Below are 288358 nucleotides of genomic sequence, written 5' to 3'. Positions count from 1 at the left end.
GAATCCTATAAACTTAAAAAGGGACTGGTCGAGGAGGATAGCGATTAGGAGCTGAGTCTTCTGTCCAATAGGAGTAAATACTTGCAAATGTATGTACATTTTATTTGTAAAGTACACTATGTGCTAAAGCATCTTGTGCTTGAGTGCACATAACAAAGGTAAGGCCTCAAAGATGACCAGCTAGGACCATGACTGGTCCTTGGCCAGTGCCTTTCACTCTAAGTGTGGCCATGTTCTGGAAGAGCTGGAGCTGGTGGGGAAGCTTTTCAAGGGCTGCAAAATAGTTGGAATGTGCATGATCTTGACTCCATTGGATTAACACATTTATCACCATGATAAGTATGTTTGTCTTAATGATCAGTGGAATCTTCTTTAGGATATTAAATTGGACAAAGCATGTCTGGGCACTCTGGATGTTTGGTCTTCCACAGAAAGGTTGTCATCTAATAGGAACTTCAGATTGTGGAGTACTTTGGAAGGAGTAGGTGACCAGCCCCTGATTTCACGCCATCAAGGGGCACCCCAATTGACACTGACTGTTGCAACCAATAATATGTGTTTTTTACTAGGGTAATTTGCAATAAATTAGTGGATAACAACCAATGCACAGTGGTTAAAACTTAGTACAGGGAACGAGAATGTGTCCACGGTCAAGTGGGCTAGAACGTTGGGGTAAAGTACAGATGTGCTTGGTATGATCTGTATATGAGTAAGAACAGATTTCTTCCTGATGATGTAACGGTGCTCGAGGTTAGAGATAAATATTAAATAAGAAGGATGGTAGAATGGACCCTTGTGGAATGCCAAATGAGAGGGCTTTAATCTCCAAGCAAAAAGGTGGTAGCGCCACTGTTAGAGATCCATTGTAGGACTCATCGCCTGAAACTTCTACCTTTTAGTGTCAAACAGAATGCTGTGGTTGATGGAATCAAAAGGTGCAGACACAACACAATCAGCATGCCTGGGTCTATAAGTTTTCTTCTTGTCTTGTATTATTATGAAAGCATGGACTCATCTGGAGGGTAAATATATTTTTTCAAAAATTGACACCAACAGTTCCTATTTGAGGGCTGAATCGGCATATTCTTCCAACCCAACTAGGGCTCCCTTTCTGTACTATTTCGTAACTACTGATAGAATTTGGTGCCACCTGCCTAGTAAAATGTGGTGACTGGAAAACATTCTAAACAGAACTGGCCCTCTAGACTCGCGTAATGAAATGGGAGGGTGATATGTGATGATTGCATGGAGGATAGTGGTCTTCAGGGCGCTTGGCATATTGACATAGAAGGGACACCTTTGCATTGTGCTTCTGCAGCACTTGATCAAGGACAGGCTACTTTCAGGCATTGAGCAATATACTTCCAGTCCCATCACACTTGAAGGCAATATCTCAGACCATTCACCATGGCTCCTGGGGTTGGATCCAGGTTATGTACCTGCTTCAAAAGAATGGTTAATTGATATTCTAAAATATCAACTACCCATGGGATAACAAACCCAATGCAGCATATGTCTACAGTATTGGAAGGTGATAAGGGTTCTGTAACCACAGCTCATGTTCTTTGGGCAGCCAGGAAGACAATTCTGAGAGGAAGACTAGGCTGTAGCCAGACATTAAAGTAAGCTAGAAGAAGACAAGCTGGAGGAAGAAATAACTGAGATGACTGAACAGAATATTATATGCAAAACACCTTATCTTTTACTGATGCCAGAAAGAAGGAAGCTTGCTTTAAGTACATTAGACACCTACTAAGCTGAGTATGAAGTGTTGTGTCTGAAATGGCAACATTATAGACACAGGGAGAAAATGGACTGTCCCTTATTACCCAATTCTAGGGAGGCACAATCATGATCCACAAAGAGACCCTCTTTACTCACTCAATTGAAATCACCAATACTTTTGCTCTGTTTTCTGGACACTTTACTAGTCAGGAAGTATGAGTGACTTTGCAGCAGAGGAGGCATGTTAGCCAATGCCTCCAAGCCTAAACTGACCGATGAGGGAAGGCAACTGATGGTAGGAGAGATCAATGTTGAAGAGATATCTGAAGCAAGAACTGTGATGCCAGGCCAGACTAAACATGATCAATTGATAGAAATTCTACGGTCCATGACATAGACTTCTCATTGACTGCTTTCACTAGACCCTGTTTCACTATATGATTTCTCCATTGGGACTAAGGCTTCTTTTTTACATCAAAAAGTTTGTGATTCCACTAATGACAAGCCTAAACCTAAATTCGACCTCCTAAGGGAGAAATATTCGAATATATATTTTCCTATCTTTTTGTGGAATAGGGTACAGTACAAAATACACATCACTTCCCGCTCCACTATCACCACCCAAACATTATTTTTTCTGTAACTGGATACTTTTTACTTTCTGTTTTCTATATACTATAAATGTTTCCACTAAGGACAACTGCTGGGCTTGCAATTCTACTGGTAGGGATTTTATGCATATTTTCTTTTACTACCCTAACGTTTCTCAATTTTGGAGACAGATATGGTCAAACCTTGCAGAAATTTGCAATATTGCTGTACCTTTTGACACTTTTTATATATTCTTAGATGGTTGTTCTCATATTTGGTCTACAGATAAAACTAAAGGTACACATGTGGAACTTCTCTTGGCTATTGCATTTCAAGTTATTCCTTCCACTTGGAAGATCCTTGACAAGATTGTTTATCTTCTATGGTGGAACTTGATTTGTCATAATCACAGGTTGGATACCGCCTATTTGCCCTCTATACAACTGCCAATTAAGAGAGACTTACTTTGGCAGTCTTTGCCCTCTTTCGTTTCTAAAAAGGTTGGTATGAATACCATAACACAGAATGTATTCAAGCCTCCATGAATACGGTTAATTTTGTCATTACTGTTTGTCAATTTTCTTCAATGCCCTTATTTTTTAACTACATACTCTTTATTATATTGCAATTCATTATGTTATACAGTTTCTTTTTTGCACTCGGTTGAAATCTAGTTTTGTAGGAAAAAATTGAAAATGCTATTTATCATATATAGCTTTTCATTTAGTCTGTTTTTTGTTAGGAGTTATGCTCTTATATTTTTCTATTCTTATCTGTATATTGATGTTTCACCTGGCTATGTTAAATTCTGGCATATTACACTGTTGTGATTTGAGTCGATATTTCTCTATAAGATATTTAATTGCTTCTATATACTATATTTGCTTTGTACATGTTTTTCCAATAAAGCTTTATAAAACTCATAAAAATAATAACTGATGACTTATGGTAAAGTGCTGGGAGACAAGGGGCTCCCTGCTGAATTCTATAAAATAAATTAGGCCTAATTTGCTACATGGCTTGAACTGGTCTATAAAGAAGCTTAATGCATTTGAAACGTTATCTCCAAATGTAATTAACCTGTCCTATTTCCAAACTCAACAAAGATTATACAAGGTTTTCAAGTTATCTCTTGGTTGCCATTCTCAGTATGGATCATAAAATCTTGGCTAAAGTTCTGGCAAACAAACTTCAGAAATGAATCCCCTAGGCTTAAATATGACACTCAGGTCAGGTTCATCCCTGGATGTCCAGGAACCACCTACTCCCACTTTCCAAATTGTTGTGGCAAGTGAAGGATGACCCAGGTGAAGATGTAAGAATCTCACTAGATGTCGAGTAGGTTTTTGACTAGATGGAGTGGAAATAATTTTTAGGACCCGGGAAAGACCTGGATTATGCCATGATTTCATATTTGGGGTTTGATGGCTATATTCACAGCACAAATAGATTGTGGATGATTCTTGTAGGAAATATCTCAGATCTGAAGTCACCGCTAGGGCTGCCCACTCTCATCTCATTTGTTTTTACAAGTACAAGATACTCTCTCTGCAGATATCAGACAGAATCAAGTTATAGAAATTATGGAATCCCCAGCTAGCTGCTCCAGAATCCTACTCTACATTGGCAAAGTGTAACTCACCTTGTCTAATCCTAAAACCTCGCTTCACCATTTATGAGCTTAACTGATATGTTTTAGACTTTTTCAGAGTATAAAATGAACTGGAGAATAAGGGGGGTGTTGCCATTATCCAGAGGAAACGTGTGCAGCTGTGGTTGGGTACAAATTCAAGTGGCTATCAAGTAATCCTAAATACCTGTGCATGGATGTGTGAAGAGAGGGCTAGCATGAAAGATGACTGTAATCTGGAATCCGTAAATGCTTAAGCAGCTAAAAAAATCATTAGGGCCCATAGATTTGCATATTGTCCTGGTCTGCCCCACGGTGCATACCGGGTCTTTGTGCCCTATCACAATGAATACGCTGCCCACAAAGAAGCCAAAGCTCGAGCTTGCTTTGGGGACAGCACCTTATTGAAAGGCGAATCAGCAAATTAAAATCATCAGCCTACCTTTCACTGTGAAGGCAAAAACCTGGCCTCCACTTCAAAGGTGGACAGAGTCCTACCAACCCCGCAGGAAGGTGCAGTAAGTAACTGCACCCTCTGGAAGGAAGATGCCGGGGAGGTGCACAACAAAGGAACCCATTTCTTTTTTTTAAGGGGCACCCTCAGGGGGCGGACTGACTGTGCACCCTCTGACAGCTCCTTTGCCTCTCAGCCCACATCTGTAATACGGTACAGGCACAGAAGCAGTGTTTCTACATTTGAATGGGGCCAAATCCATGAGATCGCGAAGGCCCTACCTGTATGCTGGTTCCTAGGTCCCATTCAGACTTGGCATACGTCTGAGCAAGATCTGAGAAACCTGAGGAACCACAGCTGTTTCAGACCTTTGAAAGGAGGAAGACCAGCCTGCTTTTGGAATAAGCTTACCTGTGACTTCCAGGAGGAGTGCCTGACTGCCAACAAAGTACACAGCCTCGCTGACTGAGAGCTCCTGTTGGAAAGACCAGTTGGCATAAACCTGCTCCTAGAACATGAGGTAGCACCCCAGCCAGTTGCTCAGCAATATCTGTCACCATCAACTGCTGAACAGTGACATGGAAGAGCTGTCAACCTCTGCCTCCTCTGCCTCCTTTTTTCTCAAGTATAAGAAATTGGTTTCTTATTTGGGGTGGATGCCTACCCACCTCAAGGAATAATCACAATCCTTTTCAAAGTGAACTCTCAAAGTCACTGAAATTAACCTTTGCTCAAACTCCTGGTAACTATGACACAGAGCAGACAAGCTTAACTTAAGGCAATGTGTAAAGTGTTTATGCAGTATCAAAACAATTAAAAAAAAGTCACATTACAAAACAATAAAAAATCTGAATCAAATTAGAAAAATAGAGTAAAATGTAATGAACAAAATGACACAAAAATGACAAAAATCCAATATGGAGAACTGGAGATATGAATTTTTACATTTGTAAGTAGAAATAGGGCCAAAAAGGACAAAGAGCTAATGAAAGTCAATGGTCGCTGTAGACAGGGACCTAGACACAATTTGAGACAGACCCAATGGAGTGTGGGTCAGATACACCAACCAGGTTGATCGTGGTCAAAGATTGCACCACCTGACTTAAAACCTGATTTAGATGTCGGCAGACGGGTTACTCCGACACAACGGTGAGGGATATTTCCTACGCCGAAATATAAATCCAATTTTATCCTTTGGGATTTATATTTTAGCGGACAGGATAGCCATCACCATTGTGACAGAGTAACCCGTCCGCCGAGATGTAAATGAGGGCCTTAGTCCTTTAAGTACCAATCCAACACAGGAGTAAACCTCTAGAACCCTACAGGACCTCAGGGAAGGTGCTTAGAGACTCTCAGGGTGTCAGGCAGAGGCCAACAGCAGGGTCCCCTCCAGGTCCAGTTACCCCATGTCATCTGGGTACTTCCAAGAAACAACCTCCTGTAGCTTTCTATATCCCTGTAGCTTGAACAGTAGGTCAGTTTATGCCCCTTGGAATCTACTTTTATGTACTGGGTACAGGGAGCAGGTCCAATTCTTAAGGGCTCTTCTCAAATCACAGGCAGCTGTTCCAGCCCTAGTCTGATCTTCCTCAGGTCCAGGATGTGTTCTGAAGTGGGTTTATGAAGGTAACACATATATTCCTGGCACTAGCTCATAGGTTGCGATGACTCCTGGGCACACCTTAACCAATGGGGAAAAAGTTCCCAGGGCCAACTCTACTCACGTTGGGCATTTTTAACATTGCAAACACCTTCTTTCTCACTCAACTTGGGATCTGGGAGCTGGGAGGGGGGGTTGTGGGAAGTACAATATGGTAATCATAGTGTTCTATAGAAACACACAAGAGAGCAGACCAGGTCTAGGAGTGGTGTGAGACCATCACAGTGACCTAGGATCAGTAGGCTGCACATGTGAACCCAAGTTGTTGGAGATTATTGGGAAACATAAAGCTAGTACAAATCCCATCAGACCACCCTTGCGGTGGAGTTTACGTCACGTGGGAATTGCAGATCAATCCATATCTTAGTCGGCCATATAGTGCCGGTAAAGAGCTGGATGTCAGAAAACTAGCAAACATGTTTACCATGTAGTGGACTAGATAATGTGCAGTGCTCAAAAATAAAGTGATATATAAAATTAACTACACAGACTCTGAAAGAGCGTTTAAACAGAAGGCCGTGTGTCAAGGGATAAAAACGCGCCTGGTAGAGTAACTACCCTGTGGCGCTGTGTGTAGTACGGTCGACATGTTTCAGCCAATTGGGGTTTTACCCCGGCATTCTTCAGGACCTCTTATAAATCAGCTACTGCAGCCATAACTACAAACGTTGTGTTTGGTAAGAAATAGTGATAAGGTTGCTAGTAGAAAGATACATATCTACCAGAGACTTTCACGGTTAGACGTCCACTTGAGGGAGAGAAGCATGTCTTCTTCCTATCAATAAACAAGATGGTATTGTACAACAACGTTAAAATGCACATACACAACCACCCGTACCCAGAGAGACTGTTCAGACACAACACACCTGCAAGAATAATTTACATTCTGCATATTGGAAAAAAAGCATAATCGCTTAATCATTTCGAGGCATTTCCTCAAAGTGATACTCACCCAGCGTTGTGTGGGTGAAGACCTCACTTCACCCGGCAACCGCTCGGGAGTATGAGGCCCCGCTCTGTGGTGTAGAAAAAGGACACAGTCAGCACTTAGTTCTACTGTGACCAAGCTAAGTGCTCTACACACAAACCCAACGCAAGTGTGATGTGCATCCCACTGTCAAGCTGAGTTCACACAAATCACAATTACCCGTATGTCACCTTTAAAGATAGCGTAGTACAGACATTCAAAAATGCCTAGAGAAAACTTAGGATAGTATATGGACCTCTCAATCAATCATATGTATTAGAAACTTTATGGAAAACTTAATAGAAACCAATCTAGTGGCACTAGTGAGTACACACATATCCCAACTACCCGTGTGTCTTATGGTGGGTACTAAATGGAGAACCTCATAGAAACTAGTAAGAGGGGCTGGAGTAGGTCCACAAGAGACTAACTGGGCTGCTCACAATTAGGAGCCCAATAGGTATCAAGGAGTTTGAGAGTCCAAGACCCCTTCCATATAGCTGTCATAGTGAAGTAAAACAATGACCTAACAAACTGCCTACAGTGCCCCTACCTAAACAGAGCCTGGATGGACCACCCGAGTGAGTTGGAGAAAGTCTGGCAGGGCACTCACCTGTCCGTCGGTACCTCTGGCTGTGGGCCGAGCGGAAGGGGAGGCACTCACAGGGTTGTTGATTGCCCTTAAATAGCCGCCAAATGGTAGTTATTGTGGCTAACGCGGCAAACGGAGGATCCTGCTCTCGAATGGAAAACGAAGCAAAACGCTAGTCGATCGCGCATGCGCACAAGGTGCAGGACACGCGGGTCAGGTTTGATGTTACAAACCAGATTCGTCCTTCCGCAAAGGATTCTGCTGTTGATCGCTATAACACAACAGCGTAAATGCATCCTTTGGGATTGTAATTATTCTAAGGAAAAAAGTGTCAATAAACCATAGGAGTGAACGCGCGAGAAGACGCTAATCTCTCGCGCATGCGCACATGATTCGAGTTCACGGGGAATGCTTAGGTTTAAAGGAAACTGCATCAATAGTGGTGCTGGCTAAAATACTCACTATTCTTAATGAATAGTCTAATACCTATCCCATCACAGGCACATTCAGAACTGCCGGGGGACTGAACTTCACTAGGGCATGTAGCAAACAGGTGGTGCTCATGCAGGCTTATATCGAGCAGGGGCAATTCGTGCAGATGAATGCCTAGGACGGATATCTTACACTGAGAAAACCACCATAGAGCAAAAATATATTGATTCAAATGTTTACATCTATATAGTGTTGTCATCAAATATCATGACATCAAGATCTCTTTTTTGTGACAGGGAATGTGATGGTGACTCGATAGACAGGAGGGAAAACACACACACACTTGCGTTAGGTGAGCTATCAGGACGCAAGGACTATGTTTGCGTCCAAAATTACTAGACCCGCAACTGAAAAGTTGCTCTAAATACTAAAAAACAAACATGTATGGAGGGTCAGGGGGGAATATTTAACAACCTGTCTGCTCGCTCCCCAAATGTCAAATAGAAACACACAAGAGAGCAGACCAGGTCTAGGAGTGGTGTGAGACCATCACAGTGACCTAGGATCAGTAGGCTGCACACGTGAACCCAAGTTGTTGGAGATTATTGGGAAACATAAAGCTAGTACAAATCCCATCAGACCACCCTTGCGGTGGAGTTTACGTCACGTGGGAATTGCAGATCAATCCATATCTTAGTCGGCCATATAGTGCCGGTAAAGAGCTGGATGTCAGAAAACTAGCAAACATGTTTACCATGTAGTGGACTAGATAATGTGCAGTGCTCAAAAATAAAGTGATATATAAAATTAACTACACAGACTCTGAAAGAGCGTTTAAACAGAAGGCCGTGTGTCAAGGGATAAAAACGCGCCTGGTAGAGTAACTACCCTGTGGTGCTGTGTGTAGTACGGTCGACATGTTTCAGCCAATTGGGGTTTTACCCCGGCATTCTTCAGGACCTCTTATAAATCAGCTACTGCAGCCATAACTACAAACGTTGTGTTTGGTAAGAAATAGTGATAAGGTTGCTAGTAGAAAGATACATATCTACCAGAGACTTTCACGGTTAGACGTCCACTTGAGGGAGAGAAGCATGTCTTCTTCCTATCAATAAACAAGATGGTATTGTACAACAACGTTAAAATGCACATACACAACCACCCGTACCCAGAGAGACTGTTCAGACACAACACACCTGCAAGAATAATTTACATTCTGCATATTGGAAAAAAAGCATAATCGCTTAATCATTTCGAGGCATTTCCTCAAAGTGATACTCACCCAGCGTTGTGTGGGTGAAGACCTCACCTCACCCGGCAACCGCTCGGGAGTATGAGGCCCCGCTCTGTGGTGTAGAAAAAGGACACAGTCAGCACTTAGTTCTACTGTGACCAAGCTAAGTGCTCTACACACAAACCCAACGCAAGTGTGATGTGCATCCCACTGTCAAGCTGAGTTCACACAAATCACAATTACCCGTATGTCACCTTTAAAGATAGCGTAGTACAGACATTCAAAAATGCCTAGAGAAAACTTAGGATAGTATATGGACCTCTCAATCAATCATATGTATTAGAAACTTTATGGAAAACTTAATAGAAACCAATCTAGTGGCACTAGTGAGTACACACATATCACAACTACCCGTGTGTCTTATGGTGGGTACTAAATGGAGAACCTAATAGAAACTAGTAAGAGGGGCTGGAGTAGGTCCACAAGAGACTAACTGGGCTGCTCACAATTAGGAGCCCAATAGGTATCAAGGAGTTTGAGAGTCCAAGACCCCTTCCATATAGCTGTCATAGTGAAGTAAAACAATGACCTAACAAACTGCCTACAGTGCCCCTACCTAAACAGAGCCTGGATGGACCACCCGAGTGAGTTGGAGAAAGTCTGGCAGGGCACTCACCTGTCCGTCGGTACCTCTGGCTGTGGGCCGAGCGGAAGGGGAGGCACTCACAGGGTTGTTGATTGCCCTTAAATAGCCGCCAAATGGTAGTTATTGTGGCTAACGCGGCAAACGGAGGATCCTGCTCTCGAATGGAAAACGAAGCAAAACGCTAGTCGATCGCGCATGCGCACAAGGTGCAGGACACGCGGGTCAGGTTTGATGTTACAAACCAGATTCGTCCTTCCGCAAAGGATTCTGCTGTTGATCGCTATAACACAACAGCGTAAATGCATCCTTTGGGATTGTAATTATTCTAAGGAAAAAAGTGTCAATAAACCATAGGAGTGAACGCGCGAGAAGACGCTAATCTCTCGCGCATGCGCACATGATTCGAGTTCACGGGGAATGCTTAGGTTTAAAGGAAACTGCATCAATAGTGGTGCTGGCTAAAATACTCACTATTCTTAATGAATAGTCTAATGAATAGTCTAATACCTATCCCATCACAGGCACATTCAGAACTGCCGGGGGACTGAACTTCACTAGGGCATGTAGCAAACAGGTGGTGTTTCCTTTAAACCTAAGCATTTTTAAGGGCAATCAACAACCCTGTGAGTGCCTCCCCTTCCGCTCGGTTTTCTCTAGGCATTTTTGAATGTCTGTACTACGCTATCTTTAAAGGTGACATACGGGTAATTGTGATTTGTGTGAACTCAGCTTGACTGTGGGATGCACATCACACTTGCGTTGGGTTTGTGTGTAGAGCACTCAGCTTGGTCACAGTAGAACTAAGTGCTGACTGTGTCCTTTTTCTACACCACAGAGCGGGGCCTCATACTCCCGAGCGGTTGCCGGGTGAGGTGAGGTCTTCACCCACACAACGCTGGGTGAGTATCACTTTGAGGAAATGCCTCGAAATGATTAAGCGATTATGCTTTTTTTCCAATATGCAGAATGTAAATTATTCTTGCAGGTGTGTTGTGTCTGAACAGTCTCTCTGGGTACGGGTGGTTGTGTATGTGCATTTTAACGTTGTTGTACAATACCATCTTGTTTATTGATAGGAAGAAGACATGCTTCTCTCCCTCAAGTGGACGTCTAACCGTGAAAGTCTCTGGTAGATATGTATCTTTCTACTAGCAACCTTATCACTATTTCTTACCAAACACAACGTTTGTAGTTATGGCTGCAGTAGCTGATTTATAAGAGGTCCTGAAGAATGCCGGGGTAAAACCCCAATTGGCTGAAACATGTCGACCGTACTACACACAGCGCCACAGGGTAGTTACTCTACCAGGCGCGTTTTTATCCCTTGACACACGGCCTTCTGTTTAAACGCTCTTTCAGAGTCTGTGTAGTTAATTTTATATATCACTTTATTTTTGAGCACTGCACATTATCTAGTCCACTACATGGTAAACATGTTTGCTAGTTTTCTGACATTCAGCTCTTTACCGGCACTATATGGCCGACTAAGATATGGATTGATCTGCAATTCCCACGTGACGTAAACTCCACCGCAAGGGTGGTCTGATGGGATTTGTACTAGCTTTATGTTTCCCAATAATCTCCAACAACTTGGGTTCACATGTGCAGCCTACTGATCCTAGGTCACTGTGATGGTCTCACACCACTCCTAGACCTGGTCTGCTCTCTTGTGTGTTTCTATTTGACATTTGGGGAGCGAGCAGACAGGTCGTTAAATATTCCCCCCTGACCCTCCATACATGTTTGTTTTTTAATCATAGTGTTCTCCCACATCTAATTTTAAAATCCAGTTAAAGGCAGCTACTGTACCCACAACGACCTGAGAGAAAGAAGTCTAGTGGGACAAAAGCAGATTTTTCAACAACTAGTCTCCTGGATCCACAAGATGTGTCTTGCCATCCATTTCTCTCCCATTTAAGTGTGCCCCAAGGGTAAAAAACTTAGTGACAGAAGTCTGGCAGAACAAAATCAGAGTCCTCCAGCAAACAGACAGTGGGTCCACAAGAATTGTTTTGTTCTCTCCCTTTTCAGATGTTCCCCAAGTGGCATATGTGAACGCAGCAGACCTGTCAAGTAAGATTTGACACTCAAGCAGGATTGACACTGTTGTGTCAAATACGATTTAACAGCCCCGACCCTGCATATTTGGTGTAATTCAGAGTATTCATCTCAGCACATTCAGGAAAGCCTATTGTTTGCTCATGGGAGGCATGTCTCACCTATTCACACCTATTCAAGGCTAATTACTAGCTAGGAGAAGCTGCAGAGCAAATGCAAATTAGCCCCTGGGGGCTTCAGATATGGCAAAGGTAACTTCCTAAAAATTAATTTTCCTTAAAATGTATTAAATATCTGACTTCACAATTGAACTAGGTTTTAATAAATACTAAAAATAGTTGTTTAGTTACTTTTCTAGCTGTTCCTGTTCCCTAGATTCAGTATTAGTATTGTAATCTGTACTCTGGTTTCTACCTAGGACAGTTAGGCCAGTCAGAGTCAAAAATAGCTTTTGGGTGCTAGTCACTGTAAGGACATGGTAATATTCATTTTCTGCATGTTCTACTTACCATTCACCCTACATTGTGGGCTACCAGGCTTACAAACGGGTGACTTAATAATATTTTAAATGGAGGTTTCTACCTGTCAAAAAGGGGTTTATTCTGACAGGTCTCAGTGAATGTTTTGCACTGTTACAGTCACGCTATAGTGGTAGGCCTGAAGCAATGTTTGCCCTGCTTCTGTAGTGGATGGCACAATAGATGCTCCAGTCCTATAGTAGCATTAAACCTTCAGACCCGTGCGCACTTTTTAAACCATATTCTAGGGACTTCTATGTACGTTAAATGAACCAATTAGTAGTGAATCCATTCAACCATGTGTAACAGGGGAGCACAGGTACTTAAACAATGGTCAGCAGAGTTCTATAGCCAGCAAACATATATGGTGCCACAAAAGTTGAAAAGTCTAGGATTAACATGCAGAAAAGGTTGATATCATACACTAACTCCTGTAAAGGGAGGAGCCTGTGTATCCTTTCCTAGTTATGCTGTGCTTCTACATTTGAATGGGGCCACATTCAAGAGATCGTGCAGGCCCTATCTGTATGCTGGTTGCTAGGTCCCATTCATACTTGGCATAAGTCTGAGCAAGACCTCACAAACCACAGCTGTTTATCCCTCAATTTACACCGCAGAAGCCATCCAGTTTTGGTTTACTTTCAAGATTCCTGGTTGACCCCTTGGCCCACACCCCAAGAAATACATTGTCTCCATCTTTGTCCTTGCTCTTTTTGTGGTTGAGGTTGGGCCCTGGACCTGTTGGCATCATGGCAATAACTGCAGTTGGTGCCAGGACACTAGCCATTGAACCTTTTATTTCATATTCATGGGCATTCAAGTGTACTGGCCTCTGGAGTAGCTTTTGCACCTTATGACAACCCCTGGGCTAGTTGTGCTTTAACCCTGGGGTGGTAGGGGTCAGTGGACAATTCAGTAGGGTCCAAAAGGGTTTCTAAGGTGCACCAAAATTCCATTAACATTCCTCGACTAGCAACTAAGACCATATTACTGCAAGTCAAATATATGTAGTTGTTGAATTTTCCTTAAAAGTGCAGCAATAAGAACTCTTAAAACCTGAAGTACATCATGGCAAGACTAGCATTTATTACTACAGTTTCTCTGATCCTTTTAGTAAGTAACCACCGATTTCACACTCGCAGCAACAAGTTCCGACTCCATAGCTTAGCAAAGGGCCAGCCTAAAGACAATAGGTGATTTCTACACAATGGAAGGCATGCATCTTTTGAGAAGTTGTGTAAAGACTTCGCTGTCCCTGAAACAGAATGTTTACATTACTCACAGATTTGTCTCTGGGTTACTCAACCTATGATAAAATCTGCTCCTATCAGACTTTTGACCTCATTCAAACACTAGCTGATCACTACAAACTACTACGGAAATATACTGACTCGATCAGTCGCCTACCCAGAGATGGGAGGCGGAATTGGAATGACCCATGGCAGATAAAGACTCGGGAGACAAATATATCAGAAAACAGACTCCTGTGACTAGTACTAGAGAGAAGGAGGCCCTAATAAAAACGGAGCACTACTGGTATAACACACCTGAATGAATTCATTAAGGGTGCCCAGCCATATCCCAAACTGAGAGATTGTGGGGCTGTAGGCATCTTGACCCACTTATTATGGGATTGCTCCAGGCTACACCAATACAGGGAGGGGGTATTTGACAGTATTGATGGTATTTTAATTATTTATTTATTTAAGTATTTACATAGCGCAACATATACCCGAAGGCGTCAAGGCGCTTGCTTGATACCACTATCCTGAGGATCCTAGCATACACCCTTCTGAGACTCCTCAATCAATTGATATTCCCCTTATGTCCACACAGGGAGAGAGCTGTAACAATGTCCATATGTGCAGCTACACAAGCAATAACAGCACTATGGAACACCACACACCCACATGACCAGGGAGAAGGGCTTCAACACATATGATTTTGTCTGGGAATGGAGAAAATTACAGCCTCCCTAGAGCGTTTCGGGAACTCACTTGCCTTAGATACCTACGCGAAACTGCTGGGATAGCAAGCCAATGCGGGACTCCCAAGTCTTTTCAAGCATGACTCTTGCCTCTCTAGCGACTGTCCGGACCTATCAACATCACCAGCCCTACCTTTGCTATGGTCTGATTATCGAGCGGATATGTTTAATATCAAATTAGCCCCCATTATTGCATCGCACAATAAATCTCGGCCAGTTTCTCGCAATTGGCATCTGGTAAAGTAGTTAGACCCAGATGCCCTCCTATCTGAAACACAGCCGCACACAACGACGGGTCCTGATAAAGCTTAATTCAGGCAAGACCTTAAGTTCTGCTCTTTGAAAAGGATCCCTCCTTTTGGTCCCAAGATTGGTGGCCAGCTGAACTTAGCCAACTTCCGTTGCCAGTAACAAAGGTAAAATACCTTGGAGTTATCTTTGATAGGGCACATAAATGCAATACATCTACCTCCTTCTTTACTAAGAAACTTTTAAGAAAGATTTTCCCCTTTATTCTGAAAGATCTGCAAATAACAGTAATTTCCACACAGATACTCTCAAAGATTGCTCTTTTCGCAAATATCAAAATAAAAAGTCTCAATAAGCTACAGGTCCTACAGTACTCAGCTACTCGCCTTTTACTTGGTATATTTAAAGGAAAATCAGTCTCAGCGGCCTTTCCGCTTCTTCACAGGCTACCTATTGAGAAGTGAATACAGTTTGAGGCCCTGTGCATTGCGTTCAAGACTCGACATGGAGAAGGCCCTCAATTTTTCAAACTTTGATTTCATTGGTATATGCGGCCAAGATCCCTTTGCCTGGAGTTAGCATGTAATATCATGGTCACTAGAGTAAAGACAGCACAATGGGGTGGGATAAGTTTTATAGGCAGCACTTTCCGGCTCTGGGACAGCCTTCCCTTATTTCTAAAAAAAGAAAACAGACCTCCTTTCTTTTAGGAATGAATAAAAAACTTGGCTCTTTAATCAATAGGGAGTTTTTTAGCATTGTTCAGCATCTAAAACCTTGCCAACCCTGTTAGTTAGCTTGTGTGCCTAAACACCCCCCGGATAGTAGTGTGCGTTTATTGTAAATTTCTATTTCAAAGACATGCACACGGGTGCCGATGAGAAGGACTGATTCTGTAATGAAGCTCCCTCCTAGCCCCGCGGACAACACAGGGGCCAGTGGAATGTGTTGTTTAACGGAGGCACTGCATGTATGAGCTCTGTCGCTTGTGGAGGGAAGCCTGAGAGGCATGCGGTGCATGGAGAGCACATATCCGGGCCTACTCCTACAGGGGAGCTGCGATCCGCTTCTTCTTCCTCCTTACCCCTGCCTCAAGGGGACCTATGGTTAAGTGCCCCTCTGGACAGACACGAGAGGGGCAAAGACTGGCTTCCTTAATATTGGGTGGGCTGCCTGTTCCCCTTGTAAAGGAGAGGACTAGTGTACATGTAGCAGTATTTGGAGACACCGGAGCCTGTAACATGGGTCTATGCATGAGGAAATGGCACAACGATGGCACGCTGCATTCATGGGGTGTGGAGAAGATGGATGCCTTGGTGAGGACCAGGAGAGTGGTGTTGGCCCTCTGTTCTTTACCTGAGGATGCTGAGAGTATCCCCCTTTCTGACATCCCTTTGGTCTAGGGTGGGTGCATCCTTCACTGTGGAGAGTGGCTCAACTCTGATTGGGAAGTGGGGGGCTCGAACGGTTCATAAGTTCTCAGTAAAACTATGCATTTGTTGGACAACATAAACTTCAAAACTGTGCGAGTCTGAGGCCACGCACACCATCAGGATATGTTGACCTTAATTTTGGCTAGCTCACAGTGCACCATTTGTACCCGTAAACTAGGAAGGTAACAGATGGTATGTGCAACCTCCGAACATGACAAACCTGATTCCCCAGTGAAATCATGGAAACAGATCTAAAGCCCTTCCATTTGGTAACTCATGCATGCCCAAAGGGAGACCCAAGAAATACTCTAATTGGCATATCAAATATTTATTGAAGCAATAAGATTCTTGTGTAAAATATGTGTGCTCCAATTAGTAATCACAGTGATATCAAAGGGTTTCGCTTTGCTCGCCCTAAGTTGGCAGGATATGCCCAGACGTGGGTCCCTTGCTCACTCTACCACTGGATTCAAGATAGCCTGGCTGGTGAGGATTATGAATCCAGGGACCGGTCCCAGGATGCTTGTTTCCGGTCCAGGGAAGACATGGCTTGGCAGTTCGGACTGGACTGTTCCCATGAGGCACAGGGTCAGACTGATTTGCATATGGCCATGTCTGAACTGGGGTGGGGGAGTGAGCTAAAGAATGGTGATGGATTAAGCCCAGATAAGTTGACTGGGGGGTGAGTGTTTGATTTGCTCAAACGCTCCCATCATCCCCTTTGGTATCGCTTTGTTTGCCCTAAATTGGCAGGGTACGCCCAGATGTGGGTCTCTTGCTCACTTTACGACTGGATTCAAGATAGCCTGGCTGATGAGGATTATGAATCCGAAACCGGTCCCAGGATGCTTGTTTCCAGTCCAGGAAAGACATGGCTTGGCAGTTCGGGCTGGACTATTACCATGAGGCACAGGGTCAGACTGATTTGCATATGGCCAAGTCTGAACTGGGGTGGTGGAGTGAGCTAAAGAATGGTGGTGGAATAAACCTAGATCAGTTGACTGGGGGTGAGTGTTTGATTTGCTCAAACGCTCCGTCCATCATCCCCTTTGGTATCGCTTTGTTCGCCCTAAATTGGCAGGGTATGCCCAGACGTGGGTCCCTTACTCACTCTACCACTGGATTCAAGATTGCCTGGCTGATGACGATTATGAATCCGAAACCGGTCCCAGGATGCTTGTTTCCGGTCCAGGGAACACATGGCTTGGCAGTTCGAGCCGGACTGTTCCCATGAGGCACAGGGTCAGACTGATTTGCATATGGCCATGTCTGAACTGGGGTGGTGGAGTGAGCTAAAGAATGGTGATGAATTAAGCCCAGATCAGTTGACTGGGGGTGAGTGTTTGATTTGCTCAACCGCTCCGTCCATCATCCCCTTTGGTATCGCTTTGTTCGCCCTAAATTGGCAGGGTACACTCAGTCGTGGGTCTCTTGCTCACTCTACCACTGGATTCAAGATAGCCTGGCTGATGAGGATTATGAATCCGAAACCGGTCCGAGGATGCTTGTTTCCGGTCCAGGAAAGACATGGCTTGGCAGTTCGGGCTGGACTGTTCCTGATTTGCATATGGCCATGTCTGAACTGGGGTGGTTGAGTGAGCTAAAGAATGGTGATGGATTAAACCCAGATCAGTTGACTGGGGGTGAGTGTTTGATTTGCTCAAATGCCCTGTCCATCATCCCTTTTGGTATCGCTTTGTTCGTCCTAAGTTGGCAGGGTATGCCCAGACGTGGGTCCCTTGCTCAATCTACCACTGGATTCAAGATAGCCTTGCTGATGAGGATTATGGATCCGAAACCGGTCCCAGGATGCTTGTTTCCTGCCCAGGAAAGACATGGCCTGGCAGTTCAGCTGGACTGTTCCCATGAGGAACAGGGTCAGACTGATTTGCATATGGCCATGTCTGAACTGGGGTGGTGGAGTGAGCTAAAGAATGGAGATGGATTAAGCCCAGATCAGTTGACTGGGGGGTGTTTGATTTGCTCAAACGCTCCGTCCATTATCCCCTTTGGTATCGCTTTGTTCGCCCTATGTTTGCAGGGTATGCCCAGACGTGGGTCCCTTTCTCACTCTACCACTGGATTCAAGATAGCCTGGCTGAAGAGGTTATGAATCCAAAACCGGTCCCAGGATGCTTGTTTCTGGTCCAGGGAAGACATCGCTTGGCAGTTCGGGCTGGACTATTACCATGAGGCACAGGGTCAGACTGATTTGCATATGGCCAAGTCTGAACTGGGGTGGTGGAGTGAGCTAAAGAATGGTGGTGGAATAAACCTAGATCAGTTGACTGGGGGTGAGTGTTTGATTTGCTCAAACGCTCCGTCCATCATCCCCTTTGGTATCGCTTTGTTCGCCCTAAATTGGCAGGGTATGCCCAGACGTGGGTCCCTTACTCACTCTACTACTGGATTCAAGATTGCTTGGCTGATGACGATTATGAATCCGAAACCGGTCCCAGGATGCTTGTTTCCGGTCCAGGGAACACATGGCTTGGCAGTTCGAGCTGGACTGTTCCCATGAGGCACAGGGTCAGATTGATTTGCATATGGCCATGTCTGAACTGGGGTGGTGGAGTGAGCTAAAGAATGGTGATGGATTAAGCCCAGATCAGTTGACTGGGGGTGAGTGTTTGATTTGCTCAAACGCTCCGTCCATCATCCCCTTTGGTATCGCTTTGTTCGCCCTAAGTTGGCAGTGTACGACCAGACGTAGGTCCCTTGCTCACTCTACCACTGGTTTTAAGATAGCCTGGCTGATGAGTATTATGAATCCGAAACCAGTCCCAGGATGCTTGTTTCTGGTCCAGGGAAGACATGGCTTGGCAGTTCAGGCTGGACTGTTCCCATGAGGTACAGGCTCAGACTGATTTGCATATGGCCATGTCTGAACTGGGGTGGCAGAGTGAGCTAAAGAAAGGGTGATGGCTTAAACCCAGATCAGTTGACTGGGGGTGAGTGTTTGATTTGCTCAAACGCTCCATCCATCATCCCCTTTGGTATTGCCCAATTAGTAATCAGCATCACCAAGAATGGTAAAGAAAATTACCAGTTCAGCCATTGTGTTGTTACATAGAAAACATATAAGCTAGCATATGGGTATATTTATAGTTATGCTTCTACCTAGCACTACCTATCCTAGTGTACCTATGGTGGGTGAATATGTCAGAATCCCTGAGGGTGATCTAATTCCGCAGTTAGCTCTGGGTATGTTTAATCCGGGAGCCTGTCTTAGTGTAGAACTGGGCACCATCCTTCTCAGCAGGTAAATAGGATTCAGGTGGGCATGGGGTGACCTCAAACGTGTCAGCGAAATTATACTCTAGCTAAACAAATGAGTGATGTTGTTATTTATATAATGAACTTCACCCATGCTGCCATGCCAATGTCCCAGTCTGGTGGCCATTATTGAGTCTATCCTGACAAAGCTGTCGCCGATCGAACAATTACAAACATTTTGTGAGGAGAACTTTAGCTTTCGTGCAGAATGTTCAAAGCTCTGATAATATGCCTGCGCAGAAGTGTAAATGCAAGCAAAAGTCATTTCAGAGAACATTGTCCCATACAGGCACACAAGCAAATGAGTGTCAAGTGTCAATGTTCAAGAAAAGATGTTAACTTTAAATGTGAGCATGTAAAATGGTGGTGTTCTCACCCAGGCCTAATGTAACTACATAACAGGGGAAGGTACATAAGCTGACACTACCTACCCTACATTGTTGCCCCTATTGCCCCTGCAGACATTTATGCCAGCATCATGAAAGACGATGGGCAAGGACAAATCTCAAACCCTTGCCCAAGAGAAGATTGACTGATATATGAAGCCCAACAGGGTTCTGGGGGTAGGGGAGAACATTTCCCACTTAGACCCCTCACTGAGAACCCGGGAGGAGCTGTGCCCCTTATTCTACAAGCAATTAGAGACACTAAACTGTTGCTGGAAGACACGATTCGTGGGGTGGCGGTTGAGGTCTCATTGCTCCACTAGGAATTGCGAATGCTTGCAGAGCGCACAAATGAGGTAGAAAATCGAGTCTCAACAGCAGAAGAAAAAGTTACCACTCTTTGTTAGGTGGTTAAGCAGTTGCAGCACCTGACGGGGGGTCTGGAAAAAATGACAGAAGATGTGGATGGGCGTTCATGGAGGAACAATCTCCGACTATTGGGGGTCCCAGAGGGAGCTGAGGGTGCCAGACCTGAATAATTCTTTACCACTTGGCTGTGATCCTGGCTGCTCGAGGGTGGGCTTTAATCATGCTTTGTGCTAGAAAAGGCTCAAAGATCCCTGGCACTTTGCCCTCTGCCTGGGACTCTCCTGCACCCTATAATTATGCAGATTCGTAACTATGTCTTCATCCTTGCTCTGTTAGACAAACAAAAAGGCCTAGTGTGACTCTGCCAAAGTAATACTATTCCCTGATTACTTTATGAAAGTCAAGCACCAGCGCAAGTCCTTTGTGGGGGTCAAACAGAAACCAGAGCAAGGTATGTTCCCTATATGCTGTTATTTTCTGCCAAACTGAAGGTTGTGTTCACTTGGAAATCCCTCTTATTTGATACCCTAGAGGCCTCTAGGGAGTGGGTTGAGAAGCGGAGGCTCCTTCTGGGTCTGACAACTACCTTTGGGTACAATAATACTGTTGGAGTTTCATCTCGGTTGCAGATCCTGGCCTGGATTCCTTGAGCCTAAAACCTCACACTAGGAGATCCACATAGAATATCTGGTTAAAGGCAGCCGGTCTATTGAATGTATGGCGACTGATGTACTCACAAATCTGCCAATACACATACTACTCCTATAGAAATCATACCCAGTATAGACTGGATTATATTTTGGCTCTAGCAAGCCTACTTCACGATGTAAAAGATTCAAGCGTTCTGCTGGGATGCCTGCCCGACCATTCCTCTGTTTTGCATACTATTGGTTCCCATGGAGGTGGGAGGCTTGGTGAATGCCAGTCTGGCTCTTAGCAAATACGAATCTCCAGGAGAAGCTTCGGGAGCCAAAAGAGAGCTTTCTAAACCTTAACAAGGGTTTGGTCCTCTCAGACATTCCTTTGTGGAAAGCCAATAAAGCAGTCATCGGGGGTATATTATATCCTATGCAATGCAAAGTAAAGTCCAAATGCATGCAGAAAGTCAGGCATTGGAGCAGGAGATTAGGGATCTGGAAGACAGGACGGCGCAGACACCAAACCCATTGATGCTCTGAAATTTGGATATGGCTACGGAAGCACTAAAGACCAACAGCCTGATTCATGATCGGGCCGTTTTGCGAGGCTCAAATAGCGAATCATAAGGAATCGCTATTTGAGACTCGCAAAACGGTAATCATGTAGGAATCGCAATATTAATTGCGATTCCCACTGATTCCTTATTTGCGATTAGCTAATTGCTAATCGCAAATAAGGAATAACTCCCCATGCATTCCTATGGGCCAAAAGGCCCATAGGAATGCATGGGGAGTATTCCTTATTTGCGATTAGCAATTTGCTACTCGCAAATAAGATAGCGATTTAAAGGGTGCCAGGGGTGTCCAAAGGACACCCTGTAGCACCCCTTAAATGCAAATTGAAACAGGTGTTGCGCACACACATGTCCAAAGGACATGTGTGTGTGCAACATGCAACTTAGAAAAATGCTTTTAAAAGCATTTTTCTAAGTTTTTGCTATTTACCGAGAGGTCTGACCTCTCGGTAAATAGCGGCCCAAAATTGCATTTTCGCAATTTTCAAATGCTTCATGAATTGCATTTAAGGAATCTCAAATAGAGATTCCTTAAATGTAATTCCTCGCAATTTAGCGATTTAGCAATTACCGATTTTTGCATTTGGGATGCTGAATCCCAAATGCAAAAATCGCACTCGCAAAGGGCCGGATTCTCAGAATCCGGCCCTTTGCGAGCCGATTTAGCCTTCATGAATAAGGCTGTAAGTTAAGAATCCAGGCCAAAATGGTGGACCTGGTTAATAAATGTAGAATATATGCGGTTGAGGACAAGGTGCGTAAATTGATGTACTGGCTACTGAATAGAGAGGCCGAATCAAGGTTTGTCCCGGTTGCTGTGTTGATGTTAGGTTAGGGGGTGGTCATGGATCCTGAGGGAATCGCCACAGCCTTTGTAAGTTTCTATAAAACATTATATGAGGCAACTGACTGCAGCGATCCACAAATCCATTATTTGGAACCTCCTTCTCCCAAGACTTTCACTGGAAGACAGAGAGGCATTGGATCTGGAAATCTCAGAAGAGGAAATCATAAGTACAATCACAGCCTTCTCTCGAGGGCCTTCCCACATGATTTACATGGTGTCCATATGGTTGTTCTACATAAGTTCGGAAACCCACAACTGAATGTGACTCTTATTGGCCCATATCTTTGATTAACACTGAAACCAAAACCCTAGCTAAAGTCATTGCCAGTTAATTGGCAGAGGTGAACCATTCCATGGTACATTGGAACCAAAACAGCTTTATGCTTAAGAGGGGGACAATGCATTGTATACAGCGCTTTATGTTGCAATGGAACTCGCAAGAAAAGTGACAGAACAACAGGCGGTGATTTGTAAAAGACTTTGTGAAGGCAATTGATATGATAGTTGATTTTTGTTTGAAGTCCTCTGAAAAAATGAACATCGTCTTGAAATTGTGTGCCTAGGTCTGGCTCCAATATGACCTTCCATGAGCTGCTGTGTCGGTCAATGGAACAATCTTTCCTTCTACATACTGCGAGGTACGAATCAGGGATGTCATCTTACTTCCATTCTGTTCGCGCTGGTGGTTGAACTGCTAGCAGAATGAATATAGGTGGACACTCCGATTTGGGGATGCGTGGACATCAGGACCCCGACGACCACATAGTGTTCTATGCTAATGATGCCTTTTTATATGTAAAATGCCTGTAGCAGACTATCACCCGTTTAAAGTAGAATCTTCCCATATACAGGGAAGACTTGGGGCTAAAGGTCAACTGGGATAAATCTGTGCAGCTTCCAATGAATTGATCACTAGATACGGTGGGAGGGGTGGAGAGGGGTTCCCTGCATTGGGTTTCCACCTTTAAATATTTGGGGACACATGCCACTCTGGATTTGAAACATTGTTGGGACTTTAATGTGAAACCAATGTTATGCAGCTTTGATCCCAGTTTGATGCTTGGGGTGAGCTTTCATTGTCAATAATGGGCTGTGAGGCCCTCTTTAAAATGATCGCTCTGCCCCAGTGGTTATCCATATGCCCTACCGGGGTAATTCCTCACCTCCCAGCAAAAAATGAAATGATATATAACTATATTTGGGGTGGGGGGCCATTTAATAAATGTGTGCAAAACCCACATGATGGAGGTGTTGGCATCGGTGTACATCTGATAATATTATCCTTCACAACTCTTGCCTATTAAAGACTGGCTGTATACAGATAGAGATGACTCCTCTATTTGACTAGAGGCAACCGTACTGACTCTCCTTGCAACATTATATAGCTACCGGATTTACCTGAAGTCACCCAAATCCCAAGTGATTGCTGGCACAAAGCACTGAGGGCTGTGAAATGACATGGTAGACATATTAAGCTAATGCCCTTCTGGTACGGGGTGGTTACCAGAAGTTCCACAGCTTAACAAATGTACTGGGTGGGATAATATTGGGATCTCCACCTTAGGTAAGGTCTGGGAGTGTTCACGCATGAAGCCCTTTGGGAAAATACAAACAGAAAATGTGCTTCATAAGATGCAGTTGTTTGGATATCTGCAAATCCGACATGCTCTAGAGAAACTTCCCTAATGTCTCAAAGACAGTGCTTAATTTGAGCAGGTGCTTTCAGGTTCTCAGCACCTGCACTTCTTTCACAAGGCCGGGGCTACAATTTCTGAATCTGCAGGTGGTGGTCTCAATATTAATTGTTCAATTCAAAATAAAAAGAATAACATACATTGCATGGTGACTGGCTGGTAAAGGTTCATAGGCAGGCCGGCACATGCCTGTCCAGGCAGACATGATTGTGTATCACCACGTTAGTGATGATGTCATCACGCTGATCACAAATCCAAGAAGTCATCGACAAGCTATGGCTTGCATTCTATTCCACTAGTCTGCTGCACCCTGCCACTGCCTGAGCCTAATCCTCCCATTGGATAATTGTAGCTGGGGGCTGGCTCATGACAGAGTTGAGGCAAGGAAGCTGCAAGAGCGCATTTGGAACTTGGGAGTAAAGGCTCTTGAGGAAGAATACATGAAATTAAGTGTGGACTTTCCACTTGTTGCGTAGCCAAAGTATCATATCCGGCAGCCCTGCATTGCTGCTATCCTTAATGTGCTCGATGCAGCTGTGGCCCAACACAACTTTTGTGCACCATGACGTCACCAGTAGATTCTGTACGCTGCACCCCAGCATGGTAATTGCTGAGCATGAGTGAGTCTAGTAGGCACCACAGCCATACTTACCGGCATTGACAGCATTACTGCTGGGGACAATGCCTGTGCTGTAGCAGGCAGGATCACAGCAAGCTTAGCAGTGGATGCCGATGTCATCCCTGGACCTACTAATTACAGGCAGCACTAGCAGTGACATTACCTGCTGTGCTCAAGCAGTCACCTGTTCCCCAATAAACCCAGTCATACCACACTGATTAATATATGCAAAAAAGCATTTCCATTTGGTGTACATTTTGTTTTTGCACTCGGTGTAGGTAAGAAAGTAAAACACGTCATCTTCCCTTACTTTAGGCATGAGAACAGGAAAACGCAGAGTTCAAAATAGCAGGGAAATGTACAGGCTGACGACAGGGGTCACAGGCAGCATATCTTTGGCCCATATCTTTGATTAACACTGAATCCAAAACCCTAGCTAAAGTCATTGCCAGTTAATTGGCAGGGGTGAACCATTCCATGGTACATTGGAACCAAAACAGCTTTATGCTTAAGAGGGGGACAAGGCATTGTATACGATGTTGCAAAGGAACTCGCAAGAAAAGTGACAGAACAACAGGCGGTGATTTGTATAGACTTTGTGAAGGCAATTGATATGATTGTTGATTTTTGTTTGAAGTCCTCGGAAAAAATGAACATCGTCTTGAAATTGTGTGCCTAGGTCTGGCTCCAATCTGACCTCCCATGAGCTGCTGTGTCGGTCAATGGAACAATCTTTCCTTCTACATACTGCGAGGTACGAATCAGGGATATCATCTTTCTTCCATTCTGTTCGCACTGGTGGTTGAACTGCTAGCAGAATGAATATACGTAGGCACTCCGATTTGGGGGATGCGTGGACATCAGGACCCTGACGACCACATAGCGTTCTATGCTAATGATGCCTTTTTATATGTAAAATGCCTAGAGCAGACTATCACCCGTTTAAAGTGGAATCTTCCAATATACAGGGAAGACTTGGGGCTAAATGTCAACTGGGATAAATCTGTGAAGCTTCCCATGAATTGCTCACTCGATACGGTGGGAGGGGTGGAGAGGGGTTCCCTGCATTGGGTTTCCACCTTTAAATATTTGGGGACACATGCCACTCTGGATTTGAAACATTGTTGGGACTTTAATGTGAAACCAATGTTATGCAGCTTTGATCCCAGTTTGATGCTTGGGGTAAACTTTCATTGTCGATAATGGGCTGTGAGGCCCTCTTTAAAATGATCGCTCTGCCCCAGAGGTTATCCATATGCCCTACCGGGGTACGTCCTCACCTCCCAGCAAAAAATGAAATGATATATAACTATATTTGGGGTGGGGGGCCATTTAATAAATGTGTGCAAAACCCATATGATGGAGGTGTTGGCATCGGTGGACATCTGATGATAATATTATCCTTCACAACTCTTGCCTATTAAAGACTGGCTGTATACAGATAGAGATGACTCCTCTATTCGACTAGAGGCAACCGTACTGGCTCTCCTTGCAAAATTTTATAGCTACCGGATTTACCTGAAGTCACCCAAATCCCAAGTGATTGCTGGCTCAAAGCACTGAGGACATGGTAGACTTATTAAGCTAATGCCCCTCTGGTACGGGGGTGGTTACCAGAAGTTCCACAGCTTAACAAATGTACTGGGTGGGATAATATTAGGATCTCCACCTTAGGTAAGGTCTGGGAGTGTTCACGCATGAAGCCCTTTGGGAAAATACAAACAGAAAATGTGCTTCATAAGACACATTTTTTTGGATAGCTGCAGATCCGACATGCTCTAGAGAAACTTCCCTAATGTCTCAAAGACAGTGCTTAATTTGAGCAGGTTCTTTCAGGTTCTCAGCACCTGCACTTCTTTCACAAGGCCAGGGCTACAATTTCTGAATCTGCAGGTGGTGGTCTCAATATTAATTGTTCAATTCAAAATAAAAAAAATAACATACATTGCATGGTGACTGGCTGGTAAAGGTTCATATTTACAAAAGACAATGGTCCCTATATGTGGACAGGATAGCAAAAAATAATAATCATACACCTAATAAGTAGTATGTTTCTTTGTCCAGCCGGACATGAATTTTATTTTAAATGATCAAGTTCATAGAGGGAGTTTTAAGACCAAGATAACAAGTGGGCACAGCCGTGACCCACAACATTTAAGACAAAACAACAAAGAAATGGCCAAAAGGGCAAAGCGAAAATCTTTCTGTATACTATTGTTCAGTGCTACAGACTCAATCTCTTAAACATAACCATACCATTGCATCAAACAATATAGCATTCATCATATTGCATATGGGGTTTTTGGTCGACGACGTTTCGATGCCTTTTTAAATTATGACATCATCATCAGGACAAGAATTATCAGCATTATTGTTTTGTTCAACAATTATTAACACAATGCCTATTATCGCATTACTTTACATGAAGGAAATGGGAGGCAAGGGGGAAGGAAAAACAGAAATTGTATATAAGTATCAGCATGTAAGGAACAATTTTAAAAACATGGGTGACTTGAGAATTGCGGCGAGTGAAAAAACATGCATATAGCTGAGTGAAGTTGATAATCGGCGAGTGAAGGGGATGGTGGTATATGTGAGTTCCAGGTCTCTATTAAGATCAATAGCAAGTGACGGTGGAAAATACTAGTCACGGTTACTCAATCGTTCCGGTGATGAAAAGGCTAAGTCGTGAATGGCGTGAAAATTTACTGTGGATGAGTTCATTGATGTGTCAATAATCGCGGGCGATGGTACGTTGTGAATGGCGTGAAACAGTTATTGGGGCTAAGTCATTGCTGTGGCAATAATCGCGGGCGGTGGCAGGAGAAGGAACCGAGTAACCTACATGTCGGTTTACTCGCTGGATGCCTCGTTCTGGGTTACTGATGAGAAACCGCGGGGCTATTGGCATTCTGAGGAAAGAAAAATGTGACGTTAACGGTACCGGTCTTTTAATAAAGGCGGTGTGCCGGATCGAGGGTGAAGGACACAGTTACCTTTCAAAACAAATCCGGGGCTTCCAGCAGGGTTGTATGGAATCGCCAGGAGTGGAGCGCGATGGCTCAATCTAAAAAGGAGCGGGCGGTAAGATACTTGCATGTAAATGTATCAGGGAGCTCCAAACAGAGTTACCGGCTGGCGAGAGTCACTTACTTGTATTGGCAGGAGCACTGTGGCTAATACGGCAGTCTGATGGGAGTGAACTTCCGAGCAACCATGCGAGCTAGCTAATCAAGCCTCATGGTCTCTAAAAATCAATGATGGGGCGTGGCCAAGATGGCGGAGTAGGAGGACACGACTTCGGCGATCCCCTCCGGCCCAGGCCGCTAAACAGCTTATTCACCGCTGATCTCCCCCCACCGTTGCTAGCTGGCGACGGCGGATGCGGAGGGGGACTAGCAGACATCGTTGTGGAGGAAATCCACGCACCAGAAGGCACCATCGGCGAACTGTGGAAGCCGGGCCGCGATCTGCGAACGCCGCAGCCCGACCGGAATTGCTGCTGGGCCCGCCCTGTGAGTTAACTCGGGCCTGGGGCGCCGCGCGGAGGCCGCCGGTGCTGCCTGGGGTGGAGCAGGGACCTGATCCGGTCCGACCGCAGCTGCGGTAAGGCGCCGCTGACTACAGGGCGGAGCAGCGGGGGAGGAGGCAGCGTGGTGCCGAAGCCCCGCCACGAAGACAGGCCGCGCCGCGGCCACAGGAGGGACTGGAGCGGTACCGGGGGGGCCCGGGGGCCTGATTGGACTGGCACGGGGTGCAGGGTCGCCCCACCCGCTTAAAGCCACACAGGAGGAAGCGTGCGCCCCGGAGTAACTCGAGCCCAGTGGTGTCTCAAGCGCCATTGCAGCGGCTGACCCCGGTGAGTTGCAAGCCCCTTATTGAGACCGGGGAGGGGTCGGTCCGAGACCTGTGAGCTGGCGCCGGCACACTGAGGATCGGGGATCCCGCTCCGCGACTGGAGACTGCGTCTCAATCGGTGAAGTCGGAGGCCTGGGGCAGGGGCGGTGTTGGCCTTGGCCCAGAGGAGCGCGAGGTGGTGAAGGACGGGTGCCGGGGTGCACCCCAGTGGCTGAAGGGGCCGGAGACTTGGGGGCCCTCGGTGGTGGTGTGCCGACGCAGCAGAGGAACGAGACCCCATCCCCCTAGCCCTGTGCGGTCGGAGAAGTGGGGTGCAACACCTGGATGGTGACGGAGGGCCGAGTGGCCTACTTGCGGAGGGCTTGGTGCGACACGGCAGCCGCAGTAAGGGGACCCAGTACTATTGTTTCCTGGCGGTGCTTAACGGAAGGAGTGGGGTCGTCCCCTTCTGTCCTCCCCTGGCAACATATGAGAGTGGCGGTGGGCCCGTGGGCCTAGACTACTGGGGTTCTGCACCTGGCCTACTAGAGACTTTGCAGTTGACCCAGCCTTCACCTGGGACTTGCCTGGTCGTGAACCGCGGGGGCTTGCTCCCGCTCCTGGCTGGCCCGTGCTGGAGTGGCTGATTTCGGTGTGGTCCTAGACGTGGCTGGAGTGCGTAAAGGCGGTGCAGTGCGATGCGTGGAGAGAGTGGCGCCTCACTCTAGGAATCTAGGCTCGCCCTTGTTGATTGGGGGCCGGGACTGGCGAATGCGGCAGGGTCTTCGGAGGTCTCCTGGACTTGAAGTGTACAGTTAGCAGCCGGCGGAGTGAACGGACGGAAGGCGCAGCCATCTAGGACAGAGCGGCCAGCTGGTGGCTAGGTGGTGTAGTGAACGCTGCTGTTGCTGGTAGGAATTGGAAACTTCCATCTACCGCCCAAAATGGCCGGCAACAAGGGGAGCAAGAAGGGTGATCGCACCCTACCGGAAATGCTGAACAGGGGCACTGCACGGCAAGACGGCGGCCAACACTCCCCGGGACAGTCAAGCAGCTCCCAGGGGGCGAGTGGAGGGGAGCCGCCAGTAACCAGGTCCTTCCTCGAATCGCTTTTCAGCTCCCTCCGGGAGGACTTCCAGGCACTCAAACAGGAGGTGGTGGGAGAGGTGAGAGAAGTGCGGAGAGAGGTTGATGGCCTGGGGGAGAGGGTGACCTCTGTGGAGGAGGCTGCTCATGCCCGGGACGAGGAACTCACGCAGCTCCAGCAAGAGGTGATCAGGCTTCGAGACCAACAAATCGATCTCCAATCGCACGTGGAGGACCTTGAGAATCGTTCCCGGAGGAACAACATCCGGGTCCGGGGTGTTCCTCTCGGAGAAGAAGGGGAGGATGCGGCAGGCTGCCTGCAGGATCTGTTTAGGGATATCCTGGATGAACCGACTGACTTTCTTATCAGGATCGACAGGAAGAATAGAGTAGGCCCGGCGCCTCCTCCCGACCTCCTGTCCTACCTGCTGGACTACACCCTGAAAGAAAGAATCCTCCGGGTGGCTCGCACCAAACCATCGCTAGAGTTCAGGAGCCACATGGTGGCCCTCTTTCAGGATCTCTCAGTGGTCACCCTACAGAAACGCAAGTCCTTTAAAATTGCGACTGACTTTTTGCGGGAACATGACACTCCCATGGCAATCGGTCCCTGGTCGCAGGCCTTTGACCTCTTCGGCGAGACCTGACTCGCCTACTATCCAGGCCGAAATGGATAGTGCTGTGAGAGGAGTCGCTAGAGAAACGGCGACTGGCGAGGTGGCGTTGACCGCCTAAGAAGTTCTCCGGGGGGAGATCGACATCGCTTTCTTGGAACTGCAGGTTTGGGGGCCTGGGAGGGGTGGGGGGGAGCAGGGGTTGTGCGGTGGCTAGACGTCCACTTTTTGACTTTCCATAGACTTGCCCAGTTGGGCCGGGCTTGGACAATGGTTCCCTTGACTCCATTTTTGGGGGGTTGGGGACGGGGTTCGGGAGGTAGGAGGTAGGAGGGGTTGTGTTGGGGTGTGGGGGAATTGGGAGGGGTTGTGGGAGTTGGGTGTGGGGGAAGGGGTTGTCCAGTGCACCACACAAGAATCTATTGCTTTACTTGTCTTTCTCCACCCTGTCTTGATTAGTGCAAGAGGGGAGGCGGTGTGGGGATGGAGAGGGGGGCTGGCCGGTGTGTGGGGGGAAACACGGACACGTTGGGGTTCATAGCTAGTAGCGGGCTGCCTGGTCTGGGGGGACGTGGCCTCCCTTGTTGTTTTGACCGACTGTTCTGGTGCCTGAGTGGGGGGGGTACACATGCCTTCCATGACCTCCATGCAGAATCTCGACGCACTCACATACACCTTCTGTTATGCCTCCTTACAGTTGTAAAGTTGTGGCCTTGAATGTTCGGGGTCTGCACAACCCCGTCAAGCGACGTGCAGTGCTTTCCCTGTTGGAAAATACCCGAGCAGACATATGCCTCCTTCAAGAAACACACTTATTGCCACAGGACACACACAGGCTCCACTCCCGTAAATTCCCGACGCAGTTCTTTTCCTCTGGCACCACCAAGACAGCTGGGGTGGCGATTTTGGTGGCCCGACACTTTAGAGGGGAACACATTCACAAATTCACTGAAATAAAAGGGAGGTTGTTGGCACACAGGTTCAAAGTGGGGGGAATTATGTTCACGATTGGCTCCCTTTATAGTCCCAACGACAAGCAGGAGCGTTTCCTACAATCTGCGGTGGAGGAGATCACTGCCTCACCGGACAGACATATTATTCTCGGGGGTGATCTTAATATGGTCTTCGACTCGGCAGTAGACAGATCGGCACATCGCTCCCCACAGGTAGGGGAATTCTCGGCTGGTTGTAAAGCTAGGCTTGCGGAGGTTGACCTCCTGGACCTCTGGCGTCATATGCACCCCACAGATAGGGACAACTCGTACTATTCTCACGCGCACAAGACCTACGCGAGGCTTGATCATCTCCTGGTCACTTCGCCAGTGCAGGCTTTGGTCTCTGCCATGGACATGGGAGTACTATCCCTGTCGGACCATGCCCCGGTTGAGGCTTCGTTTTGCCTGCCCCTCTCTGCCTCCCCCGACGAGGACCTGGTGCCTCCGGGATACTCTGTTACATAGGAAAGTGGTGACGGACCGTATTGAACAGGTGCTACGTGAATATTTGGCTCACAATGACAACACCGATACCACCCAAGCCACGCAATGGGAGGCTTTGAAGGCTGTTCTCAGGGGGGAGTTTTTGTCGATTTCCGCAGCCGAAAACAAGGAACGAGAGGCCAAGAGGGGTGAGCTTACTGACAGAGTTCGAGAGCTGGAGGTGATCCATCGCAGGACAGGGGCGCCAAGGATCTGGCGGCAGCTTAAAGAGGCGAGAAAACTTCTGGCCGCTCTGGATATGGATCGGGCAGAATATGCGGCCCTTCGGCTGCGCCACGCCTTTTATACCGGGGGGATCGGTGCGGGAAGCTACTCGCCAATAGACTCCGGGTCACTAGGCAGAGCCAGTTGGTAAAGGAAATCTCCGACCCTACGGGAAGTACAGTGACGGATGATGGCCGTATCTCGGCTATATTCCGAGGGTTCTATGAAAACCTGTACGCCGGCGACCCACCGGACGTACCGGCTTTGACCTCCTATTTGGACTCGGTTGCCCTGCCATCCTTGGAGCCTCTGCAGGCAGACCACCTGAATAGGGATATTAGCATAGAGGAGGTAGTGTCAGCCATTGCCAGACTCAAACACGGCAAGGCGCCGGGTCCGGATGGCTACTCGGCCCTCTTTTATAAGACATTTTGCACGTCGTTGGCTCCAGTTCTCACTCGCCTTTTCAACTCTTTCGCGGAACCCGGTGCCATACCCCCTGATCTCCTGCGGGCTTCTATCACGGTAATCCCCAAACCAGGGAAGGACCCTAAATATTGCGGGTCCTACAGACGGATATCCCTCTTGAATGTGGATTTGAAACTCTATACCTCCTGGCCAGTCGTTTGGCGCCCCACTTGCCCGGCCTGGTCGACCCGGATCTGGCGGGCTTTGTCCCAGAACGGCAGACAGTGGATAATACAAAGCGGGTGGTCCATCTGCTGGAGAAGGCTTCCCGGATTCCGGGTGAAAGGATGATGCTAGCGGTTGACGCAGAGAAGGCGTTTGACCGAGTACATTGGCCCTTTTTGGAACAAGTACTGGTGAAGGCGGGCATTGGAGAGAAGTTTCGCTCCATGGTCCTCAACTGCTATAAGGAACCATCGGCCGTGGTCCGAGTTAACGGCCACTCCTCCGCGGCCTTCGCCATTGAGAGAGGCACCAGGCAAGGCTGCCCACTCTCACCCTTGCTCTTTGCTGTCTACATGGAGCCGTTCGCCCAAAGGGCGCGGACCCAACCGGCGGTGGAAGGGATACGGATGGGCGGATTTACCCATACGATCAGCCTCTACGCTGACGACGTCCTCTTCACGTTGGCTACGCCCAGGACGGCACTGCCGGCATATATGGAGGAACTGACTGCGTTCGGCTCGGTCTCGGGCTTTAAAATGAATATGGGGAAGTCAGTGGCGTTGGATATCTCCCTTGAGCCAGCCACCAGGGCGTACCTGCAAAGCAGATTCCCGCTGCTTTGGTCCTCGGAAGCGATACCATACTTGTGGATTCAGATAGCACCCACGTTGCCGGCCATGGTCTCGGCTAACTACTTGGCCTTGGGAGTTAAGATCAGAGAAGAATTGGGCCACTGGAATCGCGGCATCTTCTCCTGGTTAGGTAGAATTGCTGCCGTTAAGATGACAATCTTGCTGCAGGTGCTCTACCTGTTCAGGGCCCTGCCGCTTCAACCACCACCGGGGTGGATTCCGCAGCTGCAGTCAGATGTGGCCCGCTTTATTTGGCAAGGGAAAAAGCCTAGGTTGCGCAGGACCCTTTCCCTGTTGTCCCCTGATGCTGGATGTCTGGGCATTCCTGACTTCCGTAAATACTTTCAAGCCGCGCAATTGAGGTATCTGGTCGAATGTTGCAGATGGGAGTCGGATAAGCATTGGCTTTTTCAGGACCAGGCAGTGGCGGGGCGGCCTCTGCAGGAGACACCGTTTCTGCACTGGTCCCATCGGCCTAAGAACCTTTATGCCTCCTTTATCACTAGAGTACCTTTGCGGGTTTGGGACGCTACTTACCTTCGGTATGATCTCACGTCATTCCCTTCGCCGCTCTCACCGCTGGTGGACAACCCGGCCTTCACTCCCGGAATGGAGAAAGGAGCCTTCACGCACTGGCGGCAAGCAGGGTGCAGAGCTTTATGTCACCTCTACGGCCCCGAGGGGGTCATCCCATTCACTCAGTTCCATCAGGAATTCTCCCTCCCCGAAACTGAGAGGCACCGTTATATGCAGGCCCGGCATTGGGCTCTTCAGCCACAAGTGAGAGATGCGGCGGATAGATTGCTCTCACCGTGTGAGAGATGGTTGCTGTCGCGTGCGTCGGACTCGAAACTAATCTCGGATCTATAGAAGTTCTTACAACTGCCCTCAACACACTTTCATAATCCCGGGAGGGCTAGTTGGGAACGGGATGTTGGGAGGACACTAAGCCCCAAGGAATGGGACCACATCTCATACAGAGCGCACCACTCAGCATATCACATGGGCCTCACAGATACCTTCACCAAGGTGTCCACCTACTGGTACTATACGCCTGAGCGGATCCACGAGTTCGACCACAGTAAGACAGACACGTGCTGGCGTGGGTGCGGACATCGGGGTACGCTCACACACATCTTGTGGGATTGTCCTCTTTTAGCTTGTTACTGGAAGGAGGTACTAGACGAAATAGACTCTCACTTCAACATTGAGCTCCCGCGCTTCCCGGCCTATACCCTATTAGGACTCCCAAATGATTTAATGTATCCCCTTAGGTCCAGAAGAGGCAGGCAGATCGCCATCGCCCTTGGCTCTGCTGTCCAGAACATCTTGATACACTGGCGCACAGACACATCGCCCTCAGTCACAGGCTGGCTCCACAGACTGTGGCATGTGCTGGGTATGGAAAAAATGTCTCTATTGGTGGCTGGGGACATAGCGCAATTCAATGAACTGTGGCAACCGTTTCATTCTTTGCTGCTCACGGAGTTCATGGAACTCACCTGTCCTAGATACCTCCGCCTCCTGCGCCTGATCAGTGAATAGGGTTGGTTCCCTTTTCCTGACTACCTACAGCTTTGGAGTATTGGTTACATGATGATAGTGCACTGGACTACGGGAGGGGTGGGCGGGGGGGCTTTGGGTGATTGGGAGTTGGGTGGGGGGTGTGCATTAAAATGTTGTGTCATGCCAGATTTAAGCACCTTTCCTACTGCCGATCCTATGTTGCTGTGTATTTGTCTTGGTGTGTCCTGATGAATAAAATACTTTAAACCTAAAAATCGATGATGGACTTACTATGACTAGGTAGAACAGTGCGGCGGCCATATTGGAGTGGTGAAAGGGATCAGTGTGATTGTGTAAAACTAATAATGCAGCATGCATTAACCGCAATATGTGACTTCTTTAAAAAAAACGGTTTAAATGATAGAAATGACATATAACTGAGATTACAATAAGGAGGTTCAGTCTTCAAGACGATTAAGGCCTTTTCTGATACTGTCAGTTTTTAAAATCCAATGCAGTTCCTCTTTATTGAGCAATTGGGAGAGATCCGCTCCTCTTGGAGGTGGTTTGATGATAGAAACAACTGTCCAAAGTAATTCATCTTCGCTGTGGCCTTTTTCGTGGAAATGTTCAACTAGTGGTGCATTGGCCGTGTTACACCGGATACTGCTTCGTTGTTGGCCAATTCTTAGTTTTACTTTCTGACTTGTCTGCCCTATATAAATAAGCATGCAGGGACGGAAAATTGCATATACCAAATTTACAGAGTTACAGTTGGAAAAGTATCTTTGGTCAAATTTGATAGTACCATATTCAAAAGATTTTCCTTCAATAGTAGAGTCACAATAAATGCAATTCCCACATTTAGAATGACCAGTTAAAGGTGGGAGACCCCATGCATCATTTATAGTCGTTTTTAGGGGTTGTGTAGGCAGAGATGCTCTTACTAAGTGGTCTTTGATGTTTTTGGCCCGTTTGAAAGCGAACATTGGATGTTCTAGTGTCAGTTGACCAGCATTGAGGACTGGCCAGTGCTTGAGCACACTCTTTCTGATAGCATTGGAGGCTGGGGAAAATGTGGTGACACAAATGAGTCTATTCTGATCTTTTTTCTCCTTTGGTTCCAGGAGGGTTTCCCTTGGGCAATACCAGGCTCTTTTTAAAGAGTCTAGTAGGCACCACAGCCATACTTACCGGCATTGACAGCATTACTGCTGGGAACAATGCCTGTGCAGGCAGGATCACAGCAAGCTGAGCAGTGGATGCCGATGCCGTCGTCATCCCTGGACCTACTAATTACAGGCAGCACTAGCAGTGACATGACCTGCTGTGCTCAAGCAGCCAGCTGTTCCGCAATAAACCCAGTCTTACCACACTGATTAATATATGCAAAAAAGCATTTCCATTTGGTGTACATTTTGTTTTTGCACTCCGTGTAGGTAAGAAAGTAAAACACATCATCTTCCCTTTCTTTAGGCATGACAACAGGAAAACGCAGAGTTCAAAATAGCAGGGGAATGTACAGGCTGACGACAGGGGTCACAGGCAGCAGCAGTGTTAGAGATGAGAAACAGCAAGAGTACAGAGGAGAAGAAACAACAAGAGACGAGAGAGATAAAACAGAGCAAAGTATAAGAAAAGGAGGAGAGCAAATCAGATACAAAGAGAAAGCAGCCATGATGTGAAGAAGAGAGCATTAAGAAGAGAGAAGATAGAATGAAAGAATATGGAGGACAGGACAGAGGAAAAAAAGCAGACAAATGATAAAATGGAGAAACAGCTAATCACTGCTAGAGAGTGATAGTAAAGAGCCACGATCGAGGGGAGAGAGAGCAGAGCATGGATAAAAGTGAAGAGAAAAAAGGGCAGGGCTAAAATGAATAGAGGGCAAATCAGAAATACACGGTGTGACAAAGGTGATAGAAAACAATTAGAGAGGTGAGAGGATAGACTCTTAGAGCAAAGACTTAGGGGACAGACAACTGATTATTATTATTATTATAGGAGCTTATAGAGCGCCTGGTGACGTCTCTCAACGTGTCCCCGCGCTATGGAGAAGAGTGTTGCTTAGATGGAGCAAAGCATAAGACAGTTTAGATGGTGAAAAGATATGTTTTTAGATGTTTCCTAAAAGATGTTTCACTTTTTTCCTGTCTGATATTCATAGGAAGGGTATTCCACTCCTTAGCTGCGAGAGTGCGGAAAGAACTGCCTCCAAGTCTGGCTTTTTTTGGGCGCGTGATCTTAAGCAAACCTGTTCCCTTCGAGCGTAGGGATCTGGTAGGTTCATAGGGTGAGGCTAAGTCAGACAGATGGGAGGGGGCTGTATGGTGAATGATTCTGTGGCACCAGAGAAGGGCCTTGAATATTATTCTCTTTTTTATGGGCAGCCAATGCAGAGTATCCAAGGAAGGTTTAGAAGGAGCTCTTCGCGGGAGTCGTAGTACAAGGCGTGCTGCTGAATTTTGTAGGACCTGTAACTTCCTAATGTTTTTTTCTGAGGTGCCCAATAGAAGCACATTCCCATAATCAATACGGGATGTGATGAGAGCCTGCGTCATGGTGCGCCTGGAACTCAGAGGAAGAAGATCCAGGGTGCGACGGAGCGTCTTCATCACTCCGAAGCATTTTCCAACTGTTTTTTTGACATGACTGTCAAATGAAAGTTTGGTGTCAATCCAGACACCCAAGTTCTTGGCCTCCTGACTGGGGGTGGGTAAGGATCCCAGACATGAGGGCCACCAATCCTTGGTCCAATTGGTGTTGTTCCCACCTATGACGAGTACCTCTGTTTTTGTTCCGTTTAATTTGAGGCAATGCTCGTTCATCCATGTAGCCAACTTGCACATACATGAGTTGAAGTTATCTGCCTCAGAGGAGGGGGATTGAGACAAGGAGATCAAGAGTTGAGTGTCGTCGGCGTAAGAGACAAGCTCTACGCCGAACGATTGGACCACCTCTGCCAAAGGAGACATATATAAGTTGAACAGGGTGGGACTCAGGGCAGAGCCCTGAGGTACCCCCTGTTCTAAGATCAAACTGTCCGAGAGATAAGTCCCTCTTTGGACCTGAAAGCTTCTGTTGGTTAAAAAAGCCTTCAGCCAGCCTAGAGCCTCTTTAGTGACTCCCGCTCTGTTTAGACACTGTAGCAGTATGGAATGAGCTACAGTGTCAAACGCGGCACTGAGGTCCAGCATGATCAAGGCCATAGTTTTGCCTTTGTCGGCTCCCTCCCGCAGAGTTTCAGTAGCTCTTAGAAGTGCAGTCTCTGTGGAGAAGCCTGTTCTGAAACCCGATTGTGATGGGTGAAAGGTTTTTTGGGTTTCGAGATGGGTCATTAGTTGGGCGTTGACCACTTTCTCGGCCAGTTTGGCAAGGTAGGGGAGTAGGGAAATTGGGCGGAGATTCTCCAGTATATCTTGACTTAGATTCGGTTTTTTCTTAATGGGAAACACTATGGCTTGTTTCCAGTCAGCAGGGAGGGTGGCTGTGGAGAAAGATGTTTCCAACATAAATCTAAAGTGCGGCTCCAGGACCGGGAGGCTAGCATTTAGTATTTTCGGAGGTGCGGGGTCGCGGGGTGATCCAGATTTAATCCCCTTACAGATTTTTTTCAAGATTTCAGTTGGAGGTACAGAGAAGGCACACAGGTGGATAGAAGTGCTGATGTAATCTTCATTCTCTGAAAAATCATTGCCAGATTTTATATTGCCAGAAAAATTAGCGTATATGTTGGTGATTTTGTCAGAAAAGTATTTTGCAATTTTATTACAGGTATTCACTGAGTCTTTCTGAGAGGTGGGGTTGGACTCGACTGTGGAGATCTCTTTATAGATTTGAAAGAGCTCTTTAGAGGAGTTCTCAGCTTCCAAAATGCGTGTGTTATAGTAGGAGGCTTTGGACGTGCGCACCAATTTGTAGTAGTTTTTTTGAGCTGTTTTATATCTGATTTTTGTTTCGGGACAGAAATTTACACGCCAATCTCTTTCAAGTTTTTTGCATGCTGTTTTAGCGATCTGGAGCTCTTGACTATACCAAGGGGCAGTTTTTTTGGTTCTAGTGGCATTGGTAATAGTGCGGTAGGGGGCGGTCGTATCCAGAGCTTTAGCGATATTGTTTTGTAAATGAGCATATACAGTCTCACTATCATATCCTTTTGGGGGGCCGGCAGCCTGGATTATGTGAGAGAAGGAATCTATGGAAAAATTTTTCCAGCTTCTACGCTTGAAGCGTTGAGAGCTTTGGTTATATAGCTCCGCCTTTTCTAGTTGGATGACTATCGGCACTATGTAATGATCAGACCAGGGGATTGGCTGAGGATCTAAGGTCTCGATTCCCTTCCAATTTCCAAAAACAGGATCTAATAAATGTCCATGTTGGTGTGTGGGGGCAGTGTTCTTTAACTCTAGTTCTAAGGTGCGTAGCTCAGATTTGATGTCCGCCGCCTCTTTATTAAGCGAATCGTCAAAATGGACGTTTAGGTCACCGAGTACTAGGATACGTGATTTTTTAATCGCCAGATGAGTAATAGCTTCAACCAGAGTAGGGGTGAAGTCATACAGTTGTCCAGGGGGCCGATACACCAGGATGCCAGAAAAAGAATGATTCGGACCAGTGGTGATTGTGAAAGTGGCCGCCTCACTGTGATCAATCAAGATAGAGGAGAGGGTGCATTCTAATGGAGTCTTCGTGGCTATCGCAATGCCTCCCCCTCTACCATCTTTCCTATCCAACCTGGTAAGAGTAAAACCAGGTGGAAGAGCCTGTACGATATCGGGCTCTGAATGTTCATCCAACCATGTTTCAGTCAGAAACAGGATTTGAATATTGTCTTCCTCGAGCAGATGGAAAATTTCTAAGCTGTGTTTGCGAAGAGATCTGCAATTTAGCAGAGCTGCCTTAAGTGTATTGATGTTATTGGGCAAGATCTGATTGGTGACAGGGGCAAAAGTGCAGGTGGGGCAGTTTACTAGAGATAGGGCGTGCATCGAGTGTTTATTACATGTCGGAGAGGTTGGACAGATATCCAGCAAGTCTTGTCTGCCATACCTTATCATTGTCGACATGGATGAGCCGGGGGTTGTTGCCCCGCGCCCCGTCCGGCCGCGGACGGGCGCAGACGGGCTTGACTTTGGCTCGACTTCGGCGCGCTTCCGGCGCGCCCGCTGCACGCGTCCGCTGCGCGGTCGCTGGCCCATACACATTTATAAGCCGTAGGGGCCACTAGAGCGCTGACCTGTCCGCCCGAGCCCGGAAGTGCTAGGCTCCTCCTCACCCTCCGCAAACAAACGCCCAGCAATGGACGCGGCGGACCGGGGCGGGAGTCGGCAATCAGGTAAGCAAACAAAAGATTTTGTACACACCGATGTATTTTTAAAAATTAGCTATCAGTTGCCAGAGTAAAATTAGCACTATGGATCAGCACTAACCGTAAGACAACGTTAAAACACTCAGCGCAAGCGGATGGAGCCTGCCACTGCCACCGGCAAGACTCCTCTCCACAGCGCGAGTGAAAGAAACAGCGGGTTAAATACACAGCCGCCTACAGCGCCACTAGAGCGCTGACCTGTCCGCCCGAGCCCGGAAGTGCTAGGCTCCTCCTCACCCTCCGCAAACAAACGCCCAGCAATGGACGCGGCGGACCGGGGCGGGAGTCGGCAATCAGGTAAGCAAACAAAAGATTTTGTACACACCGATGTATTTTTAAAAATTAGCTATCAGTTGCCAGAGTAAAATTAGCACTATGGATCAGCACTAACCGTAAGACAACGTTAAAACACTCAGCGCAAGCGGATGGAGCCTGCCACTGCCACCGGCAAGACTCCTCTCCACAGCGCGAGTGAAAGAAACAGCGGGTTAAATACAGGTCAAGGTCAGAAGATAGAAACTGAGACAGTGAGAGTGTTGAAAGTGGGGCTCACCAGAGGAAGACGTGAGCGGTGGTCTCCTTGGCAAAATATTCAGTACCTGCACTTCTCAAATACATCGCTGACTTTCATCTGTTATAATCCAAGCTGCTGCAATAATAGCTGGGGGGTAGACTTATCTCCTTAATATACTAAGCACTTATTGTCAACATGCCGGACCCAATGCATGCCCTTAGGCAGTCCTGAGAGAGCGATCTTGGTCTGTTAGAGGAAGAGGACTTGGTTGAGGCAAAAATGGCCGCAAGGGAGCTTGTGATACTGGCGAGGCTTTGTCCAATTTAATTTACAATGTTTCATAGAATTTGCTTCACACCAACACACCTGTAAGATGGGGAAGAGTCCCGCCTCAGATTGCACTAGATGCGGGGAGGCAAAGGGTACCTTTTCACACATGGTATGGTACTGTCTCGTGATATCCAGACACTGGACAAGGATACATACAGACTTGGCTGAAATTACTAGGTCGCAATTAAGTTGGAGCTCCACATGGCATTACTGGCGATAATGCTGGGATGGGGTGGGAATTACGCGAGAAAGAAACTGGTCGCACTGGGCCTGATGATTAGCAAAAGGGAGATAGCACAAGTGGAGTTTGGTGGCTAACTCAACTATGATAGAGTGGACACGAGCAATAGACTTCTGCACAGCCCGGGAAAAAAAGGATATAGCCCTGGGTGGCTCTAGGAAACATTCGAACATTTGGTCTCCATGACTGACCGGGAGGAGCTAATTTTTGAATGGCACTACTGCCTTGAACAGGGGGGTGGGGGTGGATAACACACAGAAATCTGTTGTCCTATACATGTAAGAAAGAGGCTCTTTGGCGCTCGAAAGATGTATAGGCGGTGAACTGCATAGTTTTTCTGCATGCTGCATTTTAATACACTGCTATCTCTGAAAATGTAATAAAAAAGAGTTATAAAGAAGTCCCTCACTTTATGCCCTGCTCCTTCAGGCCCGCCCAGGCATGTATGGTGCATACCTGTCACAATGTGAGTGCGAGTACCACTGCCCGAATTTTTTCTCAGGAGGAAGCAACCCATGGTCACTCCTAGCACCACCCATAACCACTTGGCATCATAAATAAGGCTCTCTGTCTATTACTTTTCATAATTTTACCATATAATTGGAGAAAGAAAATCATTCCCAGTCTGTATTTCTTATTTTGAATACCTATCCTTGTGTCAGTCTTAATCGCCAACCTATCAGCTTTGCTTACTGACAGCATGGGGAGCTAAAAAAGGAAATAAGACAGTTCTGCTTAAACACAAAAAGTCTCATCCTCAAAAAATAAGTACGCGGTTTACAGAGGACCACTGCGTGGAAAGGAAAGAACTCAGAAAGAGATGTTAAGGAACAAAGAAACAGCTGAATTCTCTATTAAAATTGATGAAGAACTATTATAAGGCAGATATCATCAAAGTCAAATCGTAATACCTAACAAAGACTAATGCACCTAACAGCCCAAAGGAACAGTTTCACATACTGAGTCTTAACACGAACTTTATGATTAATAGAAATTCTTCCCACAAAATTTTCATATGCTATGACTTCTTTCTCTTCTTTACCGCAAACGTTTTTTAAGGTAAAGACTACATTAATCAGAGATCAAACATAAAAAAGATTAATCAAAATCCACCATTCTCACCAGAGATGCTATTAACAAAAGGTTAGACTGACATCTTGAAAGATTATGCACTGGTACTGGAAGCTGACCTACGTAAAGATGTAAAAAACGTACAACCAATGCATTACAGCCAATCTTATTAAATCCAACCTTAAGCTCTTCAACAATCTTTGGTGTTCTCATCAACACATCCCCGCAAAGTGGCATTGTCACTAAACCCTAAATATGTAACAAAATTATAAATAAAAAGCTCTGCAGATACTTTAGCACAACAACAAGCACAAACATACCACGGATTAGTAAAGTGATTGAGAAATGTACCTGCAATGCATTAACTGCAAAAAAGAACAATTGATGGTCAGAATGCTGAACAATGTCATATAGTCACCCCAGTACAGAGATCTGGGCCTAAATCCATTGTTTTTGTTGCTCCCCATGCCAATCCAGTTTAGACCCATCCAAATGCAAATCAGTCTTCACACTGTTCCCCATGGGAACAGTCCAGCCCGAACTGCCAAACCAGGTCCTCCCTGGACTGGAAACAAGCATCCCAGGACCGGTTTTGGGGTTTCACCCCTCATCAGCCAGGCTAGCTTGACTCCAGTGGCATGGAGAGCACGGGACCCACATCTGGGCATACTCGTCCAACTGTGACCTAGAGAGGTGCATCTCGTGTGCTCCCATTTCACTGACATGAGTTTAGTACTTAAATCAGTGGAGTGGTGCCAGTGTGAATCAGTTGTTGTGACTAGAGTTTTGTCAACAAAGAAGAGACCTACTAGCCCAATTGTGAAAAGTTCTGCTTCTATAAGGTAATCTGGATCCTAGAGCCAACATCCCACTGTATGTGATACAAGTGTGTGTGAGGTACATGCATCGTGTGCATAGTGAACCAGAATAGCAGACACCACATGGTTCCTGTTATTGTGCATAAGAGGGAGGTGAAGGTATTTTCTCAAGACAGTGGAAGTGTACTGCTGACATGTCAAAAGCTGAAGGGTCGAGACCTAGACAATGAAGTGGGGAAAAAGGGAGACAGGAGTCCCTATAGAAATTCAATCAGTGACTTTGCTGATGGGGCAACTGATATGTTTTCCTGAGCACTGCCATTTAGTAGATGACAGGGATTAAGTGTGGGACTGCAGTCTCTATTGTTCACAGTATGAAGGGTCCTTCAGGTGACACCAGCCTTTTGTCTCTTCTCGGATTACTTTTCAGTGTTGCTGTTGATAGCCAAGTGCAGAAAGCTCACACCTTTTTTGTGCTACTGTTGTGAGTACTCTGGGCTAGAGACTACCCTGCCTTGTAGAACATATTCCTATACAAAGGCTGTGTGTGGAATGGTGACTTGAAAGAACCAACCCAAGCCAATCCTTAAATGCAGACACAGGATACACACCGTGCCTACGTTCACTGAATGAAAGTGGGAGCCACTGACCCACTTGTTCCAGTTCCAGGTTCTCTTTGACCAAGGACGGGAGTGCTTCGCAGAGTACCCAGAGAACTGCCTTGCAACCAGAGCTAGTGTCTCCGACTACCACCTACCAGTAATGAGGGGACATCACCTGGAGTCTGACTTGGAAGGAAGACACTGTCTCCCTGTGCCAAAGCACCTCAAGGCCAACTTGCCTGTTGATAAAAGGAAGGAACATCCCAACCCTGCAGCATGTGTGATTGTCCTGGGTGAGCTAGGAGCAGCTAGCATCAGAGCTTGAGGGTTCATCAACTCTGGAAGATGAAGGAGAATTATCTGTGTGTTCCAGGGAACGGAGCACTATCTCTCCCAACAAGCAGCTGGCAGCGTGGCACCATCAAGTGAATAGTCCTGCTGCAATATCTTGAGTTGTGACCGAGATGACAGTGCTGCTGCAACCTCATGCAGGTAGTCCAAAGCATAGGGCTCCATTGCAACAACTTGAAGTTGTAACTGGCTGGACTGTGCTGCTGCAAAATCATCCCATTGTGCCAGGGAGGGCCAGAAAAAAAGAGTGCCTCTAGGTGGCCTCCTGGCCCTTGACCCCACAGCCCATCAACTCAACTCACCCAAAGGCCAGAAGCCTGCTTGCGACCAAAGATCTGTGACATTGACACACCCACATGGCTTAGAGACGTGCAAGAGTGGGCCTTAGCAGACGTTCATACGCAATTACATAGTAAAGATGATAAGCTGCAGATAGACCTAACTGAGGGGCGGGAACTCTGCAATTCTGCCCTCAACTTAGACACTCCTAAGAACGACCAAAATGACGCTGGAATGAACGAGGGTGGGACAGACGGAGATGATAAAGGACCAGGAGAGCAGTAAATGTGTACAGAGCAGCTGTCCGACCCTTCCGATTACATGTAACGATTGAAATGTTGAACCTTTCCTCATGGTCATTTGAAATGTTGTATTTGAGAGATTTCTGGCCTCAGGGCACCGGATGGTGTGCATAGGATGCTTGTATATCAATGACTGCCGCATTGTTTGTTAAAAAAAACAAAAATAAACCTTTAAAAAAAGAAAAAGATTTGCAACATTGAAGCCTGCACAGACTCGGGTGGAAATGTCTTCTGCTACCATCGACAAACTTGACCTGACTTGAGTTCTCAAGCACTCGCTGCCAGCTCATCTCCTCCTGGGAAAGACAAAGTCAGATGCATGCCACTGGTTCATCCCATGATCAGATGAAACTCTGCAGTGGTGAGATAAGGACACGTGGAATGACTGAGAGTAACTGAGTGCAGAAACTCAATAGAGAGTGCACATGTGCCTGATACCTAAATAAGACAGAACTCGAATCCGGGGTATGGCCAAGGTTGAGGAAAAGGAAGGAGGGGGAAGACCAGCCCCAAGTACAGTTGCCCCTCACCATTGAAGCAATAATATCTATGACTTGTAGGATGTATCATTCAGTTTTCTGTATTACTTTTTTTTACGAAAACAAGCACTGGGTTGGACATCCTGTTACAGCTCTGCTGGGCAATTGTTGAGGTCTGAGCTTGAATCACCCCCACACAACCTCCCTGAGAAGCTTGTGACGGCTCACCTTCTCTATCACTCAGAGACAAGTGCTGAAGGAGTTGTACTTGGCCCAGCTTGCAGAACCATAGTTGGATAGACCTTGGGGTATCAGAGGCAAACAACTTCTAAACTTGTGGCAGAGACCTAAAATATCCTGCTTAATTTGTGAGCCCTCAAATGGGGTGACACAGGTAATTTTCCAGATCAATCCAGTGTGTATTCTAGTACTTCATGTCCTGTGTTAATTGAGTAATCTGTTTTATGATGAGTTGGCTATAAAATTTCCTTGCAACCCATTGAATTATTGGAAAGCTTGTAAAATAAAGGGTTATAGCAACACAAAACTTTCAGAGCCTGCTACCAGTCCTTCTCTGAAAGCCAAAACAAACTCACTAAAATGGCCACTAAATCAGGTAATTTACTGTAAGAAAATAACAGGTTTATAGTCTTCACCTTACACTATATTGCTACTTAGCTCGTGGATTACCAGGTGTCATTATCAAAAACACTTATGCAATCTGAGCTACTTAGGTGAAATTGCCACTTATTTTCCAACCCATTCTGATTTACCTAAGAGGTGGCCAGGGGCATGAAAACCTCAAGAAATTGCAAATTGCCCCAGCTCACCGTTCCAGCCCAAGGCATAACGTTCAATACGATGACCCCTGCTGCGACCTGGAGAGACAACGGATATTCTTTGGAGGGGGAGAGCCCCCACTGCTAAAGCACCACATGAAATCACACTGAGAAGAGTAGTTTCTGTTTTGCAGTCCTACCAGCAAACACTTATCCTAAATCAGGGTCATGCAATGATTAACTTGCAAACTACTAAAACCTCTCCAGCTACCTGTATGTTGTACTCCTGCGTGCATCCCTATCTACAGAAATAGTAGCTTTTGATTTGCTGCATTTATGCATGTATACTGTACGAAATTACCATCTTTTGTGTAATGTCCTCCCAAATTTTTGCCCTATTTGTTTTGCTGGCTTCAGAAGCTGGTGCCCTTAACCGCTGCTAACCAGGAGTAAAGGGACTGATCTCCCTTTTTCAACATGGTTGCACTGGCCTGTTCCTAATGGTTATATTTAACTTGCCAGGGTCCCTAGTATATGATATAAAAACTATACCTGAGACTGGAAGGAAAGTGCTACCTTTGCGACTGGTCAAAATAACCCTTTTTAACAGATGAAAACCACACTTACAAATAATGTATAAGTCATCCCTATGTAAACCTTGTGACCAACATGGTAATGTGCATGATATTTAAAAGTGGGCATGTCGAAAATCAATACTACTATGTCCCTACAGTGACAAGGTCAAAAATATTTTCAATGAGGCAGGCCTAGCTGTTCTATGTAGAAAACCAGAGTGCAGATTAAAATTCTAACACGGCTAACTCAGAAAAGAGGCCAGCTAGAAAAGTGGTTCATAACTATTTTATTAGTTATTACAAATCCAATTCACGTGTGAAATCGGACTTTCATAAATATTAAAAGCAAGAGTAACTTTTAGAAAGTTACCTTTGCCAAGTCTGTAGCTCCTGGAGGCTAATTTTCATTAGATCCCCAGCAGTATCTCAGCCAGTGATTACCCTTAAATAAGTGTGAAAGAGGTAAGGAATGCCTCCCAGGAGCAAATAATAGGCTGAACTGAATGGGCAGAGATGACTCCTTTGTGCTTAACAGAATGTGCAGAGTGGGAGCCGTGAACACTGTTTTGGCAGCACAGTTTCAAATCCTACTTGACAGGTTTATTGAGCCAAATGTAGCACGGAGGGTGCACTTGAAAAGGGGAGAGAGCAGGAGGCCAAGACAATTCTTGTGGATTTCCTGTCTGGTTGTTAAAAGACTCAGTTTTTGTCCTATCTGACTACTGTCTCTGGGTTTTTGTGGGTACAGTGCCTGCTTCAAACTGGATTTTTGTGTAGGATGTCAGAGGACACACAAATTACCATACTACACTCCCCATTCACACCACCAGTTTCAGAGCCCATGTTTAGTGTGGACCTTTGCTATATTGGATGTGCCCTGGCACATTTCATTTTGGGACTGTTTGCAGTAAGGCAAACAGGAACTATTGCAAAAGTAGCTAGACCAAGACCTGGGAATTTTTACCACATTGGAGCATCCCCACCACTGTTCCCATTAACATGCGCGCCTGCGCAGCGATGTCTCTGTGAGCGCGCAGAGTAATACTTGAAGCGCGCACATGCAGCTGAGGACCGTTAGCGCCGATGCTTTTAAAATGCGTGCAGCGCGAAAAACTGTCACTTCCTTCTGTAGTTGGTGGCGGTAGAGACCACCCGCAGTTGTGGCTCTTGATGCCTTTGTTTTGTTAAAAGGGCACCGCTGCGAGGCAGATTGTGTGCCTTTTTGGAAGTAATCATGTTATTCGCAGCACCCGTGTGCACTGAAATGAACATGAATACTTTCACGAAGGGGCACACAATCTGCCCCGCAGCTGCGCCCTATTAACAAATGAGGCAGCAAGACTACAAGCATGACTTGTGCCTTCAGGTGTTTCTGAAAGCACACGTCTGCTTGTAGACTTGCTGCATTTCTTTTGTTAATAGAGCGGGCAGATTGTGTGCCCGCTCGATTAACAAAAGAAAGCAGCGTCTACAAGCAGACGTGTGCTTTCAGAAACACCTGAACGCACGTCATGCTTGTAGCCTTCAGAGACGTTTTAAGGCATGGCCAAAGTGGGCTCTGGCCCAGGGACCCAGCCTTTCAGACATAGCTGGCAAGGCATCAGATTGCTATCTGTAACATATGGATAATTTCAGTGTACTTTTGAGTGACATTTCAAGTACTATGACTGATACTACTTATGTGTGGCATTTTGGTGGTTTGAGTGTGAATATAAGTGGCATTCTATTTCCAAACGAGTGACACTTTGTTACAAGTAAATCAAAGCAGTAAATAGTATTTTGGTGCGTCACTGTGAATTTGAGATTAATATTAGTGAACTGCTGATGTGTTACGATCTGTAATCTGACACCAGTTAGTGCTGACATTTTAAGCTATGATGAGAGGAGATAGACATTTTCATGCCCTTGCCTGTAATTTGGCAGCACTTAATATTAAAATCATATGTTGAGATGAAGGAGCTGTTTTCTGGCCTAATTTAACACCATCTAGTGCCGACATCCATGATGAGATGAAATATCCGTGTTGAGGTCTTTTCTTGTTATTTGACACCACTGAGTGCTGCCATCAAGATGAAAGGAGATGAGATAACCGTTTTCAGATCTTATAATTTCACGCGACCTCGTGCTGTCATCTTAAGGCAGCAGCCTTACCTCGTGCTATGATTGCTCCTACCTAAATGAGTTTGACATATTTGATATGCTTACCTAAACGTAGACATAAAACTCAAATTGCATTATCTCTACCTTCACCATACTTTTCACAACACTCTGTTGTGTTATATCCCTGAATGAACTCCACCTCCCACTCCTGTTGTTGGGACATGCCTGAACCCTGCATAAAGGATTTCCATGACAACAAGCCTATTCCAGAGCTACAACCTCACAGCCACTCTGTGGTTTCTAAAACCTATGATTGGGTAGGTACTGAGCAATCCATGATTTTAACAAGCCAGTGAATGGAGAGTAATGGAGTGTGATAAATGTGTTAGAAAATTCCACTACAGCCAATGTTCTTTGGCAATGGTGTGGTTTGCATAGATTCAGTGGCTTCTTCGATCCTGAATGTAAACTGCTCTAGATGATCAGAGTTGTCTGGTCGGTTCATGAATGGAGATTTTGTCTTGCTGGTAGAGGGTAGTATGGAAGTTGCTGGTAGAAAGTTAAAGTGGCTCTGAATATCTTGACTCATGCCTTCAGGCTAATTCTCTTGTGAACTGAAATCTAGTGGTGCCCTGTGAGTGACTAGCTGGCATGGCCCTTCCTTGGTCATTCCTGTTTGTTTCACATATTGGAGTGAGTTGTCCTCTTTTTCATATTTATGGAGATTGGCTGAGAAAAGCAGAGTGAGGGATGTAATACATAAATCAACACTTTATAACGACCAATTAGCTTTTCTTTACAAGGCTGTTTAAAACAATTTGCAAATCAGCCGTGACCTCACTCCCAAAGGAACCTTCTGACCTGAATTACTGTGCCACATTCCCTTTTCAAAGGTAAAATAATGGTCAAGGAACCAACTACACAAGCTTCTTATCTAAGACGGTGTAATTTTTAAGGACAGCTTCATCATTCACCACTCAAATTACTTTCATATTTCACTATACTGATTCACCACTAATCCTTTATGGGTTGAATGCTACTCGCCAAAAAAGTGCGTCAAGGGTAACAAGCGCTATATAAATGCAAACCTTTTTCCCTTTTCTATCCCTCCACTATCCTTCTGAATCCAAATAGCGGATTAATATTTCGACCACTCAAATTACTTTCATATTTCACTATACTAATTCTCCACTAATCCTTTATGGATTCCGGAGTAGAGTGCTACTCACCAAAAAAGCACTTTGACGCCTCGTCAGGGGTAGTAAGCACTATAGAAATGCAATTACAATAAAATATTGATAACACACATCCCTGAACATTAGATGTAAACACATTAGGAATTTGGACAATTGTGCCTGTATTCGGTCAGTGACCTGGCCTAGGAGGGCATGAAAGAGCTGAAATTAAATCATACATTTCAACCTGTTCTGAATAGGGGCCCCCAAAATAGGTTTGACCCAGGGCCCTCAAAATCTTAAAGATGTCCCTGGTAGACTTGCTGCATTTCTTTGGTTAATAGGGCTCGGCTGTGGGGCCAGGGCCGGCTCTAAGGCGGCGTAATGGGTGCCACTGTATTGTGTGCTGACTTCGGGTGGGGACGCTGTGTTTGTAGGTATATTATTGTTTTAAAAGCACCTACTGTGACGTTCCTTGCCTCCAGTAATTTTCATGAAATAACAAATATGTCAAGATAACTTCCAGAGTTTTCTCTAGTGGAAGTTTTAAGGTAACGCAGAGGGTTAATATGCCTGCTGCAAAGACAGTGCACCATGCAGATACCAAAGTGCATAGAATGAAAATAGGTTAGCCTGATAGTACTTTTGTCAGAGGTCATTTTGTTACTTGCAGTTTATTCGTTAAAATGCTAATATAGAACAGTAAACTATCAACTGTCTTCTAAGAACTTCATGCATACAGCAAGGTATAGATTATAGCGATTTTTCCCCCAGCCATTCATTATCCTAATGTTGCAAAAAGTGTTAATTTGGGTAAAAAACATTTCTTATTATAGAGAACCCCCAATCATGGTGTTACTTTTTAAATTCTAAGTTTGTGCTTCTCCAGAACCAAGCACTCTTAATCTATACTGCCTACCAGTATGGAGGACATGCCACTCCTACACTTTGCTGTCCTCTGTCTTATGTAACATTTGTCATACACTGATTTACCAATCTATGAATGACTGTCTCTGTTTAATCTGTGTGAAATGTAAAGTGCTCTGACACCCTACACTAGTATGAGGTGTGCATCTCAGAGAGAGTGGTAATGGAGACTTGAGAGGCACTGTTAAAGGTTGGTATTAAGGGGAATCCATGGCGAAGTGGTTATTTGGGGGCACCAACAAACATTGTCTCACAAGGCACCACCAGTTCAAAGGGTGGCCCTCTGCAGGGCAGATTACATGCCGCTGAGAAAGTATTTGTGTTAATTGCAGCATGTGACGGGCGCTGCGATTAACATGAATACTCACACACTCTGCCCCACAGACGCACCTATTAGCAAAAGGTATTGAAGGCACTAGCCATCCTCCACGTGCATCATGGGTGAAAAACACAATGAATGACAAATACAAGAAATCCACGGTTTCCCCATCCTGTGAACAGAGCTCCAGTTGAGAATCTTTAGTAAAATCTTATAATGGTACCACCGTTGGAGTCCTGTGCTTTTCTAAAGCTGAAGTGTACTTGCCTGTGTAACCAATACATGTCATGGTGTGTGTATCTAAATTGCAAACCTGCCTTAAGACCCATCATGTGGCGCTGTATGTGTGGAAGTGCACCGTCTTTTTACTTTTTAAGCAAACATTTGGAGTGATTTTTGCACAGATATTTGTTGCTGCACCCACACACGCAGTCTGGTTCTTAGCAAACATAGCCTTGGCTGCAGCGCACAGAGACCTTGAACACTTTCTGAACCTGTGGGAGATCAGAAGAGCACTAGACCTGCTGTCATTAACAATCCCTGAAGGACTGGACCTACACCATCTTGCAACCTGGAAAAAGAAGTGGGCTCCAATGGTCATAAGGCTGACCTCCTAAGTGGCTTCAGGGAGACAATAAGCTGAAAGAGGAGTTTTCCTGGAAGTACCCAGCTGACAAGTGGCAATTGGTCATGTTTTCGACCTTTCTGTTACCCTATGCCTGACAGTGCGAGCCTGAAAGTGCCTACCCTGGGGTGCTATGGGCCTCATAACTGTAGAGATTCAAAGGGAGAGGAGAGTCAAGGCTAAAGATTCCGCACAAGTCAGCAATACCCTATCTAGGCTCGGTCTATTATTGCATTTTTTGGTGCACAGGGGCCTGGAACACGACCTCCATATGTTCCAAAAAGAGTGATAGAAGTGCCACTAGAACAAATTGAACAAGGGGTGGCCTAGTACTCAACTAATAGATCATGTGAATGGAACTTGTTTATACTCCACAAATTTTAGGATTCAACATTTAGATAACAGTATATTAAGATCTTCCCAAAAAGTAAGGAAACACTGATGGATTTTGAGTGTAGTTATGAAAATCTTTATTCTTTTCCTAATTCCTTAAAATTCATAAATCGCCAACGCGTTTCAACCTCATACGGACTTCTTCAGGGCTCCGATGTATTTTAAGATCTTAATTTGGGTTAAAGGATTCTTATGTGCGATCCTTTTGAGTTTTAAAAACAAGACAATATCCTACGAAAACACAAATACGTGTATTTGTGTTGCTCCTCTGGATCCTAGGGGGATCTAGTTTCTATATCTGTTTTTAGATTAGGGTATTTGGGATATAGGTCTCCCCTCCTACACAAGCAGCGTCCAGTTCAGCGTCCAACATATGATTTACCCAAGTAAATGCATTCCAATAACAAAAGGTTTCTACTTTTTAAATTTAAGTATATTCAGATGAACAGCTGGGCTCAGTCACAGGCTAGGCAGGATGTATTATTTGGGAAGGACAGTAACCTAGAACAACAGCTAGTGGCAAAGCCGGGAGGTAGAAAGGAGGTCTCAATGTGGTAGTGGGCTATTGAGGAGGAAGCAGATGGCGAATTTAAACTTGCCGATGCACTGTGGGGAGAGCAGATGAATCTACAATGCGATCTGATTTGGATGGATTCATTTAACATCCTGCATAGAATAGTCAAACCTGCTTGGCTCAGGCGTAACCATCTTTTTACAGCCCATAGAGCCTATCTTTTCCCGCTCAAGCTATCAAAGTTTCAGCCAGGGAAAGCTTGTAATAATTGTGGTTTGCCAGAAGCATCTGATGTACATATGTTCAAGGATTGTCCCCTCATACGCCACTTCTGGGATAATGTCATAAAATCTTTGGAGTCTATCTTGAAGGTCTCACTGACTATTAGCCTACCGTTAATCACCTTTGGCCTCAATGACAACATTTTGGGCCCTTCAAGATCTTTACATTTCTATGCAATTCTTATGGCCAGAAGACAAATATGCAAGCACTGGGTAGATACAACGGCGCTGACCCACTCAGAATGGCTGACCTCGTTGTATGAAGTGTCTAAGGTGGACTTGGCTAGATCCTGTAATAAGAATAAGCTTGCATTTTGGGATCTATTGAGGCAGTGGAGGTAGGAGTCCCATTTTTTTTCCCCGGGTCCTATGATTATGCCTTTAATGCTCCTTGGACTACCGAAAAGGGTCTCCCAGGTTCCAGTAATATGGTCCGTTAGGTTTGCAAAGACCTAGGTGGAGCAAATACCTCTTCCCCACGATCCTCCTTCCGGCATTCAAACATGTTCTGGCTGGTGCTATTAAACAATGAGATCCGCAGAACACGAAAAGACGGCTGGAGTTTATTCTTTTTTTCAATGGGGTTAAGGCAAATGAGGACAAAAAAAAAAACTGTTTCTACTTTATTGCTGGCAATCCTGCCGGATGCACGGAGGTGATCATTGCTGGTGATTGTGAATAAATTAGGCCCTAGTATAATCTTGCCTGATGTAGTCAGTATTGCAACACTGATGATATTAGTAGCTCAGGATAATTTTCATTGAACATAAGAAGCTCTTATTAGAGAATCGTTTGGAAACCCTGGCCTAAAGTATGGACATAGGCAATAAAAATTGGGCTACCTTTGCACTCTAGCTGAACACCTGCCTCTCTGGTATCAACAACCCAACATGATTCATTGCTCTATAATCCTATTGTAGCCATGTTGTAATTCTGTGAAAAACAGCACAGCGCCATCACATTTACACATTTTGCTTAAACATACAATATTAATGGTGTAAGAACGTACATCCATTATGGTGACAGTAATGAATGATAAGCACACTGTTGGATTCAACAAAGGATAGAGTGGTAAGTGTAAGGTGCATTGCACTTTGTTTAATGGAAATTTATACAAAGGATTTGGACTTGACATCTTTTACAGTAAAAATAACAATTTTCACAATCTGACAAAAATATAGACAGGAAATCTGTCTTGTGCCACATAGATTATTTCAACACATTTACATCAAGTTTTAGTGGTCCCATACTGTACATAATTCTCCAGCTGTCAACAGCCAATGTTTGTGTCTCATAGCCGTGTAATCAATTACATGGCCTGTTAGTCATGTTGCCGCAAATACAAAAATACATAACAGGTTATCAAATGGCTTGACAAAATAATATAGATACAAATATATATATATATATGTATTATATATGTATGTATATATATATATATATATATTGTTGAATATATATACACATACACACACCATTGTATACATGTTATACATAACAAATTACTAATATATACAAAACATAGTTCTTTAAATTACAAAATCCTTCATAAGGCATCTCCTGAATATTAATGCCAGATCCACAAGTAGAAGAAGGGAAGGCAATGATAAGGGGTCAAAATGGCTAAGGTCCTTTGGCTCCAAATTTTTGGCCAGTGAATTATTTTTAAAGGCCACTTAGAAGAAGTTCTGTGCTTTTTTGGCAAGAGTCTTCTAATGTTTGGATCTTTACCATGCAGTTACATGGGTAACAAATCCAGAGTGTGCGAAACACATTTTGTTATTACTACAAATACCTCCCAGGTTCCCCCACAATATGAATTGTATGAGCATCAATTTTGTGCAACAAGACTCAATATGTTGCCGCATACCGGAGAGTCACTGCTGTCAGCAAAAATTCCTAATCATTGCGGAAGGGGTGCTTCCAATGAACTGGGCTTGTAGGTATTCATCATAAGCACTATTATGCAATATCCTAAACAGAATAACCCAGAAGGTGTTGATGAGTTTAAGAAAATAGGTGTCTTTATTTAAAATCTGAAGTTCAATACTAGTCATCAAAAACCAAACACTACATTTTCAACTATTAATCTATTGTTTTAAAAAGCTGCCCAATTTGAGCATCTGTAAATAGTTACTTTAAAACAATTTAACTTCTTTCCAACTTTGAATCCTAGCATCTGCATTAAAGGATTGTTATGCGTTTGAACACAGAACCTTGAATGAAACCTTTGTGACTTTTAATCTTACAGCTACAATCTCCCTGGCTTTCACATACCATGATCCTGAGATCAAAAGACTTTCTTGTCAGTCCTCCCTATGCAACTATGCATAGCAACTACTTAAGCCAAGCAACATGTCTAATTAGATTATATGACATAACGAGTGGCTGCTTTCAAACTTTTTTCTACTTGTGTGGCTTTACCATTAATCTTTCTACACAGTCAGTAAAGGTCGTACCAGATATTGTACTAACAGTTCAGAACAGTTCACATATCTGTTGAACTGGGCTTTAGTTAACATATATCAGGAGACCAGAGCGAATGTAATAATTGTATTCGAGTCTCAGCCTTCAAAATGTTCCAAAATAGTTTGGATACTTATAATGGTGATAAATGTAAGCAATCGAACTAAAAGCAACCTGAATATAGAATTTATGTGTTTCTGAAAACACATTAAAACGTTATTATATATGCTTCCTTGTTAAATTTGATTGCAACATAGTGTCATTGATAAAACATGAATGAACTCAGCACCCCAATTCTACAGTTATTAAGTAGCCTTAAAATAACAGTGGATATCATATGTAGGAAAAGCAGTGATATCTCTGCAACAAAGGACAGCACAGACTGCCTGTATGTATTAAGCCCGGTAAAGAAAGCATTGCAGCTACCTCATACTTAGCACTTCAGTGTAGCATCATTCAAGAGGCCTTTGCACCTACTCCAAAGCCATACAGAGAAGGTCATTAACACTTTTGTTTTCACAATTTAACATGTACAACACAAGAAAACATTTTTTGTAAAGAATCACTGAGTGACTGGTAGTCACTGAGGTCGAAACCTTTCACCTTCATGCACACACTGGGATACTATAAAACCTCATTATTTTGACCAGTTCCTTAAACAGAACTTAAACAATTGTTTTTTTTTCCTGAAACCTTGAATATTATGTTGAGCCATTAAACAATAGTAACTTGCAGTATCTACAGTAAAGCATAAATAAACATAATATTACTATAGGCAAGAAAACAGCATTACAGAACTGGTAAAAAAAAACATCTACAAAAGCACCCTTAAAATAGATTTGTTCTTCATATATTACAAACTTATTACACACACAGAACTGCACATTTCAAGCTCCCTAAAGAGCAGCTATTTTGAAGGCTATGCCAGAGGTCCATGGTCCATGATTTGCCAGATAGCTTGAACAGAATTCTAGGAAAGTATAAAGACTGTGTACCCGGTCCTTTCTGAAACATTTTGTATTATAACACGATTACTGGGGCGGTACAAGAAATAAGTACAGCTAATGCCCATACATGAACAGTGTTTCTGCGTTAAGAAAAACTGGGAATGCTTCTTTCTGTTGCAAGCAAAAAAAAACATTAAAGTGGTATATAAATCTGATGTCCTCTACTGTCAGTTTTATTTGCTACATGACTATGTTATTTATTCGAAATTATAGGGAAAATTTGTTTGAAGGACCACAGTTCCCACATCCTTGTAATTTCATTGAGGTAAGGGAGTAAATTATAGCTAGCCTCAGTCAGGCAAGACTAGTCCAACTTACACTTCATACCAGTGACAAGGTACAGAGTTTACACTTCATACCAGTGACAAGGTACAGAGTTTACACTTCATACCAGTGACAAGGTACAGGGTTTACATTTGACGTAAACCGCTGCTGGCCCTGCTGTGGTCAGACCAAGGAATGAAATGAACGGAAACGATAATCCTCAAAATTCGACCATGTGAGAATGTACCTTGCACCCCATGATGTTGGGAAATGAATCACTAAGGGACTTTCAGAAGCAATCTGGGGCTCCTCATCCTACAAGTCCAGGTGCAGCAAAAAATGTAGAAAACAAGATTGCAGAACACTGTGCTGTCAAAGGACGGCACCCGACATACCTCAACGAGAGCAATGTATCAGACATGGTGCTTTGAAGGTTACCAGGAAGCTGAACTTCTGCTCCATGCCAGTCACAGTAGCCATCTTGAACCTTTGTAAAGTTTATACAACTGGTTTTTGGGGTTCCCATCTGCACTGCACGAGTATCACCCAGTTTCACATTAATTACGGTACCGCCTGCGTGCTGTCACATTGATCCCACTCTTATACTAAACTTGATTTTTTTTCATTATGAAAAACTGACAAACTCTAGTACTAGGAAGTTGTGCTTAAATAAGAGAAAACAATAAATCATATTATCTTAGTTCTGCAAATAAGGTTTGCAATGTGTACCGTGTGGAAAGTGCTTGACAGATGCCTTAAGCCTCTTTGATACTTTTCATATGATTGCTACAGTTCAGTCAAAGATGTCTGCCCCCAAAGACGAAACAAATACTCTGAATCCGTTCCGTCTGATACTGGTGCCTAGGGTCAAATGCCTTCTAAAACATTTTAGCTACTGGCACATTTAGTGGAAAAATCAGCATTTTCCCCATTGATTAAAGCTGAGTGTATGATATCCACAACATTATTTTGGCTGAACAGAACTTGGCCAAGCATATATCTGCAAAACAGCTTACTAGACCAAATTTTTGTTGAAATTACAACAGATACAGGTGTATATTTTACTGAAGAACACCAGTCTGGCTCATGTACTGAAGTCTACATTCTCCACTGGCGACGACACCTGATGATTCTTTCCTTCAACAGTGCCATTGTTCACAAGTTTCATCAGAAATCTACCAAATCATCAAGTTCCTGCTTGAGACTGGTGGTTGCTTTCCTGCAGAAGGAATGCATTTTTTTCATCCCTAGGAGTTTTGTTCCACCTCACAATTCGTAGGAGCAGAACTCCTGCTGAGGTCGGCGTAGAAACCAAAAAAGTCAAAAGCTTCCAATCATCACTTCTTGAATGGTGCAAGTTTGGTGAAGGTGTGCCAGAAGGGTGCTGGTTTACACTTGGGCTCAGCAAGTGCAAAGACCTGCTGCTGCGGAATGCTGGTAGGTACCGTAATATGCCGCTGGTGAATGGGGTGCAAGTTCTGGTGTGAAGGAGGTACAGCGCAACCGTTGACACCTGCAGCAGAAGTTGAACATTGTGTTAGATCAACATGAACATTTCACTGCACACACTGTAAAAAATAATAGCGTCAAAGGCCCACAACTTCCAACAATCACTCATTTATATCCTCTCCGCCTGTCGGTTTGTACTGACCCCTTTCTTGTGATTAGTCGATCCTGCGGCTACTCTTGTGAAACATGTGCACCCCTGACCAGGGCCAAATCCAGCCTGCCTCGACTTAATTAATGCACAAATACTGCAGATTCTAGTATGTTTTCAATACATTACTCCATGTGTGCTTCCCACAGTACCAATGAATGACATTATTACTCCAGGGAAGCATGCAGATACTCATTTGTGATGTGTTGCCCACTTGATGTACAGTGACCACACTTGTGAAGTCATCGCCCAATCATTCAATGCATAATTAAATATTTGTATGATATTAATGCACTCCATCAGTACATTCTCATGCCCAATGAGTAAAATAGGTGCCAATATGTTATTACTGTCTGTCGCTTGTCCTTTGTGTACGTACCTGTTTCTTAGCACATAGACGCAAATCAGCAAATCTCATGGGCAAGTTAGGAATGTTGATAAACAATGCAAGTGATTATGTCACTACAAGAGGCCAGCCTCAATACAGCAATAAGGCAATCAAAAGTGTTTGTCGTAATCAGCATTTCACTCGCTCTTACCTTTCATCTTTCCATTCCGGGACTTTTTTGCATTTTGCATGGCTTGCTTCTTCTGATTTTCTGAAATTTCCATCCCTAAATATAAAAGACAGACCGTAAGTACAGTTGAATTGGTTATCCTAATAGTTCTTATTACTCTAATGGTAATCAAATATTATATTTACATTCAACGCTTACATACGGGCATAAAAACAGGTGGCGTACAAGAAATATTCTAATAGTTTCTGTTTCCAAGGATATCTCTTCGGCCTACAGCACAAACTCAAGATGGTGTCTCAATACAGGAAGTGTACGGGGAGATACCATTCAGCCCAATACACCACCAGTATGAGGAAACAATGCACAAACTAAGCCTCTTCACTCTTTGCGATAGGATATTTTGTGTTTGGCTGATGAGTTAGGTCGTCTGAGCTCAAACAATGTGTAGGAGAATTGGCATAAAGAGAACAGTATATGACCTCTTCGGTGCCAGCTTGACCATGAATAAGTCAAACACCAGAACATCAGCGACAGATGGGGCTGAATTTCCCCGAACGATAAGTAGCCATATTTACTGTACTTAAATATAATCAGGGAGCAATTAAGTTACAATTGTGACTAGTGGGAATGGACAGTTGAATCGCTAAATCCACAGCACAAATATAGGCCAGCGGGTATGTAGAGAAGTGAAGGCACAGGTGCAGAAATCATAGTACACCACTCTTATTGATTGGAGAGGTTCAATAATGGTGGTCTGGGTTTATATTACTTGTGTAAGCATTATCCTGTTTTATTAGTTCAGCATGGAACATAGGGCTGAGACATTGTTCACACCAACCATCAATCATAGAACTTTAAAAAGTACAGCAGAGTTTTTCACTGTAGTCAGTAACATTATTTTATCGGTTATCCAATACTTAGGTCTGATCTGTCCCTTATTTCACGTTTTAATCTCTAATAACTGATTAAGAAAATTTGCACAGCACACTGTATTTTAATTGTAGTTCACAGAGCAGAATTAGCAGGAAGGCCAGAACAAACAGTAAGTAGAGTGCTCTAGGCTTTAGGACTTGCCCTGAAATTTATAATGCGCTTTTAGACCGATGTTTGCATCTTTCAGAAAACGGTCTGTAAAGACAGGTTGATTACGAGTTTCTTATATGCCTGTAAGGATCCCCTTTATTCCTCCTTTAACAAGATTTTGTTGGCACCTAAAGCTGTGAAATGCTAGTTTGAATAATTGGAAATGGAAGCAAACAACAGCCTATCCCAATCGATTATGATGTAGTTCTTCCTCTTAAGCCCTGTTCAAAATGATACTGGTGTTTATGGCAATGTTGAAACAATTTTTGAGGATGGCCCAGAACAAAAGGTGGTAAAGTAAACCAGCTGTGGATTAGCATCTACTTCAACTATAATTTTGTTTCTGCTCTTGAGGAGGAGGCATTGAAAGATTCAGGCCCTGAAAAATTACAAGCTAGAGCGGAATCTCATGTTCCCCCTGATCACGGACTTTTTTTTATTATAAAATGTCAGCTCTCACTAGAATTATCAACTGAAAGGATGTTGCAAGGTGTTTCCTTTTTCCACCAGAGTGAAACTTTTACATGTTACTGTGCAGCTGATTACAACTCCGTTTCATCCGCTGTTAAATTTTCAGCAGAAGCTGTATCAGTGGCGTAAATAAACGTTGGTTATAGGACACACTTGGAGGTGGTAGGTTATCATCAGAGAAGATCCAATAAGAAGCCCTTTAAAACAATTGAAAATATATAAATATCAAAGGACACCCTTGCAGGACCTGTTTGAGATCTCTTTAGGAAGAACACAAACGGTCCTACTTTTAGTTGTTTGGCTCTGTTGTCTATAATGTCATTAAACCTAAGCAGAGCGTTGCCATTGGCCTTGACAACCTATTTGGATAGATAAGGTGGTCCGCGTCAACAATGCCACCAAAGATCCAGGGCGACTGAAATAACATTTGTCCACTGTCTTCAGGGCCTTTTTGTTCCAAATGCCTGTCAGCATGGTTTCTGTACCATGTTCAGTATTATTAACATATCAGTCCCATCACAAATCGCTCATCAACACTGAACATGTCCATGAGACTTCCAGAAACTCAGGAAAGTAATTAGCAGCCTACAAATGTCTTCATAAATGATTAAATGAGTGGGCCTTGTCACTTAGTTATGTTATACTAATATATATTACATTATTTTCAATTAGTGGACGAAGCTATCGAATCAAATTGGTCACAGAAGTAAACACAAATGTTTCCTTTATATAATTAATTTGTGTGCCACTACAAATGAGCATAATAGTGCAATGTGTTACTTGTCTGCCTGTAGGGTACTTGAACCCTCAGAGTGGCAAAACTCTTATTCTAAAATGGATAACTTCCCCATTCATCGTTTGAGGTAGCGGTCTTTCCAAACCCATAGGTATTCAAGTACTTGCTCTTTTGAGTGGTACAGAGTTGCATCTGTATGCAAGGATGGGGTTCTTTAGCCTAAGGCATGAAGTTCTTCTCAAATGGGAAGGTGCGTTCTGTTTTTTTAATTCTTGGAGCATGGGCTGAGGTTAGACAATGTAACCTTTTAACTCAGAGGATGGATTTAAAATAGATTTGCCAAATTCCCCCCTGGCCAGAGGACAGCACTCTTCCAGTCTTGAGCTTTTAGCTTAAAAATCGTTGTTTTTAAGCATGGTAAACTAATGAGTTTAACTAAACGAAGATTATTAGACATTCGATGCAATGACATGTCAAAAGACCGATTGGGACTCAAAAACAGAAGTCAAAGAGTGTACTTAATTTACATATTGTAGGAACTGTATTGGTGGTGTTAACTGTGGGCTGTAATTGACTTCGTTTTTCGCATGCTGCGGTGAAGGACTTAGTATTATTTTGACCACTGTTAGAGGCATGAATAAGACCTAAGCTGTTATACATTCATATACAAATTAGGAAGTGCTAACAGATCTCTATGCAATAAACTTCACATTCACATAAATAAATGTATCAAGAAACAGACTGGTATGTATTTGAACAAAAAATCTTACAGTACAGCAATAAGTTTCCTCTTTTTCCTAATCGTTTTTTTTTAGAAATGCGTGGGCGCATCCCATCTCTAAAAAGCTGAGAAGATTTACAAGAAGTAAAATTCACTTAAGTGGTGTATTCAGAGTCCACATATTCGCATCTTCAATTTCATTTTAGAGACAATGGGCTTGATTCACAGAGACTTGCTCTGAGCAAAGTAGGAGATGGAGTTGAGCAAACCTTTGTGAATGAAAATTAAACATTTAAAGGTTTCTCAAAGCATCAAACTTTGTGTATAAGGTTTAAAGTGGCTGAGGAAATATCTGGGATGCGCACTTGCACCTCCAGATTTTCTGCAGAACAAATCATCATGAAGCGGGCAGTATGCGAGTGCACGTGTAACTCTTTTCTTTTCATTTTGTCTGAGACTAACATTCTCTAGGAAAAAAACTGATTCGTTTTAAAAACGGAATATTTAAAAATGTATTTATTTACAAATAAGATTGTATGTTGTATCGGGTGTTCCGATGTAGCATGCTTGGTTAGTGCGGATATCACTATATTGCTGTACTATATACCACTGGAAAATAGACATGGATTGATTCCACTGCAATGTCAGATTCTAAAACAAGCACATATATACATCATTAAGGTGTTGTTCCATATGCCACTGTAAAACAGACACATATATCATCATAAACCTGTGCAATATCCCATGGCACGTGATAGATAGATCATTGTAGTGCTGTGCCATGTCCTACTAAAAGACATACATGTGTACATCACTAGAGGGACACGAGTTAACCCAGGGTTTAGGAATATACTACTGGAACTAATGGCACTGGAAAATTAATATAGTGATCTTTGAACTTTCAACATTATTGCATGACTTTTATAGAAGTCCTCCTTGAATCAGTGTCTCACAGATTTCTCATCACAATATACTAACTCAATTTAACTAAGGCCATAACTAAAGAGAATTGATTGGAGGGGTGGAAAAAAATCAAAACTGAAGACCGAATGTATCCAAAAACCCGAAGTGCAGTAATTAAACACTGATGAACAGAAAAATGTGATACAAATGGTGACAATTCAGCAACAAGCTCTACTGGGTGTATTAGCTAAAGAGACCAAAAAGTGCCCCACTGGTGTCTCATGTTCATGCTGTATTATTTGCGACAACCAGGGCGGAACTGGCCTATATAGCAATCAGGCAGTGCCCGATGGGATGGGCTCTCACGTCAGTGATTGGGATGGTTTTTGGCTGTTTGTGGGCAGGTTTAATGGTCTGCTTGGACGGTTTTTACTTGTTAATGTCCCTGATATTAAAGCAAACATTGCTTGTAGAAAGCACAAACCAATGCATTCTTCCATTCCTTGCAAAACATGTATACAGTGTCTCTACAAGTTCAAAACTGCCCGATGTGAAAACATTGGTCCATTTTTAAAAGCTATATAAATCACTAATGAGGGCCACTTTTATTTTTGTGCCCGGGCCTATTTTCTGTCCCAGCCGATAACAAGTATATCCTCCTATGCAGCATCCCAAAAGGCGGCTACCAAGCTTCCCAACAGCAATGGTGCAAACAAAATTTCAGAACCATTCACTACAGCAAGAAAACGAATTGTTCAATAGTAGCATCTCTGAACAAAATGTCCAGATTAACAGAAAAACTACCAAGAGATATTACCTTGTTGGCCGAGCATGAAGCACAGGTCTCAGCCCTGCAGGAAGAGTTGCCTCAGCCGCACTGTATCGACCAGGCTCCAGGTGCGGACGGACTGCCTGGCAGGCAGGTCTCGGTTTCTGTTTTTATACTCACTGACCTGCCTCACAACACAGCAGGCATCTGACACAACTAATCATATTGACTGGAAATAGACCGACCTTTCGTCAGCAAATTCAACAACAGAGAAATTCCCAGATTTCAAAAGGTTCCTTGTAAAAGAACTGCTGCTTTAGGAAAGCAGCCAGCATACTTTAATCCGAATTGTTTTTGAGTGACGAGTCCACTACGAGATTCTGGCTGTAAAATTACTACCACGCACACCACTGATGTGGACAGCGGGGAAACTTTAGACATAGGTTATGAAAGTGCAAAATGGTGAGGAAATACTGATGAGACATACCGGTAAGGATAAAAAAAAAAAAAGATGTCCCACTAAGGATAGACACAACTATTGTACTGTTTGGGAATATTGAAGGACACAGATCTAACTAAATTTGAAAATTACTGATCAATCAGAGATAAGCAATCACAAAGCGAAACATAGTAAAGAAATGGATAAATCCAGATCCCCCAAGAATATCGGATTAGGAGAGACACGTGTACTGGTGTACGGAAGCAGAAGAGATAATTTATGATGGAGGAGGCTGCTTAAAAAAGTATAAAAATATTGGGAAAATAGGAAGTAAATATTAACAGAAACTAGAGACCTTTCTTCCCCCACAAACACCAAAAAATGAATCACACAGCGAAGGGAACGAGCCGCCACTAAAGATCGGAACATCAGAGTAACAACGATTATGGAAGAACCTAATCCACTGGAGGTTGGAGAGTCGTGAATGGGAACTAGAGCTGCTATTCACAGATGAATATTCATTTCAATTTGATTAATTAAGATACATTGTAACACTCGTATTTAGTATAGTAATGATGTATATAATGGTTTTGTTAACTCTCTTACGACTGTATTTTATTGTACTGCTTATGCACTTTTATGATACCTTGTATCTAAATAAAGTTACTTGAATTGAATTGAATATTCATGGCGATAAGGGGAAACCGGTATATAAAGTGTTGTTATTGTAAAAATCTTAAGAAAAATATTTCCAAAAAAGATTTAAAAAATGAACATGTACCTCTTTCCAGAAAAGAAAGCATAACATATCAAAGCACTTTTTTGCAGTGCACGTTCTAAAGGTGGAATACACTGAATTCGTGCAGGTTTGGGATTCGTTTGGAATAGGCCTTTCTACGATAAAGAGTTAGGGCCATATGTAGGTAAAAAGTTCTGCGATTCTCAAATTGTGATTTTTTGAGAATCGAAATAGGGAATCGCAAAACGCAATGTAGGTACGATTAGCAAAGTATTTTGCGAATCCTACATATTCCTTATTTGGGAATCGCAAATTGAGATTCGCAAATAAGGAATACCATCCCATTCATTCCTATGGGCCAGAAGGCCCATAGGAATGAATGGGAAGACATTCTCAATTTGCGATTCCCAATTAGAGAATCGCAAATTGAGAATGCAATTTCAAGGTTGCAAGGGTGTCAATAGGACACCCTGTTGCACCCCTAAAATAAGCATGTGTGCACATGTGGCGCACATACATGTGCTAAGGGCATGTATCTGAGCAACATGGCATTTTCAAAAATGCAAAAAAGTGCATTTTTCAAAGAAATCGCAAATTACCACCAACCTGAAGTTGGTGGTAATTTGAGATTCCTTAAGCCAAAATCGCACAACTTGGGTGCTTCCTACATTGCATTTAAGGAATCGCAATTTGGGATTCCTTAAATGCATTCGCAAAATAGGGAATCACACATTTTGCGATTCCTTATTTTGCAAGTGGGTTTTTGTCTGCTACATAGCACACTGCCCAAATTGTGATCGCAAATGCTGAAATTCTACGAATTTGAACGTTTGCGATCGCAATTTGGCTTCCTACATATGGCCCTTAGTCTCGGTTTCAAATTGGCCTTCTTCATAGACTATTCAGTATGGACCCAATTCTTTTAATACATTTTTTAAAAAGTCCGAAATGTACTCTAACCCTAAACTGACGTTTGGAATACATTTCACAGAGAACACCTAGGTAAGCTGCAAGTATTGCACTATTCTAGACAGTTCTGGAATTATTTGAGAAATTCTAGCTACTCTAGTGAAAAGTTATTTTTGCATGAGCAAATACAGTCCGTGTATTGCTAACGTTTCTTTTTTGTTTCTCCATGATATTACTTCCCCCCTAATCGAAAAAAGTCCCCACCAATTTTGAGGGTGTTCAACTGCCATTCTCACCGAAGATAAGGATTCTCCTCTGCACTTGCAAGGAGTAAATCTCAAGCTTATCTCAGGTTGCATCCAATCTCACACGTTTGTGGTTATAAAGATGGTTAGAGCCCGATTATAAGTTCAGCGGTCTATTGGACCGCCAAACCCGTGGTGGAGGTGTGATGGCAGTCAGAGACCGCCGCACCGGCACCACCAAGCATATTCTGAGTTTCCCCACCGCCAGCCTTTTTTCATGGCTGTGGGATAACAAAGGGGCTCTGTGTACACTGGGATACAAGCAGGGGGGGCACATGGTGTGCCCCCTGTGTGCATGCACGGCCAGTTCCTAAACAGTCCATACCGTGCAGAAACTTGCTTTGGCGTTCCCATTGCGGTGCTTTTTTAAAGGCACCACCGTGGTAATGCCAAACGACCACCTGCTAGACCAAGAGAAAACTCCTGTTCTGGCGGGCGGCCGGCGGTCGACTTTGTCGGTGCAGCAGCAGGGCGGTGGCATGCCGCCACGCTAAAGTCGGAATCAGCCCCTTAGTCAAGCATTTCCACCTTGGAATTCCCACAGCCTACATCTGCCAGCAATTTTCTCACATGCACAACTTCACTATATTTATTGATGTAGCATAGCCTGTGAGCAAATAAATTCATAATGGTAAATTTACTTTTTTCGAATACTTAAAGTGAGTTTACACTTGTATATAAAAATACTAGAACACCTATACTAAACATAAGTGCTCATATACTTTAGTGAAACAGGCCTTTGAGTTTAGGGCATTCACAATCAGCCTTAAAAAGTAAACAAGAGCCACAGGTTCTCCAGGTTATACATAAAGAGAGCAATTCAATGTGTGGGTGAAATGTTGTGACTTTTCGTATCTCAATGACCTGGTGGTGTATCATCAATGTTGCGTCTGCTGCATAAACCGCAAACAATGCTGCTTAGCAAAGCATACATGCACAACTAACAGGCCTCTGGGTGAGGCAAGGAATACATTGGTATTTAAGAGGAAAATGTTTAGAATTCCCCAAAACTACTGGTTCAGGAGCTTACCTCGATTCTCTGAAGCAACCGGGGTATACAAACATACATATCAACGTTACCCTAAATTGCCAACATGAGAATTTCCATAAATGAGCATAAAATGTGTATGTACGCACCCTACATTGCATAATTTCTTGTATGTTTTTTTTAATGGACAATCAAAGAAGCTAATTTACATTTACAGTAAATTACAGTCCCTAGAGAGGAAAACGACCCAAAACAAAGCCGCCAACTATTCGCTCACTTCTCCAAGCTAAGTGAGGTATCATTTCCCCATTCAGTACTGAAAGGAGAGCGCTAAATACAAAACTATGCCTCTGGAGGCAGCTCCTGCACAGCGTCATGTCCGGTGCTGGCGCACCTGCCTGCCTGAGGGGGTGGGTCATCTCACTAGAAATATGCCCGGAAGTTAAGCAAGGTCCGACTGTAATATTACCATATGGTTTTCATTCCCGGTAAGTGATTGGGGGAAATGCGTGTCAGCGCTTTTCATTTCTCATTTTTCTTCTTGACAGTCTTCTCTGCTCATACCAGCCGTGCTTCTGTTCCAGGGCCGGCAGACAGCCACTTCTCAGGGCCCGGCCTGGCTCTAAAGAGGATATTTCTGCCACCATCAGCCATGAAGCTCTGTTGTCCGCCAGACAGTCCATTTGGGTAACGGGGCGTGGAGTTAAGGGTGTCCAACCAACATGTGGTTGTTCGAATTTATCCCGCAAGCAACTGATTTTTTTTTATAGATAGTGCTTCGTACCACACGTGGGTCGTTCCAATGCTCTGTACACGACAGGTGCTACTATTTCTCACTACAAAGGTGTTCAATTTACCGACCCTGGAAGGATGGAGGGCCTGTGCCACCCATGCCAGGATCTGAACTTGGGAACTGTAGAACACTGCAAGTATAAGCAGGGCTCTCTCGTGCCTTTCCTTTTCACCTACAACTTTTTTACGCGGTCCCAGCTGCAGTTATTTCCTGGCTGGATAGTGCTACTGCACTTTTTGTAGGTCTTTTTGTTTCTACCCTCGTGCCTCTGATATCCGTTATCACCCTGTTGCTCTCCACAGATTTAATCTCGTTTCTTTTTTTCTATTGTTCGCCATTGGCTTTGCATTATCATTCCCAATTTAAATTTACATGCAGAACATGCAAGTTCTTACCCGGAAGAAAAAAAAACTTGCTTGCTTAACCACCTATTTCTACCTGTCCGGAGGATCCATCTAGTCGCAGTCAGATGCTCCCTGAATTAGAAATCCCCAGACCGAGGCTTCTACTAGTGTTTTTCTCCTTCGCTGTCCGTCTCCGCCTATTACACCTCAGATTTTGTATTGCCTCTCGTTTCTAATCTTTTGATTATATTTTTATTCCACTTTAATTTGTGGTCAAATGTAACTGTTTTTGTTGTGTGCAATTACTGGATTTTTACTGTACAGAACCCCCTGCTACCTCTCGAGGTGACAGTCTTCTTTGTGACAGTCAGGAATAAATGAATAAATATGGTGATAGTGAGTATGTAACCGTCAATTTGTACCACCCGGGCTGCGTTTACCCCTGATCTACAGAGAACGATCTAAACACCCCTGGGTGGCAGGTTACATCTGGAAAAGGGCACATCTGTGAAATGTGTTATGGTTTTCATGTAATGCTAAACTGGGGCTCAAAATGATGAAGGACCTGTAGAGTATGGATTTCAATCTGTCCCTTTTCTGGCCTGGCTTGAAAAAGCAGTTGTCTAGAAGACCAATTGTTATCCATTCTTTAAAATATACATATTCTGTCTCATCAAATGCTACTCAGTTTGGCGTGTCATTCTGCTTCCTAAGCGCACATAACACATACAATTCTTTAACTTATAGCTGCATTGTATACAGACTTTTTTATTTATTTTCACTGCTTACATTTTTTTTAATGTTATAGCCACAAAACGTGCATGCCAGATCTATTGGCTTTACCAACGAATGATCAGATTTCATGCTCAGCAAACATGTGAAATCTGAAGTCGAGTGATTGGCAGGAATTGTATCTTTAAAAAAAAAACCTGTAAATATTTAATGTCTATGAATCATGATTACGCGAGTTGCTATGAACAGAATTTCTCTGAATTTTCACTGATGCGTGCAACACATTTCAAAATGAAATTTGCCATTGCCCCGACAAAGGTATCTCAATTGACCATTTACAGGATTTATATTATCAGCCTTGGGACAACAACCAATAAAAAACACAAAAGTGAAAAAATTAACCCTTCTGTAGGATTTGCTACATTATTATCATCCATGACTATTCCAACATGTAACACAACTGCAAATTCCTTTACTCCATCAAGCCAAGAGTCCCTCTGGTTGAGGACATCACACTCGTTTGCTGCCAATCTCCCTGATCATGTCAATGTCCTTAGGTATTTTAGAAATGGTAAACAAACCTCTACAAATATACATAAATTAATGTTATAGCATTATTGTTTGAAGGGTATAAATGAAAGCATCTAACTGGAAACAGCATTCTTCACTAGACTTCTTATAGCTGCGAATGCCAGATAGCATGGCCTACTTGCCATCATATTTGGAACAGCATTGTTTGCTTTAGTACTGCATTTCTGATGGTCAGTAGATGTAATGGCCCGAGAATCAGAAATCCTGGGTTCACTATTCCGGATAGTAATTGATAGGTTAAAATATTCACAACAGTATTTCTAATATGAATGACCAAAAGAACAGTGTGCATGTGACAACTATATCTTTTACTCCAGAATTTATGAAGAGTATTGTTTCCGGGCACAATATACTTATGATGGACAATTTTTGTCTGTGGTCAAAAACTATTTTACCATACAGTGTTTCAAATAGGCTTTGTTTGCTGCAAGTGTACCTATTGTTTTGAGGAATAGTGCTACCAGTGTACCACAAGACAAACCTCAAACTCGCTACACTTATTGCTTCTTTGCTATCCACTTTCGGACGCCACTCAGTGAGTTTAGCAAGTCATTATGAACTACAACAGAACATGCACCATCTCATGAACAAAGCCCTATTTACACCCTGGTACTTAGGAAACTTGTTCTGAGTTATCCATTCATTCCAGCCAGTGGCCAACATCCTCAACATCCTTCCCATGCTGCCATCATGCTGGCTGGCTCACATACCCATCTACAAGGTCCTAAAACTGGTATTCAAATTCTTCAATGACCTTTTCCCCCAACATCCTTCAAAAGGTACTTTTTAAAATCACACCCACGTTCAGACCTCAGATCTTTACCAGCTCTTTTCATCAAAGACCAGACGAACAGCGGTCTGTCTGCACAACACTGTAAGATCATCCTCCTGGGAATCAGATGTACCACATCCTTGAACATGCCAAGATGGCCAAACAGCTCCTCCTTTGACTAGAAGGATAACCAATTGAGAACACAATCCCCTACGGTTGCATCAGATCTTTTCCCTTCCCTGTCCCCATGGCTCAACAGCTCTGTGATTTTGACTTGTACGCTGTCGCCTTCCATCAGCACAATCACTCACCGGATTTCTCAACATGCACCCACACTCCTATACACACAGCGGCGATTCCATTATTTTGTACAACTTTACAGATTGGGATGCTTAATACATAAAATAAATACCACTGGAAAGTACACACACTCCCACTACTCAAAGGAGTAAGGAGTAAGGAGATGCATAAAACAGCCAAACTGCAATGAGGAGTCTGTTCTCACAAAACAGTGCTTCTATGTAAGTTTATCGGAGAAACAATTACTTAGTTCTCTCGTTTAACTTTTTTTGATTCATTACAACTGGGCTTTCTCCTCCCATCTACAATGTGTCACAAAACAACATTTTTTGCAGTAGTCCTTTGGCGCCTGGGACTGCAGAGAGAATAGGCTCTTTGTGCAGCCTGGCTGAATATAAGAATGTAATCTGCTTAGTATGGGCATTCCATTCCGACACCTACAACGCTGCCCTACGGTGGCACGAACGCTGGAGTTCACAGAATATCTGGCACAGGAACAAGGGCGAAGGCGTTTCTGTTTACAAGCAGAGGCCAGAACATAGTATTTTGTACGGAGACCCTTTACATTTCAAATCAACCATTTCAGAGTTTCACCACGCATGGCACAACGGTGCACTTACTGTACAGCCTAGACTGTAATGATCTTTGTTGCTAGAGTTAACTCTTGCTAGTCCTCAGTTGAAAACAGGCATTTAGGAAGTCTATCACTGGGCAATTAATTAAAGACCGCATAGTAGGAGTAAATATCCATATGGATGTAAAATTGTTCCATAAATGAATAAATTAACATATGCTTGATATGGTACACCGCTAGCTGACACAGTAGTTTTTTTTTCTCTGTTCATAGTTTAACTTTTTGGGCTCAGAAGTAGCTATAGGGATCAGCATTTTCCGTGGATATCTAATGCGCCGCAATGCGCTGGCAAAAATTAGCATGCGTTCTCAGGGGGACACAAACACCACTGACATAGTGCCATGTTAAAGAGTGCACATTGTATAATATGGGATTTAGAAGAAAAATTATATTTTGTCCTCTTATGAGATGAATTGGCTAAGAATGTAAGCCAGTATTTTACCCTATCTCCATATCCAAACACCCAGACCAAGTTTATCAGAGAATCTCACTTCTGTCCCTGACACTGTGAAGCAAGAGGTCTCCTTAACCTAGTTCTGTAGACATCATAGTATTCGCAAAGTTATTGCAATTTATCCGATTTCACCTTTCCTTCCTGGCTAGTACCGGCAAGTGTGCCACATTGCTGCTTTACTTGCCCACCATAGCCCTCCTGCTCACAAACATAAATCATATTGGGGTATCTTTACCTGAAGATTCAAAACTAAAATTTGGAGGGGGGGCAGTTAAATATGTTTATACAGTAACAAACCAAACTGAGAGTTCACAATATAATCTAATCTAACATTGGTTGGAAACAGGTTAAACCGAGAATAGAAGGTAGCTTTTCACTAATGGTGTTATTACAACATGTTCAACATTCTGCATCTGAAAGTGATGCTATACATATCAGGCTGCGAAAAATCATTAAAATGTTACTAGACCTGCATTGTGTGATCCTGGGCAAATATTTTATTTTACAGAGCCACCTTATTCTTCATTATCACATTTGAGAGAACCTTCAAATATATGAGCTCAGCATTTCTGCTGTACAAAAAAAACTCTTTTGTTGGATTAAATAGATTAAAAGTTTGCTCCATGTATGATAAGAATCCACCCCCATTTAGGGTACACATGATCTCTGACTTGCCTCTTCGTTCACTCACAGCATTGCCATCAGGGAAGGGGCAGACGTGTTATGTTTAAAAACTCACTTAAAATATATTACTAAAGCTTGATGTGGTAGTACACTGTCATTTACAGACAGTACACTTCCCATGTAAATGGTAAAAAACTTTCCCATTAACATGCAGTTTTACTAATAAAACTATATAGTGTGTAAAAATAATCTGTGAAAACTGGGTTTCAGCAAACGTATTTCTCATTTGCACACCACTAAGTTAAATGTTTTGATTTGTTTTCATCCTAATAAAATAGTTCTTAATTAAACAATTACAAAAAATGGGATTTCATAACCACTGAAATGTATTTTGAAATGTTTGTACAGTTAATGTATTATCTATTTAATTGTTGTGTGTTAGAAAAAAAAACTAGCACCCAATAACCTTTCACTTCACATTCTTTTACAGCACATCAGACAGTTCACTTTACAAAATCCTGGAACTTTGCAGTCAGAGACAGAAAGGTAATTGCAGCCAGATGTAAACTGACTTCTGAACTCTGTCTCAATACACAGAGCAAATATGATATAAGAAAACCAAGATTTAAAGGCATCTTTATTGCTCCTTCACTTTCTGGGTGTCACCTGTTCTTTGTCAGCTCACCAGAACAGGCGTGAAGGCCCTAAATATAGCTGGCCCTGATCAAATCTGACTCGCCGTAGCACATGGGCAAGTAGATTTTCAAGGCCTGTATATGGCACACATACAAGTATACCAACAACATTATTTTAGTTCTCTATATAGTGATATACATTTGCTGGACCTCCATCCATCTCCTCTCACATTATGACTCACCCATTTCTTTGTCCTCCTGAACCCTTTTCCTTTCAGCAGAGCAGGCCTGCAGCCATCGCTTCTTGTCTTCTTGTTTCTTTGCACAAAACAAATGAACCTCCTCAGTATCTTTGTTCAAGATTTTAAAAGCGTTCTTGACATTGAAGTTGAAGTCTTTGTCTTTCCCGTCCTTGGTGTCCAGGAGCTCCACCTCGTCCATGTCCACCCGGCCCTTGTAGTACAGGATATCCCTCCGGAGCAGGTCCTTCTTGCAGAACACCAACTGATGGTCAAACAGGAAAAACGTCCGCTGCTGGCTTTTGCCTTGCTTTGAGATGCTGGTGAGTTCTCCTGAATGGATGAGTTCAGAGCTTCTGGCTAAAATATCCAGTCCCTGCAGCATAAAAGAGTTCACAATTAGACATCATGCTGAATCACAAAGGGGAGTATTTTCGTGTTTGAACCCATAAGAAAACATGGGTAGAGGCTAACTAGAAACATATGTGGAATGTCTGCCAAAAGCTAGTCTAAGACAGGAGGCATGGGTTATAAAGTTTGCTCTTTATGAGTGCCAATCAATGTGCTCCCTTGTTTGCAGCTATCTGATGCAATAAATATGTAAAATAATGTAAGTTAGCAAAGTCAGAACAAACGATAAATCAAAAAATTAGGGTAGCGTCATTAATGTGTGACCATAATTCACAAGGAGTAGCTAACCAGATACAGATCAGTTGCACCAAATAGTGTGGCCCAAGAACTTTCCTCTGAAAAGTGTTTGTAACATTAAATTCGTGAAGCAGTAGAGCAGAGATTTGCTAAGATGATCAAGCTAATGAGGAGTTGTGGTTGTACAATATAATTGCAATGAAAGGAAAGCTCACATTTGTTCTGTACTATTAAATGTGTTAATCTGTTTTTTAGTGCACTGGTTCGCAATAACGAGATTTAATGAGCCACAATTTTTTTTACTGACAGGTCATATATATTTAAGGTTTAACCATCAGGCACACGTTTAAAAAAAAAGTGTGGAAAATTGTTTAGGAAGTCTGATCGCTAGGTTAGCTAGATTAGAAATAAATCTTAGTATGGTAAATGCCTGAATTTATAGCCAATCCTAGGAAACGGACCGAAAAATAAGCCATGACACTATCACCCACGAAGGCTAAAGGGTTAAATAAGAATCTACTAATATTTGGATAAAGAACAGGTTTTTACAGATCCACTGGGGAACTATTCAGAAAACAATGAGCAATGAGAAAATACATCTCAAACAACATACATCATACAATAAAAACAAGAACAGCACTCACCTCCCAGCCCACAATCGACACTTGCCACTGTGCAATCTTGTTTATGCTCTCCAGCCTTCGTTTGCGCTCATTGATCAGACATGCGACATTCTTCATGGCCTCGTAGGCTGCCTTCACATTTTCATAATCACTGCAAAAATCCAAATGATTAGATACTGAGAATATCATTCACAATGCAAACGCAAGTAAAGAAGGATAGATCAACTCTTTACTGTGTGATTTAAATTTGCAGAGCTTGGTTTACTTACTAGAGCAGCGGCTACCGACCTGATTTGAGTTTGGAAAATGTAGGACTTCGGCCAAAAAGTGTCAAATGACTGGTGTGCCCTATTTGGAGTGTACACCCTGCCTGTCCTGCATCCTTCTTCAAATTCCAACTCGGGTCTCATATCTCCTTTAGGAGCTCAATTAGCTGTTCAAAAATTAGCTGCTTCAGATGCTGCATCACCTTCCTACAGAGAAGAATGCTTATTCTTCCTTAGGTACCATAGAAATGAGTCTTTTATCCCCCAATTTAGTTTGTTTCATTTGTTCATGAAGACTGTTTATTATACTTATATAGCACACTAATCAGACTATTTCAACTCTAGCTGCTTATAACTGTGCTTACGATTAGCCAACTTGGTGGTACTGATTTTATCTTCTCAGCGGTGTGTGAGGGTAAATGTACACAGCAGGACCTGAATATGCAGCCATCAGGTTACATACACACCTCCAAAATGGGTTCCTAAATCGACTCAACTATCTTATACACACCTTTACAGTATTCAAAAACTAATATTAAAATAATTTTGCGAGAATTAGATGTACTGGCTCTTTCCAGTTAGGCTACAAACTTGCAAGGTAGAACTTACTTTAAGAAAAAAATGATGCACTGATCTGCAGTTCTGTGAGATCTGCAAAGACATTTGTGTAATCTCTTTATGAGGTCTTGCAGAGAAGTGCTACACTAGACCTGTGAACAACAGGATGTGGTGTTCTACAGGGCCATCCCACAGCAGTCAGCACCAGCAGGCTTCACAGGGAGGTCTGCAAGTCTATACGCAGGGCTGGTGTCAGCTCTTTGTGTCTGAGTGGTCTTCTGTATGTCGGCAAGGTGTAAAGTCAATAAATGGAGAAACCAGACAGTTTTACATTATAAAATTACAGCACATGTGAAGAAAATGTGTGTGATGATGTGTAAAGCAACAAAGGCCAGCCAGTTATGTTGGATCCTGTTTAACATGTAAGGAAATAGCATCTATGTCACGTTTGCATGTAATGTACTTATGCAGATTGATTTCTTCAATAAGTGCTAAAAATAACCATGAGCACGAGAAACAATACAAAAGTGAATTTATTGAACGATGGAGTTCAAATCTACCAATCAATAAAACATTTATAAAGCACAGAAAATCACCCATGAGGGTCTCCAGGCGCTAGAGAATTATGCTGCTATGTGGTGGTATGATCATTCAAACATCCAGGTCTGGAGTTGATTCCTGAATTGCTGGAGTGACGGTGCGGTCCTGAGGTGCAGGGGGAAGTCATTCCAAGCCTGGGTTGCCAGGTGCGAGAGTAAGAGCTCTCCGCTGTTGGTTTGGTGGACCCGATGGTGTCTGCGATGGAGAGGGAGGCGGAACGAAGGTGTCTGGTTGGTTGGTGGAAGGTCAGGAGTTTGTGGATGTATGCAGGACCTTTGTTGTGCAAGGCCTTGTAGGCGTGGGTCAGCATCTGGAACTGGCATATCTTCTGAATTGGGGGCGAGTGTAGTTACTTGAGATGGAGTGTGATGTGGGTCATTCTGGGGAGGTCGAGGATGAGTCTTGCCACTGAGTTTTGAATAGTCTGGAGTCTTGTCATGAGGTGTGCAGTGATTCCTACGTAGAGTGTGTTTCCATAGTCCATGGCGAGGTGTTGTTCCCAAAGATGAGGACTTCCTTCTTGTCCGTGTTGAATTTGAGACAGTTGTCCTTTATGCAGTCCTTAATGTTCATCATGCATTTGTGTAAGTTTGCTTTGATGGAAAAGGAATCTTCGGACAATGAGAGGAAGAGCTGGGTGTCCTCTGCATAGGATAAGATGTTGATTCCGTGTGACCTGATGGTGTTAAGCAGGTGCGTCATGTAGGTGTTAGAGCGGGTGAAGCTGAGGGATGATCCTTAGGGAACTCCGCAATGTTCTTCGTTGGCTCCAAGGTGAACGGTGGGAGAGGGATCCTCTGAGTTCTGCAGGTGAGGTATGAGGTGATACATCTGAGGGTGTCTCGCTGGATCCCTATGTGGGGAAGTCTGTTGATCAGGATGTGATTTCAGATGGTGTCAAACAGGACAGAGAAGTGTAGGAGGATGAGGGCTGCCATTTTTCTATGGTCCAGGAGGGCGCGGATGCCATTGATGGCTGCGATCAGGGCTGTATCGATGCTGTGGTTAGCTCGAAATCCGGATTGAGAGGGGTCCAGGAGGTTGTGTTCTTGTATGTGTCGGAGTTGTTGGTTGATCATTTTCCTCAGGACTAATACTGGATAGGGGAGCAGAGAGATGGCCCGACAGTTCTTTGGTTTGGCTGGGTTAGCTGACTGGTTCTACAAAAAGGGTCTCACTTCAGCAAGGTTCCATTTTTCAAGGAGGAGGCCACAGTGATAGAGGTATTCAGGACCCTCCTGAACTCGTTGCCGATTGTCTTGCTTCCGAGGTTGAGGACGAGGTGGTGGCATGGGTCCTTGGGTGCACCCAAGTGCACAGAGTTCATGATGGAAGTAATGCCTTATGTGGTGAGGGAGTCCCAGCGGGTGAGTAGGTGTTTGGGATCTGTGTTCGAGGTTGTTAGCTGGTTGAAGCTGTCTGTGGCAGAGGGTTGGTGTTCGCAATTTTCATAAATAGCTGGGATCTTGTTGTGGAAGAAGTCAGCAAGACTGTTGCAGTTCTTGGGAGGGTGTGATGTCATGCTCAGTGGCTGTGGGATTGGAGAACTCCCTCATGATGGTGAAGATTTCCTTGGTGTGGTTTCTGCTGGCTGCAATGTGGTCTGCCAGAGCGTTCTTTTTTATTTCTTTTGGGAGGTGGAGGTATTGGTTGAGAGCAGTCCTAAAGGAAGTGTGGTCTTCTGTATTCTTGCTGATGTGCCACTTCCTTTCTAGCTGCCTGCAGTTGCATTTGGTGAAGTGCAGTTCCTCGTTAAACCAGGTTCCTCTTTTGACTGGACCTCTGACATTGGCTGTCTTGGCGGGGCAATGTTATCAGCACATTTTGTGATCCATTGGGAAAGGTGTTTTTGCTGCTTGTCCTGGTTCGTGTCTAGAGTCTTGGAGGTGGGAGCAAACAGCATTCTTCCACTGGCCTTCTCATATCTTTTTACAGTCTCTGCACTTGGATCTGGGTGGTACGGTGCCGAAGCGGGTGGGTCCTGCAACAGTGAAGTCGACGATGTAGTGGGCAGACCAGGTGAGTTGAGAGTTGTGGGTGTATAGGACTCTGTTGCTGGAGGAGAGAAGGGGGTCAAGCATGTATCCTGTGATGTGGGTAGGGTAGGGGACAAGCTTCTTGTGGCCGATGTTGTTCATGCTCGCCAGGAGGTCATGGTGTTGGCATCGCCAGGGTCGTCAAGGTGGAAATTGAAGTCCCCAAGGAAGATCTGGTGCTCAGAGTCAATTGTGAGCGGGGCGAAGATGTCCAGGATCAAGTTGCAGAAGCTGGGTCAGGCATGGTGCTGTGGTGGTGTAGTTACGTGGAGTGGAAGATCCAGTGGTCCTAGCTCTGGGTGAGGTCCAGGCGCGGACGGTCACAAACAGACTTGCCTTCGGCATGCCAGTGGTCTAGTGGCCTCCATAAGCAGTCCTGGGAGGCAGGAGGGAATGGCAGGGAGGGCGGGAAGCATCAGAAAACGCAGGAGAATTAGCGTCCGCAATGGCAATGCACGACCAAACAAATTAACAATTTCAGTAACTTACAATAAAATTAGATGTTAAAAGTGGTGGGAAAATAATTTAGGACAAGGCAAATAAACTGAAGGCAACTAAATAAGGCAAAACAAACCAAAGAATGAAATCCCTACAGCGGGACCGAACCAGGGGCTCGGGGGCTGCGGCGCAGTACCGTAAACAGGTAGCCAAGTCACACATAATCGGCAGCAGGGAAACGTCAAAACTAGGCCATGATGGTTAAGGGCTGCTCACAGGGGCCACGCAGTGGCCTCCATACATAGTCACGGGAGAGGCCAGCAGGGAAACGGGAGGGTGGAAAGCGGCAGAGAAGTCAGGAGTATCGGTGTCTGCATTGGCAACATGCAACCAAACAAATAAACAATTACAGTAGCTTACAATTAAATGAAATGTTAAAAGTGGGACAACTAATTGTGGGCAAGGCAAATCGGGCAAATAAACTGAAGGCAACTAAACAAGGCAAAAAAAGCAAAAATTGAGATCCCACAGCAGGATCGACCAGGGGGCTTGGGGCCTGAAATGCAGCACCTTAATCATGTAGCCAAGGTAGATATCATTGGCATCGGGGAAGAGGCGAAACTAGACCACGAAGGTCAAGGGCTGCTCACAGGGACGCGCAGCGGCATCCATACATGGTCCTTGGAGGTGGGAGTAGGGGGGCGCAGGAGGAGGGAGGGAAGGAGCGGGAAGCGGCAGAAAAGGAGGGAGAGTTGGCGTCCGCAATGGCAAAGCTTGACCAAACAAATTAACAATTACAGTAATACAACAAAATTAAATGTTAAAAGTGGGGGGGAAATCATTTACGGCAAATAGAGTAAACAAATTGAAAGCAACCAAATAACAAGGCAACACAAACCAAAGAATTAAATCCCCACAGCGGGATCGAACCATGGGCTTGGGGGACTGCGGCGCAGTACCTTATTCAGATAGTCAAGGCAGATATGATCGGCAGGGGGGGGGAAGCGGCAAAACTAGACTACAAAAGGTGCTCCAGGCATTCAAACATATGCTTTGCAGGTTCCAGACATATTTGCAGCATAGCCATAACCTGTGGGACTAGTCTATATGGCCTTATTCTTGCAAGCATATGAGCTGTGATCTGCAGGTTCCACGCAGTGCTGCTGCAGCAAACCTGCAACTATTTAATGTTAATTCCAACCTGGGACGAACAGATTACACACACCTCTTTGTAATAAGTACACGAGTCATCCTGGGCTACCTTATTTTACCAGTGTTCACCATGAAAGAGGTATTTTCATCACTTAAAATGCCAGTGTGACCCCGCCTTTCTGTAATTAATGCTACAAGACACTGGACATGGTGCTGCTGCTCAAAAGGCAGTGAGCCCCACTGGCCCGATCTGATGTAAATGTTGGTGTGCTCTGTATTCAAGATGTAATACTGGGTGGCTAGGCTCAGAACGTGAAAGACAAATGTGGTGGTTACTGATATCAACAGTAACTGTGCAATCGTGTTCTCATTTTAAAGGTGGATTCCATTTAGTTAAATATGCCAGACTTTCCAGAATATAAAGTTCCCTGAAGTGAGAACAAGGAGCAACACAGAAGAATCCTCTCAGCAATTTTCTTCAATTTCTGTAACTTTTCCCTGTTTAAAACCTTTCAAAAGAACCTTATTTCTTAATTAGCGAGAGCTCTTTCTGAGTGGTTTGTAAAGGCAGTGCTTGGACATTGGGGGCAAAAGAGCCAGTCCCCAAAGAAAAGAACTTGTTTTCTGACCCTTGATGCAGACAATTTGTCACTCTGAGAAGAAGAAAAAAAGTGATGAAAAAAAAGGATCACCCTGCTGGGCTGAGAACATGGCTGAACAGTGGTTCTGTTGTGCGTTTACCACACACAAGTGAGCAGATTAGGGGAACTCCTAGACCCCGCATTCCACATGAGAAGACTGTGGTGAGGAGGCGCATTTTCAGACTAGAGTTTAGGGCAGGGCATGGCCAGCAACCAATCACTGCGAAACAAACAGGAGCATAGAAGAAATACCACAGCAACTGAAAGCCTTGCAGTGTGTGGCACAGCACTGCGATTGTGTGGGCGCTGCTCAGAGCAGGTTATCTGTCAGGCTGCTTGCCAATTCTAAATTACTGATCTTTGGAAACAGAAAAAAATATTCTTGCTTCAGTGCTTTGTCCCGAAAAGGGGTGAAAAGAAGCAGAAAAAGGATGGCTGAAATTGTCCCCTGACCAGCACGTTTAACTGTTGATAACTCACATTGTCAATTTAAATTCAACAGAATATTGTGACTTTTGTTGATAAGTGGAACATATGATATATCACAAATGGAGCTCTGAAACCGATTCACGGTGAGCTGTAATGTGCAATCGGTATAGATAAAATTATAACTAAGCAGGTGAATGAAGGTAGAAATAGCTGACTTCTGATTCAGAAAACAGGCAGCAAATTTGCCCAATATATGTATTAGAGCACAATAGTCTCTGCGTGTCTCTTTCACAGACTTTTGCAATGGCAAGTTACATTTACAACCACAAAATGTTCTAGTTTTTTTCGAGTTCTCAAATCCTGAATCACAAACAAAATATATGCAGAATTTCCAAAACCATAATGCACTAGTAGTGCAGTTTTTTTTTGCAGTTAAACAGTTAGAGGTAGAAGGATGGGTGAACCCAGGGTAATAGGGTTACAATTCAGAATATAGGGGCATATGTATGAAAAACCCATTTTGCGAGTCCTTAATAGCGATTTTTTACGAATCGCTATTAAGGACTCGCAAAATGGAATGTATGTAGGAATCGCAATATTATCTGTGATTCCTTAATATTCCTTAATAGCGGATCGCAAATTACGACTTGCAATTAAGGAATACTGCCCCATTGCACAACAGTCACCACGACCTGTATGTTGTGCACTTGACCTCTGACCTCTACCTCTCTACTGTGATGGCACCTGCTCGTGAATATGGAAACATTTTATAAATAAACGCTCGCTACGTGTACACGGTCTCTATTTGGACTTGTGTCGCTGTAAGGGTCTCTTCTGTGGACTTCTTTGTAAATGTTTGACAGCTTTCTCATTTGTGTATTTTAGACAGACTCGAGCACCAATTGGTCTAACCATTGTTAAGGGATTAAATACTTTCAGCCCAAGTGCCTCAATCGCAAAAATAAACCTTCTGCATTAAATGCAATCCAATTTAGTTGAATGGAGTGTGGATCACGGAAATCCCGCTTTTGTGAGTTCCTCACACACGCCTTCTCCTATCACATCCTATCTGAGTTGCCACGTGCAAGGCTCCACTGAAGAGAACTCCCATTCACAGCCCCAGGGGCAGAGACCCCAGGTACCACAATGGACACAGGGAGGCAGCTCTCACCTGTGCTCTGGGGTGGTGTACTTCAGCAGCTCTCCCAGCTGCAGGGGGTATTTACAGATCTTTTGCACCGGAGTGAGCAGGAAGCCATCGATCGCGATATCGATCATCTGCTGCAGCAGCCGGCAGGCCTCGAAGAAGTGGCGGTATTTGCCCTGCTTCATCAGCTTCGACAGCTCGACGCAGGCGCCGGGGTGGTTGTTGCAGTACTCGGAGTAGATGTCAAACCCTTCTTGCTGCAAGGGAATAAAAGACAGACTAAACTTCAGAAATGATATCTGAGCGACACTGATTACAATGTTACAACCCAGGAACTTGATGTTCTGTTCCAGCTGGATTGAATAGAGTCAATAAAACAGTATTTGCCCATGTGATGAAAGAATCCTGGCTGCAACATCCCATTCCACAGAATAATCACCTCCAGCATCAATGTAGTTGCTGCTTAGCATCATAAAACAGGTGCAAACACTCAACAGTGAAACGTGATTTCTTTAAAACTGAATTTATTGATAGAAAGCCACATAATTATTAGATGCGAACATTTTAGTGTTATTAGTTTCAAATAGATTTTTGGGAGGCACCCTTGTTTAACGAATGATTTGAGTACATACGAAAATAAATACATCAATAAATGAAAAACAGATTACTTTTTACCCAAGAGACTTTTTTAAGGCAGGAAGAAGAGAGCACAATCACATGCAAGCACATGCACTAATAGCAGAGTGCAAACTGGAGGTGCATGTCGTGTTCCTATGGTGGTGAGGCAGCCTCCTGCTAATGCACACAAAGAAGCGTACAGGCGGGACAGAGCCCTGCTCGCTGTAACAGAGCAGTATGGGCGCGAGCTGTGGCCTCTCTCACCACCGGGGAGAACGTGAAGGCCCATGCGAGGGAGGGGGACGGTCCAGACTCTACACACTGTTGAGGTGGCCCAAATACACTACATCACAGGCAATGGACTTCAATCCCAGTCCTAAAAATTGTTGAAGCTCATAGTTGCACTCCCAGCCATACTTTAAAATGCAGCACCCTACATGGGCACCACCTTATGAGTGGGAGATATGCAGTGCAGGGACTGGGTCAGAAAGAATGGCCTCTTATCCCCTGTGGTAGGCGCTCATTTAATAATTGAACAACCCCTGCTGTACTGTGAGGAAGCGGGGGAAAAAATAAGCAGCAATAGACCTACGTGTTGGAGGAAGCAGGTTCCGATTTCACTCAAGTGAGGTTCTTCTTTGTTGTATTGCTTCTCGAGGTCCTTCAAAAACTTCCGCTGGAACTTATAAATATCTTCAATGTTTCCAAAAATGGTGTTTAATTGGGCCTCAGTGAACATGACAGTATGTTTTTTGCATTGACGGATATAGCCCTACAGGGGAAAAAAATAGAGAAATTAATGAACAAGCTTGGATAGAAAAATAATAATTTCAAGTAACATCATGCACATCACTGATTTTTAAAAAGAGCACAGTGCGGTCTGTGGAACATGATAGATAAAATGATTAAATATATCATAATAACAATCCTACAGTCCATTTTAGATGGCGCATACAGTCTTCCACTGAGCAGTTTATGTTACCCAGACGCACATGGTTTGGACAACAAACATTTGTAAACTGAACTAATGTCTGCGACTTGAAGATTACTCTCGCCTCCTGACACTTAAGCCTAACTAGACATGGGAGTGGGAGAGCAATTTCTGGCTAGATGGTTTTAAATCATATTGTTCGCCTGCTCGTCCAACGCCGGCAGGTAGCGCTAAGGGTGGATTAATGCTTCTCTTCTCCCTAAAGTTAAAAGGGTCTGTAAAGCTGTTGGAGGTAACTTCTCATAATTGTCCCATTACATACCTTTTTTTTTTATAACAAGTGACCACCTAGGCTTTATATCTTCCCTTTATTTAGCGATATGTGATAGTTTTATGACCTGCCTTCAATGTATGTATAAAGAACTTTATGCACTGTAAAGCGCTCTGATATCCGCAAGGATCTTGTTCGTGCTCTATAAAACTTTCAAAATAAATAAATAAATAAATAAATAAATGTGGCTAGGTAAGTAATGTAAACTGCAGTATTATTTTTATTTTGTGTTTTTTTTTCTCATACTCCATTGGAGACCCAAATTGCCTCCAGCAAAAGTCAATGTCCTTATTATATCATCCATTTGGAAGGTACTTCGCAAATTTTTCAATAAGAAATACACATTTCCCAATGGCAAACGCACGGATAAAAATGTTCTAATGAGTAAAAGATTACCTATGTGCGTTTGTTCACTGCAGATTTTATGCTGCACAGTTGCGATTTGATAAAAAAAAAGTATTGTTATAGCTAAAAATCAGGGCTGTGTACCAGGAAAGCTGTGGACAGAGGTACGTTTAGGCTTTCTTCAAAGTAGAAGAAAATGGCAAACAGAACAGAGTCAGATACTGCCCTTAACAGAAAGACCAAGATAAGTCTTTCCTCATTCCTTGGAAGGGCACATTTAGTTACAAGTGGCTGAGGCGCCACTCTGTAAGATGTATTGTGAAACTGAGGCAGACTTGCCTACTCGGAACACTGGAAGAACTCCAGACAGGTTAATTTCTCCTCTGAAGATCTGGCAGGGTTAGCCTAAGTCTGATCCAAGTGTGGCTGACTAATTACCAGCACCATCTGCTGGGATTTCTCCCCAATTTTTAGGTCTTACCTACCAGACAGCGTAAGCCATCTGTTTGACAAAAGACCTATTGTCAATTTACAGTGGGCTTGGAGACTGCCCATTGCATACCATTGTTTGGCTGTAACGTCACTCTCAGTCACGTGCTTTTCATTTGTTAGCTTGTGTGGGTTTTCATTGCTCTTCTTCGGTTTGTCCTGCCACTGGAGCAAGGCCTCATTACTTGTGCCCTTCCACAGTTATATTACAAGCACTACCTTTTTATTTTTGGTGAAACACTCTGTGAGAGTGCATGTGTTTTCTAGCTGTATCCCTCGTGTACTTCTCTTCACCCCTCCACCATGCTACATGCTGCTCTCTCTCGCCCATGTGCTTCTACCCCCAACCGGTTATGTGCTGGCCCTCCTGCGCTTCTCCCCTTGCACTGCTTTCTTTCTCGTATGCTTCTCCCTCAGCTCCAGGTAGCTCTTAGTCAGCTGAATATTTCTTTTCTCCTCCTCAGGCACCACATTGCTCTCATCAGGCTGTAAACTTCTGCCTGCCCTCCGTGTTGCTTCTCCTCACCCACACCCTCCATGTTGATTCTTTACCCCATGGCCCTCGGCATAGCTTTGCAACCTACATTGTTTCTACTCCCCCGCCCACTATATTGCATTCCCCACCTGCTTTAAAAACAAAAAAAAGCTTTAGTTCTACTTGTCTTTTACCAAATTAGATTGGTAAATAAAAAGAATATATCATCAACTGCATTATTCCCTAGGTGTGCACATGCATGGTGTACACACCTACAAAATGATGCTGCCAGCATCAAGGATGGTGTACAGCATTGCTAACAGACTTTGGCAAAGCCAACAGGCCTCAAAGGTGCGACCTATTGGCTTTGTCAACACTTGTTCTAATAGGTAACGCTGGTTCTGTTAAGAAACACCTAGATGACCATGAACACCAGCGCTATGGATAGAGTAAAGGAAAGTAATGGTTGGTGACAGACTATAATAGTAGTAAAATGCAATTATGTTATTTCTTTTGAAATACAAATAATTTGCATAGTTCCTCTTTCACTTCAATGCAAGATCGGGATTTTCAGACGCATTTCAGATTTCAGTGTCTGTGAATAGGCTAAGTTTTGCAATATCCTTTGCCGTCTTTTATATTGTGCAATCATTTCGGAGAAGCGTCAGACATATCTAGCCATCCTGTCATTTGCATAAGCGCACAAGAAAACACGTATTTGCAGCATTGTTTACAGTATTCCCGTGTGCATTGTAGTGCTAGACAGCATCAATCAAAATTCAATAGCTGCAGGTTATGGGGCATACACTATAAATCATACCGGGTTCACAATGCATTGATATTGGTGCCAATCAGTCAGGGTGGGACCGGCCTATAGGGCAATCAGGCAGTGCCCGAAGGAATGGTCTGATAAGTCAGTGTGTGCGCCTGGTTTTATTGTGGCTGTTTTGGGCCTGTTTTATGGTTTTGTCGACCAGTTTTTACTGTGGATTACTTTGATAGTACCACAAACATTGCCTGCAGCTAGCACAAATACATGCAGACCCCCATGCCTTCCAAAACACCTCTATAGCATATCTTTACACGTTCGAAACGACCCCAATTTCAAGAGTGGGTCACATTTGTAGATAACTAATTTGCTAATGGAGGACAATATTATATTGGTGCATAGGCCTGTGTTCTGCCCCAGTCTGACCCTGCAATCTATACATTTCCAAATGGAGATTGAGCAATTCCTTTATTGCTAAGATGCCAATATGAAGCGATTAAGAGAACCATATCTGAAACGTACGGTTGATAAAACATAAATCAAGGCCATTCAACATGCGGCCTGAATCTGAGAAAGCAAAGGACCTGGCCCTTTCATCAATGGGCGGTATGTCGAGGTGAATCAATGAATATGGGCAGGACTCAGATTATTCCACAATGGTGTATGTCAAGGGTGTCCAACCAAAGTTGGAACCAAACTGGAGCTATGCTAGATTATCAGGATACCAGCATAAGAAAACTATATATGCAATTAATACAATTGGAACTCATTTACATAGTCCGTGATTATCCTGTACACCCGTACAGAGCTGGACCTTCTGGGCACACGTTCTACATTTGCGACCCTCAGTTATTCATAATACCCTCTAAAGAGATAAAAATCTTTTTTCCAAATTAATATTATTCTACGGATGCCTGGATGCTTACATCACAGATGTCCTTAAGGTGCTTGATGTAGACTCGCTCTGTGTTCATTATTTCCTGTATGACGTTTGTCCGCATCTGATCTTTGTTCTCTGCATTCTTAAGGCGGTGCTTGCTCACTTCGGTGTCATGGTCCCCATCCTGACTGCTGCTTGAACTTTCTAGACCATCATCCTGATTGACACGCAACTGCAAGTAAACAGAAAATAGAGATGAGTGACCGCGCACACATAGGCACACATACACACAATCACTGAATTCAATTGAGGCTTTTTTTGTTAAATAGTCGCAATTTATTTGGTCTTAATGTTTATATTATTGAGTACATCGGTTAATTTATGGTGTAAAAATAATGCAAATCAGGATTAGCCTCCACCACCCCCTTCCCTTTGATCCTTACATAGTTTATTTATTCTATTTTCTGTTATAGTGCCTAAATGCCACAAATAGCACAGTAGTAGTATTAAACCGCTACAATGAACTTTTCCCACAATTGGAGGTGGCACATCATCGAAAACATCATTGAATAATGTTGGTGTATTGTAAATGCAGGCTATGGGATTTCACTAATCTATGTGTTGTTTTGATGTTTCTTCAGTATCACTGCGTGCTCGGACGATGGCTTGTTGATGCACATATTTCAGCTTTGGAAATGAACTATGTTGTGAGGGTTGGCCTAACTCTGCTTTTCAACCTCTTGGGTTGCTGGTTCTTAGTCGTGTCAGGATTCTTCCTCTGCATTGTGTCAGCTAACCATAGTTTTGCAGAAAAAATAATTTGTGTGTCTTAACCTAGCACTTAATAATCATAGGTTCCTCTAGATATTAGCTATATGCTCACAAGTAAAGAATGCTTGTCCAAAGTACAAAACTGGATAATAACTGAGTATGAGTTATGGGGGTTGCCAGCATACTTTGGTTCCAACTGCTGTTGCGCCTCCATTGCATTGTTCATCATTGGTGTTCAGTAACTCAAATGACCATTATTTCTGTCTTCAGTGACATGTCGGACGCCACTACTTACCGATGAATAACGTGCTGTAGTAACCTTCAAGTAGGTTTAAAATGGTTGCTGGGGGCGGATGGGTTGGCTTTGTCTACAATAATGTGTGGTATTGTTGTCTACAGTTTTCTTCTGGAGACGTTGTGATTTGGTCTCCAGGAGGTCAAGTCTGTACGTTCTCAAGAGTCATAGTTTGCTTCCACCTGTAGTTTGTGTTATAGTGTCAGTAGATTGGGTGGATGTCATCTGCAGGGGCATTGGAGGTAGCCACTATTAGCTAAAGTGTGTTTGGCTGATGTGCGTTTCTGTAATGCTCACAGCACTGGTTGTACTGCCCTATTTAACTGTATTCCCTTGGCACAATGGTAGCTGCACTAGGACTTTTTTTGGTTCTGAAACATTGTTTTTGTTGTTGTTCTGAAACATTGTAAAAGCACACTCTTTGAAGTTGGTGGGCCCAGCGACCTCAAGAGGGACCATGTGACTGCTCTTGGAAGGGAGTTAACCAGTTCATCCTCGTTAAGATCGTGTTGACATTACAAAGTACTTCAGGCAAACCATCTACAGGTAATAGTTTAATAAGTACCCTAGTAGTGCAATGGGAGATTACCTCAGTTTACACTGTTCTGTGGCATTTTGCTGAAACTGAAGGGAGTTTTAGTTGTCTGTATTTTCCTTTTTGTTATACTGCATGCATGTGAAGTTTGCGCCTGCACATTCGCTTGCTTGCTTTGCAGCACTTTGAATGACAGATGCCTCTGCATGTGTGCTTGTGCCATATTTTAATTGTAGATTTAGAGACAAAAGAGAGCGGAGGGCTGCACTCGGGAAGTGGTGTACCGTTTAAGCACTAAAGGCAGAGTGCGCAATGCGCTCTATACATGTGCCAGCAACATTTATTCCATCCCTCCCCTTTAGAATGATTCATTTATTCCACCCACACATGTATTGGAAAGAATACACTTGCTTTCTAATGAGAGTTCTTGTTAGCTTTCAACAATTCTATTTACAAGATACAAAGCATTTTCCTGAAGCTTTACAAATTATGCCTGTATTTGGTGTGCAGCAAAACTAAGCAAGTAATCCTCTGAAATCCTAATCTGCGAATGAGATTCCGATTCTGGGTCAAAGAAAATTTACTGCTCATGAAAATCCCCATCTGTGCCAGGCGCCGGGGGCACCCGCACTCAGTAATATTGCTAATGATGAACACAAGTGCATCCACTCGGTGGCAGCGGGTGACTGTCGGAAGATGCTGGATTCTGGAAGTGAATAAAGGAATGCAAAACAACAAGGTGATGGATAGAATGCTCGAATTGATCTCAGCCACTGGCAATCACTCGGGCCGCATCCCAATCCATTGTTTTCTGCCCACCATGCCACCTCAGTTTGGAACCAGCCATACGCAAATCAGTCTTGACCCTGCTCCCCATGGGAACAGTCCAGCCCAAACTGCTGGGCCAGGAGCTTCCTGAACCAGAATATAAAACAACACAGGACAGGATTCGCGCTTCTTATGGGCTCTTTAGAATGGTACCGCTTGATTCCAAGTGGCTCAGTGAATAACGATGGATTGGGTTGCGGCCCAAGTAATTACCAGTGACTGAGATTAATTTGAGCATTCCATCCACCACTTTTTTGTATTCTTTAGTTAATATGCTTTAGTTAATAAAGGAAAGCACATCATAATGAAGTATGAACACATACAGTGAGCACGCCCCTTTCAACAGTGGCAGCAAGTTGTTTGAAAACAGCAAGTGAACAACAGATTTGAAGTCAGAAGTTGTATCTTTGTTGTGAACCATTCCTTGCCTCACAAAAAGTAAGCCAAGCCTGGGTCTCAGTGGACCAATGATCTGGGTTTGACCTCATGTTCAACGCTTGTTTGATTGATAAAGTGTGTAACGCTGATTAATTATAAACTTCTGGTTCAATGACTGTCAATAGGGTCAAATGATGCCTTGGGGCGAGGGATGATCTACAGAACTTCCTTTGTATTATAATGGGCTCTAGTCAAGCTCTGTGTGAGCAGATTATTGGGACTTCATGAAATGTAGCTGTAAGAGTGGAAACAATGCCTACGAGGGCAGCTGTGGCTATTTTAATATAATTTGACATCTGAAGCCTTACAGAAGCATCACGCTTGCTGTCCACGTATGCGTTTATGGAATGATTACTTGGTTTTAGGTTGGTGGGGGCTGCAGTAAATCCCACCACCCCCCAACAATCTTCTTTGACTTATCTGGGGAAGGTAAGGGCAAAATGAACATAGAGCACCATAGAAACAGGACTAGGTTAGCACCAGCCGGATTACTTTAAACTGCTCATTTGAAGAGCGCGGAGTACAGGAAAGGAGGAGTAAAGGAAAGGAGGAGTGAAGTAAAGGGGAGGAGTGAAGTAAAGGGGAGATGTGACCTAATGGCCAGAGCTGCCGACTTTGGAACTAGGGAATGTTTGAGTCCTGGCCTCAGCTCAACATCCAGCGATTCTGGGCAAATCGTTTAATTTCCCATTGCCTATAAATGTGTAACGCAATCTAGCTCTCTGGAAAAATGCTCCAATCCCCTTGGGCTGAGTTTGCCCAATATAAAACTACTACAACAAAAAAAGAGATATGTATGTAGCTTCTATGTCCCATTGCAAGGCAGCTGCTTGATGCTCACAATTTACAGCAGAGTATTCAAGGAAGAGGAGTCACTGTGATTAGCTCAAGAACCTACAGCGTATCGAATGCCTAGTGAGAAATTCATATTCATTTGATGCCTGAAGATACATCAAATGAATGACCTCGTGAAGTATACTTGCCACTCCTTGCCTGATCCCAGAATTAAACTCTTTTCTTTCCTTTAGCACCACACTTCACAGTCACAGCCTAAGGCATTTTGGTGACTCTTGAAAATGAATGGGAGCACTCATCAGTGAGAAGTGCCCAGACCGAAGCTACCTGTCATCTTTTACACTTCTATTCCAGAAGAATTTTAAATACAACTGTGGAGCCTTTGAGCCATTTAAATGATAACAGGCTATACCAACCTGAGCAAAAAATACAACGCCTGCAGTGTCCTGCAAGTGCTAGGCCTTCATATGCGGAATCTCCTTCTTCTGACCCACTCAATCAGAGCAAACCACCTCCTCTTAAGGAAAACACTAAATGCATTATTTGAAATGTTAAATCCCCCCATTCAAAACGTGTCAGATTCCATCCTTCTCCCCTCCTGCAAGATGCGAAAAAGCCCACAGGCTGATTACAGATGCAAGACAACTCTTGAAAAATGTCACCCTCATTCTTTGTCACCCTATCCTTTCTCCCATCCTCAACTCTGCCAATCCCCTCGCTGAACTGGCCCATCCATGCCTCACATCAGCACCCTTCCACTGACTACTGTAAACGCTGTAGCCCCACCTCTTCATCTCTCCATTTTCTTCTGCACTGCCTACTGTAAGCCCCCACAGTGAAGAGCCTGTTTACTTTGCAGTTCTACGCGTCTTGTTGGTTAAATACATAAAAACATAACACCAGGTAAATTCCGGACGAGTTAGCCTTGAAAATTGCCTTGATGCAGTAAAATAAGTGATTGATACCACACATGCACCAACACCCTGCCAGATAATTCTATCGAACATAGCTCTGTTTTGAACAAGTTCACATAGACCTCAGTTAACATACCCTGACAAAGCTGGCAGGAAACCAGGCTTCGTGGTCATCAATCCGCCCCCACCACCAGTCATCGTGCTGTTTGTCTAGAACTTGAATTACATCGCCAGCTTTGAAGGCCAGCTCTTGATCATCCATAGTCACGTGGTCCCATAGTGCCTCTGCATAGATCACACTGCCATCACCATTGAACTGGAAAGGAAAAGGCAGAGTTAACATAATGACACCATCTGATACAAAGCAACATGTTCTGCAATTTACTGCCAGATCTGACTTCAAATACTTTGAGAATTAGGGGCGCTTGCATTGCAACTCTTCTGTAATTCAAGCAAAAAAAGGGTTTTCATACATGAATACAAAACCAATATATTTTGTTGTAGTTTGGGTTGAGAACATTTGTGTACCACATATCATCATGAGAAGAATGAAAAGACCGCAGAGACCAGATAAATCCTGCACCCATTCAATGGGAAAACACTTGGTCACAACACAGAATACCACAAACAAGCCTTTGCAAAGATAATAGTATTCCTATTCATACCTGTTGGTTTTCCCAATGATATTTGACAGTACATCATAAACAAATAGAAGGGAAAAATCCTTTTAGTCGGTGCTTTGCAGCAGCAACTAAATAAATAAATCAGTACAATGACGTGTAAGTGCCGAATTGTGATCACATGAGGATGCTTCTATGTCATTGTGCTAATGCAGCTTAGCATAATGACACATCCATATGCGGTGTCACCACAAATAAGCAATTTTTTTTATTTTTTATTTAGCGTTCCAAGATTGAGGGGTAAGCAAAAAAAATAAAATGTATGCAAAATCACATACTTTAAAGGGAGTAGCCCAGCAGCAAACTGCAGCTGTCTGGCTCTGCAATTTCTTTCTTTTTTTAAAGCTATTTTAACAAAAGCACAAGGAGGTGCCGTGGTGCAACAGAGAAGCGGGTGAGGGGAGAGGCAACAGAGGAGAGGGGGAGGGCAGAGGCTGCAGAAGAGAGGGTAGAGCCAGCAGAGGAGAAGGGGCGGGGAAGGCACGTGAGCTATGGTGGAGCAGGCGGGGAAATGACAACAGAGCATGCGGTGCGAGGAAAGTGGGTATATGAGGGGGAAGTAGCACACCAGAGAGAGTGCAAGAAAAGGCATGAACTCCCAAGGAGTGTTGAAAAAGAAATATAAAAGTTGTTCCTTTAATGTGAGCAGTGAAAGGCTACAAGTCTTTCAATAAAAATAACTGTAAAAAAGATATGCTCCATGGGAGGGAAAAGAAGAGGAATCATCTAATAAGAAGCAAGCAAATGAGAGTGTCAAAAAAGCCAACCAATGCTAAGCAATGGACTGGCCCAAGTCCACTTCAAGTGTTGGTACTACCCAGTATAGGTGTTTTTTTCTAACAGACAGCTAAATGGTGTCTGAGGGGCTAGCCAGAGAGCTATCCGTGACCAACACTCCTTCCTAGCTAAACTGCAAAGATCGTAACAAATATTGACATGGCGTAGTAAGGAGCAACAAATTGGGGTTCTTGAAACTGAAATTTTGATAGTATTCTTAAAAAGCCATACACCTTTGGAGAAATTAAAGCAGTATCAAACTCAATACCACAGCATTGTGCTTTGAACTTAGCTTTCGGCTACAATGTGCTTGTTGAACACACTTCTACCTAATGGATGAAGCTTGAATAGAATTGGACTCCAAAATCTGAAATAATAACAAACACTGGCAAAGCCTTTGCTCTAGAAGGCTGAGCTTTTAACTTGGTCAATCTCCTGCTAATGTATGTCTCAAGACAAATTAGCATGCATCTCTGACAACGGGCCTACCAAACCACAGCTAAAGCCACCTGTAACCTAAAACTTCCAGTGGGAAAAATATGTGGTGCCCACACTTTCTTGGAATATACACATGTCTAATTAATAAGAAGGGTGCAATCTGCAAAAGGTTGTGGTGTTCCCTAGCACTGGATATCATGTGACATTTATCAGACAGAACACATTTAGGTCAGCAGGGGCGGCTGGTGGATTCCAAAAATGGTGGGGCAATGAATATGCGAGCAACCAAGTCAGAACTGAAGGAAGGTCTTGGAGAATGTTTCTTGTGAGAAAATGTATGGGAAAAAAGGTTCATTCTAAAGTTTAAGTATCAACAAATCTTACTGAAAAAAATGAAAAAGGGCTCAAATTGTGCATTTACGGCGGTCTCCTATACTTCAATACTTAACATTTCCTGCCACTAGTCTCTCCATGGCCCCTCTTCAGCCATGATCCTCTTAAACCCACATTAACACCGGTGGCTAGCCCTGTCCATTGCCCTTTACAAGCTGGTACTCTGTTACTTTTGCCCTAGGCCACAGTGGTCAGCAAACATATGCAACACTGCAAAACTGGCAATTCCCATTCCTCCTTACATTACAATGACTTGTGCTCAAGGACAAATAAGAAATCCTGCACTGGCTGCTGCCTGGAAAGGATGAAGTGCATTTAAAAGAGATGAAACGCTGGCATTTGCTTGCGTTCACACAGATAGATGGTATGAAGTCCAGCAGTATTATCATTGCAGGCTAACCACCCACCTCTGCCGTGGCATAGAGCGCGTGCCCTCAAATCAAATGGAAAACAGAAAAACATTAAGAAAGTGGATTAACAACAGTTGGCTGATAATCTATAGTTGTCCTACAACATGCACTGCCTTTGTTATATTCTGTGTTTCTTTTTAGGAAATGATTTAGTAAATCCAATGGTGAAACCCCAAGGAATCTTATCATAGGCTATTTTTCCCAAAAGAGTAAAGAACACTTGTAAAAACTAAACAGAGATGTTATCAAAATTAACATATGGCAAGTAAAGTTCCACTCACCAAGCATCTGTGGAACTATAAAAAGCTTTTTAAATGAAGTGGTGAAGGGAGGCCTGGGCCGGTGCCCACGCTGACAGTGACCCTACCCCAGCCCCCTGGAACTGACTGAGGTAGTCAGAGGGAAGGGAGACTGATCTCGGCTGCGAAATGTCTGCTGTTCCAGCAGTTCTGCCATTTCAGCCCAACAATCCGCCATGGGAAAACACATTTTTGAATCCGACAGGCAGAAAGAGAAGTTATCACTTTCTTAGCAACACAAGTGAAAAAAGCAGCTTCTGTTAAAAATACCACTGCACGAGTTCTCCACTCATTAAGAAAAATCTTCATGGACCAGAACCAGCTGCCTGACTCCTCCCGCAACCTGGTACCATCTGCCGCACCCACTCCCAGACTGACACAAAAGGAGCCTGCCCCGGTCCATTTATTTGTATGGAGATTTGTTACCTACACCCTGGCCACAGCAATAGCACCCCAGGGTATACTGATGCTGCTCTACTGAAACAGGCCATGCCCCCCACTCCTGAAGCCACTGCACTGACTGGACGCTGAGGGCGAGGAAATCCTCGACTGGCACATAAGCAGTAGAACCCACTCCATCCTTACTCCCTCTCTCCCTCAAAGTAAACACAGCCTCTGCTGCTTCACTGTGAGCAGCCTGCTGGCCTTAGCATTGAACTGCTCGGTGTGCCTTCTCCAGCTCCCTCCTCCTTAGTGAATGGTAGGGCAACGCCCCCACCGCTCATTAACACCAGCCGCCCCTTGTAGCTGTTGTAAGAGTACTGTTTGGTGTTTAACAGCAGGTTACAATAAACAAATGAAATTAAAAAGTATTAGCAAGACTTGGATTAGCTAATAAACCAATTTCAGGAGCAAAGATCTAAATGTATATTAATTCTGATGCATCTCGAATTTATGGAAATGTATGCTTCACATGCATAAGAGAATGAGAGCAACACATTCTTCACATTGATGGCATTAAATGCCTACAGTGACTACTATTAACAGTATTTCACACCGCCTCAAAAGGGGCCTGTGCAGCATCTAGGACAGCCTGGCCTAGTGTAACTCTCCATCAGCAAATGACTGAGAAAGGTTGAGCACAACCATCACCAAACACAAGCAGACTGCCACGACAAAGAGATAATAAATGTCGAATACTTTGGAAATTCCAGGGAGAATTGCGAAGCAAAAACTGCCCTTGGTGGCAAAGCACTAAATGACATCTGATGTTAGCAACATCCCACCGAATACATGCAACAAAGCCATCTTTATTCCATTTCCATGGGCAGGACATAAAATGGACTAAACTAGGCACAAAAGAGCGTGTTTATCTAAATGTTGTCATGCCACATCAATTTCTAGCATACTTAAAGTTACAGGTAAATTGCTTGAAAACTGTATGCAGAAAGGATAAAGGAAAGAAAAAAAGAAAAAGATAAAATAAAAATAAGTCTTTTAATTAACAGGTGTTGCTCATAACTGAACGCGCTTACCTTATCGATAGCCAAATGTTCTACGGGATGGAGGAATCGAGGGTTGGCCTGGCAGACCTCATCGAAGCTGTAATCCTCTTCGCTGCCATTATCATCCACCAAGGCAGAGGACTCGACCACACCATCTGAAGAAACTTTTTCAAAAGAGTAAGATATGACTTAATTAGGAAACACTTAGTATGTTAAATTACTAGCACCATTTACGCTGTCCAACATAAAGGAAATAGGTCAAAGTAAAAATCTTTATGGGGCGATACAAACTGTATATGGTGCAATATGATCTTCCTAACAGACACTAACAATGGCCTACAAACACATATCAGTAAGGACTGAAAGAGTTTATCAAAACGTAAGTTTATGCTCACTCCCAGTAATATTATTTAAGCCAGTTTTAGATTTTTTCTATCAAATAAATTAATTTGCTAAATAGGTGGTTATCACTCAGTTCAATGGCACACATTTTAGTATCTCAAGATGATAAAACAATAGGTTGTGCTGTTAATAACATGCATTACTATTGCTCAAATTAATGATACTCAATGTACCAACCTCAGAAGAATGAAAGGCTGAGTCAACAATATAGTGATACGTGGAAATTAAAACATATTTAAGAGTTGCAGCACTCACCGCAAAAGGTACCTTGTTGCTCATTGAGACACTTTGCTGATTAACAGAATTATAAGACATTTAGAAACTGATGGATGTTATACCAGGAGAGAGACTTGGGGTCCTAAGGACAAAGTGCGCTCCCAACCGTGATTTCCCTCACGAGGAATACTCTGTCAAATAAATGTGATTTTGAATGAAGGCATGTAACTGGATTATAGTGCTGAAATTGTGATGCCAGATTCTTAATTTCATGTGAAAACAACCAAATTTGAAAAGAAAAGATGTGCAAGAGAATAAACTTCATATATATCGATTTTTTATTATCACAAATGATTTTTCTTAAAAAAATATCTTTTCTACATTCAGTGGTTGCTGCGATAGTGAATAAGGGAATTAGAGAACGTGCAAGAAAAAGTAGTGCTAGAATTATTTCCGACAGTGAAGGGTAGAGAGCAAACTTAGAATTATTTTGTTATGATTGATCTTGAAGTATCAATCTAATTGTCCTGTCCCAAAACGCTATTTTACATGGTCTATCTACAATTTAAGATACAATCACAGATTGTATTCATCTGTGGCACGCAATAGTAGTACAAATGGGGGGCAAAAAGGGGTCCAGGCTCTTGAAATGTTGTACGGTGTTTTTGGCCTTGCCTGCGAGTCTTCCTCAGGACGAGAAGGGTGGGGGGCGGAGCTGTGGTAGGGGGCAACCAACCCCTGGTACAAAGTACTGTAATCCGCTCTCAGTGATGTGCGGGTAGATGCCTAAATTCTGGGCTCATGAATATATATATAAGGGCGTAGGCCCATCCAGGGTCAGTCCGCTGTCGTCAATCAAATGACATAAGTTCTGATACTCTCTGCGTGTCAGAGGCAAAAGATTTTTTCTTGCACATCTTTTCTTTTCAAATTTGGTTGTTTTCACATGAAATTAAGATTCTGTGATTAATTCAGATATTGTGAATCTTTGGTTTGAGGACCACTGTGTTTCTATATCGTATGCTACCCAGGTCCCCAAATTTGTAACGGGTTTTCCCCTTACCTATAATGGAAATTGTGATGCCAACAGGGATTTCTCAATGCCATAAAAAGTTAGATATTAGACGAAGAGTTTTAGAAAGAGCCCCTTGCTTTACAGGGAGCTAGTGTAACCTCTTTCGAGAATTGGGACATAGGATACGCTTTCGTAATTTGACACACTTCCTGTGACCCTTACATTTTGAATTTTCTACAGATTTTTGGAAGTTAGTCCTGTATATAGTATGTTACAATAATCAATTAAGAAACGATCCATGCAGAGACCACCTGTGCATGGCATTGTTTCAACTAAAGAAGGGAACATCTTATTTATGGCTCTTAACTTAAAGAATCATGGTGGTGAGACAGCCTTAATCTTTACCAAAAAGAACGTGGAGAATCAAAATGGGACCCCTCCCAAAGTAGCCATCTTACTGGGCTTTTGAGCCCATCTGCAGAACAGCACATCCCATGGCCAGCTACCATACTGGTCTATTGAGAACTTTATTTCTGGAGTCTTCTAATAAGGATGCATGTGCTGTGCGTAGATCATTCAATGCCAAAACTCTTACTTTTCACACCTAGTTAGAACCCTATCAGCCTAGGCCTAACAGTGGCTCACTAGCTTTTTCTTTAACTTTCATTCTAGTCATCATTGGGCACATTCTCCAGCCCTGCTTAGCTTTTGATTGTCTGTCGTGATGCGTTATTGAACCAACAACACATTGACATTCACCTACATCAGAAATACATGGTGCTCCCGCTTGCACAACTCAACGTGTGAGCCCATTTCTGTCTAATTTTAAAATAAACTCCACCTACAACCAAATTACGGCATATTTGTACATGTTTTGGACAATCGTTGGCAAAACTTAATTAGACGTCATCTGGCCACTTTGCTGGGAGATGGAAATTACACAAAAGCACCCTTTCTCCGCTCAAGACAGGCCACAAAAAATGGTAGAGTTGTGCTGATCATCTGTTTGACCATGTCCTTTCCGCTCAATAGGTGTGCTGGGTGTTAATGTTGTTGCCTTGGGGAAGGGTGGAACAGTGAAGGGCGCCCCCATTCACCTCCCTCCACATTCAGGAATAATTTTGTGTGCTGTGTGTCTTTCTACTACTGGCACCATAATAATAAATATTCAGAGAACGTGTCAAGAAAGCAAGGGGTTATATTTGCATGTGGCACGCCACAATGCCAATGCCAAGCTGTGTTATTCCAATTGAGGACAGCTTTACTGAGCACTCCAAACACGTATGTGATGGACATAGAAGAGACCAGAGCCACACTTTCCAACGAGGGTTGAGATAACTTGTGTACAAGGTTAAACTGATTGATTCATATTTTGTGACATTTAGTGTGAAAAGCCCAGTAACCAATCACAGTACATTAAATATTCCTACCAGTGACCAGGCTAAAATACACTTTTTCACTATTTACGGTTAAATGATGTCACACATACTGTGAACTGCTTAATAAACAAACAGAGAAACCCCAGTGTTTTACTACTTTAACTCCTTCCGTGCTCAGGACGGCTCCCGGCCGTCATGAGTCACGGTAGGCGTGTGCTCATGATGGCCGGGAGCCGTCTGAATGTTTCCGCTCCGCCCACGCTGCACTTATTCCCCGCCTGTGCGGGCGAAATAATCAGAGGGCGGAGTTCAGACGGCTCCCGGCCGTCATGAGCACACACCCACAATGATTTATGGCGGCCGGGAGCCGTCATGAGTACCCGAGCGCAACGGCCAACCACGCACCCCCTCGCTCCGCGGCGGAATTTGCCCCGTGGCGAAGGGGTTAAGTTTCTTCAACCTAAAGGAAATCTACATTCCTACTTAATGAAGCATCATGCCTTTATCTATTTTTGTAAAGCAACAGAATAATACCAAAAGAATCGCTATTGGTAAGCATCTTCCAACAATGTCATGTACAGTTTTACAAATGTGAATGTAGCACCATACTGTGTACAATATACTCCACGTGTCAACAAAGACTATCTACATCCCAAAACCCACATCTAATCACTGTCTCTTGACACATGCATGAAGATACAAAGCATCTTGTGGCACATCCAGGTATTTGCTTTGAAACACCTTCCAGCTGGAGGATCTTGCCGGATCCCAATTCTTTTTTTCCATTTCCAGCTGGGCCCAAAACAAAGGACTGAGTTAAAAGCCCTTCTTTTCTAGCCTTTTACCTAGATGCCAATTCAAACGAAGAAAGCAAAGGCAAATAGCTTATCACTTCACAAGTACTTCAAAGAAACTATGACTTGGAGGTAGCTTTTTACCCCGCCCCCATGTAAGAGATGTGCATGCACCATAAGAATGTAAGATTTAGCTGGGAGCTAAATGTTTTTTTATTTAATTCTTTGATAGCGCTGCTCCTACCAGTGGGTGTAGGGTGCCAGAGCCCCTTACATTACACACAGAGGCACAATAAAAGTAGATCACTGTGCTATATTAGGATTGCAACTTATGAACTGTAAGTAACGAAATGATCTCATAGTCAAAAGCACGAACTTACTTCCTTCTATACATATCATACAAATCTGTGATCTGCATATTACATGATGTGCTTTTCAGCAGGTTAATTAACCCTCTATGTACTTTGTGAGTCAAAACTGTGATTGCCCAAAACACAGAACTCTCCCAGACTGGCTTTAACCACTAGAGTTATCTTACAACTATTACAATCCCCTCTAAATTGATGGCCACAAAAAGAGCTCTGCAGCAGGTGTCTTAACCCTGTAAGATATTTTAAAATGCTGCCTCTTGGTGGCCGATTGAAAGCAAGTTAGAACAGATTTACTGTCACATATCTCCATGTGGCCAAATTCTTCACAGAATTTTTTTTTTAATTGACTGTCGGACTGATTTTCAATCCCCGCCCCTTGTGACTCCACCCCCTTTCCTCTCCCACACTTTGGCCTCCAATTTATGGGTTCTCTGAGTAAATGTTATACAAATCTAGCATTGTTCTCGGTCTCCCAGAAACAGTTTAGGAAATACAGAAAAGAGCAAAAGAGCTCTCTCTTTGACAGATGTTCGGACTAATGACTGCTTTGCCCTCCACTTATGTGTTTCAAGAGTTACTGCCTTTCGTACAGTGCTCAAAAGCAACATTGAGGCAGCATAAATACTGTGCAGGACAAATAAAATGAATATAGCATGTGAAAGCACGCTGAATCAATTCCCAAATACACTCACATAGTGAATATGGAACATTCAGCTGCAAAGCCTTATCACTGAGTAAAAGATACATCTAGTGCACACAGTCCACAAAGAGAGGCCTTGAAGTCTCAGCTAGTTCAACACAGGGACAGGGTCAAAATAAAATGTGTGCAGCTTTCATACTAACCGAAAGGGGAGGGGAAGAGTGCATGGAAGCACAGACATTTGGTGATGATGTCTGTTGTAACTACTTGGAAACTTAAAGAGCAATAGGTTTTTGAATAACTATCCTTAGTATATGCAGCTACTGAAAACAGCTTCCACCCTGCCACCACCACCTTTCTACTCAGAGACAAGTGGAGCCTGTAATCCTATGAACTCAGATTCTAGTGAAAGAAAGTGCTGCAAGCCAGACGCTGGTCCAAAGGCCTTGAGGCCGACACATCTACGCTGTGTCTAGCCCAAGCCCACGAGTGCCCAACCCATGAGAGGCTAGCAGGTTGTCAGTATACATTTACAATTAATAGAATGAATAATCATTATACGGTCAGTGGCCACCCATAAACTCTAAGTTGAAATTGGCATTGATGGACGCCCAGGACCATATGGAACGGAAAACAAGGGAACTTTATAAAGAGCTACAAACCACATGTGCATGTTAACAGTTCTGCAACCCATGGTTAAAAGTGTTGCCTTTTAGGGTGCTTTCAAAAGAAACATGTTTTACCCTTGTGTCGAGGTTACGTTTATACAGGATGCTGGGCGCTGCCATGCGGTTTAACACATTAAGAGCAACATGAAAACTCCTCCCAAAAAATAGAACAACCGTCACAGCTCTACAAAACCCCCAGTGTGCGCGCTCCCCAAGTCAAAGAAGCTGGGTCGACTCCAAGCAGCCAACAATAATCGCACTGTGCGCCTGGAAGGCAGATCTCCTACCGCTGAGCACTTCCACCTGATGAGGTAGCAGCTTGGATGTTCGAGTGCTTGCGCACATAGTGTGGAAGTGTTCACCTCACCTCAGCATTAGAGCGCGGAATTAAGTAAACCGAAACATCCGGGCATAATAAAAACGAACGCTATTCAAATGCTGGCATGTCAAAAATTCAACATAGCCCAAAAGAGCGATGCTCCTGTCCATCGTCATCAAGAGCACCACCAGTTTGACCACATAGTACAGTAACTGTACCTAAATTAAGTCTATCCACAGTTTCCACGACACCGATTTGATGATCTTCAGTCGTGGGTTTTTCTTTTACAAATGACTGTTTTCACATGTGGTGGTTCAGTTCTTTCAATGGAGAAGAACCAGGACTACAACTCCCAGAAGGCATTAGCTTCTTACCCGAAACCGAAGGTCTGCATCCTTGGCGCCATGGAGTGATCGGTGACCTTTCCTGTAAATGTTTTCGAGCAACAGTCAAGTTCGGAAAGGTTTGGCCACACTGCCTGGTGCTTGGCGCAACCCAGCTTTCACCCGAGGGTCTCCCCGGTACTTTTAAGAATGACAACACAAGTCCGGTTCCGAGGACGTGGATTCATACTGTCAGTACTGCAGTAACCCTTCATGGGTGGTCTTCCGGTTCCATCTCACCGGCTGAAGCAAACACTGACAGTGAGTTTAGCAACGTCTAAAACCGGACAACCTGCAAACAAAAACATGTGGATCTGCCACAGAACATCTACCTGGATCAGAACCAACCCCACGCGGCACACTGACTTTTCCTCTCCTCGCACATACCCGTCTGCAGGCTCTCCAAGCTCCAGCACCGTGCCATCTCCCCCCGGGCCACCATCGTGCCGTCCCCGATGCCCCCGGAGCAGGGTTCCCGCTCAGACAGCAGCAGCTTAGCTGGGAGCGTCTCCGCGCGGCGCCAGGCGAGGCTTTGTGACTAGCCGCGCGCGCAGCTCGCGCCTGGCTCTCATCCGCGCCGCCTCTGCGCTGCCCACAGGCTGCTCGGGAAGTGACAGCTCGACGCCCCGCACAGCCTGCGAGGTTTGGTGACATCTGTGACGACAGCGTGGGGCGCCCCGGGGGCGGAAGCGCGAGCACAATCCGCGTCTAAGTGCAGCTACCGCTTCACCATCAGTGAAAAGGCAGCGAGGACAAGAGTACTATCCCTGCTTGAACGACCATCTGCACGCTGCCCCGCCTCCCTCCCGAAGAGAACAGTCGAACACCTGAACATTTCTGGAAGATAAAGTTTTAGTTCACTGGTCAAGTGACTGAAATATCTTTTTGGAACAAAAGATAAAAAAATGAAAATGTAATTTGATGATCTATATGCATGCTTAACGAGCACTGGCAAAGTCAATGGGTCTGGCCTTGTTGGCTGGCAATCTTTCTGCTTTGTCAATGCTCGTTTTGCTGTTTTTTGTAAAACGTTATTGTTGGTCAAGCTGCCAGGCATTCGTCAATCTTAAAATCCAAAACAAAAATAGTTGTCTGAAGGCACACATTGTTTATCTTATAAATCGCACTGTGACCCTGTACCTGCTGGGACCTGCTTTGCGCGTGGATATGCCCCTTGTGAAAGTGTTGAATGATTTCACTCGCAATGAAGATAGCCACAGGTCAAAGTGGACTGACCCACTGCCCCATGCTGCATGCAGCAGTGGGTGGAAACAATGTGAATGACGCAAAAACAAACCAAGGAATGAAGAGGGCTGGCTGAATCACTCTATTCAGTGGTCAATCACTAGGGTCTTAGAAGTGCATGTTTTGTATCCGCTCACTGAAGTGGCATAAATGACCTGTGGCGCTTTATAAAGCTTCTTCACAGTAGGCATAGATATATATATATTTAACAGCAGAACTCTAAAGACTTTATTTGCAATGTCCACAAAGGGAAAAGATTACTAGAATTCGGCACCTGGAGTTGATGCAAATGAAAGGTGTTTTTGCCTTCTAACAGCTATCTTCCAGTGAAGAAAAAAAAAACCTGAGGGCAATAAAAAGTCTATTTTCGAAGTCGCATATATGCAAAGTCCCTCGTAGGCAAAGCCACTTTATGTGACCCTCCCATGTCACATACAGTGGTTTCAATACGATGAAATCAGAAAGGGTGTCCGCGACATTACTCACAAATCCCCTAGAGCACCTCACACACAGGGCACAGCCCGCACCCGATTCTACTGAAATCATATTGAAAGCAAGCTGGCTTATTAGGCACCTCCTTTTGTACCGCTTTGTTCGCCATAATTTGGCAGGGTATGCTCAGACGTGAGTCCCTTGCTCACTTTGCCACTGGATTCAAGCAAGACGGCTGAAATGCCAGAAACCGGTCCTCGGAAGCTTGTTTCTGGTCCAGGGCAGGCATGGCTTGGCATTTCGGGCTGGACTGTTCCCATGAGGCACAGGGTCAGACTGATTTGCATATGGCCATGTCTGAACTGGGGTGGCAGAGTGGGCTAAAGAACGGTGATGGATTAACCCCAGATCGGTTGACTGGGTGTGAGTTTTTGATTGGTTCAGATGCTCCTTCCATCACCACCCCCTTTTGTACCGCTTTGTTTGGCTTATTAGGCACAGCATGAGATTCAATCAAACAATCTAGATTTATAAAACACGGCTATTCACCCGAGGCAGCATCCACGCGCTGAGTCCTGCTGCAGTGGCTTAGTCGAACAGCCAGGTCTTGAGTCCTTTTCTGGATTCCAGCAGAGAGGATGAGGACCGTAGGTGAAGTGGGAAGTTGTTCCAAGCCTTTGCGGCGAGGTAGGCGAGGGTGCATCCTCCACTGTGGCTGACTAGGATGCGGGGGAGGGGGTGAGGCAGAGGGAGGCGGAGCGCATGTGTTTGGAGGGAAGCTGGAAGTTCAGTCGGTTGTTGATGTATGCTGGTCCTTCGTTGTGGGGGGCTCTGAGGAAGTAGATCAGCATCTTCAACTGGCATCTCTTCTGGATGGAGAACCAGTCGGGTTTCTTGAGGTAGGGGTGATGTGGACCCACTAGAAGAGGTCTAGGATGAGTCTGACCGTTGCGGTATATATCATCTGCAGTCTCTTGAATAGGTGTGCTGTGATTCCTGCATAGAGTGCGCTGCCATAGTCCAGCTTTTATTGTAACACATCATTTATGGCTTCATGTTCTACACCCTATGCATCATTTAATCAGGACACTGAATCATAAAAGAGGACTGTAATACATGACTAAACAAGCACTGGCGTTGCCAATAGGTTTCGCATTTGGAAAGTTGGAGCTATTGGTTTTTGTAAATGACATTTTATATTTATATATCGTTATTGGCATTGTCAATAACAATATATAAATATAAAATGTCATTTACAAAACCAATAGCTCCAACTTTCCAAATGCGAAACCTATTGGCAACGCCAGTGCTTGTTGTATGTGTGAGTAAGTTTGTGTTGGTCAGAGGGGGGTGGGGCAGACAGATATTTGAGGTTGTGGGAGAACACATTTGGCTACTATATGGCTCCTCATACAGGTTCTCAAGCTGGCACTGCCTCCATCTTTATTTATTTTACATTTTGGTAATTTGTTAAGTGCTAAATGGTTGGTGGCACCTAGGATAGATGCCAACTCTCAGCGCACAACCTCAAGTGAAACAGATGAGTTTCTTCAATCGATCATTCCAGATTAGATACAAGAATTAAACCAAAATCATTGTTGAATTCTCCATGTTTAATTTCACATGTGTCGTTCCTCCAAATCAATGCAATTTCATGTCATGAATAAATCCAATCAACAAATATGGGTGCGCATTATTTCCCAATGCATTTCGGATATTAAATCCTTCATCAGGGGAATCCTGAAAACAAGATAAAATGAACTAAGTATGATCCTCGATGGTAGAAATGTATTTAGATGAGGTTACCAATGTGATAAATATCCTAGTTGAATACCATTTAGTGATTTCCACACCTTCTCGTCGGGGGGTGATATCTCCGCAGCACACCACAGAATACTAACTTTGGTACATCGAGGAGTGCGTGCCCCACACCTTCCAATTTGTTAAGTGCCACATGTCACCTTCTTGTTACTACGGAGTACTGATCTTTGAGTCTGTCTTTTGAACCTTCTTACTTTGCTATTGTCTCTTGTTATGGTAGGTGGCTGTGCACGTACTTATAGGTCTGTTGTGTGTAATGCCAATGCTGGATAGAGTTTTGGTTATTAGGAAGAGCTGTAACCCTTCTGAAGGCCATTGTCGGTTTTTCACGCTCCTCGGGGCATTAGTGGCAGCTTCCGAAGGTTTTGGTTGTGTTTTTCCTTTTTTTGGAGGGTTGAGGTAGAGCACAGCTTAATTTGTGCCCGTGCTCGCTCATGGCATTGTCAGTCTTTCTTTAAAAAAGCGCATGAGCAAATTGTTTATCAATTCAATACACTATTACGAAAACAGTAATATGAAGGTGGTCAGGCGACTCTTACAATTTTGGGTCACCTAGTGTTGTCAGAATTGTTACATTTGTACAACTGTAATGGTAAGCAGGTATTGTTTTTTTTTACCTTCCTTCTAACTGCGCCTTTAAATGTAAGATGACTTAGCTACAGATTTTCAAGACGCTGACGAACAATGTAGAGAAGAGTGGTGGGCGAGAGACAGACGACTGTAACGCAGGCACGGGGGTTGTGAGACACGGAGGCAGCGTGAGACCACATACCATGTATGTTACACACATATTCCCGTAGGTCTGTATTACACAGACAGGGGGTGGGTGGTCTGTGAGAGAGAGCCTGTGTTAGGCGGGGGAGAATGAGTTAGACAGAGTGATAGGAAAGGAGGTGGGAGGTGCACGGCCGTTCTAATTACAACACACGGCGAGAGCAAATGGAAGAGACACAGGACAGAATAAGGAAGGGAGACAGCGGAGCGTGAGGGGGCAATAAATAGACTTGGAAGATAAAAAGACGGAGAGAGGGATGGGGTATGTAGCGACGTAAAGAAGGAATAAAAAAGTGGTAGCGAAGGAGGATAAAGGGAAAAGAATGAACAGTCGGCAATAAAGAGGGGAAAGAAGCACGAAGAAAGGGTGCCGGGGCAGACAAAGAAGAAAGAGGCAGGCAAAAGCGGAAAAAGTACAGCCATCGCGCGAGATGTTTTATGTGCGCGGAGGGAAGCCGGATGGGGGCGGGAATGCGAGCGAGGGGAGGCAGGCGGATTAGGAGGGAAGCCGGATGGGGGCGGGAGAGCCTGGTGGGGGGGCGTGAATGCGCGAGGGGAGGCAGGCGGATTAGGAGGGAAGCCTGATGGGGGCGGGAGAGCCTGGTTGGGGGGGGGCGTGAATGCAAGCGAGGAGAGGCAGGCGGATTAGGGAGATGCGCATGCTTGTGAGGTCACGTGGCCCGCTTTTGTGGTCACATGACCTCACATGCACTGTGAAGAAACCGCAGTGGTTTCACTAGTCGATCAAGCCCTTGAATTTTCGCCTATTCCATTCGCAAGCGAATGGTAATAGGCGAAACCTAAAAAAGCAGTAACACAGCACTGTGTCCATAAACCAAAACCATTTTTAGAGTTGAATAGTCTCGTTTTCGTATTGTGAGCAAGTAGGTGCAACTGCTTGTGTGGAGTCACAGAATGGTACAGGCAGAATGCAAAGCCTGGATTGTGAGCCATTTGTCAAATATGTTGACAAAAGACCCACACCACTCACATTCGGGGTAAATGAGGTGACTAGGCAAACCAAATTAACATGGTACCTCCTAGGCCAGCGTTCTTGGACCAACACAGCTTGGCTTCTGGTCCCCGCCTTTCCGGTAAAGTCCACATCAAAAGTGGTCCTAGGCACACTGCACTCATCGAAGATCTGGAAATGTTAATACTCATGTTGCAGACTCGACACCCGAACCGCAATGTGGTGAACTGATGGAAGACCCAGGGGTAGGAGGAACCAACTCATATCTTTCCTGGGCGGTGGCATTCAAGGAGAATGACCAAGAAATGTGTCTCACAAACCAACAATGACCTTTCTGATTTGATCTGCAGGGTCTATACAAATTCTATACCTTTTAATAAAGATATGAAATCTATTGGAAATCCAGTTGCCAAACAAGACTTCTCAGTATGGCAGTAGGCAGAAGGCAAGCCACTGCACCTCAGAGTAAACAGAGGCAAGATAGTCTTAGCTCAAGGCTTGCCTACAAAACATTAGAAAATGGGTGACTATTCGCTTCCTGTGCAAAACAAGTAAAGAAGAAAATAAAACTTCCAACATCAGCTTCTATCCATCAAAAAAGACAAGAGAATTCCACTGGCCCTACCACCTTACCTTGCCGGCGACATGGAAAACTCAAAACTTTGTTCTTCTGTTGTTTCTGGTGACAATAGCACCTCCCTCCACATGTGAGCCAGTTAAAAATACAACTTCACAATACCCAACTCACATCTGACCTACAAATTTTAGTGGTTGATCTAAGTATTACTTGAACAGTGATAATCCAAGCAAAAATACATAAATACTGTGGATTGCTGCAGTTATAGGTATACGGTTAGGAGGTACAACAAGACTGTTAGATCACCAGTAAGAAAGTACACAGGCAGTATAATTACTTGTCAAAATGACAGCCACTGCTGTAAACAAGTGGCACACCAGCAGTGTAATATCACAAACAAAAATTCGAACCTGAGAAATGAACCAATAGTGTCTGAAATGTGAAAACAGAGAGAATATATGCAAACAAACCACAGCCGAGAAGGCACAGAAACTAATGGTTTCCTCTTAATATTTTACAAGGACATCACCCTTTTAGGAACTGGAATGTTGAGCAAAAAGTTGTAAGAACTGGAAACTATGTATACTGCTACAAATGGACAGTTTCAGGGCATCTTATATTTGTAGTAAGTGACTATCCATCCAACGGGACCTCCAAGAGTTTTTTTATTTTAAATACATACTTTTGGATAAAAGGTAGGAGAAAAATGCCTCTTAAGAAGTGGTGAAGTGCTCCCGATTACAGCCATGGCGGTACTGCATGAGAATGAAGTTGCACAAGTTGGTTATGGCCCCTGTACAAATGTTTTGACGGAAGGTCAGTACCACGTCAGGTATGTGCTACTGACCCTGGCCTCTGCTTCTTTCACATCAAGCACAACCTCTCTCTCAGTAACATATTTGCCATCTGCAATCACCACGTTGCTGAGAATGCACGCAGGTTCTCCTCACACCAAACCTTCTCACACACCACACCATCCTTCGTGGAGACTTCCACTTCAGGTGGAACAAATCCTCTGACCATATAACCCCTGAACTGACATCGTCTTACCTAATGATATTTTTCAACTCTGTAAGCAATGTGCAATGCAAATGCTTCGTTTTCATAAACCTTAATATTTTCAAACAAGATCTTCTCCAAACCCTAGACCCGATCATCTTAGACGGAAATGAACATTTTCTTGTCCCTTTCTACTTATCTCCCACCAGCACCATCACCATCCTGGCATTAACGTATCTCGTATTAGAATTCATTCTCCATTGTCTCTGAAGAAAGTAATTTCTCTTCCTTCTTTGATAAAAAAGCTCCTCTTGCTTTTGTAGTCTAAACGCTCCTGCAGTTGCCAAAAACCATGTGCAGGTTTGTCTCTTCACTTGCCTAACCTTACAACAGCTCTCCTAAAAATGATTGTGTGCCCAACTGCCTTAAAGCTGCACATGTAAAGCTGCAGTTAAAAAATCTACCATCGATCCATTGTCAAAAACTACTCGTCTCCAATGTACCCTTTTTGGACAAGGTTATTGAGAAATGTGCATCCTCCCAAACAATGAAACATGTACAGGACAATGGCCGGTTAGGTAAGTTCCAATCTGGTTTCAGAGCAAGCTCCAGCAATAAATCGGCAACCCTCATGGTGTTTTATGATATCCTCTGCTCTTCACATAAAGGTCGAGCGGCCTCCTCATCCTACCGGATTTAACTGCAGAGTTCTATACAGTCGACCATCAAATTCTTCTTGACAATTTGAAAAAAAGGTGGGGCGACTGGGGTAACTATTACAGTGGTTTCACTTATATTTTTTCAGAATGCTCTCAAATCTATAACATGGCAACAACTTACCTGATCTCTCCCTAAATTTGCAGTGCACCACTTGGCTCCATCTTTGCACAGTCTCTCTAATATCTTTGTTGAACCCTCAGTGACCTCTAGAAATAGCGTCTCCTTCCATCAGTGTGCAGTTTACACTAAACTCTATCTAAAACTAGACTACTGAATTTATTTCCAGTTAAAATCCTCAGTTCTGAGAATGTGCAAATGGATGAAAACAAAGCACCTCAAACTCAAAGACCGAATTTCCCCTCCTCACAAGCAAACCCTCTGACCGATTGACCAACCTTATGTGACATGAATCATTAAAGTTGGCTGAGATCAGTTGGTTGATATCACCCCAAAACTAGCCCCCTCTGCTCAATCCCTGGGTTCCCCATCGGCTCTAATTTTAACCTTAAAAATCACAGCAAAGCCATGGCTAAGTCATCAAAAAACTCAAGCAGCTTAAGCACATTCTCTCCTTACAAGATCTGAAGCTGGCTGCGAATACTATGGTAATCTCCTGCCTGGACTATGGCCTTCCCCTGCTTGCTGGCTCACCAAAAAGTAAACCAGCCCCAAGCATAGTAGTGCTACGCGATGTGGTCATACTTCTTACAAACACAAAAAACTGGGTACACATTACCCTAGCATTCACTAACTTGAAATAGCTGCAATCAAAGAATCGTGCCCTATGAGAACTGCTCGACTCACAAAGCCGCTAACCTGCAAACCCCTAAATATCTCAAACAGTACCTCAAAATTGCCTCCAACGTGATATGCGTTGTGCGTCACGTGATGCGCGTTGTGCGTGTGATGTAAACACCAACGCGGATAATCAAATAGGCCTTTTTGGCAGTACTCACCCCGGCTATTCCTTTTGAGTTCGCTGTGTCCGGGTGATCGAAAAAGGTCATTGAGAAATGTGTCAGCGGCACAGTGGACTGCCGAGGATACCGCCGGCTGACAAGCGAGTCCTGTAATGCACAAGGTGGGTTCTGGCTGCTTGCGATCACAGAATCAGCCCAGCAGATCGTCGCCAAATTCTTGTGGGGAGAATGACCACATCGGAGATGTAGGATTGTTGAAGACTCATTTATTGAAAGACAGTGTGTCCCTGTGAGAACGGCGCAGCCATCCCTCTGCTAGCTCGCCTCAAAATGCCACCCCCAGAATCCTTCCCCGAGAACTAAGAACCAGAGATCAGTCAAGGTTCCACAGCTTCTCACATCCAGGCACAACACTTTCATTCTTTGGAGGTTTTCGCTCCCTCCACAAAGTGCAAAAGCCATCACACGTCTCTCTCTCTCTCTCTGTCTGTCTCTCTGTGTGTCTCTCTGTGTGTCTCTCTCTCTCTCTCCCCCTCACCCCTTCAAAAGAAGGTCCACTTACTTCCCATTATTCAGAGGGCACTAGTTAAAATCACTCATCTAGAAGGCAGGACATGGATGATTTATTTTCCCCTCTGTCGTAGAACATTCAGAGAGACAGAGGCCAAACATGGTGCATTGAAGCCTGCGCAAGAGTTTAGCTCCCCGAGTGCTCATAAAATGCTGCATGAAGGCTCCAGTGGTGGGATTCTAGGAGTTATGATTCTATGAGGTACGTCAAATACATCATGGTAACAATGGAACACTCAGTCACTGTTCCAGTCAAGACAATAGAGTAACCTTCACTGGAGGGCAGGAGTAAGAGGCAGAGCAGGTAGTTTTATTCATTTGTTTTAAACAGAGGTCAACAAATTGCATTTCACCGCAGCACAGGCTATGATTGAACTGCAGGCCGCGTCGGCCTTTCTTTCTACTGTGAAAGATTGATGGCGCATGAAAATGTTTCAATGCTACTTGTTGTGGGCTAGGTGTGGTTGACCTGTTTTATGTGTCTGTTAGAAAACCACTCTGCAGAAAGAAGGGGAGGAAAAGAATACAACTTGTAAAGGAATCTATTTTAGGATATTCCCTCTTTAGTAGGAATTTACTATGGGAGCTGCTCATAAGACATGTTTTTATCTTGTTCCCTACTTTGAGATGTGCTGACACCTATAAAACACACAATTAAAAAAGCACACAAAGTAATTAAACTCAGTTTAAAGATGTGAATGATGTCGAAATAAAGAATAGGATAATCAAAGTGTCAAAATCTTTCGAAAAACCCTGCCCCTCTCCAGCTTAAATCATAACTGCTGGCTGCAGACCGTATGATGGTTAAAGGACTGTGGACAGCCTCTTTTGTGTTTGCAGCACCTGATAGTGTACCTCCGTATTTGGAGTATTTTTTTTTTAGTTTTGACAGTGTGCAGTTTTAGAATAATTATCTTACAAATGTGAAGCCGTGCAATGTGTTAAATTCCAAGAGTTGAGTAAAATTTACACGTCCATTTATTAAAATTAGTGATTGTAATCTGCGCCATTATTAACCTTTGCTGCTTGTCTTGTCAAAAAAGTAGCACATGTTCCTGCAGGCATCCCCTCTCTGTCTATAAAGACTTCAACCTCTAACTATGCTTAGCCTTTCTCCCTACGTACAGGTCGTTGTCACAGGGTTCTTTGGTGGCGGATGACTTAAATATATAAAAAATTATATTTTACGCAACAAACCATCTTTTCATATAATTATGTTACATGCAATGCTTGGTTCACAATGTTCAACTGGATCCAGTGTACTTCGCAGTGCACACATAAGGAGAAATCCTACCAATGCAAGAATTATTTTAACTTAAGTAGACCGTGCAGGTATAACTCCCCTCCCCCTTTGGGACGATTGTGATCGCTCACTTTAATCCTTCGGCGAATGCATGGGTTGATCTGGCGCCTCACCACTTTGAAACTTTACCAGCCACCACTGTTGTACTGACAACCAGCGGCATGTTTTTCAGAATACCACTATATTTTCAGACACAGTGGTCTCTAAAACGTGCTCTGTGCCTTTTGCATAATGCCGATCCTCAACTGACGTGCCAAGCTAAGCATATGGCTACACAGACACCCCCCCTGCAAACTTCATCAAGGTGTATCTTAATTCTGATGAATGATGGTGCAGCAATTGTTTTTTTGCAGTATAGTTATCTTAGAAAAAGGGTGCAGGTTATTGACTTTCGCTTTCAATAGTTTTGCATTACTTTCAATAAATGATTAGAGCTTCTCATTGCTCAAAAGGTTACATTTCTTTGATTTATTTCAATGCACTTCATTTCTTGGTTCTACTCGCAAGAAAGTGCCTCTCTTAAGTGCCACATATTTGGCAGTTCAATGTCACTTAACTGAAAGGAAGCTATGAAAATGTCACAACTAAGTTATCTTAAAACTTGGTGAAGTATTGCATTTCTAAACACGGCAGCAGCCTGTCATTGTTCCATTGAGGTTTCACAACAGAGATGTAATACATAACAAGAGTGACAACGTTCTATATAAAGTTAAACATTGAGGCAATTCTAGTTGACATGTTGCTGGAATAATAGCTGTTGAATTTTAAACTTTTTGCATGGCGCAACCTGAAGTAAATGGACATTGAGTGGTTACTGCAGATATGGAAAAAGCTGCTTAAAAATGTGCAAGTTTTAGATATTAATGGCATCATATATTTTGAAAGTGGTAAAAATAGTTAATTAGAGATAGCCCTATCTTAGTCCACAATTCACATTACACATCTGTTTCCTCAGATTATCTTTGATATCTGTAGCTTGAAACCTTCTTAATGTTAATCCTGGAACGTTAAGGCAGATAAAGAAAATTTTTTAATCTTTCATTTAAATGTATGGGGGTAGGTTTTTCAGCGGTACCGAAAGCAATTTCCAGGCATATCTCAAATTTAAAATGAACAGCTGTGCAGTAAAATCTCCGAATGCGGTTTGGAAATCTCATTTTTCTTTTTTACTTTTCCCCACTATATTTTGTCCATAGTTTCATCTCTCTTTACTGGCTTCAAAATCATTTTTGTGAGTTAAGTATAAGGAAACTATAAACCACGTTTAAAAATATGTCATCGTTGTCTTTAAACATGGCTTCCTGTGGTCTTTTTAAACAACGACAGTCAAAGAAAATGTTTTAAAAAACAAGTTATACTGTAAATAAGACAGAACAATCGGGTAGCTATTTTAAGAACAGTGCAAATTGCCAAGGAATACACAATGTACACTGACTAGCAACATTTTAAATATATAACACGAAGACATGGAATGGGATTTTTTGGGGATTCATTTATTTTAATTACTTGTGAACCATTTTTAGGTATGTATTATGCTTCTTTACAGGAAAGAGAATGCTTCCAAAGCAGTCTTCGCCAGCACTTCAGGCACATTCTAAGAGCTAGGAAAACAATATTGTCCTTTGACCACAGGCAGCTGTTGTGGCAAGAAGGCATAGAGAGACATTGCTTGATACTGCAATGAGAGATGTGTCAAGTACTAGCTATGAATCTCTTGTGTAGCTATCGACTATATAGATACCCATCAAAATGCAGCATTTTGGATGCACAATATCAGATCCTAACAAGGGTGTAACACAGGGCCCAGAATCTCCATCCACTCAAGGGGTCCTGGTGGAGGAGGGCCATCAGCTACCTCAAATTTCAGCCTCGAAAGTCTGCATGGGTATGAGGGGGAATTCCACATTCTTTGCACAGGACGCTTAGGTTTTGTTACATCGTTGTGTCCTCAACTATAAGGTGCTCCCTGAAAACAGCTATGAATTGGTCCTAGTGACCAGAAGCTGGCCCGCAACTACGTCACTGTCACAGGATGTCTGGCCAGAGCCGAGGACATGGAGTCTGACTGGTTGAGTAGCCTGCCATTCAGCTCAATACAAATGGGATTGGAAAAAGGTAGCATAGAAATACATATGGCTCTAGATTCACAAGTCTGCGAATTTTCAAAAACGGGCACACACAAAGCTCTGAAAGTATCAACATGCCCTCATTTTCATAACTGCTGCATGTCACCTCATGCAAAGAAAAACAATACAAAAACAGGCATGAAGGTTTGCAGCGCCATACTCAAGATAGTCCCAAGCAGGGCCAGCGGCAAAGCTGGGGTTTAAGTTCAAACGTCGGCCTACCAATTTTCTGACCACTTAATAATACCTTCTGGATTTGTCGTGGAGTGATTCGCGAGCGCCGTACAGCATGCAGGAAAGCATTTTTCAAAGCTATCATTATGGTATTTCACAAAGTACATAGTGATTAGTTATCGCAAAATATGAAATGCTTTGCCGTGGTTCAAGCACTGTGCTTTAAGCTTGGATGCGCTCCAATGACACACCACGTGATCTTGACAAATCTTACTAGCTCGCTGAGTTGTTCAGTTGTAAATGAGAAGAGATGCCAACATGAAGAATGACAAACAAATTGACAGACCTTTCAAATGTTATTTTTCATGTCAAGTTCAGTCTTTTGACTACACCTGACTCAGGAATCAATACAGAAGAGTGCCCACAACCAGGGATAGTTTAGTGAAAAATCTTGCTCCATTATTTTGCTGTAGTTCATGGTGCACCAACTAACAGTCTTGAAAACGAGGCCTTTCTGGTAAAAGTTATGAGTGAGTAAAGTTATTCCATGACAAAACCTTCTTGAACTTCTAATGCTGGTAAATGCAAGTTGTGGGTGATATCTCTGCAGCAGTAAGGGTTAGGAGGATGGGACTATGTGAAAAGAAACCAGGAAGGAAAGTTTGAAACATGGGACTAGCTTCTAAGTAGTAGGGGTAGCTTGATTATTCCCTAAAAAGTAACTAAATGGACACAAGAATTGAATTTGCAGATGAAGAAGGCGGGCAAATGCTCCATTTTCCTCAGGCGGATGTGAGCTGCAGTGTCTGGCAGACTCAAACACCGTTTGCTGCTCGTGGCCAATAGAGTGGCCGAATGAAAAGTTGTCTAGAACAGCAACTGACACCTGTTTGACTACATCAAAGACCACTGCCTTAGAGGAAATTCATATGGGCAGAAAGAGCAAGGAAATCTAGTATCTACAATACGGTATTGGGCTCACATGGAAGGGTGTGGACAGACAGTTTTGCTGATTTGTCCTTGTGCTTCCAAGGCAGCAACCTACCAAGTACTTTGTCTCTAACCCTCACGTGTGCAGGTTGTCATTCTGGCTATTGATCTAGCTTGGGCTGCACCAACTGGTGCTCATCTACCTTTTGAAACATGTCAGGGGCTTGGGGTGAAACCACCTGCTCAAAAATGTGGCCTCCTTTGGCCTAGCATGAGTAGAAGGGATCTGGGTCTTCTAAATATTGTGTAGTTTTTGCTCAGGTTACCCACCTTGATTGCCCCACGAGGTCTTTCCTTGCTCATGAGGTTTAATTGAACAGCAGAAGGTAGTATCCCTGCCTTTACAATTGATGCGTGGTTATTGCTCATGTCACCAATCTCACTGTTGCCCATCGGGAATCATTTTACTCAAGTTACAGGATGTATGCCTGGTGCACGCTGCCATATGCATTAATGGGCCTTCTCGGATTACTCCTCATTTTTGGTGTATACCCGCACACAACAGCCTGAAGCCCCTCTGGCTACCTAGTGTTGTGTAGTTGCATATATACCCCACTACCCTGCCCTCAACTGGAGTACCTCTAACACAGAACATCCAGGTGGATACCTGCCCCTATTCCCCAGCCCACTAGCATCATACAAACTGTGAAACATTAGGTGGGACATGCAGACTAAAATATAAAAGCCAGGCAATTTGAACTATAGTTTGCATGGCTATCCCTCAAACCATATCCTCGATCACACTGCCAATGGCTGAGCCACAGGATGAGAGCACCCACCTGGCCGCCGCTCCTGCACAACACCAAATTGATTCCTACATAAAATCACAACAAATACAACACTCCCCCACACATCAAAAAATGTTATTTGGCAGCCCACAGCAGAATCAAAAATGCGATATAAATCCTGATATACAACAGAATAAAAATTACTAAGCATCCCTTATGTAAAAGAAGACGTCCATACACTGCAGGCAACAATATCCGCAATCAACTTGCACCAACTCAATACTGACCCTTGAATGGATTGCACCACCACCTTTGGCCTGCACTCATTATCAACACAAACACTGCCTTTTAGATTGCAATTACATCTATTGCAAAGGGGTCAAAATAAATATTAGAAATGTTTCAAGTAATTGTGATTTGTGAGTGTGGCTCTTTAAGGGCAGGGTACTCAATATCTAAAAAGAGCGTACTGCTGCTTATCCATATTGCTGCTTCAATATCAGAACTCGTTATGGTTGTGTTGAAGAGTAATGCCCTCGATGAGAGTGATGAACACACAAAGAAAAGTACTCATTCTGTATTCGATACTGTGAAATACCATCTTCTTTAAGGCCTGTCTTACGATTTTGAGTACTGCACTTTGTGATGGAGAGCGGTAGTCTCCTGCAGACCACAGTCCACCCTAGCATCACCTGGTGCAAGGTCGCCAATTAATAAATAATCAACAGCAGGGCACATGTCCAGCTTCTCAAAATTCTTTAAGGTAGCAATCAAACCACTGCAAAGTAAGGAATTTCACATTTTCAGACCATGCACAAGAGAAGTAGCAAATGATTGTGCCGCGCATTTTTCCATACAGTTTCATCAATCTTGCCAATTTTATAGAAAAAGCGGAGTTTGGCAGCATCTCCCTCCTTTCTTTAGACTATGTGTTTTATTACTCTGATTAAAGCAACTTTTCAGCTCAATAGGATACATTGCTGTTACTTGTGAGAATGTCAAGACGCATGCATTAAAGGGAATTGTTATTTGCATTTTTATTCTATGAAAATAATTACAATACCACTATCGAAGGTCTGTTCTTTTAAACATCTAAATTATTGCACTGTGGACAAGGAACAGGAAACCATGGCTCTCAGGGTATGTTAGCCATATATCAATTATCATTTTTTTAAACAAATACACGCAGGAATGTGTCATATTCTAGTGAACAGAACAATAATTCCTTCTCCCACACGATTCCCAGGCCCCACCCTGGCATTATTCTGCACATAATTACTACTTTTGCCATTTCACTTCAATATGTCCTTCCGGGAGACTGAAGAAAAAGACGAGAGAGGAAAACCATCACACAGCAGAGAGCGAGTGTGAGGTGGTGGGGGGTTGGAGGGTGGTGGTGAAGGCTAGTGAATTAAACACTTCAAAGCCGCAATTCTGTGATGGCTTTAAATTTAGCAGCAATAAAGCTGCCCATCAATGTCATGCTGTTTCAGGCACAGTACTGAATATTTGAAGTGATAAACACTAGAGGACATTTTGTTCTTTAAACGGCACTGCCTCGCCGTGGAGAGCTCCCACACTAGGTACACAAGAACATATTTGGTTGCCAGCTGCTCGTCGAAAAGCAAAATAAATTGGCGCAGAAAGACCAAGCGAGCTTTCAAAGGGGCCCTTTTTCAATCATTCTCAAGCCGTGACTTTACTTATATTTTTCACTGATCTGAAGTCAGAAAAATTATTACATACCGAAACAGCTTGTTTAGTAGTGCCTCTATGCGTGCACCGCTCTCAACCATTGTACCAATCTCTAACACAACCATGACTGTTTCTTCTAGTATGATACTTGACTAACACCCAACTGTACCCCTTTGATAAACCAAATAGTACCTCAGGGCTACTATACTAAACAACGACATATATTCACTAGGAGAAGTTGCACCTTCGCTGTGTTATTCAGAACCAACTTTCTTATTTTTTTGGCAGTTTTATATAGCGCTAACTCACCCCGAAGGTATTGGAGTACTTTACAGGAGCACCAGTTACGTTACACAAGGACACATTCATTTTTGGTAGGCACAGAGAGATTAAGTGATTTGCCCAGAATCACAGGATGTTGAACCAACGTCGAGGCTGGAACCTGGTCGTAGCTTTGGCTGTTAGAGGCTTTCAGCTTGCAACTCGCTCAAATCCAGTCACTGATACTGCTACTTGGGAACATATTGGGCATTCTGAGATTTGTTCACTAACCAAGCCACTCCAATCTACCTCACTCCACTCCAATCTACCCCACTTTACTCCAATCTACCCTACCATAATCCACCCAATCTATCTCACTCCACTCTACCCCTTCACCCTAATCTACTCCACTCCAATGTACTTTTGTCCACTCCTATCTACCTCAACGACACCAATCTACCCTAATCCACTGCACTCCACTCTTCCCCAATCTACCCCACTCCAATCTACCTCAATACATCCCACTCCACTCTACCCCAATCTAACCCACTCCTTTCTACTACACTCCAATCTGCCCCACTCCAGTCCAATCTACCACACGCCACCCTAATCTACTACAATTCACCCCAATCTAATCCAATTCAAACTACCCCATTCCCCCACTGCAATCTACCCCACTCCATTCTAACCAAATGTACTCAACTCCAATCTACGCCACTCCAGTGAACCCACCCAAATCTACACCACTCCACTCCAATCTATCCCACTCCAAACTACCCCACTCCACTCCATTCGACTCTACTATAATCCACCCAATCTACCCTAGTCCACCCCACTCCACTCTTCCCAAATCTACCTTACTTCACTCCAATCTACCCCAATATATCCCACTCCACTCTATCCCAATCTACCGCACTCACATCTACCATGCTTAACCACCCAACTCCCCCACTCCACCCTACCTCACTCCAATCTACACCACTGCTATCTGCCTCAATCCACCCACTCCATTCTACCACACTTTACCCCCACTCCACGCCAATCTACCCCACTCCACTCTACCCCATTCCAATCTACCCCACCCCACTCCGTGCCACTAACTTTGTGCCATGCTAAACAGCAGCCACACTGGTGTACAAAATGGCTAAAACACAGTACCAAAGCCAACAGCTCTGACATAAGTGAGACCTATTGGCTTTGCCAATGCTTGCTATAGATATGCTAACTGTAATGCTTTGTAGATGTTGTAAATGCATTAAAGTGCATCAAAGGATGGCACACCTAGCTCAGCAAGCATTCTGGGCTGATTTTGGTTAGAATCCACCTCAGTGCAATCTCTTTACTTTAGCTTTCGTTACGCACACAATTAATGCTACTTTAGATCTGTGCTCCAAAATCAAAACAACTATACCTACATTTTTTACATTTTTTGTTTTGTCAATTTTACAGTTGCTTCTTCTTTTTAGAACTGCACATGGTTATTTCAAATACATGTTTAAATCATTACTTAACATACTACACCAATAGACATTAGAATCTCGATCCTATTTTGGAAAATGGCAGAGGTGAGTTATGTCATAGTCTAAAGGGTTTAGGCAAATATGGCAAATCCACTGGCTAGATAAGAGAGGCAAGCAAGTGTAATATTTGCATAGAGACCTGCAGTTCACAGATTCAAGCCCATAACAAAGTCAGCTCTTCAATCCTGGTTGTGCAGCATGAGTACCATTGAGTTGGGTAAAAACAAATGGCCATTACATGAGTACTTGCAATTGATTCTGTCTTTGTTGTCCTCCTTTAAAACTGTTGATATTATTGTAGGATCCCAACCTTCTGCAGACTCTAACCTCGTCAATACAGTAACGATACAATTAACCTTTGGTGGTCGACAGTTAAACGAAGCAAGGAGTTGACATGCACCGTATAATTTATACAGTGCAACAGGTGACCGTTAACAAGATGAAAGCTATATGTGATTTTCAAGATCTGACCTTGCACAAAAAGAGTTTTACTCATGAATGGGTCAGTTGTCTTTGCTGTATATATTGGTCAGACAGATATAATCCTACTGCATTATTGAAGAAACAGACTATTTGGACCAGCTTTTGCTGCCATGTTGGAAGCACGAAACCACCACAAATTCTTTCAAGCCTTTAACGCGATGGCGTGAGGTTCCCACACTAAAGACACTGAGGGGTTAAGCCACGTCATTTGTGAGGGTTGAAGGCACTTTGGATACTGTGCTCCAAACTTAAGCGGTCAGATTCCATTTTCTGCCCTTTCTTTAGATCCTTCCTCATCTCAGCACCTTATCCAATGTTTATATAGTCTACCTCTTGCTTGGAAACTGTAAGCCTCACTAAATCCGCACACTAAGAATTTCCAAAGAGTGATGTATGCAACTTATGGAACGTCTAAATAATTAAGTGAATAAATGAATGATGGCCTCAGAACATAAACGTGAATTGTCCTCGAATCACACATACAGTTTAAAAACCTACTGTACAGTTATTTTGATAGTTAAAGCATTTGGAAAAAATGCTCAGAAACTGTGTTCATATCCGTTACACTTACTGTTGGAAGCTCTCATTTGTCGTCGGCGCCCAACTCGGTCCAAGCCAATGGGTGTGCTCTGTGAGAAGGCGCCAGGCCGGAATCGGGCAGAAATAGCCTTATATGGTGGCACCTGATGGGCCGGGACAGGAGGCCGGGTTGCTGGCTGCAGGAACAAAAAGTGGCAAGAAATACAGCATTAAAATACATAAATAAACACAAGGAGGTCCCAGAAAGTCACATGGTTATCCAGGGCAATAGAACACTGATAAATGGGAGCCTTTTGTTCTCCCATGGTCACAAAAGTGAAGTATGGCCCCGTGCATACCAATAAGTGTCAATATATAAGTGGTAAAATAGCTTAGTGGGTTAATGTACCTGATCGTGAACTTAAATATGCAAACTGAAAGCCTTGTGATTAAATGTCAGTTAGGCAATGTTTTTTGTCGTTCTTCAAATGTCGGTAAAATTGTATTATTTGGGTAAGATATTAGGAGTTATTGATCTACTTTAAAGCTAGGAACATGTGCCAATAAGCCCTGCATTAACATTACGTCACTTATGATGGGCCTCCTCATAGCCCAAAACAGGTCGGGATCCTCGACGTAAAAGGGACACACTACAATAAACCTCATGATAATAACTACAGCTCATGATGCCATCAGGAATGTGGCAGTTTGGCCATTTATTTCACTGTGGAGTGATGGGGCAGCATGATGGTTTTAAAACTAGGAACTAGATGCAGAAAAGTGACCACAAGCTGATTCTTTCTATGCTATCCAAATAAACAAAAATCATAACAATGTATTGGAACCAATAATTTGGGGAAAAGACATCATCCTGCAAGTATATGCTTTTGCATTTCCTTAGTCACACAAAGCATGCAGAACCGGTAGTCTATGCTGATGCTGTCTTCACAAGTGTCACTAGGACATATGCTAATTTAATTCATCCCTGACCTGACGTTCCCACCTGCTATAACATGCAAGGCTGTGGTGTGGCAATGATACACTCCTACATAACGCATTAACTGATCAGCCAATACAGGCAGCAACATGGTTGGGTATCTGTGAGGTTTATCACCCAGTGTCCTGGGTTAACAGCAGTCTTGCTCAAAATAAAGTAAGGTAAAGAAGGGGCACCCTCCTTCTCCAACTGTCTCCTATATAAGTTTCCTATTAGGGGATCTGGTGTTTTATTACACTCTATGCCTTAGGTAAATTTCTCTACCATCAAGTCTTGGCTCTAGTAGCAGCAGAGCTGTCAGTGGCTTTCCATACACCGAGGACAGGAAGAATGGATTTGTACAGATTGAGGTGCTTTAGGGTAGAAGCAACACAGGCTGGATTCCAGATCTTCATTAATGAGCAGCGCCAGTCAAGAAACTCTATCTAAGACGCTATCTACAGATGGTCTTTTATACCCCAGCCCTTTCTATTGTACCTAGAATCATACCATTGATAAGTCGCTCAGGACACTAAATATTCTAACATCAGCAGCCCCTGGGTCTCCTTCACTTTAGTGAACACGTGTCAAGTTGATGCTGTAGTGTAGACCACAGTGCTGCAGAAATTAGTTACGCACACTTTATCCTAAAAGGTTCTAGGCGTAACTGCCCAGGGAATTCCTCATCGTATAGGCTCATGAGAGGGGTGAATAAACATAGCTTGAAGGCTGATGGATGTGTGCTCAAAGAGTGGGACATCGTCTGAGTTACAATACTACCCCCAGAGCTTCACTCACCTTTTCTGTAATGGAAGCCACCACATTACAATAACTGAAATTGCGCAAGTCACTCCACTTGCTTATCATTTTGGCTGTAAATGACTATCATCATAAACAATTCAAAGTTAATAGTTATGTAACAGTCGATCGTCCAGATTTATGTTTCTGGTCATTCTTAGAGCTAAATGGAAGACCGAGGGATCTATAAGAGACCCAATTTAGACAGGAGCGGTCAGGACAGGGATATTAGGGAGACACCGAAGGTAAATATCTCAATGCCTCACATTTTGAAAGTACGTCCAATGCTGGAAGTCATGATTGAAATGCAATGCAATCTTTGGAAGCCGTTGACTTGCCAGCGCACTGTTTTGGCTTTTCAAGGCTTACAAATGTCTGACAGTGCTTAAATATTTGTATTCACATAAGAAAGTTGCACAGTGTACTTTAAGAGGTTCTTGTGCCATTTTACAACCAATCTTGCTATTAGGAAGGCACACATGCCATGTTTATTATTTAATTTAAATTTTAAGCTCTAACACCAGGTTATGATTGTTGTTTATACACACTATCCTTGCATGTCGCAGAGGGTTCTAAAATCCTGCTACTTTTGGATTAAGGAAATCTGAAACTCTAGATGCTAGTGTGTATCCTATGTACTTTCCTTCACAAAAACTGCATCTTACATCATGGAAATGATCCTGATTTAATCTACTACCAGACAAAAACATATTTTCTGGGAAAGCATAAGTCAAGAATGCCTCCCAGATGATTTCCTCTCAATGGACCATTTCATCAAGAGCAACTGTACTCAAAGGCCGATATTTACCTAATTGACCAGGAAAATTCCTGTTTTCCAAGGCTTCTTCCCAAACTAAACAGCTTTGTATATGGGTATGCACATCCCAAATCCAGAAGGTGTCTGGAGCAGGGAGATTCAAATGGGTGCTGCAAGGATGGAGAAACTGGTGGCTACCTTTTGTGTACACAAGAAGGCTGTGTCCGAGTATAACCTCCTATGTCAAATTGTTAGACCACAAAAAATACTCCAACAGACCACTAAGTGGTCATAGAAATGAGCACTTAAACGGGGAGAATCGAAGTATGAGGTGTGAGGATAAGTGTCTAACTTCACCAAGAGGTGAGCAAGGAAGCAATTCCTTTTTATTTAGTTACCCTCACACACCCTAGTGGTGTCATGCTTCATCATCGGGTCACCCCGACGCCTATAAGGCGGGGTGGGCTCAACCACAGTGTTGGGAGCTCTTTGAGATAGTTGAAGGCCAGGGGGAATTAAAGATAAGAAACCTCGGACAGATCTCCGGTTTCCCTTTATTCTTGGGTCTATCAGGTGGTCAAAAAATCTTAAAATACGGGTCAATGGGAGTATTATGGTCCTATGACCCTGGTGCCAACATGTTTCAGTCCATATGTAGGCTTAAAGGTCCTGGACTTTCTTCTGGGCAATTGTCATCCACCCTGGGGGGGGACAGTAAGGGGATTCCCTATCCTGTCAGTTAGTGAAGGGCAGAGTAGCTGCTCCTTATGTGTGTAACAGATGATTCATCAGTCATGCGTGGTTCTCCATCCAAACTGCGGAGAGTAACCGTGTCTCAGGGGCCCGCTAGGTCTGTTGGGGTAGGCCTGTAGTCAAACCTCCGTTAAGGGTCCTGCCCCGCCTGATCACTTGCTCGGTTGCGGTCCCCGGCTACCTTTTGTACCATGTTGTTGCTGTTGATTTACAAAAGGGTTTTAATGTAGAAGCGGAGAGGCTTGGTAAGGTAAGGAAATTGTCTTTTATGCTTCTCATTTGGTGGTGGGGATTGTAGGGAGACGTCAAGGAAGGGGTGAGATACTGCTCAGCTGTAATTAAACACCCAATTTATAACGAGGGACCTAGATGTTTCAACCAAAATTGTGAACTGAGAAGTCCTTATAGGTTTGACTAATCTATGTCTGCAAAAAATGCGCACAGGGCCAAAATTCTGGCTACTCTTAATCTGAAACCAATCTACTGTTTGTGTAAAAGTGATTACAAAAACAAGAAAAACACTAAATTGCAGATTACTAGAACAAGAAAGCAGTAATTTACCAACCATTGATAGCTGGATTATAAAGGAAATCAATGACAAATTGCTAGTTACTTTTCCATTCATTCTGTAGGCAAGGGTCTTTTGTTTGGAACTGTGAAGCAAACTGTGCATGTTATATGAATCTGTCTTATTTCTAAAGCCACTTTAGGAATATTTTCTTAAAGGCTTTTTGTGGGACAACGTTGGGGAACATAACTGAAATATATCAAGTTGTAACGATTGAGCTTACAATGTAAAACAACTGACTAAGTAAGAAAGCATTCATCTATAAAGTGATCTTTATGCACATTATCAGTTACTTTTAGATATTTTAATATATGCCAGGCCTAGTGGCTTAATGGACTAATGCGTCCACTGTAGGGGCCTGTGTTTGACCTTAGGGTGATAATGTAGATAAAATGAGTACTATTGAGTTGGGTAACAATAAACATCTGTTATTCTGCGCCAAGATATCCTTCTCGGTGAACGTGTGCTTCACAAATACTTATGTTATGTTATAGGAAAATATTGAAGGTGTTAAAGTTGCAACTGCCATGATCCATCTGAAGAAAGTGGTCCTCTTTTCCTGCCACCAACCTTGTGACAAAGTTTATATCAAGCATTTAAAAGAAAGCACAGCATATGAATTTTCCTACTTAAAGCTTTCATAAATATGTGTACTCAACCTGCCCGGATCCAAAAAACATACCTGCAAAGAGATCAACCTAAAAGAATAACTGAACTTTATACACTGATAGATGCAAGGATTGTAGGAATTACATTAACCTGCAGGCACACAACTTACAGTTACATTCATGAACTGTTGTTTGCAACTAAAATAACATTTTCACCTTCTTAAAAAAACATTTGAATAAAGTTTTGTTAATGTCAATTTAAAATGCAACAGCTGTGTCATGCAAAAAATAATTAAGTGTGTTAGTTTTCACTGTCAGAAAGAAAAGCTTGAAAATCAGATGTTAGTTTGATTAAACCATGCAAATTTTATCACGAGAAATAAGCCAATGATTAATCATTGGAAGTAGAAGAAAGGGAAAGGCATCCAGAGCAAGGCTTATAATCTGGAAGAGATAGTAGGAGTACGATTCATTGCTGCTATGTCTTACTTGTGTAAGCAGCTCGTCAATTTCTTCTGACTGGTTAGTTCCATAGAAACTGACTCCACCTATGACAGAGATTGGACGTCTTTTCCAGTGTCTTTGGTTGTCCCCTGAAGAAACATGGGCTCCGGATGTATTTGACCTGAGAGGACTGTCACTGTCCATACTGTCCATTTCTTGGCACTTAGCAGCAATTGCATCTTCTGGGATGGAGAAGCTTCTGCAGGCCAGCTGCCCATAATCTGAGAGAGGTCGAGGCCGGGGACGACTTTTACCTGAGCTCCACCTTCTGGGTGCGATCCTGGTTGCATCATTTCCTTCTTCATCATTAGATGAGGGCTTCCTCCAGTCTTCGCTGGTGACCTTATTGTAAATGTGGACACGTCAGACGAAACACTGCCATTTTCAATTCACACATAGGTTCAGTTTATGAGCTAAAGTATGGTAAGCTGTATGGCTAACATGACTGCAAAACAAATGAGAAAACATACAAGCATTTCCCTTTTTATTCCTAGTTGAAAATAAAACGCAAGAAAAAAATTGCTTCCTGGAGATCAATAGTTGAAAATGAAGAGGCTAATTGACTGTTTAAAATTCTGAATAAATGTTAAAAGCAGAGTGGCAGGGTCGATGAATCACTCTACATTCTTGATTTTCCCATGTAATAAAAGTAAAGTTTATTGCTAAATGTGTTTAGTTTTGAGATGGACAGCATGTTGCTGGTCTCAATGTTCTTTAGATATTGCTCTTTCAGTAATTTCATTTTAGATATGGTGGTATTAATGCTTCTTGAAGTTTCTCTCTAGCACCATATTGGGCAGTCAATTGCCAACATACGTAAGACCAAAGTCTCCTTTAAAAAGTAAGAAGAACATTCAAGAATGTTGATATGTATCTTTTTTCTCAAGAATGATGCGGGTCGGAATGATGCTCATTTTGTCCCATAGCTCCGACATCAACAAGCATAATGAGCTCAGGGGTATTTTGGGAGCTGTGGTGTGAGTCAACTATGTTTGCTTCTCTAATAATGTCTATGTAACATTATATCTAACAGCGACAATCCGAAAATTCACAAATTGTTAACACAGCATCTACCACAAAACATTTGTGGTTAAAAGAATACAATTGATAATACCTCAACAGAGATTCTAAAAAGGCAGTGTATTAAAAGGAAACCGAAAAACATTTAGCCACGATTAACCAGGCTATGCAAATGTCTGAGGAGAAATGCATCACTGTAGGATAACCTTCTAACACTTATTTTCCAGTGAGCTTATAAAAAGTATTTTATCCCTTAAGTGCGGATTGTGAATATAGCCTACACTTGGAGTTGGGCTGCAGCATTTTTTTATATTGTGAGCACATGTAAAGAACAAGGGAAGTAGCGCATGCGCTGCGTTCGCTAGCGAGACCTAAAAAAGCAGGTCTGACTGGACAGACAGTAAGAGCTGTAGAAGACATTAACATCTTAGACATGCTAGATTCCTTTGTGATATTTACTGGGACATATGCATTATGCTAGAACAGATCTCGTGATGATCGCTTGCAAGAACAATAAGACCCAAAAGTCACCATGCGAACCGGTCTCCCTTAAGGTACCTCCTGCTATATATTCACTTTTTATATTTTAGGTTGACGGGGGCCATGATTCCCCCTCCAGTGCGTTTCCTTGAGTGTTTTACTGTACATTTAAAGAATGCAAACGCCACAGGAAATATTCAACATCTCTATTTATTATACGTGAAAAAATTTCTAGTGGTTCAAACTGGGCTTAAATGTTTGTAAGCTTAATTTTGCCAGGTATGACAGGTGAGAGATGTAGCAATAAACTAACATTCCCATAGTCACACAATTCTATCAATTGGGGAAACTAGAATTATAACTCAGTAAATCAGGACAACTGTAGCCATAACGCATCCCGTAACCGTAAATGACAAAATCTGCTCCTACCGCCAGTAAAAAAAACGCTTGTGGGATAAGAAACATTTTAGATTTTCTGAAACATGCAACACACAGTCCTTAAGGAGCTTTGGAAGAGGCTGAATGTTTGCACACCTTTCCATGCACCTTTCCATGCAGAGCTCTTGTGATGTCCCAGGTAAGGTGTCTTGCACTGCCACACTTTGCCCTTCAACACCTATCACTTGGCATTCGGTCACCTGTTGGTTTATTTTTTCCATTATCAATGTCGTAAAAATGGAAGTATTGTAAATGGTGCACAATTTAATTCCTTGAAAAATGTGGCGGGCATTGGTTGAGACAGCATTCTACACTTATGGGAAAGGAACTGCAGCAAATAAAGAAGGGACACAAAAATTATCAATATTATAGGCCCTATTCATGGAAAAATAGTAATAGTAAATTTGTACCTGCAGACTTACTTATACCTGCTGGTGAAGATTTACTACTTTTGGGAATTCACCAACTCCGCGAGGAATCTGAAATGAAAGCTGTGCCTGGTGCAGGTTTCTAATTCGATTTCTTGGCCAATCAGATGGTTTACTCCATTGCCACTGCAGGCAGGTCTCCATGATGCAGAGCTCCCTATGGCAGGAGTGTATTCCCCTGCTGTACACATGAAGATTTTTTTCCTGTTTTTTTCTCATTGGTGATTTTTTTCCTGAAGACAACCCCCTTCATCTAAGTCTCCACCAAATATCCGGATAACTCATTCTCCTTCCCACCCTGGAAGCAGAGTCACAAAAGCCCTGTGCGGGGGTAAATACGACCATTCCCAGGATAGTAACACTAACATTCTTGGTGCATCCTGGTGAAACATTGGCCATGGGCAATGCAAGTCCAAGCTGAAGTAGCATTTTCAACGTTAGAGCGTTTGCATTAAGACATAGCAGTTTGACAGCCCTGTCGGGGAATGTCTTTCTAGCTTACATGAACTCACCTTTTTTTTACCGCAACAAATGAGATCTTATAGCCCCCAAGGAAGGTAAGCCGTTTGAGTTTTTTTTACTCAACCTATATTACAAGGCACCAATCCTGTTTGTAAATCAGACTGGAGGGGAGAATCGTTCAGTTATCTTTCGATTACTGTAAAATGGCATTATACAAATGCCCCTTTTCATCAGAAACTGAACACTGGGTACTAATGTTTTTGTGATGAGATTAGTATCTAAAGAGACAGAAAAAACTCTGCGGCTTTCTGTGGAATTAAATGACTACATCTACTAAAAAAAAAAGCTGTCCCTGCTCAAAGTACTGGTCAGTCTAGTGAGCCGAGGAGACCCGTGAAGTGATCCCATTATCGCATATCACAGGAGGGGTTAGGCATGGTGCCCTTCCCTGTTTGGAAACATCAGCAAAGTAAACAGGCCCAGATAAACACAGAGGAACAGCTCAGGGGCAGCATGCCCGACTGACCATAGACAGGCCATTTGTATCACTGACGGGATTTGATGAAACATCACGATCATTCTATGACGTCAGCAAACACAACAGATAACGTCACAACACAAACTAACTAGAATTCGAGGGCACAAAATAATCAAAATACTGCATGTCTGCTTGTGTCACTGTGGACAGTTTATTCCATGGTGGGTGCTGGGGAGTGAGTGATAGAGGGAGGCAGAGAGCGCGAAAAAGAGAGAGAGCGAGAGAGAGAGCGAGATGTTTTCCCTGAAACAGATCATGGGTAGAGGAGTTTAAGGCTCACCTCCTCCCCACACCCTCCTTGTGAATTTATGTGTTCTTCTTTCACTAGATGTGAAGTGTCTGGACACCTCAAGACGCCAATGATTGGTTGATTGTGGATGCCTAAGGGAATAATTGTGCTGTGTGTGCCTAGTGAAATCGATCATAGGTTTGTGGATGCATAAGAGAAGCATGTGTTATATGTGTGCCATGTTGCAGTGTTAGATTATGCAATGCAAATTTCCTGAGGGGTTGCTTTTCAGTGCAAGGACGGAATTGGAGGCAGCATGGAGGATGATGACGACTGTGGCGTCAGTAATCCAATCATTCAAACAACTGTTTCAATACGGTTTCCATAATTTGAGGTAGTTGTCAATCTCTCCAATTTCCTCATGGAATATACCTTCGAATATGTGTGATGTGCATGAGTGTATGAAGAGGAAATATGCATGTGCGTCAATGGCATTGTGTTTATATAGGTATGTAAGCTCTTCTGTGTTAGTGTCCATGTGCAGTTGTAAATATAACCTCACACCATCTGTGCCTGTGGGTGAACACCACGGGCAAACGAAAGGAGATAGGACTCTGGCCTTTTATGACAATCCGATTACTGGAGGCAGATAACCTACTCACATATTAACCAGGATCTAAACCTTTCAGCTAATCAAGCACTGACAAAGCACAGCAGCCTTAACTCTGGCGCGAGAATCACAATTCTTGCCAAATGAAATACGGATAAAAAAATAGAGCAGTAGAAGGAAATCAAACTTGCTTCTTCCAGAGTTTAGAACGTCACTAGAAATTGGTAAAAGTGTATCCAGAATATGCAACAACTAAGTGAAAAAGTCACCAAAATGAAGGAAATAAAAAACAACATGCTTATTGGCAACTACTTTTCATCCATTTTCCATCGGATTCCCCAATTGGTGAAATTCAAAGTGTGACAATTTCAGCCTTCCATAAAAAACGGGCAAACCCGAGAAATGTCGGTAATGGGTGCTAAACATTTTTACTAACATTTTTCGCCTTTCACAGAAAGAAGACCGCCAGGTCCAGACCATTTCGTCACTTTGGTGGACTACAGAGTTCATGCAGAAAACAAAAGATATCCTTTGTAAAAACTATAACATTTTCCCAAACGGCAACGCACCTGACGAAAATAAGACTTACGGTCTTTGTTACATGTACTGAAACCCCTTCTGTTTTATTTAGGACAAACTCTTCACTGGCTGATAACATCCTTAAAATACAAACCGTAAGATCACGCCCCTCGGCTTCGGAGACCGGAACTGGTGTCCCACACACACACGGAAAGAGCAAGCATGAAACTGAAGGCATCCTGGGGTTCCTGCATTCGATGTATTTCTGTCCTTCCAGGGAAAGGGCAGCCCCGCACCAGGGAGGCGGAGACGTTCCCCTGAGAGGCATTCATTAACTGAGCTCGTCTGATACTTTGACCTTGCACTCTGAGCTCTCGCGCCATGCGAGCCACGCGCCAGCGGGTGCACAGCACACTGAGCACCTGGGTGTTCGTCTCGTCTCTCGGGCAGCACGAGAGCGCGGGTAAAAATCAGCTGACTGACAACCGTCTTCTCTTTCCACTACTCTGCTGGACTTAAGCTGCCTGCACCGGGGCAATTCGAGCTGATCGAGCCCATCCACTGTAAGGTATTCGTATAGGAAAAAATACACACAAAAAGGAGAATAATCTACTTTATCTGCATTAGTAATGGATTCATCAAATAAAGTAGACGTGACACCTTCCCCTCCATTCTACTCCTGACTGGATGGGTCAGGCTATTGAATTAACCAGGCCGCTTCTCCACTGGTTGGGAAGTAATTGACAGTCATGGGTATGGGCCCTGGTGCCACTGCACCTGCTGCACGAATGATGGTTATACCACCTGAAAGCATGACTATATTCTTTGAGGCAAGAGTTTCATTCACTGGATGTGAATTTCACACCCTGAAGATGAGGCTCGCTCAGGCAATCCAAGTGTAAATATTCCCACTCACACAGGCACCTTTCCTCTCAACCAGCACCGTTCTAGTTTCTGAGGTATCTGGTATTAAATGCCATGGGGTAATAGTCAGTGTGAATACAGGGAATGCCGCCATGTTTGCAACCTAGATGTTCCTTTATCTTAATTAGCACCAGCCTGGTCACAGCAAGTGACATGGTGCCCATAAGCATTAAGCGTATGACCACCACTGTACACCAGCACACCTTGGGAAGAACCTGCCCCAAACGTGCAAAGGTGCTCCATAATTTGTATTCGTTTTTTTGCAGTCCATACTTTGCCAGCTGTCGCTTTAGACCTTCAACACAGTGCAAACGTTGTATTTGGCAAGCATGGTGAGATGTCAACACACAAACATAAGATAAATTGCATTTTACACATCCCCTTTTCTGTTTCTAAACTCTTCAAATGGCAGGAGTTATTGTTGCCCAAGTTACTGGTATTCAATTTACCAACCTCAAAGATGGAAGGCTGAGTCGCCCTTGCTGGCATTGGAACTCAGCATGGTTTCACCAATGTCAAGCCACTGAGCTGCGCTGCCGCATTGCTTCATACGTTGTTCACTAAAAAAAGATGTGCTGGATCCAGCTACGGGTGCCACTAACATTCTCAAATAACTCCTGTTTTAAATGGTCATACAATAAATAATAATGGAAAGATCCTTTGTGGTCAGCACACAACTCACCTGCGCTATCCTTTCAGTGGGATTATCACCTCAAAGTCAAGGTACATATTGTTGGCATTCAATGTTGAATGCCAGGACTGAGCACAAAAGCTTTCACAGATATGCACAGAAACGTGTCACATTCTTTTGAAAGGTTTGTAGGTGTGAGGCTGTTGTTACAGAAACTCGTCCATGACCCTCATTTCAGTTCTGGAGGAAAAACAAGGTTTGAAGGGGCGTTTCTTTCACAAACAAATTGCTATAATTTAGACCGCTTTATTTACATTTTTTTCCTTCAAACCTATTCCTTCCCTGCAATTTCTACTCAAAGCTTCCGTCACTTGAAAAGGTGGCAGGAACAATAACACATACCAATTGTCGATGATATGAAAAATGGAACAGAAGGAAAGTAGGCAGCAAGGAACAAATCCGCCACTGGTAATTTGCAGATCAAGATATTTCGAGAGAGAAAGAGCAGTTAATTTCCGTTTTGGCTGGTGACGGCTCTGCAAACGGTGCTGCATGTGCCAAAGGGAGGGTGACGATGTTCCCATAGAAGCAGCATTGCAATCTGCCCCCGCTACATGTGTTCAGTTATTTCTTTGTGCGTAGAGAGTTAAAAAGCCATCTGCAAATGGCAAGATCCTTCAGAGAGGAATACTTAATCACAGCAGGAAACGAGGAGCTGTAAAACACGCAGATTCCACAGTGCCTTTTATCTGTCATGAAGTGCCTATAACCGGACATACAGGTGTGATCTCAGCAAATCACAACAGATGAGAAACAATTTCCCATAGAATCTGCATGTAGGTTTTCAGTGATGAGGTGATAACATTTTTAGAGTTCCTGTATGTACCCGAGGTGCGCCTTACCACCTCCACTCATAGGCCTCGGCTGTTTTCTCCTCGATTACACTTGGCCTCACCTATCAAGTGGGTCTGGTGGCTCACTGGACTAATGTTTCAGCTCCAGGGGGTCTGTGTTTGCTCCTCCCTCATGAAGGTTTAGATCTTGTCGATGCACTCAGGCTTCCATCATTCTAAGATGGATCAATGAATTGAGTACCACTGAGTAACAATAAACTTTCCTTTTCTATTAAGAGTGCCTAGGGAGTTCCCCAGGGGTGAACATGCACTCTACCATTACCCCTGTTATGTCATAAGCAGCACTTACGGGTTTGCATTGAATTGTAAAAGAGACCACCATTCATTCTCAATACAAATGTATTTGCAGCACTACCCATTGGTACCAGTTGATGAAAGGAGATCAAAGTGCACGGTTTTTGGTGTGTGGGCTGCTCATTGTTTTTGCGTTATCTTTGGTTCATCGCTAACAGTGACTCGTGTACGACAGCTCAGCAATTTATGTAGGTGAATAGCTTCAAAGTCTTGATGGAGAACAGAACTAGAGTATTTCTTTTCAAAGGGTATATCTAGTCATTATAGCTTCATGAACTGCCCACACTCAAGGGAAATGTCACTTCTGTGAATGCATCACAAGCTAACTACATCATAGATCATCACGTTAGCGCCACCCGCATCACTAGGTTGGATCATTGTGCTGTTTATCATGCCAACACAGTAACTCCTAGTGAATCGAATGGGACCGGTACAATAGTGATGCTCCACAGTAAGGAGCCACAGACTGCAATGCATGTATTATCATTTCTCAAAACGTGGCAAGGTTGCAATTAGAGGATCTTTTCTTCAGTTCTCTTCTCTGATGTGTGCTTTTAACCCAGAAGGACAAGGCTATTTCAGGCGGGTGAAGGTAAAACTTTTTCTACCCATACGCGATCTCTGGCATCACGCGTTTCTCAACCAGAGTTGGCCTCTCTTTTGAATGCTGGTACGTGCTTGGCTTCCACAAAAAATGCCTTTCAGCTGTAATCCAGCAGAATCAAATATTAACCCTCACAATCAAGCAACCATGTGACATTTGATGCTAAATGTTCGAAAATAATTTATTCCTGATGACTAAGATCTTTGAGTTATTTTGGCGCTATTTCTTAGTGCAAAATGAATACCCATGTCAAAACATGATAGGACGCCTTACACACAAAAATTGTGCTGAATGACACTTCAAATATTTACACTTAATTTTCCTAAAATTTTGAGTTACTATGCGAAAGCAAATGATGCACATTTTGCACACCCCTAATCTGCAAAGTCTCCTAATTCAGCATACCAAGGATTACTATCAACATTCTTTACATGTGCACAAGGGATGATACTACAAATTGATTTGTAGCTCTATGAAGAGTGAAAAATACTTGTAGTTTAGGTTATGAATACCATTTACATTTGCCAATTAGTACAAACAGAAATGTTGGCACTTACTGATAGGGAGTTAGACGTTTTGGGGCCGATTTGAAAAGGCAGGTAAGATTGTGTAAAAGAGTACTCTGGTAGTACTGTTTTTCCTTACTCAGATGCTCTTGACGACAGACCCCAAAGTCTGTGAGGGAAACATGGCAGGAAGAGAAGGGGAGGCTGACAAGAGACGAAAGGGAAACAGAGACACAAAGATGAACAGAAAAAAGGTGTTTTTGACCGGAGCAGAGGCCTCACAGATGTAATTAATTTGCTTCCAGAACTTTCAGGAGCACTGTTCATTAACTAACACAATGAAGGCCTTCTAGTGTACTTTGTAGCACCAATTTTTAGATTAAATTGAAAAACAATATTTAAGTCTCCAAACTCATTTACAAGCCAGAAGGCCTGCAGGTGTGGCTGCACGAGTTGCCACTATGAGTGTATCTTTTCCTGTATTGTGAAGGAGCTTTCCAACACTATTTTACTGATAGATGTTTTTCCCAGTGAGGTTGTTTCTACATGTGAGTACGGTTGGGCCAAACTATTATCTTCTATGTCTTTGAATATTGAAGCTGAGTTTATCTACTTGAGTGGGTCCTCGCACCAGCTCTCCACAGCCTTAGTCAGGCCTTGCCGACTCTGCTTCCTGAGCCCGCCGACCCCACCCTCTGCCCTCCCCTCGCTCCGCTCTACTCGTGTTGCGGGCACTCCCCACCCCGTTCTTACCGCCGGATTCAGCCTCTGATCACCTAAAGTTTGCCTTTTGCGGCTCTGCCCGCCCCTTTAACTTTTTGGGCATTTTTAAAATAGTGTTTTTGTGCTGTGTGTCACCATTTCATTTTCTACATCATGTTAAGCCTCACTTTCTGTTAATCGTCATACCAGTCAGCTTTGTATTTTCTGTATCAGCCTAGTCTGTTATTTTACTGCATATGATCAGTCATAGCCTGCCCTTTATTTCCTGTGCTAGTCACCCCTCTGTTGCAGGTTTCATGTGTTGTTCAACATTTAAGCCACTCAGCCACTCCTTTAATAGTTAGTCTGGCGTACCTTCCCGCCATTTTTTCACCATCCTCTAAGACCCCGCCTTCCGTCGCCCCTCCATACGCCAGGAACGATGTAATGGAGGCTGAAGCATGGTCGCGCCACCGGCGCATCAAAGGCAAACGTGTCTGTGCTTCTTCATGGCTGGACCGCACCCAGCACCAGGACATCTGGCTGTTCTGCCATCCATCGCTACACCACCGTTCTATCCCTCTGCAAGCACACCACAGAAATCTGGGACACCATCCCGACTTCCACCCCAACATGATTTTCATCACTGAGACCAGGCTTACACCGTCCTCAACCACCGACATCGCGGCTGCAACGCCTCGTGGCTTCAAGATGATACACAGACAGCACCCCAACAAACACAGAGGAGGCATCACCATCATCCACAAGAATACCCTGCAATGTACCATCACCGCAGACAACATCTCATCAATCATAGAACACCTCAACTTCCAAATCCGAATTGATGCGAACAGAACAGTCAATGGAACCCTCACCTACAGACTCCTGCCCCCCGCTCCAGCTCCACCCTGGCAATCTACTCCAAGCACTACATCTTCCTCTGTGACCTCAACTGCCACCTTGACGAGCCCAATGACACCAACTCCACTAACCTCATTGAAAGCATGAGCAACATCAGACTCACACAACTAGTTACCAGCATCACACACTGCGCAGGACACACTCATGACCCAATATTCACAGCCAGCGACAGAATCAAATTCAGTCAGCCACGCTACCAAACTCACATGGACCGACCACAGCATCATCCACTTCATCATCGCAGGCTTACCACGACTCACCTCCAAGCCCCTACCCCTGCACATCACAGATGGAACAAAATCACCAAGACTCAATGGACTGCCGCCCTCAACACAACCAGACTTGACATCACCAGCAACCTTGAGCTAGCCACCCAAAAATTCTCAGACTGGATCTCTAACTGTGCAGACACAGTCACCCCCATTAAAACGGCCAGCACCAGCTAACACGCTAGCTGGTTCACCCCTGAACTCCGGGCCATCAAACTAGAGTGCAAGCGAATGGAGAGATGATGGAGCTCCAGCAGGAACCCCTCAGACCTCACTACCATCAAATCCGCCCTCAGCAAATACCATCACCCCAAAGATGCCAAAAAGGATGTGCTGACCATCCGCATGGAGGCAAGCGCCAATTAACTGCAGTACTCTTCAGCATCATCAGAGAAGTCTCCTGCCTGTCGGCCACTAAGACCATGATGTGCCCTTCTCAAGCCCTCTGCGACTCCCTGGTGGACTACTTCCACAACAAGATAGACATCTACAGCAGGTATAACCCACAGCCAACCGACTTCAGCCACCTCCTGTCACACACTGCCGACTCCCACAGCCACATGCTCACCGATTGGACACCACTCGCCACACCAATCATCACAGCGATCATGACCTCGATTCACTCCGGAGCCCCGACTGACCCCTACCCTCACCACGTCTGGAACAGAAGGAATCTTGCTGCACCCCTTCCCAGCCAAGGTCCTGGAGAAAGCCATCAATTGCCAGCCCACAGATCACCTGGAAAGAAACAACCTACACAGCACCTCCCAGTTCGGCTTCCACTTGAACCGCAGCACAGAGACCATATTGATAGCCGCAACTGACAACATCAGATCCATCCTTGACTGAGGCAAGTCAGCAGCCCTGATCCTCCTCCACCCCTTCCTTCCACTTCCTTCCTCACAGGGCGCACACAAGAAATCCGCCTACCGCCCTTCACTTCTGAAACCAAGAGCATCACCTGTGGCGTTCTCCAAGGATCTTCCCTCAGCCCCATGCTTTTCACCCCACCCCACGCTCTTCAACGCCTACATTACTCCATTGGCCGATATTGTCAGCAGCCACGGACTCTACCTCACCTCATAAGTCAACAACACCCTACTCTCACCCTCTCACTCGCAGAAGACACCGCCACCACCAGATCTAACTTCCAAAACGCCACGCCTAACAGCGCCAACTGGATGAGATCCAAATGCCTGAAGCTGGAAATGGACACAGTTAAAGGGCTCATCTTCAGAAGGAACACCCCCCATGGGACGACACATGGTGGCCCACTGCATTCGGACCCTCACCTACCCCCACCGACCACCCACCCAACCTCAGCATTATCCTGGACAGTGATCTCCATATGAAGCGCCAGATCAACAGAGTAGCCTCCTCCTGCTTGCGCACCCTCAACATGCTTCGTAAGATCTTCAGATGGATCCCCATCAGCACCAGGAAAACAGTGACTCAATCTATTCATTTTTATTTATGCCATTTGTAGAGCGCACTGTAACCCTGCGGGCATCCTGGCTCTTAAGAAAGGTGTGATTAAGAACAATCAGCATTAGGAGTGTCTGTTCTACTACCCCTTGGGGGGGGGACTGGGGTTATACCTTTGGGAAGAGCCAGGTCTTGATTTTTTTTGCAGAACAGCAGTAGATCGCTACGACGGAATGACTGCAGACTATACAGAACGTCACACCAGACTCATCCTCGACCTCTCCAAATAGACCCCCACCTCAGAAGCCTCCACTGGCTCCGAAGTCCAGAAGAGATTCCAGTTCAAGTTGATGACCCACGCCTACATGGCCCTCCACAACACTGGACCCTCCTACATCAACCACTATATGACCTTACACCAACCGGCCAGACAACTCCGATCCGCCTCCCTCGCACAAGTTCCCCGCATTCAGTGGAGGTCCTTCTTTCTCCTACCTCGCCGCCAAGTCAAGGAACCACCTCCCACTCCACCTATGAACCTCTCCTTTGCTCGCTGACTTCAGGAAGAGACTAAAGCCCTGGTTCTTTGATTAAGACTCACTAGACCTCGGCGCCTAGATACCCCCTGGGGCGACAACTCATGCTATACAAATAATGACTGATTGAGAAAAATTTTTTTCAGTAGAGCATTATTTTTCTGTAGAAGAGGTTGTGTATTGGTTTCAGTAGTAAGGCTGTGTTTGTATTTATGTGCTATAAAGAACGCTGTGAGGATAGGGAAAAAATGTCACTGACATACTGGGCCCCCAATTCTTCGTGGACAGCTAGATTAGACGTACCCTGTGGGGGAGACAATAGACGTTTCAAGAACGTGTTCTCCACAACCTGAAGTTGCTCTCCCGGGATATACCCCCAAATTTCACTGACAAATGTTACTGTAGCCACTGATTTGGCGTTATATATTTGCAGCATAGCGCCAGTGGGCTTTTTCCGCAGTTCAGATGCAAAGTTAAATATCGATGCATTCACCCTAGAAACGTCCCCTTTCCTTTTTAGGTTTCGCCTGGCGTCCACTGCACAGCAGTGTTTGCGCAGGCAAAATCTTTTGAGAATCAGTAAGGGCCTTTCACCCTCCTCTCTCTTCCATTGGCTAGCTCCATAAATGGAGGCTAGCCATTGGAAGAGAGGTCTGTCCGTAATTCTCGGAGCAGATTCATGGACGTTCCGGTGATTTTTTCGCATTTCGCCCATTTTACAATGTCATGGGCGGTTGTTTATTTTTTTTCCTTCAAAGTTTTTTTTTTGTCATTCCTCCAGGCTGACCGCCGCCGGAAGAAGTCCAGGTGAGTGCGTCCGTCCTCCCTCCAGCTGTCCGTGTCTTTCTTCACGCCCCCCTCCCGCTGTCTGCGTCTTTCAGGAGCTGCTTGGTTCCGCTCGCCTCCCCCCTTCCCTCTGCCCTTCTCCGTCGCACTCTCGCCCCCCCCTCCCACTGCTCTGCTCTCCTCCGTCGCGCTCCAATACCAGGTTCCACAAACACTACATCTCAGTAACAGTCTCTTGTACTTGGAGAAGAGAAGGCTGTTTGATGCCGCCAGAACCGAGATTTCATGGGCCGCTTAGGTTTTGTAGGATGTATAAAGCCCCGAGATGTCATGGAATGCCGTCGGTTCTGACGTCCAGATGGAGAGGGGTGTATAGGGCTGTGTGTCCCGGAGAGCCTGTTCGACCTTGGCACCGGGCGGGTTTCGAGCTCTGGATAACGGGTTGTTGTTTATCAGCCTTGGCACTGTACCTCCGGGTGGGCGGGCGCTTGTCACTGCTGGGGGGGTGATTGCCATTAGTCTCCCCGCCGAATGTTTTGGGGAATGTCCGTCAAAGGATCGTTGTTTATGAGCTGTCCTCGGTGCCCCTTTGTGTGTGTTAGCCGACTGGCACCGTTCCTGGCAGGAAGGCGAGGGGCTTCCATGAACGGCGGCGAGGTACTTGGAAACCCCAGCGCCCACGGAACAGTATTCGCTGTAAAGTGGAGTATCACGTCCTTGGCACGACCCTCCCACTCCCCAAACAAGAGTGTTCTGTTCCTCTTGCCAAGTCTGGTCACGGGGGAGGGGGAGGGGGTCAATCTTGTGCTCCCCTTGGCATGGTTTGTTGGTACCTTCAAACCAAGAAAAGATTGCTTCCTCAAGTGGTGTAAAGTAAATAACATGACATTACTAATTCCAGTGGAGTAAAATGTGATGCGTACTTGCTATATCCAGTCTTCTTTAAAGTGCAGTTTGCTAAATCACAACCCGCAGTGTCTTGATTAGAGGAGTCGCTGTGGCTTTTCATTTAGTTAATATTTCGGTTATTTTAAGATTAAGGTCATTAAGACACTTTTTTTCCATGTGTGATGGCGAAATCTGGGAGCCTGTCCCCAACCCAAATAAGACAGGACCCCGGACACTATGCACTTACGGTGAAGTAAACAGGGCCCTGCGATTTCTAAAGCGTGGTCACTGCTGCACGGCAGGCAGAGCACGAACGGATGGACAGCGCCTGGCAAGGAGATCTTAAAAACCATCCATGACCTTCTGGGGTCACATCGAGGACCTGTAGAAGCTGAACATGTCATGAACCCGGTTAAAGAAAGGTCGTGTGTGCGAGCGTGAATAGGAACTACACAGACGCGATGTTGTTCTAACACATTTAGGGCACGTAATTATGTAAGATGCAGAAACAATGTGCTTTTGCCTACCGATAGCAGAACCTGATCAGCCTGGTTGGGAGGGGCCTGAGGTAGATTATGGAGGTATGATGGGCATTGTAGGCCCCATTTACAAGAGTCTAGGGCCTATCTGTATTCTCTGCTGCTTCTGCCCGGCGTGTGTGTAATCTGGGGCTGAATCACATGGAACCATGGTCTGGAAAGACCTTTTTGCACTGTGCAGGAGCCCTCAGCTCTAAATCCTCTGCCACCTGATCTCACCCCGGGCCCTCACTCACTTCTTACCCCTGTACTCTCAGCTCTTACCTGTGCCCGCAGCTCTTACCCGTGCCCTTAGCTCTTACCCCTGTGCCCTCAGCTCTCACCCCTCTGCCCTCAGCTCTCACCCCTCTGCCCTCAGCTCTCACCCCTCTGCCCTCAGCTCTCACCCCTCTGCCCTCAGCTCTCACCCCTCTGCCCTCAGCTCTCACCCCTCTGCCCTCAGCTCTCACCCCTCTGGCCTCAGCTCTCACCCCTCTGGCCTCAGCTCTCACCCCTCTGGCCTCAGCTCTCACCCCTCTGGCCTCAGCTCTCACCCCTCTGGCCTCAGCTCTCACCCCTCTGGCCTCAGCTCTCACCCCTCTGGCCTCAGCTCTCACCCCTCTGCCCTCAGCTCTCACCCCTCTGCCCTCAGCTCTCACCCCTCTGCCCTCAGCTCTCACCCCTCTGCCCTCAGCTCTCACCCCTCTGCCCTCAGCTCTCACCCCTCTGCCCTCAACCGTGCCCTCAGCTCTGGCACCTGTGCCCTGTGACCCTCGCTGGTGACCATGGCCAGCATGGCGGGGGAGATCGTGGCCTTCCTGCTGGCCCTGTCGGGCTGAGTGCTGGTCTGCTCCACGCTGCCCACCGACTACTAGAAAGTGTCAAGCATCGACGGCACGGTCATCTCCACGGCCACCTTCTGGTCCAACTTGTGGAAGACCTGCATCACTGACTCCACCGGCATCTCCAACTGCAAGGACTTCCCGACCATACTGGCACTGGAGGGTGCGTCCCGACAGGGGGAGGGGGGGTGGGAGCTGTGTGTGTGTCTGTGTATGTGGCTCTGTGTATGTGTGTGTGTGGCTCTGTGTGTGGCTCTGTAGGTATGTATGTGTGTGGGACTCTGTCGTTCTGTGTGTTTGTGTGTGGCATTTGCGAGAGATTAAGCTATTGGCATTGTAAATGACAGTGCCATTTATTTATCTGTTTTCAAAACCGACACATACATAAAAATGTTTTCACTTACAATGCCAATAGCTCTAACTTTTTCAAAGGCGAGACCGTTGCATTGTAAATGCTTGTTAGAACATGTGGGCCCCAGTTTAGCTTGTTATCAAAAAGGACCCCAAGATAGGAGAACGTGCTGGATATGGGAATTATTGCATCTCCCACATTGAATTGAAAATTCCTTCTGGGTGGCTGGCCTACCTGCATGATAAACGATTTGGAGTTATTTATTGTTAGATCCCTGTCTATCATGAAGGACTTAAAAGCAGTTAAAAGAGGTTGGAGGCTTTTTTCGGTCCCAGATATGAGGACTGCATCGTCCACATATAATAGGACCGGAATACCCCGCAGTCCAACTCTGGGGCAATCAGCCCCCACCTCCTGAAGAACGCTATCTAGGTCGTTGATATAAAAATTAAACAAAAAGGGAGCCAAAATACATCCTTGTCGAGCTCCCCTTTTGATGTTAAAATTCTTCGTCACACTCAGATCTAGGGAAAATCTAACATTTGTTCTGGTAGGTCTGTGTAAGTCTTCTAGAAAGTCTACGATACCACCATCAACCTCCTTCGCCCTCATGAACTGCCACAGCTTCCGCCTGTTCACACAGTCGAAAGCTGAGGATAAGTCCATGAAGGCAAGGTGGATGGTCCCCTTATATGCCACTGTGTATTTTCTTAATATTAAAAAAAGGTTAAGGCATTGGGTGGTCGTGGAACGTCCTCTACAGAAACCATACTGGGAGACGGACATAATGTTATTGTCCTCAACCCATGTGGTAAGTCTCTGCAGAAGGACCCTTCCTATTACTTTCACCATGGAGTCTATAAGTGAAATGGGTCTATAACAGTGCGGACTGCATTTAACCCCTTTTTTAAAAACAGGTACAATTGTAGAGACCCCCCCAAGACTGTGGGTATCCACATTGTTCCGCAGCATTAAAAACGGATTCCAGAATTGGGGCCCAAAAAGAAGGCTCAGACATAAATAGATCAGGGTGAATCCCATCTGGGCAAGGTGCTTTCCCGGCTGTTAATCCTAAAATTCCTTCAAGAATTTCACTCCTACCGATTATGATTTTATCACATCTGTAATCAGGTACCAGTCTGTCATTTTCTTCCAGGGTGCAAACCTACATATGCTCAAAGTGAGCCTCCCAATCCTCCTTGGATATGTGACATTCAAGACGACCTCCTGTCTCCTGAACAAGGAATGTTTTTTTTTTATTGTACCCCATAACTTGGAACTATTCTTGAGAGTTTCAGGATCCAGTAACTCATCCCATGCCTCATCCCTTAGGGTCTCCTTACGTACCTTACCCATCATATTATGTACAGAAAACTCTCGTATTCCACTAGAGTCATGAAATATGAAAAACCTTTTTTCTACTAACAGCCTTTCCTCTTCATAATGTGCTACAACTCCCAAGTGAAGTGTCTCTGTTTCACAACAGAAGACTTCCTCTCAAGATTGCAAAGTCTGGTATTGCAGAAGAAAACCTTTCTTTTCAGAAAACTCCACCAGAAGTGACGTCAGACAAGCATGAGGAACCTGCGTAGACACAAATCATGAGTCATGATTTTTTGGGGTACTACACCGTGTGAGGAAGTGCAGCGGTCATGAACCCTGGAGTTTTTCATGCTTTACTGGAGACCGTGTGGCAAGGGTGTGTATGCTGTGGTTTTAATAGCCAAGTTCAATCTATAAATACGTTTTTTAAAACTTGTTATTACAATACTGCACAGATATCACAGTACGTGTTAACCCTGCAGTTTTACAGTGCACCAGAGAAAAGCAAATGATCAGTACATTGTGTCACAGCGGTCTGCCTGGGTGCCCATGGGCTCCACTAGGTAGCCTCATTGCTGGGCGCATAGTAACTGTGTGGCTCACAAAGGAGACATATGTGCAGCATTAACTAATATAGCCTGTAATAAAAGAAATAAGAATAAAGACGAAAAAGAACCTTGGCAGTGACGGGTGGCGGGAACCCATCCCAAAAAGGAAAAACAGAATACCTAAATTAGGATTATCGAGTGGCAGGCAGGGATTTCAGAATATCCAGAGGCAAGCCCCTCAGCTCTCCGATGAAGGTCACTACAGCATGTGAAGGCGGGGGGAGGGTTCAACAGGTACCACCGGGACGGCAGACCACAGCAGTGCAGTCTGCAGGGATAATGATACCAGTCCGCAGCTATGCCAGATCCCTAGTAGTAGCATATGTGGGAGGCTGGCACAACCAACGTTTGCCAGGCCTGCAGCCAGAGTCATCAGCCCACCCCATTGTTAACCTAGTCTTCAGTACTACGGTTTACTCATCCCATACCAGTGTGAATTATGATAGAGCCCAGTCAATCCAACATGGGCTCACCCTTCGGGGTCGGTGTGGGGGTGCCTTGTCCTGATGTCTGTGTAGAAATCTCTTCCTCTTCCCCTTTCCCCCTCTCCCTGACCCTCGGCTGACTGCAAACATTCCAGCATATAACCCCACTCTTCCAGATCACTCTCTGCATTCTCATCTGTACGTATAGCCTGCAGGCGGCAGTCCTCAGCCACACTCCACTCACTTATATCAGCCATTCAGCTATCCAGACGCGGAGGGGGAAGGGGGAATAGTAGGAGTCCATTGCATTGCAATACAACGCTTAGCCAAGACAAGGCACAGAAGAGTTGTTCACTTTTTTGGGACCGTAAGCACACCTAGTAAACACTGCTTAACAGACGCCTCAATTCGCTGGCAGCACGCAGAGCACTTCATACCAATATAATTATAGGCTGGCTCAAGTCCAAGTCATGTGTATGAATGTCGCTGGGTCGGAGGCATGCAGAGGAGTGCCCCGGATTGAAGCATGCTAATCTCTGAGGTGTTAAATATGGTCAATCTAGAACTACTTGATGTGTTTATGCACTAGGATCTTCTTGAAGACCAAACATGTTGTAGAAATCTGCAACCAAAACTTTGTGAGGAGCAGGCTTTATCTACAATTTGTAGCCTAGAATAGGTCTTGCACCTCAATTGCCAGAAATTAACTGATAGGTCCATCTATATGTCTGGAACCTTTACATGGACATCAGTTGCAACATTTCCAGGAGTGTTTGAGGACCTGAGTACAAAATATACCTCACAGTGTGTGGCTTTTTTCTAAATTGTAGCTTTTAGATATGCCAATGACAATAAGGATTGCAGCTCTGATTTCTAGGTGGAAACTAAAGTTGAATTGGTTGCAGAATCCGCAGTTGCCAGGTTGCAGACGTTTTGTGGTGGATCCCTTAGTGATTGCACCAGAACTTAAACACTAGGTAAGGATACTGAGTATGCAGTTAAATAGCACAAGTTGCTACTGTAAATCATTTGGTGTTCCACATTTTAAAACAAGACGACAAAGGTGGAGAATTTCCACTGTAAGCAGACTTTTGGAGAAAAGAAAGATTTACATTTAATAAAAGCAGCAACTGGCAGACAATGTAGAGATTTGATTGGAACAATTCACCTCACGAATTATTGGGGATGCTGCAGTATGCAACAGTTGAAATGCAAATGTCACTTTCTTTGGGAATTCCAGACAGACTAAGTTGGAGTCCAGGTGAGATGGAAAAAAGACATTCATCAGTGCTACCAGATGAGTAAAGTACAACAAGCATTTGCGATAGGTCTCGCATTTGCGAGAGGTTAAGCTATTGGCATTGTAAATGGTGATGCCTTTTATTTACGTGTTGGTTTTTAAAACATAAATAAAAGGCATTGTCATTTACAATGCCAATAGCTTAAACTTTCGCAAATGCAAGACCTATTGCATTGCAAATGCTTGTTCCTGATGCTTCTTTGCCCCTCCGAGCCAGGTTGTGGCTGCATGACTGCTGCAATGACGTGTTGTGGCAGTCGAATGTCCGCCGTGGAGCAAAATTACCGCCTACATCTCCCCAAGCCCTCCCAGCACCATGCACAACACGGCCTGATCTAGAACATTGTTATTTTCGACTCAAATTGAGTAACGTGTTATTTAGAACTCACCTAGTATCTTGACATACGTGTACACCGGGGGCAGGGGTCCACACCCAGCCCGACTGGTGCTGCCCGACCTGTTAGAAGTGCAAGCGGCCCCCAGCTTCAGCAAGGACTCCTCTCAAACCTCTGCCTAGCCTGCCAGTGTGTGCCCAGACGCCAGCAACAGAGAAGCAAGCAGTCTCGCGCTGAGCACGGCGGAGAGCTTGCAACAGAGCAGCAAGCAGCCTCGCGCCGAGTACGGCAGAGGGCTTGCAACAGAGAAGCAAGCATACTCGTGCCGAGCACGGCAGAGGGCTTGCAACAGAGAAGCAAGCAGCTTTGCGCTGAGCACGGCTGATGGCTTGCTGCATCATTCAAGGAGAGTCATGAGCAGGCTTCTACGGTCGCCTCACTCCATTGCGTGCAGTAACAAGCTGGACAAAAAGTGCATACCGACTAATTTAAAGGAGACCATATCGCCGCAAGTAAACTATCCAGTCTGGATGGGCGGGGCCAAAAGGAGACAGGGAGTTAACCAAAAAGCTTCATTTCCAATCGGAGGCCAACGTTTAACATAAATGATGACACCAGCCAATGAAAATGATGGGCGTGGCAACAAGTCCACTACAGAAATGTTATCGAGCACAATATAGTTTCGCAGAGCGAGGAGCGCGTGCGCGCTCTAGCACTAGGCGAGACCTAAAAAGTGTAAAATATGTTTAAGAAGTAGCAGGCAAGAGCAGGCATGGATCACTGAATAAATCTGTGGAGAAAGATCGACCAATAAGCATTGGCAAAAGCAAAAGGTCTTGGCAATGTGAGAGCTATTGGTGTTGTCAATATGAATGTCCTGTAGCCATGTGCTACAGAACATCTGCTGTTCTGCATGGCTAAAAGTCACAGAAAAAAGTGATGTGGCGCAGCCAGTGCTGGCCACGTCATAGTGCTTTTCTGTGTGGCAGGTGGGACGGGACAATGAACTCAACAGAAGTCGGCGAAGAGACAGCACATTCGCTGATCAGCCGAGACTTAAAAATGAATACGTGCTTGTGTAATATAACTGCTTTATTTCCAGTTTTATAACCATCGACCTGATGGTATTGGAGTACTTTACCTGAGCACGTTACATTACACAAGGAGACATTCATTTTTCGTGCACACTGGGAATTATGTGATTTGACCAGAATCACAGGACGTGGAGATGAGCACCTCGTTCTCCAGCTCCAAGGGCAGCTCAGGCCCTTACACCACATCCTCTTTCAAGGACATCCTGCATTTAAGGTCAATCTCACAGTTCAGTCATACAGCATGATAGAAATTCCTATAGATTGAGGTCAAGCTTTGTAAAGGGTTTGTGTAACGTGTTTTTCAAAAATTGTATGAATTTGCATTTTAAGTAACGAGCAGCAAGTTCCTTTTTTCACTAGACCTCTGTAATTCATTCATAACCAAGTGTCCAGCAATAATCAGAGTTACCTCACTGGGGCGTAGCTTCCATTGGTACAGCAGATGCAGTGGGACCCAAAGAGAGGGGCCCACTGAACCCTAATTATTGCTGTATTTCATGATTCGAAAATCAGTCCGGTAGCCCATTCCGTCCTTGATCTAAGGCCCATGGCACACTGGCCAAATGACTGGTGCCACAAGTGGATGCAGAAGCCTTGTGGTAATTGGCCAGCTGCAGTCCCTCCCCCTGAATGGCATGCCTGTTGCTGTTTCTAAGACAAAGTCCAGGCTTCGGGAGACAGAAACGTTTGGCAGCATCAATGCACAAATGGCCTAACAGTGGAATTCAGATTCCAATGGTCTCTGCTGCAAGTTTTTTTTTTTTTTTTAGGTAGAGCCATCTGATTCACTTTGTGCTAAACATTAGTAACAAAGACGGGCTACATCTATCGCTGTGAAACACCGACGTGGCACTTATTTTACCAACCTCAGAAAGATGCAATGTTTGCTTTGTCAATTTTGGAAGTTTAGCGTTGTGTTCCACAGGATGGGAACCAGAAACCTAATTTTTTTTTTTGTTTTAATATAGTGCAAACTTGACTTGAAGGTATTGGACCATTCATATGAGCACCAGTTACAATGCACAAGGACATATTTAATTTCAGGTGTCGCCTAGGCAGCGCTGTCTCGAGACAAGCTGTATTCAAGTATGGACTTTGAGCTCCACCCCCTTTCCACCCATCTTTTCATTTGGCTCCTGTTACTGTCCTTTGTAAATGGTGGCTTTTGATTTGTCAATAGGCTTAGTACCTCCTTTTCTCCTCTGGTAATCTCCCATTAGGACTGCTCTGTTACATGAATCGTTAATCAAGATGTTTTAATTGCAGCCTGTGAGCACTATTTTCTTAAATTATTTTTTCCGCCTTCTGTTGCAAGCGGGACACGCGCTCCCCCAACGCTTACGTTTTTTAACTAGCGTGGCACACCTCAGCGACAATGATGGCGGCCGCACCTTTTTTTTCTGCTGTTGCAGACAGGACACGCTCCCTAGCAACATTTTCTTACCCAGCGAGGCACGTCTCTGCTGCAATAATGGAGGCCACGCAGTCCTTTTCTTATTTGTGGCTCACCAAACTTGAGTTTTCCACTACAGACATTATCTATCTATCTATAAACAGACAGACAGACAGACAGACAGACCGATAGAGTGTGCAGTGGCAAAATCAAGTTTGGTGAGCCGCAAATAAGAAAAGAAAGCAGCATAGCACGCCGCACTTCTTCTTAAACAATGGCGGCGACACCTTTCATTTCCTCTACCCAGCTCGCCCAACTCCACTCCCATAACACCATATGCTCTTCTAAACAGTGCAGTACGCCGCACTTCATCTTTAGTAATGGCGGCTGCGCCTTTGTTTTCTTCTGCGCCGCATGCCATGCTACTAAAAAACAATATAACATTGAAAAAACTAAGGTGGGCGCGCCGCACAGAAGAAAAGTAAGGCGCGCAGCTTGCTTCTCTCCCTTTCTCAAGCCGGGCAGCAAACCTATTTCGTTACTTCTGTTACAATCGCAGCACATCCTGCTTTAGCTTTAAACATCTTAACCTAAAGGGCTGGTGCTGCGACTGCTTAGCCAATAAATAGAAAGAAATGCAGGTGCACTGCTTTTTTTCTTTTTCTTTACTTTTGTTACAATTGCCGAACACTCCGCTTTAGCTTTAAACATGTTAATCTAAAGTATAGTGCTGTGATTACTTCAAAAGTAAATACATAGAAACACAAGCATTTCCAATGCAATAGGTTTTGCATTACTTAAAGTTTGTGCTATTGGCATTGCATTAATATTTGCAATGCCAATATTCAAACTTTCAGTAATGAAACACCTATTGCATTGCAGATGCTTGTTTTAGTATGCACTGGGAGATGCAGTGATTTTCCCAGGATCACAGGATGTCGAGCTGACGCTGAGGCTCGATACCTGGTTCCCCAACTCCAAAGTTCGCAGCTCTGGTCATTGTGCCACATCCTCTCTGCCTTAAACTGATTGCTATCTGGCTATATAGAGAACAGAATCAACAGTGATGGGGGCGGGTGGGTGGGAAAAGAAGTCAGTGAAAACACAAGCACTCGTATGGCGTGCTTAAACACAAATAAAAAAAAAGTATCTCCAAAAACAGGAGCAGTACAGGGACACAAGTACTTAGTCCATGCTCAAGGGGAGGGCTTAACTCAAGAAGATGAATGATGCATGCATGCCGTGACAAACGAGATTGAATGACACAAGAGCAACATTGAAGCAAGCAAATGGTAAGCTAAGGGCTGGCTGCAAGTCCACTGATTGTAAATAACATGTCTTGCAGAGATAGCGCTTGCGCCGTCTAGCCAAGACCTAAAAATGCGACTCCGATCTGAGATGGAATCTTGGCGACACTGCTTTGAAGGTACCAGAACGCTTGCAGTGCAGAAGGAGACGCTTTACAAAACCCTCTAAAATAACCTATATTTACATACTAGGGATCAAAATTCGAATAGTATGTAATGACTGCCCAAAATAGTGACCTGCTCTCAAGAAGCTACATTGAACATGTCTGATGTATACTCTATGTTGAAATCTATGTATTATTTATGTATATTTATTTATGTAAAGAATAAATATTTCTTCAGAGAAGTGCAAGTAGAGGCTTGGCTACACGCCAGTGTACACGATGCTCCTTACTTTTTCTGTGGAAGTATTTGTCTGATCATGGAGAGCCAAACAGGTTCAATGCTTTGAGTATCATGCGGTAGGAGGAATATGAGGGTGAGAGAGGAGTTGAAGGTTAGGCACTGGCACACGCCCATGTTAAAAGCATAGGTAGTTATTGTATAAATAACTTGAATTCTGGTTGTCGCTTATTTAGAAACGTGAATTTTCTCTCGGAAGATACGATCAGTAAGTTTCCCTGAATATGTAAGATGTGTAATGAAATAGACACTACTCACTAGTTAACTCACAGTGGGACACAAGGGTCCTAGCAATGCCGGAAGTGTGCAAATCACATGTTATCACCTTCAATGACAAGTTCACTTTCCTGTGTTGTGTGCTGGAGGCTGTTTTGATTTCGCATCCTTTCGATTTATAAATAATTTTGAGAGCTGCTGAGAAACACTCAAGACTAAATAACCACTCCCATCTCCCCATTCAAATCAAAATGTAAAACTATTTTAGGAAGCAGGAACACTCTAAACTTGCTGAATTTGGAGGGCGCCTGCTTCCGAACCTCTATTTTTTGTGAGTGGGTGAAGAATAAACATTTTATCGATACAACAAATATACCTGCTATCAAGACCAAATCAGGAAAATATATCGATATATTGTGTTATTTTATGCATTTCCAAGCATGGCATGGAGTGCAGTTCTGATGGGTGCCAAACGCTCTCTGTCCAGCTGCAACTATAAGGATAAATGTGTATTTTAAAGATATGGTGTGAATCACACAATGTAAGGCAGTCAGAGATTCATGTTGTAAGTGCACATTTTTTGTTGCCCCTGCAGGCATCAAGGCTTCTGGTGGCTACACATCCTCTTCTAACTTGATCGTGGATGTGGCCTAAAAGCTGTACTGCTTGAAACCTGGATATGGGATTCCAACCCTGACCCGTAGCGCAACATTGTGTGATTTTAGGCAGATTACTTCATCTACTTGAAGTTGTTAATTTAGTGATGTAAAGTGAAATAAACTATTTATAATATACTATCAGTATAATGTCCCGTTCATTATCACGACCACTTCTTTTTTTATTACCCACTTATGATTTAACATGCAGACTCGTTGCTATTAACATTGTTTATAATGGATGGGCTGTTGAACAAAAGAAGCAAAGATAGAAAGTTTGCAAATGAAAACAAGCCAGCACATATAGCGAGACAACTACAATGCTGCACGTCAGTGGTCCCTAACGAGGGTGACGCGATTCAAACGTGGGGCCCGTCACGCTTTGTAACATACTGCGAAGAGGAGGGAATTGAAGCCATCTCTGATACTGGGGTTGACAAGCTAGAAGCCGTGCCATGGCACTTCAAGGACAAAAGAGGGACATTTGTGAAAAAGGCGTGACATTTAGGGACAATGCCCAACACTTTCCCACCGCCTGGGACTTCGTGAGGAGAAACAACACATGGAAAAATATACAACAACCTAAAGATATTCATTCACACAAAGCAGGCTTGGAGAATCATGGATTCTCTCTCTTCTGTACCCACACTTCACTTTTCAGTAAAAATAAATGAAGATTTCAAGGAAAGGAAGCCAAGAAACGTAAGCTTAAAAAGAGAAGCCTAACCACAGGAGAAGGTGCCAACATAGACGAAAAGAAACAGGAAAAAATGAAGAGATTACCGACATCTTATCTGCTTTTTTACAGAATCTGTGGATTTTAAGAACATATTCCTTCTTTTATAACTAAGTACTTCTTTTATACTATGAGACCCCGTGAGCCACATCTCAGGCAAAGAAAAACAGACCATTGAAGATGCACTGAATAATTGATTGGATGAAACATAGGAAAATAGAGAGCCCATAAACTTCGTTGACATTTAAACCTGTGTTCTTCAATATTATTAATGTACTCAACTGATATGAATTTATTTTTTGGTCTGTGAAAAAATGAAGTTGAAACTAGTATGTCACCAAATGCACTTTACATTTGGCTGTTTGTAGGGTTAAGGAATCTGGGCGTACCTGTTAGTAGAGCTACTACAGGTGCAGTTAAACCAGGGCCCGAGGATTCTGGTCACTCTTCCCTAATTATGGCACTTTTACTACCCAGCCAGGGGCATGGAGCCCTTTTTTTCCTGGCTTGTCTTAAGGGTGCTTACTACCGCCCCCCCCCCCCCCTTAGCCAATGTAACCACGTACAATGTAGCAGTAATAGGTGGGTTTCTTTCTGGGTTCATGTGTCAAAATCAATAAACTGAACACGTGCAAGACGTTTTTAGGATCGGCCTATAAAGAAAGGAAAGGACTCGGTTGCATGAAGCACTTCCGTAGGGCATGTGTTCCGGAAACATAGCACCGGATGCTGCCCGGTCATACATCTACGTGACGGAAGAACTGAACGACGACAGCAACAGCGCGCGCGGCAGGCCTGAGGAAGCCCCGACCAACGTTACCCACTCCCTGCCCACGTTAGAGCAGCCTTTCTGAATGACTCAAACTAACCCGGCTTCTGCGATTCCTCTCACTGTGTTAGATGGGGCACTTCCCGTCAGTCTCCCAGCATGCTTTCTGTCCTCCATCGAAGCCTATTACATGCACTCAATCTGTGCTGCACCTGTTCCGCTTCTCTTATTTTTAAAAGTATGCACAGTTTAGTTTAACTCAAAACAGCACTGTTCCTTACACATTGCGCACTCAGTTCTTACCCGGCTACCTGAAATGTGTACATTTAAAGTAGTGTGAAATTCATGTCTTAGGCAAAATTACAAGAAATGTAAATATGGCATTTTGGGCGCTAAGACGAAGTTCATACAAAAATAAATGGTGTCGAAAAAAACAAGTAAAATGAATGACAACCGCACCGGCTCTACACATTCACCTTGTCCCAATGCTATACGTTTGCAGTGAATGTGTGGTAATTATGTGGTGAGACATAATTGACTAACTTCGGGAATCTCACGTAAGAAACAAAACGCAAAATCCTGCGCTATGCAAATTCGTGCATAATTGGAATTTCAAATGGGACACATGTTATGAGCTTCTTGAGCGCCGTCTTAACACTGCACCTTGGTTAGGGGTTCTTAAATGGGGTCTGGGAGACATACTCGCCCCCCTGTCGTAGAGGGTCTCATGCCTCTGGTACTGGAGCCGACCCCCTGCCCTGACCAGTCCACCGTTTTATATGCCTTCTTTTCCCAGATCCTACCCAGCAGCACCACTCCCCACGCTAGTGTTCCCTCTTTCCTTACTTGTATGAAATCAACTGCTGCTCTCCATGCTGGGATGACTGTAGTGTTCTCAGAGTCACTCTTCAGTGTTTTGGTTTTGCAACACTTCTCCAACACATACTATTTCCACATTACTTTACCCTAGTTACGCTAGACCCTACAGTGGTATTTGTTGCCATATTTCTTCTAGTATTTAGTCTCAGGTACATTAAACACAGATAGAAAACAGCTCCATGTTCATACTGTATCCCTGTGTTAAGTTCCCCTGATTCACAATGGGCTGACAGCAATATAAACGGATTACATTCCTGAATATTAATTAATTGATGAAAATGGGCTGATATTATAATTAAATGTGTTGGACCTGAAACAATAACATGGTACCCTACAGGCCGAATACTCTTACTCCTAAACCGTCTTCAAAGTCTTCCAATAGACCACCGCATGAGGTAACATTTCATCTATCTTCGAATCTTACCGGTGACTCCCGCTTCCTTATTAAATCTCTCAACCTCTCACCTAAGCATCCCCTAGCTCAGCAATCCCTACCTATACACACCTCTAGTTTTCTGCTGTGGGCCTTACTCCTGCGCTACAGTAATCTTTCACGAACCCCATCTGACACCCCCTCTTCTGCGTCTATCTGGCCATTGTTAGACCCAGGACCCCTTAAGTCTGCAATTCACAGTCATTTGCTAATCCAAGATCTGCCATATCCAATCAACACGGTCAGCCCAGCCGTCCCTAAAAGAAAAAGCCCAGTAAACCATGACTAGAGTATTGCAGACAAAGAGGGGTGGGGGTGGGGGTGTGGGGGGGCAGTGCTTGGGATGCTGCAAACACCCGCAACTATCGCTTTAAAAGTTCAAGTAGAGACTCAAATCTACCCGGCTCCAAGGATCATCTCCTGGTCCAACATCCTTCACTGATGATGATATTGTGCAACAAACTAAAACAACATCATACTTGATTGGAGAAACCAACAGTGAGATGGAACAAGATCAAGTACTGGCCAACCTAGTAGGTCTGGCTTACATTTTGAGTCTTGTCAAAAATATTTCTTTAAAAGGCTTTACTCAGTGAACAATGAAGAAAAAACAATTACTTTCTGTATACAAAGCATCTGAGAGATAAACAATTTAATGTGTGATTATTCAGTGTCATTTTCAGATGTTGAATCGTCTCTTCTGCATTGCAATGCGAGCACTCCATAGCAGACAGAATGATACAACAAACAGCCAGAATTATGACGAGAAAAAGAAATACACCTGTGGTAAGAGCCAAAACCCGCTTTATTCTACATGCTAACGAATTGTAACAATGGGTTAAATAAACAGCTGATCTGCCAAGCCTGACTTAAAAGTGACACCAGGTGGAAGTGGGCAAAATATATATTTTTTTAATTGGGTAAGACTGTGTTGAGCTTGCATGGAAATATGCTATACCGTGAAGGGACCGGGCAATGACTGCAGCCTTCCTGATAGGCAAGGCAAGGCGTACCATGAATGGAAGCTGGATGGACAACATTTTGTCAAGTGCCAATGGTGGGATGATTACCCACGAGTTTAAGTTCCAAAGTCAAATTTATCACTTGATTGCAACTTCCACCAGGATACATCACCTACCTTTCCAGCCAATACCAGAATTTTCACGTGGGCACGTCCAGGTCACAAAAGATGCCTATCACCTGTGGAGTACCCCAGGACTCTATACTGTCTCAATCTCCAAAAAGCATCAAGATACACCTGGATGTTGATGATACACAACTCTACTTGAAACTCTCTACTATTTCAGATATACAACGCCTCAAGCACTGCTTGCACATCAACGAGACCTGGATGTTTCCAGCGTCTACATGAAGTGCACCCAACCAAGACAGAATTCCCATTACTTGTCAAGGACAATAAACAAATCTTGTTCAATGACATGAACCTGGATGGCTTCGAACCCTAACTTTCACCGAATGCCAAGTCACTTGAATTCACCTTGGACCCCAACCTCGTTGTTAAGGAACACATTACAAAAAAAATCAAAGATGGCCTAGTACCAGCTCTCTCTTCTAAAGAAAGTCACACTATTTTCTCCAGAAAGTGACTCTGAGCTGCTGTTAAAGCCCCCATACTCCAACATCTGGATTGTTGAGATGCCCTACTGTGAAAAATAAATACAAACTTGGTGAACATTATCGGCGCCATCTTGCCCCTTTCCAGGCCCATTCGTGCGCGTAAGCGGCAGCCATTTTGAGCACCATGGCCTCCCTGCCCCTCACTAATAGCCAGCGCGTCTCTCTCTCTCTTAACCTCGCAAGCATTCCCCCGCACGCTGACAACCCCCCGCTCTCTCATGCCTTGGGTCATAAACCCCTCTCCAGCGCAGCTTCACCACGGAACCCCATCCTGTTCCCAGCGCGACACCTCCCTTCATTCCTTTCATGGCCTCAAACCCTTTTGATGCAAACCCCCTTTTCCTGTGTCCCCGTTTGTCTTCCTCGTTCCCAGGCTGCCACCTGACCCTGCGGATACTGTTTATTACCCCGTACAGTAGGAAGCTTCCCCTCCCCATCAAAAGACCCCCGAACCGATCAAAGCCCCCACCCCATGAGATCCGATCAACCCCACGCATTCCGTGAATCGGCGGAATGCCCTGCTGTGCGACCACCATCACCTGTTGTGACCGGGGTGGGGAATCCAACTGTAAATGTATGTGGGAACGGGTCTGGAGGGGAGATTCCGAGGATGTTCTTTCAAGTATTAAAATATTACGAGAATGTGTTATGTGCAATAAAGGTCGTAAACTCTAGTATAAGAGGCCCGGCCTCAGAGATGTGGTTAGAGCACCTCGTGACGATACTTGCTGTCTGAATTGATGTGTTCTCCTCCGGAGAGAATAAAATCCTCGTTTCCCGCCTTCCAGTCTCCAGCGCCTGCTTCTTCATTGACTAATATTGGTGGGTCATAGAGGCGATACCGCCGGGCAACATAAAAGGGTCTTTGGTTACCGGTTGTCTTTGGAACCCTTTTTAACAATTGGCGCCCAATGTGGGGCCCATCAGCGACTCGTGGATCCAGTGGGAGAGGTCCTGACGACAGAGTGAACGACTGCAACGATCGGAAGGTACCCTGTCCGATAGACCCTCGTCTGACAGCCGATCATCCGAACTTCACTAGTTCCGAACAGACCTCTCTCGAGTGATCTGCGGTCCTGACTGGGAACCATCAGGAGTGCCACGAGAAGTACGAAGAGAAGAGGACGATCGGGCGCTGGATTCGGAAGACGAGAAACTGTCCATGCGGTCCGGGTAAGGTCGTGTAAACACGACGAATTGCGAAAGTGATAGATAATTGAAAGAAATTGATAATTGTTGTGAAAATACTAGTATTACTCTTTGTTAATTTATTGGAGATTCACTGTCTACAAACGGAGAAACAACAGGCTCTCCCTTTATAAACAGCGAAGGATAGGTACGCACCCGTCGGACCTATTTTTCTCCCCCACTGAACAATTGCCCCTTCGCCCCATTGATTAACTGTTATAGATTGTTTTCTGGAGATTCTCTGTCTGAAAACAGGGAAGATTAGGTCCCCTCTTTACAGATAGTGAAAGGGTAGGTGACGCGAACCTTTGCGAGCCTACTTATTCTCCCCATTGACCATATTGATTTTTTATTTTTGACCTAACGTTGATTGATTGCTCAGAATTGGTTCATGAGGTATTCACTACGTGCAAACAACGTAGAATAGAAATATTCTGTCTAGTCTTTGCGCGCAGTGATAAGATAGGTAGTGCTGATTATTATCCCATTGTGATCCGTCATGCCTGTCTTCTCCCCACTGGTCAGTAGCCTGTTTAACCCGGACCGCTTATTAGAGATGAACCATCCGGCTCCGCTGGAAGGCACCCCTAATAAGGACATGTTCATGAAGCATGGATTAATTGCTATAGCCTATAGTGAGCTGTGGCATAAATATACGAAAAGGGATCGAGAAAGACAGTGGCCACTGAGAGGATCCTTTGATCTCGACAAAATAGAAACAGTAGAAATAGCCCTTCGTAGGAATGAAACAACACCTATTATGCTCGATAGTCTCGGTATGTGGCGCAAAGAAGCCACGCAACGAAGGGAAAGCGACGAATTTAGAAAAGGCGAAGGGACACGACGGACAAACCTCCAAACGTCTAGTAGGCAAAGGGAAGGGCCAGCGATGGCACAGCCCCGAGGAGTAGACATGAAAAGCGAATGGTGTAAGGGGATGTGCCGACAAGCCAACCCCGGAACACAACGACCTGAAGGTAATCCCCCGACATTACGCACAGGACGGACAGATTTAAAACAAAACCAATGTGCTTTCTGTAAATATCTTGGACACTGGAAAGCCCAATGCCCGACTCTGCAAAGCATAGGTAAGAATGAAGGGGTGACAGAAAGGACGGACCGACAGAAAGGAAAAAGACGTGAGATAAAAACCAATCAGACTAGTGCAGACAGAACAGACAGGACCACCCCGTTCGATTATGCTCGGTGGCACAGATTTCGTCAGACAAATTTTAACGACATGTTGGAGTTCTGGGACTGATTGCTCTCTGTTGCTCCCCCACTCTGAAAAACAAACACAACTGCAGGTCAGTGTAAACAACCCCCCCCGTTAGAGAAAAGATTCAAGAAAGCCAAGCGTCTATTATATAACTTAGGATTTAATTACGGTAAAACACACAACCAACAGTAAATAGAATAACTAGTAGAACTCTCTAAAAAGCAAACTTGACTAATAGGAAAAATACAAAACATGTTATGCTCACTCCGGAAGTCCTCGAAATGTAACAGTTCGATGGTCCCGCCCATCCGAAACACATAGCACGTGTGGGGCGGGGCCTGCCAGCAACCATGAGCCCAAAAAGAGATTGCTGGCGAGAAGGTACTGGAGACCCCACACAGCGGGCAATGAAATGGTCTTCCCATATTGCCCTTCCAGGGATGGCGTCCCCCGGACCGCGAGTAGGGAGGGGGCGGATGAAGGTGACCCCCTCCCTTGTATCTCCTGGTCCGGCCATCACGAATTCCTCCATCGAACGGATGCAGGGTGGGCAGGGAGGAAGAGGCGACGCGGACGAGCCTCTTCCACCTCCACAGGTAGGAGGCTTCCCTGCCCTGGCCCGACGCCGATGTCCTCCAGCCGGGCGACGGCCATATACCTACGCTGCACAGGAAATATAATGTCCGGCTGGTATATTTCCGCAACACAGGACACACAATGCCCGACTCGTATATTTTCTCAGTACAGGATATACAAGACCCGGCTGGTATACTTGCGTGGTACAGGACACACAATGTCCGATGGGCATATTTCCGGAGTACCGGATGTACAGTGGTCCCCCAAGAGTCGGAATCAGGGGTGTAGGGTGGTCATCATGTGCGCCCCTGATTCCAAGAGACGGCGTAGGATGCACCGGGAGAGGAAGACGGCACGGTGAGCCTCCCTCACCTCCCCAGATGAAGGCTCCACTGCTGCACCCTGGCGCCCCGAACCAAAATGTCCTGCTCCAACCGCATGAGGCTCTGTTTTTCGCCATCACAAGAAGTTTTCCTCCACTCCTGATGGGTACGGCAAAGGTTGCTGCAGGGCCTCAAAATGGCGTCTGGGCCCTTGAAAGGCGGGTCTAGGCCGCTGGAGTAACTTTGTCCGAAATTGCAACTCGGGCGCTTGCCCACCTGGGCGCAAGCCCCCACCATCGACAAAACATCCCCTCGACTTTGAAGATTCTACCAAAGTCCCAAGAGCCCTCGGCCCCTTCAGGCTTCCGGTGAGGAAAAGCTGCATTAATCTCAAATGAAATAACCACGGCACAGCAACAAGATGGCGGTGCTCTCGTGTCTGCATCAGCTTCCGTCTGAACCACCCAGGAACATTATGGGCTAACGAACTCGAGCAAGTTCCGGCTGAACATCAACATGACCCGGTAAGAGAGACTTTACCCCCTCCCTCTCTTGATTGACGGTCCACACCACCAGCCCCTTTGTTAGCACAGTTTTCTTTTGGACTACCGAAAGGGACTCTGGTCCAACCGCCAATTGTCGGGGATATTTTGCCCCTGATGCTACTTCCGGACTAAACCGGCCTCGCCCAAAATGGCGCTGGTATCAATGGAACTTACGGGTGCCTCATGGTGTTCCTTAGCTAATGAAACTTGATGTACTAAGATATATATGTATATATATATGAACCATTGCGCACTCAATGTTAAAGGGAGGAGGGTGCACTTGGCAAACATTTAAGAAGAGGTTCTGTAAAAATGTTGATTTCAATGAACAATTTATTTTTGATATTTGTTGTAACTGATACATAACGTCGCTCATGATGCACGCCCGCGGTTTGCATTTAGGAAATGTGATTACGATGAGCTTGACTGTGTTTCCATCTATGAACTGAAATGCCCCTGATTCCTTCGTCACGCAATGAAATGTTTTTGGTTACTTACAAATAATTAATTAGACCTTTTTTACATGTTCTTGTACTACAAAATAACCCCCTACTGTATGTGCTTCCATCGACGACATGTCAGGCCAAAATATGAATTGCGCTCTCACCTTTTACGTACTGAATAACTCTACAAATAAAAGTCTTAGAAGCTATGGATAGGCTCCGCGTACTTTTGTAAATACGGGTATCGGTGGGAGGGTTTTTCTGTGCGCAACTGTTCTGCTCTCTTTTTAAGGTTATCCGAGAAATGGTTGTTCGGCCCTGGGTTGATGGTCAAAACGAAGGTATGATACGCTGCTTATGAAGAAGGACCTCGACTTCAGAGAATGGGTAAAGTAAAATGGTGTGATTGATAAATTGCTATAAGGATATGGTGGTCGAAGGTACTAAGGTACAGGGTTGAACGAAGAACTGGTATGCCTTAAGAACATCACAGCTTTGGGAATGATTTTGGGACCCCGATGACCGGATACATCTACGAAACCGGGTACCTCGCGCTAGGCACCTCTGATTCCTCTTTTTAGCGTTTTTCACTACACACGATCCTTAACGCCATCCTCGAACCTCCCCATGAACCACCTATCACATTGCCTGCCCCCATGACTTTAAGAAACCAGAACCCTAAGGGATTATATCCCGAAGAGACAAGTACGAGTATGTGGTAAGTAAAGGATTTTCGTGCCCTTACATTTGATGTGTTCGAATGTTGTCCCCCTACCTCCCCTTTTTCTTCCCCTTTTTCCCTCTGCAGGTTACATTAGAATCCCGATTAGAGTATCATAAGGGATCTGGAACCACGTCACGCCCGATGCATGAAGACGGACTAGCGCTACAAAATGGCACAACAAGGACGCTCTCACGACCTTTTTACCAAATCTAACGCTTTTCTGTCCCAAAACTGCATGCTTCCCACCTCCTAACACAGACCCGAAACGTCTAACGTTGGGTAACGCACTGAATAGCCCAAACAATACACGGTCATTCTCTATATCACACGTGTACTGTTCGGCCTATTTGTCTCTCTCTCTCTCTCTCTCTCTCTCTCTCTCTCTTTCTCTCACTCACTCTTCCACCCCTCCACACTTTCCCTCTTCCTAGCAACTGGCACCTAATTGGCGAACCTGGTGCACCTCCTGATTGGCCCCAAATACCACAAGTATTTGTGCAAATCTGTCCTAAATAAAATTGTATTGGTACCACGTTACTACCTCTCCTTTTCTACTAAAATATGGATGAAATTTAAATTGGCCGATAGGAAAGGGACAGGTAAGACGACTAAGGTTCCCTAAATTTGACCCACTCTCAGGGAACTCTTTGTCAGTGGCTCCTATGATAAAAATGTGTCTGTGGTGATGCGACCATCCCCATTGAAAATTGTCTCCGTACCCCAAGCTGTAAGAAATGATCGAGACACCCCCATCTACCCAAAATGCCCCCAGTTTGGTATCCATCAGATCCCTCCTTCCCCGAGGATAAGTTTAATAATTATTGCAAACCACCCCTCCCGAGTTTTTGTAGTAACCAGGTCGCGAGGATTTATATAGAAAGTTAGAAGGATGTGTGCAAAGTTGAAAATTAGATTGAAAAACGAAAGAACTTGTTGCAGTAGGCATGGTTGAAAATAAGATGTTTTTATGTAATGCAGACTCGTTTAGCCTATGTTCATCCCTCAGAAGGATGCTTATCAGACTATGGTGAATAGCACGTTGCACTTTTTGTAAAATACAAGGCCCTGAAGACTAGCCTAGCCTTGCAAGACTCGTACTAGAGAAATGGGTCTCTGCCAGAAGAACTGACATCTACTATAATAGACATATGACAAATGAACGTAATAATCATCAAAGCGTCAAAGAATTAGCCAACAAAAGGAAGTTGCAAGGAATCCAGCAAACCCATCATCAATTGTTTATACGTAAGCCGCAAAAATCTCAAATGTAGCGAGTGCTTACGCTAGTCGCTTGGTGTTGGGAAAGAAAATAGATTCATGTAATTACCTTTTTCTGCAAAATCTCTAAAGACTGTCTTTTCAACACTCATTTAAGGATATCACTATCGGAGGAGAAAGAGACCGGATGTGGGAGCACGCGGCCTGACTGCGGATTGTGGAACGTCAGCAACGGAGGCCAAGGCGAGACCACGGCAGTAAGGAGTCGCAGGACGGGGCACTGTTTCAAACAAAGCTAAGGAAAGGGCTGACCTGAAGCCCCTGCTCTATGATCAACGTGTGCCAAAAAGCCCCCGCTCTCTGAACATGGTCTCGGACTCGCCTGACGCAAAACTCTCCGACCCCCCCCCCCTGATCTGTTCCCGACTTGGCCTTGCTCCATCCCCTCTTCCTCCGACCTACCATAAGGACTGTTCACACCCGCACCTTTCCACCCGAACTCCCAAGTTCCTCCAAATCCTACTGAGCTACCCAGAGAAGAGTACTCCCTACGTCAAAAGGGAGGGAGCTCCGACTAAGTAGACCACGAACTGTGTTAAATCCCAGAACGGTGACCTAGAACTCCACCAAGGGTCGCCCCCGAAGAAAAGATAAACAAAGTCTGTGGTTCTGCCCGCTACCAAGCACCTTGGAGATGATGGAAGCAACAGGAAATGCCCACCACAGAGACTCAAGAAACGAACTGATCTTACAATTACCCCCAACGACTCGATCCACATGAACATTTCTGTTGATAGGTAATCCAGGTGTTCAACAGTGCCGACAGAAGACGACAAAAGGACAACGAAGAACTCTGATATTTTTACTGTATCTCCTTTCTCTCCCAATCACCATTGGACTGACTATGCACCCACCGTATACAAAAAGGACTTATTTATATGATAATTTACCAGTTCTTATTCTATGATCTGTACCCAACGCCCTCGCTACGTGATTCTAGTCTGATATTGCATTACGATGACTTTTTCCTGCAACCAACTTAACAATGAACCCGCCTACTGACTGATGAGATTTTTTTATATGATGTTTATAATGTGATGTTTACGTACAGTTCTTTCACCCAAGTCCCCTCTCCCTTACTTATGATCACTGCATATAGGGGTAGATAGGAAATAGGCCAGCAAGATGTCTTGGAAATGTTAAAGGGAGGACTGTGAAAAATAAATACAAACTTGGTGAACATTATCGGCGCCATCTTGCCCCTTTCCAGGCCCATTCGTGCGCGTAAGCGGCAGCCATTTTGAGCACCATGGCCTCCCTGCCCCTCACTAATAGCCAGCGCGTCTCTCTCTCTCTTAACCTCGCAAGCATTCCCCCGCACGCTGACAACCCCCCGCTCTCTCATGCCTTGGGTCATAAACCCCTCTCCAGCGCAGCTTCACCACGGAACCCCATCCTGTTCCCAGCGCGACACCTCCCTTCATTCCTTTCATGGCCTCAAACCCTTTTGATGCAAACCCCCTTTTCCTGTGTCCCCGTTTGTCTTCCTCGTTCCCAGGCTGCCACCTGACCCTGCGGATACTGTTTATTACCCCGTACAGTAGGAAGCTTCCCCTCCCCATCAAAAGACCCCCGAACCGATCAAAGCCCCCACCCCATGAGATCCGATCAACCCCACGCATTCCGTGAATCGGCGGAATGCCCTGCTGTGCGACCACCATCACCTGTTGTGACCGGGGTGGGGAATCCAACTGTAAATGTATGTGGGAACGGGTCTGGAGGGGAGATTCCGAGGATGTTCTTTCAAGTATTAAAATATTACGAGAATGTGTTATGTGCAATAAAGGTCGTAAACTCTAGTATAAGAGGCCCGGCCTCAGAGATGTGGTTAGAGCACCTCGTGACGATACTTGCTGTCTGAATTGATGTGTTCTCCTCCGGAGAGAATAAAATCCTCGTTTCCCGCCTTCCAGTCTCCAGCGCCTGCTTCTTCATTGACTAATATTGGTGGGTCATAGAGGCGATACCGCCGGGCAACATAAAAGGGTCTTTGGTTACCGGTTGTCTTTGGAACCCTTTTTAACACTACTCCATGGCCTACCAGATGCCACACTGGGACCACAGAGGGGCATCTTACATGCTTCTGCACGTCTCAACCAGGGCCTGAAGAAATATGATCACTCCACCCCCATTCTGATGGAACTCCATTGCTGACCTTGTTATTCGTACCATCTTCAAAACCAGCTGCAGCATTCTCAAAGCTATCAAGTCCAGCAACCCCACTTATCTTGCCAACCAGCTCACCATCTTTGGTTGGTCTTGGCCAGGACAACATCACACAGCAGACTAAGAAATGTAAACAGGGAACCACACGGCAGCTGGCCTTTTCCATCTATGCATCCAGGACCCTGAAAAACAACTCGGTATTCAACAGGGCCACCACAATGTTGCTCCAATTTAGGAAAGAGTTGAAGAGTCACCTCTTTAAAGAACAGTGCGTGGCAATTTATTAGCCACCTTCTTCAGTCCATCCCCTCTTGCTCATTTACTTTTCAATTTTGCTTGTCTTAGTCCATAAACAGCACTCATAAATACATGAGCATTGAACGGTCTGCCCCAAATTACAAGTTCAGCTTTGAAGTAGTTGCTGTAGTTTCTTTAAGTGATAATAAAGGTCATTTATAATAACACAGGGGGTATTGGGGGACCCAGGCCAACAGGAAGAACACATCATTTCAGGAAAAGTGAAGAAGTTGCAGCAAATGCACAGAAGTGCCTTCCTTATGTGCATTCATTAGGGAGCTGCATTTAATAATTATGTTACAAAAATAGCTGGAGTGCCACATTAAGCAGTCAATAATTGTTTTTTTTGTCATTTATATGGGTTCACCTGCCAATTATATTTATAAATATCTGTCCTATGATAGTTACAATAATTGTGGCCCAATAAAGCATGTTATTGAAGTGCAGTAATCAAATTGCATTAATTTATGTATTACAACAATGCAAATGTCAAATTCAAGGTTATTACCATCCTAGAACCAACCAATGTGAGAAAACCACGTTTACTCTCTGAAGATCACACCTCTATGCTTAACAACAGTAATAACATATACTCTACATCTGCATATATGCTGCATGTGTTTATCTGTATATGTACATCATTGAATTATAAATAACCACATCACCTTTTTATCTGCATTTGGTAAAAGATGGAGTTGTTGCTTTAAAAAAATAAGAGTTTTTACATACTACAACGCGACTACTGGAGCTTACATTGTGTTGCCTTTCTGTGGTATTTTAATGATTCAATTAGTCTATGAATTATGAAAATGTTGTATATTTTTGCATCAGTCTTCTCTGCCCACTTACCCTGTCACAATTCATATTATCTGGCAGTGGGGAAGTTAGTCTAATATCTAAGGTGAAACCCTCACAGAAACTACGCTCTCTCTACATGTAACTTCATAAGGAATTTGGCCCAGATGTGCTAAGCACTTTAACAGCCGTAAACACTCCAACTTAGTGTTGTGACGCTGAAAATGGTTTTTCTTATGTACTAATCCCATTTTAGAAGTTGAAAATGTTTTTCTGATTTTTAAATCTGATTCTGAATGGAGACAGATTTGGTTTCTGAAAGGAGATAGGTCGTAAGTGTTCCTTCTCAATATTGAATTGTAATCTTACGTATCAATGTTTTTATACTGAAATACGGTTACAAAACATTGATATTTTATTGACAGTTTGGTGGACACGACAATGCACTCGCAAAACAAATGGGTCCAACATTTTGACCAGTAATTTGCAACCATTAACCACATTGCTGCGGCGGTAATTTTTCTGCTGTGCGGCTTTTTTCCAAAAGCCGCGTTACATGACTAGCTCAGCTCGTCATCCGCACACGACCACCGTGGCTGATGACGAGCTGAGCTCGTCATCAGCAGCGAAGGGGTTAAGTAGTACATAAAGCACTTAAATGAAAGCAGGTTAAAAACAATAAAAGTATGCTTCATGGAAACTATCACAAAGAAAAAACACATTTCAAACAATAAATCAGTAACGTTTAAACCAGAATCCAGCTAATTGACCGATTTGTCCAGATCAGTGCCAGTAACATACCACTAGGTGGAGCTATAGTACTGTTACTGAATGGTGTGAAGCAGGGCTTCAAGGAAAAAATACTTTGAATTATATTAGAACATTGGAATGCTGAGTGCTCTATTGGAGACAATGGCTGGTAGAAGCCCGAAGAACAGCACTTCAATATTTTTGCTGGGAACAAAGGCCTCTCTGGAGCATGCCTTTATTATAGTCTTATAGCCCGCCGTAGCGGGCTAAAGAGGCTATTAAAGGCCCGCTCCAGCGTTAAAGGCCCAAGCCGAAGTACTTTAACAAGTGAGCGGGCCTTAAAAAGCTTTTAGTCTACAATCACATCAAACTTCACCGATGATTGGGGTCGTAGGCTAGACATAGTCCCAGGAAAAGTCCGGGCTGACAATTGTCTTACTGAAAGGCTTTCAAAGTATTTTTTAACTCACAAGAGCTAAAGAAATCTAGAGAAGGTGCTCAAAGGGGGAAAGTGAACTCTAATTATATATATAGATGAAATATGCTGAAATTACAGGCACCCAGTTTCATAAGGCAGTAGCCAAAACGTTTTATCTTGAACGCAAAGCACATACAGCAATTGGCAGAAACTACTTGCGGAATACAGAATCCTTCTTGGAAAGAAACCTCACTGTTCCTGGTGGGTGAGCACTGATGCCAGATGGTATATGTTGTAGGACCAGGTAGTGCATCCAGGCACTGGTGCACCCTGGGATCACCCTCAGCGCCGACGAACTAGCACCCCTGAAAAACCATCAAATCAAGCAAGGTAGCAAAAAAGCCCCCTGGTTCAACGACGACCTTAAGAAATCCAAGAAGCTCTGCCGCACCCTCGAGAAAGCCTGGAGAAAAAACCCATCCACTGACAACTTGACCATCTTCAAGAACGCCACCCGCAAACACCACCAACTGATCCGATCCACCAAGAAATCAGCACTCAAAGATCGACTTGACAACAACGCCCAAAACAGCAAGGAACTATTCAACATCGTAAAAGACTTTACCAACCCAACCACCGGCACCAACGACATCACTCCCTCCCAAGACCTCTGCGACTCATTACCCTCATTCTTCCACAACAAAATCGCCGACATACATAACAGCTTTGAAAAACAATAAGATGACCAATCACCTCCACCCACCCCCGAACCCAAACAGAACTCTAACAACCTTTGCGCATGGAACCTAATCACTACTGAAGACACCATCCGCCTGATGAACTCCATCCACTCAGGATCGCCAACCGACCCATGCCCCCACCACATCTTCAACAAAGCAGACTCCATCATCGCACCCCATCTCCGCGATGTCGTCAACTGTTCCTTCAACTCCGCTACCTTCCCGGAAATGTGGAAACACGCCGAACTCAGCGCCCTTCTGAAGAAACCCACAGCGGACCCCTCTGAACTTAAGAACTACCGCCCCATCTCGCTCCTCCCATTCCCTGCCAAAGTCATCGAGAATGAAAGCAGCTGGTAGGGTTTGAAGGAGCTTCAGATATATTGGGCGCTTTACCTAGAGTTTACGTTACACTCCGTAGGGAAACGGTATGTAAGGCGTGGTGCGTAACGAGCGAACGAGAAAACCCTAAACCGTTCCAAGAAAATCAGAAAGACTTTCACCAACTATAAGAAGCAATGCTCTCGCAACCACAATACAGTGTAAAACATGCAAAACAGTAATAACAATAAGGTAGCAAACAACAGCAGATCTTTGTGTTCTTATTCTTTTTCAAAAGACGTTTTATTGGATCCACATTCAGCCGACACGTGTTTCGTCGTGTTCAAAAGTGGAGTCAACACGACTCTTCAGGGCTGATAAAATAAAAACAGCATGTGCATAGTACATTTCACTTTTAACACATCTTGTACACTGTTCAGTGACAGAAGTGCATGGTTGTGAAAGTGAGTTTCTATCCACGGGTTGTTATGTGACTAGTGTCCGTCTTTGTGAATAAAAACCATGCACATCCAGATTTCTATTATAGTGATGGTGGTGCATAGCGTTCGTGAGGAAAAATATTTTTTATTATTTATTAATTTAATTAAAAAGAATCGCGTGAACCTGTTTACTCATGCTCACGACGATCCCACACTTAAAAAGGATCAGGGTGCAAAAGTGTTTTTTGCTCAATTTGATAAACACAAAGGTGAGTGTGACGTGATCCAGTATTATAGTGGGTCTATAATCAAAGGTCATATGCCCCATGCAAGTCAGATACAACTACTAATACCAATTGTCGCATACCTGGTAGATAGACCCAGGCATCTACGAGTCGATGCGAAACGTGAGTGTTGTTGGTAGATGGATCTGTGTATCACAAGGGTAAAAAACGGGAGAACACTATGAACGGGCACGTGGTTGTAATCGCAGGGTGCCGTGCAACGTGTTGCTAACTGTGGCTTACCCTGTGTATAAGTTGACGGGTGTTCAATATCTTTCACATCAAGAGAACCCTAGTTCCGGGTTTGGAGCGATCAGTAAGGCTGCTCAGCTAAACGTTTAAAGCCCAATGAGGCTCGTCAGTACCAAAATGAGACTGCATGGAAAAAAGATTTAAAGCTATGAGTAAAGCGGGAGTAGAACAGACATGGTAGTGACAATTAATTGACTTTATACATAGTGTGATCAAACGCTGGTCCGTAGTGTACATACCTAGACACGTGTGAGTGTCTGACTGTACCGGGAGGGGATCCAAATTTAAAGTTAGAACTGGTTTTTAGTTCGGTTTCTCTGTAGGTTTAACAAACTAAATGGACAAATGACAAAACAAAAACGGAAGAGGGAGTGAGAAGTCTCCAAGGGTATAAGGCTGTGCATCAGCGAAGGCAAGTTCACAGAGTACCCTGATCTTACCTGTGGCTCGGTATCCCTCCTCTGTGTATTCCCGATCGCCGTGTTCTCCCATTTTTTACCCTTGTGATACACAGATCCATCTACCAACAACACTCACGTTTCGCATTGACTCGTAGATGCCTGGGTCTATCTACCAGGTATGCGACAATTGGTATTAGTAGTTGTATCTGACTTGCATGGGGCATATGACCTTTGATTATAGACCCACTATAATACTGGATCACGTCACACTCACCTTTGTGTTTATCAAATTGAGCAAAAAACACTTTTGCACCCTGATCCTTTTTAAGTGTGGGATCGTCGTGAGCATGAGTAAACAGGTTCACGCGATTCTTTTTAATTAAATTAATAAATAATAAAAAATATTTTTCCTCACGAACGCTATGCACCACCATCACTATAATAGAAATGTGGATGTGCATGGTTTTTATTCACAAAGACGGACACTAGTCACATAACAACCCGTGGATAGAAACTCACTTTCACAACCATGCACTTCTCTGTCACTGAACAGTGTACAAGATGTGTTAAAAGTGAAATGTACTATACACATGCTGTTTTTATTTTATCAGCCCTGAAGAGTCGTGTTGACTCCACTTTTGAACACGACGAAACACGTGTCGGCTGAATGTGGATCCAATAAAACGTCTTTTGAAAAAGAATAAGAACACAAAGATCTGCTGTTGTTTGCTACCTTATTGTTATTACTGTTTTGCATGTTTTACACTGTATTGTGGCTGCGAGAGCATTGCTTCTTATTTTCAAAGTCATCGAGAAAGCCGTCAACAATCAGCTTGCGGCCTTCCTTGAACGCAACAAATCCCTCGACCCCTCACAGTCCGGCTTCCGATCCAAACACAGCACCGAAACCGCCCTCATCGCAGCTACAGACGACATCCGAACACTTCTGGACAACGGAGAAACAGCCGCCCTCATCCTAATTGACCTCTCCGCCGCCTTCGACACTGTCTGTCATAACACCCTCATACAACGCCTCAGCAACGCCGGAATACAAGGAAAAGCCTTGGACTGGATCATCTCATTTCTCGCTGGAAGAACCCAGAGAGTCCGCCTCCCCCCATTCAAATCAAAGGCCACAAAGTCATCTGCGGCGTACCACAAGGATCATCACTCAGTCCCACCCTCTTCAACATTTACATGAGTCCCCTCGCATCCATCGCGCGACAACACAACCTCAACATCATCTCCTACGCAGGCGATACCCAGCTGATCCTCTCCCTCACCAAAGACCCGAACACCGCCAAAAACAATCTACATGAAGGAATGAAAGAAGTAGCCGAATGGAGGAAGAACAGCCGTTTAAAACTGAATTCGGACAAAACGGAAGTCCTCATCCTAGGACCACCCCCCTCTGCCTGGGACGACTCATGGTGGCCACCGGCCCTGGGTACAGCATCCATACCTACAGATCACGCACGCAACCTGGGCTTCATCCTGGACTCCTCCCGCTCGATGACCAGACAAGTCAACGCTGTCTCATCTTCATGCTTCAACATCCTACGTATGCTCAAAAAAATCTTCAGTTGGATTCCCACCGAAAAAAGAAAGACGGTCACTCACGCACTGGTCACAAGCTGACTGGATTACGGAAATACCCTCTACGCCGGAACCACAGCCAAACTACAGAAAAAACTCCAACGCATCCAAAACGCCTCAGCCAGACTCATACTAGACATCCCCCGTCAAGCTCACATTTCCGGTCACCTGAAAGACCTCCACTGGCTCCCCGTCAACAAGTGAATAACGGTCCGTCTCCTCACCCACGCACACAAGGCCCTCTATGACCTAGGACCCGAATGCCTCAACACACGACTATCCTTCTACACCCCTACCCGCCTATTACGTTCATCCAATCAAGCCCTCGCCGCAATACCGCGCATCCACAGATCCACTATGGGGGGGGAAGATCCTTCTCCTACTTAGCAGCCAAAACCTGGAATTCTCTCCCCACCCACCTCTGCCATACACAGAACCACCTCTCCTTCAGAAAGCAGCTAAAAACCTGGTTATTCGATAAGTAAAGCACCCCCCCCCCCCCCCTCAAGCGCCTTGTGACCCTCTGGGTGAGCAGTGCGCTATACAAATCTGTGAACTTGAACTTAAGATTCATCAAGTAAATCAACTCATAGGCGAGTCCAGTTTTTCCCTTTATGTGTCCAAATGTGCCCAATACGTGCTGTCTACAAAGAGGGAATTGACAGAAGGGTTACTATACTTTCCAGCCATGTGCAAGGCCCCTGTGTATGCTTGGCATCCACTGGTAAACAGTTTGTTTCCATGCCACCTCTGCTATTGCTCAATTTGTGGTACTAAGATGAAATTCGGGTTAAGAGTTTCACATGTGCAGCTTGCTGACGGCTCGGCAGCGGCACTTAATTGTCAGCACTGGCACTTATGATAGTCTGCCACAAGGTGGTGCACATTGTCTAATTTAGAGACGAGGACAACAGTTGTTTATTCATTCAGTATGCATTACAAAATGACTACTAATACATGACTCCCAAACCATTCTTTCAGCTTCGGGGCCTGGAATAGTCTGAATTGTCACACTTGGAGGAGGTTGATAATTAGTAGTTGTGTTGATACTGCCATTGGCAGTTCTGGCAGAGGCAATAGGTGATGTACGCTGGAGTGGCCTGCTGAGAAGGGCCCTGTACTTATTTATCCACAAATTAAGCATTGCCCGTGTGTGCATATGTAATGCACTCCAGCCTCCTCTGGTTACCTGCGCCCGCCCTCCATCTTTCTCCTAGCCAGTGACACCAGGGACTTGTGTTCCCAAAGCAGCAAGACTGCGTATTGAGCTGACCAATTACTGAGACTTGCTCTGAGGAGCCACAATTCATCACACTGTTACACTGCTGCTAAGAAGCACCCCCTCTTTTTCAGGGGTTTGTGTTGATAAAAGGCTGTGGTGGCATTGGAAATTGGTGCTTGCAATCACTCTTGGACCACAAGGCCCATTGGAATACTAGCAACACCACCAGCCCAATGTATTCTGCTCCAAAATGTAGTCACTATTCTATTTCATGTTGTAGTATCTACAACAGATGTATAACGTACACCTACTAACGGGCTGCAATATATCAGTTTGGACGGGCAAAGAAGGACTAAGACTTCCTCACAGGGGCCCTACAGCTTAGGAAAACGTAGTGGCAAAGCTGCATTTCGTTTCCAGAAGGACACACACATAGGAACAGATAAACATACTCCTTCTCTTCTAAAATAAGTTCTATTAACGCTCTTTGCAAAACAGACTGTAGCCTTTATCCTTCCCCACTCACCCCATGCATTCCCGTGGTGAACAATACAAAGAGAGGCCCCTGGACAAAAGGTGGAGTGGTCCAGTCTGGTGTAAAAAAAAAGCTGCATCGAGTGTATCCCCTCTTCTCACTTTCTGCTAGAGATGGACCGCTCCTAGTGAGAAGAACGCCCTTTCATACAAGGCCAATAGGTCAGCCTATAATCGCATGCTTTTGAGAATTCCTGCATTCACATGCTTTAGTACATTATAGCCAGACCTACTGGCTTTGCCAATGCTTGTTCCATTGTGCAGTGGAAATCCTGAGCAATAATAATGTATTGTGGAACACTATTCCTGAACACTGGGTGCTTTCATCTGCATCAGGGAGAACACATACAGAGGTTCATTCCAACAGTGGTTTATTCCAACCCCGTTGTAACGGGGAACAGCATTTTACCACGAAGTTTTTACCATGAAATGTAATTCAAAATAATTTTTTGCATCGCAATTACTTTCACCATGCAAGTCTTTCCCAAGCCAGTCTAGGGGGATTGGGGGTCTTCCCCAAAAATAAAAAAGTAAAAAAATAGTTGTAAACCTGTAATCGGCATAAACGTAATTTTAACATATATATTGTTTACAATAATGTATAAAGATGTATTTTATAATTTCATAGGTTTTGTTAAGTGCTTACTTTAAACAGTAGGTGGCAGTGTTAGACTGTGACTGATTTTTCTGTAACTACTATCACTGTATATTTAAAATAATCTTTTAATAAACATTTATAAAAATAACAATGTAACAGTAAGCATGGTAAAAGTCTGCATGGTAGTGGATTGAGAGGTAAATGTATTTCACATGAGTGAATGTTATGTTATATTATGTTAGCTTGGAGTTGTATAGAGCATAATCACCGGCGGGTCTCTTAGCGCTCTGAGAAGGTGGCCAAACTCACCAACAGTTACAAACACAACTCTTGGAGGGGTTTTATGCTGTGTCCAGAGCCTCACTAAACAGAAGAGTTTTGAGCTGTTTCCTAAAAAGGAGGAGTGTGGTTCCTTGTGGAGATTTTCGGGCAGATGATTCCATAGTTGGGAAATTAAAACAGAAAAGGCTCTACCGCCTTTAGATGTGGTTTTGAACCGGGGAGGGACCAGGAGGCCTGCCTCGGGCGACCGAAGAGTATGTACGGGCACGTAGTACCCTAGGCACTTCTTGATGTAAACTGGGGGCTGGCCGTGAACAGCCTTGTGGGCGATGCAGAGGCCTATGAACTTTGCTCTCTGTTTAATGGGGAGCCAGTGCAGCTGTTGCAGCAGGGGCGTAGCGCGAGCTCGTCTGGGAAGCCTGAAGTTCAGCCTAGCTGCATTATTCATGGCCACCTTCAGCTTTTTGATGAGTTTCCCTGGGAAACCAATATATACAGCATTTCCATAATCCAGTCTGGGCACGATCATAGCCGACACGACCATCTGTAGTGTGGCTGGCGAGAGGAGCGGGACAAGTCTCCACAGCGGTCTCAGTAAGCCCACACGTTCCGACCACGGGAGCTACTTGATTAGCCAAAGAGAGGTTGGCATCAATCTTGATGCCTAAGCTTTTTACAACCGGAACTGGCGTGGGGTGGTGCCCAGCTTTTGTGGCCAGAAAAGACCATTCCAGGGATTGTTTTTAGAGGAAATGACGAGGACCTCATTTTTATCAGGGTTAATTTTTAGAGAGTTGGCCGTCATCCTATTGACCGTGTGTCTGTGTATGTTTTGCACACGTGCGTGGGCTTGAGGGGTGTTATCGATCTGGAGACTCAACTGTATGTCGTCTGCATAGTTAAATACTTGGCAATCCATGCGCATCAGTGCGGCCACAAGAGGTCAATGCATCGTAGTGGTGTGCGTTGTAAAATCTGAGTTGTAAAAACTTGTGTGGTAAAAGAATGTTTGGTAACATCATACAACCGTTTGCATGAACTCTGCAGCGCTTGTTATTTATGTATTTTTAGGGGGTCTGTTGAAGGGGGGCGAAGTCTGAGTGTAAAGAGTTGGATATTTTCTTTGGGGGGTCCATATACTTCACCCACTGAGGCTTTATCAACACCACTACAGAGGCACCATTGTGAAGGCCCAATCATACCTCAACATTACTAGGCTAAGTCAAACCCTAGCATTATTAACATGTCAGGGTCAGGTGTAAGCCATCAGCAATGTTGTTTCCAAGATGTTTTAACCCGTTCGATGCTCATGACGAGCTCAGCTCGTCATGAGGCACGGTTGAGCTGTGCTGATGACGAGCTGAGCTCGTCATGAACAATGGGAAAACATAATAGTCAGCATAGGAAGAGAATTGCTGCAGCAGCGATGGTTTTAAAGGAAGTCCCGCCTCAGCACCACACGGCCCTCAGCACTTCACATCACCCATACAAGAGGACCAGCGACAATAAAACGTAGCTCATGTCCTTCAGACAGTGAGTTTGAGAAACAACAGTGGCTGTCCTGTAGATAAAGTGATACCAGTAAACAAGGATACATATTTCAATAGAGCTCCCACCCACCTAAGCCCAAGCAAGATGGCTCAGTTCACCTATCCATTGTACATCTGTGAATGGGGCAACTTATAAGTACAAGTTTATTGACAGCTCGAACATTTTAGTTCATCACCAAACAGTTAAAAACAAACGTACAAAAATAAATTAAACAAAAGGGAACACAAAGACGGGTGGATAGAGTTAAAAAAATGTCTTGGCCTTAGGCTTGCTCGTATACAGTAAAAAAAAAGCCTTGTGTGACTAAATGTATTAAACATTTCAATCTGTGTTATAACTTTCTCCTAATATCTTGCTTTTATGTCAGCAACCACAGCAGGCGTGATGGAGGATGGCTCTTCCAAGAAGTTAGCTAAACCCAGAAATTAATTTTTTAAACATAGGCTAACCACTTGATCTTCTTAGAGCTGCGTCGATTAAGAATGTCCACAAGACCCTCCCTATAAAATTGGAATTCCTCGACAGCCCATATGCAAACCCAATACAGTAGCGGCCTTAATGAACACAAAGAAAGGCTTACAGACAACGCCCAATTTAAGTGGAAACAGGGATGTGCCTCTCCCTGTGAGAGCTCTTATAAAATTGTTCTCACTGGTCCCCAGAGAATCCGTGGGGCAAAAGCACCATAGCTCCACGCCATCTACAGATGCGCCCTTTGGTTGAGTTTTATACATTTCAACTGTTCGGAAAACTGAATACCAAGTAGTCTTTTGCCAAATCTAAGAATGTCACCGTTCTATGGGTTAGCAAAAGATAACTTTTTGAGGTCTGTGGTGCCATGATCCAGAGTCAGCCAAACAAATCTCCAAGCATTCAAATTCCTTGACCTTTTCCAACACTCCCTGTTCCAGGCTAAAAGTTTCCCCTCTTGTTTTTGGAATAAGTCATCTGTTTGGTTTTAGCTGTGTTAATTTCAAGGCCATGCAGCTGAAAAACATGCTAAAATTATCAACCTGAGTTTGCAAACCAGCCCTAGTTATAGCAAGCAAACGACTGCCATCCACAGAAAAGGCGGCGGGATATTTTCTGGCATGCTTGTATGGGAGAATCATTCATTCAGTTTGTCAGGAACTTAACACAATTGTTAATGTACAGAAGGAAGAGGGTCGGAGCCAAGTCGCAACCTTGGCAGACACCCTTATCAATGGCAGTTTCCTGGGTTAATTTACTGTTCACGCCACAGCAAACCCTGGCAGTTTCCCTCAAGCAAGCACACAATAATGTTAAGCAAATTACCCTGTACCTCCAGCTCTAAAAGTACCTCCCAATGTTTTTCCCTGGGAACCAAATCAAAAGCAGTTTGTAAATCAATGAAAACAGTAAAAAGGGCTCCTCCACCAATGTCCAGTCTTCCACTTGGTCATTTAAAAGAGGAAGACCTGGTCAAGGAGTTGGTTTGGACCTAAATCCTTATCGTCAATCCATTCTAATAATCTCTTAAGGACCTGTTTACAAAAAATCTTTTGAAGGTTGTCAAGAAGGCTGAATCCGTGGTCAAGATGTTCGGACTTCTTTTTTTAAAATAGGAGCAATCTCTTCCCCTTTACACAAGACAGGCATCGCTGCCCCCGCCGAAACTGCATTAGAGACTGCATTCATACAGAGACCCAAATACTTTGGTCTGATTTAAAAGATGTCATCCAATCCAGGCGCCTTGCCGCTCCTCTGGATGGAGATCGCTGCCTCTATCTCAGCTATAGTGAAATCTCAGCTATAGTGAAAACTATAGCTGTAAAATGGAGCTCTAGGGAACAGATAGAGTCACCATCACTACTAATAGATATTGAGTCGATTCTTCGTGGATGGGAATAAAGGTTCCCAACATGGGCTACCCACTCATATGGCAGAATAGTAGTCTCTGCAGCTTTGGCTACGTTCCCACTACTGCGACTCACTAACCACCAGAATTTCCTTGGGTCATTGCTTGTGAAAGCTTCTAGGAGATCATCCCATTAGTTACCTTCCCACTCTGCCTTAGCTTGCCTTATTGCAGATAGATATAAAACTCTGAAGTCCCTAATCTCCTGGCTTGCTCAAACGTATTAACCTTCTCAGGACCTTCCAGAAATTCGTAAGAAAAAACCTTTTTATGGCAAGAAAAGAACTTGCTCAGCGACAATCCAATCATTATTTACCCAGTTGTCCGACATTACCGTTACGTGGTAAGCAACAGTGGCATACATGGCGTACATGCTTGTAAGCACTTTGGGGGCAGAACACAAAGTATTCCACTTCACATTCCTGTAGTTATTAGTAACCTCCAAAAGTTACCCATGGGTCGAGATAATGGTGACTATTCACAAGGAATCATGCCCTTCATAGCTGAGGCCCACAGGTTTTGGTCACTTTCCTCTCCCTTCAGCACCTTCTCATACTCCATATCCTAGCATCTAAGATGATGCAGTCAACGTGGCTAGAATAAGACCCTCTTTTGAAAGTAGGCATAGGAGAGGCATCAGATGGTGAGAGGCCATTACAGACCCGCAAGCCGTGTGTTAGGGTGAGATTTTTCATTTGGAGGGCAGCCCTAGTAAAGTTGTTGGAGAAAAATCCCCATTCTAGATCTTCCTTGTATCACAGGTCTTGAACTATATCATGCGGTTCATAAGTTAGGTTCAGATCACCCGCAATTGACATGATGCGACTTGGAATACAAAACTATGGTCTTGTCTAGCAGGTAAAGAGTTAGAGATTCCTTCTGATTGCCAGAGCTCCGATTATATATAATAAGCAGAATGAGAGGGGTTCCCTTGCTGAAGGTAAACATTAACCCTTGAATGACGCAACGGGTAACTTTACACAGAGCAGGTCAATGTATGGCTCACCAAAATAAACAACCCACCAGAGGGACGTCCAGCTGGGGGCCTAATAGACGGAACACAATAGTTCTGGAAACCATTTCTGAAAACAATCTTATTCGCCCAAGTTTCCTAGAAAAGGCAACCCTTATGATGATCTACAAGTTAAGCCCACTCTAGGTCTTTTAATTTCTAGTTGAGCCCAGTGATTTTCCAACCATTAACAGCGGAAATGCTTGAAGTAAAGGACGAAGGAGGAAAGTAATTAGAAAGAGTGGCCGGGTACCGCCGAGCAGGTGATAAAGTATGGGCCGGGACTACATTGAGTGGATGCGGGTTGAGAAGTGGTACTTGTGAGACATTGACAAGAGTGTTAGAGGGGCACTCTAGAGTAAGGTCAGGCGAGGAAGGAGAACTCCAACAGAATGGACGTAATCTGTGTCAGAAGCTGGGGTTTAAGACCTAAATAGCAAAGTTCAACAAGTTGGAGTGGAATGAGGCAGATGGGGCCTATCATTACCAGGAATATCCAGTCAGTCAACATCAGTTAAAATGGAAGTCCTCAACTGATAACTTGGAGCTAGACAACTAGAAGGGAGGAGTTTGGGTTGATAAGCAAAAGCCACAGGTACCAGCGGCAAGTGACAATGGAAGTAGCCCAGAGGGAGAAGAGTGATAGCAGATTGGGGGAACACAAAGAGACTCGCAATTGGTCAGCAATTTCTGAGTAATAGTAGGGTGCTGAAAATAAACAATCACACAATCGCCTGTCAAGCTCTTGTCCATAGGACCTACCCATCCCACCCTATGGACCATCAAAATATCAGATGCCTCAGTGGTGTGAAACCAGTGAGGTGCCTTATTTTTTAATTGAACAAAGTATTCAACACTATGTGGTGCCAAACGAGGACAATTTTCTAGTACTGCCACGCAAGGGCAAGCTCAGGAGGGAGACCGACCGTAGGGAGATTCGCTTCCTGAGGCGATGGACTTCCATTCCCCCAGCTGCCCTTCCCCCTCTTTCTCTCCTTCTGGCACAGAGGCTATTCTGGTCTGCGCCTGAGTTAACAAGGATGGCCGAGTACTATGGCCTGGACCCCATCCCAACCGGGGGGCAGTTTAACACCAGCCCAATATTCCCATCACCATTACCTAAACCATTGGAGGGAGGTGTATCACCTGCACCAGAGGGGGCGGGGAGAATGATTTTTGATCTGTTGTGGCGTGGCTACGCTTAACTTCCAAAGTTCTTAGTCAATGGCCCCCAAACGTTCATAAATTGGCTTTAACCTGGCATCCAGAATGACAGGTATTTTGCTACACAAAGCTATCACTGCCTCTGCAGCAAGTGTTCCACCATGGCCAACAGAATCCTCTTTTGGGCTAGCAGCTGATGAGCAGATAGTTTTAGATGTGGCACACGACTGCACCTTCTTCCTTTCTGCTGGCTGGCCACTAGCTGTGGAACTGGATACCTTTAGCAGTGGCTTGGAATGCACTGGGGAAGAAGAAAGAAGCTCCGGCTCTGTAGTAATAGTGGAAGAATAACCCAGGTGCAGAGCCTCAGCTGTGCGACACTGAATGACTGGAAGAGTAGGCGTAAGAGGCAAACGCTGCTCAGAAATTTCAGTTCCCTTACTGACGATACCTACTGCTCGCTGGAGGAACCAGTCGAGTGAAGAACCTGTCTTAGGTTAGGCCAAATTCTCAGAGGACTTGCATTTCCCAATTCCAATAAGCTAAGCAATTCTGTAAGTGGATATTTACAAAGTAGCAGGGAAAAGAACACAATAATTAATCAATACCTTAAAGGACCATACGTAAAAGTGGTGGCTAAAGAAGGATGGCCCAGCCTCTTGTGAGCAAAGAAGGGCACGCTTTTGGCCTGGTCTTTGCCAGACACACACCCTTGGCATGAGGGGCTCAGCTGGATTGTGGGCAGTGAAGTCCCACTCAGCCCCCAACAACCACACACACCTCCAGCTGTGCAATATACTGTTGGAGCCACAAGGGTTCTTACAAATTAGCAAGGAAAAGAACCAAAATAATTACTCAATACCTTAAGGGGCCATAAGTGAAAGTGGAGGCAAAGAGGGATGGCCCTGTCCAGTCTCGTCTGGGCGAAAATGGGCCAGCTCCTCCGCCTTTAGGGGCTCAGCTGGATTGTGGGCAGTGAAGTTCCACTAAGCCCCCAAAAAACAAAGGCGCCATCAACTGTGCGATACACTGTCGGAGTCACAAGTAATGATACTAAGCCAGCTGTGTGCATTCAACTGCTGTGTGACTTTCCCAATAAACTGCAGTTAACATATTGCATCCAAGAGGCTTGATTATATCAAAAGATAAAACTTTGCTCACAAAAAAATAGAACAATGCAATGTCACCAGCTTGCTTCCTGATTCACCACCACATGGCTTAGTTGGAGTGATGTGAACCGAGTTATGCTTAACTGTGTCAGGGAAACCTTCGAAAGACTCTGGCACTGCGTGATCGTGGGCAGCGCCTAACTGCATTGAAGCCAATGTGGGGATGTCAAAAAAGGATATGATAGATTAATAGGGACCGGTGGATGTTCAGGGAATCTAGGCAGGACCAATTATAGACTGAAGTGAAGCCAGAGATTGTTAACCACATGCGATAAAATCAGGCAAAATATCATAACAATCAACATGTGTGTTTGAACACCTATGAGAACCGTCAATCTTTAAAAAACAAACACATTTCAGAGTCTTAATTCGAACTTTTAGAAGTTAAAAGAAGGACGTTCCTCTGTGAATATTTGCATGCCACCTTTTCAGCTCGTGTGATGAAAGGCATGTATGTGTGTGTTGGCTGATTGTGTTTTATGTTTATGAGCATAAAGTGTCTTTTTGTGCCATTACTCGAGTTACCACTAGATGGGGGTAGAACACTGCATTCAGTCGAAGAACAGTTCGGTATCTGTAGCACCAAGGCGAGGGTGGAGTCAAACAAGCATACAGATCACTGATACTTTAGTATCTATTGATATCCACAGGATGTTTTTGCACTGGGTCGGTGTTTCTTAACCTGGGGTCAGCGAGGCCTAATGTTAATGAATTTGAAGTTAAAAGTTAAGCTGGGATCCGCATTTTGATACGTGGGAGCAGCGCAAGCACAGCAAACAGAATAATGTATGGAAGAATAGCTCCTCAATTGAAAAACGGGTAATAACCGACAAAAAAACATGCATTAAGAGCAATAAAGACAACGTGATTGACAGAATCTAGTATATCTCTTCGCCTTCAAAAAATAAAACGCCATTTCGAAATACTTGCAAATGAAATATTGCCTATTCTGTGTTTGCTTAATGTATTCTTGATTCAGTATTTTTGTGAACGGCTTTGAGGCTCAGCTGGTAGAAATTGCTTAGTCCAGGGATCCCCCTCTTCTACTACTTATTCAGGGGGTGTCCACAGAAGTCAAAAGTATAAGAACCGCTGTTCTAAATGGCTGCACGCGACAATCACAAACATAAGCAAAGCAATGCCACACATTTCACAACTGTACCTAGAACTGGCTGCTCGCCTGAAATCTACATTTGTCACAGAGAAGAGAGGCGCCGAGCACATTTCACTCACAAACATTCTGAAACATGCTCCCGATGCAGTACTCAAAACCAGGCACGTGGCGTCACATCCATAACAATACAGCACGTTGGCGTCGGTATGTGGTAACAGTCAGCTAAGCACCTACCTCACTACACCGCCACTCTGTGCGGTGGAAGCGTGTGCAGGCATACTCTGAAGAAGCAGTGTCAATGTGTGAAGAGACTTGCCCAAAACCGCCATATGAAACAACCCCCCAGACTGCAAACTTAGACTTTAGTGCATGTGTGGCTTTACAGTTGCGTCTCTTTTCAGTGTTAGTGCTGCACCTGTGCCGCACGAGGATGCAAACGAAACGTAAGTCGATGCATCTTTCCATTGCGGGTACTGCACCTGTGCCGCACGAGGGTGCAAACGAAAGGTAAGTCGATGTATCTCTTGTCAGTACTGGTACTGCACCTGTGCCGCACGAGGATGCAAACTAAAGGTAAGTTGATGCATCTCTTGTCAGTGTTGGTGCTGCACCTGTGCCGCACGAGGATGCAAACTAAAGGTAAGTCGATGCATCTCTTTCCATTGCGGGTACTGCACCTGTGCCGCAGGAGGGTGCAAACGAAAGGTAAGTCGATGTATCTCTTGTCAGTACTGGTACTGCACCTGTGCCGCACGAGGATGCAAACTAAAGGTAAGTCGATGCATCTCTTGTCAGTGCTGGTGCTGCACCTGTGGATGCAAACTAAAGGTAAGTCGATGCATCTCTTGTCAGTGTTGGTGCTGCACCTGTGCCGCACGAGGATGCAAACTAAAGGTAAGTTGATGCATCTCTTGTCAGTGCTGGTACTGCACCTGTGCCGCACGAGGATGCAAACTAAAGGTAAGTCGATGCATCTCTTGTCAGTGCTGGTGCTGCACCTGTGGATGCAAACTAAAGGTAAGTCGATGCATCTCTTGTCAGTGTTGGTGCTGCACCTGTGCCGCACGAGGATGCAAACTAAAGGTAAGTTGATGCATCTCTTGTCAGTGCTGGTACTGCACCTGTGCCGCACGAGGATGCAAACTAAAGGTAAGTTGATGCATCTCTTGTCAGTGCTGGTGCTGCACCTGTGCCGCACGAGGATGCAAACTAAAGGTAAGTTGATGCATCTCTTGTCAGTGCTGGTGCTGCACCTGTGCCGCACGAGGATGCAAACAAAAGGTAAGTCGTTGCTTGCATGAACTTTTGGCCCAATCCCATGTTAGCCACCAAAGCACTCTGGGCAGTACAATTGCTGGATGCTTGCCCGCGAGGGTGAGAGCTGTGTTTCTAAGTACACTATTGAGTGCTTGGCTCTACCACCTGTGGGCATATCGTCGAAACGTAAATGTACCTGTCCTTCCTTCTTCAGAACAAGCTGTTCACATTAATCAACCGATGGGCTGGTCTCTGCACCAGCATCCTTTTCCCACGCTTTACACATTAACCACTTGCACTCCAGCGTAATGAGGTCACAGGGACTGGTAAGGGTGAATCAGCCATATTTTGTTATTTGAATGGCAGCAGCTGTGTCCATACAGAGTCCAATTATCTGTGCCTTTTATGAGACAAAAAAGTTCTACTAGGGTGGTATTACGCATAAACGTATTAAGTCACAGAGCTCCTTCAGAAACCATTCAGTAAAAATCAATTAGCAAATTGAACAATGAAAGCTTCAGTAGTGAAAGGAACTATGGGATCTCGCGCCCAAATCTTTGTGTGGAGTTTCGGAAATTAAACCAAGAGTTACCCAATTCTGTTGAGGTTAGTTGGAATAATAATGGGTTCTCGGAGAGGACAGAAAGCGAAAGTTAAGGCAGGTGCTTGCTTCAAACTTACCTCTCCCTCCTGTGTCCCTTAACTTCCTACTGTGTTCCTTTACAGAATTCTTAAAAGCCAGAGAATTCACAAAAAACACAAAACATATTTGCTGCCTACACTACAAACAGCTTGTTTATGTCAACCAAAGCCAGCTCAAGCAATCCAACCTTACCTCTTCCTTCTTTTCCTCATTGGTGAGGTTTAGGCTCAGCTGGGAGTGGCTGCTGATTCCGCTATCTTCATTCGCGTCATCGTAGTATGTAGCAGTCCCAGTATCCTGGAAATAGGTGGGGCTTCTCCCGAGCTTTGAAAGCGGGGCTTCGACCCTTTCCTCGCTTTCCATCGAGCTCAGAGACAAAGTGCTGCGGTGGGTGGGACAGTTAAGCTCAATATTGCACCGCGATTCTTCATTAACTGGGCTTTGAGGCTTGGGCACGGAGGGTCTTGTTGGCGTGCTAAAGTGTAAGGACTGTGGTGAGAACTGCATACAGCACTTTGGATCATCACTGGATGGGTAGAATGTATCCGTGGCAAAGAGGTCCAAGCTACTAATAGTAACTGAGGGGCTAGCTGCAGCCTCGCCCGCGCGAAGACCCTGATCATAAGATGGAAGTTCAGTAGCGGGAGATCCAGGATGAGGCGAATGCTGGCTGCGTGCAGGCGACACACCCCTCCTCCTGTCGTTTTCAGTGCTGCTGGAAACCCTGCGTGAATAGTCATCATGTAACTGGCTGTTCAGCCTTGTCCTGCTGTTTGCTGCCTTTGGAGGAGATGGGGTAGCACATCTTGAACCTTCTCTCCTAGTAACATCTGCAACATTGCTTACAATTTTTAACACTCTGTCAAAATCTTTTGCCCGAATGGGACTTTTCCACCGCTTTGTCCGCCTCCCAGAATTCCCATTGACTTTATCGGAGTCAGTAGAAGAAGTGCTTGTGGCCCTTTGGGGTGTAAATTGTTCATTGGTAGGTGTATCCGAGAGATTAGAGGTAGACTTCCGCTTGAACGAGCTCTTCTTTAGAAAGTTCAAATTATCTGTGCTTTTGCTTCTTCTGTAAATTATTCTGTTGTTCTCTGGGTCTTTCACAACAATTTCACAGCTCTTCGCCTGTGTGTTAGATGGGGACTGGGCCTGCGTGCAAGTTTGTTGGTTGCGGCTTTTGTCCGTATCCTGTAAGTTTATACGCCCCACACCGTAGGCCCGTCGGATGCTTCTTGATCTGTGAGTGCTCCTCAAGAAAGTGTCTTCACGGTCCTCGGCATCAGAACCATCTGATGCCAGTTTGTCTGAAGCACTGGCACAGTCTTGGAAAGAACCAGGGTACGAAAGCCGGTTGGATGTCCTAACATTCACAGATGAACCATTCTGCACCTGACTCCCTGGACTCCCAGTCTCACCCTCTTTCACAACATCTGCAGTATCCCTTGTCTGAATCCCCTGAAGGACAGATGATTTTAATTTTTTGAACGATCCCATTTTTTTAAGAGAGGAAAGCGCATTCCAGGTGGATGAGTGGCCCATCGTAACCATTGAGCGTGGCCTTTCACCCTGGGGACTCGTCCATTTTCTAGGAGTTGAGAAAATGTTTCCTAATCTGGAAGGGCTGAGCTTTTCGTCTGGAGCAGTTTTATCCACATGGTTGAGATTGATGACGTCACATGCCCCATTGTGATAGGCCACGTCACATGTCTTTGGTTCACAGTTGTCTGCAAATACAGAGGCGACAGCCATCCCGTTCCTGCAAACATTTTGAAATGCTGTCATGTTGTCTGCACCACAGGCATATGGAGACAAGGCCCTATAACTCAATCCCACAAGGCCTTCTTCGTCCGGTGACCCAGGTATTGCCAACTCAAAGGCTGTGTCTGTTTTTGATGTGAAGTTACATCTACTGAGAGGGTGGAAATCTCCCTTGAGATGCAGTGCCTGCAACAAGAAAACATAGCACGAGTTTAGCATCTTTTCACACAAGCCCCATACAAAGGTGAATACTTCTTTTGTGCAAGAACAAGGAACATTAGTAATAAAGGAACAAAGATGCCTCACGTGACCAGTGCAGCGACTACGGCTAACCTTTGTCAAGTCTATAAAACGTGCAACCAGATTCCTATTCGTTTGCCTCAAAGTGGCGGCGCGCTTCCTGAAGCTTTGAATGTAATGTTCCCATGAGGTCCTGCTGTACAAAGGACGCCCTTAAGAAAATCCCCAGAGTTGATGCAAGGGTGGCTCTGCGCACTCTACTAATTAACAAAAAATATTCAAAAATAAACCTGTGCATCCATCTCCCTTTTCCTCATTTGGGGAACTCAAGGTGTCTTGTTGAATCTCCTTTCATTTGGTGGATTTGACAAAATCCTGCTAACATCCCAAACAGGGAATTGGAGGAGGATTATTGCACTGGCTCTAAATATTCCATGTTTTATTGCACTTGTGTCAGGCATTGATGTAGGTGGACTTTGCAATAACAATCTTAGCCTAGTAATAACTCACTGACCAAGAGAAGCCAACTGGTTTTATTGTTTTGCTGTCCCATAAATATACCTTGCATGACCACCTTTGCTTTTAGCACATTCCACTGCACCAGCACAGAAAATGGTGGAAAACAGAATACATCATTTCCTAATGGCTACAGATGAAGCCCACCTGACGTAACTGCTGGCTGATCCATTCCTGGGGGTAAGACCCAAGGCAGACCGATCTACAAACAAGCCTCTTGTCAAGCATTTAAAAAAATATGCTTTTGTTTCAACAGTCCAGGCTAACTAGAAAAAGCAGAGTAAAATACTGCAGATCATTAACTGGGGCTGTCCTGCTGCATTGTATCTGAGTATAATCTGGGGTTGTAAGAGTTTCTCTGACATTAGCAAATATAACCTTTTCCAAGAACTGCCAGCCCTGGTTTGTAAACACAGCCTTGTGCAGCTCCCGGGGGGTGAGTGGCCGCCAGCACCAAAAAAGCAGCAAAGTTTGAGGTAACATTGCAACATACTATCAAGGGAAACAATTAACCCAAGACCTCTGTCCTTCCATCAACCCACATGGGTGTTGTCTTTGTATTTCAATTATTTATAATGTTTTTAACAATAGCAAGCAAGCAATGATTAAATAATCAGTCATCTGCACAGGAGCTTACACTGCCAAAAATACAATATAAAATATAAGCAGGATTAATACAAAAAAGAAATCATCACAAGAAAAACAGTGCAAGTACTCGACGTTGTCGATTAGCGGCATCTTGAGTAACCACTGATTGACAGCTGCCACCCCTTCCCTCAGGGTGCAGCAAGAACAGAAAGTAAGCTTGTTTCTATGAGCTATGTTTACTTTCTTCAGTTTCCACTGCTTGCTCCACCCTAGAAGCTTGGCAGTAAATACAAGGCTGTTGGAGGCTAAGAGTGGGATAAAAGATCAACCGTGGGATGTTTTCAATGATCAGAGCAAAGAGGATTTGAGACCGTCTGCGGGGACTCCTGAATGGCGAGAAGCAAAGAAATCTATATGGCCTTCCGATCCAATGCTTCAAGAAAAGATTCTGTTTCCATGGCTTCCGCCGGACATGCACCAAAGTTATGGGCCTCTCTTGCTGTACCCTTGACGCTAACTCCTTCCACCACATGAACTGCTTATGAGTCATTCCTTGATCACCTTTCTAATAGGTCCTGTGCATTCAGTAGCACTTAAGGCCCTCCAGCTGTCTATGGTGACTCAGTGGCGTAGTGGATCCAGGCTAGAGAGGCTTGGCTGACCTCAGGGTCATAGGTTCAGATCACAGAGAGTCCACTCAGCTCTTCATCCTTCTGAGGTCAATAGGAGTACTACTGATTTGGGTAACAGTAAATGCCCTATTCTGCACTCAGAGGAAGCATAAAAGGAGCATGTGCGTTACAAATCCACGGTACCCCATTGAATCTGAAATAAAATGTTATCAGTCAACTCACTAACCTTGTTGGGTTGCCTCCGAAGTTTGATTAACTGAAAAATAATCCAGCTCTGGTAATGCAGACTTTTGACGCGATGTTTGATCTCTGCAGATCACTAAATGTGTGACTTTTGCCTCAAAGGAGCTTAATGTGGAAATTATCCATGTCTTGTGGAGCAGTTTTAGATAATCTTTGGCATATGTTATTGGGCAGAACTGATGGTAATCCCCAACTTCTGTACAATGTGATCCCAATGAATCTACGTAAATCAGAAACATTATTAATCTTAACATCCGCTATGGCTGTAAAACCGTGTGAGAAGCTTCGACACCCTCTGGGACAGACGTGCTGGAACAATGTTTTCGAGTGGAGTCTGTGGCCCTAATGTCACGTCGCGAAAGGATTAGGGATGTGAAAAATCTACTGCTACTGAAAAAAGTAGTGTAACACATGTGACCTCAAGAAATTCTCTCTCACCCCTTGGGACAGAAGTGTTGGAACAATGTTTTCCAAGTGGTAGTGCTGGCCCTAACATCACATCGTGAAAGAATTACAGCTGTGAAAACTCGAACTGCTTCTAAAGAGGGAGTGTATTCCAAATGTGACCTCAAGAAATTATTTATTAAGAGTGTTTTTAAAACAAACTTAACGTGTTTTGTGTTTGTTTGAACACACTTAGTGCCCATTAAACGTCAGACTCAAGAGTCAATGAGCTCCATGTATACCTTCTGGGTTATCAAAAAAAATGTTTTATGTATATATGTAAAAATCGTTGATATGCTCCAGCCTTTTGTCCCACAACACTTTAACACAGGCTGAGCGTCATTACATTTAAGTTGAAAAACTCAGACAGGACAAAACGGTAATTTTCAGTGTGGAAGGCTGGAAAATTGCATGACTGTCCGAATTGTCTTGCTTGGTTAAACCTTGTGATCCTGGGCAAAGCTCCCCTGCACCTCGGGCCGTGTATCTGCTAAAGTGGCTAGAAAAAACGTAAACAGTACACCAGTGTGCGCTGTGGATGTGCATGTTTGTTTGCTGGGAGCAGAGGGGGAGGGCAGGGGGTTGCAGGTTGGGAACGCAATGGAGAGAACCAGTGCTTTAAATTTGCCAGCACTTTTAATTTTCAGAAGGAGAGTGACTGCACTTCTCAAGAGTGACATATTACGTTTGATTGGAGAGTACCTGCACTTCTCAGAAACATGCAGGTACCGGGTACTTACACTTCTACATTTCAAGCACTGGCGAGAACAGTGCAACTTTTTGATACACATGGATATTTACATTCATAATAAAGCAGGCTGCGCGGCTTTCTGTTATATCCCCATTGCACAAAAAGCCGGTCATGCTAATTGGCAATGGTACCCGTGAAATTCTCCCTGCAGCCTCTGAGGCGGTGCCCGCCTGCAGTGCTCCCGGGTGCCCGCCTGGGGGCTCTCGTGTGCAAGCCGGAAGTGCAGGCCGGGCCCCTAGCAACGAGAGAAGCCCTGGAGAGGACGCGGCGGCGCAGCGTGGGGGCAGCAGACAGAGGCGGTTCTCAGGCTCGGCCCCAGGCACATCCCAAGGGCGGGGAGACGCCCAGACACAGGGCCTTTCAAATCACGCACCCAGAGACGGAGAGCCGCGCTGAATGGGGAGGACAAGTGCCATTTACAAGCGGGGATTTCTATGAGAGAAATGGAAAAAAAGCACAATGGCCACGGCTTGTCTTTCCGTGCTAAGACGAGAGGGAAATGCAATTGTCCAATTAAATTAAAGAATAAGCATATGTATATGCAAATATGTTGTGCACACAGCCACTCTGAAGGTGCACACCTCGCATGTGCGTGCACATACATGAAGTTAACAACAAAGTGTAGTAGTGAATGTTTTCGACTTAGGTTTTTCCTTTTTATAAACCTTGTTATTCTATCACGCCTCATCTTGGCGATTGTTATCCTTTGGGCACGGTGCAAAAAATAAATGTTTGTTTGTAAACTTCAATGTGGTATCCAACACCGCCAAAACAGATGTTTGCCATCACAGACCACGGGGTTAGAATGCCTGAGCTAAACATATTTACGGAGGTGATGACACCAGTTATTGTGCAAGAACCCCTTGGAGGCCTTTGTCAAACACTACAAAAATGACGAGCAGGAAGCAGCATTCCGCTTGCACAGTAAAGAATGTTTACATTATGATGGGTACATGAAATCTGAATTAATACTACATTTAAAGACTGAAATGTTACATATAATAACTAAATCCAACGTTGACAACTACACCGGACAGGGGAGCAAGACATTTTTAAGGGGTTTAGTCCGTGTCCAGCCTAATTAATGTGGGAACTTTTCGGGCTAGTTAAAAAAAAGTGTCCGGAAACTAGGCCAGGATACAGCAAGATGCTTCCATCTGCGCGGACAAACCACCTGTTCTCGGAAGGTCGTTCTAGGAGAAAATGTATGACTTGTGGTAACAGTTTATAAACATAAGCACCCGCTATATTTAAAAATAAGATGGAGGGTGGGGCGATTCCCACGCGTGTGGCTGAAGGCTCTTTACAAATTCCACAAGGGTAGCAGCCAGGCGGACTAATCTAGCGATTATCACTATTTAGAAGGAATACCCCCTTCTTTGAGTTAGCCAAGCTGACAAACTGTTTTAAACTTTCTCCCACTTTAGACCTCTCTCACTCAGGTCAACGTAAAAACACAACCTCACCGTTTTACGTTGTTAAACATCGTTCAGCCACAATACCCACCGCATATTCCAGGCACAGGTGCACACCCCCGCCCCTCATCTGCTTCCTTGGTCCCTACCGTGTCCTCCGCCGGTGCCGCGGGCGGTCCCATTCCGGGGACAGGGGGGTCAGAGCGTAGGCAGGCCGGGCAGTTCTTCAGCCTGGGAGCGGCTATGCCCCCGCCCGCAGCGGCGAATCCACATCACATCCCCGGGACGGCCGACGAGAGGCGACCGTAACTCGGAGCCGGGTCCTGGAGCCGCCCACAATCACACAGGAGGCTGGAGCCGCCCACAGCCACAGTCCAAAGGTGCCCGCACCGCTGAGGCAACAGCCAGCGAAGTGAGCTGGAGGAGAGGAGGCGCCTGCAAGCATCACTGCCCAGGACCAGCGGGAGGAGGGGGCTCTGGAAGGGGGAGGGGGCGCACCGGCAAGTGCAAGGAGCCTGCGCCCGCACGAGACAGGCGGGAGACATAAAGAGGCTGCATATGCATATCAAAGAGTTAGGACTTGGAGATAAGAGATTATACTCGTACAAATAGAGGGTGGGAAAACAGGAGGGGCCATATAGCGCCATGGCAGTGACAGAGCTAGGGCGGCGCTATGCTGTCACGAGAGAGGTAGGAGAGGAGAGGCAGCGAGATGCTACACACGCTGACGATAGAAACAGCAAGAAACAAGGCCCTACGTACATGAAGGTCTAAGAAAACGGCAAAAATCAGACGTATACCATTTAGAAGGGTAGCAACCGCTAATCCTCGTGTGCCTACTTAAAATTGACTATCACTGTGATTTAACTAATGTAGGCAATGATCATTTTAAAGTTACAAATGAGTCTTTGCTAATTTTACTATCATGTTAGCATTTATTGCAGTCTCAAATGTGTCACACGTACTGATTACAAACAATGGCTCAATTACAAACAAACGCAAAGTTATTTGCGATTCTGGTAAATGCGGTAAAAATCACACGGAAGGTCTTGATCTGATGCCTCTACTGGGCGAAGTTTGTCACTTCTGCAACCCCTGTGACTTTAGTCAGTTTCGCCAGTAGGGGGCGGTAAAAGACGGGTATGCCCTGTAGTTATAGGAGGGAGGTGGGCGGTAGGAAACTGATTTGCCATCCATTCATAACGTGGAGGTAGGGTACAGGGGGACGGAGGCAAGAGAACGGGGGTGTTATGTATTCATGGGATGGAGGTGCAGAAAGGAGGCTGAAGGTAAGAGAGGGGTGTGCTATGCGTGCACGAGAGGGACGTGCAAGAGACTTGTGTGCTATGTATGTATTCGTAAGATGGGGTAGGAGGCAATGGATTGATATGTTCTTCGTTCATGAGAGGACGGTAATAGGAGAGGGGAGGTAAGAAACAAATGTAAGATGAAGCTAGCAGGCAACTAAGGCACCATTATCTATTCGTAGGAGGAACTTAGGAGAGTGGAAGAGGGAGTTATGAGACTGCTAGAGACTGATTTGCCATCTATTCATAAGCTGGAGTAAGAGGGCAGGAGGAAGGAGGCAAGAGATTGGTATAAAATGGGTTCAGAAAAAAGAGGGAGGCGATAGGAGGAGGGAGGCAAGTGGCAGGTATGCAGGGCATTCACAAGTAGGAGGTAGGCGATGGGGGGCGGTATGAGAGGGATGTGCTATGCATTTGTAAGATAGAGGTAGGGAATAGAAGGAGGGATGCAAGAAGTGGTATGCTATGTATTCATAAGATGAATGTAGGCGATGGGTGTGGGTAGGTATGAAACAGGCATGTTATACATTCATAGGATAGAGATATGTCATAGGAAGAGGGAGGTAATCAGGGCCATATTTGTTAAGAAGTAACGCAGCACAGCAAGTAGCCTTGCCGCGCTGTGCTGCGTTACAGGGAAAAGGGCAGGAGTGCTCTGTATTTATCCCAATATGGGCCATTCCTGCCTTTTCCCAGCACTGGCACACAATGGGCTGCCTAGCTCCAACGCAATCACCCTTGCACCGCGGTGCAAGATTGCCTGCAGTTCATGCAGTATTGTTTTTGTGCAGGTAGGGGCATCTTCCTGCACAAAAACAATTCCCTGAGGCATATTCCTCTATCCATGGGTGCTGCAGAATGCAGCACACTCAGAAAGAGGCATTAACAAGGAGAAATAAAGATATTTCTCCTAGTTACTCCTCACTTGGGACTGCATAGCATTTTGGGGCATTTCCAGGTCTACCAGTTATGGAAAATCTGGGAATGTATCAAAATCCATGAGAGTTGCGTGGGAACACCCACGCAAAACCCATGGAACGTCTCCTCACGGCAGAGTAACGCAACACAGCGATTAGCACTTTGTTGCGTTACTCCTGATTTATCAAGTCACTCAGGGTCACACAAAGTGGCCTTGCATTGCTTGATGAATCTAATTTTGGAGTTGCATCGTGCATGCACCACGTTGCGTAGTGCAAAGCGATACTCACCCCTTCTTAAATAGGACCTTCAGTGCTTAATTTGAGCCGAAGGTTGCCGGTGGGGGCCACCGCGCTCATTTTTCGGGACCAGTACTCTTATTAAGGGAGGGGACGGCATCGGACACACCGCATCTATGACGGTCGTGCCGATCCCCTGCAGCGGCAGCAGGGAGGCAGGGTGCGCCGCTCACAACAGTGAGGCTGCGGCTCGCCTCCCTCCCTGATTGGCGGGTCAGCACACAACCCAAAAGCAATGAGAATCGCTTCCGGGTCGAGCGTTGTGGAAACGCCGGGGAAGCAGTTTTAGAAGATTTGTTCCGCTGTTGACTGCTCCGTTCTGTCTCCAGGCTGTAGACACATGGAAATAGTGGTGTTTCTTAAACCTAATACACCAGTGGAAGATCACTCCTCATATCGCCTGATCTCTCTCCTGAGCATGGAGGTGAAGATGCTAACGAAAGCCCGGGTCAACGGGCTGGTGCAGCTGATTACTGACTTCGTACATGTGGACCAGGACAGGTTTATCTGTCATCGGGCTACATAACACAATGTTGGACTTTTATAAATCACGCCGGGGTTGGCCAATTAATTAGAGGGACTGACGGCCGTTGTTCTTTCAGACATTGGCAAGGCGGTCAACTCCGCGAGCTGGGAGTATCTGTTTGCTCTCCTTTGTTGTTTAAACTTTGGCCCTAAATTTCTCTCCTATCTCAAACTGCTCACTGATCTGATGGCGACAGTGCAAGTAGCTGGTGCCGGATTGGGCGCCTTCCAGATGAGAAAGAGATGCCACCTGTCCCACCTGCTGTTTGCTTCTGCTATGGAGCCCTTGGCGGTGAGGATGCGGATGGATGCTCAGGTGCGCGGCTTTGAGTAGGGTGTGGAGCATCTGGTAGAATAGCATTGTACTCCGATGACGTACTGTTCTTATTGACCAACCCCGAATGCACAGGGCCCCTCATCCTGCAAATTCTGGACATTTTTGATGATACCTTTGGCTTTCATATCAATGTATCTAAACCTACAGTGTTCCCAGCTAATAGTTACCCGAGGGACTTTGCTTTCGCAACTAAGTTACAGATTGACTTGAGAGGTTCCAGGTACTAAGGTGTCTTTGTGTCCCCTGGTGCCGTGATGGCGTGGAAATGAAGCCTCAAACCCTTACTGGCCTGCTTGAATGAGGAAGTTCGGTTGTGGTCACTCTTACCTCTTCCCCTGGCTGGCAGGTCAGCCTTTTTTTAAAACGGTGTCATTACTCCGTTTCTTGTACCAATTACAAAACTTTCCATATGACATCCCATGACAATGGTTTAGAAAATTCAACTCTGACAAACGCGAGCATCAAGGAGTGCGCACTTAGGGCCCGGCCCCCGCCCCTACCTCATTAGACCAGGTGGCGGCCGGTCAGCCCTAAGGGGCGACCAGCCTCTTAATACTTCCGGAGCACGAGGTGACGCGTTTCCGTTGGGGCAGAGGGCGGAGACTAGGGACCTATTTAGGGTCCTGGGGCAGGGACCTCAGTCTCTTTGTCCTCTGCTGCACCGGACCGGCTGTGAGCTCGTAGAAGCGTCCCCCACTTCCTTTCATTAAGCTTTAACTCCTGGTAGTTTTAGTTTAAACCCCCTTTTGATTTAACGATTATCCCCTCGTGTGGAGTCGGAAGTCAGCACGCAGCCGAGTCCGGATCTCGCAGATGGAGGGGACGTTGAGCGCGGTCGAGACCACGCGGTGTCACGTCGGCGTTGAGGAGGCGTCCATCTCGCTTGGTGAGGTGGGGAGTGCGCTTGGGCTGACGTCACGTAGCTGACGTCAGAACCTATAGTAAGACATGGTTGATCATGCAACCGGTTATTTGTGTGGCTTGTATCTCTCAGAAGATATTTTTGGGTGCCTGGCACCTTCACTGTCGACCGGGGGGGGGGGGAAGGGGGGGTGCAGGGATCGGGGGCTGTAGAGCGAGCTTGCAGGATAATTAACCCCATCTAGGAAATGGGAGAGGGCTAGATCTGCTAGTATTGTGTGTGATAAGGGTTAAAATACACATGCGGCTATTGTAGTCCTGGCATCTTCATTGCAGCGGTGTCCTTAACTCCTGTTTGGCCGGCGGCCTGACGAGATTAGCGCAGAGCGCAGAGCCCTCCGCATTCTAAGGGGTACATGTTAAACATTTCCGTCTTTGCTCTGGCATGTTTGTGTATTTGGCCTGATGCAGAGCTGTATTTACCTGGGTACTCGTACCGTCGGTGAGAAAGGAAGGCGAGGCCAGAGTTGTTTCCATGTTGATTTGGGTAGTGGACGAGGCCGCGCTGCCGGTCATTCATGGCCTCGCCAATACGTAGCACCATGGAGTAGGCGCCTAGCATCTGGCACGGCTATTATAGTGTGAATTTGACCAGTGGATCGTGCACAGATTTCATCAGGGAGTGTTCATCTTTCAGGAGTTCTCGTTGGGGCCTTATAATTTCTCCCTGCTTACTTAGGTGGGAGGTAATTAGGCGCAGTCGGATGGTCTCCATGGTATGGTAGCATTTCGTAGGTTTGCCGTGGAGGCGCACAGGACGGGTCATGTCTGCGGCGGAAGTAGGGCTCTCTTGATGCCACAAAGCAGAGTGCGGCTGACTGAGAAAACATGGCCGGCAGTTGTGCCGCGCCGCTGAGCATGAAGGTTGGGACGTACAAATGATGCGGCAACCTGCGATTTGAGACTGCGAGGACAGTCGCCGCACTGGTATGTTGCTGGGAGTACAGCCCATTTGTGTTGATCCCCAGCAGGCGTGCTCCGCCTATTGTTCCATCGGTAATCCGACTAAATTACTAGTTTTGTGGGGTTAATGCCCATTCGTGGAGTGGGTGCTGGGAGTCGGCCCCAAGGGTTTAGTGGCAACACCATGGATTACTAAAGTTTTAGCGCCGTTCGCGTGATAAGGAGGATCGCAGCGGAGGGTCTGCCCAGGGCGAGCTGTAGATGCCATGCGCGTGGTGTGCTGCTCGGGGGCCGACCGGATTGGCTGAGGGTGTGCTGCCAGGGAAGCCATGGAGCTTGGGGCCTGGCACGGGCAGTGCTAGCGGTCTGGCCACGGTGCGCGCTCTGGCAGCAATGCGTCAACGGCTCGGTGGGGCAATGTCGTCACAGTGTGTGTGGACTGGTCGTTGAGGTGCCGACTGAGCAGATTTAGCAGTGAAAGAATGGTGTATTTACTGAGCAGGGCCAGAAGTATTAGCAGTGTCGTTCGGTAGGACAGGCTGCATTAGTTGCGTGGTACTGGTCAGAGCTAGCGGTACCAGAGTGACCAGGGTTAAGGGGTATTTAGAAGGTTTTTGTTATATGCGGCTTTCACTTTGCGCAGTCAGTCGGGTAGGTTGCTTATATCTGATTTCTGTAACCCAAACCTATTCTTATAATCACCATGGGCTACACCTGGGTCTGGGGGGGAGCGGCACTGTGCGTCTGTTTCGGTTCTCCTGAAAACTGCAAATTTATAGCTTTAAGGGCCCTGCCATGCCTTGTGCGTTGCAGCAGGGTACGATCATCTAAGGGTTTTTGTTGCTCGATCTGTGGCAATTAGAGTTCCGCAAGATGACAGTCCCACGTTGAGTCCAACAATAGGATTAGTTGTGTTCTGAAAACAATTGCCAGCCTTAGATCCTAGGACTGATTATACCATTTATGGTCATCTAGTGTGGGAACAACGGACCGTACTATGCTTAGGTGTTTGAAATGACCATCTCTGGTGTGGTATTCCCTCGGATTTTTAGCAGGAACTGTTTTGTGGGCATTAGGACCTGGCACACTTTACTCCTGTTAACCAGAGGTAACATTATATGCTCTGTTGAAACATGTTGTAATTGACATACACTGATGGGCACATTTATTTTACTGATAAGTCCCTATTATATGGTACTGCATGTACCCAGGGACTGGAAATTAATTGTAGTAATTAGCGGCAGCACTCGTGCCACCCACTGCTTCCTTGGTGTCTGTTCGGAGGTATACTGGGCTTAGAGGGTGACAATTCCCCTTTCCACTATCCCTTACAGTAATTGGGATCAGGTTTATACAGTGCAATATCTCTTCCTCCATTTGGAGTAATGTACCCACCCTTATGCAAAGAGGTAAAACGTGTAACTAGGATGGGGTCACGATCTCTTTCCTCCCTTTGGTACAAGGGTGTCCCTGAGCTTAGAACACTAAAGGGGGGGCCCTTATAGCGTAGGGTCTTAGTGTAATATAGCCAAAGGGGGAGTTCTTGCAGCTGCTAGCCAGTTCCTGGACACAAGTCCACGGTGCCTGTTAGGTGTGGGCCCCGACTGGAACGCTTGAGGGGTGACGGTTGCTCACCCATCCCAGGATGGGAGGATCGGACCTGGGATGGTAAATAAACCAGGGACCCTAGTGTAGTCCTCTCGATTCATCCCCTTATAGGGGTACGGACGGAAATCAATACTTTAGCCGGGCTGAGCCTATGCAGACCGAATGCGGCTTGGCTACTTCCACTAAATCCCTAGAATCAACGACGGTTTCTTAGAAGGAACCTGCCTGCAGCAGATGGGGACTGCCCCTGGCCGGGAGGATAATTTCCTAGGAATCAAGGAATTGCCTTGGTTTTGATTCCTTGCACGACGTTATTAAGTCAATTGTACTTCAGATTCGCCCCCTTCAGAGTATACTTATGCCCAGATTTAGCCTGACAAGCTCACTGTGGTGTGGAGCTTATCGACTTACTACTGGCCCGACGCCTTGCTGTTGCAGGTGCTGAATGGGGGGCCGACCCGTCCAGCGGACGCACTGAGATAGGCTTTCCTTCTCTGGTCGAGAACTGGAGCTCCAGTATTCCCTGTTACCCTTGCTGGTGGCTGGGAAATTATGTTCCCCAAGACACATACAGGACCTCCTTCATTCAAAAAACCGAAGGGATGTAGCTGATTAAGCCCGTTGAGAACTCTTGGATAGTCGCCTGACGCGGAGTTGGTAGACTTAGGCTACTCCTCTGTTATTCATGCCTTCGTACTGTGCTTAGGTTTGGTTTTCCGGGGTAGGCGTACTCCAGTAGCGCTAGCGGAGTAATGTTTAACCATACTGTTGGCATGTTACTTATTTGATAGGTTTTAGGCAACTTATGGCCTGGAAATCATATAACACTTTTACAGTACTACTCGATAACACTGTCAGTATATGCATGGAACTTGAGAACCAGTATTACGAGTGTAGCAGTGCAATTCTTATACTGGGGTTACACCTTCATATCAAGCCCGGGTGGCTGGTAAACAAGGCTTGCAATTTTGTCATGACTGTGCCTAACTTTTCCATTTCTCTCAGGTTCATTAGTGTGCCCGGTCAAGGCGAAGGGGTACTGGAGAGCCTGGTGGCAAAGAGACACTGCTAACTGAGTTTGCCTGTACGTTGCCTTGGCAGAGATGGCATAGTCAGGCATGATACTGCGGCCAGGAGCCTGGAATGTCGCGTCGAGGCAGCTCAAAAGGGGAATGGGGCCAAGTCGTGCTCAGCGAAGGGCCGCTTGCGTCTCACCCGCCACCAACTGATTTCTGGTGAGGTGAGGTATCACAAAGATGGACCCGGAACGGGGCCAAAGAGCCTGGAAGGTCTTGGTGAGGCGGCTCAAGGGGAAATGAGCCGAGTCATGCTCAGCGAAGGGCCGCTTGTGGCACATTCCAGCCCGAATGGTCTCCAAGGAAGTGAGGTATAGCAAAGAGGGAGTGCAGTTAGCATGCATTTGTACGTATACCTGGATTAGGGAATAGGGGTCTTTCATTCAGAGCGCTGGTGGGGAAGGTGACGGACCTGTGGGCCCTGGTCACCTTTGTGGCGGTAGAAAGACCTTGGAACAGTAAAATTGACCAACGGAATGGACGGGAGTCCGCCTTGCGTACTCCCTAGGCCAGCACTGAGGGGGGAGACGGTAAGCTCTCCGCTGTAAAATATGGCCCCGGCTGGGGAGGCTAGGGCGACAGGTTATGAGCCTCCTGGGTCCCTGGGCAGCCTGGTGGTCTGTGGGCGGGCCCATGGGTAGGACGGACAAGGATAAGAGGTTTGGGGCCCACTCCTCATGGGCACAGGTGGGTTGCTGGCTGGAAGGCCCCTTAGTGCTGGAGGATCAGAATCTTGCTGAAGAAGAATATGAAAGTCAATATCAAAATTAAAATTGTGTTGATAACTGTAAATAAGAAATTTGAAATGCCTTGTCATGTTTATGAAATGTCAAATATTAAACATGGCTGTTTTACACCCACGCAAATCTCTGTCGATGATTTAATGTAGGTTTCAGGTTATCAGGAGGGAGCGGGGAGCATGCTGGGGGATCCGGGTCCTATACCCTCCGTAGTTTCCTATAGGATGGCGATGCCCCCAGTATTGCCCTCAGCAAAGGTTTTAATTCTACTTATCGTGGAGGCATCACAGCGGCTGACATTGAATCATATTACCAAGCCTAACATTTGCTGATTATCGTTGTCTGGTGGTGTGACCTCAAGGGCGACCCCAATTTTGCATCTGAGAAGTGGGTGATGGGGGATATCCCTCTGGTTTCGTATTTGTACAGTGGAGGCGGCCTCAGTGGACTGCCTCTGACTACCAGAGTGGTCCTTAACCAATGGAGATATACCCTCCGACAGATGGGGTGGTGGGGGAAGCTGTCAAAGTTAATACCGCTCTGATGGGGCCGCAGGTGGCTGTGCTGCAGGGTTTTCGGAAATGAGACCTGATAGGGATCTCGACCCAGGGTGATGTTATGAGTGGGACCATCTTCAAAACCTTTCAGACTCTGCAAGTGGAGTACGAGCTTCACCGCAGTCACTTCCATCATTATTTACATTTCCGTCATACATTGACCTCATATATAGTTCCCTGATTGGCCTCCCTGCATTCAATCCACTAGAAGGTATTTTCGGCCAGCTCATAATGACCCCTCTGCTAGGTGAGTAGGCCAGTGGAGTGGATTCCTTTCCACCTGAGTTTTGATAAAAAAAGAGAACTGTTTACTGAAATGGCTTGCAATTTGTGATCACAATGCAAGGTGTCTAATACTGCAATTATTTTTATCCAACTCCTAAATAAAGAGATTGTCCTTGAGCAAGAGCAAAATGAAGTCATTCACAGTGAAAAGATCCAATGACTGAAGTGGGCTGACCCATTGTCCCATGCTTTAGGCTGTGGAGGGCGGAAGCAAATGGTGAATCACATTTGAAGAGTCTAATTCTTGAGGATGGCTAACTAAAAGTCCCTCTCTGCATACCTCAAGGTATGTATTTGTATTTTGATTTTATTTTAAAACCTGAGTCTGGCAAAACAGGTAAAGGGGTCTCTAAGCCAAACTTAAAAAGTATACTTAAAAAAAAAACCTTACTTGTCTGTAGAATTACAATATCTCACTTCTAAACCCTGGAAAGGATAGCTCCCTGTGACCTCTTGGACGAGTCAATCATTTATCCCACCTCTGCACCGACTTATCAGTGTGTGACCTTGCGCACATTTCCTAGTCAGAAAGGTCAACAGCGACACTGAAAACTTGCACCTTGGATATCCGCTATTGCCCAATAAAAGGCTCAGTAAAATAAACGTCTTCTTCTCACAGACTGATATGCAGGCTTTGCTAACACTCCATAATTATAGTGAAAGGTTTACCCTGGGGCGATAAGATGAATTATGAGTATTACAACTATCATTACTTAGATTGCCATATCACAGTTCTTATCTAGGGACAATAATTGTTCAATTGTTTTGACATTTCTTCCAGAGTAGTTCTAGGTAATCAGCTGGTGTCTTCCACTCTACCATTGTGCACAGGAAAACTGGTTCCCCCATCCGTCCTGGCAAACGTGAGTGAATTTAGCACATGCCTTCTTTCAGAGAGGGGTGACTATACCCAGGCGGCAGCAAGTTTTCATTTATTCTAGTGCAGGGTAAGTTAAGATGCTTCATCAGAAAGCAGTGTATTTGATACAGATAACACAATGTGTAAAAGTTGCATTCAATTCCTCTAAGAGACTCGCGGCCTTTGTCTTCTCTGATTTGAGCTCTGTCAGGGTATTATGTGCACCTTGGTCGATGCAAAATTGTTGTGCTACCTCTATTCTTGTGAAATGTCCCAGTTTTCGAAATTACATAAACTGGTTATCCAGTGGCAGAGTTGAATAAATTAGGCAGGGTAAAAGGGAAAATTACGAGGCATAATGCGGGTCTTTCTGTGGCAATGCTAGTTCCATCTTTTGTCACTTAAACACACTTTAATACTTTCAGGGTAACAGTTTCACCTCATTGGTACCAATCTAACACCTGAATACAGTAATCATCAACTGAAAGGTGCATAGCTAACCTTTGCAAAGTGTCTGCCACTGTGCTGCACGAAGTGTGGCACATTGTTTTAGTAACTTTTCATCTGTTTGAGATAAAAACTATTGTTTTACGTGAGATCTGCAGATTATGCAGCAGATGGTGACATGTTTCAAGTATAGTAAATGTTGAATTATGGGAAAAACGTTGTGGCTGCAGACTTGCATAAGTCTCCTGACCCTGCCTACAATCATACCCTTAACATGTGCTTGAGGGTGGTCTGGGTACATGAGAATTTTTGAATACATTTATTTTTTCTTCAATATTTCTATACGGTTTCATCTGGCGTTTGGATTGCTTTCAGCGTTCAAGATATGTTGTGGTTTAATGAACAATTATTTCTGTAGGTAGGTATATCTTTTGAAATGTCCTTGTTAATGCCATTATTATATGCTGTCCCTTGTTGATATGTTTGTTTCATAAATATAACCCAGTACTTGTTTACCAAATTGTAAAGGTCTGAAAATTCGTGTGAAAAAGAATATAGTTTTTTTGTATACTTTATCACATCCACTTTTGAATTAGTGTAAGTGTTGATGCTGGGTATTACGCATGCTGCTAACTTTATGTTAGTTTTATGAATTTTATTTGAATAATCACTGTTTTATTGACACACATACCACAGTGAATCACACCACAAATTACCTCTTCATGTATTACTTACACTGGAAAAGAGATACATTTACTCCGACCTGAAAAGTTATGCAAGTTTGGTTGTGGTTGTGATGCCTTTCATTCGGAGACACGGCGCGAGTATCAACCATACAATGGCCTGTTGTATTTAACGTTATCTGTCCTAATTCTAATTTACTCTGCTACACCTAGCTACCCCCAGCCCCAGCTGTACAACCCAAGCTGTAATTCAACCAGGAGGTGTGCGGTGACACCCTCGTGCGGACAGCCTGCTGCACAAAAGGATGCACAGATGAGTCCCAGTATTGGGTTTCCTGTAGATATCCACACCGAGAGTAAAGTTAACAGATCAATAAATAATGACATGTCTAGATTCAGACAGAGCACATTTTAACCTAAGTTGCACAGACATCTTTAAGGTTGGTGTGCGTCCACATCAGAAATATAGAATCTATGAAGGTGTAATTCGAGGGAACGGGGTGGGGGCCACTTTGACAGTGGCACAGAGATGGGTTTATAATTGAGAGATAAAGAAGCCCCACATTAAAGGAAGAAATTGGTGTATTTGTGGGATCTTTTGTACTCACAATTGATAGTATAAGAGGCATTCCTAAATTCCCAGCAAGATTATTCATATTCCTCTCCATGGATTTCAAATTCGTTGTCCCGAATTGCCCACGAGTGCGTCTGTTTTTTAGGTCTTGCCTACTACAAAGGACATGTGCTGTCTGTTGCGAGACATAGTAGCTTTTTGTCGGCTTAGAGCCCACCCTTTGCTTATATTGTTTGACTTTATTGTCTCTCTCATTTGCGAGACGTGTGAGTGAGTTTGCGCACTTGAAGGATGGATGGAGTGGGAATATGGGGAACACCTATAGTACTATGATTTATGGTCCTTGTAAATATTTGCGGTTCATGCCACATTCCTCTCTTAGATTAAGTATTCGGATGTTCGATTAGAGTGGATGCAATGAATGCTTCTTTGTGTTCTTTGGGTGTACCTTGTGGTATTTATATGTCACCTTGTTTCTATTGTTGTATTTTGTAATGAATACAATCTGAGAGAACACCCAGTCCATAGTAAGTATCTGTTGTTGTATTTGCCGAGTGGGAGGGGATACAGACCCAACTGGGCGCCTCCGAGGCCTGCTACAGCCATGCATATATGTTTTCAACCCCATTAAAAAAAAGAAATGCTTCTTGCGTTCACAGATTTCAAACTTCGGTTTCATCACATAAACACGTGTAACACCATCCACACAGTGAAGGCTGTCCTGCTATCAAACTCATACATGCAGTAACCTTTCCCGCAATAATGCCTAATTACTACCTTCCTAGCCATGAGGGTTTGTTGAGGGGAGATGCAAACAACAAAGAGTAATGCACAGAGCCTCTTCACACCAAACAAATTATTGGAAAGTGGTGGGCTAGTCCTACCAATGAATACACAATGTTTTAAGCAGGCTAATAAGACAGTGATGAGACAGTGGGCTGAGGCAGGCGCGTGTGAAGGGTAGTGGAAACGTATAATAGAACCAAAAAATTATTTTGGGTTATCTCTATGAAGAATTGACGAGTCCCTGATTTAGTGTCTGAATATGAATGTCCTGAGGTTGGGTGCTACAATTATCTCATCCAATGAAATGCAGCCCAGAGGTGTTCGTAATTTATTGGATGCTATAGTTATCACCTATTGCGAGTTTGACCCTGAAAATGATAAAACCATGGGAATGTTGGTGCTTACTGTGAGAAGGTGGCCTGATATGCAGTGCTCACTATTCTAGTGATCACTATGTATCAGTCCAGCAACCCTTATTGATGATTGGTTGTAAGTCAACCTTATAGACCAGCTATCCTAGTAGCGTGGATACGAGCAGTCTAAGGCTAAAGACTCGAGAGGGCGTGTTAAGCCAGCTGTTATACCACATATACCCCTTGAACACCAAGTGAAAGGACACCACACAAGTGTTATGAAAATAAACAGTTATTTATTAAGAATCACAACAGCCCTGTACTCTTTATGAGGACAGGGTACTAAGCACAAACCAAAACTCGTACAAAAATACTCAAGTTAGCACAGTATATACAAATGCCCGAGGGGCACGGAAAACCATATACTTGAAAAGTGGAATGCGAAATTACTAGCAGGTAAGTACAGTACTAATAGGCTTTGGAATCGCTAGGACTTGACTATAGAATCGTTAGATTACTTCTAGGAGACCCAGGGGACTCGGGTGCAGTGTGTGCACTCTCACGCGAGATGCGGGACAAAGTCTATGGTAGCTAGAAATTGCAAAGTTAGTGTTCTCGGGCGAACCCGACCTGGTAGGAAGAAAACGAAAGTGGATTCTGACCCTTGGATACTGAGGCTATGCTGGGGCACCGAAATGCCGAAGTTACCTAGCCCAGGGGCTGCAGCTGCATAGGACTCAAAGGACGTCGGGAACCCTCGTTGACGGACCAGGAGCCTGGAAGAAAGAAGTTGCTGGCAGGCGACCAGTGAAGAAAGTTCGGTGGATCCAAGCCTGGATCGATGGAAGATGACATCTGAAAGCAGAGGGGACCAAGTTCGAGACTACTAGCCAGTAGTCAGTGGGCACCAGGAGGGCACCGGATGGTAGCCACCTCGACAAGGCGAGTGGGTGACGCTGTGCTCGAAGATCTCACGGACCAGGAGGCGTTGTCGGCGACCAGGAAGGAGGATCGAGCTGTCCCACGAAGATAGAAGCTGTCGGCGTCGCTGGACCCCGGATTGGGCAACAAAGCCTTGGCAAATTCAAGCCCACGCGGTGGACCTAAAATGGCGTCTGGAGTGGACCAGGAGGGTCCGGGGTGCCTCTCTTAAAGAAGGAAGCGAGGGCCAGTCTGGAGCAACCAGACCAGCAGCAGTGATGTCGTCGGATGTCGTTCAGAAGGCCACAAGCCAGCCGGCTAGTAGCCAAACAACGCGGTGCACAGCAAACAGCAGAAGGGCCCCACGCAGATCGTGGAGATGCAGGGAGGCTGATCTTGGGTGCTGGAGCTGCGCAGGGTTGGGGCTTCTCGGACCCCAAAGCACTCACCCGTGGAGGACACGGTGGGCTTGTTGTAAAGATGTCGTGCAGTCTTGGCGATCGTCGGTCCCTCGAGGTCTCGTCGCACTCACGGTTCTCAGCTTGGCTGTAGAGGTGAGTAGAGGTCAGAGGTGCCAGGGAAGCCGGGTCTCGTCGAGCTGGGTCGTCGGGTTCGTGATGAATGACTTGCAGCAGACCGCAGTGTTCTTTAGGATGGTGCCTGCGGATGCAGGGTGACTACTCCTTAGCCACAAGGGAGAATCTTGATGAAGAAATCGTGAAGTCCTTTCGCAGAAAGTCGTGTCTTGATTCCAAAGATGATCTAATTTGAACAGGGGGCCCGCTCCCACCTTTATACTAAAAAAGGGGGCTGACCCGGTGACTAGGTCCTGCCTATGGGTGGGACTAGGAGGGGGGTAGTTACACCCCTCTGCCATGCCGGACTTTCCCCAGGCCAGGGGCTGGTGTGCCCCTGGAACTGGTTCTGACCGGCCTATGCGTAGTGAGCACCGGGGTGCCACTCAGCAGTCACCTTCCTGAAAAGCCCTGCCTACCCAGGATACACAAAACCATGTCTGGGACGGTGCTAGCACCGCCCCGGACAGGAAACCCTTTGTCCAAGCCTCCCTCGCTGGAAGGACTCCCAGCAGCAGGAGGTCAGACTCGTGTCTGTGGTGGCAGCATCCATTTTGTGGAGCTGAGGCTTCAGTTAACTTTAACCGGGGTTCACAGTTACATACATGTCGTGTCCCTCTAGAAGGGTGGAATGCTAACCCCGTCGCCAGAATTGGCGAGGGGTTAGTATTCCAATTCGTATGACACCTTACTCGACATGTTTTGATAAAGCAATACCAAAGTTAGCATTTAACCGCGAGGATTATAATGCACTTAAGAGTATATGGTATGCGATATCATGGAACAGCTATTAGGACTTGGTTCCGCAAGCTGCAGACAGGCTCAGCTCATGCCAGAGCACCATCTCACACGATTCCAAGCACTCTGCCTTCAGGATTGTCAAGGCCTGCCATAGGAGTGACTGATAGGAATCTGTGTGTCCATTTTAGGGTTAGGTATAGGTATACTACACCTACAGCAAAGGGTGATTACACGACTTTGCCCCAGCTGTCATGCAGCCAGTTGTGTCAAATTTAGGAGGCCAGCCAGGGGTGGCATAATACATGCTGCAGCCCCTGACAGCCCTGGGTACACCTAGGCCCTGAGTTACAGGGTCTGATAAGGTGGCCCAGTCCCAATTGGAAATGTACCTAGGGTACATGGAATCCATTTTAAAGAGAGAGCAGTAGGCCTGGGGTCCTGATTGGCAGGGCCCCAGGTCGACTATGTCAAAAACCAGCTAAAACACAGGGCAAAAAGTTGGGGGCAACCATAGTCAGGATGTACCTTCCTACACTTACTGCACCAAAATTTTTACGTAAGTGTATTTATAGCTCTTTTTCATCCATTAAATGTCACCAGGTTTGATCTACCGAACTTGATAATCACATTGATAAACAGGTCATCTCTTTTTATTAAGATCCAATCGCATACAGTCGCTTGCGCAGGGATCGCAATTTAAAAGAGCACTTGCTATCAGGCCAATGCGGTATTGCTTTTTATTTTTCAATCTAATTTGTGTTTATTACTTGTTTATCAAAATAATATATAAACACAGGAACATGTTTCGCTTCTGTGTCTTAACCAAGAAATAAAACATCAAACTAATACACATTATAACCAAAATGTACCAGTTGATTTCAGTAAATTTACCAGTTTATGGTAATCACAAATGATCACAGCACACGTTATTAATGATGTACATCAAAGTGTTTACAAGTTCTCATTTAACGATCCAGAGATTAGATGTCATCCTTACAGAGTCGACATCATTATTTGCTTCTCGGACGGCCTTAACAAGCCACTGTGACCGTGTGAACCTGGAGCTGGTTAATTCTGCTTTGTATTCATTTAAAGTTTTTTTTAAAAAAACAGTACTGAATTTCTGCACTTTTAAGAAAATGTTTTTCGAGTGTTGTAATCTGAACTCGCTGTAACCTCGCACCCCATTGAAAACCACCTTTTTCAATGAATATCTAAACACTTGCCTTGAATTTGACCTGGAAATGTTGACGTCACGCAGGGAGGTGGGTGCAGATGTCGGATGCAGCCTCGGGCGGGTGAGTGATTGGTGGTGGGTCTGCAGGTTCCACCGCCCTTGGGCACAGCGAGGTGCGCTGCACCCAGGCGCGGTGGGAAGGCAATGCAAGCCTCTACCCCCTTGCCTATTGTAGCTGATGTCTTTTCAAGGCAGGCGGCGACAACGCCATAAACAACGGACAGTCCATTTCAATGTCCCCCCTGCTGCTGTTCCCACCCCTGCCTTGCCCGAGCTGTGCGCCGCACTCCCACTCCACCATAAATCTTCATTCTTCGGACCACGTGACACCCCTCACAGGGCCTCCAGCTAGGGCTGCTTCCCGCAGGCTTGGGAATCCAGTCACAGACAGGACCCCAGGATCTGGGGGGCTGCACCAGAGTCTAGTGTGCAGCCTGGAAAGCGCCATGCGGACACGCCTGCACTGACGCCATCTTGCATTTGAGGGACTTCCAAACCATCTATGTAATACTCTCTATCTATGGGATGCCGGTCTGCTGATGTGGAGTAGACTCTGGTTAAGAGGCTGTAGAGAGATATGCCCTCTTTCCAAGTCATGGGTTCAATCCGAAATCCATTTACTTCCAGTGTCACATTTCAAGTAATGGGAAGATAACCTACCTTCGAGGTTTGAACTCCTGCACACATTCCTAACCAACCTGGGAGAATATGTAGATGGATTGGACAGCAATGTGGAAATTATGCTAATTTCATGTGTGGTAAATCACACTTGCACATTATTCCCCATCAAGAATTTGTCAACATCTCAGTGGTGGGATAAAATCTCCCTATCGTAAACCACAAGGTCTGTTACCCGATATAGAAGCATATGTACAGAATACAGGGTTTGGTATTTCCTAATTAGGATGTATACCTGAATCGAAATTCCTAATGGACAAAACTGTACATGGTTCAAATACCGATTCCCAGTGGGGTTGCAAATAGACCTACCGCATGAATACTAATGAGGTACATTGCAATTTGCAATCCATTAGGAATTGCAGCCATCACACAGATGGTGGATACAGGGCGTCAGTAAACCACCATGTCTGTGATTAGCTTAAAATAAAGCATTTTTTCTTTTTTATGCAACCCATTTTTCTTAAAGTTTCATTTTTAAGAGCAGGCAGTGGTCTGGTTCCTTGAAACACTGCTTCCTGTTAAAAAATATTTGCTTCAACATTTACAAAGGGGAAGGTGCCCTCGGACCCCTTGCCATTAGCAAATTGTAACCACCACCCTTGAGGTGTCAGTAAAAAAAAATGAATGTTTCTTAAGCATAATTTGATCGCAAAACATTGTATTGTATTGTAATGGCATTCATACATACCACTGCAAATCAGTATTAGGCAGGGACGCCCTAAACAGGGCCCTTCCAAATACTGATTCATAAATCCAAATTGCAATTTGGTAACGGGGTGCCGAATCGCAATTTGGCTTTCGTATATTTAAAAAACTTTTTTTGCAATTGCAAATGGCCCGATTCTGTAAATCGGGCCGTTTGTGACCTCCGAAAAGATTTTGTACCTTTGCCCACAGTGCAGTGAAATTTTGCCACATCGTCAGAATAAGGTCCACGGTGTGCTGACAGCTGAGGTCCACTCTGGTAAGGTCAGTAAAGTGCCTGGGTGGTCAATAATAGTCTGATTGTGTGATGGGAAGTCAGCCTTATTGTATATTGTATGAGTGTATTTTATTTTAGATACTTTATATAGGAAAGGCCTTCCTACATAGATCAGTGAAGCACGTAGAAGAAACCATAGTTATCTTAGCATGAGCATCTCAGCATGAGGTGTACTACATTACAATACTCTGTGTGGGGGGCTACAATTGGGGAAGTACCAGAGAACACACCATACCATTTTTTAGATCACACATACCATAATAAACTATAAATATTTGAACTGCATTGCACGTATTTATAATTTGACAGACACAAAGATAAAATACTTTGCCCAGGATCACACGATTTTTGACCAAGCCTTAAAGCCACGAGCAGAGACCAGATGTACAAATGTAAGATGAAAGTGAGATTTGCAGCATAGTTGTTTACTTGTGGTATAGTTGAGTTTGGTTTTAAGTGCATTTAAGCATAGGACAAACAGGTGGCAACTAAGGTGAAATGAACCCAAGTGTAAAACCCTACATACCTTACGGATCCCAAGTCTGCCCCTCACCCTGGGGAGGTAGAAAGCCCTCTTAACTACCAGGGCTTACTTGTTTGGTTTTTGAAGGAAGGAAGCAATGTCCCTCGGCATGGGCCTGCATTCCCCACAATGCCCTAGGCCCCATTAGACCTTCTGCCCTGCCTGGGGGGTTGATGGGATGGGAGGCAGAAAGCTCACTAGACACCAGGGATATATTTTATTGTAGAAAAAAACATGGTGTGTGGGAGGACCACTCTGGTGCCTATTTTACAGTGCTAAAACCCCAACAGTCTTTCTGCTCACCTGGGTCGCAGAGTTCCAGTCCCATTCCCATGGCAATCAAAAGAAAATGTTTATTCTTTTGGCTGTAGTTTTGACATGAGGACCGCCAGATTTGAAGTAAATTCCAATGTACTCCTACTTGCCATGGTGAATGGTTGCACTATTCAGGCCCGCACTCTTCCGCACGGGATACCAACTAAGCCCAGCCATTTAGAAAACCAGACACCCAGAAGACTCCAAGGTGGTGTACCTTGCATGAATATCACAATGTTTTCTTATCCATTAAGCCCTGCAAATGTTGCCTAAAATCATGCATTTTTCTCATATTTCTGGAAGTTCTAGAATGTGTGGGGAATCAGAAATGTCCTACTACTTAGCGTTCTTCCACTTGTCCGGCTTAAATGATACCCAATGTGTGTGGCTGACGCTAAAACCTACAGCAGAAAACGCCCCAAAATGCAACATCGTTCGGCAAATAGGGGTAGCGGTGGTGTTTGGGCCCAGGTTGGACGGCCACCATGGGAAATCTACCATACCAGCAGATTTCAGAAAACCAGACACCCTGGGGAGGCCAGGCTTGAGAGCCTTGTGTGGCTCGCACATAGGTTTCTTACTCACACAATGCCCTGCTAACCTCAAACTTTGCCTAAAATTGCCGAATTTCCTTGCAATTCTGTGATATAAATTTCTGGAATGTGCAGGATCCACAAAATTATTACCACCAAGTATTCCCCTATTTATCCTGATAAAATTGCTAACCCACTTGTGTGAGAGTGCCTACTGTTACTGACAGGAACAGAGCAAACCAGGGTCAAAGGGCGTCCTTCCGGGGGTTCTCACTAAGGTGGAGTGGCGTTGCCCCACTGCTTTTCAGCAGTGTAAGGAAAAATAAAATAATAAATAGGTGTCATCATTTCTTTTCCCTGTGGCGGGTGCAGAAGCTTTGTGAGGTGGGGCCAGGCGGGGTTGCTCTGCTCACAGACCAGGAGAGGGGTGGAGTGGTTTTACTCCTTAAGTGCGCATGAATGTTTGGCTGGCCGTCTCAGGCCGGCCAAACTTTCATGCACACTTAGTATGTTCTCCACCCAGGCTGCATTACAGCCTGGGTGGAGAACATGCCCAGGCTCCCAGTCCCTGTCTGAGCACCGAACTACGGCGCTCAGACCAACCACAACACTGCATTGCTGTGTTGTAAGTGGCTCATGGGAGCCTGATGCTTCCTGGGTGCTTCCTGTTCCATGTTTCCAACTGAGAAGGACAGCCGCAACGAGGACGCGGTGAGGAGGATGCCGTGAGGAGGTACGTTTAATGTCATTTTTTATTCACCCCCTTGCCATCACCCGCCTCCTTGCCCCGCCACCCCCAAACGGTGCCAGCCACCACTGCTGGTTTGATCCGTTCCTGTTGCTGGCACTATGGCCAGACACACACTTGGGGTATCATTTTTATCTGGAGAACTGGAGGAATGTTGGTGGGTGGAAAATGTGTGGCTCCCCACATATTTGAGTGCTTTCCCTCACAGAAATGTGAGGAAATTATGTTTTTAGCCAAATCTTGAGATTTTAGGCTTCTAGGCTATAACCCTCGCATGTGCCTACTCAGTGGGTCAACCGTCTATACTTACTTGCCGGTCGGCATCCGTATACATCCTCCATCTCCTACACCAATTCTAGCAAATAATGTCAGCCAACAATCTCAGTTCTTGGTGATGGTCATTGTTGGCCGCAGATTTATTAATAACAATAATGATTATTAATAACAATATTAATAACATACTGGTTGTACAATCTTCATTTGCGAACTTTAACCATAAATCATGCACATCACATTACAGTTGATGACACCCTCCCCTGGTGCGGGTGTCTGTCTCTCGTGCACCCATCAGTTCGTAAATGGCACTTGTGTACAACCAGTTCTTAATCAGTTTCTTGGTGTTCCGGTAGTTGGTTGGCCACACCCCCTTTTTGGGTGTCATGGAGGGGAGCTTCTTTGCCTGGAGTTAGGTCCCCAGCTCGCTACCATTTGCGCCCTGCCGTCCGGCCGGGTCTGGGCCGCGAGCGCCGTCTCCGTCTTTTCCTCCCCTCCTTTGTGCGGCCACGTCACCCTGCCGTGCGGCATTGAAAAGTGAGTGGCCCTCCTACTACACACCGCCCACCGGTGTGTTTGGTTAGCCAACGATTGTAGGATTTCCGCCAACGCCTTCCCCCACTGTCCAGCACTGCGACTCTGCTGTTCCTCAGGTGTGGGTGGGTGGGCTTCAAACGATGTCGTTGTCGCGCCGCTCTCCCAGCTCCTTCGAAGACGTTGTGCTTCTGGTTGGGGAGCGGCGGTGCTTAAATCCCCTTGAGCCCCCTAAGGGCTTCAGGTGAACCCCCTTTGATTGGGGGGTTCAAAGGTAGCAAGGTTGGCCATTGGTCGCCCCCCATGGGCGCCAAGGTCACCAGGTCACTTCCTGTTGGGGTGGCTGGTGCGCACCCCGTTTCCGCTGGTCCTGGCCGCTTCGGGGCGCCCAGGACCACTTCCATCCCCCTGTTGGCACCGCGTGGGTTATGGCGCCGGCCCTTGAGCCTCCCCCACCCTGCGGGTGGGTGCGGCGGCCTCTGCGATAACCCTCGCATGTGCCTACTCAGTGGGTCAACCGTCTATACTTACTTGCCGGTCGGCATCCGTATACATCCTCCATCTCCTACACCAATTCTAGCAAATAATGTCAGCCAACAATCTCAGTTCTTGGTGATGGTCATTGTTGGCCGCAGATTTATTAATAACAATAATGATTATTAATAACAATATTAATAACATACTGGTTGTACAATCTTCATTTGCGAACTTTAACCATAAATCATGCACATCACATTACAGTTGATGACACCCTCCCCTGGTGCGGGTGTCTGTCTCTCGTGCACCCATCAGTTCGTAAATGGCACTTGTGTACAACCAGTTCTTAATCAGTTTCTTGGTGTTCCGGTAGTTGGTTGGCCACACCCCCTTTTTGGGTGTCATGGAGGGGAGCTTCTTTGCCTGGAGTTAGGTCCCCAGCTCGCTACCATTTGCGCCCTGCCGTCCGGCCGGGTCTGGGCCGCGAGCGCCGTCTCCGTCTTTTCCTCCCCTCCTTTGTGCGGCCACGTCACCCTGCCGTGCGGCATTGAAAAGTGAGTGGCCCTCCTACTACACACCGCCCACCGGTGTGTTTGGTTAGCCAACGATTGTAGGATTTCTGCCACGCCGCAGGGAGGCTCACGTCTTTCTGCGGCTCCCCCCTGTGCCCCTTGGTTCGTGGCTACCTACTTTCCCCCCTTTCTCTTGCTCCTTTTTTTTTTTATTTTTTTTTTTTAAAGACAACCCGCGAGCGTCATTGCGCCCCACAAGTTGCCCCAGAACACCTCCATTCCCTTGTCGGACAGATGCACCCCATCTTGTCCATATAGCTCTGGGCGGCCTGGGTGGATGAGGCCGTGCCGGATTGATTCCAGGCCGTTGGTTGCGCAAAACTTGTGCATGGCGATATTTAACTTGCGCCTCGCATTATCCACCGCTTTGTTGGAGTCGGCACCCCTCCAGTGCCTCCTGCTGATCATTTCCGACCAGACCACCGTCGTGGTCCCCAGCCATGCCGCCGCTTTGGCGATGTCCTTCTGGATGGCCTGGCCCACCGCCTTGCGGCCCAGCCGTGTTAGGTCGTTCCCACCCAGATGTATGATCAGCACGTCCGGCAGCCACGCTGAGTCTGCCATGAGGCCGTCCAGGGTCGGTAGCAGCTGCTCCCATCTCATGCCGGGCCGTCCGATCCAGCGGATGTATGTCGCCTTGGGTCTGCTTTCCTTGTGCCCCACTCGCCTCCACCAGGACTCCATTCTGGACACGAATGAGTGTCCCACGACCCATACCAGTTGTGGGCGTCCTCCTGCCGAGAAAAAATTCTCCGTTAAGGTGGCTTTCTGCGCACCGGGTGTGGACGAGGGAGGGGCAAGAAAACCCTGCCGTACGGCATCCCAAGGTGGCTGCTCCCCCCCCCCCCACTACCCCTCTCCCCTTTTTGTTTCTTTTTTTTTATTTTTTTTTTTATATGAGATGTGGCCGTATGTAAGACTTGTAGGCCCTGGACCGCCATCTGCCCACGGCCAGGATCCTGTCCTCTGGCATGCCATACTGCGATGCCGAGGTCGCCGCCCCGATCCTGAAGGAGTGCGGGGCAAATGATGTTTCCTGGAGCCCCGCCTTCTTGAGGCCCTGGCGCATTACGGCCGTGAACTGGAACCTGCTCAAGTTCCTTCCGTCTTGGTGAACAAAGAGGGGGCCGTCCCCCGCCGGGCGAACCGCCATGTATTGATACAGCCAGCACACTGCGCAGCGCCCCACCTCCGGAATACAATGTAGGCGTATCGTCGCCCCTTTTCGGGCCCTATCCGTTTTGGATTGCCTAAGCGTGAGCTCCACAGCTTTTACCATCGGCTTGATGTCCCTTGCCTGCAAGCAGCGCTGCGCCGGGCCTGACCTGTTGGGGGCCACTATTTCGCTTACCCGAAATGCCCCAAAGAAAGCCGTGGTGAACACGGCCCCAAAGAGTAGCCGCTCATACCTGTCTGCAATGACGCTGGTTAGGGCGCTAAGTAACTGACCCAGCTTGTCATAATCAATGGGGCGCCTGGCGTCTTTCTTGGTCCCCTCAATTTTCCGCCAGCCTTTCAGGGCTGCTTTCAGGTAGACAGTTGCCGTGGGGTCCTCGCCTGTGTGGAGCCTGGCAAAGTATGCTATGGCGGCCAGGTGCGCCTGTGCCCAAGACCTTGTTTTCTTAGCGTCGAATGCCCATTGTACGAATTTCTCCACTGCTGTGCGCACCTTTGCTTTGTCTTCCAGTGACTCAATGCCCCCGATTCTTATTACTGTGGCCGCGTATTTCCTGTATCTCCTGTGTGCCTCAGAGGTGAGCGAGTGCCCTATTAATCTGGACAAGTCAACCCCCCCAGGTCCCACAGGTATGGTGGAAAGGGGGTCATCACCTCGTCCGCCCCGGGCAGAAGTTGTTTGAACCGTGTCATCTGGGACCGGGATAGCGCATCGGCGACCGTGTTCTCTGTCCCCGGCACGTGTCGAGCCTTCAGCTCCAGGTTCCCCTCGAGCTGCAATTTAACCAACTCTCGCATTAGCCTCAACATGCCCGGGCATCTTGCTGCGCCTCTGTTAATGGCCTGCACTACCCCCAAGTTATCCGACCATAAGGTGAGCTTTAGATTCCTTATCTCTTTTTTCCATACCGTCAGAGCCACTACTATTGGGAATAGTTCGAGGAACGTGATGTTTTTCGTGAGCCCTTGCGCATGCCACCTGTCTGGCCACTGGCTGGCACACCATCTGTTCCCCAGGACCGCCCCAAATCCCAGGCTCCCGGCTGCGTCTGTGTATAGGGATAGCTGCTCCGCTGTTACCCAACCCTTTTTCCAGATCAGCACCCCATTGAACTCCTGTAGGAATTCGTCCCATACCTGTAGATCCTGCCTTACACCCGTGCTCAGCCGGATGTGGTGGTGCTTGTGGGTGACGCCAGCCGTTAGTGCGGTGAGGCGCCTGGAAAAGACCCTGGCGGGCGGGATGACCCTCGCCGCGAAGTTCAGCCTGCCTATCACCCCCTGGATATCCCTGAGGGTGGCTTTGCGCCGGCCCCGTAGTTTGGCTATTTCTTCCCTGAAATCCCGCACTTTCTCCGGGGGGAGCCTGGCGGTCCCCGCCGTGGAGTCAAGCTCAATGCCCAAGAACGTCAGTCTAGTCGTTGGGCCTGTCGTCTTCTCTTTCGCTAAGGGGACTCCGAGTGTTTCGGTTAGGTCCTCGAACGCCGCTAATGTACTGGCGCACGTCGAGGATCCCGCCGGTCCTGTGAACAGGAAATCGTCCAGGTAGTGCAGCTTCCCGCCCCCCTGATGCCTGTCGTGGAGGGCCCATTCCAGAAAGGTAGCGAATTGTTCAAAATAGGCACAAGATATGGCACAACCCATGGGCATGGCTTTGTCAATGTACCTGTTCCCCTCCCATTGGAAGCCCAGCAGGTGGAAGCTGGTCGGGTGTACCGGTAGTAAGCGAAAGGCAGATTCAATGTCCGCCTTGGCCATGAGGGCCCCCTTCCCTGCCGCTTTGACTAGAGCGATCGCGTCATCCACTGACGCGTAACCCACAGAGCATGCTTCCTGGTCGATGCCATCATTTACGGATCCCCCCTCGGGGTATGACAAGTGGTGTATCAGCCTGAATTGGCCCTTTTCCTTTTTTGGGACCACTCCTAGTGGGGAGATGACTATTCCTTCGAACAACTCCTGAGGGAGGGGGCCCTCGATTCTACCCAGGCTCTTCTCCTTTTCTATCTTCGCGCTCACCACCCGGGGATGCTGCTTCGCTGATTGTAAGTTATTCGCTCCCGCTAATGGCAGTGGGCCCTGAAACGGGATAATGAAGCCTTCTTCAAAACCCTCAACCAGCGTCCTGGCGTCTGTTTTGTTTGGATACCTGTTTGCTAAACTGCGCAGCTGTTGTGTATTAATGGGGGACCTAGCCAGCTGGCACTGTTGAATGTCTACTAGTGTCCCGCCCCTACTAGCCTTCGGGCTAGTGTTTCTTGTGTTTCTCTTTCTTTTCGCTCTTTGCTTCCCGCTTGGAGCCTTTGCATGTCGCTGCAGCGTGTTTCCCCCCGCAGCTTGAGCATGCATGTTGGAATTTGCACGAGGAGCCCCATGAACAGTCCCCCGCATCGTATCTCCAGCATATGGCCTTGGTCGCGGGGGGGGAGTTGGACCGCCCAGAGGAATGTTTCTGGTAACTTTTGTTCTTCCCCTTGTGGGACGAACTCCGAAAGGACTGGTCGTACTTCCCCGTCCATGCTCTCACTTCTTTGGCCGCGAGCATTTTATGAATAAAGCCCGAAACGTCCTCCTCGTTCCACTCCATCTCTGGGTGCCTCTGCATCTTTAACCTGAAGCCCTTATCATATTCCAACCATGCATCCCCGGGGAATTGCCTCTGCGCAGAATGTATGTTAGCCTCATACAGCCATAGGTCAGCAGCACAATGGGGGAACCTCTCTACTATGATACACGCCATGATCCTGAAAGCGTCTAGCCAATTCTCAAAGTTCCGCTCCTTTCTAGCCCCTCGCCTCTCCCTTTTTTCATCCTCTCTCCTGTCGCATGTGGTCAGGTCGAGGCCCTCTAGCTGTATTTCTAGGAGCGAGAATATGTCGATGAACTCCTTGCGCCATATCCTCTCTTTCACCGCGAGGGGAATAAGGCACGCGAGCCCCGTGGCTTTCGTCGTCAAGGAGGCAGGGCCGGGGGATGGTCTGGCGTATAGGTCACTGCCTAGCCCCCCCGACCCCGGGCTCCCGGACCCAGTATTGTACCCCCACCCGGGTAATGGGGAAACCTGAACCCCTGCGGGGATAAGCCCACCTGCTCCTGCACCCTTGACTGTCGGGCCCACCCCGGGTCCATCATATGCCACGTTAAGCCCCCTGCCTCGTCAGAGCGTTGTTCCCTGGGCCCCGCCGCCCCCTGCCCTGAGCTGTTCAGCAACGTCGGAGCGAGCGATTTCAAGCATTCTTTTACAATGGTACTAATATGCTCACCATTAACCGCTCCGCCGTTCGTCTCACCCTGCTTGTTGTCGTCTGCCCTCAGCGGCGGGAGCTTCTGGCGCACTCTCTTTGGGGGATTCCTCTTGGACGTCTTCTTCCTTGGCGTGGTCTTAGGCTTCTTGGGTGCTGACGGGCCTGCTTCCTCCTCCGCCTGGCCGTCCGGCCTATTCTCCTTCCCTTTGGCCAAATGGGGCTGGAGCCATTCGTCGCCGTGTACCGCCGATATCTCGCGGATTTTCTTCAGCACTTCCGCCATGTCTCCAGGCTGATCTTCCGCCATGTTGTCCCCAAGGCCTAGGTCTGGTTTCTGCGGGCTGGTCTGCGCCGCTGGGTCGGAAGGAATTCCGGACCCGCCTTTGAACTTCCTTGCACGTGTGTGCTGTTCGTCAGATGAAGCGGCTCCGTGCGTGCTCCAACTGGACAATTGCTTACCGCGCTGGAGCTTGGCAAGGCCGCCGAGCTCGTCGTCTTCCTCCGTCGCTTCGGATTCCCGGGGAGCTGGGTGGAGAACTTGACCGGCGCGCCGCTCTGTGTGGTCGTTCTTCTGCTTCGGCCGTCCTTCGCCGCCTCCTGCCGCAGTCGGTCCTCTTCAAACGATGTCGTTGTCGCGCCGCTCTCCCAGCTCCTTCGAAGACGTTGTGCTTCTGGTTGGGGAGCGGCGGTGCTTAAATCCCCTTGAGCCCCCTAAGGGCTTCAGGTGAACCCCCTTTGATTGGGGGGTTCAAAGGTAGCAAGGTTGGCCATTGGTCGCCCCCCATGGGCGCCAAGGTCACCAGGTCACTTCCTGTTGGGGTGGCTGGTGCGCACCCCGTTTCCGCTGGTCCTGGCCGCTTCGGGGCGCCCAGGACCAGTTCCATCCCCCTGTTGGCACCGCGTGGGTTATGGCGCCGGCCCTTGAGCCTCCCCCACCCTGCGGGTGGGTGCGGCGGCCTCTGCGAGAACAGGTGGTGAGAGCCACGCAAGTCACCCCACCCTGTATGAGATAAAAATATAGTGTACATTATCCTGTCAGGCCATAACATTCATAATTGATTTAATATTGTTTTGAGATTTCAGAAGAAAGCAGGAAGTTTCCCAACTGTAATTGTGTCGAATACCTGTATTATGCTGCAAAGGTTAATAAAAACGTAATAATGATGAACAGATTTGTAGCCAATCCAATGTTGGTCTACGCCTGTAGCTCGGCGGTTTACTTTTCATTTTCTATCTATTTGCCTAATCGTTAGTAAAATGTCCCAAAATAACATTTAAGTGAATGCAGACTGCAGTTGCCATTGGGAGTCGTGTTCGTGAATGTTCTTCCTGACACAAAGATCTAATATATTCTGAACACGCGACGTGATGATGTCACCAGCCGAAGAGACATCTCAGAGCTGAGCTTCCATTATCTCATCTCTATAGCGCTTTCACTCACCCAGCTACCGCACGCAGCTGCACGCTGACTAAGGCTGCACTCAGCCCCATTCGGGCTCAGTGAATGTGGTGGTGAAGCGCGCGCTGTGCGCCCCTCTGATGAGGCCGTAATTCAAAGAGCCTGACGAGAAGTGGCCTGGCCTATTACCGTGTTCGACGCGGCCTCTCCTGAATGCGCGCTTTGTGTCAGCACAGAAAGGGGGGCGCTGCCGTCGTATATTACCTCACTCAGTCTTGGCTGAGCCCACCGTGGAGGCATGCTGTCCCTGCGCCATGGCGTCTGCCGGATGCTCATTGTGTAGTGTTTGCTTTGTGTTGTGCGCGTCTTGTTAGTGTGTTTGGTGGTCTTTGTGTTCTTAGAGGAGTCAAGTCCTGGAATCTATACTCCCTGTGTGGTCCGGTCAGTAACCAGTGAAAGGGAGGGATCCTATATTACGAACTTTCAACTCTGTTATTGGATACTTGAAGTGGTTCATCATTTTACCTCCACCCTTGTTTTTTTGTAGCAAGTAGGATAGATAGCTCAGTGGGATAATGAGCCTTCTGGTTGAACAATTTTCATAGCCTTACCTTTAAAGACCCAAATCTTTCTCATAATATTTTGAATATGTTTTTTCGTGTTCAAGTATTTTATTGATTCTGAGCATATATAAACGATCATACAAAAAAGAGTATCGGAAAAAGGTACACAAATGTTATAGTTTGCTAACTAGTGAACTAACAGTTATTTAACATTTTAATATCGGCTAAACAATCTTAAGTACCCATGAATATCATTATATACTGTAACAAGCATTTGCAATGCAATGGTCTCGGCATCATTAAAGGTAGAGCTATTGGCATTGCTCATGACATTTCTTTTTTTTTCTTTAAATCAAAAATAAATGGCCATTGTCATTAACATTGCCAATACACAGCACTCTGCACTCAACAGCACACAATGCTCTGCACACTTGCTCTGCACTCACTGCTCTGCACACTCACTCTGCACACTCACCACTCTGCACTCACTGCTCTGCACACTCACTCTGCACACTCACTCTGCACACTTGCCACTCTGCACACTCGCCACTCTGCACACTCGCCACTTTGCACACTCTCCACTCTGCACACTCGCCACTCTGCACACTCGCCACTCTGCACACTCGCCACTCTGCACACTCGCCACTCTGCACTCGCCACTCTGCACTCGCCACTCTGCACTCTCCACTCGCCACTCTGCACTCGCCACTCTGCACTCGCCACTCTGCACTCGCCACTCTGCACTCGCCACTCTGCACTCTGCACTCACCACTCTGCACTCACCACTCTGCACTCTGCACTCACCACTCTGCACTCACCACTCTGCACTCACCACTCTGCACTCACCACTCTGCACTCACCACTCTGCACTCACCACTCACCACTCTGCACTCACCACTCTGCACTCACCACTCTGCACTCACCACTCTGCACTCACCACTCTGCACTCACCACTCTGCACTCACCACTCTGCACTCACCACTCACCACTCTGCACTCACCACTCACCACTCTGCACTCACCACTCTGCACTCTGCACACACCACTCACCACTCTGCACTCACCACTCTGCACTCACCACTCTGCACTCACCACTCTGCACTCACCCCTCACCACTCTGCACTCTGCACTCTGCACTCACCACTCTGCACTCACCACTCTGCACTCACCACTCACCACTCTGCACTCACCACTCACCACTTGCCACTCTGCACTCTGCACTCGCCACTCTGCACTCACCACTCTGCACTCGCCACTCTGCACTCGCCACTCTGCACTCGCCACTCTGCACTCACCACTCTGCACTCACCACTCTGCACTCACCACTCACCACTCTGCACTCACCACTCTGCACTCTGCACTCACCACTCTGCACTCACCACTCTGCACTCACCACTCTGCACTCACCACTCTGCACTCACCACTCTGCACTCACCACTCTGCACTCTGCACTCACCACTCACCACTCTGCACTCACCACTCTGCACTCTGCACTCACCACTCACCACTCTGCACTCACCACTCTGCACTCACCACTCTGCACTCACCACTCTGCACTCACCACTCTGCACTCACCACTCACCACTCTGCACTCTGCACTCACCACTCTGCACTCACCACTCTGCACTCACCACTCTGCCCTCACCACTCTGCACTCACCACTCTGCCCTCACCACTCTGCACTCACCACTCTGCACTCACCACTCACCACCACCAAGCATTGACAAACCCAATACCTTATGTAGACGAGACCTATTGGCTTTTCCAATGCTTGTTTTTAACTCTGTGGTCGCGTCCTTCTGAATATGTTTGAATATAAACGTTCACATTCTATCGCACGTTGGCTTGAGGGCTGTTGGAATTCACTGTATGCTTTAATCCAAAATGTTGATGCGGGTTCAACGAGAGAGAGACAGAATTTGGCAGTACGGCAAGCGATTTTCTTGCATGAGTTCAATCAATGGGTGATGTAAACAAAGCGTCTTTCATCAGTGTCCATTTTGAGAACTAACAGCGAATCCCTGGAACGTTGCCTGTGTTGTATTTGTGTTGTGCAAAAGGGGATGATTGCATACTCAACCATTCATAATTTAAACATGTAAATTGTTGGCAGATGAAACACGGGTGCATACAACTGCTGAGCTTTGCTTAGCAAGGAGTTATGGTAACTTTGTTCTTAGAATGAAGCAGGAGCAGGATGCTCCGGGCAGAATTGTAAGCATTAATTTAAATCCTGTTTAAACACCGTTAGGTGAGGGCTTGGAAAACCTATTAATCAGCTATTGAATACAATTGCATTTATGGTATTTATTGCATTTCATTGAACTCGCGGCCGCCCCGGAAGTCAGGCACGGTCGCCTGTGACGGGGGCGGGGCCACGTTCACACCGGAAGAGGAGGCAGGCGGAGTCGTAGCGTCTCGCGGCCCGGGGCTCCTGTGAGCGGTGTAGAGCCCCGGGGCCGCGCCAGCAGGAGGTTGGGCGCCGCGTGCTGAGGTAAGGTAAGTTCTGGAGCGCGATTGGTGCACTTGTGTGTGTGTATGTTCGTGTGTGTGTGTGTGTATGTATGTGCGCGACGGTGACGGCGGGGGAGGGGGAGGGGGGTCTGGAGCGCGATTGGTGCACTTGTGTGTGTGTATGGTCGTGTGTGTGTGTGTATGTATGTGCGCGACGGTGACGGCGGGGGAGGGGGGGGGGCCTCGGTGCACTTGTGTGTGTGCGCGCGCGTGTGTATGAGTCAGGGGTGGTGTCTCTGTATGTATGTATGTGCGTGCGTGCATGGGCGCGTGTGTGTGTGTATGCGCATGCGTGTGTGGTGCTTGCGCTTCCCAGGAGACAGCGCCTGGCCACAGCGCGCGTTCCAGTTACAAATCGCCTGGAAGGATGCGCGTGGCCAGGACTGTCTCCTGGGACTGCTACTCGCTGACATAAGATCTCGGCGGAGACGCGCTTACGCGCGTCTTTTAGCCGAGACCTAATAAAAGAATAGGAAGAACAAGAAGACAAGAATAATGAAAAGGAAATAAAAGAATGAAAGAGAGAAAATAGGTAATTTCTTTAATAGAATATTAGCTAAGTTATTTATATGGTTTTTATTAAGTGCATTATCATCCAAGGGTGCTGTGGATCTATTAAACTGCTGCGTCAATATAATGCACCTGCTGCCATTAATGGATCCTGCTTGAGGCTTATCCAGGATGTGAAACTTTGCTGGAAGCAGGCGCGGTTCGTCCATTGGGGAGTGGGGGCGTAGCCCCCCCTGCCCGAAGCCGCCCGCAGCTCCCTCGGCGTTTGTCACAGTCTTAACTCAAAATCATGTGAATGAATCAACATGACATCAGACCGCCCTGCGGTCTGGCGTCATGTTGATTGATTGACATGATTGTACAGGCGGCAACACAAGTGCGCATGCGTGGGGACAGAGGGTGAATTTTTTACCCGTGCCCACGCATGCGCACTTGTGTTTTTGCGACGTTGCGCATGCCCATTAGGAGCCCTAATGGGCGTGCTGCGGGCGAGATGGTACCTGTGCCCCTGGCGCCAGGATTGGCCAGGGGCGCTGTGAGCCTGTGACGTGTGGGGAGCAGAGCCCAGAGGTGGGGCGGGCCGGGACCGGCAGCAAGGTAAGAGTGTGTGTTTTTCTTTTCTTTTAAAGTGTTTGGTGCGAGCGTGCGTGTATGCATGAATGTTTGGTGGAAAGTGTTGCGAATGGATGTGTTTGTGTGTATGCGTGTGTGAATACATTTCTTTGAGTGTTGTGTATGTGGGTCGGCAGGGGGGGGGGGTGGAGCCGCCAGCCTGAGTGGCCTGGGGCCCGCACTCGCAAATCAGTTTGCCCCTCACCACTGTAAAATGTCACCAGCCGCCCCTGGCTGGAAGTCAAGAGCCTGTCATTTACAAAATGGTTGTCACGAAAATGTTTTCCATAAAGTTGGTGCCTGAAGCTGATGAGCACAAGCTCCTGCACTCTTCTTCTCGATGCTGCAACCATTGGGAGATTGGTGGAGCCGGAGGGAAGAGAGCTGCTTCAGACCTGTGGTTTAATGCTCACTTTGAAAAAAGGAGGGCTGAGTCCACGGAGGGCCTAAGAGACAATGCACATTAATATAAACTTAATTTGTTGCTCCATCATCAAGTACCAGTGATGTCAAGCTCCCACAGCCCATGGAGCTGCTTTTTTTAACCAGGAGAGAAGGCTTATTATCAGAAAATCGGGGAGGGGGGGGGGGGGGGGGGTTTGGAGGGGTGGTTGTAGGTAAAAAGACTTTAGTAGTCATTGTCAAAATGCACTGAAATATAACCCTCTTGGCAACTGAAATTCTGTCCAGGGAGCAATTAATATAAGCATTGTTCTCAGAAGAAGCAGCAGCAATGTAAAGCAGTAATTGGCCATTATACCTTTGTGAGAGCCATATGATAAGTCCCACATGGCGCAAATATTAGACATGCGTCACAAAAGTAAAGCTTACTCACACACAGCTAATTAACAAGTATTGGCATAGCCAATAGGTCTCACTTTTGGGACCTTATAAGTATTTAGTTATGCAGCACAATATCCTTGGTGCAACAACACCAACACTTATAAGGTCCTAAAGGCGAGACCTATTGGCTATGCCAATGCTTGATTTTTTGTACTAGAAGTGTCCCATCAGTACAAAATGTATGCTGGACACATCACTATGGTGCATGAGGTGTAAGGCAGTCTAAAAGAGCACCAGTGCTAAGGAAGAGAGCGGCGGTAGATGTGTAGCTGTCCTTCTCTCTCCTCCTAGTGCAATGACGTTGGTTGCTGTGTTGTGTTGTGGGTGAATTCCTACAGAGAAGGTGGTGAAGGAGGTTTCCATAGTATGGTTCAACTATTGTGTGTTATTGACACAAATCAGGATTATTGGGTGTTGTGTATCTTGCATAGTTTGTATTTAACTAATGCTTTAGCTTTTCAAGTAATTGTCACTTGCAGGAGACTGGTATGAGGAGAAAATGTTGGAGGTTGCTGTGGGCTGCATTAGCAGCATTCACACTGACGTATAACCATTATAGACCACACACACCGCTCAGGTATCTTGAGTACTTTTTAAGCATGAGGGCACACCTCACGCGCAGTTTCCATGAAGATGATGGCCGAAGTGTAAGTCACGTAACATGAGTAATTATACCAGAAATTATGCATTTTAAAGGAAGGGAAAACACAGTTTCTCCCAGCACCACCTTTGAGTTGCATTTCTTAGTCTATTAGGAGATATGCATGGCTAAAATTCCTTCATGAGCGTTAAGGAGTTGCTTTAGGGTCCCACCAAATTACAGAACAAGTAAATTAAACTAACGAAAAGGGAGGGGGGAGATGCGAGCAGAGCCCAAAAAAACAAGTGACGAAAAAAGAGGAGGAAAAGGGAGGAGGGAGATGCGAGCAGAGCATCAAAGGGCTGGCCGAAAAGGGAGGGGGGAGCAGAGGAGCAGAGGAGCCAGAATGAAACTGACGAAAAGGGAGGGGGGAATGCGAGGAGCAGAGGAGCCAGAATGAAACTGATGAAAAGGGAGTGGGTGAAATGTGGGTGAAATGTGAACGTCTAGTGTGAAAATCTCCCGGTGGGAAGAGCTGGCTTTCAATGGAAGACCGGTGAGAGGAAGTCTGTTTTTTACTGGCAGAATTTCGTCAAATCAATTTAGGACAGCTGGTTGAGCTACTGAATTGTACCTGGTGACGAAAGCTTAAAGCTATATACTACTGGTTAAATGCCTCAGCTGTGGCTTGTAATTCCTCAATTGGTCTCTTCAGGAGGAGTTCAAGTGAAAAGACACAACTTCAGAACAGATGTAGCATACCTCCTACCACCACCATAAGTCCACATAGTGTTTCGAGTAACACACCAGATTGCCCCCATGAGCATCTAACTTGGAATTCATTACCCTTCCCTATTCTAGAATAATTCTGGAGGCTAGTGCGCCGTGAATGGGTCCTTCTGGGGTACAGCTAGTTTGTTATTTTAGTTTCCCCCAAACTAAACTACCCTAATGCATCCCTAATTCAAAAAGTATGATGTATTTCATATTCTGATAGAGAGCCTTCAGGCAGAGACAATTTGTCACAAGCCTATGCTTGGAAGACATTTATAAGGCTAATTGTCGTCAGTTCAATAGCATGAAGACATAATTTATCCTGCTTAGTTCCAGAGCAGAACACATTTACAAAATGTTTCCCTTTGCTCGACATTGATAAAGCAACCCTCTTTGCTAATAAACTGAAAAATATTAGGGTTTTGTTTGACGTAGACATTTCTTCTCCAATATGGTGGTCAGCACCTGCTTCATTCATGAAACTGACGAAAAGGGAGGGGGGAGATGCGAGCAGAGCCCAAAAAAAATCAAGTGATGAAAAAGAGGAGGAAAAGGGAGGAGGGAGATGCGAACAGTGCATCAAAAGGCTGGACGAAAAGGGAGGGGGGAATGCGAGGAGCAGAGGAGCAGAGGAGCCAGAATGAAAATGACAAAAGGGAGGGGGGAGTGCGAGGAGCCAGAATGAAAGTGACAAAAAGGGAGGGGTTATGCGAGGAGCAGAGGAGCCAAAATGAAACTGACGATAAGGGAGGGGGGATTGCGTGGGGCAGAGGAGCCAGAATGAAACTGACAAAAGTGAAAGTGATAGCGATCAAGCGCAAGGTGAGGGATGCACTTAATGAGCATGAGGAATGCCATATGGTGACTCTGCTCAAGCGCACGCCCGCACACATGCACTGCAAGCTGTTGCCGGCTGTAGCATTTTTTGAAGCCCTCCTTACTTAAGGTCTCGCCAGGCCAGCGCAAGTGCTGGGTCAGGCGAGATCTGAAAATATGATGGATGCATTTATTATATATATTATTGCGTAAGATAATAATAAGCAGTGGCAAAGCCAATAGGTCTCTCCTTTGAGACCTACTGACATAGCCAATTTTAGCAAAGCGCTTGAAGAAAAAATAAAAGCTGGAGGAAAGTAAAAATGCTAATCTCCCAGTCTTCTTCTCTTGGGGTTCCTATACAGTGAAGACCTGGAACAGCCTCCCCATGCACCTCTGGACCATCCCCTCACTTCCGGTGTTCCATATGCAAATCAGTCTTGACCCTGTTCCTCATGGGATCAGTCCAACCCGAGCTGTCAAGCTAGGTTCACACTGGACTGGAAACCTGAGACAGGTTTTGGGGCATCACCCCTCACCAGCCGGGCTAGCAGCCAGGCTAGCTTAAATACAGTGCAAAAAACACAGTTGATAGACAGCATGTAGAACAATGTCTTACATTCACCCCAGTACAAAGATCTGGGCCTAAATCCATCGTTTTTTTGCACTCCACACCACCCTAGATCAGACAATGGCTATATGCAAATCAGCCTTGACCCTGTGCCTCATGGGAACAGTCCAGCCCGAACTACCAAGCCATGTCTTTCCGGAATCAAGCATCCAAGGACCGGTTTCTGGTTATTAGCCTTCTTCAGCCTGGATAGCTTGACTCCAGTGATGTGGAGAGCCTGGGACTCACGTCTGAGCATACCCAGCCCACTCGGGCTGAAAATTGCAAAAAACACAGTTGATGGACAGAATGCAGAACAATGTCTTACATTCACCCCAGTACGAAGATACCGGTCCTTGGATGCTTGATTCCGGTCTAGGAAAGACATGGCTTGGTAGTTCGGGCTGGACTGTTCCCATGAGGCACAGGGTCAGAGCTGATTTGCATATAGCCATTGTCTGACCTAGGGTGGTGTGGAGTGCAAAAAAACGATGGATTTAGGCCCAGATCTTTGTACTGGGGTGAATGTAAGACATTGTTCTGCATTCTGTCCATCAACTGTGTTTTTTGCAGCTTAAATGCAGTGGCGCAGTGAGCACAGGACCCACGCCTGGTGATACCCTTCACATTTAGGGTGACAAAAGCAAAAGGAACAAATGATGGATGGAATGATGAACAATGCAAACATTCACCCCAGTCACAAAGATCTGGGTTTAATCCACCGTTCTTGTGCACACTACGCCACCCTAGTTTAGACCTAGCCATATGGAAATCAGTCTTGGCCCTGTTCCTTGTGGTAACAGTCCAGCCTGAACTGCCAAGCCAGGTCCTCCCTGGTCCGGAAACCAGCATCCTGAGACCGGTTTTGGGGCATCACCTCTCATTAGCCAGGCTAGCTTAAATCAAGTGGTGCAGTGAGCACAGCACTCACGTCTGGGCATACCTTTCCCACTTAGGTTGACAACAGCAAAAGGAACAAATGATGGACGGAATGCTGAACAATGCAAACATTCACCCCCCAGTCTCAAGGCTCTGGGTTTAATCCATTGTTCTTTTGGTCACTACTCCACCCCAGTTTGGAAGCAGCCATATACAAATCAGTCTTGACCCTGTTCCTCATGAGAACAGTCCAGCCCGAACTGCCAAGCAAGGTCCTCCCTGGACTGGAAACAAGCATCCTGGGACCGGTTTCGGGGCATCACTCCTCATGAGCATTCCGTCCATCATTTGTTCCATTTGCATTATTCATTTCCTAGCACTACTTCCTGCCATGCATAGGAAGCAGCCCAGAGACATTTCATAGAATGCCCTATCCTTACCATCTTGATTCCAAGCTATGGAGTGCAACTTTCTATTTAGAAAATAAGCAGTGTTGCTTACATATTGGACAAGATAGCAGACTTATTAGTAAGTGTCCTGGATTTAATTTCCACCCAATCCAGTGATATTTTGCAAAATAGAAAGGCTCTTGATTTTGTGCTGGCTGCTAAAGGAGCAGTCTGTTCTATAATAAATGCTACATGCTGCATCTATATTCCAAACATTTGTTTTGGTACACACAAATGAATTATGTGAAAGCATTACAGACTTACATATGGTTTATAATGACATGGGCATTGAAGGATGGACCTTTGGTCATGGTTGAAATTCATTTTTGATAGGTGGTAAAGGAACAAACGAGAAGTTACCTTGATCATTCCTGCCCATCTGGCTGCGATCTCCACCTACAGCCTTCCGAGAGTCCATAGCCTGTAAGGAGCCACTGTGGGCTGGAATTAATCATTTTTGGAATTGTCGCATGTGGATCTTTTTAAATATTAAACGTAGTTACTTATTTAGGGGGATGCAGTAAGAATATTCGCTCCAAAATATTGAAACTTTGGTGCATATTTACAAGAAAATGCTAGAGCGCTGTGTTATGACAAGTTTGGTAACGCCGCGCTCCGACTGTTCCAAAATGCAGGGATGCACCATATTCACAAGAATGCAGCACACACCTGCATTATTCCTAGCGCTGGTGCTAAAAAAGCTGCTTAGCGCCAGCGCAGGCACCCTAGCCCCATTTAGCTAGGGTGCCAGCACTGCAGGGGCAATTGTTTATGGGCATGAAGGGACACCTTCCTGCACATCAGCAATCTTTACATGCAATTTGCTCTATCTATATGTGCTGCAGAATGCAGCACACATGGAAAGAGCAAAATATGAGGCGGAATAAAACATTTCTCCTGGTGTCGCCTCCTTAAGACCAGGTATTCCCTTGCTTTATTTTTGGTGCTGCCCCATACCTTGTAAATATGGATAAGCGTCAAAAAGCAATGGGTGTTGCAGAAGAACCCCCACTACAACACCCATTGCACACCCCTTTCACGTTAAGTGCTGCATGAATATGTGCATTATTTACAAGGCGGTAAATAAGGTGAAGGAGTTAATGCCACCAGTACGGTGGAAAAACTGGTGACGATAACTCCTTGTAAATATGCCCCCATATCCTCAGGATGGTCTGAAGTACTTGTTAGACGCCAGGATGCTAAAACATCGAGGGATTGACCACCCCAATTGCCAACTTAAGAGTTTTTTAAACAACTCCTGGAAAAAATATTTTGGTAAAGACTGTGACAAAAAATAGAACAGAGCGGTTGGGTGGTCCCCGGTCCGTCACAAATCACTACTTGAACTAAGACCAAACTTTTGTGATCATGTTTGGGCAACGGGATAGTGCGATTTGTGTTGGCCCCAATTATATGAAGTTTTTATAATCCAATAAATTACAATTTGTGTTGGTATACAAAGAAGTATGCCTTCTGTAACATTTATTGAGTTATGCATCATCTATTAGATGTAGTTCTGCTACTTTCAGCATTCTATATTTTGGAGCGTATATTCTTACTGCAGCCACTTAAATAAGCAACTACGTTTAATTTTCTACATCAGGAGATAATTTGTGTTTTGCATGTTTGTACTGAGTCGCCGGTGGAATTATTCGGTTGCCCTATCGTGTCGTAATGGAGCACGGCGGTGAAGGTGCCTCCTGTGGTTTGGATTGGCAAGCAGGAACATTTAGTGTTGCTCTCAAGTGAAGCTGGTTAGCTGCAGCCCCATTGGTGAGTAATTTTGTTACTCCTTGTTTTTTCTGGGCTCAATCACTTTATGGGCATACTTTTGGGGGCATTATTTACCTCTGTGGGAATTGTTTGTACTTTCTGGACTGCGAAGGTGGCAGTTATTCTTTCGGAGGCATTTTGCTTTCTGGCATACGATTAATGTACAGCAATGTCATCATTATTGGATATAAAACAATTATCAACATAGTGGATCCTCCATTAACTAACCTTCCAACACTAAGGTCCAGTCATCTTTCATCCCAAAAGAACCACACAGGTGGACCCCACCGGTATACCTGGGGGATGGTCTAACTGTGCGCCCTTGCCCCCCAGCTGGTATGAGCATTCCTCCTCGGGATTCAGATTGCTGTCCCCTCCCTCAGTGCTGCTCTAGGAAATTAGTTGGAAGACTCCCTTCACTGTTGTAGTGAACTTTGTGTTCACTTCTGTGCAACGAGGGTGACAAGGGCCGACTGGTCCTCCACCCTCCCCACCAAAAATGTCTGTGAAGGCCTAGATGCAGTCAATAGACATGTCAGCACCCAAAGGTTTCTGTTGGGGTGATTTTTAGTGGGAAGAATGGCAAGCGGTTAAGGGTGGTGAACACTATGTGTTAGAGGTGCACAGGGATTTATAATGAAGAAAATTTGCTTCTCTGACGTGGCGGATAAAACGGTGAACTTTGAAATAAATGGACGAACTTACACAAGAATACGGAGTACGTGTTTAACTTTGGTTACAAATGTTTATAGGGCTGTGCAACTCTTACGTGACACGCAAAGAGCGTGCTACAATGGATTCCTTGCATTTCAAGTATCCGCACTGGGACTGCGCGCTAAACTTCAAAGAAAGGTGAAATACTCAAACGGATAGGGGGCTCTTCAGGTTCTTCACTATGATAGATTTTCCTGCCGCTCCAACCCTGCTACCACCCCGCTAAAATGAAAGGATTAAATCGCAAAAATGACATTGTCACGTCAGAGACTTATTAACAGAACGTCATTTAAAAACGTGTTAATTTAGCACGGAAGATCTCGCAGTGAATCCGAATTTTGTTTTTCACTAGAATTGTTTTATATGAACACTACTTTCGTTGCTAGGTAAAAGAAATGTGGTAATTTAGCAAATAAGGGTAGAACAAAGTTTGAGTTGTATAAATTGCATCATTTGGGATGTATGATAATGTTTTATGGTGACACAAAAAGGGTACAAAGTTTCCCAATAGGAATGTAAAGGACAGTGTAGGTGTGTAACGTAGAGAAAAGAAAGGGGGGAATTCCTTTTGGAACTAAAACCCTCACACACCCAGCAAGCTAGGTGTCATGCTTCATCATATGGGTTCTGCTCCTCGTCAGACTGGTGCTGCAATGTCTGACGGGCACCCGCGAAGGGGCTCTTTATCGGAGATCTTTTGTTCCAGCCATATGGTGCATGCGTGTGAGAGGGCAAGAAAAAGAATAAGTGTAGTCGTGAAGTGAAAGTGGGTTAAAAAAGGTGACTCAGTCCACAATAAACTTTATTGGCGTGGTTGGCTCCCTTGGCTAAAAGTGTGGGAGGGGAGATATAAACTGGGAAGGCTCACAGCAAAATATCTGCAACCCTCAGGTCAGGTCAACATGTTTCTTGCCGTCATGGCAATTCTTCAGGACCTAAGTGTTCAGTACTACACAGTGGAGAAATATATAAAAATAGAAAATACAACCTCATCCAGTAGGTCAGTAAAGGGGCAGGCCAAATGATCCTACTCTAGTAATGCGACCTAGAAAATATGTAAAAGCAACAGAGGAATATGGTCAGTGCGAGGCTTAGGCTTTGTTCCTACCCCGACTCCTGATAGTTTCAATGAGATGTGCGAGATCAAACAGTTGTTCAGGAAAGTACGGTTACGTTCCTTCTTTAATGACAGACCTGAGACTGAGAGAACCGATACTGCGTTACGTAAACCATCAACCTTTACCCCAACTGACAATATGGTCCCACCGGAGGTGCTAGCCTTTGATAAGGCAGTCCTCAGGAGTCTGGAAAATAAACCCAATACTAGCAGCTTTAATAACTTGAGCATAGCCGAGAGACAAGCAGTTCAATCGCTAGGCAACGACACAACTATTGTTATTAAGAAGGCGGACAAAGGGGGCGCCACGGTGATCCAAAATAGCTGTGATTACGACAGAGAGTGTGAACGCCAGCTTGCCAACACTACGCATTACGGACCCTTGGCTGTAGACCCCACCAAAAGTTTCACAACTACCATCACTAGCCTAATTATGGAAGGTGAGACAAATGAGTGGATTACTAAAAACAAAGCTGCATTCTTACTGACTACTGACCCAGTCATTCCATACTTCTACACCCTGCCCAAGATTCACAAAGGGCAGACACCGGTCCCGGGGAGGCCAATTGTGTCAGGCATCGGCTCACTACCGGAGCCCCTCTCCAAATTTTGTGATGTCTTTCTCCAACCCGTGGTTAGGAAAATTCCATCATTCCTACAAGACACCAGGGATGTGCTCCGTCTTATTTATACCATCGAGGGGAGGGAGGGTGTTGATCTCCTCCTTACTCTGGACGTCGAAGCACTCTATACCAACATCCTGCAACAGGCCACCTTGGAAGCTGTTGAGTCTACCCTCTTACTTGAAGAGTTTCCAATCTGCTTGACTTCGATTAAAGACAAACCTGCTCCTGGAGCAAAAGTTGCCGTCCCGATCTTAAAAGAATGAGTTGAGTAACCCGAAGTGTCCATCCCAATACTGCTGAGCACATTGTGTAACACTGCTGAAATGTGGCACTGAGACAAGCACTCCCCATTAGAATGGACGAACAGTGCGGTAAATTGGACAGTGGGCCGAAGTGAAAGGTATGCCTTCATACGGGTGACTAACTGGCCCTTGAGGAGCCCTGGGCTCTACTACTGCTCATTGACCACCTGGATCAGTCTTGGACTTCCTAGGCCTAAGGAAAAGTCTGTCTGAGTCTAAGCAAGAGTCAAACCATTGCAGGTCACCCGATGAATAAATTTTTAACGCCCCGACTAACTTGCCCACCCTAAGCGCCCCATAAAAGGCAAAGGAAAATGCAGCCCCAAACAACGCAACATCATAAGAGGAACTGCAAATTTGTGCTGCAGGTGGTCTCCTTCCACCCTTGACTGTGCCCTAAAACCTAGCCCATCCAGCTAACTTCTTCTTCACCAGGAAGCTTTTGCCCACATCATGCATGCCCTTTAACTTAGCAAACAAGCTGATGGCCGCCAAATGGGACCTAGTGTAAGAAACAGGTCTGCCCTGCAAACTCCAAGCCTGCAGGAAGAGGCACACAGTAAAGGGTGAAAAGAACTTACACACACCCTGTACCTGCATAAAAGCCCTGTAGGTCTTAAAGCATTTCTGGTAAGCCACTTGACCTTCCCCTCGACTCAGTAGGGCTTTGAGGTACCGACGGACAGAGCGGGCCTCATTGTCCTGAGCGAACGCCAGGCGAGGTGAGGCCATCTCCTAGCCAATGTGCGGGAGCAGAATAAATGTAATCACCATGACTTCATCTCCTACCAATTCACCTACAAAAGACTGGTAGGTTAATGTTTTTGTCATGGTATATATTTTGATTCTCACAATCACTGTTGCAGTAGTGTTCCATTAGGTCCTGAAGAAAGCCTTCCCAGGCTGAAACATGTCGACCGATTGATCTACTCCATAATGATAATATATGTTTACATCCATTTTACACTCTGCTTTTAATTTTGGCACCATGGTGACCGTCTCAATAAAGGTTTTTCAGGCACCATGCTAGTCAATTTTATTTCACCACTCTCTTTATAGCACACTTGCTTTCTACACTGCAACTCTTTTTCTCTCCACAGCCCCTGAGATACTATCACCCAACTCTACATCACTGGCGAACTACATACTAGTTGTTGTACTCACATCTCCTTCTCTAGTGAGACACCTAGTAGACACCAGGCTGGTGTTCTTTCAACCCAGATGATGAAGTTCTGCCAATGGGTGGGCTGATGGGTTCACGTCTGCTCTTTCCTTTCATTCTTACAGCCTATACCTCTACGCTCTAAAGTACACGTTAGACATTTGAGGCCACCATTGACCTTAGCACCCCTTGTGTGTTTTTCATTAAGCCACTTGAGTGTACCTGGCCAAGGATGCTGCCACTAAATCACATAAGGCAGGGCTCCAATCTGCCACAGAGATGTTGGGAACTCCGCAATTCGCTCCGTTGCTCATGGGTGAAACTACCGGAATTCCTGAAAATTGGAGAGAGATAAAGCATCAGCCGCCTTATTATGAACACCTGGGACATGCTTGGCCCTAAAGACCATATTGAGCTTCATGCAGAGTAAGACAAGGTGCTTCATTAATCTCAGAATCAGTCTACAGGAGGCGCCCTGCTTGTTAAGAGCCTCAACCACAGCCATATTGTCTGACCAAAAAGAAAACTACATCACGTTCTGGAAAACAACAGACCAAATGGTGACCTCAACAAGAATGGGGAAGAGTTCCAAAAAGGCAACATTCCTAATCAACCACCTATCATACCACACAACAGGCCAGTCAGCCCTGCATAATTGTTGCCCAAAATGGCCCCAAAACCCATGCTGCCAGCTGCATCAGTAAAAAATTCTCAAAAGTCTCACTAGATACAGGCAGGGTTGGACATACTATAGACCCAAAAAAGTGATGCTTCACCTCTGCCTGAAGTCTAGTATCATGGTGCTTCTGCGTGGGACCCGCCATTGGCCTGGCTATTGACCTGGAAAAGTGGTGCTCCATTGCAATAATGCAAAGACCAAAATTAAGCTGGCCCACCGGAACCTGAAGTTGATGTACGGTTACCTTCTTGCTATTGAGAGTGGAATCAATAGCTTTGGTGAAGGCCCAGACTTTGTCAGGAGGCAGTCTGCATTCCCCGACAATGGTATCAATCTCAATACCCAAAAAAGAAATACAGTTAGACGGGTCAACTGTTTTGTCAGGGGCAAGCGGTACACCCAAATCTCTCAATAAGGAATCAACTGCCCAAGAGCCCAGTTACAAGCCCCTGAAGCCGGAAAACCTATGGTAAGGAAATCATCCACGTTATGTATGTCAAGGTGACCAGTTTTGTAAGTAAACAACCATTGTAACATCGAGCTAAACTGTTCCAAGTAGTTACAAGCAACAGCACAGCCCATGGGCATACATTTGTCAAGAAAATACTGACCACCATATTGAACATCAAGCAAATGGTAATCGTCAAGATGAACATGAAGAAGCCTAAATGCAAACTTGATGTCTGTCTTTGCCAAGAATGCCCCCGGGCCCCGCTTGCACACCTTAGCTAATGTCATGTCAACTAATGATTAAGTCACCGAGCACAGTTCAGAGTTGATCACGTCATTAACAGACAGACCCGTGGGTAATGAGAGGTTATGGATTATCCTGAACTTACCAGAGCCTTTCCTCTGTACCATACCCAGCGGGGAACAAACAAAATTAGACAATGGGGGCTCAGCGAAAGGACCCACGATCGTGCCTAACAAGCCCTCTTTCACTAACTTCTGGGCCACCACCCCTTTCTGTCACCTGCACCACATTGGTTACGAAAAGGCTGTTTAATAGGTGTCTTGTTATTCACACTGTCTAGCCTATACCTCCGTTTAGTCCTGTTCAATATCAGGATCCTCAACCTTAGCCACTCTAAAGTCCCTATGGTAATCCAGCCAAGCAGTTGTTGCAGGGATTTTGGTTTGGAAACAGAAACATGCCTAGGATGATAGAAAGTCAGGTTGTTGGGACTGAGTCACCATACCATATCAGTACCTATAGGCCCAAATCAGACTAGCTCATTGTGCCGCACTTGCCCTACTAACCTTTCCAGAGAGACATGTGAATTGACAGCCAAGAACGCAACACTCTAAATCCTCTCAATTGTCGCGGTAGGGGATCATCACCTTTCTTTCTCTCACTCATATACGTCCACAATAAACATAAAAGAGACAAGAAGAAAACTTACAATATTTATTGAAACTATTGTGCTATGTCATGAAGCAACTGTGCTGCAATTAGGAGGCATATGCAAGTCAATAATGTGATTTGCACAACTAATAAACTGTACACAGTAAAAAGCGGTGTCATAGTGAATGACAAATCAGCCTAAGCCTACCCTTTCTGTTAAAGCACAGAGTTATACTAAAGATCTCTGGGATCAGTGCCGGGCCCCATACCTAAGTGTCATAATCAGTTGGCCTACTTCTCAGTCTTGCAGCTCTTTCATCTCAGGACGTTATCCTCTGCAAGCCTCGTTCCTCTCTCCCTTTGGAACGGCAAGTTTCAGCTTACATGATAAGAATTGCTTTGTTCAAAAACAGCAGATGGATCTTTCTATTATGTGTAGGTGTTAGTATCCGACCACAGAGGAAAACAGGGCACAATGTTGTCTGGCCTTGAACTAAATGATCCAACTAAATCCCAGCAGAAGTACTGAATAACAAAACATGTGCAGCCTATTTGTAAAATAACAGCGTGGCACAGAAACAAGCCTGATATTTGATAATGTGTGTAAAGCAAAAGTGGCTGATTGGGTTGGAAATTAAGTTGGTGTAAGCAGTGCTCACAAGGCACAAGAGTCAGGTAGCCTGAAAAATGGCCCCTGGACATCAGGTGTTATGCTCTGTACCCATCAATGTACCTGACAATCCAGGCACTAAGCATCACATGAGGGTGCAAGAGCCAAGCGCCAAAATCATCTGAGAAGCGGCCATTGGTTATCGAGAGATAATGCTCAAAGCCTTAGGACGGTTCTGAAGTCCAGCCTACACATGCTGCTCTCTAACTAGGCAATCTGATTTTCATTACCTTTCCTCAGGTTGTGGGCTGGTCATCTCACCCTGAGCTACCAGTGTCCAGCTCTCTTTGTCCCCAAGCAATCAGCCTCAGTATGTCACTATGTCAAGGTTATTGTAAAGCAGGTCTGCATTATGTTTCCCTTTTGACTTTTATTTCCTAACTTACTCAAAGATGTTATGCTGTCACCTGTAATTGATGGTGGTTGACGAGCAGGTAAATAGAGCTGTTATGTTTTTCTTTTCGCTGGAAGGTCCATTTAAGTACATTGTCTGTTGCTATCATAGGCTCGCATGGTTTGCATTGGGTTATTATCACATTGTTGTTATTATTATTATTATATTTCTTATATAATAATAATAATAACATATCTCAGTAACACAGTCATTATGACAATTTTCCAAGCCTGCGTATATGTTTCACGATAGCCTTCGTACGTTCACTTAGGCATTTTGAAGTAGCTCCTCTTCACAATACCTCAGGGGCTGTGGATTGTCCATCCAGGCCTCGGTATTTCGTAAGCTTTTCACTTTGTGAACATGTGCACACCGGATCAGGTGTGAGAACCAAACCTGCAGGTATGAAACCGTGAAACTTGACTCTAGGCTATGGGGCAGTTTCACAGGTATTGTAGCGGCATACCTGCTGGGTTCATTGTCTCGCTGTGCCTTGTTCCAGGGTGTATGTTTGCTTCAACAGCAGAATGCAAGATCGGGCAAACTGGGCACAACTGCTATGTATTTAAAATACTCCTAGTAAATAATGCATAGAATGAAGCACAATACTCATATAAAACTGAGCGCCTCGAGATATTAGCGGTATTGTTACTGTTGATTCACAAAATATGTTTGAAACACTATCGTGTTCCTTGTTGTTTACCGGCAGTGTTCAGAATTAGCCAAACCAAAAGCTGCAGGCCAGAGCAATGCCTTGTACCTGATGCAACTGCAAGGCGAGCACCCAGGAGATTTGGCTTTGGTTACCGTGGTTGCAGCCGTGTAACACTGCGAGCAATTCCACGATTAATTCCCCGTTCAGTTAAGTGACTGTAATACATCTCTCGCCTTCAGATGAGTTAGGAATTCTAAATGCGCGCCAGGAGAACATTTGCTTTAAAAATGCTGCTTTATTTGTTCTACGATGTAAAGAAACATTTAGAGGTCATTTTGCACGTTTTTACCTGCACCCCTGTAGAGACATGATCTGTTTAATTATGCTTCATGGTGATGGCACTGGGAGCTGCCATCTTGCTCTTGGCCTCAGTTTCAAAGGTCACGATTAGCCGTAGTTGAACTTCTCATGGACAAGAGATGCCTCCTTTGTCATTGGCTAAGGTGCCTCTGATGGGCTCGCGGCGTCTCCCTTTGTCACCTTGATTGGCCCTGATCTTTGAATTGTCATGGCGCCATCAACCCCCTCCCCCAGCCCATCAGCAGAGCCCAGCGCCTCATTTGCATGAGCGTCTCCCCAATGAGAGTCTAGCAGCAGGACTTAAGAACACGACGACCGAATACAATCGCCCATCTGCAGGGTGTTCCCAAGAGTCGTGCAAAAAAGCCACGTATCACAACTTGCTGGGGGTGAATTTAATGACACCCATGTAACGAGAGTGTACTGCAATGTCACGCATTTAACCTTAACTGAACGTCTATCTCCTGAAAGTACCTGTTCAGGAGATAGAGTTATTCGTCATTTAGGGTAACTGGGAAACATCGGTAGCAAATTAGACATTCAGCAACATTTTAAAGCAGCGTTACAATTATGATTAGACAATTAGGACGACAATGAAGGAGATCATTTCTTTCTCACACATAAACACTCTTTGGATACATATACATGATCTACGCTTTCTGACACACACAGTCGCACACACACATACACACGCCCATTCACTGTGTCTCTGTCTCTCACTCACCCTCTGGCTCGGAGCTTTGAGCAATAGCGGCTGGGGTCAACACACACGATGGGTATCTTCGCAGTGGCTGCATTTATACACAAAAAACGTTTCAGCAATAAAATATATAGAATTGGTCAACGCATATACATCATTAACATATATTGCCACTCTTTGAGGAATGCATTCCATGACACACATCATTATTGTTGCAGTTTTATATAGCGCGAACTCGACCCAAAGGTTTTTGAGCGCTTTACATGAGCACCAGTACGTTACACAAGGACACATTAATTTTTGGTAGGCGCCGAGAGATTAAGGGCCATATGTATGAAGCTATTTTCGATTCGCAAAGGCCGAAATTCGCCGAATTTCGGCCTTTGCGAATCGGAAAAGGCCATTTTTGCACATTTGCAATGTATGAAAAAGTAGCAAAATAAGGAATTGCAAAAATGTGCGATTCCTTATTTTGCCATAGCATTTAAGGAATCGCAATTTTGCGATTCCTTAATTGCTATGTAAGAAGCTTTTTTCTCTTGCGAATTTGGTTTAAGGAATCGCAATTTACCACCAACTGAAAGTTGGTGGTAAATTGCGATTCCTTTTCAATAAGCACAAATTGGCATTTTACATTGTGGCATGTGACGCACATGCATGCCCTTAGGGCATGTATGTGCGCCATATGCGCACACATGTCATTTTCAGGGGTGCAGCAGGGTGTTCTTGAGACACCCCCTGCACCCTTGAAAATTCGCACAATTTGCGATTAGCAAATAGCGATTAGCAAATTTCCCCTTCATTCCTATGGGCCTCCTGGCCCATAGAAATGAATGGGAAGTATTCCTTATTTGCGAATTCGCAATTTGCGAATTCGCAAACAAGGAATAGTAAGGAATCGCTAAAATTCCTAGATTACCTACATACATACCGTTTTGCGAATTCTAAATAGCGATTCCTTAAGATTCGCTATTTAAAATTCGCAAAACGGAAGTATGATACATATGGCCCTAAGTGATTTGCCCAAAAACACAGAATATTGAGCCAACGTCCAGACGCCAACCTGGCTCCCAAGAGCCAAAGCCCACAGCTCTGGCCTTTATGCCACATCCTCTCAAAATTGGTAACAACACCATCCTAACATCGAAGGACTGGGTCTCTGTGACCAATTCCAGTCACTTCCAAGCACCAAAGCACACCTAGTAAGCAAAGCCGTGGGAGACCCTACAGGCTACTTCCCTAGGGCTGTCCTGCTCCCAGGCAGTTCTGAACTTACAACCATTCACAAAATAACAATCCAGTTAAAGCAAGGAAACAGTAATTAATTTATACTCATGGTTTCAGTCAAATAACTGTGTCTGTGGCCCACAGGCGAAACACCAAGTGGACATGGAGGCTTTAAATGAGCTGAACCCTACGGTGGGCGGGAAACAATCCTCATGTGACTACTGGAAAAGGCTTAGGGACCAGACACTGAGAAGTGAGTGCTTACGTGAATCATATCACTCCATCCCCCTCCCCAGACCATGAATGGCGTCATGTGTGACTGATGAAGGCCCATGCCTGCACCATGACATCTTGCAGAACTACTATTTAGCCGTACTCTACTCGAGTCCCTGTTTTTTTCTTGTACATCACTTCCAAAAGCTGGTTCAAACAAGCATTTGTAATGCAATAGGTCTCACATTAGGAAAGTGTGAGCTATTGTAAATGACAATTTTTTTAAATATGTGTTGGCTTTGAAAATATATAACTTAAGAGCATTGTTATTCACAAAGCCAATAGCTGATACTTTCCTAATGCGAGTCCTATTGGCTATGGCAATGCTTGTTGGTAACAAGCAAGGACAGTGCTGTTGTGGTGCTGAGTGATGATGTGGTTGGGCTGAGTGATGTGGTGGTGTCCCCGAGTGATGTGGTGGCGTCCCCGAGTGATGTGATGTGGTGGTGCCCCTGAGTGATGTGGTGGTGCCCCTGAGTGGTGGTGCCCCTGAGTGATGTGGTGGTGCCCCTGAGTGATGTGGTGGTGCCCCTGAGTGATGTGATGGTGCCCCTGAGTGATGTGGTGGTGTCCCTGAGTGATGTGGTGGGGTCCCCGAGTGATGTGGTGGTGTCCCCGAGTGATGTGGTGGTGTCCCTGAGTGATGTGGTGGGGTCCCCGAGTGATGTGGTGGGGTCCCCGAGTGATGTGGTGGTGTCCCCGAGTGATGTGGTGGTGTCCCTGAGTGATGTGGTGGTGTCCCTGAGTGATGTGGTGGTGTCCCTGAGTGATGTGGTGGTGTTCCTGAGTGATGTGATGGTGTCCCTGAGTGATGTGGTGGTGTTCCCGAGTGATGTGGTGGTGTTCCTGAGTGATGTGGTGGTGTCCCTGAGTGATGTGGTGGTGCCCCTGAGTGGTGCCCCTGAGTGATGTGGTGGTGTCCCTGAGTGATGTGGTAGTGTTCCTGAGTGATGTAGTGTGTGAGTGTGAGGGGGTGAGGGGTGTGAGGGTGTGAGGTTGTGAGTGAGGGTGTGTGAGGGTGGGTGAGGGAGGGTGACTGGGGTGAGGGTGATGGGGTGAGGGTGAGGGTGTATGGGGGTGTGAGGGTTAGGAGGTGTGAGGGTGAGGGTCCGAAGTAAAAGGTGGCAGGGCAGACATCATAAGACAGAGAGAAGAGACAGCGTGGTGACTGCGTTGGTCAGTTTCATAATCAGGAGGGGCAGAGTCAGGACAGTCTGCGAGGGATCAACGTGTCTAGAGGCAAAGCATAGCGGATGTAGCATTGCAGCTAGCAAGTCGAGTGTTTTCAAGCTGAGTGTCCCTAGAGAGATGGCAACACAGCAACAGCATTTGAGGAGCAAGGCTATTGTAAACAAGCACGGGAACCTTTCATTTTTGTCCAGAAACAAGCTCTCTGCATTGCTGTGGCGGGGGAGCGGGAGCGCATTCCTTTGAAGTCTGATGCGGGGGGCGTGGGAGCGGCAGCCTTTGAAGTCTGATGCCGAGGCACAGACAAATGGTGGTGTGTTATGTGGCTGGCGATGGTGTGCACGCGCATAGATCACATGAACTGTATGCGATCCGCAGCCGTTTTGGTAGAGTTTTCTTTTCCGCTTACTATAATCTCGCCGGAGCAATGCGCAAGCGCATTGGCTCAGGCGCGGCCCTAAAAAGCAGCATTGTAGGAGGCAGAATCTGATGAGCGTGGAGAATGATGGCGGCGGAAGACACCCTGTGAGATAGAGCCAGTCGACGTGGCTTGGAGTAGGTGATGGTGGTGTAGGAGGATGCCAGTTGACTAAACTAACCTAGATGAAAAGATAGCAGAAGATTATGGTGGAGGATCTTCACATTGGCACCGTTTAGCATAGGAAGCTCTGTTGACCAGGGCAGAGAGTCAGCTCTGGAAAGGCAAGAACGTTAAATCATGTGCGTTATGGCCTGCAGCAGTTGTTTTTTTGCGCTGTCCTGAAGGCCTTCATCAAGAACAGAAAGGTGTTTGCATACTGATTCTCTGTCCCAAGCCCCAACATAAAATCAAGGGTGCATAAGGAGTTTTGGAGGCTCAGTGACACTAATCTAGGTAGAGCTTTCTACCAGGCTCTTTGAGCAGAGCACTACTTACTTTACAGCATTGTCATTCAGAGCACGAAGCTAAGATCCAAGCTTTTCAGGCTCTCTGACTCCTGGGAAGGTTAGAAACGTTCTGCAGATGTTTCTATATCACTCAACACTTGCTTAAGACATGTACTTGGTACTGCTCTAAGAAAGGAAGTGAGTGTGTGTCGATGACTACTTGTTTATAATCCTACATGGTGGAGTAGATGTCTGCATGCCTCTTAAAGGGAGTCACATGTCCTGAGTTGAGGCTTTTGTTACAAAACCTTTGCTTTAAATCCACCTCTCTAATTCAAATGCCTTGACACTTCCATGTGCATTAGTCTGCATGTTTTGTTCCAATATCCAGTTGTCAATGCCCTCCCCATCTTGAACACTTCTGTCCTTCAGCGCTGCATGCTTTCTCTTTCAAGTTGCCACTTTTTTTTGGGGGGGGGGGGGGGGGGGGGGGTAGACGGTCACTTTATTTTGCACCTTTTTTCCAAAAAGAAAAGCCATACTTATTGCCTCAGTTTTTAAGATCTGATGTAATCCCATTTCATACCTTCATCATAAATACAATGCAGGTTGAAAAATAAGAGGTGGTGGTGAAAAGCATAGGGAAAGTATAACAAATAATGTATGCCAGATATATAAAATGGCTATAGTTTCACATCAGGTGGGTATGCTCATCAAGCTCAGCGGCTCTAGATGCCTGCACAGTTCTAGTGTCCTAGATGAATGTGTGACGGAATCATGCTTGCGTTTTGCACACATGCCTTCAGAACGCCAACATTAGAACGAACACATTATTACGACGTGTTCCTTTAGCACGCAAGCCGTTTAAACTACTTGCCTTAGGGAGGGTGCTGGACTTTAGATTAGTAACATTTATTAATCCAACTCCAGTCTGCGCAAAAGTAGGAAAGGTGTTCGACTTAAAATTCAACAATATTCGACCAAAGCGCCCCCTTAAAGCAAGTCTTTGGATAAAAATCCAAGCATCAATCCTGTGAAAGTACCCCCATAGGGAAAAGAAGAAACAGTAATGGAGACTGTAGAGTCTGAATTAAGATGTCCCACGCTCACTTTGTACCCATTCCGAAAGAACACATCTAAGTAAACAGTTCGATTCTCCCCCTTGCTATTTTCCTTTGCAGTATTTTCCCACCTTTCTCTGCTCCAATCTTTGTGTTTCATTTCTAGAGATGGACCAAGATTCATCTTGGTATTAGCTGGCTGCAGCGCACGTGGCAAAACACAATACCTTTGTATATAGTTGTATTTTTTTCCCCAACTTTGTTTATTTTCATCACCCTCTTCTGCTTTTGCATTCAATATTGAATATAAGTCTTTTATTTGCAAAAGCCAACCAACTGAATATCAATAAAAACACCTGACCTCTGAACTCAGCAAGTACTTACTAAGAGTACCTGCTGCACGCCTTTGACGCTACTCAAGACTCTCCTGTTACTTAAAACTACTGCCTCAGTAATACCTAGTTCAACCCCACGCCCCCTGCCCTGTTACTCACCCCGTAGCTAGGCCACTGGAATTATCTTTCAACATATAGGAAGCGTTTCCCAACACCCTCATCAGAGCCTTCGTCTGCCTCAACCCTTCTAATCACTCAGCACAGACCAACATGAGGTAGACTCAAGATCACAACTAGTGCATGTGTGTTTAAATTAGTGCACGAAATTCATGAATTTTCATTGTGTTGAGTAAAATAAATCCTTCGGTTTCTCTACGGCGTTCTAGTATAATTAGATGCTCGTTAAATATTGACATATTTTTAAGTATTTTCACAATATAATAACTGTGTGGAATGCTCAGCATTTTGGTGGTATACAAAAGTAAATGTACACTTTAACACATAAAATGAAAAATAATTGCATTGGTTAGTTCTTAAATGCACTGTTGATTTAATGGAAACTTTGAATTAGATATAAAATATACGGTCAAAATATACTGCCAGTATCTGAAACTTTCACTAATAAATAATTATTAATTTGTAGCGTCTAGATACAGGAATTGGTGAATCTCGGGAATTAGGCTACAGTTTGGCACAATGATCACTAATGTGGTTTTGAAAGGGGTCCAAAATGCTATGTTTTTAAAAATTTTTTATTTGAAAGTGGTTTTATATAACGCGTACCCAACTCGAGCGTCGTCAAAGTGCTTTACAGAGCCATTGATTAGCAAGCTCACGCTGAAGAAAGTACCATTTTTAACAATGTGTAAAAGGCAGTTATTTCCACGATTCACTACATTTACAACAAGAATTGTAAATGCAGCTTTGTGAGAGGTGGTAGCACCAACGACCGTGTTAGGCGACAGGCAAAGGCCACGCGCGGCGGACATCAAAGGAAGGGTGGGAGGAGAAAAAAAACTGATTAGCGAGCGAGAAAAGCCAGAAACACCAGGGGGTGGTGAAGCAGATTGCCTTCAAGCTTTAAGCAAGCCCCTTTAAAGATCTCGCGTTTGACGTGACCAGCGAGTGAAGGGGAGGAAAGGGAGTGAGGGGGAGCAGAAGCCTTTGATGGTGGTGTGGCAACAAATGGCTTTCATGTGGGGATGCGAGGCAGGCGGATTGAAGCGTGTTCACGAGACCACATGCACTTCTGGAAATCCGCATTTTTCAGAGCTTAGTTTAGCTCTTAGTTTAGCCTCAATAGTCTCATCCTATTCATTTCTTGCGAAATGGAAAAGGACGAGACCTAAAAAGATGATCTAAACAGGCAGAAGCATGGCCTGGAAATTAAAATGTACTTGTGAAAACTATAATAGGGGTGACTCAGGGTGTCGGCTTCTCCTTTAATGTGACATAACACAATGCTTTGAGTTAGGTGAGTCCTTGTAAAATTATGCATCAAAGTAAATGCCGGTCGCAAATGGGCAGATTCTCAGAATCTGCCCCTTTGCTCCCGGTATTTTTGCATTTGGGATGCATCATCCCAAATGCAAAAATCGCTATTTAAGGAATCTCTAAATTGAGATTCCTTAAATTGCGATTGCATTTAAGGAATCCCAAATTGAGATTCCTGAAATGCAATGCAGGAGAGTAAAAAAAATAGCGAATTCGCTAATAGGAGTAGCAAATTACCATGATGTTGAACTTCATGGTAATTTGCTAAAACTTTGAAAAAAGCACTTTTGTGCATTTTTCAAAGTTTCATGTTGCGCACACACATGCCCTTAGGGCATGTGTGTGTGCAACATATGTGCAGAGATCAATTTCAGGGGTGCAACAGGGTGTCATTTTGACACCCTTGCACCCTTGAAATTGCAAGAGCAATTTGCGAGTACCTACTGGTACTCGCAAATTGCTCATGCAATCTCCAATTCATTCCTATGGGTCTGTAGGCCCATAGGAATGAATGGGACCGCATTCCTTAATTGCGACTAGCAATTTTCTAGTTGCAATTAAGGAATGTTTAGGAATCGCTATTTTAATAGCGATTCCTACATGCATACGCTTTTGCTATTCCTAAATAGCGATTCCTTAAAAATCGCTGTTTAGGAAAAGCAAAAGGCTACGTTGATGCATCTGGCAGTATGAAGGATAGCAGAGTGAGGTATGGGGAAAAAATCATGAACAGTTATCTCAACAGGACCAATAGTAAACATTTTCATTACAGTATTATTATTCCAATCAAGTAACATCGAACAGAACACCTTGGTAAATGTCAGCCGAAGCAGTACCAGGCCACACTTATCGCATAGATGCTGAGTGACCTTTTGAAGAATTCTTTGAATAACAGAGTCAATTCAGACAATTAATTATATTCAAATTGGTTTACGGTGGCCATCCACAAAGTTGCCCCAGGCAAACTTGAGTTTGTCCAGGTAAGGAAGAAACCTCCTTCTTGGTACTCTTCAGCTTTACAGGCACTAAAGAACCAAACCTGCACAGCAGTATGAAAATAGAGACACACAGTGTAAGAGCCCATACAAACCCTATGAAAAGGTCTCCAAAATTATGAGGGCGCTTTTTATATTCTTCCAAAATAACTTTCTTCCGATTTCCAAACTGAACAACCTGCCGGTCAGTTATTCTAATGTTTCACCTTCGTAAGGTCTTCTGTGATACATAGGCCCTGCATTTCTCTCAGAAAATGATCACCATAATATCAACTAAACAACAAAAATAACTATGGGTCAAAATGGGGAGAGGATGTGTCTTTTATGAGGTGTGTCTGGGTGAATGAATGTGTGTTGAACAAATCGTTTGAACAGCACACAACAATGTATCGCACTAGATGGGAAAATATCCATCAGTTTATCGTCCTTTGCCGGCCGATCATCATTTGAAACCTTTCCTAAAATGTGGAAGCAAAGTTGTTGCCACTTCAACAAGGAAAAGGTAGTGCGTAGTAACTGGGATATTGTTAGATAAACTGAGGAGCAGTGCAAGAAAAGAGTTTGTGAAAATCAAAAGGGAAGGAGAAAACGGTGCTCTATGTTTAAAATTGGATAATGAACGCTAGGGAACTTTATTCTGGTGCCGTTCACTTCCAAGGTTAAAAAATTCAGTGCAAAACAATCAGTGAGTAACCCTAATAATCACTGATTCATATCATTTTGGTCGACATGTTTCTGCGGTCTATAGATCAATAAGTATCATCCGTTTCATCAGGACCTAAAGTATATGCTACTGCTCAAAGTGCGTTAAAAGAAATTTGATACAGATTTCACCATAATATCAACCATTCATTCAGAGAATCATCCATGACCTGTGGCCACCACTCCTCCTCCCATCATTTATGCACCATTTTCTGAAGGAGTTGCCTCTTTTCTAGTGAGAGCAGCATCAAATCAGGGTCACTTGACGATCCCATCATGTTCACTTTACTGACTGACTGGGACCTGCCATAGTGCTTCTTCTTCAGGAGTTATTCTTTACCACAAAGTCACGTCTCTACCCTATTAAAAAAGATACTTTTATTTTACTCTCGAAAAATACTTGTCCTGGTCGTACCTCTTCACCATTCAATTTTCAATCCATCTCAGTTTTGCCCATGGACACCATCATTTTGGTAAGCACACAGCCATACCATTAAAAGGCTTCTTGGAATAACGTAAATTAACAGAAAAGCAAATTATTAAATACTTTTCAGGAGTATAAGGTAACTTTCTGTCATTCAGATTTTTTCAGGCAGCCAGTTCCAGAGTTTTGGAGCCAAGCACCTGAAAAAACGTACTTTGTTTATTTGGAGGATCAAAAATGGGTTAGGAAGCATCCAAAAGATCTAGCCATGGCATAGAGGAGCCACGTGTAGATATTAAGCAACAAAGCTGATAGGAACCAGTCTTGGAGAACCCCACAATTAACTACTGACAATGGTGGCAGTCAGTACCCTGATCTTTTGCAATCTGTCACCAGAATTTGGCATGGTCGACCATGTCACCATACACTCAGATGAAAGGAGATATGAATAGGAGGACTAGTCCGTGATTGATATTTATCAAGTCTCAGCAAAGTTATTTACCATCTTTCTGTAATGACTACTGGAGGCTGGACTGTGGTGTTACTTAGGGATCTGCACTCTAACCTTATTTTTAGGTCTCATCCTATTAATCACGCAAGCGATAATAGGACGAGAGTATAGAGGCTCAACCAAGCTCTGAAACCATCGCGGATTTCGTCGAGTGCATGTGCTCGTGCACGCGCTTGCCCGAGCCTCCTGCCTCTGAGAGCTTAGCTTCACTTCAAAGGGATCCGCTCCCCCGCCTCCTGCTTCACACTTTTCACGGTTGCCAGGCCGTGTCTCGCATTTCTCCTCCCTCCCTCCCCACAGCAATGCCAAGAGCTTGTTTCTTTTAATGTTTATTTGTATGCTTGGTAATTGCGTATTTATCTCTTGCCTTGTGTGCTATTACATACAACATGAATACAACTATAGATATTTTGTAATTTAGAGTGTATTATGATTGTATGAATTGTTATAGCGCATGCGTTTGTCTCAACTAAGTTTATTCACACTCTACATTCACTTCAGTGAAAGCACCTTCCCTTTAAGACGCTCTAAACACCACGTTTATTTAATTTTTAACCTCTAATCACATGTCGAGCTATCAGTGTTTCCCCTGATGCAAGCAGGAGGTTTTCTTCACCCTGGTAAGCACAGCACTGTTTTGCTGGTTTAATGAATGTTTTAAGCGCTGGACTCTGCGTTCGAGCCTCACGTCCTTACCGCTGGCTGTTGCATGTTTTACACCTTTGAAGTCACGATTGTTAGTAGCAGTGTGCACGTAATTTGTTATGCCTCTTAAAGCGTTAGGAACTTGCTAATTTCGGCGAATTTTAATATAGACACTGTTTTTTACGCATGAGTATTATCCTGTGCACTTATCTTCAAGTAGAGCATTTGCTGTTCCCTGATGCATGGTCCACATGATTTGGCACTACTACAGCCATTTAACATGAGCACTGTCGTTTTCTCGGTTTTCCATCATGTTTTTTTATCACGGTTTTGAGCAGCATGTGGTTTTCATTATTGCTGCATGGGCAAAGCATGCCATCTTCGTGCAACAACGTGCTGTCTTATAGCTTTGCTATTAAAGGCGGCACCACCACAGCACCACTCAGCACCACCACAGCACCACTCAGCACCACCACATTATCACTCAGCACCACCACATTATCACTCAGCACCGCTCAGCACCACCACAGCACCACTCAGCACCACCACAGCATCAGTCAGCACCACCACAGCACCACTCAGCACCACCACAGCATCACTCAGCACCACCACATTAACACTCAGCACCACCACAGCACCACCCAGCACCACCACAGCACCACTCAGCACCACCACAACATCACTCAGCAGCACCACTCAGCACCACCACATTATCACTCAGCACCACCACATTATCACTCAGCACCAGCACATTATCACTCAGCACCACCACAGCACCACTCTGCACCACAGCATCATTCAACACCACCACAGCACCACTCAGCACCACCACAGCACCACTCAGCACCACTCAGCACCACCACAGCACCACCACAGCACCACTCAGCACCACCACAGCACCACTCAGCACCACCACTCAGCACCACTACAGCATCACTCAGCACAACCACAGCATCACTCAGCACAACTACAGCATCACTCAGCGCAACCGCAGCATCACTCAGCGCAACCACAGCATCACTCAGCACAGCCACAGCATCACTCAGCGCAACCACAGCATCACTCAGCACCACCACAGCATCACTGGTTCAAATATGTTCTCTCAATGTTTCAAGCTTTATTACAAATGTCACAAAAAGATGTTAATATTTCAATTCTGTTCTTGGATTTTCGTCACAATAAAATACACTGAACATAATCTTCACAAAAGTTATTTACAAAAGTTTAAGCTATTGCCATTATAAATTACAATCACTTTTATTTAAGTATTAAATATTTAAAAAAATTAAAAGCCATTGTTATTTGTAATATCAATACATCTAAGTCACGTAAATACAAAACATGTTGCATTACAAATGCTATAGGTGTCACATTTGTGAAAGTTATAACTATTGGCATTGTAATTGACAAAGCTATTAATTTAGCTACTTTCAAAACCAACACATAAATAAAAAAATTGTCATTTACAAGACCAATAGCTCAAACTTTCCTAATGCGAGACCTATTGCATTGCAAATGCTTGTTCAATGTGCATGTAGAGCCTCTCATTTTTTACCCATGGCTCTGCTTCTTCATGTATGCTGATGACATCTAGCTTGTGCTGTGCCTTGACAGCAAGCGGGATATCAAGTGTCATATTCCTGCAAGCATGAGAGCGGGGATGGATGGGTTCCAAAAGGTTCAAGTTCAGTGCAGGAAAGATTGAGGTGTTAACTGTGGTTGTCCACACAAATTGGTGTCATGGGTGGCTTATCTTGAACACGCATGATGGCGGCCATGTAGGAGAGGAACTCCGGTGCTGTCTGATGTGCAGCCCTGTTATCCTTAACACCCTGTGGGTCCCTGCACCCCCGAAGTTAAGGTGAGCGGGGGTGGGCGACATCTGCTATCCAGATTGTGGAGAGAGGACCCCTCTGGCAACAAAGAGTGTGGGGTAGCTCCAAAATGGTGGGCGCGATGCTGTGCTGGCAAAGAAAGTCAGAAGCCCCCACCAGCAGGGCACGCCAGAGAATGCGGCAAGGGGAGTGGGCCTGCCATCCCATCGAAGTAGAACAGAGGGAGAGAGGTGTGGCTGGAGCGGGCCACTGTGTGGAGATAATGCCAGGGACCACGCTGCCCTGTCTGGGAAAACGCCAGCATGCTGGGAGGCGCATGGGGGCTGACCTCAAAGCGGGGGTGCAGCAGGACCAGTCAGAGCCCCCCTCCTCTGTACATTTCGGATTGCAACAAGGTGCGGGATGGCCCCACCCGGAGGTGTGGCGAAGAGGCTATGCGGGCTGGGGCCTGCATGCTGCAGATGGGGCCTGGAGCGCGACCTTAAAGGACTCTGAGTGTCTTGGGCCCCCCTTGTGGTTGTCAGAGTCCGAGAGACAGTTGCGGATGAGGAGCCCTGGTGGACAGTGTATCCCAGTCTCCCCTTGATGTTAGGCCGGGGAGGCTGAAAGTGTTGAGGTGCTCGTGCCACGGGGTGCCACGGCAGGAACCTTTAACCGCAGGAGGCGGTAGCTCCCAGGGGTGGCAACCCAATAGATACTCAGTCAGACACACCTGGGCGAGTAAGGGGATGGACATACAAACTCATGCTCTGGGTTTGTGTGGGGGCATATACAATCACAATACTGGTGGCACTGTGATAGACAAATACTGCCCTGGAGCTCAATATTGATGCAGTAGTGCAGGATGAGGGTCTATTGAGGGCAGACCACTGCAAGTTGGCAGGTAGGGTGTCGGAGACAGAGTCTTTAATCACCCACTTGACACCGGCAATGTCAGCAGAGAAAGTGGGTATTGCGGTATTGGAAAAGATCGTGGCAGACCTTAAAACCAAATTTGATGATGCGGAGGGGCGATCTTGTCGCTACAATTTGCAACTGGTTGGTGTCCCAGAGAAGGAATGGAGTTTGTTCTTGTAGACTGGCTGTCCTCTGTGGTGCTTGGGGGAAAACACTGTGAGTGGTTTATAGTGGAGAGAGCCCACAGGGTTCCTATGCACCCCCTGCTGCCTGGCGCACAACCACAAGCAAACATGGCCCGGCGGCTGAATTTCCGGGACAGGGACAAGATCCTGAAGGTGCCAAGAGTACATGGGCTATGGCCTTTGGAGGGGGAGAGTGTGAATATTTATCCTGAATACACAACAACAGTGCAGCAACAGCGGGAATCATTTCTGGGGGTTAAGAAGCACCTCAGCCTTATGAACATATAGTGTGCCCACTTCTGTCCTGCGTGGTTCAGGATTGTTGACACGGAAGCCTCCTATTTTTTCATGATAGCAGAAGAGATATGGGCCTGTCTAGAGGCCAAGGGCTACCCAAGTTCAGACGGTTGTGAAGAGGCCCGGAAGTTGGCTGGTGGAAGCCACGTAAGCACTATAGAGCACATGGAATCCTGCTAGTGGCCCCAGCAAAGGTCCAGGCAGATTAGGAAAGAGCCAACGTGTTGGTGGCATTGCAGCAGAGCCAGGCCCCGGACTGAGAGTGGCTCACCATCCTGGAGTCCCTCGGCGAGTTGGCCTTCGCTGCGTGGCGTAACACCAATTATGGCAGATGAGACAATATGAAGGGGAGGCTGATATGTACGCCCAAAGCTATGGTTCACTTAGTCTGCATATATGTGGGTGGGCAGGGCAGATGGCTCATGGATGCTCAATTGCAGATCTGTGGGTTGACACAAACCAAAGGTTGCCTCCTGCCACTGTACAGTGAGTTAATAGTGTTGAATGTTAACCTGGTAGGGGTGACAGAAACTTTGGCAGTTGGGGAAGCATGTTGTTATTAGCCTGCAGTCTGAGAGTGTATGGAGGGTCGTCAGAAGTTTAGGGAGAACAGCATGGTACCCACAGCTGGAGCCACCCCGTCCAGGGATCTGCTATGAGAAAGACATTCCCCGAGGACAGGGTATGACTGAGCCCATGGTCCTTACCAAGAGAGGGGGGCTCTCCCTGAAAATATTGTCTGGGAATGTCAATGGCATCGGGAGTAAGTTGAAAAGGAGTATAGTGCCTAGGTAGCTGGCCAGAAATTATCCCAATGTGGTTTTGCTGCAAGAGTAGTATTTGGTGAGGAATAGTTGTGGCTCCCTAAATAGGGGTGGTATAAACACCTGGCCCATGCTAGCTTTTCCGTGGGATCGAGAGGTGTGGTTGTACTGGTGTACAGGTCGCTGCTGCTGCAGGTGGCCCAAACATGGCCATGGCCCCCCATGGATGCTCGTCAGTGGTAGTGGGTAGCTGAAATGGCATGGAATTATCAGAGGCGTCCTGGTATTTACCATCAGGATTGCAGGGGGAGGGACTTGTGAAGCTTGGAGAATGGATAACACAAGCTCAGGATGACTTGTTGCTGGTATTGGGTGGCCTCAACTTGATACTCAGGAAAGACTTAGACCGATTGACTAGATCAGGGCTCTCCTGCAGGGAAGACACTCACTCGGGAGATTTCTTAGCCGCGACCAAACTGGCCGATTTGTGGTGGGCTCATAATCCCTAAGCGCATCATTACTCCCTTGCCTCAAATTTTATGCAGTCAATGTCCATACTGGACTACCTGTTGGTGCCACATCATCTGGTGGGAACTTTTGTGAAAACGGATTATGTGCCCTGGGGGATATTGGCCCATGCCCCTGTGGTTATGATGCTCCAGATGAAACAGCCCAAACCTGGGAGGGGAGGAGGTTAGATCCCTGGGAGCTGGCAGATAAGACCACGCGGGACAGGATTAGGCAATCCACCAAACACTACTTTAAAGAAGATCTAATAGCCCAGGGACTGAAGATACTACAGGAATATCAGAGCATGACCCAACAGGAGGCCAGGCAAAATTTCAGAAATAGACAGAGTAGGCTGCCCAACATGGGTAACAAAGCTGGGAAGCTGTTGGCCTGGCTGGCCACAAAAGAGGAAGACCAAAGATGGGTATATTAGGTGATGGCCCCAGGGGGAGCCAGAGCAGACACTCTATACATGATAGCACAGGCATTCTCGGAGCCCTTGATTTGGGTGTACCGTTCGACATTGAAATAGAACTTGGTCGACATGGGGCAGTTTGTTAGAGATCTTCCATTTCCCTGCCTTCAGGAGGAGGTGAGTTGGTCTTTAGAAGGGGAACTAATGGCAGAGGAGATATCTGAGGTGGTTTCTCTGCTCCGGAGTCGAAACGCCCCGGGCCCAAAAGGATTCCCAGAGTTTTTCAAGGGGGTGAAATCTCTCATAGTGCCCTCCATTAAGCTGTTGTTTGAGGAATTGCCACTGAGGGGCATCCTTCCTCGAGGTCTGCGACAGGTGGAAATAGTCCTCATCTAGGGATGATTAGGCCTCGTAAAGGCTGATCTCCCTACTGAACTTGGAAACTAAAATGCTGGCCAAGGCACTGGCATCCAGGTTCATGAAGGTTATAGACACGATCATAGCCCCAGATCAGTCAAGGCTTATGCCCTACAGAGCATCCAGGCACAACCTTTGTCCCTTGTTTGAGTGTCTGGCCCAGAGGGGTCAGATTGGCAAGCCCGCAATACTACTGTCACTAGATACAACAAGCATTTGCAATGCAATAGGTCTCACATTAGGAAAGTGTGAGCTATTGGTATTGTAAATGACAATTTGTTTTAATATGTGTTGGTTTTGAAAATATATACATTATTAGCATTGTTATTCACAAAGCCAATAGCTTACACTTTCCTGATGCAAATCCTATTGGCTATGGCAATGCTTGTTGGTAGCAAGCAAGGACAGTGCTGTTGTGGTGTTGAATGATGCTGTTGTGGTGCTGAGTGATACTGTTGTGGTTGGGCTGAGTGGTGTGGTGGAGTATTAGAGTGATGTGGTGGTGTATTAGAGTGATGTGGTGGTGTCCCAGAGTGACATGGTGGTGTCTCAGAGTGATGTGGTGGTGTCCCAGAGTGATGTGGGGATGTCCTAGAGTGGTGTGGTGGTGTCCCAAAGTGATGTGGTGGTGTTCCAGAGTGATGTGGTGGTGTCCCAGAGTGATGTGGTGGTGTCCCAGAGTGATGTGGTGGTGTCCCAGAGTGATGCGGTGGTGTCCCAGAGAGATATGGTGGTGTCCTAGAGTGATATGGTGGTGTCCCTGAGTGATGTGGTGGGGTTGTGAGGCGTGCAGCAGTGTGAGGCGTGCAGCAGTGTGTGGCGTGCAGCAGTGTGAGTAATGCAGCAGTGTGCAGCAGTGTGCAGCATGCAGCAGTGTGAGGAGTGCAGCAGTGTGAGGCGTGCAGCAGTGTGAGTCGTACGGTAGTGTGCAGCATGCAGCAGTGTGAGTTGTGCGGTAGTGTGCAGCATGCAGCAGTGTGAGGCGTGCAGCAGTGTGAGGCCTGCAGCAGTGTGAGGCGTGCAGCAGTGTGAGGCGTGCAGCAGTGTGAGGCGTGCAGAAGTGTGAGGCGTGTAGCAGAGTGAGGCATGCAGCAGTGTGTGGCGTGCAGCAGTGTGTGGCGTGCACCAGTGTGAGGCATGCAGCAGTGTGAGGCGTGCAGCAGTGTGAGGCATGCAGCAGTGTGAGGCGTGCAGCAGTGTGTGGCGTGCAGCAGTGTGTGGCGTGCAGCGTGCAGTAGTGTGAGGCATGCGGCAGTGTGTGGCATGCAGCAGTGTGAGGTGTGCAGCAGTGTGAGGCGTGCAGCAGTGTGAGGCGTGCAGCAGTGTGAGGCGTGCAGCAGTGTGTGGCCTGCAGCAGTGTGTGGCATGCAGTAGTGTGAGGCTTGCAGCAGTCTGTGGCGTGCAGCTGTGTGTGGCGTGCAGCAGTGTGTGGCGTGCAACGTGCAGCAGTGTGTGGCGTGCAGCAGTGTGTGGCGTGCAGCAGTGTGTGGCGTGCAGCAGTGTGTGGCATGCAGCAGTTTGAGGCATGCAGCAGTGTGTAGCGTGCAGCAGTGTGTGGCATGCAGCAGTGTGGGCGTGCAGCAGTGTGAGGCATACATCAGTGTGCAGCGTGCAGCAGTGTGTGGCGTGCAGCAGTGTGTGGCGTGCAGCAGTGTGTGGCGTGCCGTGTGCAGTAGTGTGAGGCGTGCAGCAGTGTGAGGCATGCAGCAGTGTGTGGCATGCAGCAGTGTGAGGCGTGCAGCAGTGTGAGGCGTGCAGCAATGTGAGTCGTGCAGCAGTGTGAGGCATGCAGCAGTGTGTGGTGTGCAGCGGTGTGTGGCGTGCAGTGGTGTTTGGCGTGCAGCAGTGTGTGGCTTGCAGCAGTGTGTGATGTGCAGCAGTGTGAGGCATGCAGCAGTGTGTGGCGTGCAGCGTGCAGCAGTGTGTGGCATGCAGCAGTGTGTGGCATGCAGCAGTGTGTGGCGTGCAGCAATGTGAGGCATGCAGCAGTGTGAGGCGTGCAGCAGTGTGAGGCGTGCAGCAGTGTGTGGCGTGCAGCAGTGTGTGGTGTGCAGCAGTGTGTGGCGTGCAGCAGTGTGTGGCGTGCACCAGTGTAAGGCATGCAGCAGTGTGAGGCGTGCAGCAGTGTATGGCGTGCAGCAGTGTGACGCATGGAGCAGTGTGTAGTGTGCAGCGTGCAGCAGAGTGAGGCATGCAGCAGTGTGAGGCATGCAGCAGTGTGAGGCATGCAGCAGTGTGTGGCGTGCAGCAGTGTGAGGCATGCAGCAGTGTGAGGCGTGCAGCAGTGTGAGGCGTGCAGCAGTGTGTGGCATGCAGCAGTGTGAGGCACGCAGCAGTGTGTGGCGTGCAGCGTGCAGCGGTGTGTGGCGTGCAGTGGTGTGTGGCGTGCAGCAGTGAGTGGCTTGCAGCAGTGTGTGGCGTGCAGCAGTGTGAGGCATGCAGCAGTGTGTGGCGTGCAGCGTGCAGCAGTATGTGGCATGCAGCAGTGTGTGGCGTGCAGCAGTGTGTGGCATGCAGCAATGTGAGGCATGCATCAGTGTGAGGCGTGCAGTAGTGTGAGGCGTGCAGCCGTGTGTGGTGTGCAGCAGTGTGTGGCGTGCAGCAGTGTGTGGCGTGCAGCAGTGTAAGGCATGCAGCAGTGTGAGGCGTGCAGCAGTGTGTGGCGTGCAGCAGTGTAAGGCGTGGAGCAGTGTGTGGTGTGCAGTGTGCAGCAGAGTGAGGCATGCAGCCGTGTGTGGCGTGCAGCCGTGTGTGGCGTGCAGCAGTGTGAGGCATGCAGCAGTGTGAGGCATGCAGCAGGGTGAGGCATGCAGCAGTGTGTGGCGTGCAGCAGTGTGAGGCATGCAGCAGTGTGTGGCATGCAGCATGCAGCAGTGTGTGGCGTGCAGCAGTGTGTGGCATGCAGCAGTGTGTGGCGTGCAGCAGTGTGAGGCGTGCAGCAGTGTGAGGCGTACAGCAGTGTGTGGCGTGCAGCAGTGTGTGGCGTGCAGCAGTGTGTGGCGTGCAGCAGTGTAAGGCATGCAGCAGTGTGAGGCATGCAGCAGTGTGTGGCGTGCAGCAGTGTGAGGCGTGGAGCAGTGTGTGGCGTGCAGCGTGCAGCAGAGTGAGGCATGCAGCAGTGTGAGGCATGCAGCAGTGTGTGGCGTGCAGCAGTGTGTGGCGTGCAGCAGTGTTTGACGTGCAGCAGTGTGAGGCGTGCAGCAGTGTGTGGCATGCAGTGTGCAGCAGAGTGAGGCGTGCAGCAGTGTGAGGCATGCAGCAGTGTGAGGCATGCAGCAGTGTGTGGCGTGCAGCAGTGTGTGGCGTGCAGCAGTGTGTGGCGTGCAGCAGTGTGTGGCGTGCAGCAGTGTGAGGCGTGCAGCAGTGTGAGGCGTACCGCAGTGTGAGGCGAGCAGAGGTGTGTGGCGTGAAGAATAATGCGGGCTAACAAATGCGGGGAAGCTAGACTAAAACAAAACCCAAAACATCGCCTCACGCCGAAAGCAAATTTGTTACTGCGGGTGTGGGGGCTGTAGCTGAAACTAAATAAAGGTGACTCCGTACATTATGGGAATGCTTGCATGTTGATTAAAGCCCAGGCCATGGTTGAAGAAGCAGCACAGACGTGCTACGTTTATAGAAGGAGTGGTTCTACCTTTTGTTGCCGACACCGTGCAGTGGGATACAAAAGGGGATGATGAACGGAGCGTTTGAGCAAATCAAACACTCGCCCCCAGTCAACTGATCTGGGTTTAATCCATCACCATTCTTTAGCTCACTCAGCCACCCCAGTTCAGACATGGCCATATGCAAATCAGTCTGACCCTGTGCCTTATGGGAACAGTCCAGCCCGAACTGCCACGCCATGTCTTCCCTGGACCGAAAACAAGCACAATGGGACCGGTTTCGGATTCATGATCCTCATCAGCCAGGCTATCTTGAATCCAGTGGCCAAGTGAGCAAGGGACTCATGTCTGAGCATACCCTGCCAACTTAGGGCGAACAAAGCGATACAAAAGGGGATGATGGACGGAGCGTTTGAGCAAATCAAATGCTCACCCCCAGTCAACTGATCTGGGTTTAATCCATCACCATTCTTTAGCTCACTCAGTCACCCCAGTTCAGACATGGCCACATGCAAATCAGTCTGACCCTGTGCCTCATGGGAACAGTCCAGCCCGAATTGCCAAGCCATGTCTTCCCTGGACCGTAAACAAGCATCCTGGGACCGGTTTCGGATTCATAGTCCTCATCAGCCAGGCTATCTTGAATCCAGTGGCCAAGTGAGCAAGGGACTCACGTCCTGCCAACTTAAGGCGAACAAAGCGATACAAAAGGGGATGATGGACGGAGCGTTTGAGCAAATCAAACACTCACCCCCTGCCAACTATCTGGGTTTAATCCATCACCATTCTTTAGATCACTCAGCCACCCCAGTTCAGACATGGCCATATGCAAATCAGTCTGACCCTGTGCCTCATGGGAACAGTCCAGCCCGAACTGCCAAGCCATGTCTTCCCTGGACCGGAAACAAGGATCCTGGGACCGGTTTCGGATCCATAATCATCATCAGCCAGGCTATCTTGAATCCAATGGCAAAGTGAGCAAGGGACTCACGTCTGAGCATACCCTGCCAACTTAGGGCGAACAAAGCGATACAAAAGGGGATGATGGACGGAGCGTTTGAGCAAATCAAACACTCACCCCCAGTCAACTGATCTGAGTTTAATCCATCACCATTATTTAGCTCACTCAGCCACCCCAGTTCAGACATGGCCATATGCAAATCAGTCTGACCCTGTGCCTCATGAGAACAGTCCAGCCCGAACTGCCAAGCCATTTCTTCCCTGGACCGGAAACAAGGATCCTGGGACCGGTTTCGGATCCATAATCCTCATCAGCCAGGCTATCTTGAATCCAATGGCAAAGTGAGCAAGGGACTCACGTCTGAGCATACCCTGCCAACTTAGGGCGAACAAAGCGATACAAAAGGGGATGATGGACGGAGCGTTTGAGCAAATCAAACACTCACCCCCAGTCAACTGATCTGGGTTTAATCCATCACCATTCTTTAGCTCACTCAGCCACCCCAGTTCAGACATGGCCATATGCAAATCAGTCTGACCCTGTGCCTTATGGGAACAGTCCAGCCCGAACTGCCACGCCATGTCTTCCCTGGACCGGAAACATGCATACTGGGACCCGTTTGGGATTCATGATCCTCATCAGCCAGGCTATCTTGAATTAAGCATGGGCGAATTTTGCGAATCTCGCGTTCGCGAATTTTGCGGATTTGCGAACTCGCAATCCGCAAAATCCGCGAATTCTCGCGAATTTGCGTTTTTTTTTTTGTGTGTTTGCGCGGGTTTCTGCCAGTTCGCGAGGGTTTTGTACAATGTCGCAAATTGCGAACTTACCTGTCGGGTCGCAAGTTTCGCGAACTTGTTGTTTCTACGTGTCCAGCCTGTTTGGGACACTCTTCTTCATCACTGCCACTCTCTGTCACCACTGCCACTCTCTGACTACTCATGCCACCCTCTGGCCCACCCATGCCACCCTCTGTTTCATCACAGCACCCTCTGGTTGTCCAGTCAGTGTACATTATTGTGGCAACGCAAGCACACCTTCCCTGCCTCAAGTGACCTGAATTAATTTGGGGCTGATTAATGTGTCACAGAATATTTTTTTAGCTGGCACCTGCTTCCTTAGTGCTTCCTGATTAGTGAACTTTTGCACTTGCTAAGTGCTTTCATTGTTGCAAAATTAGTTACAACACCTGCCCTGCCCCAACTGACAATAATGAATTAGGGGCTGATTAATGGATTTGAACTGCCAGCCTGGCTCCTGCTTGTCTCCCTTAGCTGTAATTCAGGACCTTTGTGGCATATATGTAACTATTCTGAGGTTCAGAGCAGGGTCACATAATAGTTGCAACTGAACTCTGGAGGGGCCCCTCAGCAAGCACTACAGGAAATGGCTACTAATGATGAGCCTGAACTTTTGAACCTGGTAAGTAGTTTCAGTTTTGATTAGATCGTATTTCTGCAATTTTGCACTTATTCGCGGGGCGCGAAGTTGTACTGGGAAGCCGCGAACTCACGCGAACAGTGCGAGCAGTGCGAGCAAAATCCGCTGCTCGCGGATTTGCGGATTTTGCGGGAGATTCGCGAATCTCGCGGATTGCGAATTTCCCGAAAATCCGCAAAATCCGCGAGCGAAACGGATTTTCCGCCCACACCTATCTTGAATCCAGTGGCCAAGTGAGCAAGAGACTCACGTCTGAGCATACCCTGCCAATTTAGGGCGAACAAAGCGATACAAAAGGGGATGATGGACGGAGCGTTTGAGCAAATCAAACACTCACCCCCAGTCAACTGATCTGGGTTTAATCCATCTCCATTCTTTAGCTCACTCAGTCACCCCAGTTAAGATATGGCCATTTGCAAATCAGTCTGACCCTGTGTCTCATGGGAACAGTCTAGCCCGAACTGCCAAGCCATGTCTTCTGTGCAGTGGCCACAGTTAATGTGTGGTGCAGAGTGGCAGCACGTCGTGGAGCATCAGAGCAGAGTCAGCTCTCGCAAATAGAAATTTCTCTGTTGTCTCTGTGTTCATTTCGGTTGTAATGCAAGGAAAACCTCCATTGTAAAAGTTTAAGAGGGAAGGACTAGCGCATTGTCGCATGTACCTATGTGGGCACTAATCAGGACATACGATAAAAAATGTAAGTGTTCTGGTGTGAAAGATGAAGTGGGGCGGCCGTGAAGGGGCGCTTCACTGATTAAGGGAAAGGAAACACAAACACTTGCTTGCAGAGCTCTTTCAGATGAAAAAAAAATGTCCCTGAGGCAGTATCTATAATGGGAGAAGTTTGTATGCCACAAGTAATCATGATGATCCATGGGGGTGAACAAACAACAACAAGCTCTCTGCATTGCTGTGGCGGGGGGAGCGGAGAGGGGGCGTATTCCTTTGAAGTCTGATGCGGGGGGCAGGGGAGCGGCAGCCTTTGAAGTCTGATGTGAGGCACAGACAAATGGTGGCGTGAGGTGGCTGGCGATGGCGTGCACACGCATAGCTCACATGAACTGTGCGTGATCCGCAAGTTTGGTAGAGTTTTTGAAGTGCTTACAATAATTCTCGCCTATCTATCCCTGCGGGATAGAATAGTCAAGACCTAAAAAAGGCATTTGATTCCATGGAGTGGCCATACCTGATGGCAGTTCTGCAGAAAAATTTACTTTGGACCAAAGTTTCTGCACTTGGCCAGGCTGCTGTACCGGGATCCAGTGGCCTGGGTGAGGTCAAGGAATTTAGGCTGGGGGGGGGGGTATCCCCTCTCACCACTCTTTTTCACATTCGCCATTGAGTCTTTGGCAACCTTGCTTCGGGACGCTCAAATCAGGGGACTGAAGTAGGACTCAGACTGGGAGGATGTGGTCTCGCTTTATACAGGTGATATCCTCTTGTATGTAACAGACTCAGAACGCTCGATCTCATATGGTCTGGACATCCTTGAGGTCTTTGGTACACATGCAGGGGATACATATCAAAAGGAACAAATCAATAGCGTTTCCATTGATGGAAGGATGTCCAGTAAGGGGGGAGATTGTTCACTGTGCTGGAATTGGGTGGGATGCAAATATTTGTGAATCTTTGTTACCACACAGCTGGACATCTTTTTCTGGGAAAACCTGGAGCATATCCTGCATGCCTCTAAGAGGGTGGTGTCCCATTTGAGAATACTCCAGATCCCCAATCTGGGCCAAACGACCCTGTACAAGATGATTTTCCTCCTGAAATTTCTGTATGTCCTGCAGAATTCATTGTTTAGGGTCCCGGAGAAATTTTTTAAGGAGGTTGAGGCGACAACTAGGCGGATGATTTGGGATGGGGGATTGCCTTGTCCATCTTTATGAGGAAACCTGAGGATGGGGGAGTGGCCCTCCCAAATCTGAAGTTATATTACTGGGTGTACCAAGTGCAAGTCATCAATGATTGGGTATATGTGAGGCAGCAAAACACATCTTTATATATGCAGACAGGAGGGCTTTGTATCCTGGAGGCCACCTTGGCTGGCTTTATAGGACGGGCAGATGGAATTGTCTGGCTGACCTGACTGCCCAGGTAATTAGAGTCTGGGGGGAGGCAATTAGAGCAATGGGTTGGAGGAGACTGGTGATGCTGGAGACCCCTCTCTGAGATTCAGCATTGCTAGCACACCTAAATTAGGTGGATTGTCACAGGAAATGGGATTTACTGGATATATCTAAGATGGGGAAATAACTGGAGAGGACAGATAATCCCATTCACTGAGCACCAAGCCCAATATGATTTGAGGGGGGGACGGTATCTGTGCTACCAGCAGATCAATCATATCCTGTGGGGATATGGGGGCCATCTTCGGAAGGTGGCAGAAGAACCCCCCTAGAATGGAGGATATTGAAGAACCCCCTTGACAATCATGCTGTCTCTCACACATATATTTGTGAGAGACACTGCTGATGCATACCTAGTCCACATTGACCGCCCTGCATAGTAAATGGGTGATTGACCTGGGGTTGATGGAGGATGATGCCTGGGGGAGGGCTGCAGGTACCCGCTAGAAGTAGCTATTCAGGTGAGATTTAGTTTGGGGCAATTGGAGCTGCTTCATAGTGCATGCTACACAAGATCCCGCCTCTACCAGATGGGGAGGGCAGATAATGATAGCTGTTGGAGGGGTTGCAGGTAGAGGGGTACTCTGCTCCACACGTTTTGAGACTGCCCAAATATACAGGGTTGCTGAGAGGCGGTGCAGAGGAGGACCTCTTTGGTGCTGGACTGCCCTCTCGCTCTCACCCCACAATTGGTGATGTTGGGAATTTGGGGGGAACACACGCGAACAGTTACCAGCTCCTACAATGTGAAGTTGAAGGTGGCTAGGAGCGGCCTTGTCCGGTACTGAGGTGGGAAGAGCGGTTCCTCAGTGGCAGAATGGGAGTCGAACTTTGACTTGTAAATGAGGATGGAGAGGCTGGTGTACCATTCAAGGGGTTGTCCACTTACATTTGAGAAAGTGAGTCCCATGGCAAGAGGCCGAGGATGGCTCGGAGTTAGACGAGGCCTAGATGGGGAACAGGGGGCTCCCTTGGCACCTCATGACAGCTTGGTGGAGCACCTGGAGTGAAGGTCGCTAACAACACAGTCAGGTATGGCAACAGACTTTAGTAAAGGGGTGGGGTAATGGTGGAAAGGCGGGGTCTTCCGCATAGTGGAATAGGATATGTGCCATATGTGTTATATGTGTTACATTATTATGAAACTCAATAAAAAGATTTTTTAACAAAGTGGCATTGGGGAATCTCCTGCTTTAGCAGCTTGAGCGGGGATGATGTTGACACTTATAGTTATCTAGGAGCCTATTCTGTCTGCAGCTCGCGGACAAAACAAAAACAAATTAAGGGACAACCATAACAGAGGTCAGGGATGCAAAGCCAATCACAGTAAACGAACCCAGAGAGTGGACTGATGAGAAAAAGAGAGGCGATGAACAAGGGAGGAATAGAGGCGGTTGGATGGAAGAGTTAAGGGAACGACATATGAAAAGAAGTAAAAAACTCTGACAAGAAGGAAGGGTAAAAACGCATGAAGGGACGAATGCAAAGGTGAAAGGATGAATAGATGGAAGGGTAAAACAATATTTTAATGGGTGGGTGAAAAAATGGCTGGAATGATACAAGGCTGAATGAATGGGTGGATGATTGAATGGAAATCTGGAAGAAAGGGTGAAAGAAATGGACGGGTGAATTAATAAAAGGAGGGTGAAATGATGGTTGGATAATGAAAAAGAATGGATGTATTGATGGAAAAGGATGGATGAGTGCTGGAACTGTGAGTTGAAGGACAGACGGATGGATAGAAGATGAAATGTTGGATGGACAGAATGGTTTAGGAAGGATCAACACAATGGTGAAAGGATCGATGAATGGAAGCATGAAAAGATGTATACATGGATGGATACATGAATAGGCTAAGAGGACGGAGAGATGGATGGAAGATGAGGAGATGAAGGGGTCATATAGTGTGGGTAGAGCTTGCACGCTTCCCTCACCCACAGGCATTCGAGGTATGGATTAAAGTGGGTGGGGTATTTTAATTTTCTGTACTGCTGGCCTGTGCCTGCTCAAAGGGTCTCTTGTCCTGACACTACACCCCATATTTATAAAACTGGGTCTCAGATATGACTCTAGTTTTCTGCTCTATCGCTAATCAGTAAACACCTGTTTCTTTAATTTGAAATGGATGAAAACTATTTTGTCGCACCTCATTTTTGAGGACAGAAAAGCAATAGTTTCAACAATCTGTGGCTCCTGCCTAGATTCTAAAAGGTCATCTATTTGGGTCTGTCCAGATGTCTTATTTACTAGCAGACCATCTAGAATTCAGAAGTAGAATTTACTTTTAGAACTTCCAAATTCATCATTGCCACGCCTCTCTGTCTCGTACGTCACTAACTTCCAAAAGAGAAGTTGTCCTTCAAAACCCTATGTATCTCTCAAACCCACCTTGGTCCCCCATCTACCACCCCCTCCACCCTCTCCTTCCCTTCCCTACCTCCTTTTCCTATTACCCCCTCCCACCTCCCCTACACCTCCCCCTCATTGCATCCCTCCCTTCCTTACTACCCCTCCCCTTTACCTTCCCTTCCCTTTCCCTACCACTCACCTTTCCCTTACCACCCACCCCCTCCCTCCTCATCGCTGAGGACAGAGACAAATGAATCTCCCCCCCACTAGTTGAGGGCCCAACACGGAGCGTATGCGTCCTAAGACCCCTGGAAGGCTCCTTCCCGCCCAACTTCCCCTCCCTCCCTCCCTGCACACACTCAATCACACTTTCCCTCCCCTCCCCCTCTCCACCAATAGCGGCTCTCGTGCCCCACCCCACCTGTGTCACTGACTACAGTCTCCCCTCCCCCCCACCCTCCACTCAGGTCTCCCTCCTTCGTCACTGCACCGCGCAAACGCCAGGTACATGTCCCATTCTCTCGCCCCTCCTCCCCGCTTCTTAAGACAAAATTCTAATATGGGCCGCCGCATTGTTGGCACTGGACAAACACCAAATCCCACTGCGCCCCGACTGATTCACAGATGAGGTCTGGCATACACCAGTAGGATGGACGCAATATCAGATATCGGCTGCTCGTTACTGTCCCGCGCTCTTCTCTTTAGTTTACACTATATACTTTCCCATCACCGGTACTGTAGTGTTGTTACTATCCCCAATGAAGACGCTGCAACAGTTGTGGAGTGAACTGCAAATTTAATTAATAAGCTTCCCTAAAGAGCGCCGAGCCGCTGTGTGCGTCTATCGGCTTTCGCGCCACTGAATGCACGGCGCGCGCGCAGCCCCAAACATGGCTGCCAGCACGTCACGTCGGCGCGTGACGTACAACAACTAGACCGCGCCACCACATATCTCCCTTTTTTCCCAACAATTAACTTTTAACTCACAGTCCGCCGTTCATGTCAAAGTCTCGGAACCTTGCGGGTTTGACCACCGCTCTACCCCTCCGGGTCAGTCTCACCGGGGTAGTTGGGGTCTCCCCTTCCTGGGTCCCTTCGTTCCTTCCTTCGCTTCCCAGCACAACCGCGCTCCCATCTCGTCTGTTCGTGTCTCCTTCACTTACAAACTCCTGGTTGCCATTACCAGTCCTCTCTCCTTGCTGTTCTCCTCTAGCAGAGTGAGGCATGCAGCAGTGTGTGGCGTGCAGCAGTGTGTGGCGTGCACCAGTGTGAGGCATGCAGCAGTGTGAGGCGTGCAGCAGTGTGAGGCATGCAGCAGTGTGAGGCGTGCAGCAGTGTGTGGCGTGCAGCAGTGTGTGGCGTGCAGCATGCAGTAGTGTGAGGCATGCGGCAGTGTGTGGCATGCAGCAGTGTGAGGTGTGCAGCAGTGTGAGGCGTGCAGCAGTGCGAGGCGTGCAGCAGTGTGTGGCCTGCAGCAGTGTGTGGCATGCAGTAGTGTGAGGCTTGCAGCAGTCTGTGGCGTGCAGCTGTGTGTGGCGTGCAGCAGTGTGTGGCGTGCAACGTGCAGCAGTGTGTGGCGTGCAGCAGTGTGTGGCCTGCAGCAGTGTGTGGCGTGCAGCAGTGTGTGGCATGCAGCAGTTTGAGGCATGCAGCAGTGTGTGGCGTGCAGCAGTGTGTGGCATGCAGCAGTGTGGGCGTGCAGCAGTGTGAGGCATACATCAGTGTGCAGTGTGCAGCAGTGTGTGGCGTGCAGCAGTGTGTGGCGTGCAGCAGTGTGTGGCGTGCCGTGTGCAGTAGTGTGAGGTGTGCAGCAGTGTGAGGCATGCAGCAGTGTGTGGCATGCAGCAGTGTGAGGCGTGCAGCAGTGTGAGGCGTGCAGCAATGTGAGTCGTGCAGCAGTGTGAGGCATGCAGCAGTGTGTGGTGTGCAGCGGTGTGTGGCGTGCAGTGGTGTTTGGCGTGCAGCAGTGTGTGGCTTGCAGCAGTGTGTGACGTGCAGCAGTGTGAGGCATGCAGCAGTGTGTGGCGTGTAGCGTGCAGCAGTGTGTGGCATGCAGCAGTGTGTGGCATGCAGCAGTGTGTGGTGTGCAGCAATGTGAGGCATGCAGCAGTGTGAGGCGTGCAGCAGTGTGAGGCGTGCAGCAGTGTGTGGCGTGAAGCAGTGTGTGGTGTGCAGCAGTGTGTGGTGTGCAGCAGTGTGTGGCGTGCACCAGTGTAAGGCATGCAGCAGTGTGAGGCGTGCAGCAGTGTGTGGCGTGCAGCAGTGTGAGGCATGGAGCAGTGTGTGGTGTGCAGCGTGCAGCAGAGTGAGGCATGCAGCAGTGTGAGGCATGCAGCAGTGTGAGGCATGCAGCAGTGTGTGGCGTGCAGCAGTGTGAGGCATGCAGCAGTGTGAGGCGTGCAGCAATGTGAGGCGTGCAGCAGTGTGTGGCATGCAGCAGTGTGAGGCATGCAGCAGTGTGTGGCGTGCAGCGTGCAGCGGTGTGTGGCGTGCAGTGGTGTGTGGCGTGCAGCAGTGAGTGGCTTGCAGCAGTGTGTGGCGTGCAGCAGTGTGAGGCATGCAGCAGTGTGTGGTGTGCAGCGTGCAGCAGTATGTGGCATGCAGCAGTGTGTGGCGTGCAGCAGTGTGTGGCATGCATCAGTGTGAGGCGTGCAGCAGTGTGAGGCGTGCAGCCGTGTGTGGTGTGCAGCAGTGTGTGGCGTGCAGCAGTGTGTGGCGTGCAGCAGTGTAAGGCATGCAGCAGTGTGAGGCGTGCAGCAGTGTGTGGTGTGCAGCAGTGTAAGGCGTGGAGCAGTGTGTGGTGTGCAGTGTGCAGCAGAGTGAGGCATGCAGCAGTGTGAGGCATGCAGCAGTGTGTGGCGTGCAGCAGTGTGAGGCATGCAGCAGTGTGAGGCATGCAGCAGGGTGAGGCGTGCAGCAGTGTGTGGCGTGCAGCAGTGTGAGGCATGCAGCAGTGTGTGGCGTGCAGCATGCAGCAGTGTGTGGCGTGCAGCAGTGTGTGGCATGCAGCAGTGTGTGGCGTGCAGCAGTGTGAGGCGTGCAGCAGTGTGAGGCGTACAGCAGTGTGTGGCGTGCAGCAGTGTGTGGCGTGCAGCAGTGTGTGGCGTGCAGCAGTGTAAGGCATGCAGCAGTGTGAGGCATGCAGCAGTGTGTGGCGTGCAGCAGTGTGAGGCGTGGAGCAGTGTGTGGCGTGCAGCGTGCAGCAGAGTGAGGCATGCAGCAGTGTGAGGCATGCAGCAGTGTGTGGCGTGCAGCAGTGTGTGGCGTGCAGCAGTGTTTGACGTGCAGCAGTGTGAGGCGTGCAGCAGTGTGTGGCATGCAGTGTGCAGCAGAGTGAGGCGTGCAGCAGTGTGAGGCATGCAGCAGTGTGAGGCATGCAGCAGTGTGTGGCGTGCAGCAGTGTGTGGCATGCAGCAGTGTGTGGCGTGCAGCAGTGTGTGGCGTGCAGCAGTGTGTGGCGTGCAGCAGTGTGAGGCGTGCAGCAGTGTGAGGCGTACCGCAGTGTGAGGCGAGCAGCAGTGTGTGGCGTGAAGAATAATGCGGGCTAACAAATGAGGGGAAGCTAGACTAAAACAAAACCCAAAATATTGCCTCACGCCGAAATCAAATTTGTTACTGCGGGGGTGGGGGCTGTAGCTGAAACTAAATAAAGGTGACTCCGTACATTATGGGAATGCTTGCATGTTGATTAAAGCCCAGGCCATGGTTGAAGAAGCAGCACAGACGTGCTACGTTTATAGAAGGAGTGGTTCTACCTTTTGTTGCCGACACCGTGCAGTGGGATACAAAAGGGGATGATGGACGGAGCGTTTGAGCAAATCAAACACTCGCCCCCAGTCAACTGATCTGGGTTTAATCCATCACCATTCTTTAGCTCACTCAGCCACCCCAGTTCAGACATGGCCATATGCAAATCAGTCTGACCCTGTGCCTTATGGGAACAGTCCAGCCCGAACTGCCACGCCATGTCTTCCCTGGACCGGAAACAAGCATAATGGGACCGGTTTCGGATTCATGATCCTCATCAGCCAGGCTATCTTGAATCCAGTGGCCAAGTGAGCAAGGGACTCATGTCTGAGCATACCCTGCCAACTTAGGGCGAACAAAGCGATACAAAAGGGGATGATGGACGGAGCGTTTGAGCAAATCAAACGCTCACCCCCAGTCAACTGATCTGGGTTTAATCCATCACCATTCTTTAGCTCACTCAGTCACCCCAGTTCAGACATGGCCACATGCAAATCAGTCTGACCCTGTGCCTCATGGGAACAGTCCAGCCCGAATTGCCAAGCCATGTCTTCCCTGGACCGTAAACAAGCATCCTGGGACCGGTTTCGGATTCATAGTCCTCATCAGCCAGGCTATCTTGAATCCAGTGGCCAAGTGAGCAAGGGACTCACGTCCTGCCAACTTAGGGCGAACAAAGCGATACAAAAGGGGATGATGGACGGAGCGTTTGAGCAAATCAAACACTCACCCCCAGTCAACTGATCTGAGTTTAATCCATCACCATTCTTTAGCTCACTCAGCCACCCCAGTTCAGACATGGCCATATGCAAATCAGTCTGACCCTGTGCCTCATGAGAACAGTCCAGCCCGAACTGCCAAGCCATTTCTTCCCTGGACCGGAAACAAGGATCCTGGGACCGGTTTCGGATCCATAATCCTCATCAGCCAGGCTATCTTGAATCCAATGGCAAAGTGAGCAAGGGACTCACGTCTGAGCATACCCTGCCAACTTAGGGCGAACAAAGCGATACAAAAGGGGATGATGGACGGAGCGTTTGAGCAAATCAAACACTCACCCCCAGTCAACTGATCTGGGTTTAATCCATCACCATTCTTTAGCTCACTCAGCCACCCCAGTTCAGATATGGCCATATGCAAATCAGTCTGACCCTGTGCCTTATGGGAACAGTCCAGCCCGAACTGCCACGCCATGTCTTCCCTGGACCGGAAACATGCATACTGGGACCCGTTTGGGATTCATGATCCTCATCAGCCAGGCTATCTTGAATCCAGTGGCCAAGTGAGCAAGGGACTCACGTCTGAGCATACCCTGCCAATTTAGGGCGAACAAAGCGATACAAAAGGGGATGATGGACGGAGCGTTTGAGCAAATCAAACACTCACCCCCAGTCAACTGATCTGGGTTTAATCCATCACCATTCTTTAGCTCACTCAGCAAACCCAGTTCAGACATGGCCATATGCAAATCAGTCTGACTCTGTGCCTCATGGGAACAGTCCAGCCCGAACTGCCAAGCCATGTCTTCCCTGGACCGGAAACAAGGATCCTGGGACCGGTTTCGGATACATAATCCTCATCAGCCAGGCTATCTTGAATCCAGTGGCCAAGTGAGCAAGGGACTCACGTCTGAGCATACCCTGCCAACTTAGGGCGAACAAAGTGATACAAAAGGGGATGATGGACGGAGCGTTTGAGCAAATCAAACACTCACCCCCTGTCAACTGATCTGGGTTTAATCCATCATTATTCTTTAGCTCATTAAGCCACCCCAGTTCAGACATGGCCATTTGCAAATCAGTCTGAACCTGTGTCTCATGGGAACAGTCTAGCCCGAACTGCCAAGCCATGTCTTCTGTGCAGTGGCCACAGTTAATGTGTGGTGCAGAGTGGCAGCACGTCGTGGAGCATCAGAGCAGAGTCAGCTCTCGCAAATAGAAATTTCTCTGTTGTCTCTGTGTTCATTTCGGTTGTAATGCAAGGAAAACCTCCATTGTAAAAGTTTAAGAGGGAAGGACTAGCGCATTGTCGCATGTACCTATGTGGGCACTAATCAGGAAATACGATAAAAAATGTAAGTGTTCTGGTGTGAAAGATGAAGTGGGGCGGCCGTGAAGGGGCGCTTCACTGATTAAGGGAAAGGAAACACGAACACTTGCTTGAAGAGCTCTTTCAGATGAAAAAAAATGTCCCTGAGGCAGTATCTATAATGGGAGAAGTTTGTATGCCACAAGTAATCATGATGATCCATGGGGGTGAACAAACAACAACAAGCTCTCTGCATTGCTGTGGCGGGGGGAGCGGAGAGGGGGCGTATTCCTTTGAAGTCTGATGCGGGGGGCAGGGGAGCGGCAGCCTTTGAAGTCTGATGTGAGGCACAGACAAATGGTGGCGTGAGGTGGCTGGCGATGGCGTGCACACGCATAGCTCACAGGAACTGTGCGTGATCCGCAAGTTTGGTAGAGTTTTTGAAGAGCTTACAATAATTCTCGCCTATCTATCCCTGCGGGATAGAATAGTCAAGACCTAAAAAAGGCATTTGTTTCCATGGAGTGGCCATACCTGATGGCAGTTCTGCAGAAAAATTTACTTTGGACCAAAGTTTCTGCACTGGGCCAGGCTGCTGTACCGGGATCCAGTGGCCTGGGTGAGGTCAAGGAATTTAGGCTGGGGGGGGGGGGTATCCCCTCTCACCACTCTTTTTCACATTCGCCATTGAGTCTTTGGCAACCTTGCTTCGGGACGCTCAAATCAGGGGACTGAAGTAGGACCCAGACTGCGAGGATGTGGTCTCGCTTTATACAGGTGATATCCTCTTGTATGTAACAGACTCAGAACGCTCGATCTCGTATGGTCTGGACATCCTTGAGGTCTTTGGTACACATGCAGGGGATACATATCAAAAGGAACAAATCAATAGCGTTTCCATTGATGGAAGGATGTCCAGTAAGGGGGGAGATTGTTCACTGTGCTGGAATTGGGTGGGATGCAAATATTTGTGAATCTTTGTTACCACACAGCTGGACATCTTTTTCTGGGAAAACCTGGAGCATATCCTGCATGCCTCTAAGAGGGTGGTGTCCCATTTGAGAATACTCCAGATCCCCAATCTGGGCCAAACGACCCTGTACAAGATGATTTTCCTCCTGAAATTTCTGTATGTCCTGCAGAATTCATTGTTTAGGGTCCCGGAGAAATTTTTTAAGGAGGTTGAGGCGACAACTAGGCGGATGATTTGGGATGGGGGATTGCCTTGTCCATCTTTATGAGGAAACCTGAGGATGGGGGAGTGGCCCTCCCAAATCTGAAGTTATATTACTGGGTGTACCAAGTGCAAGTCATCAATGATTGGGTATATGTGAGGCAGCAAAACACATCTTTATATATGCAGACAGGAGGGCTTTGTATCCTGGAGGCCACCTTGGCTGGCTTTATAGGACGGGCAGATGGAATTGTCTGGCGGACCTGACTGCCCAGGTAATTAGAGTCTGGGGGGAGGCAATTAGAGCAATGGGTTGGAGGAGACTGGTGATGCTGGAGACCCCTCTCTGAGATTCAGCATTGCTAGCACACCTAAATTAGGTGGATTGTCACAGGAAATGGGATTTACTGGATATATCTAAGATGGGGAAATAACTGGAGAGGACAGATAATCCCATTCACTGAGCACCAAGCCCAATATGATTTGAGGGGGGGACGGTATCTGTGCTACCAGCAGATCAATCATATCCTGTGGGGATATGGGGGCCATCTTCGGAAGGTGGCAGAAGAACCCCCCTAGAATGGAGGATATTGAAGAACCCCCTTGACAATCATGCTGTCTCTCACACATATATTTGTGAGAGACACTGCTGATGCATACCTAGTCCACATTGACCGCCCTGCATAGTAAATGGGTGATTGACCTGGGGTTGATGGAGGATGATGCCTGGGGGAGGGCTGCAGGTACCCGCTAGAAGTAGCTATTCAGGTGAGATTTAGTTTGGGGCAATTGGAGCTGCTTCATAGTGCATACTACACAAGATCCCGCCTCTACCAGATGGGGAGGGCAGATAATGATAGCTGTTGGAGGGGTTGCAGGTAGAGGGGTACTCTGCTCCACACGTTTTGAGACTGCCCAAATATACAGGGTTGCTGAGAGGCGGTGCAGAGGAGGACCTCTTTGGTGCTCGACTGCCCTCTCGCTCTCACCCCACAATTGGTGATGTTGGGAATTTGGGGGGAACACACGCGAACATTTACCAGCTCCTACAATGTGAAGTTGAAGGTGGCTAGGAGCGGCCTTGTCCGGTACTGAGGTGGGAAGAGCGGTTCCTCAGTGGCAGAATGGGAGTCGAACTTTGACTTGTAAATGAGGATGGAGAGGCTGGTGTACCATTCAAGGGGTTGTCCACTTACATTTGAGAAAGTGAGTCCCATGGCAAGAGGCCGAGGATGGCTCGGAGTTAGACGAGGCCTAGATGGGGAACAGGGGGCTCCCTTGGCACCTCATGACAGCTTGGTGGAGCACCTGGAGTGAAGGTCGCTAACAACACAGTCAGGTATGGCAACAGACTTTAGTAAAGTGGTGGGGTAATGGTGGAAAGTGGAATAGGATATGTGCCATATGTGTTATATGTGTTACATTATTATGAAACTCAATAAAAAGATTTTTTAACAAAGTGGCATTGGGGAATCTCCTGCTTTAGCAGCTTGAGCTGGGATGATGTTGACACTTATAGTTATCTAGGAGCCTATTCTGTCTGCAGCTCGCGGACAAAACAAAAACAAATTAAGGGACAACCATAACAGAGGTCAGGGATGCAAAGCCAATCACAGTAAACGAACCCAGAGAGTGGACTGATGAGAAAAAGAGAGGGAATGAACAAGGGAGAAATAGAGGCGGTTGGATGGAAGAGTTAAGGGAACGACATATGAAAAGAAGTAAAAAACTCTGACAAGAAGGAAGGGTAAAAACGCATGAAGGGACGAATGCAAAGGTGAAAGGATGAATAGATGGAAGGGTAAAACAATATTTTAATGGGTGGGTGAAAAAATGGCTGGAATGATACAAGGCTGAATGAATGGGTGGATGATTGAATGGAAATCTGGAAGAAAGTGTGAAAGAAATGGACGGGTGAATTAATAAAAGGAGGGTGAAATGATGGTTGGATAATGAAAAAGAACGGATGTATTGATGGAAAAGGATGGATGAGTGCTGGAACTGTGAGTTGAAGGACAGACGGATGGATAGAAGATGAAATGTTGGATGGACAGAATGGTTTAGGAAGGATCAACACAATGGTGAAAGGATCGATGAATGGAAGCATGAAAAGATGTATACATGGATGGATACATGAATAGGCTAAGAGGACGGAGAGATGGATGGAAGATGAGGAGATGAAGGGGTCATATAGCGTGGGTAGAGCTTGCACGCTTCCCTCACCCACAGGCATTCGAGGTATGGATTAAAGTGGGTGGGGTATTTTAATTTTCTGTACTGCTGGCCTGTGCCTGCTCAAAGGGTCTCTTGTCCTGACACTACACCCCATATTTATAAAACTGGGTCTCAGATATGACTCTAGTTTTCTGCTCTATCGCTAATCAGTAAACACCTGTTTCTTTAATTTGAAATGGATGAAAACTATTTTGTCGCACCTCATTTTTGAGGACAGAAAAGCAATAGTTTCAACAATCTGTGGCTCCTGCCTAGATTCTAAAAGGTCATCTATTTGGGTCTGTCCAGATGTCTTATTTACTAGCAGACCATCTAGAATTCAGAAGTAGAATTTACTTTTAGAACTTCCAAATTCATCATTGCCACGCCTCTCTGTCTCGTACGTCACTAACTTCCAAAAGAGAAGTTGTCCTTCAAAACCCTATGTATCTCTCAAACCCACCTTGGTCCCCCATCTACCACCCCCTCCACCCTCTCCTTCCCTTCCCTACCTCCTTTTCCTATTACCCCCTCCCACCTCCCCTACACCTCCCCCTCATTGCATCCCTCCCTTCCTTACTACCCCTCCCCTTTACCTTCCCTTCCCTTCCCTTTCCCTACCACTCACCTTTCCCTTACCACCCACCCCCTCCCTCCTCATCGCTGAGGACAGAGACAAATGAATCTCCCCCCCACTAGTTGAGGGCCCAACACGGAGCGCATGCGTCCTAAGACCCCTGGAAGGCTCCTTCCCGCCCAACTTCCCCTCCCTCCCTCCCTGCACACACTCGATCACACTTTCCCTCCCCTCCCCCTCTCCACCAATAGCGGTTCTCGTGCCCCACCCCACCTGTGTCACTGACTACAGTCTCCCCCCCCCCCCACCCTCCACTCAGGTCTCCCTCCTTCGTCACTGCACCGCGCAAACGCCAAGTACATGTCCCATTCTCTCGCCCCTCCTCCCCGCTTCTTAAGACAAAATTCTAATATGGGCCGCCGCATTGTTGGCACTGGACAAACACCAATTCCCACTGCGCCCCGACTGATTCACAGATGAGGTCTGGCATACACCAGTAGGATGGACGCAATATCAGATATCGGCTGCTCGTTACTGTCCCGCGCTCTTCTCTTTAGTTTACACTATATACTTTCCCATCACCGGTACTGTAGTGTTGTTACTATCCCCAATGAAGACGCTGCAACAGTTGTGGAGTGAACTGCAAATTTAATTAATAAGCTTCCCTAAAGAGCGCCGAGCCGCTGTGTGCGTCTATCGGCTTTCGCGCCACTGAATGCACGGTGCGCGCGCAGCCCCAAACATGGCTGCCAGCACGTCACGTCGGCGCGTGACGTACAACAACTAGACCGCGCCACCACATATCTCCCTTTTTTCCCAACAATTAACTTTTAACTCACAGTCCGCCGTTCATGTCAAAGTCTCGGAACCTTGCGGGTTTGACCACCGCTCTACCCCTCCGGGTCAGTCTCACCGGGGTAGTTGGGGTCTCCCCTTCCTGGGTCCCTTCGTTCCTTCCTTCGCTTCCCAGCGCAACCGCGCTCCCATCTCGTCTGTTCGTGTCTCCTTCACTTACAAACTCCTGGTTGCCATTACCAGTCCTCTCTCCTTGCTGTTCTCCTCTTCTCACGTCCGGTTCCACTTCTGATAGTTCTTGCTCGGCGGTTCCTTCCTCCTCATCTCCTAGATCTGCTCCGCCTTGGTCCCATCGTAGAACTCTATTGCATCTTGCCATGCGGTCCTGTGACCACACGTTTCCGTCACTCAGCCCAGCACTTCCTTGACCTGCATGGGCTTGCTGTACTTACTGTCTCCTTTCCTTTGTAGCGTGGCCAACTTTACTCGCACCCATTCACCCTTTTCCAGTTCTGTCTCTGTCACATTTTTCCGGTTGTTGTAGTGTCTCGAGTAAATGGCTTGTGCCCTCTCCAAGTTGGCTCGCACCACCGCGGGGGACCACTCGCTTGTTATTGTTTTCTCCTTCCATACTCGATTGTCTCAGGTGAATGGTTCACAGCCCCTCAATATTTGGAAGGGGCTATAACCTGTCCCTGTGGGGGTGATCCTGTACGCCCACACCATGTGCCATATCTCCCTTTCCCAGTCCTTGTTGTTGGAGATAGCAGCCTGGACCGATCCCATCACCACTCTGTTAAATCGCTCTACTAGTCCGTTTCCAGCGGGATGGTATATGGACGTGTGCTTGGCCAGAATACCATTTCTCTGCATGAAATTGTTCCATTTCTCTGATCTGAATTGGGGGCCATTGTCGCTAAGGATGGACTTTGGGATACCTTCCCTCACAAAAATGTCAGCCAGGAACTTTATGACGGTCTCTGTGTCCATCGCCTCATCGACTTTCAACTCTGGCCACTTCGAGTACCTATCCATGAGGACACATACGTACTTTTGGACTCCGTGCACATCTAGGATCGGGCCCAGAATATCCACTGACAACTCCTCCCACGGATTCCTCGGGGGGTCGAATTTGCCGAGAGCTGGGCGCAGTGGTTTGAGCGTTTTATCTGCCCCTTGGCACTGTGAGCAGTCTCTGACGTGCCTCTCGGCCCTTACATCCATCCCTGGCCACCAGTAGTTTTGCTTGGCTCTCAACTTCAATTTTCCTATCCCCAAGTGTCCTTCGTGGAGCATGTCTAATAGTTTGGGGATGATGCCTGCCGGGGGAATTACCTTCTCCCCCCTGTACATAAACACTCCTTGGTCGTCCATCGACAACTCCCTCCTGACTTCATAGAATGGTTTGAGGTCCACACCAGTCTGTCTTTTGTCTGGCCATCCCTTTGTGATATATGATTTCACTTCCTCTAGGGTCTGGTCTGCATCGTACGCCTCTTTCCATTCTTGATTTCCTATTGCTTTTTCCTGGTCTTCCGTGAGTGCCACCAATTCTTCTGTCCATGCTTGGTCTTCCCCGCTCGGCTCCATGGCCGCTGCTCTACTGAGATAGTCCGCCACTCTGTTCCTACTGCCTGGGATGTATTCTACATCATATCTGAATTCTAGCAGTTTCAGAGTCATTTTGGAGATCCTGGACGTTGCATTGGCATGTCTGCTGGATGTTAACACTTTCTGTAGGGGCTTATGGTCCGTTCTCAATTGGAACCGTGTTCCCCATAGGAACTGTCTGAATCTGGTCATGGCCCACACAACTGCCAGCATTTCTTTTTCTATTACGCTGTACTTCTTTTCTGTTTCACTCAGAGTGCGGGATGCGAAGCTGAGCGTCTCCATCCTTCCTTGCCCTTGGTCTTGCATCAGGACAGCGCCCAGCCCCTTGTCGCTGGCATCGGTGGTCAGCACTGTCTTCCCTTGGGGGTCGTATCCTTGGAGTGGTACCGCCCCTGCTACTTCTTTCATGATGACTTCAAATTCGCCTTGCGCTTCCTCCGTCCAGCGGAATTCCGTGCTGTCTCTCGTCAGCTGCCTCATGTGATGGGTCTCGGAGGCGAAGTGCTGCACAAACTTACTATAATACTCCGCCATACCTATAAATGATCTGACTTCTTCTTTGTTGGTGGGCGGTGGCGCTTCGCAAATTGCTCTCACGCTCTCCGCTTTTGGGGTCAACCCTCGCACGCCTATTTCGTGTCCCAAGTAGGTGACCGACTCCATTCCAATCCGGCATTTGGTCCATTCGGCCGTGAGGCCCTTACCCTCTAGGATCTTCAGTACCTTGCCGAGTTTCACATTGTGATCTGACCTGTCTCGCCCCATGACCAGGATGTCGTCCTGGAAGTATTGGACGCCGTCCGTGTCTTTAAACAGTTGGTGCATCAGCTTCTGGAACACCGCAGCCGCCGAGGCCAGCCCGAACGGCATGCGGCGGAACTGATAGCACCGAATGGGGTAATGAACGATGTTAGTTTGCGGCTCTCCGGGTGTAGTGCAATCTGGTGGTAGGCTGAGGTCAAGTCTATAGTGGAGTACCACTTGATGCCCCTGGTGCTGGCCAGCATCTCCTCAATTCTAGGCAAGGGGAACTTCTCCACCACAATGTTCTTGTTCAGTTGGCGCAGGTCGACACACAGCCTGACCTTCCCGTTTGGTTTCATTACTACCACCAGGGGCGCCAGCCACTTTGCGCACGTGATGAGCTCAATTATCCCTTTCATCTCTAAGTCCTGTAGCTCTTCCTGTACTGCTTCTCTCACTGCCAAGGGTACATTTCTCACTTTGTGGGCGACCGGTACGGCATCTTCCTTCAGTATGATCTTGTGTGAGAATTTCTCCATCTTTCCTACCATGCCTCTGAATACATTGGGGTACTCATTTCTCCATTTGTCGAGGTCTGGCCAGGTTTCTGGCTCAGTAAGTAGTATTTGTTCTTTTCCTCCAGGATCTAACTTGATGCCTAGGTCACCTTGGTCCAGCCATCCTAGGACCGAGGGTCCTCTCTCTGATATGTAGAGTTTGCAGAAAAACGGACCGGTCTCTAAATTCGAATTTTAATGGTCTGAATACTGCCATAGGTATGCGGTCCCCATTATATGTGACTGGGCGGATATCCAGTTTCTCCAGTTCAGGGCCTAGATGTGGTGCAAAGCTCTCCTCCAACACCGCTCTCTGGACGATGGTGTAGGGCGAACCTGTGTCAGCCACCACGCTTATCAGAATTCCCCCTATCGACATTTCCAAGACAGGTTTCGTCGTCCTTCTACCATCCACGCTCAGTACTTGGCCATCCACACTCAACACCTGATCATAGATGCAGAGTACTGTGATGACATCCACCTCTGTGCCTTCTTCCTGTTCCTCGCTCTCTTGCCCGATATATTTCACCATGCCTTTAGAAGCCTTCCTCCGACATACCTTTTCATAGTGGCCCACTATGCCGCAGTACAAACATTTGGCGCGAAATGCTGGGCACTTCCTGTTGTGCGCCTCGTGGGACCAGCTCCCACACCTGTAGCATGACTTCTTATTGTTTCCTGCCTGTTTTCCTGGGGGGCCTGGGTTGCCTTGCCATTTGTTGGGTCCCTTCTCCGACGATCTCTTGTACTTGTGGTCTCTGCTGGGCTCCTCATCGTCTACTCTGTTTACCATGGCGCTTGGCGCTGATTCCTTCTTCGTTGCTTCCGCACACCTGCGCGCCAGTTCTGCTCTTTAGACGATCACCATCACCTCCTTTAGTGTGGTATCCCCGCTGGCCCATAGCTTGACCTGTCCACAGATACACACACTGCCGGTTTGTAGTGATCATTCAGGTCTTCTATGGCGTGGGCGTACACATCATCGTCAGTGCTTCCTCTTTGTTTTGGTACTAGGCTTTTATAGATTCGCAGACCTTCCGGGCCTAGATTGAGTAACAGGATGCATTTTTTTTCTCTTGGGGTTGAACTGTTCCTCATTCTCGTCTTCTAAGACTCCTATGAAGTTATCGATGTATTCTCTCCTGTCTTCCCACTTCATTAGTGGTTCCCCTGGTCTGGGCAGAAATTGCACTGGCGCCATTGCGTATCCTGCCTGCGCACTCATCTTCTCACTCTTGATTGGGGGTTGCGTGCTCCCTTGGCTTCTGGGGCTCCCCTGTGTGTTGTCTTGCTCTTCTTTGCTTGCGTGGGCCTGGGGACTACCTGCGTCAGCCCCCTCGCTCTTTTGTGAGGTATCCAGCGCGGTTCTCCCTGTCTGGTGGGTTATTGCGTGATCTGGCGCGCTTTGCTTTGGGCCTCTGGGGTCTGTCCACCCCCCTTTAGCTCCGTTGTTCTACCCTTCTGGGTGATTCTGGGCTCTGCCACGCTCCTTAGGGTATGGTACCTTTGTGGTAGCTGTTGGTCTCTTCTTGACCTCTTATTCCTCTGGCCACCTGGCTCCTTGGTCCTGCTCACTGCTGACTGTCTTCCGTCCACCGGTATGGCTGGTGTTTCCCTCGGTGACTCCTTGCGGTGGGGGTTCGTTCTCTGTGGTGGGTTGGGGTCTACCATCCCACCCTCGTCGCCATTGTAGTGTTGTTACTATCCCCAATGAAGACGCTGCAACAGTTGTGGAGTGAACTGCAAATTTAATTAATAAGCTTCCCTAAAGAGCGCCGAGCCGCTGTGTGCGTCTATCGGCTTTCGCGCCACTGAATGCGCTGTGCGCGCGCAGCCCCAAACATGGCCGCCAGTACGTCACATCGGCGCGTGACGTACAACAACTAGACCGCGCCACCACAGGTACCACTCCTTCCTAGCCTCCCCTTCCACTAGTTTCTCAGAACTATATCATCCGATGTTGTGATTCAATATAGTGATCCGATTGCATTTGAAATGTTGTTGTATACCTGCATTTGAAATCATTTTGTTCACCTTTATTGCACCTTTATTGCAATAATAAAAAATGATGACACAAAAAACCCTATGTATCATATATAGTGCAATACACAGACATGCTTCTTCAGTTCTAAAAAATAAATTGGAGGTACGTGTTTTACATTCCAGCCAGTAACCCGGACGTAACAGTGTGTCCATAGGTTCCACTTGCACAGGGATTTGGAATTAGAAATTGTGGAGCAATCAAGACAATTTCCCTCAGGTACAGTTAGCAACGTCAAAACTGGAAATATATGCGTAAGGCACCAAATATACATGTAGTTCCTCATTTTCCTGAGGATAGCTCAGAATCAGAGCTTATTACTGCACCCCATCAATACCGTACCCTTGGAGAACAATGAGAAAGCTCTGAGCCTGTTGAATTTTCCTCTCTTCGGTCAGTGGACCTTTTATTAGTTGCCTGAGAAGTAAGAGGGAGTTAGCATCACTTCAAATTATCATAACATATGAACAAAGGTAATGATGCACTAATGCCCAGACTACTTGGTGAAGTTAAAGGGTTTTATTACAAACTCAAAAACAGACTGATATTAGTCTTAGAAGCATATTATAAAGGTATATTATCACAAGAATAAATCTGAATCTCCTAATGAAAATAAGTCCAAACAATAAGAATAAACACCACAAGCATTGGAAATGCAATAGGTCTCGCATTAGAAAAGTTGGAGCTATTGGTCTTGTAAATGTAATAATTTTTTAAGTTATGTTTATGTTTTTATACTAGCAAATGTATTAATGTTGTTATTGTAAATGCCAATATTTATAGAATTTGCAAATGTGACACCTATAGCATTATTTAACATCTTTTTGTGACATTTGTAATAAAGCTTGACTCAATCAACTGTACATTCCACGACGGCCATTTTGTGAAGGCTAGTCATTGTTGCAAGGTGTTTGGAAATTGCGGCGCAGTGTTGTGACCATCCGTTACACTGTCAAATAGCCATATCAAGTGCAGTGCTAAAACTGTGATTGACAACCTAATAAAGGGCAACTTTGACATTTTAAGAATGCTCAAGGAATCGATATTTACAATCCGACATCTGCTGATGGTGGTGTCAATTGACTCAATGGCGGACTGAACAGTTAGGAACTGAGAAGAAGCAGAATTACTTTGTGCAGTCCTAATTCTCGTAGTGTCTCTGTTGCGGGAAGCGGCTTGGAATGATTGGCAGGGGAGTGAAGGTAATATTAGAAACGACGTGGCAGTGGTTTTAAAAAAAATGAAAAATGCAGGAATTTGCGGGAAAAATTACGAAGCCCGGTGATGGCTATAGAATGTAATGCGGCCATGCACAGTAAGTGTGATACAATCATACAAACAAAGAGTTAAGTTATTACATTTACTGTGTAATCTCGGGGAAAACCAATTAAAACATTGGAGCTTCGCAAGCCTGATTTGGAAGCCTCGGGGGCACTGTTAGGGTTGAGAGTAGGCGCATTCTGAATAAGGAACCCATGGGATTAGGAACTCTTACCGGGGTGCCGAAAAGGAATGAAAAAGCCGGGAGTCTGCAAGGGTTTGTGATTAATCCCTTAACAAGGAAGGTTGTGCGTTTTGGAGTTAGTTGCCGCTTCCATTATGCGGTGATGACGGCAAATCTAAGAATCAACAGTAAGGTCTAATAATTAAGGGCTTAGACGCAATTACATGGCCAAGGAGCTGCCAAAACGGGTGTCAGTTTACTCACTGAGCCAATGCTCAAGCAACTTCCATTAGTGACTGCTACAGCCGAATGTGGGTCTGAGAGTGAGTCATAGACGGCAAACCAGATAATGAAGCTGCAGCACTCAGCACTTGATGTGGTGAAAAGGGGAGGGGGGAAGAGGGGCGGCCATCTTGTAAGGGAGCTAAATGCCAGAACAATGAGCAAGGTGTACTGTATAGTGCTACAAAAATAAAAAATAAAGTAGATTGCGAAGGCGAACAGCAACTTAACGCAAAGAAAGAAGGTGCAGTGAATAAGGGAAGGAGATGTTATGTAGTCAAGACATTCAGAACATGGTATACAACGTAAAACGGAGCTGTGGTTGTTATGAAAAATAGTGCATGGACGTTTAAAGTTTAGGGGAGGCACTAAGGTGAAAATGAAAACAGGGAAATTAATGAGGTGACATGATTAACAAGCACTTGGCATTGCTTTGGGGAGGGGGGAAGGGGAGGAGAAACGCGAGACATGACCTGGCGGCCGTGAAAGTGAAAGTACGGCCGGCCCGCCGTGAATAAATAGGGGAGGAGAAATGCCCGAGGCAGAGCGCACAACTTCAGATGCCTGTGGGAGAAAGGCTGGTGGCTTTGAAGTGCACGCGCTTTTTTCATGGGCACTGCATGAAATCGCCGATGGTTAAGCTCTGGTTAAACCCCAATATCTCTCGCAAGCTCAATGCGCAAGCGCATTGACAGGCTCGATCTAAAAAACTCGGAGGCGGCAAGACAGAAAATGAGAAAGAGGATCTGAAGATGAAACTGCAATTTTCGATCCTCTTGCCTAGTCATTAGTAGGCCTAAATATATCTAACTTATCATACTCTACAATGAGGTGGGGAACCCTCATTTAATCAATGAAAAGCAAGGAACAGGTGTCAGCATTGTGGAGTCTTCCGTAAAATTACTCCAAGTCTAAGGAATGTATAGCATGAAGCCACAGTGTGAGAGGAATAGCAAAGACGTCTGCACCTCATTAAATCCTAGGGGTCTCTGCTTTCTAACTAACAATACAACACCTATTAACACACAAAGTATTCAAGGTAACCATCATCATAATCTCAATCAAATTTCCATCTTCCTTGGTAGAAATTGGCAACATTTAGTTCTTCTCCTATACCTTCAATTGGGTAGATTCAATTGACCTTGAGCATCCTTTCCACCATGAGAACTCATCTCCAACTTCATTAGCATGTCTTCTCCTAGCCAAAGTTTCCTCTGGTACTTTACACTTTCTACAAAGAAACAATGCCTTTTCACTAACTAATGAAGCCTTCTATCTGCACTTGTAAAGGAGAGATCATGGAAACAAAACAATTCTGCCATGACAGTTTAAATATTGAGCGCAAAAATGTAAAGCACTCGGTTACGCTAAATTAGTACTGCAGTTAAATTGCACCCAACATTTGAATATATGGGCAAGTACATTCACAATTTGTACATATGAATGAATTTGTGGAATAACATCATGGTTACATGTAACCAAGAGTTACATCTTAAATCATTCATACAGCTATGAATGAGTACTACATTTTTCACTAGAAATGTTTAACATTAGTATGCACACATTATATAATTCTATTATTCTAGTCATGGAACATTTCAGAAGTACATTTGAAACTACATTTTTTATTAAAATGTTAGACCACACAAAAAAATTAAAAGTGCCTATCACCACAAATCAACATTCATATGTGACATATAAGGGTGGAGCCAAAATTAAACTGCTCCAACAGCATTTACTGGTTGTGGTAAATACCTCATTCCCTTCCGGCCTACTTGTAAGCAGTGCCTTAGAGGACTTAACTTTTCTTTGCTTGCCCCACTCTCTGCAACTCTTTGCCTGGTACCTTTATGTAAAATCTGATTTTTTTCAGACTTATTAATACCTGGCCTTTTTCTTAGTATGTGGCTATATCATTTCCTCTTCGGTTGGTGTTAACCTCAGAGCACTTAAAATACATTTTAGGTGTTATAGCGCGTTCCAAAAAATAATCAATATAATATAACATAATCCCTTTTAGCCAATAGAGAGAGATGTAGGCAGAGCTACCAACTCACACAAAGCAACTGTGCTGCTGGAATCAGCATGCTTCATACAGGCACACAGTATGGTTACAGTCTCACTCACACCACAAATTACAAGTTGAGCTGGGTATCTTCCCATGCACTATGTTTCCAGCGTTGTGTTAGGAGCCTTGGCACACACTCAATCCATTATATGATTTGCAACCTTTTCCAAGACAATGAAAGCCCTCCGGTCCCTTAGGTTGTCTTTGTTTCTTTAGGCAGTGTTGTGGAGTAGACAGAGTATTAAGTAGTATGCAAAAGTGTGTAATTTTTGGACTAGGGATGCTAACTGACCCTTTGGTGCCTAGTGCCTACCCACACTGCTAAGATACCAGGATTAGATTATTTAATTGTTCAGTGCATATCTGAACTTCTTTACTGTGACTATAATGTCTCATGATCTGCGACCCATTCCAAATAATCCACTCTCCACAGATGTTTTTTGTCCGATGCCCAAATCCCCTCTAACACTTCACCCTACTCTTCACCCCCACAAATCTCATCTGGTATCCTATGGTGGAAATCCTTCCAAGTTGGGCAAGCCTAGCCTTGGTCCATGAAAGTTCCATGTTCATCGGAGCAAAGTAAAAAGTGTGAAAACATATTTTCTTGTGGAAATCGTTTTGGCTCATATTTATTTCATGACACACCAAAGCACTCATAAATTCTACCAACATATAAAAAAGCAGAAAAAATATGGAGTACAGAATCACTTCTCATCGTGTAATGTGTAAAAACAATCGGACTTGCATGTATCACATAAAAAACAGTCTTCCTGTATTTGAAATCTAGCCACTTTACCTGTATGAAAATTTTTAACTGTGGAAGATTGCCAAACCATTGTCAAGCAAACATATTGCAGGTGATCAAGTGCTACCGTACATATGTTTCTGAATACCTGAGCCCAGACCCGCTCTGGCCTCCCCTTTACATCTACACCCAATGGGCTGCAAGTCCAGGTGGACCATCATGATCAAAAATGCATTACAAAAGTGCCCTTGCCTGGAATTCAAAACCCTCACAGTTCACACCAGTCTCCCTGTTCATGTTCAAAGTTTACAACGTTTTAATTCCATAAAATCACCATAGTATCTCCACTGTCCCTTGCACTACAAGGACAGAAGATTAACCAACAAACCTCAACAAATGGAACGCGTGTTGGCAAAGCCATTAGGTTTGGGTTTAAGAAACTGGGGTTAGCGTGAGACACTGGAGTGACTAAGTAGGAGCAGTGAGAGAGGTCTACAGTTATAAAGTAGTCCTTCATGCATTTCAATTGAAGCACTCAAGTGGCGCTGGAAGGATACAACCAAACAACTAATAGCATAAGCAGAGGGATGATTACTCTACTGGCTGAGAAAAGGCATGCTTGACAAAATTGCAAGTCAATAGCTGACAGAGGCTGGATGAAGAAAGCCATTGGTTGTAAGTTGTATACCCAAGGTCCACTATGTATAAGTACTGTTAGCAAAAGGTCTTTTTTTTAAACAAATTTTATTCGTCAAATTACCACTATATTGCAGAGCACTGTAACCCAGCAACTCATGCATACAGAATGGACAGTGAATTGACTTTGACAATTTCACCTAGAATAGAGGACAAAAAAGAGCAATACAGTTGAAATTTTATAGCAAACAAAAAGAACAAGATCAAACAAACAAACCCAGAACCCACCCCCATCGCACTCACACCTACCCCACAACAGTACCAAATATGAATAATCTCATTCATCCAGACACATTGTACCTGTATCTAAGGAGTGACAATGCATGGCAATCACAGGCGGAGGGTTACCAAGTCTGCGGGCCCGGCCACCGAAATCGGTTCCAGCTCCAGGCTGCGATGTTCTGCCCATCGCTTCCAGATTTTGTAATGTTTAAGTGGGCATCCCCTGGCCGTAAAGATGGGAATTTCCAGCCCCATACAGAAATCCATGCTATTTTATCCACACAGACACCGACGGTGCCCTCAGAGCCTTCCAAGCTTTGGCAATATCTCTCTTGGCCAAGGTAAACCCCAATAACATCAAATAGAGTTTGTAAATGTTACCCCCTACATCCTCCATGACATGCAGTAGGACCAATTTTGGGGAATTTGGGAGGTCCCAGCCGGGAACTTCGGATAGGCACGACAAGACTCCTCCCCAAAATCGTGCCAAGGCAGTACATTGCCAGATTGTGTGGAGCAAGGTACCCTCCTCAAGTTGGCATCTAAGACACATCGGGGAGGCCACCAGTCCCGTCCTACAGAGCCTGACCCTGGTGAAATAGACTCAGTGGAGATCTTTAAATTGGATGAGGCGAAGACGTACAGTGATAGATGACTGTAGCAGATGGCATGTGGTAAGTTTTATATTTATTTAATTATAATTGTAGAGTTTGGAGTTCTCTTATTGTTCTGTGTTCTGGATGTCAAGGAATTCCATTGGAATGAGAGTAACAACATTCTTGATGACGACCGTTCTGTCTGGATGTTAATTTCTCATTTCCAATAAAGACATATTATATATTAACTTAATACTGCTTCATCGAAGTTACTACATTGTTTTAGCGATGATCTGGGATCTACATTTCAACTACCTTCCGGATGAATTTAAAAGCATTGTATTTGTGAGTACAATGCTACCTAATATATTTTTTACACATTTGGATAAAAAAACAAAAAAAAGGATTTGACTTTCGGAGTAAATTTTTGTTTGTTCAGCGTTTATTGATAAGTACGAGCGGTGTGGGATACACATCCACCGCATTGAGTAATGAGAAATCAATTCTTAGACAATTATGGATTTCCTGTCTTAAACACCTCTGCTGAATTGGAAAGATACGAAGGAAACCTCTCTATTGGACTCCGTTCACAGTGAGTGTTGTTTTTTTCTATTTACTTACATGCAGTGTGGGACATCGGTCCAGTGTATAACTTAACGCTTTAATTGGTAACGCAACAGTTATTCTTACTGGCAGCATTTTTTGAACTTTAATGCGTGCACCTTCTTCACGCTTCTTGTATTCTTCCGTGGAACACGGTGACGTTGTTCTTTGTGCAAAGCATTCTAGATGTCTACGCGTACCTCTAGTGCCGCTGATCGTCACGCTGAGGTCGCGCTATTTGGAATTCATCATGTCGAGGTCACGCTACATGACATAAGGAAGCCGCCATCTTTGTTTTCATCAAAAACATTGTGAATTGCCTTATGGTTTTGACAATTCTCTAGAATCATTTTCTATTCCTTATGATCCTGTATATGATTCTAGTGATACTCCTCATGATGTACCTGTTATTGATAGACCTTTGTCTAATGTTCAAACTTCTTTTGGAAGAATTGTTAAAAGACCTGAAAGATACAATGAATTTATTAGTTATTACGTTTTATTTTTGTGTCATTTTTTTCTTTTCTTTTCTTTTCAAAAGGGGGATGATGTATAGTAGATGGCATGTGGTAAGTTTTATATTTATTTAATTATAATTGTAGAGTTTGGCGTTCTCTTGATGTTCTGTGTTCTAGATGTCAAGGAATTCCATTGGAACGAGAGTAACGGCATTCTTGATGTACCACCGATCTCTCTGGATGTTACTTTCTCATGTCCAATAAAGACATATTATATTTTAACTTAATACTGCTTCATCAAAGTTACTACATTGTTCCCCTCGGGGTGGCCAGGGCCTCCACCCAGTCCTCCTCCTCCAGTGGGCCTATGTCTCCCTCCCAAGCCTCCTGAAGTCGCTGTAGTGTGGGGGAACTATGTATAACCAGGGACTGATACATTTTGGAAATCTTGTGGTCATGGAGGTCTCCCATGAATACCTTGGCCTCTATGGGTCTAAACTCAGCCAGGGACCCAAGCCCCTCAATGTAAGGAGTGATGGCATGTCGCAGCTGCAAATATCGGAAAAAATGAGTTTTAGGCATGTGGAAGTCCTTCTGCAACTCCTGAAAGGACTTTAGAACTGGCCCCCGCGTGAAGTCCCCAAGAGTGGAAAAGCCAATGAGCAATAGGTCTTTTTGACAACTGGGTTGGCAAACCGAAGCCCTAAAAAGGTGTGAAGAAATATGGCTCGAAACTAACACTAATTGGAAGAGTGGTTGGGCCAAAAAGGAAGAGCCTCAGAGAGTGGGATCTATGTAGTGCAGAGCAGCAGCCGAAGCATCACAGGGGCACATCAGATCCAGCTCAAGTTTTTAAATGTTGGTGCCCACTGTGCCAATGACAGGAAACACCCCAGGAGATGAGAACCCAGCGATCTCTAGTTAACAAAGGAAAAATGCACTTGTTGCCATTGACTCTGTCTTGCATGCCCCATCCCAACTCACACCAGTTCTGCCAACCAACTCACAATCGTCATTGTGTGGTGTCGCAAGGGTGGAAAAGAAGAAAAGGACTTGGAGGTCTGGGAGCCAGGACTTTGAAGCACCAACAATGCTTGATCTGCTGTGCAGCAACATCTAACTTTGCCAAGAGCAAAAATTAAGTTTTCAGAAACCATTTCCAATCCCTGGGGTGGTCCAACTCGTAATGTCTTCGGATGGAGCAGATCCTCATGCACAAGACGGAACTCTTCTCTATGGGTCAGGTTCCAGCTCACACTGGTGTTCACTGTATGATGCAGACTCTTCACTGGGTGACCATGTGAAAGTGCTGATACCATTAGTGTGAGTTGGCAGGTCTACAATATTTCCTGGATTTCCATGTAGTCTGACTTTAAAGACATCACAGCAATACCCTCACCATCTGGCCAGGCCTAATCATCTGTCTACAAAACCCGCTCTGTCTGCATATGTGTCATCACAGGAGATACAAAAACTCCACTCTAGATGGGAGCAACTAGAGGCAATCCCCACACACCTCAGTCCCCTACTGCAGCTCCAACATTAAGGTCTACCTGAAATTTAAGAGAATGACTGACTTAAGTTATTTAAATAATCCCCCCCCCCCCCTCCCCACCCCGCCTCAAGCTGATATCTTATATTATGATATCATATACTAAGCTCTGCTTGATCCCTACCTTGCCAGGCATGTAATATGTGACCAACGAATGACGGTGGACTTGGGTCAAGGAAAAAAAAGAAAAACCGGAGCAAGAGTTTTAATTGGACCTGTAGAGCCAAGCATAGTAACCAGCATTCCACAAAAGAGTAAATTGCGAATCTACCTGTCACATTCCCTCATTCATCACACCGCCAAGCGCTGTGTCCCCTCTTTGTAAATATTTCAAACCCTTGCACGTGAAATCATCCCACGGCTGCTAGCTCGAGTGTTTTTTATTTATTATTTAGCTTTCAGTAGCAGCTGCTTTCTGAGTTTGTGGAATATTTAATGAGCCTTTGTGCATGCCCATCGGATCACTCTTCCGTTTCCATGCCAGCTGATGACTGCACTGTTCGCAAAGGAAAGGGTCTCTTTTAAAGCTGTCTGCTGGGTGGGTCACTCTTTTCCGGCAGAAGAATTTAGCACGATCAATGAATGACATGACGTATGAACAATAAACTGCCAAAAATTCAGATGGAACACGCAGCTGGTGTAATGTATGTTTTCTTTTTATATTATTATTCAGAATAACTTAGTACAAGAAACTACAAATGTCTGTAGCCAGAACCAACAAAACATGGAAGGTTTTTGGAAAATCTACATTCATGGTTATGCTACCTGCTAAAATATTTTACTCTTTAAAGAAATGTGAACTTTGGCATAGTTCCTGAATGTTCTACCCCGCTGGAAATCCCATCTGACTCCGCAGTCTAAGCACCCCCTGTCAATTTGTGTGGGCGTGGCCCATAGAAGGAGGGGCAATTAAGTCACAACTCCAAAACCCCGGAAGGAGCGTTGTTCATTTGGATGATTAATGAAGGGACCAGCCTGACCGTCCCAATCCGCCTGAATTAATTGCGTTCTGCTGCAGGGGACTCTCGAGGTGCATCGGAGAGGGCCCGTCACAGAGGTAAGCTCGCCGCGCTCGGGGACTGCTGGGTGGAGGCTTTGCGGGGCATTGGAGGTGCTGGACTGGCTGTAGTGGGCATCGGGCATTTCCCCGGGAGGCCGGAAGGGTAGGGGCTGGTTTTGCAGTGGTGGGAGCCGATTTTGTTACTGTGGGCCAATTTTGCAGCAGCGCTGCGATATCGGCCCCCAATAACAAAAGCTGCACATAATTTTCACGCAGCACAGGGACTCTGTATTAGTACATGCAACCTATATAGTTACACCGAAATGGATGAAGACTCTGGAAAAATGATGATAAACTCGTCGCCTGGCCTGACGACCTGGGAACACCGGCTAAAGTATCTAAGGAAGTACAAAACCTTAGAATCACCATGGAGTCCAACCTATCAATGAATGCACACGTGGACAAACTAGCAAGATCCAGCTTCATTCCTATAAAGACTCTGCAACGCATTTTCCCCCACCTGGGATTTCTACTCAAGGTCCAGGCCACTATTTCTCTCTTGTTCTGTCAAAAGTTGATTACGCCAATAGCCTCTACCACAGATCATCTGTAACAACTATGAAAAGACTATATTGAATTTAGAACTCTGCTGCCAGACCACTCTTACACATAAAGTCACAAGCCCACCTTTCCCCTGCCATGAAGGCCCTACATTGGTTACTGGTTGCCAGAAGATCCACATTCAAGCTGCTTGGCATCACCCACAAAGTGATGCATTGGACAGGGCCGCTCTTTATCAGAAATACGCTCAACAAAGGAACCTCCACTCTAGATTGTCAACTCGCCACAAAATCCAACCATACAAGAAGAAAAACATAGGTGCCACATCCTTCTCTGTTCAAGCAACCAAACTATAGAACTCTTTACCCCCTTCATAAGAGCCACGGATAACTATCTTATCTTCAGAAGACTTCTCAAGAGTTGGCTCTTCCCAACATAGCCACCATACTCAAACATAAATATACAGCCTATCACTGGGTGTATATAAGCAGTTATTTAGACTGTATATGTAACTAGATATGTGTATTCCTTTGTATAAATGCGTGTTATAATCTTGTTTATAAATATTTAGATTTGATTTTCACTAGTTCTGCTTAATAATGTACATATCACCTATGGTTATATGTTTCTATGTTTAACACGTATATAGGTCACTGCATAAATAAGTAAATTTTTATATGAGCTAATTATTTCCAATTGCTTCCACACACAACCTTGAGTTTCACCTTCTTTATTTCAACTGGCAGCAACACACTAGATCAAGCCTTGACAGTGTACAGTTTCACCATCTAGCCATACGCGTTTCGGGGTCCATTCCCCTTGTTCACCAGCTTGGCACTGGAGAAAGGAAACAGCATTGCCGTGAGCTTTTTCAGGTGTTCAGTGTTTGTAAGACCGCCCGCCTGGGTGTGTCACTCTTGCTCGGCATTATGGTTAGCATAGTTCAAAGTTTAAGTAACTGGAGTTGCTGTTTCTTTTCTTCCGATATTAAAATTCCTTCGGGTCACTGCTTCGGTCTTGGCCAGTCTGTTGCTAAATTTGCGCTGCTGAAACCGGTACGTTGTTCCACTGTGTGCTTCTTTCCTGCAGAAACACACGGACCTGCTTGTTATAGCAGTGGGGTATA

At 45.6% G+C, this 288358-nt stretch overlaps 1 protein-coding gene across 4 annotated transcripts; it reads right to left on the bottom strand.

The window, feature by feature from the left end:
• Positions 1 to 55651: 55651 nt before the first annotated feature.
• On the bottom strand, positions 55652 to 188628 carry SPATA13 (spermatogenesis associated 13). Of its 4 annotated transcripts, XR_015299351.1 has the most exons (14): positions 188318 to 188628; positions 181829 to 183583; positions 125091 to 125447; positions 120194 to 120338; positions 95155 to 95288; positions 90819 to 90998; positions 86153 to 86338; positions 82479 to 82658; positions 81293 to 81525; positions 74023 to 74152; positions 72734 to 73106; positions 58571 to 58645; positions 56495 to 57887; positions 55652 to 56429 (listed from the first exon to the last, which is right to left on the bottom strand). XR_015299351.1 is itself a non-coding variant. In XM_086935189.1 (13 exons), the coding sequence occupies exons 1-13, from the start codon at positions 188406 to 188408 to the stop codon at positions 57712 to 57714; spliced, it is 3957 nt and encodes a 1318-aa protein (XP_086791315.1). In that variant the 5' UTR covers positions 188409 to 188628; the 3' UTR covers positions 56637 to 57711. The 4 variants fall into 4 exon arrangements, 2 of the variants coding, with proteins under 2 accessions (XP_086791315.1, XP_086791316.1); XR_015299352.1 differs by lacking the exons at positions 181829 to 183583; positions 188318 to 188628 and adding an exon at positions 129984 to 130107 and having other exon boundaries at positions 56139 to 56429; XM_086935189.1 differs by lacking the exon at positions 55652 to 56429 and having other exon boundaries at positions 56637 to 57887; positions 188376 to 188628.
• Positions 188629 to 288358: the final 99730 nt, after the last annotated feature.

This window comes from Lissotriton vulgaris, chromosome 8 (genome assembly GCF_964263255.1).
Source record: "Lissotriton vulgaris chromosome 8, aLisVul1.2, whole genome shotgun sequence".
Lineage (NCBI taxonomy): Eukaryota > Metazoa > Chordata > Amphibia > Caudata > Salamandridae > Lissotriton > Lissotriton vulgaris.
The sequence above is the reverse complement of the archived record's forward strand: the minus strand, read 5'-3'. Positions and strand labels throughout refer to the sequence as shown.

Coding starts and splice junctions, on each gene's coding strand:
- SPATA13 (XM_086935189.1), bottom strand. CDS start 188,408: ATGGGACCGCCCGCGGCACCGGCGGAGGACACG. Junction 120,339..125,090: donor TTGACGAGCTGCTTACACAA/GTAAGACATAGC, acceptor TTGTTCCTGCAG/CCAGCAACCCGGCCTCCTGT. Junction 81,526..82,478: donor GAACCTGCTTCCTCCAACAC/GTAGGTCTATTG, acceptor ATTCCCTTGCAG/CAAGAAGGGTTTGACATCTA.